At 36.6% G+C, this 262337-nt stretch overlaps 25 protein-coding genes across 32 annotated transcripts; 10 read left to right on the top strand and 15 right to left on the bottom strand.

The window, feature by feature from the left end:
- Positions 1-20417: 20417 nt before the first annotated feature.
- On the bottom strand, positions 20418-26781 carry LOC110683557 (protein IQ-DOMAIN 1-like). Its single transcript, XM_021859961.1, has 7 exons — positions 26486-26781; positions 25203-25317; positions 24062-24307; positions 23088-23315; positions 22412-22525; positions 21253-21727; positions 20418-20956 (listed from the first exon to the last, which is right to left on the bottom strand). The coding sequence occupies exons 2-7, from the start codon at positions 25284-25286 to the stop codon at positions 20817-20819; spliced, it is 1287 nt and encodes a 428-aa protein (XP_021715653.1). The 5' UTR covers positions 25287-25317; positions 26486-26781; the 3' UTR covers positions 20418-20816.
- A 1823-nt stretch (positions 26782-28604) lies between these two features.
- LOC110683555 (dnaJ protein homolog ANJ1-like) lies at positions 28605-31936 on the top strand. The gene is made up of 6 exons (XM_021859959.1): positions 28605-28754; positions 30144-30306; positions 30443-30587; positions 30675-30951; positions 31042-31240; positions 31383-31936. The coding sequence occupies exons 1-6, from the start codon at positions 28605-28607 to the stop codon at positions 31700-31702; spliced, it is 1254 nt and encodes a 417-aa protein (XP_021715651.1). The 3' UTR covers positions 31703-31936.
- A 58-nt stretch (positions 31937-31994) lies between these two features.
- LOC110683556 (probable receptor-like protein kinase At1g49730) lies at positions 31995-34425 on the bottom strand. The gene is made up of 7 exons (XM_021859960.1): positions 34160-34425; positions 33654-33909; positions 33260-33312; positions 33120-33187; positions 32799-32888; positions 32684-32714; positions 31995-32586 (listed from the first exon to the last, which is right to left on the bottom strand). Exons 1-7 carry the CDS (start codon positions 34248-34250, stop codon positions 32297-32299), a joined length of 879 nt encoding a protein of 292 aa, XP_021715652.1. The 5' UTR covers positions 34251-34425; the 3' UTR covers positions 31995-32296.
- Positions 34426-35507: 1082 nt separating this feature from the next.
- On the top strand, positions 35508-36470 carry LOC110683295. Its single transcript, XM_021859645.1, has one exon. It carries the CDS (start codon positions 35917-35919, stop codon positions 36358-36360), a length of 444 nt encoding a protein of 147 aa, XP_021715337.1. The 5' UTR covers positions 35508-35916; the 3' UTR covers positions 36361-36470.
- Positions 36471-40705: 4235 nt separating this feature from the next.
- On the top strand, positions 40706-44003 carry LOC110683554 (putative phosphatidylglycerol/phosphatidylinositol transfer protein DDB_G0282179). Its single transcript, XM_021859958.1, has 4 exons — positions 40706-40993; positions 41214-41315; positions 43313-43473; positions 43630-44003. Exons 1-4 carry the CDS (start codon positions 40906-40908, stop codon positions 43729-43731), a joined length of 453 nt encoding a protein of 150 aa, XP_021715650.1. The 5' UTR covers positions 40706-40905; the 3' UTR covers positions 43732-44003.
- A 1893-nt stretch (positions 44004-45896) lies between these two features.
- LOC110683322 (serine/threonine-protein phosphatase 7 long form homolog) lies at positions 45897-46784 on the bottom strand. Its single transcript, XM_021859668.1, has 2 exons — positions 46356-46784; positions 45897-46271 (listed from the first exon to the last, which is right to left on the bottom strand). The coding sequence occupies exons 1-2, from the start codon at positions 46782-46784 to the stop codon at positions 45897-45899; spliced, it is 804 nt and encodes a 267-aa protein (XP_021715360.1).
- Positions 46785-49952: 3168 nt separating this feature from the next.
- Positions 49953-60803, top strand: LOC110683553 (ubiquitin carboxyl-terminal hydrolase 8-like). The gene is made up of 13 exons (XM_021859956.1): positions 49953-50321; positions 50433-50699; positions 51409-51550; positions 52743-52802; positions 52884-52979; positions 54646-54996; positions 55091-55231; positions 55398-55568; positions 56918-57175; positions 57274-57422; positions 57745-58290; positions 59169-59442; positions 59896-60803. Exons 1-13 carry the CDS (start codon positions 50236-50238, stop codon positions 60010-60012), a joined length of 2658 nt encoding a protein of 885 aa, XP_021715648.1. The 5' UTR covers positions 49953-50235; the 3' UTR covers positions 60013-60803.
- Positions 60804-67650: 6847 nt separating this feature from the next.
- On the bottom strand, positions 67651-72574 carry LOC110683552. The gene is made up of 4 exons (XM_021859955.1): positions 72138-72574; positions 69568-70703; positions 69404-69477; positions 67651-69183 (listed from the first exon to the last, which is right to left on the bottom strand). The coding sequence occupies exons 2-4, from the start codon at positions 70615-70617 to the stop codon at positions 68364-68366; spliced, it is 1944 nt and encodes a 647-aa protein (XP_021715647.1). The 5' UTR covers positions 70618-70703; positions 72138-72574; the 3' UTR covers positions 67651-68363.
- Positions 72575-80302: 7728 nt separating this feature from the next.
- LOC110683551 (putative axial regulator YABBY 2) lies at positions 80303-84526 on the bottom strand. The gene is made up of 6 exons (XM_021859954.1): positions 84082-84526; positions 82227-82349; positions 81983-82124; positions 81298-81346; positions 80912-80987; positions 80303-80637 (listed from the first exon to the last, which is right to left on the bottom strand). The coding sequence occupies exons 1-6, from the start codon at positions 84148-84150 to the stop codon at positions 80524-80526; spliced, it is 573 nt and encodes a 190-aa protein (XP_021715646.1). The 5' UTR covers positions 84151-84526; the 3' UTR covers positions 80303-80523.
- A 13066-nt stretch (positions 84527-97592) lies between these two features.
- LOC110683321 (uncharacterized mitochondrial protein AtMg00810-like) lies at positions 97593-98450 on the bottom strand. Its single transcript, XM_021859667.1, has one exon. It carries the CDS (start codon positions 98448-98450, stop codon positions 97593-97595), a length of 858 nt encoding a protein of 285 aa, XP_021715359.1.
- Positions 98451-110336: 11886 nt separating this feature from the next.
- On the top strand, positions 110337-114420 carry LOC110683549 (protein STRICTOSIDINE SYNTHASE-LIKE 3-like). The gene is made up of 4 exons (XM_021859953.1): positions 110337-110874; positions 112586-112858; positions 113205-113372; positions 113741-114420. The coding sequence occupies exons 1-4, from the start codon at positions 110546-110548 to the stop codon at positions 114153-114155; spliced, it is 1185 nt and encodes a 394-aa protein (XP_021715645.1). The 5' UTR covers positions 110337-110545; the 3' UTR covers positions 114156-114420.
- A 401-nt stretch (positions 114421-114821) lies between these two features.
- LOC110683548 (protein BOLA4, chloroplastic/mitochondrial-like) lies at positions 114822-117676 on the bottom strand. The gene is made up of 3 exons (XM_021859952.1): positions 117158-117676; positions 116559-116626; positions 114822-115201 (listed from the first exon to the last, which is right to left on the bottom strand). The coding sequence occupies exons 1-3, from the start codon at positions 117470-117472 to the stop codon at positions 115048-115050; spliced, it is 537 nt and encodes a 178-aa protein (XP_021715644.1). The 5' UTR covers positions 117473-117676; the 3' UTR covers positions 114822-115047.
- Positions 117677-119177: 1501 nt separating this feature from the next.
- On the top strand, positions 119178-123076 carry LOC110683547 (dihydroneopterin aldolase 2-like). Of its 4 annotated transcripts, XM_021859950.1 has the most exons (4): positions 119576-120434; positions 120516-120583; positions 121801-122005; positions 122672-123076. In XM_021859950.1, the coding sequence occupies exons 3-4, from the start codon at positions 121809-121811 to the stop codon at positions 122871-122873; spliced, it is 399 nt and encodes a 132-aa protein (XP_021715642.1). In that variant the 5' UTR covers positions 119576-120434; positions 120516-120583; positions 121801-121808; the 3' UTR covers positions 122874-123076. The 4 variants fall into 4 exon arrangements, with proteins under 4 accessions (XP_021715640.1, XP_021715642.1, XP_021715643.1 ...); XM_021859948.1 differs by lacking the exons at positions 119576-120434; positions 120516-120583 and adding an exon at positions 119178-119352; XM_021859951.1 differs by lacking the exon at positions 120516-120583.
- A 756-nt stretch (positions 123077-123832) lies between these two features.
- Positions 123833-145591, top strand: LOC110683546 (succinate dehydrogenase subunit 6, mitochondrial-like). Its single transcript, XM_021859947.1, has 3 exons — positions 123833-124121; positions 124822-124924; positions 145206-145591. Exons 1-3 carry the CDS (start codon positions 123951-123953, stop codon positions 145358-145360), a joined length of 429 nt encoding a protein of 142 aa, XP_021715639.1. The 5' UTR covers positions 123833-123950; the 3' UTR covers positions 145361-145591.
- Positions 145592-159771: 14180 nt separating this feature from the next.
- On the bottom strand, positions 159772-165595 carry LOC110683545 (fasciclin-like arabinogalactan protein 17). 2 transcript variants are annotated; one of them, XM_021859946.1, is made up of 4 exons: positions 164641-165595; positions 164053-164604; positions 160960-161078; positions 159772-160303 (listed from the first exon to the last, which is right to left on the bottom strand). In XM_021859946.1, exons 1-3 carry the CDS (start codon positions 165401-165403, stop codon positions 161011-161013), a joined length of 1383 nt encoding a protein of 460 aa, XP_021715638.1. In that variant the 5' UTR covers positions 165404-165595; the 3' UTR covers positions 159772-160303; positions 160960-161010. The 2 variants fall into 2 exon arrangements, with proteins under 2 accessions (XP_021715638.1, XP_021715637.1); XM_021859945.1 differs by having other exon boundaries at positions 164053-165595.
- Positions 165596-183536: 17941 nt separating this feature from the next.
- LOC110683544 lies at positions 183537-184387 on the bottom strand. Its single transcript, XM_021859944.1, has 2 exons — positions 184324-184387; positions 183537-184235 (listed from the first exon to the last, which is right to left on the bottom strand). Exons 1-2 carry the CDS (start codon positions 184334-184336, stop codon positions 183619-183621), a joined length of 630 nt encoding a protein of 209 aa, XP_021715636.1. The 5' UTR covers positions 184337-184387; the 3' UTR covers positions 183537-183618.
- Positions 184388-188393: 4006 nt separating this feature from the next.
- Positions 188394-196195, bottom strand: LOC110683543 (E3 ubiquitin-protein ligase RHF2A-like). Of its 2 annotated transcripts, none has more exons than XM_021859943.1 (9): positions 195863-196195; positions 195414-195554; positions 195260-195306; positions 194264-194326; positions 194063-194171; positions 193596-193960; positions 193305-193409; positions 192852-193219; positions 188394-188876 (listed from the first exon to the last, which is right to left on the bottom strand). In XM_021859943.1, exons 1-8 carry the CDS (start codon positions 195866-195868, stop codon positions 192898-192900), a joined length of 1158 nt encoding a protein of 385 aa, XP_021715635.1. In that variant the 5' UTR covers positions 195869-196195; the 3' UTR covers positions 188394-188876; positions 192852-192897. The 2 variants fall into 2 exon arrangements, with proteins under 2 accessions (XP_021715635.1, XP_021715634.1); XM_021859942.1 differs by having other exon boundaries at positions 193305-193412; positions 195863-196191.
- Positions 196196-200454: 4259 nt separating this feature from the next.
- LOC110683320 lies at positions 200455-201009 on the bottom strand. Its single transcript, XM_021859666.1, has one exon. The coding sequence runs from the start codon at positions 201007-201009 to the stop codon at positions 200455-200457; it is 555 nt and encodes a 184-aa protein (XP_021715358.1).
- A 2550-nt stretch (positions 201010-203559) lies between these two features.
- On the bottom strand, positions 203560-204663 carry LOC110683542. Its single transcript, XM_021859941.1, has one exon. The coding sequence runs from the start codon at positions 204393-204395 to the stop codon at positions 203910-203912; it is 486 nt and encodes a 161-aa protein (XP_021715633.1). The 5' UTR covers positions 204396-204663; the 3' UTR covers positions 203560-203909.
- A 7681-nt stretch (positions 204664-212344) lies between these two features.
- Positions 212345-218123, bottom strand: LOC110683541 (outer envelope protein 61-like). Its single transcript, XM_021859940.1, has 11 exons — positions 217767-218123; positions 216916-217146; positions 216284-216340; positions 216073-216201; positions 215817-215894; positions 215575-215645; positions 215335-215384; positions 215038-215236; positions 213767-214325; positions 213509-213652; positions 212345-213025 (listed from the first exon to the last, which is right to left on the bottom strand). Exons 1-11 carry the CDS (start codon positions 217860-217862, stop codon positions 212879-212881), a joined length of 1761 nt encoding a protein of 586 aa, XP_021715632.1. The 5' UTR covers positions 217863-218123; the 3' UTR covers positions 212345-212878.
- Positions 218124-218876: 753 nt separating this feature from the next.
- LOC110683540 (ribosome assembly protein 1-like) lies at positions 218877-222682 on the top strand. 2 transcript variants are annotated; one of them, XM_021859939.1, is made up of 2 exons: positions 219413-219503; positions 219640-222682. In XM_021859939.1, exon 2 carries the CDS (start codon positions 219815-219817, stop codon positions 222455-222457), a length of 2643 nt encoding a protein of 880 aa, XP_021715631.1. In that variant the 5' UTR covers positions 219413-219503; positions 219640-219814; the 3' UTR covers positions 222458-222682. The 2 variants fall into 2 exon arrangements, with proteins under 2 accessions (XP_021715630.1, XP_021715631.1); XM_021859938.1 differs by having other exon boundaries at positions 218877-222682.
- An 83-nt stretch (positions 222683-222765) lies between these two features.
- On the bottom strand, positions 222766-234064 carry LOC110683539 (kinesin-like protein KIN-12E). Of its 2 annotated transcripts, none has more exons than XM_021859936.1 (22): positions 233508-234064; positions 232258-232413; positions 232052-232135; positions 231574-231693; positions 231046-231159; positions 230669-230761; positions 230133-230222; positions 229950-230020; positions 229720-229794; positions 229539-229626; positions 229394-229452; positions 229043-229106; positions 228825-228890; positions 228350-228508; positions 228159-228263; positions 227407-227642; positions 227087-227156; positions 226939-226995; positions 226744-226809; positions 226030-226089; positions 225829-225908; positions 222766-225045 (listed from the first exon to the last, which is right to left on the bottom strand). In XM_021859936.1, exons 1-22 carry the CDS (start codon positions 233760-233762, stop codon positions 222942-222944), a joined length of 4272 nt encoding a protein of 1423 aa, XP_021715628.1. In that variant the 5' UTR covers positions 233763-234064; the 3' UTR covers positions 222766-222941. The 2 variants fall into 2 exon arrangements, with proteins under 2 accessions (XP_021715628.1, XP_021715629.1); XM_021859937.1 differs by having other exon boundaries at positions 226744-226806; positions 233508-234063.
- A 980-nt stretch (positions 234065-235044) lies between these two features.
- LOC110683538 lies at positions 235045-238614 on the bottom strand. The gene is made up of 4 exons (XM_021859935.1): positions 238006-238614; positions 237120-237156; positions 236711-236794; positions 235045-235293 (listed from the first exon to the last, which is right to left on the bottom strand). Exons 1-4 carry the CDS (start codon positions 238306-238308, stop codon positions 235241-235243), a joined length of 477 nt encoding a protein of 158 aa, XP_021715627.1. The 5' UTR covers positions 238309-238614; the 3' UTR covers positions 235045-235240.
- A 1933-nt stretch (positions 238615-240547) lies between these two features.
- Positions 240548-241917, top strand: LOC110683319 (heat shock 70 kDa protein 3-like). The gene is made up of 2 exons (XM_021859665.1): positions 240548-240573; positions 241518-241917. Exons 1-2 carry the CDS (start codon positions 240548-240550, stop codon positions 241915-241917), a joined length of 426 nt encoding a protein of 141 aa, XP_021715357.1.
- Positions 241918-241933: 16 nt separating this feature from the next.
- On the top strand, positions 241934-247733 carry LOC110683318 (heat shock 70 kDa protein-like). Its single transcript, XM_021859664.1, has 8 exons — positions 241934-242127; positions 244045-244290; positions 244582-244777; positions 246749-246832; positions 246926-247003; positions 247216-247272; positions 247411-247592; positions 247682-247733. The coding sequence occupies exons 1-8, from the start codon at positions 241934-241936 to the stop codon at positions 247731-247733; spliced, it is 1089 nt and encodes a 362-aa protein (XP_021715356.1).
- Positions 247734-262337: the final 14604 nt, after the last annotated feature.

The raw sequence follows: 262337 nt of genomic DNA, 5'->3' as shown, positions 1-262337 counted from the left end.
ACTTGCGTTCTAAATTTTCGCCAAGTGTCGAGCCACGTTGGATAGGTTTAAATAGAACTAGTTTTGTGCCCTGTGCGATGTCCGGGTTGTTTATTGAAAATAAATTTTAATCTATATGTCTAATTTTAAGATATATCATTGATACAAAATTAGTTAGGAATTGCTGTGCTTTTGTGACGATTTGCTATTTTTATCGAAATTTTTTAAACAAAATTATAATTCAATTTGTACCTGTGAAATATTAGAATTTTATTGAAAATAAAACTCTAAATTAACAATTTTATCCTAAAATTCTATCAAAATGGAATTATAAACTAACTTATTTATCTTATGAAGTTTATTTAAATTTATCCAACGTGGCGCGACACTTGGCGAAAAGTTAGAATGCCAAGTGTCGTTGTCTCATCGCCTGCCTAAAAGTTTAGCTTTATATATTAGTTATATGATTGGTAAAATAAAAAAGTTAGTTGATAATTCTGTTTGGATAGAATTTTTGGGATAAAATTGTTCCTTTAGAGTTTTATTTTCGATAAAATACCAATATTTCATATGTACAAATTGAATTATAATTTTATTCAAAATAATTATTAGATTATAATTCTCAAAAATTATTCTAAAAATTTATATTTTATATCATTATATTTTTTTTGAGCGAAGGAAGTAGTTTAAAGCGTAAAACATCCATTTATAATATATACCATTCGATTAAAATAATATATACTAATCGGTTAAAATAATATACTTCACAATCCAATAGAATTTTATTACTAACCTATCAATTAGAGTCGGGTCATGAGTCATATCGGATTAAGTCACTATAGATTACGAGTCAAGAAATGTTCAACCCTTGCCCAAAGTTTTGGGTTTGGGTCAACCCAACGAGCTTTGAACATTTATTTCATCTAATTTAATTTTTTGCTAATTTTTTTTAATGTGTTAAATTAAATCTAACATTTCCACCAACATTATTATAAGTCAATATATGCCTACTAGATAGTAAATTGTCACAAAAGTATATCAATTTCTAACTAATTTTGTATCAATAATATGTTTTAAAATTTGATACATAGATTATCTTAAATTCCAATAAATTCATAGCACGGGCACAAAACTAGTAAGAATATAAACTCGTACAAAATGTCTCTACAAACAATACAATAATAACAAGAATATCAAAAATAAAATTTTAAAAAAATCCATCAACTTTAAAAAAATTAAAAAAAATTCATTCCGTATATTCAAATAAAAATTGGGAGGTTGTTCTGTGGTAGCCTTAATGATTTATTTTCGTAACTAACTATACTTTCAAAATAGTTGAAGGTTATTTTCTAAATTTTTAGTGTCATCAACTTTGATAAACGATCTTAATTATCTGAATCGTGTATAAACTCACCATATACACTATCTTGGTGATGTTCAACAACAATAAATGTCAGATTGACAGAGGTTGTTACAGATTGTTCAACATTTTCAGTTTCATCATCGACACCTTTGGCTATTTTCTCTTAAAAATAAAAGGGAAATTCTCTTTGGTAACACTGTAGTTTTTAATTTTCTAAATGGTAGATTGAAAAAATTCTTATTATCCTTGATAAACTTTTATTACTTGTAATTTCTCAATGGTAAACTTAATGAAATAATTTAGAAAAATCTTAATTATGGTTAACATTTTCTTGAAATAAAAAAATTAAAATTCCTAAAATGTCCTCACTTAATACACTCGAATTTCCAAAATGCCCTCACTCAAACATTACCTCATCATCTTCATCCTCCTCTCTTTCATCCTCCAACCAAATCACCACCGGTCAGCCACCTCTCCCCGCCTCCACCCTCCCACGCCGATGCCTGCGCCCAGCCTTACCTCGTCGGAGCGCTGGCCTCCCTCACTCGTTTTTCGTTTCTCCTTCCCCTTGAACCATCACCCCCACCCCTAAACAATCCCTTAAATCCTCAATCTCCTTCCCTATATGATGAATTTCGACTCAAATTAGAGATCCTATCTAATTTCTGCAATTTTCATCCTAATTTCTGCAATTATTCCTCCTTCAAATATTGTTATTTCCATTGTGTTTTACTTAGGGTTGAATTTGGGGTAAATTACTCTACAAAAATCATAAAATCGAACCTGAAAAATTAAAAAAAATTCTTGCAATCGAATTTGGAGAAATTAGGGTGAAAATTGCAGAAATTAGAGATCCTATGAAGAAAAAAGGATTGTCAATGGTCGCCGCCATAGAAACGTCGGGAAATGAAGAGTTGTTGTTAATTTTTTTTTCTGATGAGATTACGGCAGCGAACGACGCATGGTGAGGGAGGGGGAAGGGTTGGGACGGTCGGAGGGGGAGGGGCTGCGATGGTCGGCGAGGAGGATAAGTTTTTGGTGAGGTGGTTTTCAGGGAGGATGGGTTTTTTCGAGTGGGTTTAGGGTAATTTGGGTGGCCGGTGAAGTTGGTTATGTTGTTGGTGGAGGTGTCGACAATGGGGCGGTGGTTCTGGAGGTGACGGTGATGGCGGCTAGGTGCCGGCTATGGTTGCAAGGCGGTGGTTCTGGTTGTTGGTAGTAATTTTTTCGGTTGTAATCTTTTGGGGAACGCTAGAATTCAGGATTAAGGTTAGATTAGTCATTAAGTCTTTAGTTAATTAAGGTTAAGCTTATTAGTTCATTTAGTTAACTAGGGTTAAGTTTATAATTTCATAAAGTTCACCATTGAGAAATTATAAGGAATTAAAGTTTACCAAGTATAATAAGAATTTTTTCAATCTACCACTGAGAAAATTAAAATTCACAGTGTTACCAAAGAGAATTTCCCAAAATAAAATCAAGCCCATCAAATACGTATCTTGATAAAAGTAATCTAAATAATATATTAGAGAAAATAATAAATGTCACACACAAATATTTCTAAGTAATATATCAATACATATAATTATTTATGCAATTATATGAGCTAACTATATGCAATATAATATTTACGTAGCTTCAAATAATTTGTTATTTTATAAATAATTTCACGTAATTTGTTACCAAATATATTATATGTAGTTAAGTGTATATATATATATATATATATATATATATATATATATATATATATATATATATATATTAAAGTTACCAAATTAATCGTATGAATATTAAAAACATATATATACTATATAATAAAATAATATTGAATATTGTATAATTATATCTTTTACTTTTTTAAAAAAAAAATTATTATATTATTATTTAATGTTTGAAAGAATTATTGTTTTTTTTTTAGAAAATTGAAAGAATTATTGTTGATATATAATTGAAGTATTTGATTTTTTTTTTATATAAACTCTTATTAATATATCATTTTATTATTTGAAAGTGAGATATAGTTTAAGAACAAAAATGTGTAATTATTTTAGGAATTGAGTTTAGTTTTAGACATTTTAGGCATCAACTGAGATGAATTTTAAATCCCTAACGTTTTTCTTAACTAGAAATAATTTATGATCCATTCATTGACATTAATGTATATAAATGTAGGAAAAAAAACACCCAAACTAAAAACAAATCAAACTAATATTACTCTTTTAAAACTGTACCATGCTTTTTCAAAGTTATACCCTTTTTCAATGGTTTTGCTAAGCTGTGGCCTTCACCTCACGATATTTTATCAACAATACCCTTTGACAGTCATATCCATTAATGAAAGTTAAATTATTTTATCAACAATGGTGTCGTGGCGTTATTAATTTGACACGTGTCCCATTCTAATTGGTTTAACTCTTTAAAAAAAATTAAAAATTAGAAAATAAAATAATAAAAAAAAGTTATTGTTAACGTCAAAGGTTATTGTTAATAAAAATTAGTGAGGTTGAGGGCATCGCTTAGACGTTTGAAAAAGCATGGGCACAACTTAGTAACTGAAGAATTTTGGGGGCATAACTTAGAAAAACACAAAATTCAAACTCTTTACTTAAAAAAAAAAATAAAAAATTTAAGCAACATCCTAGGGCAACGCTTGGGCAACACACTAGTTATTCTTTAAAGCAATGTAATAAAAACACACTTTAAGCTAAACGACACCCTTATTTTACCAGGTCAACACACTAGTTTTTCTTTAAACCAATGTTTTGTCTATTCATATTTAAACGGGGTATAGAGTCCACTAGGGCTCTAATAAGTAATAACACGGCATTGATATTCATCTAAATACCAAAATACTTATTCAATAGTATCGATTACCAATTACCAACAAATGCAAAAAAATAAAATAAAATAAAATAAAAATAATAATAAAAATAAATAAAATAAAATAAATTTATACTAAAGTCGTGTTATTAGAGTCCTAACTGACTTTATACTAGTAGTTTAGAGCTAGTGATAATAACTTCCGAAAGCAAACCCATACACTAATTTTACAAGCTACAAATTAGGACGTGTTATTTTTTTGAAAGCAATTTAGAGGAATAATTAAGCATCAAACCGTTGAGAAACTGATATAAAAATTAGAGGTCCCTAAATTCTCGATCAAATTGACTAAGGGCCTGTTTCGATTGACTGAGCTCAGCTGAACTGAACCGAACTGAACCGAACCGAACTGAACTGAACTGAACCGAGCTGAACTGAACTGAACTGAACTGAACTGAACTGAACTGAACTGAACTGAACTTATTAATTAGTGATTTTTAACTACGGATTAGTGATCTTTGATTATTTATTGATATTTATTACTATACATATGTGTATATACAAATGTACATATTAAAATATTTACGAAAAATATACTATATAATTATAATTATAAAATGTATGGAGAATATATTAAAAACTTGAAACCGCTAAACATTTTAAACACATATACTATTTAATTAAAAAATAAAATAGTATTAGGACAAAAGAACACAAAACACTTACATGTATCTAACCCATTTAAACAAATTTTAAATAAAATATTATATATATATATATATATATATATATATATATATATATATATATATATATATATATATATAAAACCAACAAGAAAAGCTGAAATTAGCTAAAATTAGTTTAAGTTGTGTAGTGTTTCGGGGTTTTCTGATGTCCTGCGGGAGAGTTACAACACCGAGACTGGAACCGGCCGCCTGTACCTGCAAAATAACGGAGACTCCTGAGAGCTCCGCCTCCAACGGTCAAGTTAGTACCTGATTAAGGAGTAATTAATACGGAAATTAAAGTGGTTTAGTCTCTCTAGGTGAGAGTGTTTAATGTATAATCCGTGTGTTATTAGAGTTCTCCCCCTCTTAATGAGGATTAAGAGGAGTATTTATAGTCTTGAGAAGCGTGCCACTCTCTAGGTTTAGGGTAAACCTAGGGCTGACCGGGCCTCTAAACAGGATTGGGCCTTGGTGGCCGGTTTTCCCATTTGGCATGGGTGGACACGCGACGTGTCTCAATTGGTCCGCAGAGGACGAATCTGTAATTGACACGTGGCAGGCTCCTATTGGCCTACGTGAAAGACACGTGGCGGAACCTGGTTGGTCCACTTGTCAGACGGTGATTGGTGGATAAAAATCCCCTAATCATTTGCCCCTCACAGGTGGCACGTGACTGGTCACGTGTCGCCTGTGACAGGTGTCGCATGGTGACAGGCGACGGCCTGCTGCAGGTGTCACCTTGCAAATGGCCGAGAGATTTTCCCGCCCAAATTTTGAATTTGGAAGCGACCCTTCGCCTTCTCACTTTGCCTATATAAGGAAGTGCTGACTTCGGTCATTTTTCACATTTGAGAACTTTGCGAGAGAACATTCGGACCCCTGAACTTGCTCTGACACTTTTGTTGCCTACCGCCTGCTCTGACAAGCCGTTTGCAAGGGATTTCAGAATTTCATCAGTCGTCACTCGTTCAGGTAACCGTCGGTTCTCTTATTCTTAATTTTTTTCTTATTATTATTTTTTGAAATGGCACCATGGAAGCACACGACACGACCTAAGTTAGTGATCAGCCGGTCACCGGGGACGGCTGAATCTAGGACTAGGAGTGCCGCCTGCCCTTTTCTGGACCCATCTTTGCCCTTTTATACGAAGTCCGACTGTATCTGTGTCTATGCAGAACGTGATGGCCAGAACAAAGAAGACTGCTAGGATCTCAAACTCGGACGGCTCCTCCCAAAGGGTGCCCATTAGTGAAACATCTGATCAGGCGCCAGATGTAGAAAGGAAACAAAGCGGCTGCCAAGCCGACAGTTCTGAGGGAGGGGGCAAGGTGGTCCCTTCCCATTTTACCGTTGATATGTCCAACTTTTCTCCTGCTCCTTCTGAGGGAGAGGAGGCGGGCCCCTCTGGGAGAGGGGAGGAGTCGTCCTCTTCGGACTCGTCAGAGGACGAGTCCGAGTCCAGCTCTTCTGGCCACGCTTCTCCAGGCTCAGAAGAAAGAAACAGCCGCCTACAAGAGGCGAGGCTTTCTCATGCAGTTGAGAAGGGGAGCAATTGGGCGGAGCCGTCCGCCTCTTACAGAGAGGAAAACACCCCCTACTACTGCACGGTACCCCGGGGCCGGATCGCGGCCATGAAAGACAAAGTGGAGAGCTTTATAGCTAACCACAGAATGGGCCCCGGATTTTTACTGTTCGTGCCGGATCCAGAAGACACTGTCGTCTGGCCGGCTGGTACCAGCTATGATAGCGGCTGCTTTGGCTGCTATGAGGCGGCCATCAAAGCTGGACTGCGCTTCCCATTACATCCGGCTGTTCAGCGGATTTTAGATGGGTATGATTTGGGGTTATGGCAGTTAGCCCCCAACTCTTGGGTAAACGTACTCGGCTATGTGGCCGGGTGCGAAATGTACGGGGTGGAGCCAAGCTTCGAGGCTTTCGCCCACATGAACTATCTCAGCCGGACCCCTAAGTCGGGCGGTACCGGCTGGTATCAATTAACAAGCCACAGGGGCTACCTCATGACGAGAGGTAAGGCGAGCAAATGGAAGGATTGGCGGAACACCTTCCTTATCATCGAGGGTTCAGACACGGAGCTGAACAAACGCTTTAACAAGTGGAATAGGGATCCGCCTCTTCTCGCAGGCGGCCGCAGCATGCCGCCTGTTCCCCCAAAGGCTAAAAAAGAGATCCTAGACAAAGGACTCTTCAAAGTAGAGACTAGGGTGAACTCTACTCTGTTCCCCGCAGCATGCATATACTAACTTTTTTTTTTTTTTTTTTTTTTTTCCAGTCGGGCACTCCAAGAGCTTCTTCCTCGCAACAGCCGGACCCCAAGGCCCGGAGGACGACTGTTGCAAGCTCTCCTGGGTCTTCCAGGAAAACAGTGGCGGCTGAAAAGCAGCCGGCCACTTCTTCTAAAACTCCGGCGGGGCCGCCTAGAAGTATGGACAATTACTTGTAAAAACTTTCACTTGCTTTCTTCTTGACTAGGTCTAACTTGCTTTTTACGCTTGATGCAGCCGGCCCTCAGGAACCTGACTTGGTAGAGGTAGCCAAGTCCATGATCAAAGCAGTTCCTCCATCTGAAAGGGAGTCGGTCAGGGGTGTCGGCACCCTTGACCTTGATGGGATTGCAGGGGTCCTTGCTGAGGTATACTTAGCATTTTTTGTATTTGAGTTCCAGGACGCCTGTTATCTTGTTTGGAAACTGACGTCTGTTCCCTTTTTACTTAGGCCCTGCTCCGAGTGAACGGCCTTCACAAGCCGCTTGATCGGAAAAACAAAGAGGTAAAGGCTGCAAAAGCTATGGCCGCCTCTAACTGTGATAAGGCAATGTTTCAAATTGCCCAAAATGAAGTTCTGACAATTGATATTCTTTATTATCAGGCGCAGGCTGCCGCCGCTATCCGGGCTCAGTTAGAGGCGGCCCAGAAGAGGAACAGCGAGCTGGAGGCGACCGTCTCCAACCTCAAGGCCGAGCTTAAACCTCTCCGCCAAAAGATACTCTCCTACGATGCCATGGAAAAATCCTTGGCTAACGTAAAAGAACGCCTGGTGACCCAGGAGAAGAGTCTAACCAAAGAGCTCTCGGAGAAGGCTGATCAAGAGAAGAGAGAGCTCTCGGAGAAGGCTGAGCAAGAGAAGAGAGAGCTCGTCCGAGAGATGATTGAAGACTCTTCCCAGATCCAGCGCATGACCTGGAGCCGCCTCTTCCCCAGTGCCGACTTTGCCTCGTGGGAAAAAACGTACCGCCAGTGTTCTGAAATACATAATCAAGAGATCCTGGCGGCTGCTGAGGACGAGGCGTTGGAGGAGGCCTTGGTTGAGGATGAGCCGGTTGTGGCGCTTGTGCCACTTGGGGGCAAGGCATCGAAAAAGGATGCAGCTGAAGCCGAGTCCAGCAAGAAGAGTGCTGACCAGGCGGCAACTGCTAATACTGAACTGCCCCCTTCTTAAGCTTTATGTATTCTTTCCACGGCCTGCGTGCCGTTTGATTGTATTTACCCGGCCAGGGGGCCGGGGTTCTGAATATTTTTTTCATTAATGAAATCATTCTTTGCTTGAAATTTGTCTAAGTGTTGAATATTTGATATTGCATTGTACACTATATCGACTGTTTTGCATGGCCGATTGTAGACAGGTACGGATGGTCCGCCTATGCCCCTGGACGGCTGGTTGTCTGTTTCCAAGCTGGGCGATCAGTCGGCCATTTATTTAATCGGTCTGACCAAGTAAATAGTATTACCTAGTCGCCAAGGAATTAAGTAGGATAACAAGCGGCGGGTACCGGTTGTTTCCCTTTATTGCCAATGTTGGCTTTTAACTCGTAATTTGTTAACCTAGCAAGAGTAGTGGTTGAGAGCCCCTGTTTGTTAAAAACAGGCGGACGACTCATACCTTTTAAGCTCCATACTAAGTTTGAGTGACTATTAAGTTAACATAAGAGTTACTTAGTCTTCGTCACAATCTAGATTGAGTAGTAGAGGTACCAGGCGGCGGAGGCCGGCTGATCCTCTTGATTTGCCAATGTTTGTTGGCTATTAACTCAATAGGTTACCTAGTAGGAATAGGGGTTTGAGTGCCCTTGTTTGTTAAAAACAGGCGGACGACTCAAACCTTTTAGGTTCCATACCAAGTTTGAAGGAGTGACTATGAGTTAACGTTGGAGTTACTCAGTCGCCGCCACTTTTGTTTGAGAAGTAGAGGTACCAGGCGGCGTAGGCCGGCTAGACCCCTTGATTCGCCAATGTTTGTTGGCTATTAACTCAATAGGTACCCCCTGCATTTATCCCAAGTAATACAGGCGGTCATCTGACTCAGATGTCAACTGCTACCACTGGTTTGGTTAGTGATAGAGTTATCCTTGTCTCAAAAACGGCTACGTGGTTGCCCTTGGGGACAGTCGTATAGGTGCCGTGTAATTAGTTTATAGAACAATGTTCCACCCAAAAGGGAGCTGCTCTCTGCGACGAATTTCATCCGGAGGGATGCCGTCGGTCGCCTGCTATGATGTTGGGACAGGTCGTATTAGTTTTGTAAATTGATCAGGTGGCTTGGCGCCTGGTCTGATCATTCGGCCTGTTGCCTTGGTAAGTTCTTGGTGAACGTAGGTGCTAAGTAAAAGAAAGGTAGCCGCCTGTAGGCACAGGGTCGGCCAGGCCCTACTCTTTTTAGCTAAGTATTGTGAGTAAAATACTCAATGGAGAGTAGCCGACTGTAAAGGAACAGACGGCATGCCCCTCTGAAGATAGAGTGAAAAAACTCAATGGAGAGTAGCCGACTGTAAAGGTACAGACGGCATGCCCCTCGTAATACAAAATTGAATAGTAAGTGCAAACTTTATTAAGTAGCTCTTTACTTTACATCATTCAGAAGAAATATTTTTTGAGGTTATCTACATTCCAAGTTCGAGGCAACGGTTGTCCGTCTGGTGTTTCCAGACGGTAGGTACCGTCCCTGACTTCCTCATAGATTCGGTAGGGTCCTTCCCAGTTGGGAGTTAGTTTTCCAGACTCATTAGCCCTACCAACTGCTTCCATTTTTCTAAGTACAAAGTCCCCTACTTTGAGTGGACGCCTGTGTACTTTTTTGTTGTATGATCTAGTCATTCTCAGGCGATAGATCTCATGGCGCAAAACAGCATTGCCCCTCTTTTCAGGAAGTGAGTCTAATGCCAGGCGCATGGCTTCCCAGTTTGCCTCTTCGTCATATAGCATTACTCGAAGAGTCGGCTCGTAGTGTTCTATTGGAAGGACAGCTTCCGCACCATAAGTTAGGAGGAATGGAGTTTCTCCAGTCGCCCCTTTTTCAGTCGTCCTAATGGCCCAGAGAACATGTGGTAGTTCATCCGCCCATAGGCCGCCTGCTCGTTCAATCTTTTTCTTGAGACCGTCTGAGATGATTTTATTAAAGGCTTCTACCTGGCCGTTTGCTTGTGGACGGCCGACAGATGCAAAGTAGTTTGCAATTCCTTGGTCACCCAACCAGCTTTTGAGAACAGGCGTCTCAAATTGGGGACCATTATCAAAAACCATAGACATGGGAACCCCAAACCGAGTGATGACGTTTTTCCAAATGAATGAAATTACATCTTTCGTCTTAATTCCCTTTACAGCCTCCGCCTCTACCCATTTAGTGAAGTAGTCAACGGCAACAAGTATATACCTTCTGCCGCCTGTAGCAGGCGTATATGGACCCAGAATGTCCATGCCCCACTTAGCAAACGGTAGTGGGCTATGAATGGTAGTGAGGTCAGTAGCCGGACGGTGAATTAATTTGCCAAACCTTTGGCACTTGTCACATTTTTTCACCATCTCCATTGCATCCGCTTCTAAGGTAGGCCAGAAGTAGCCCTGGCGCCTTGCCCGTTGAGCAAGCGTCCTTCCACCTATATGTGAAGCACAGTAACCAGAGTGGAGATCGTCTAGTATCTCTCGTCCCTTTTCAGGAGTAACACACTTTAAGAAGGGTTGTAGGTACCCCCTTTTGTGAAGTTCTCCCTTTATAATTTCAAAATTGGTGGCTCGTCTTTTCAGTGCTGCCGCCTGTTGAGGATCATCCGGCAGTGTACCGTTTGTCAGATATGCCCTGATTGAATCCATCCAGGTTGAGCTTCTGTCTAGGATTCCAATAGGGTTTTCCTCGATGCTTCTCTTCTCCATTACTTCCCAAAAAACAGTTCGGGGAGTATCGGAGGAGGCGGATGATGCTAATTTTGACAGTGCATCTGCCTGGTTGTTTTCTGATCTCGGCACTTGGATCAGATGGAAATCCTCAAGGGAGCCGACTGCTTGTCGGACCGCCTGTAAATACTTGATCATGGCCGGATGGGTTGCTTCGTATTCGCCATTGTACTGACTCACTATCAATTGTGAATCAGAACAGGCGTCTATTTTTCTTGCCCCTGCCGCCTTGCACATGCGGATCCCGGCTAGTAAAGCTTCATATTCTGCCTCATTGTTTGAAGCCTGAAAACTGAAGCGTAGAGCATACTCGAACCTGTCGCCCTCTGGAGATTGACATACGACGCCTGCTCCACAACCATTTGAAGTAGAGCTTCCGTCCACATATACCTTCCAGACTTGGTCTGGAACTTGAGAGTCAGGAGGACGAGTCATCTCTACAATAAAGTCAGCAAAGGCTTGCCCCTTCACTGCTTTTCTAGGCTCGAAAGTAACTTCGAGGCTCTGAATTTCTATGGCCCATTTGATCATTCGTCCTGACGACTCCATGACGGTAAGGGGCCGCTTGATTGGTTGGTCGGTATACACGACGACTGCATGTGCCAAAAAGTAGGGCTTCAATTTTTTAACAGCCATGAAGAGTGCAAGACCAAATTTCTCCACTAGGGGATACCTCAACTCGGCATTTTTCAGTACGTGACTGACAAAGTAGACCGGGAGCTGACAGCCGTCCCTTTCAGCAAGGAGCACAGCGCTTAACGCATGATCAGAGACGGCCAAATACATGTAAAGTACTTCTTTGGGCAAAGGGCTGACCAGCCTCGGCAAGGAATGCAAGTGAACTTTCAATTTCTGGAAGGCGGCCTCAGCATCCGGCCCCCATTCAAACCTTGCCTTTTTCTTAATTGCCTGGAAAAAGTATAGGCATTTGTCGCCTGATCGGCTTAGGAATCTCCCCAAGGCCGCCAGACAACCTGTTAACTTCTGAACCTCTCGGACGGTACGGGGCGACTGCATGTCGATGACCGCCTGCACCTTCTCAGGGTTCGCCTCTATTCCTCTCTGATTGATAAGGAATCCGAGAAATTTCCCAGACTCAACTCCAAATACACATTTCTTGGGATTGAGCATGACATGGTGCCGCCTGAGTGTGGCGAAAGTTTCTCGGAGGTCCGTCAGATGATCTTTCTGAAGTTTAGTCTTGACAATCATATCATCAATATATGCCTCGACGTTTCTCCCAATTTGATCAAAGAACACTGTGTTTATCATTCGTTGGAAGGTAGCCGGGGCATTCTTAAGACCAAACGGCATGACAGTGTAACAGTATAACCCCTGATCAGTGACGAAGGCCGTCTTCTCCTGATCTTTCTTCCACAAAGGAATTTGATGGAAACCAGAGTAGGCGTCCATAAAGCTCATCAAAGCATGGCCGACTGTTGAGTCGACCAGGCTATCAATTTTAGGCAGAGGGTAACTGTCTTTGGGGCACGCCTTATTCAAGTCTGTGTAGTCTACACACATTCGCCAGGTACCATTCGGCTTTTTAACAAGCACCACATTTGCAACCCAGTCTGGGAAGTAACATTGCCGAATGAACCCTGCGTCAAGTAATTTTTTAACTTCGGCGGCTGCCGCCTGACTTCTTTCTTCGCCATGGTTCCGCTTCTTTTGCCGTACCGGCTTCTTTTTCGGATCCACAGCGAGTTTATGTACTGCCAGATCAGGACTAATGCCTGGCATTTCATGGACTTCAAATGCAAAGATGTCCTTGTATTCTTTCAATAGGTTGTGAAAGTCGTCACCAAGGTTTCTCAGAGCAGTCGTCCCAACTTTGACTGTTCGGTCAGGACGTGAGTCGTCTAAGATCAGGTCCGCATGCTCACCAGCCGGCTGAGGGCGGAACTCATCCGGCCGCTCCTCTGCCAATGATTGCTATTTTCTTGCTTTTCTTGCGGACTCTGTCTGGGACGCCTTTCTCTTTTTGTCGCCTGTTTCTTGAACAGGCGCACTCTCCTTGTCATTGTCAAGGTCTGTTTTTTCTCCACTTGACCCAGTGGCCATAACAGTGGGCTTGACATCCGAGAGATAGCACTCTCGGGCCATCCTCTGATCTCCCCTTAGGGAGCCGACTGTTCCATTATCCCTCTCAAACTTAAGCAGCATAAGAGACGGGATTATAACAGCCTTGGAATTATTCAGGGTTGGTCGACCCAGAATCATGTTGTAGGCCGAGAGTTCCTCTACTACTAGGAACCGGACTACCATGTGTCGTCCTTCCCCTTTTTCGCCCAGGCGAATGGGTAAATCTACTCGTCCCAGTGGGTGGACGACTCCTCCTCCAAACCCTATTAAAGGGTGGGAGGCCGGATGTATGCAGTCCGTCTGATATTTCAGTTTTGACAGACATTTGCTGCTGATGAGATCCGAGGAGCTCCCGGTATCTATGAGGATTCGGCCGACTCTCTGGTTGGCCACTTTACATTCGATAACGAGAGGGTCGTCATGCGGCCCCCTTACCCCTCCTAGATCCTCTTCAGTGATGACAATCTCAGGAAATGTATATTTGGACGGCCGTTCTTGGTGAACGGAATTTACATCTAACCACCTTATATTATCTTTGTTGCCCCTAATAGTGGGGCCGCCTCCTGAGAAGCCGCCTGCAATGGTGTAGACGACTGCATCATCAGTATCGGAACTGTCGGCCTGTTGATTCTTTTTGGCCGACTGCTTTTTGGAGGAAGTGTTCCCCGTAGATTTCTTGACATAAGTGTCAAGATCACCTTGCTCAGCCAAGCAGTCTAGGTACCGCATGAGACTGATGCAGTCATTGGTGTGATGACCAACGTCATCATGATAAGCACAGATTTTGTCTTGGTTCCGGTTGTTTGCAGAACCCTTCATGGGGACCGGCTTCTCAATTGAGAACCGTCCCTTTATTTCTTTTAGGATAAACTGGTTATCCTTGTTAAACACATACTTTGGGGAGTATGGTTTGAATTCTTTTTTCTTTTTCTGGGCCGGCTGTTTAGAGGAATCAGCCGCCCAGACCTCTTTTCTTTTCTCATCTTTGTTAGACGACTGTTTCTGTCGTCCTTCTCTTTTGTCGAATCTTTTCCCGTCCGACTGTTTTATCGTACACAGATCAGTCGCCTGTATATATGCTTCTGCTTCAATCAAGGCCTCTTGAAGAGTCGCCACCCTTTTTCGAACTAAATCAAATTTGAAGGTAGACCCGTCTTTGAGACCTCTAAAAAAGTCAGTATAAGCTACCTCATCCGGTAACCCTTGAATCTGTATTCTCATCAGGTTGAACCGCCTGATGTAAGAACGAAGCCCCTCCTTCTCGCCCTGCTGAATTGTTCCCAAATCAAGGGTCGTTTTCTTCGCAGGGATATTCATGGCGAAGTTGGAGGCAAATAAGTAAGCAAGCGTCCTGAAGCTGTTTACACAACCAGTCGGCAGGTTGCCGAACCATTGCTGTGCGATTCCCTTGAGAGTCGCTGGGAAACACTTGCACCAAGTGGAATCATCCAACCCTTGAAGGTACATCAGGTTGGTGAATGCCATCAGATGGTCTTCTGGGTTAGTAGTGCCGTCATAGGCGCCTACTAGTACATTTTTTACTTTGGCCGGCTGAGCGGCTTCAGTAATTTCCTTGGAGAAGGCCGACGGCTGTTCACCAAGTCTAAGCAACCGTAGCTGCCAGTCCATAGGTTGGACGCTTTTTGCTGCAGGTCCACCAAATGGAGGTGGCTGCATAAAATACTGTTGTTGCGGTACAAACGGTAGGTTTGGTACCGCCTGGTCGCTATGAAAGCCTGACTGACGGGAGGTGCCGCCTGACTGACTCTCATGATACGACTGGGTATGCCTCATCGAGGTATTTTGTAAACTTTCTTGAAAATTTGAAGTAGAGGTCGACTCTGACAGTCGGTCACTCTTCTTCTGTTCTAACAGCAGACGAGCGTCTGTGTATGTTTTCTTCGACCCGTCCGCCTGAATGTGACGAACAGGTTTCCTATTTCCCGTAGGATGACAGAATTTTGTGAAATCAAGAGCAGGTGGCTCCCGCTTCTTGGATTTAGGATGAGGGGTCGCCTCTCGCCCTTGAACTGGCTTCCTCTTCAGTGAAGTGGAAGGTTTTTTGGCCGACTGCTCTTTGACGGAAGCAGGCGGCTTTTTGTTGATCAACTCTTGAATCTCTCCCTTGAAGTCCCTCATGAAGGTCATGAGTTCGTTCCTTGTGATGGGAGCAGACCCATCAGTCGGCTGTTGCCGAGCAGGCGGTGCGCCTGCTGGCTCGCTTCCTGTTTGAAGATGCTCCCGTTCCCTCCTTTCGGTATGACGGGTACGTCGGGCCCTCAGGGTCCCGTCTGGAGCTGTATGAGTTTCCACTTCAAATTCACTTTCGGTGTCATGGTCCGACTGAACTTGAGGGTCGTTTAGGGGACGCCTCTCTTCAGGAGTCGGTACAGACTTGGATGCCATCTCAGAAGTACTCTCCCCACAGACGGCGCCAAATGTTTCGGGGTTTTCTGATGTCCTGCGGGAGAGTTACAACACCGAGACTGGAACCGGCCGCCTGTACCTGCAAAATAACGGAGACTCCTGAGAGCTCCGCCTCCAACGGTCAAGTTAGTACCTGATTAAGGAGTAATTAATACGGAAATTAAAGTGGTTTAGTCTCTCTAGGTGAGAGTGTTTAATGTATAATCCGTGTGTTATTAGAGTTCTCCCCCTCTTAATGAGGATTAAGAGGAGTATTTATAGTCCTGAGAAGCGTGCCACTCTCTAGGTTTAGGGTAAACCTAGGGCTGACCGGGCCTCTAAACAGGATTGGGCCTTGGTGGCCGGTTTTCCCATTTGGCATGGGTGGACACGCGGCGTGTCTCAATTGGTCCGCAGAGGACGAATCTGTAATTGACACGTGGCAGGCTCCTATTGGCCTACGTGAAAGACACGTGGCGGAACCTGGTTGGTCCACTTGTCAGACGGTGATTGGTGGATAAAAATCCCCTAATCATGTAGTACTCTAATTTTCTTAATGAGATTAACATTAGAAATATGTTTCAAAAAAATAGAACTATTTGAACAATGAATTGTATCATTATTATTATTGTTATTATTATTATTATTATTATTATTAATCATTGATAATTATTATTATTATTTATTGATTATTATTATTAGTATTATTAGTATTATTATTATTATTATTATTGTTATTATTATTATTATTATTATTATTATTATTTATTGATGATTATTATTATTATTTATTGATTATTATTATTAGTATTAGTATTATTATTTCAATTATTATTGTTATTATTATTATTATTGTTAATATTATTATTTATTATTATTATTATTATTATTATTATTATTATTATTATTGTTGTTGTTGTTGTTGTTGTCGTTGTAATAAGAGCTCAAAAGAATGAAATTTGGCTTTATATCATTAGCAATATCATTATACATAAATTAAGAGCTGAGCTGAACTGAACTGAACTGAACTGAATTGAATTTCAACGGAACATAACATGCCCTAAATTCCATTAATTTTAAACTTTCCTACAAAAAAACAAATCTAATCATCACTTGAAAAACCGTTTAAACGGGAGGTGCTCTCACCTCTCATCTCCTCTCCTCCTGTCTTCTAGGGTTTCTCCAAAATCTTGGCCGTTTAGTTTTGCAATTTGAATTTCAATAAATCTACACAAGTAGTGTCTCCTTTAATTTTATTTAGTTTTTCAATTTAAATTTCAATAAATCTACACAAGTAGTGTAGATATTCGTCCGTCTCCTTATGGTGGAGTGTCTCCGGAGTCGTTAGTTTTCGTCAGTTTAGGGTTCGTTTGGCATTGCTGTATTTTCTGTTCTTTGGTTTTTTGTTTTCTAAAAGTATATGATATGAGTCCCATAATGAATCAAAAATTATATAAACTTATTAAAATTATGATAATTTTGAAAACTGACAACAGAAAAGTGGAAACACCTTTATCTTGTTTCCTATTTTTGGTTTTAAAAAAACAGGAAATTCAAAACCAAGACTGATGCCAAACAAGCCCTTAGTTGTTTGTTTTTGTTTAGGGTTTGTTTGTGTGTTAGGGTTCATCAAAAAAGTAATCACCTTTTGCTCTATTGTCAGTTCTTTGGTAAAGATTTGTTCGAGATCGCAACGGTTGTCAAACTTTCAAATGCGTCCAGGCGAATCAGATGAGAATCATCCTTAAGGCTACAACAAATCGATAGACTGTCTCTCCGAAAAGGCTGTATATTCCAGCGATGTGCGAGACATGTACCACATCAATTTTATGCATGTATTTGTTAATTTAGATTTCATTTGTAAATGACGGATGACTTTTTATTAATGAATTGATTTGTTTCAAAAAAAAAAAAATAACACTGCTATGTACAATTGTAGATAACATCTAGTCACCAAAGAGCTCACCATCTACCTTACTAAGGATCATCATCACGATCCACCAAGACGTTGTTGCCCTAGAAAAACAAAGTTCTCGACGTAATGCCCTACGTAATCGAGCTTCGCGAACTCTTTTTTATAAGAACGGACTGATTTGTTTTTTGGACTATATAATATCGAAGTTCCATCACTCTTTGATACCACAATATTGCCGTTAGCTAGACTAGTTAATACCTTCCCATATGCATCTCCACAATTGATGCCAAATATTTTCTTCCAAGAATCACTCTCGCCGTACTCTTTCATCACCCACAATTTACAAAACCTATCGTTTGTAAATATTCCTTGCTCCATAATTATTGACACCGGACGTAAGGTTGATCCGTGCACTGTCTTCCAAGTATGTGAATGGAGTGCATAGATTTCTGCCCAAACATGCTTGCTGTCGTTAGGGAGAACCCCGATTCTAACAACTTTGAAATCTAAAGACCGCCCATCATACCCAAACCCTAATGCACGAGATCGTATGTTGGCAGTAAGATGAGTGATAGGGATGCTTAATGATTTACCTAAGAACGGGTTCCAAAAAATTAGGGTTAAACCTTGGTGATGAAAAATATTAGCAAAACAAACTAATCCGTGGCAAGAACCAATAACGTAATGGCTTCCACCAACGGGGACATTGGCGAACTCCTTCTTATATGTGATAACATTACCTTCATTGAAGGGATCTTTTATAAAGCAAGAAAGTCTGTTCATCGTAAAAAGTACAACGAGAATAGATATGATACCCCATATCGAGAGCAGTATTGGTTAAATTGACGAAAGTTGGATCGGTAACAACGGAATAAATGGATTTCGAGGTACACATAAACCGTATAAGAGACTTAACCGGCAATCTTTTGAGGATGTTATACTGAACATCCTTTGAAAAATCTTGAAATTGTTTAATGACGTTGTTTGGATTAATGGTGCGATTAAAGTTTAAAATCTTAAACTGAATCTCCGCTGGAATATCGTAAAATTGCTTTGCGTTCATTGTTAAAGTTTTTGGTGAAGGGGAAGGCGGAAGAATCAAATATTTAAGGTTTTAGAAGGGAAGAGGTAATGAATACTTAACGTTATATTGTTATAATTATATAATAAATAGAAGAATAATATTTTTTGAAAGAAAGAATAGAAGAATAATATAGGGTTTAAAGAAGTGGTCAAACCGTCATAGGATTGTATACTAGGAATATGACAACGAAATAGGAAACTTTATTCTCAGAAAATAGGGGTTATATATGCTATTCAAAAGATATAATTTCACCCAAAAATAAGAGAAGTTGCCTAAAAATATATATATATATATATATTAGGCCCTGTTCACTTCGTTGCATATTTTTTCTCCCAGTAGTTGTTTAAATGAGATGATTTTTAGATTAGCTAATTTTATGTAGAAAAAGAAAAGTAGTTGCGTATCATATCATCATATCATATAATAATAATAATAATATATAATATATAAAGCTAAACTTTTAGGCAGGTGACGAGACAACGACACTTGGCGTTCCAACTTTTTGCCAAGTGTCGCGCCACATTGGATAGATTTAAATAGACCTCATAAGATAAAAAAAAAGTTAATTTAGAATTCTATTTGGATATAATTTTAGGATAAAATTAGTTTTATTTTCGATAAAATACCAATATTTCAAATGTACAAATTCAATTATAATTTTATTAAAAAAATTATTAGATTATAATTCTTAAAAATTAATAAATTATTTTTTCTATCATAATATTTTTTAGGCAAAGGAAATAGTTCAAAGCGTAAAACATACATTTATAATATATACTAATCGGTTAGAATAATATACTTCACAATCTAGCAAATCGTATAATGATTAAAAATTTATTTTATAATTCAATAAACAACCCGGACATCACACGAGGCACAAAACTAGTTTATAGAAGTAAAAGTATTAAAGTAGTGCTCGTCCATCTCCCACAATTTACAAAGTCGAGCGTCATGATACATGGCAAGCTTCTCCTCTCCATTTATAACAAGTTTGGCAAGGACTATATTTTTATATGCACTATGTTTCGGAAAAAATTTCCTTGGCTCATATGTCAACATAACATATTCATTACGTAGAGGATGTATAACACCGTTTACGAAAATTCCATGCTCCATAATTTTTGATATGTAATGTGGGAGGGATTCTTGAACAATCTTCCAAAGTTCCAATTACTGGAATTGAGTGCGTATATTTCTGCCCAAATACCCATGTTGCGATCATGGGGAAGAATCTTGGTTCTAACAACCTTATAATCTAAACGCAACACATCATACCCAAACCCTACACTAGATCGTTCATTGACATTAAAGTTATTGAAAGGGATACTTAATGATTTACCAAGAAAGGGGTTCCAAATAACTAGGGTTAAATCTTCTCGACAAAGGACATCCGTGACAATAACCTATAGGATAATAACTTCCATCGACAAGGACATCAGTTAACTTCTTGTATGTGGTTGGGTTCTCCTCCAGTCGAGTCCTTAAGGAGAAAAAAAGTCTGTTTGTTGTAAAAAGTGCAACGAGAGTAGATATGATAGCCGGTGCCAATAGTATGGTTTAATTCAAAAAATGTTGGGTTCGTGATGATGGAATGGCATGTATGGATTTGGAGGTACACATAAGTTGTATGAGAGATTTCAACGGCAATCTTTTGAGGATGTTATATTGAACATCCTTTGGTAAATCTTGAAATTGTTTGTCGGGGACCATTATTTTATGATGAGAAAAAGATGGACTACGAATTGAAGGTTTAAGGTTGGTTTAGAAGAGAGGAAGTGAGGAACATTTTACAGGTGTTTATGAAAGAACAGTTTAGGCATCATACCCTCATTACAAAATTGCTGGAAAATATTGATGAAGTTGCAAAACTGCATAAAACTCAACACCACTGGGTAAATTTACACAAGGGCAGATTCAAAGACTAATTTTGCCCAAATTACACACTTTAAATTATACAACAATTTTACAACTAGAACTACAATACACCAGAAAAAAAATGAGAAAATATTGCACAATACAACACCTTGAAAAAAAAAAAAAACTTGCATGTCCTCGCCATGTTTATTTCAATATATTAGGGCATGAGCTTATATTCTCTGTAACGCTTACCCAAAGCCTCAAGGATTTCCACTAGTAGTAAGATAAGATCATCCTCTCTTATCATGCTTCATGCTACCACTATATTTACAACTAATGGGAGAACTGATAACTTACAAGATGGCCTTCGTATAACATAAGTGCAGTTGGGTTAAACATCGATGGCCTGTTGGGCAGATTTTACAGCAACTCCATCCGACTTTGGTTTATCCTTGATTGGCTGTCGTGTACCAGGATTCTTTTTACCAGAAATTTTAGCTACTGCCTTGGCTGTTTGTGCTCCTTGATTTCCTGGTCAAGTATTTTAGTATCACACATGCGTCAATGTTTAACTAAAGAAACCAATGTGTAAACTCCATCTATAAATGATATTATGTGCATATACGTTTGATTACCAATCATATGTAACCCGCTTAAATCAAGTGGTTGAGAAAGGATCATATGTTATATTTAGTACTCGATTTTTTCCCTTTTTGACAGCACTATAGAGCCCTAGTTCCCAATTAGGAAAAGATCAGAATGACTAGGTACACATCGGTATATGAAGGAGATTAAGAGATGCATGGTTTAAGTAAGCATCAACGTACCATTATTAGGCAAAGATAAACGTTTTTTGGGCTTTGCATCCTGTACTATCATTCTTTCTTTTGGGTTACTGCGGGACCGTGAGCCAGCAGCAGGTCTTGAGTTGGCTTCTTCAATGGGGACTTCACGAACTTGTTTGGACTTAAGCTTAGCTGACACTGAATTGGACACGTCTTGGGTGTTTGCAGACTTGCTAGTCGAAGATTCATCAGAGTTCGATGTGGCGGATTTTTTTCCAGGGAGATTTGCTGACAGGGGCTTCTTCCCAGAAGATTTTGGCTGTATTTTAGTCTCACTGGTACCTTCAGCATCTTCATTACCTAGTATCTTCACACCATCCTTCAGATTGATGTCAAGGAATCTGTTTTCCCATGGACGGACTGCCATCCATCGCTCCAACCAATTCCAACCCCAGCTGTTCTTGTCTGGTTCAAAGCCAGAAGCAGCAGCAGCTAGCTGTCTTGATCCTGCTTGCCACTATATCAGATCCAAACCCAAAGGTTAATCACCTAAATAAGATACTGAAAATGAAGCACCAAGCCACATGATTAGTAACTTTTACACAAAAACAAATAACAAATTTTATTGTTTTTCTATGCTGAGGGTAAATTTTCTGTCAGCTATAATAACACCAGCAGAACAGTGTTTCTGCACCTAACTCCATCCCACACCACATCCTATACCCCTTCTCAGATTTTTAAATCAACTTCTATATCTATCTAAAATAACTGAATTGACCTTTTTCCTTGAATTTTTGTTATCTTTTGAATCACAATATAATTAACTGGAAAAGGTTGGTATTAAAGGGTAATTTATTACTATGAAATAAGCAGCACATTAGATTTTCAAATTATGAGATAGGGTAATTAATTACTGTGAAATAAACAGCACATTAGATTTTCAAATTATGAGATACAAGTTCATGTGTTCAATGTTCACACCCTCTGCCTAATAATCTTGGTATCATTAAAATAAACATTGGTGACATGGCTGCAGGACCAAATTGGAACTATCATACTTCATGTTGTCTACTCTCGTTCATAACAAGATGAGCATTTTCACAAGCTAATTAAAGACGGCGGCATTTTCATATTATTCTACAACCAAGCCAATAAGGAAAAATCATTAAGAAAATCAGTTACATTATCAATGGAGTTATACCTGATGAGCTAGGGCATATGCCATTGCTCTCTCACGCTTAGCAGCAGCCTCCTGCCTCTTAAGCAACTTAGACTGTATTTGTTCTACAGAACCAACACTGTCACACCATCCTTCCTGAATACATAAACATTCAGTAAGATATATATAGTCATGCTTCAGCCCGATCTGACGGCGAACATCCTATTATTTCAAAACACTTCATGCTTTACCAAAGACCAAGCACTGATTTTAAAACACCATAGTATGCATTGGCAAATAGAATCTACTAGCAATATTCCAAACAGGGAATGAATATCTAAAATTTTGTAATGAATTTGTGAGCCATTGCGTTCTTCAATTCTTATGCAGCAATAATTGTAGGGTGGTGATAAAACTAGCCGTGTATGAGGATAGGCAAGTGAGACGAGACATTCTAAACATGAGAAATCGCAATGCACTATATGACTTGCCAACTAAGCAGGACTCAATAAACAGAGATTTCCCACTTTGCCTTTTATTTTAATGTTGGAAATAGTTAGTTACCCACATATATCATGCTTGAAAATCTTGTACTATTAAAGCATGAAATAAATCCAAGGTAATGATGGTACCCCGGAGAAGAATTAAGTTTTCAGATCACAGTACAATCAAAGCAACCAAAGAGAAAATAGTCATTGACGATAGAGCAAGTAATCACCTCTATTTCTCGAACACGTGCTTCCTGTAGAAGTTGTTGATGAGCTTTCTGCTGTTCGGTTTGACTTTCTAAAGCCAAACGCACACGCCTTGCTCGTACCCGAGCTTGAACTCTCACTAAAGCTTGCATACAGCGTAGAGTTATAGCAGCTTGCTTTCTCACAGCATGCCCTCTAACAAGTGCTTGCAGCCTTACCAATCCTTTTAATGCTCTCAGAGCTCTCTTAGCCTGATATAGAACACAAGAATCACAGTTAACCATGGATACTTTGTTGAGGCATTAAAACACTGCTACACCAGGAAGCTGAAATAGGTAGGCACTAAAGATTCTCTTTTACAACGACAATTACCCGTGTTCAAGAAATAATTGTACGACCACAGAACACATCTAGATGCATACATCTTCAGGAACATCTTTCTAAAGCAAAACTTACTTCGACACACTAGATCCTACTACTTGTCATATTTAAGTTTCTAAACAAGGGTCTTTGAGCCTTGAACAATCAATTCCAACAAAGAGGGGAAAAGTTATTCTCATTCTTATTTCCCTTAAGCCTTCAGTTCCTATACGCATACAGCCAGGCTTATTAATGCAATTTCAGATACCAAAATGCTCACCTATATGTGTATCAAACAATTTTAACTAAATTGCCAGCAACCTAGGGCTATTACAAGATCAGCAGTAGAGCATATCCGCCAATATGGAAGCGTGCATCAAACAGTCATAGTTTTCAAAAGTTTGATCTCGAGATGATGCAAGGATCATAAGAGAACTAATATTCAGATATATGCAAGGCGTTTCAGATGGTGCCAAAATGAGCAGGTATCCAGATGCAGCATACCAAGACAATGCCCACCACACTGTATCATTTTAAGGGATCCTCACTCTCTTTGTATTAGAAAGAGATCAATTTGAATTCTGGTAAATCAGAATGAAAACATATGAATCATCAAGCATGCATAACAATATTGTACCAGAAATCCACGAAAAGCAGTTTGTATGTATGTGGCCGCCCATTCCTCTCTGGTTCTCTGCTGTTCTTCAACTTCACAAGGAATTTGGACAGAAGTAGAGGGGGAGGTAGCAGTATCAGAAACCGGCCTGAGATTTGCATTCCCAGATAGGTCATTATTTTGTCCTTGTTCTTCTTGATGTGTTTGATTATCTATCTCAATAGAATGATTTCTACGATGTCGATATTTACCAACAGCTCTTGCTCTCTGCAATATCAGTGTAGCATTAGACAATAATGGTAATAAGAGAAGTGAAACTCCAAAGCTTGTGAAAATAAAATGATGAAATTTGCTTCCATAAACAGCATCTGAATCAGACCTTCATGTGGGCATGTGACTAACAGCAAGTATATAAATCATAACTTACACACCATTTTTACAATATTACCAAATTTAGAGTAAGTGAACTGAAAGTGAGTATCAATTACAAAAAATGCAACCAAAAAACCATGATGTTCCTTGCTTTTAGAGTCAAATTAATTTCGATGTCATAAATAGACATGCCACAATTGCACAGCAAATTAGGACTAGCTATATGATCTGCAATCTAATAGATACAGTGGATTACAGAAATCAAAATAAAAGATGAAGAGAAATAATTAGCAGCTAAGCAACTACAAAATCAGCTATCAGATCTTTGTTGTCAAAGGTAGAGGATGCCTTTCTTTTACAGTTTTACACACTCTCGTTCCTATATTCTGCACATCTGAGTTTTTATGGTACAAACACATTATTAAAGCCTGAATAACACAAATGAAAGGATTTCTGAGCTCTTCCAAACTATCTAAACTTTAGACTCCTCCAACCTTTTTCATATATATCTTACTTATTTTGAAACAAGCAAGGAGAAGAGATAATTGGCACAATGACACTTAACACTTAACAGGACAAAGATCTTATCTACTCTATCTTTTTTCCTGACTTCCCAAGGCTAGGAAAGATAGTTAATACTCGTATTTTCAGTTTTCAACAATTATGTTTGAAGGCATTTAGATATATGCAGGGTAAAGGCATTTAGATTTAAATACATGCAGGTTTTTCCCAACCATATAGAGAGGCTAAGGCCAGAAATGAGAACAAGAGCTGAAGAAAATAAACCCACATTTTCATCTTTCTCTGAGGATGGAGACTTTTCTGATTTCTTCAATCCAACCAGCGCCTTGATCCATTTCCCAGGTACACCCATGTCACAAGCTGACAACTTAGCCTTGCTTCACCTGCAAAAGAAAACTACAAACGTTAATAAGTTTCTCAGCACATAATACATATGCACAGTTGTGCTTGGAAAGAATTGTATTTCACGTTCTCACAATCCCATCCATCCCCCCCCCCTAAGGCACATTGAGGTTGGACATCTTCTAATTCTTTCCCCACCTCCAACTCCCACGGGCCCTGCGCCCTTGCCCAGCAACAATAATCAATTGTATCATATGCTAGACAGCTTCCGAAGTCCATCAAAGATATTCTATACATGCATCAAGTGATCAATTAAAAAAGCCCACAATATACATTAGAATTCAGCCCTAAAAATGGAAACAAAGATCAGTATCCAATTGGTGGTTAAATTCACCTACAAATAATCTAGAAAGACTGATCATGGACCTCCAGATATTTATGTTGGTGTATGCTTGAGCAACCACTACAATGCCTAGCACTATACCAGTATGTCGAATGATTCACATCTTTCCTAATTCAAATGCTAATCAAAATAGGCAATTCTTACTTACAAGTGATAATTGTAGCAACAGTTGGTATTCCAAATACTCTAACAGAAAATAAATTAGAAGATACACCCCCATTCAGAACAACAATCAGTGATACATTGCTATTAATCAATTAACATGAGAGGCGACACGAAAGGAGACCGCTTTAGTGTAACAACATCACATAGTAATGGCAAGAAGCAGCCCCATCCTAGTGCCGCAAAAATGCAACTCTTGTAGACGTCAATTGAATAGAAACCAGTGAACAATCATGCAAAATTCAAATTAAGCTTCTAATCAACATCAAAAACCCTAAAATGAACACAGATAACCATCACAAATTCATTACAGAATGTTCAAATTAAGCAAATTTGAAATACCCACTTATTAAAACCCCCTAAATCTACTTCTCCTTAAGTTGGACATCTCCACAAATCCCCATTTTCAATCCTAATCAAGTAATTTCCAAATTTACCCAAAATTTACAAAACTAATCAAGCAGGGAGTAATCAGTAAGTAAACCCAATTCAACAAGATAACTCAAAACCCCAATACATCAATCAATTTTATGATTTAACACATAGATCGACAGATCCCGCGAGTAGAATAAAACCCCAAAAAGCTAAGTAATTCACCAATGAAATCAAAATTCAGAAAAATAAAATTAGTAATTAAAACTCACCAGAAATTGAAGTTGGAGCTGAAGAAGTAAAAAAAAGGAGTGGACTTCACAAAGAATGTGAAGAGGGTATAATTGAAACAAAACAACAGAGTACGGAAATTCTATTTGAAACCCATCACTCTAATCATTCAATCTTCCTTGTTATTCTATCTATAACCTGGGATTTTAAAGGAGGTATCTTCTGACAATTCCATTAAAATACCCAGAAAGCCAAAAAAAACAGGAGAGAGAATGATACTCTACTCTAAAGTGTGAAGGCTAAAATGCGCCTGGAAATGCGACGTCGTTTGGTGGTGGGGGGTGGTGGGTTCGGTTAAAGAAGATGACAAGTCGTTTTCTAAAGCAAGCAACCAATGAGTCAATCACGGGTTTCTATGTAACACGAAACCCACTCAGCCACTCTATAGTTTATACTCTCGCGGTAATAAAATCCGAAGAAACTTGTCGGATTCGTTTCAATATACCAGTATAAGGCGTATAGAATATAGAGTAATATAATCGAGGATGAGTATTATTTTTTTTTTTAAAAAAGGAGGAAGAGTAACTTTTAGGTGTATCAAAATATAAGCTATGGAATACTATGTTAAATAATTTAAGAAGTGATTTACTCCATAAGAACCAACAAAATTGAAATAAAACAATCTTTAAGAAATCAAAAAGAGTCTATTTTACAAGTCTCCCACATAGATTAAAATACTACGGAGTAAATAATACCGGTAGAGCCGTAGAGTTTTAGAGGTAGAGCAGTCAAGAAGAAGTTTCACCCATCACCACCGTGTCAAGGAATGATAGTACAGGTGGAAATTACTTACCTTGCTAAACAAAAACAAAGAATTTACCAAATAAGCACATACTACAATTTAGCTAACATCACACATTTATACTTGTTTGCTCGTACCAAGTACTCTTTCATGAAATGGAGTACATAACAATCACATGTTACGGATGGAGTCATGGAGGTGATAACACTAGAAAAAAAATCTAGCTAACATTTATCATTTACGTTTGCTCATACCGTGTACTCTATATTCAGTTGTATGGGATGATATCTATGTGACTATGACGATATCATAACATATGAACTCGGGTCAGATCAACCTCAAGATACCGATTGGACAAAAAGGCTTACATATATATATCGATGTATGTTGTGCTCGCTTACTACTGACTACGTGGCTGAAAGCTACCAACACATGACAACAAGCCAGATGCATGGCATGCAGCCACATGGCAGTTAGTTTCCCTATAAATAGCCATTTGTTTCTCCATTTGTTATTCCTGGATTCACCTCGGAGTTACCTAACTTGCATTAATTGTGTAGGTACCTAGCCGGATGATAGAGTTTTCGTGGAGTTATCGTAGACATCAAGACATCGGGAACATTTGTATATTATTTCAAGAATAATTTAGGATATTGGGAATCTAAGCAATTGTATTATATTATTGAAAAGTTGCAATGTGGTTACTATGTATTATGCACAATTGAGTAAATTTTATTATGAGGATCATGGATTGGAGGGATGGTTAGTCCCTTCATTTTCCCTTGGAGCAGGGATTAATCCTCACCTATTCCAAAAAAACTGGAGTATAGAATTATGACTAGGCAACAATCATTTTTGTAAGGCAATTTCATCACATTTGCATTTGAGTGATTTGACAAATTTGAGGTGGAATCAACTCGGAAAGAAAGAAAAAAAATCGAGATTAAAAATAAACGAAGGTGAGTTGGCAAAGGGAAAGAAAAACCAAGGAAGCAAGGTATTTATTTATTTTTTAAACATTTCCAAATTTAAGGGGAGACCTAGACTTCTACAGAACCATCTAGAATTACAAATAAAGTAATGAAAATAAATTTAGAAATTCTAGACCCTTCCTTTATTTTTTCTTTCCAAAATTACCAATACATCGCAACATCAACGGCTTTAAAACTTTACTTTACTCTTAACCCTTCAATCTTCACCGTCCATAAAAAATTTAAATAAAAAAAAAAACCCAAAAATCTTGAGCCAGAAAACCCCTTATATAAGTAAATTTCCAAAATAACAAAGAATTCTCAAGAAAAATTGCGTACTTGTTTGTGCTTCAACTCTGAAAGTTCAACTTTTAGGAGAGAGAAAAGATGTTTGGAAGAGCTCCAAAGAAGAGTGATAACACCAGGTATTATGAGATCTTGGGTGTACCAAAAGATGCATCTCCTGAAGATTTGAAGAGGGCTTACAAAAAAGCCGCCATAAAAAACCATCCTGATAAGGGTGGTGATCCCGAGAAGGTTTGTGCAATTTTTTAAAGTTTTGGATGTTTAATTGGTGAAATTTTGTGATTTTGAATTGTGGGTTTTGGTTTAATTTTAGTGGGTGCTACTTGATTTTATGAAATTTTGGAAATTTGATCTTTGTTTTCGAATTGTGAAACTTGAATTATGAACTATGATTATATAGAGATGCATTATGTTAGGATTGATTAGATTAGATGTTGTGATTGTTTTGATTATGATTAGTATGAAAGGAATTTAATGGTTGATATGCAGTTGTGTATGAGATTGAAATAATTGTGTATTGTTGTTATGGATGAAGTAATTAGACTTTATATAGGATTTAATTGATGAACAATTGAACCTAGCTGGTGATTTGGAGTGTGTTAATGTTGCCTTTAAGCAATGAACTTTGATCTTTATGGAGAGAAATGGTGTAATGGAGGTCGATCAATTACGTCGAAAGCCGATTTTGAGCTGGAATAACTGTTTGACAACAGGGTTTTAGATGGAAGCTAATAGGAATGAAGTTTGATTTTATGTTATGAAGTACTCTTGCTTCATGATATTCAAGTAGTCAACTGCTAACTAGAAATTAGAATTTTTGGGAATTAGTTATAAATTTCTCAATCCCTCGTAATTAAGGATATAACTTTTGATTCTGGATTGGTAGGAGTATTTTGGAATGTTTTAGACGTTGCAGGCTTAGGAATATGTTATTAAAAGCCCGGGTTTATGATCCGGCTGTAGTATGATCTTTAATTGGATTAGATGTTATGATTTTTTTGAATTGTGGTCGAATTTATTTTATTGTTGTTGTTGTTGTTGGGGATGATTTGGATGAAGGAATTAATTGTAGCTGTTCACTTTTATATGAGATTAACATAATTGTATCTAGTGGTGTATTGTTGTTATGGATGAAGTAATTGGAATACATGTAGGATTTAATTGATGAACATAGCTGGTGATTTGGAGTTGGTTATAGAATGTCGTGTCTAAGCAATGAATTTTGGTCTTTGTGGAGAGGAAAGGGGTAATGGAAGTTCATGAATAGCGTTATAGCGTTGAAAACAGATTTTGATATGGAATAATTGTTTGACAAACCAGGGTTTTAGAGGGAAGCTATAGGAAATTTGTTTTCAAGTATATCATGGAGTACTCTTGCTTTATACTAGAAATTAAAATTTTCGGGAATTAATTGTAACATCCTCAATCCCTCGTGATTAAGGATATAACTTTTGATTCTAGATTGGTAGGAGTATTTTGGAATGTTTTAGACATTGCAGGCTTAGGAATATGTTATTGAAAGCTGGGGTTTATGACCTGGCTGTAGTGATGGGTTCTTTACAGTGTTGAATTGCCAAATTTATTTAGGGAAACTAAAGTCATGGTTTTTGTACAATGTAGTTTAAAGAGCTAGCTCATGCATATGAGGTCCTCAGTGATCCTGAAAAGCGTGAGATTTATGACCAATATGGTGAGGATGCCCTTAAGGAAGGAATGGGTGGAGGTGGCGGCATGCACGATCCATTCGACATCTTCCAGTCCTTCTTTGGAGGAAGTCCATTTGGTAAGGAGTCTATAGCAATCACTTAAATGGTATGATTTTAAGTCATGCCTCAGGCCTGTTTTCCTTTTTTTGGGTTGCTAATCCTATACAGTATAATGTAGCAATTATTGATCATTTCATTCATATTGATGGTTAGGTGGTGGTGGTAGTAGCAGAGGAAGAAGGCAAAGGCGGGGAGAGGATGTAGTTCATCCTCTGAAGGTATCACTTGAAGATCTCTTTACTGGTACTACAAAAAAGCTCTCCCTCTCTCGCAATGTAGTATGTTCGAAGTGTACTGGGTAAGTATATGTATGATATGTTTTCAGAGCTTCGTCTCCAATTTGTGGATCCATTCCTAACTTGATTGTTATTTATACATGTAACAGCAAAGGATCAAAATCTGGAGCTTCCATGAAGTGTTCCGGATGTCAAGGTACCGGTATGAAGGTGTCTATCAGACATTTGGGTCCCTCAATGATCCAGCAGATGCAGCACCCTTGTAATGAATGCAAAGGAACTGGAGAGACAATTAATGATAAAGATCGGTGCCCTCAGTGCAAAGGTGAGAAGGTTGTGCAGGAGAAGAAGGTCTTAGAGGTTGTTGTGGAGAAGGGCATGCAACATGGACAGAAAATTACTTTCCCTGGAGAGGCTGATGAAGCTGTATGTAACAACTTCTCTTTGCTGTTGGTTTGATATTGTTTATATAAATTGTTGGCTGATAGCTTACGCCTTTCCTCTATTTATCTGCAGCCTGATACTGTCACCGGAGATATCGTCTTTGTCCTGCAGCAGAAAGAGCATCCTAAGTTCAAGAGAAAGGGTGAAGATCTCTTTTATGAGCATACTCTGAGCCTGACTGAAGCTCTTTGTGGCTTTAGATTTGTGCTGACCCACCTTGATGGAAGGCAACTTCTTATCAAATCAAATCCGGGAGAAGTTATTAAGCCTGGTTAGTATTTTGTTGGATACGTTCAAGTTTATTAGATCCGAGCATTTTTAATTTAGTAGAATGACATCGTTTCAATTTTGATCATCCCAAATCACTACTCTGTTCTAAATGTGCATTTTGTTTTGTTGGTATCTCTGAGCAGATCAATTCAAGGCAATTGATGATGAGGGTATGCCAATCTACCAGAGGCCATTCATGAAGGGCAAGATGTACATCCATTTCACAGTGGAGTTCCCTGATTCTTTGAACCCTGATCAGGTTAAAGCATTGGAAGCGATCCTTCCTCCTAAGCCATCAATGGCACTCACAGACATGGAGTTGGATGAATGTGAAGAGACAACATTGCACAATGTCAACATTGAAGAAGAAATGAAAAGGAAGCAAGCCCAGGCACATCAGGAGGCATATGATGAAGATGATGAACCTGCTGGGGCTCAGAGGGTTCAGTGTGCTCAACAGTGATTTTATTGATATAATGGCTACCGTTGTATGACTTTAAAATGTCTTTGAGTTTAGTGTTTGCGCTTGGAAAACTTATGTCCTTGCCTTATTGCTATCTATAGTTCTCCTATTTGTGGAAATTTTGGGTTTATCACTGGGTGTATTGTAGTTACTTCATAGTAGTTATAGAATATGTACCAGTAACAATCAGTTAGTAAACTATAAAGAAATTAAAGCTAATCTTTCAGTTTTAAAGTTTTCGACTATCTGATGATATAGCCTAAGCTGCTTCTAGAAAATGCTTGTGGCCTGGAGTTAAAAAAACTCTTCACTTAAACATAAGCAACATAAATATGTAACATATCTAACAGTACATGAGGCACTAACCTGTCACTTAAATTCACAATCAATGAGCTACAAACAATACAATCAATGAGCTACAAACAATGTGATATCTATCATACATCCATTCGACCATACCTTATACGGAGTATCTTGTTACACAAACACATCCGTCAACAACAATCACTACCTCAACACTTGCAGAATCGGAAACAGCATTTTCAGCATATACATATATTAACACAACTACAAAAGTTTCAGACTTACAGTACTCTAGTTACTAGCATTACCAAACCTCTTTTGAAGGTACCAAAATATATGTGAAATAGTGAAGGCTTGTGTATTCTCAACTTTTATACACAATCTTGCAACGCTTAAAAGGTCCCTTAGATCTTTGTAATTATAACTGTTTCCAAGGTCTGGATCAATTATGTTATGCATGGATAAGTTTGAGCGCAATTCACGAATCCACTGTATCACATCAGCACTCTCCTTAGGTGAAGATTCACCAGTAATTAGCTCAAGTAGTAATGCACCATATTGAGGAATTACATCTGCCCTTTCTGCAGTAGAACCGAACAAGTCAAAGACTCGGGTTAAAGTTGGTAAATTATTATCAAGTTACATTCTACATTGTTTTCAGATGCAGCAGATGCTCACCTTCTGAGCAAAGACAACCAATATTCGAGAGCTGTGTCAAAGAAACAACTGATATTTCAGAAAGCCTAATGTAATGAGTATTGGGAGCAGAACCGATAATTTTAAGTGTTCTCACCTTCGGAACCAACTTCTCATCCAAGATAATATTGCTTGAACTGATAGAGATGTGTTTTACTGGTGGCTCGCAGAAGAATTGCAGATACTCCTGCAAAATGCAGTGATACATGAGAATACCCCCTTGGTTACAATAAAACAATCACAATAGTCACAAATTCACAATCATTATCAATTTAACATGATCTTAGTGCCTCGACTAATTAAGGTTCTCGTCTATGCAAGGTAGGGGAATTGGATATGACTCATATGAGCAACTATGCAAAAAGAGCTGAAGAAGTTTAATTTGTGTACTGAAAATATAACGCTGAGATCTACCCACCAGCGCAGCAGCAACACCGATGGCTATCTGTACTCTAGTCTTCCAGCTCAGAGGAGTCTTCAGGGGATCTGTTACGATAAAGTATCAGAAATCTTCCACAGATAAATGCTTTCAAAATGCATAGGTTCAACAGATATTACCATTCAGGTGATCCTTCAAACTTCCCTTTGCAGTGCACTCGAAAACTAGAAAACTGAAATGACAGATTTTGAAAAATAACACAGAAATTACATCAGTCTCCTAGTCTCCTACCACCATACTTCACTACATGCGCGAATATTCAACACTTTTCTATTTTTATTACAGATTAGTAATGATAATCAACAATCGTTCTGCAGTGTATTGTATCGACGAATTGAAATTATAAAATGCTTCAAATATGCTACATTATACTATAAAACATGCTTACAAAAACATACTGAAATATGCAACATTATATTATTCATGGTTACAAAAACATACTTCAGGGTGTAGAGTACTACTACTAATCTTGTATTATAAAATGACGAAAATGAACATGAGTTGGGATCAGACCTTTTACGACCAACAGAATATGCTCTAAGTGCTACAACATGTCGATGATGTAACCGGCCTAGAAGATGCAATTCCTTGTCGAAAACCTCATTTCTTTGATCAACACTTCTTACTTCTTTCACAACAGAAACTGAGCCATCTCGAAATTTAGCTTCGTATGTTATGCTTTGAGAGTCACATGTAATAATTCTTCGGAACCCATCTGTTGCACGATCTAGCTCCTTGTATGATACGCGCTTTAATAAACTTACTTGACCTGTGACAAGAATAGTTCATCAGAAAAATAGATTGATCGAACACATATATTGATATATATACAAGCTAAGCTTAAAACTTTATGTAAATCAACTTCGATGTGTAGCAACTAAAGTGTGTAATTAACTAATTCTAGTGTATTACTAAGCCGCAGCTCATGTAGTTTACACCGTAATGTGACAACTAAATCCGTGTTTTATAAATGTGAACGAGTAAGAATTAAAAATTTGCACAAAATGTTTAAAACATACGAGGAGGATTGTTGTGAATGAAAGAAAGAAATTTGCAAAAATTGCTGCTGCTTCTTGTTCTAGAACTGCAAGAAGCTCGAATTTTCGGCATTTTAATTGGCAGGGGAGCTCAGGTGTAGCAATGTACAGTTGTTCTTGTTTCATTTCTAGCAATCTTTTGTGTCTTTCACTTTATCTTTTTTCAAAGTCAGGCTTAAGGAAATTATAGCTTTAACTTTTTGCATTTAAATGCAATGATTTTGATTCAACGTGACAAAAGAGAATACCCCTTGTCTGTAGCCCTGTAGGTTAGAGAAAAAGGCGGATGTTTTGAGCTTTCGATCCTTTGGATTGGTATAGATCCCCTTCGATATTTGACATTTGTTACCCATGAGTTGATAAGATTAAATCACGTCTACATTATTTATTTGTACGTATTTTCTTTTAACACTTTAAAAAAATTAAAAATATCTTATATTGGCTTTTCGTGCTTGAACCTAACAATGCACAGACCTTTTCACCTAAAAAGGCAATTCAAAGCCAATCTTAATTTTATCATCGTGTATGTATGTCAATGTTTAGCTAGAGCAATTGAGCATGCTAAGAATGTGTACGCTAACTAGGTACCTTGCTATGTGGTGCGTTAATAAAAGGTAATTAGGTATAGCAATCTTTAAAAAGTTGGTTGATAATCATGGTTTAACCTGCAGAAGCATGTTATGCATTATAATGCTCCCAGCTGGAGAATTGATTGCGTGAGTTATTGAGTGCATATATGGCTGCCAAGACACCACCTCTTTTCCATCTTTAATCCATTTGTTTTATGTTGAGTACGGAGCATTACATGTCTACGTAACTGTCAATTTAATAGTAGTACTCTGTAATTTTTTCATCTTAAAATTAAACAGTATTTTGAGTGGTTCACATATGATTGAATTTTTTGGAAGAATTTTGGTTGAAATGCCAATAATTTTATTTTTTTGGCAACTTTTTGCTAAATTTATCATGCTATGGAGTACAATTTACTACAAGACACAAATTTCGAACCAAATTTTGCAAACTAATGTGATACTCCCTTTTCAAAATTATTCTTACCTTTCATATAATCAAGGGTTTTTAAGGATATGATTCTGATAAGTTTAATTGGCGATCATAAATGATGATAAATTGATTATCGTTACATTGAGCTATTATGTATATACTTTGTATACGTAACGAAATTCTCATCTCTGTAAAATAGAAAATAAAAATAAAATAAATAAAATTGTTTGGGATGCAGTGCATTAACATTGATTAATACAAGTATTTTCTTACAAGACTATATTTAAATTCATTATGGATCGATCATTATCAGAATTAATAATTGTACAGCCAAATAAATTTAATAGGCATTAATATATGCAGGGAGTATTTAAGAAAAAAAAAAAAAAGTTGGATCCCTTTTTACAAATGTAAATATTTATATTAATCCCTAGAATTGGGTCTAGGTGCATGACACAAACAAGAGTAAAACACAGTGATTACACATGATGACAAATCATTATTTCACAAGCTACTTTATCAAGAAAATACTAGTTACTACAATCATAATAACTTCTCAATAATAATTTCCTTGTATTTTTCAATTTCATGTCTTCACTTACAATCTAAGCCTTACTTCAATTCCCATTTATTTATAATTAAAAAAAAAGCATACTTATTATATATCATGACATACATACCCTAACATCAAAGATATATAGAGAGAAAGCAAAAAAACAGGAAAAGAAAAATTAAGAATGAGCTCAGTTTGTATCTCAAGTTGCATAGATGATGCAAGGGTGTCTACAACAAGAGTAAGAGCCACTTATGTAAACCTCTACAAGTGGCCGGAATCGGATGCCGAGTTTGTAAGATCGGTGAGCTCTCGAGGTCCCGGCCACCCGAGGCCAAAGGTGGTAGAGAGCATATCATGTAGGCAGATATATCTAAGGAGTTACACCTTCACAAGAAAAGAGAGCGTGAACGAAAAGACGAAAAAGTGTATAGGGAGAGTGAAAGAAAGGGTAGTGAATGGTGGTAAGAAGAGAGCATCATCACAACAACAACAAGAAAAGAAGGAGAAATCTGTAAGAAATGTTAAGGAAGTGTCATGTTCTGCTATTAAATCTATTTTTAGAAAGTTGTTGTTTTGTTCTGCTAGTGTAGATGTTGTGGATGCCAATGATTCACTTGTAAGATGAACTTATTTGTTAGCTTCTTTTAATTTAATTTATCTAGTATGTATTTTATGTAGCTCTAATAATATACTTGTATTAAATGTTTTATTTATATCTTTTGTGGTTTTTTTTTTTTTTTTTTTTTTTTTTTTTTTGTAGATGTATATAACTATATGTATAATTATTTTGGATCGTTTATGATTGTGATGCAATCTAGCTCTGGGATATGATTTTTGTATTGAAGGTTTTGCATTACGAATATACTGTATTAGAACAATATATGTACGATTATTCTTGATTGTCTATGAATATGATGAAAATCAAGCTCAGAAATGTTTGTATTCATGGTTATACATTGCGATTTGCGAACGAAATGGAACAACATTATACACAAGTATTGAGCATCGTTCATTTGTTCTTTAATGTGTCTAGCAATTAGTGACTTTATTGTTCAAAACTTAACTTTTCATCAACTAACATGATATATGTATGCTAAGGTAAATTTCATGAGCGTTTTTAAAATTACTAGTTAATTATATATATATATATATATATATATATATATATATATATATATATATATATATATATATATATATATATAGGGGAGGGATCATGTGAGAACCCACCCCTTAGGTGAGAACCCTCTTAAAATAAGAACCAATCTTACACTATCAATAAGGAAAAAAAAAGTAAAAAACATGTACTAATGACTGAAATGCGTGTTCCCAAGAAAATGCATGGAAAAGTGATAATTAATCTCAGCCATCCATAATCTCAAAATTGATGGTGTAACATTGGTTCTTATTTTAAGAGGGTTCTCACCTAAGGGGTGGGTTCTCACATGATCCCTCCCCTATAGAAATGGGATCATGTGAGAACCCATGGCTTAGGTGAGAACCATTTTAAAATGAGAACTCATCTAACACCATTCATTTTTATTAGATGAATGGTTCAGATTTATTGTTTCATTAGTGGGAATTCACGTGGGCCACCTTCATTAATTGTAATGATTGTTTGTATTTTTTTTTTTTTAATTTTTGTGCATTGGGACACAAAATCTGCCAAAAGCTGTCATTATTACATGCTTTTTATTATTTATTGTATTGAAACACGTTACGTTAAAATGTAGTTGAAGTGTACGTCGTTAATGATGTTTCGTAAAATATATCAAGTGTTTCAATTTATAATATTAATGTTTCATATATATTATTGCTTGTTTCATACAGTTGGGCTCTATATGAACTAGGTGTACTGTGATTTCTTATACCTTATCTGATGTTTCAAGAAATATACCTTATGTTTCATTTTATAGTGCTTATGTTCCATAAAATATATGTGTTGTTTCATATACTAATGATATTGTTTTATACACAAAAATCATTGATGTTTCATATAATATTTTATTCGAATATTATTTATATTGTTCCAGAAATTTGAACTATTGTCTCATAAATATTATACATTGTTCCATACCATATGTGTGAAATGTATCAATGACTGAAATGCATGTTCCCAAGAAAATTAAAAAGCATATACCAATGACTGAAATGCGTGTTCCCAAGAAAATGCATGGGAAATTGATAATTAATCTCAGCCATCCATTAAGTGTAGTTGGTGTACGTTAATGATGTTTCGTAAAATATATCAAGTGTTTCAATTTATAATATTAATGTTTCATATATATTATTGCTTGTTTCATATAGTTGGGCTCTATATGAACTAGGTTTACTGTGATTTCTTATACCTTATTGATGTTTCAAAAAACATACCTTATGTTTCATTTTATACTACTAATGTTCCATAAAATATATGTATTATTTCATATACTAATGATATTGTTTTATGGGACAATAGTTCATATTTCTGGAACAATATAAATAATATCCGAATGAAATATTATATTATGTATAAAACAATATCATTAGTATATGAAACAATACATATATTTTATGGAACATAAGTAGTATAAAATGAAACATAAGGTATGTTTTTTTTAAACATCAATAAGGTATAAGAAATCACAGTAAACCTAGTTCATATATAGCCCAACTATATGAAACAAGCAATAATATATATGAAACATTAATATTATAAATTGAAACACTTAATATATTTTATGAAACATCATTAACGTACACTTCAACTACATTTTAACTTAACGTTGACAACACAATTCAATGTAACATTACATTTTTTAATTGAAACAGCGACAAGTCTTTTTGAAACAATAATATCTTTTGAAACATCTCAAAATTATTCCTTTAATACAATAAAATAAGTAATTAATACTGTTCCAATTGGATGATATGCCCGTTATTGTCAATACAATTTATATTGTTCCAGAAATATGAATTATTGTCCCATAAATATTATATATTGTTCCATATATAAGAACTAGTGTTCCAATTACATGATATGCCCCTAGTTTTCGAATTTTAAATATGTCGTTCCAGAATTTTCAACTATTGTACCACATACAGATTTGCTCTTTTTTTGCACTACTTCGAAAATTCTACCAAAAAAATATCAAACGAACTCCAAAAATTCAGAAATTTTGTATGCTTATTCTACACAAAAAAAAATAAGCAGATTCAAAAAAAGAATCGCTTCAAAAGGGTTTTTTATGAGAGAGAAATCTTCATTTGAAATCCGTCTTTCCAGATTTGCTCTTTTTTTGCACTACTTCGAAAATTCTACCCAAAAAAATATCAAACGAACTCCAAAAATTATGAAATTTTGTATGCTTATTCTACACAAAAAAATAATCAAATTAAAAAAAAATCGCTTCAAAAGCTTTCTTTATGAGAGAGAAATTTTCATTTGAAATCTGCCTTCATTTCTCTCTCTTCAATGGCTAAATTAAAATGAAACCAGATTTTTTCATTTTCTTTCTTGGTTTTATAGTACATAAATCGGTGTTTCAATGCAGAAAATAAGGAAAAAAAAGTAAAAAACATGTACTAATGACTGAAATGCGTGTTCCCAAGAAAATGCATGGGAAAGTGATAATTAATCTCAGCCATCCATAATCTCAAAATTGATGGTGTAAGATTGGTTCTTATTTTAAGAGGGTTCTCACCTAAGGGGTGGGTTCTCACATGATCCCTCCCCTATATATATATATATATATATATATATATATATATATATATATATATATATATATATAATCACTATATTAAATATTTAAAACATGATAATGGCAATAATTTTATTTTAGTATAATGTGGTATTTTGTATGTATGTAATTACCCATAGAGTAAGTATATAGAAATAGAACTAAAGTACTACATTAGTTTCGATTATCAAACAGGATTTTTGAGGGTTTTGCTATGGTAAAAAAAAATGAGGGTAGAGGAATGAAGATGTGTATTGATGGCTTATATATGTATGAGCTTGACTTCCATAGTAATATTAGTAATGTTTTCGATACTGGCATGCCTAGCTATACAGAGGGAACAAATTGGAAATTAAAAAAATCTAAAAATTGTGGCATAGAATAATTCTAGCTAGGAGTATAAAAATCATTATTACTCAACTACTAACACACATCCCATTTTTATTGTATTTTTATAATAAGAAAATACAAACTAGATCCGTCTTCATGATAATACCAGCCTAACTCATCCTTTTATAATAAATAAAGGAGAACAAATTATTATACGAACGGAGTATTAGCTAAACCAATAAAACATTAAATGGTAATTATAGTCGTAATTAACTATTTACTTCTTAACATGATTGCTTAGCTTGTTCTTGAAACTTGACATGATCTTTCTCCACATCATAATTTATGTTGATTATAGTTAAATGGATATTTCATTGCCGCTTGCTAAAATTGATGATGCCAAGATTATCATTTTCAATTGTGTTTAATTTCAAGGAGGAGAGATCATTTGATGCCTTCTTGTAATGTCAATTCTTCATCAACCAACGTGCCCGAGTTGGATCCAAGAATTATGTAGCTTACAAATTTAGGGATACAAGGTTTATCCCTATGAATACAAATGGCCAATTGTCTTGCCTTCTTGTACTAATGTTACAAGGGTTATATTTTACAAAATGCTATAGGGATTAATTTGTTATTTACTTACTCCGTATTTTACAAGCGGCCACATGGAGTGGTCAACACACATAATTAATAATTTACTTAATATAGAGTAATCATTTGATGAATATTTTCTCGAGGAAGCCTAGGTTAATTTATGTGATAAACAAAAAATCATTTATCCCATATCATTTTGGTGAATAAATCAACAATTTCATCCTATCATCCATCCTATGAACATATTTTTAAGATAAAAATTCTTCATTTATTTACAAAAAATGCCAATAAACAAAATCCTTTTTTTTTCTCCATGATATAAACTTGGAGTTTCCCTTATCAAATTCTTTTCTTGAGGCATACAATTAAACTACACGTCATAATTGAGAGAGAAATTGAAACAAAATAGTAGAGTAACCTTGATAAGCAAATAAATTAATCCAAGCAGGTATAATCCATCGATTTTCCACCATTAATATTCAGAGACGGAACTCCCAAGATTGCTGCTAAAGCTTTTTCTCATGGCGATTTGCAAACTCCAAATCATCATCTTTCTCTGCCTTTGTTTGTCTGCTCCTTCTATTTTAGCCAAGTCCGTTAAAAAATGCGGTGATCTACTTCCTCCTTTGATCTACCATACTTAATTTTCCTTTATTTTTGGGTTCATACTTCATCTTAATAAACCCTATAAACTTGGGTGTTTTTTTTTCTTTTGAAATTTTGGAATTTGATCTCTAATTATGGGTTTATGCTATAATCTTTATAAAAACTTTTCTGGGTATTTGTTAATTTGATTTATAAGAATGAATTAAGCTTTAATTTGATGCAGATAAGAAAGCTAACTATGCTGTGGAAGTCAAAGGAGTTGAATTTAACCCTGATCCAGTTGTGCCTGGCAAGGAAGCCGTCTTCAGTATTTCTGCCTCTTCTGGTAATCCTCTCCCTTCTTTTTTTTTTTTTTTTTTTTTTTAATTTTTTTATTTTGTGAAATTAATTTGTATGCAAGAATCATACTTTAGTTTGATACAGAAACAGATTAAACATTGTGCTGTTATATTGTATGTTTTAGTTAGAACTTAGAAGTTTTTTGAGATGATATAGAGAAATTGAGTTTACTATTGCATATAGCACTTGATGAAAGGGAGTGGAGGGAGAGGATTAGAGGACCATGGTTGACAATTATAGGAGATAAAATCTCGGTTCACGGAGCCGACCCTATCATTGGGATTAAGGCTTTGATATTGTTTTTGTTAGTGTGGAAGCCTGAAGGAAGTATAATGGAATGATAGTGATTAGTTCAGAAGGAGTGGATGTTTGGTTGATTGTTAGAGAATTATCAATCTAGTTGGTTAAATTGATGTTTTTGGAGTGATTGCATTGCTCAAGTAACTTTTAGGACATTAAAGTCACCAATGCCATGTTGTGAGCCTGTTATGGTGACATGATAGTTGTGCACTCCATATTATTGGTTTACTTGTAGTCAACCCAGAAGCCGGAACTTGGCTGCCATGACAGTTTAGTTGATAATTTATGAAAATCCTATCTTTTAAAGGGATGATGGATGGTACATTTACCAATTGCCCACAAGTTTTTAGTTTAACTCTGCATTTTCATGGGATCTCTAGTGAAGTCAACCTTTGGCTCGGAAATCCAACAATGAGATCTTCTTTTCTCTGATGCAGTTAGTACTTAGTACTGGCTGGCTTGTGTTGTTGTGTAAATAGGCCAATCTCCTTGATATTGACAACAAGTTATACTTATATCTCTACTAGATTAAATCAGATCAAGTTTTTTCAAGCAACTCAACAATTTGGTGTAATGTCGTCAATTCGTCATTGTGACTTTGATAAGGAAAGCATGATATCTATAAGGGGGGAAACACTAATTCTAAGGGATTAGAATTTATCCATTGTCTCGCGTTGAAATTGGAAATGGGTCCAACCCTGATTCAGATGTAGTATTTTTTTGTTGTTAGAGCAATTTCAACTCAGAGGCCATTCTGTAAAGGGGAACAACACAGGGAAGAGCATTGGAGATCCTGATTGCCTTTGTCCATGTTTGTTTTACCGAATTTTCATTCCCTTTCTTGGGTATTATTAAAAGGAAAAAAGAAAGAAAACTAGTGCCGGTGAAGGATCTCCTTAGGCTTCTACCTCCTTTCCTTCCACTACCCAACTGATGCCCACCACCACTGTTATTGCACTGCCATGAATGCCATCGCAGCCTCCTTTAATTTGCTGAGTGCTAAACGCAACATAGGCCACTCACCTGACTTCTATAAGTCCACAACAACTCCCATCTCCGGCTATTCTGATCATTTTATTAGTAATGGCCTAAGAGTGATGGGTATATATCATTTTACATAAAACCACCCATGGCCATGTCTTAATCAAGTGAAAATGTTCAGAGATGCTAAAGTATCGACCACCACCCAGGCACCCAGAGAGAGATCATAATCATGCAGGAACCTACGTGCAGCATAAAACTGATAAAAGATTGAATTTGTGTCATTGATGAAAAGTTATGATCAATAGCAATTCCAATGTGACCACTAAGTATTTGTCATCTTAAAAAGCCAGACAGTGGTCATAGAAAGAGAAAGTGTAGTCAAAACTAAAAAGGGGTTGAAGACGGTGGACAGGGATGGCTGTGAGCCTGTGGAAGCTGAGGGTAGTACTTGTGATGAATTACGAGTTGAAGTTAATAGGCAGTGGTTATGGAAACTAGGAGGCACTTGTTAGGGTGGGCTCGAAGGTGGAGGAGCCATCATTCCTTTCTGGGGTAGTCCTTTATTTTTATTTTATGTTTTAAGGGGTGGGGAGAAGAGGGGGGAGATGCAATTATGATTGTAATGCAACAAGTCTTGTGTGGTTTACAGTCATAATGTGATCATTTACTGCTTTAACCTGAAGTTTATGACTCATGCAGCGGGAGTTATCTCTGAAGGGGAGGTGATGATCGACGTTTCATACTTTGGGTTACATGTGCACAGTGAGACTATTGATCTGTGCCAAGAAACATCCTGTCCTATACCAGCAGGCGACTTTGTACTCTCTCACAAACAAACTTTGCCAATATTCACTCCCCCAGTAAGTCATAGTTCTTGTAAATGTTAATTAATCGTCTAATCTTTTGTTTGACCTGTCTAACTCAACAACTCCTATATTGTAAGTTCACAATACATGGCTGATGTATTCTCATAGCTTGGCTTTGGCATTTGTCTAACAATCTTTTGGAACTGTTAGGGCTCATATACTCTCAAGTTGAGGATTAGGGACAGCAGCGATCAATTGCTTACTTGCGGTAGCTTTGGTTTCAAAATCGGCTTTGGAGGATCTGCTTTTTGATAGCTGATCGCTTTCTGCAAAATTACACTTAGTGAATTCCTAGCTTTTCTGATGAATTTCTGATGGTACGATGTATGAGTTTTGACTCTCATATATGGTTTGTTTTAATAAATAATGGTACTAGCAACAAACTTCTGTGAAAATCATGACTATTGTGTGCTAGCTGTTTATTATTGTCGATAAAGTTCATTTTATGAAAGTATCAAGCTGCTGTCAATCTAAAGCTTGTCCAACTTAGACATGGTATCTACGGATTATCTTGATAATTTATCAAGAAAAACACATTATTCAATGGTTGGAAAATTTCCACTCATAAACCTTTCATTCAAGTTTAAAAATATATGTTCTTGTCATTGTTTCGTGATTTGTTTTCGCCTGCTGAGCAAATGGTAAGTGTAAGGGTAATAATATCCCTTGACCATGATCCTTACTACTCTTTCTCCAAGGGTAGTTTGAGCTAACATTAGTCCTAAAATGTTGTACTACGTACAATATGTTGACTTCTAATGTTGAAATTTTTTTTCCAATTAATGTACTACGAAACCAGTTTCAAGCTGCTTTTGGGAGACAAATGGTGATATTAAAAACATATACTTGTATTAGTTGTATATATAGTCATATAGATCTTTCTGTTGGGTTTCAAATTGCTTTTGGGAGACATAAAGGGTGATTTGTTGTTAAAGACACATACTTGTATACATAGACCCTTCTGTTGAATGAGAATTCGTGAAAACCAAGTTTGTGCAAATCTATTTGTTACCAAAGATAGAAGCTCCGCCTTAAACCAATGTTAGGAGTCGTAGGACCCTAACTTCATCAAAGTACTAATATACTTATATGCCCCATTTGTGTAGGGTGATAAGGAAAAAACATAGAACCACTAAAAAAAAGTGATATGTGAAGTAGCGTTTTAACAACTTTACTATTGGCCACAAGTCCATAACAATCAATTCAGTATAGATACTCGTGTCAATTTGATAAAGACCAAAGATTGAAGTCACGCAAACTAATTGTAGTACTTGGTATTACAAATCTATAACCATTTTCTATCGAAAATCATTAAAACCTTACATCTTCGTCGTAATAGACATCACGTTACATTACATCATAAAAAATATCGTTTTGTTATGCTAATAATCGTACTGATGTTTGATTGGATAAAACACTTAAATTTATTATCCCTCAAAATCAAAAACAAGAACCAAAACATACATACCTACAATTATGGGATAAAACATGAATACAATTTTGACACACTTCCTTTTTTGAACGTTTTTCCAAAGTGAGCCAATTTTGGCAAATATTAACCAAAATGGTTGCGTGGCAAAAGTATTTACCAAACTAAGCTTCCAGGCTAAAATGCTGTCTCGGTCAGCGTTTTATGCCTGGGTTTTTTTAAAAAAAAAAATCAACCTAAAAACGCTGTCTTGGACAGCGTCTTTGTTGTTGACCTTTTTTTTAAAATTTTTGTAATTGCCTTTTATTTATAAAAATATTTTTAAAAAACAAAAACAGTTATACCAAAGACGTTGTCCCAGACAGCGCTTTATGTACAAACTTCCTTGTACCTAAAACGCTGTCTCAGACAGCGTCTTATTTTTAACCTAAAACGATGTCTGGGACAGCGTTTCTCTGCTGGTGTGCAAAACAGCAGCAGAATCAGCCTTTTGCCACTGATCTGCCACTTTCTTCTGCCCCCACCTACCACCCCCTGCCATGATTCTTGCCACCACAATCCACCAACAACCCCCACCATCGACCACCATCTACCACCACTTTTGACCTCCAACAACACTTCAACCAGCTCCACCACCAACCCCAACCATTCAACAACCGTCGATAACCACCCACCACAACCAACAACACTAAAACCACCATGAACAACCACATTAACCACCACGGGCCATCCTTTCTTCCCCATTTTCGACTATGGATTCCAAATGTCTGTTGTTTAATGTACATTAGCCCTGAAGGATCTATTTTGACTGACATAAATCCGATTTGGATAAATAAGCAAACAAAACTTCAAAACACAAACAGATTCATTCAACCAGCATGTCTTATATTGATAATGCAATCGTTATATACAACATTCCAGGAAAAAGGACAAAACAATGATACAATGCGTTCACTACTCATCAATTTGGTGTAACCCTTCCCTAGCCTCACTGTCGTCCCTTCGTCTTGGACGACGCCGAGTGTAATGGTGAATGGTGGTGAATGGGTTCCGGCGCGGGGGGGGGAGTGAGTTGGCTGGACGATGCGTCCTCCTGGGTTCTGAAGGGTGCAGAACTGTGGAAGATGTACTCCTCTGCCTCTGTGTGCGACGTAGGATCACCTCCACTGCTACTCTGGCCGGGGTCGAACCGCGAATGGATGGAGTGACCATCATCACCGTCCCGCTGTTGGATGAGATGACCGTGACCATGTCTGCGTAAGGAAGTCGCGGACATATCTCGCATCTGCTGGACCTGGGCTCTGGTGGGTCCGTCTGTAAGGGCGAGGGACAGTGCATCATACATCGCCACCATATCCGCCGCCTGTAGTAATCATCGATCAGTCAAGCACATGATATTTAAAAAAGTTAAAAAATGAGGATGATAAGTATAGTAAAAGAAACTCACATATCCGCTAATGACGTCATGTGCCGGGTGGTAATGGGTGGACGGTGGTGTGTAGCTGGGGTTGATGAAACGGCGTGTGATAAGCCTGTACCACACCATGTACGGATCGTCATGATCCATAACGCCCTGCATGGGATAACCCTGAACGACATGACCCAACCGCTGCTCCCATAGCTGAAGATACTGCCAATGCTCCAGTGCCCAGTTTGTCTCCGTCTTGCCCTGACGGTCAATGTCGTGAAGGCGCACGACAGTGTCACAGTTCTGGGGAATAGGCTGCTGCAGTCCGAACTGTCGCATGACGCGGTCAGGTAGGTGACTCTCCACAACCTCGAAACAGATCAGGGGGACTCGGGCATGCCACTCTCCCTGATGCTCCAGTAGATGTGCAGGCATGACATCTACAACTCCAGTACATACGGATCCCATGTGATCTGCAATAACACATCCTAAATAAGTTAGTCCACAATCAGTATACACAGTATCTAAATGATTACAAATGTCTTCAGAGTTTGTACCTGATCCTCAGTGAGTCGATCAAGAGCGTCTCGGTAGTATGGGAGACCCGTCGCCGCATGTGCCTGTGTGAGTCTGGGGACCATCCACCTGGGGCAACAAATTTGGTAAGTATGTTTACAAAATGAAATCGTATATGGGAAAAAAATGACAATTGTTACAAACCTGCAACCGTAAGCCTCATCAGCTGCAGGGCGAGGCGGAGCGATGTACGGCTCATACTGGTCATCCTGGTCCTGCTGCCCCGGACGATGTACAGCAGGCCTACCTGGTCTTCCTACGTGGATGTGCTCCCAAGCCCATAGCTTCAATAGCAAAACACAAAACTATGTTAAATATGACATTACTCATTACATCATTCGCTTGTGATAATATACGTAGTATACCTGAAGCACAAACAGAGGTCCTCCAATCTCGAGCGCACCACTCCGTGAGGCTCTGCAAAGTTGGCGATACAACACCGCCAAAGAGGCACTACCCCAGCTGTATCCACGGATATGCTCCCAGTCGTGGTCTAACAGCTGTAGGTAAATAAGCTGCAAGTGGCTCCCGCTCTTGTTGCCGAACAACACGCCGGATATGAGGAAGAACAAGTACGCTCGAGCGTATCTCTGTACTGTGGCGTCATCGGCCTCCGCAGGCAAGCCCTGGAAAGTATCTCGTAACCAGACCGTCCTCAAGGCGGAGCCCCTAACATCGTTGGGACCCGGCTGCACCCCGAGAACCCGCACAACCAATCCAACGGGATCGACTAGAAATGATCCCGTCACCGCAGTCCCCTGTACTGGAAGGCGCGTAAGTATTGCCACGTCCCGCAATGTCACAGTCGCCTCCCCAACTGGTAGGTGGAAGGAGTGCGTCTCCTGCCTCTATCTCTCCACTAACGCCGTGACAAGGTGTCGGTCGATCTCCCTGAATCCCAAGCGATGTACACCGCCAAAGCCAGCGTACGTCACGTACTCAAGGCAGCGATCATGGACAACCCAGGGGGTCCTGTAGTGCCAGCACTGTAGTGGCTTCGCTACGTCACCCTGAAAACACAGGAGCATTTATAAGTAACAAAAGATAGTACATCAAAGAATCCAAAAATGTTAAAGATGAATCATACCGTCAGGTTCCATATGTCGACGCTCCGATGGGTGTCCTGTAGTGTCAGGACAGAAGGGTCAACAGGTCCAGGTGTCCTATCCTGTACGTCCATGATATCTGTTCATTGAAAACGTTACACACCAAACACTAACACAATATATTGAATACTAATTTCGATTGAAAGGCATAAACAGGAAATCTCGAACATCTAACGTACAAAATAAAATTCATCTAATTGAACATAATAACACATAATGTAGAAAATTATAACTATTTCATCAAAATAACACCACTACATACTACTATATCAAATAACACATATACACTTAGGTCCTATGTTGGTCTAGATGGACAAGTAGTGCGGTTGTGACCTTGCTGGTGACAACGACTACATTTGGTTGGGGGCCGGTTGCTGTCATCCATCTCATTGCGTATGCGCTTCGACTTTGGACGACCTTTTCCACGTATCATTGTGTCGTCCGGAATGAGTTTAGGGCCTACGTACTGTGCCCACTGTGTGCCCAGGTTGTCTCGCAGGGGATCGACCAGAACTGTGGTGCATAGGTGTTCATGTAGGCGGGCGACTGCAACAGAGGGTCCACCCAAGGCCGTTCTGATAGTGAGTATGTAGCACAGACTGCTAGCACATGAGAACATGGGAGGTGGAATATCTTCGGTTTGTTGCACTTACACGTTCTCAACTGCCAGTTCACCGTATGCTTGTTGGGTACATATAGGCACTGTTTCTACATATATCTCATTGGGAAAACCCTTCATTCCTACCATGCTCCTCAAACCTTTCAAATGTCTGTTCGTAGAGACAGGTAACACTTGCACCCCATGACCAGTATCACACCTCATTTTAAGGTTCAGTTCAACAGTCATAGGGTTTGAACCAATACAACTGTGAACCTCATTCATCAGATCAGTCACAGTCATGTTCGGTTCAAGTGTTATAAGGTCCATATTCCCTCCACTGTACTCCACATTTGATCCATTACACAAAATTTCACCTCCCCATCGACATAACAACGCTACATTTTGTCCAGCCATATTCTACATAACAACCAAAACACATTTTACGTAAAGCCGTTAAATCATCCCTAATTCACAACAATCAAACAAAAATTTTTTACATACTATACAAATTAACTACTAAGAACCCCTAAATCACCATTATTACACAACAATGTAGGTAATTACAATTGTTCAAAACCTAATAATTATCAACCATTGTCAACAATTTTCAACAAAACCAACAACAACAATTCAACATTATCCAAACTATTATCAACACTAACAATATCAACACTACCATTATCAACACTAACAATTCAACAATTACCAACACTAATAATTCAACAATACCAACACTAACAATTCAACATTTTTAACACTAACAACTCAACCTCATCAACATTTTAACCCAATTCCAAAAAAAATTAGAAATCACCAACATAAACCCTAGAATTTAAAACACAAAGAAAGTTGAATGAATACCTATTTCAGGGTGAGGGGAGTGTATAGTGGGCTACACGGAGGGCGACGGTGGAGGTGGCGGCGCCGCCGGCGGTCTATACGGAGGAGCACAAGTATGAGAGAGAGGGGGATTAAGTTAGAGTTTGGGAAAGAAGGGGTTTGAGAATGAAGGAGGAGGAAATGAAAGGATGAAATACGCTGTTGCAGGAAAAAAAAAACGACAGAAACGCTGTCTCAGACAGCGTTTCATTAATAACCTTAAACGCTGTCTGAGACAGCGTTTATAGTTCCAGAGTTAAACGCTGTTTGGAACAGCGTCTTTGGTATAACTGTTTTTGTTTTTTAAAAACATTTTTATAAATAAAAGACAATTACAAAAATTTTTTAAAAAAAGGTCAACAACAAAGACGCTGTCCCAGACAGCGTTTTTAGGTTGATTTTTTTTTTTAAAAAAACCCAGGCATAAAACGCTGACCGAGACAGCGTTTTAGCCTGGAAGCTTAGTTTGATAAATACTTTTGCCACGCAACCATTTTGGTTAATATTTGCCAAAATTGGCTCACTTTGGAAAAACGTCCTCCTTTTCTTGTCGCTGTCCTCCTTTCCTTTCATCCTTCTTACAATAACACCCACTCTCTCTCTCTCTCTCTCTCTCTTCTCTCTTCTCTCTTTCTCTCTCCTATAAAAACAAATCCCTTACATCTGACTTTTGATTCCTGCAATTGTTTCTTCAATCTCCCCTAATTTCTGGATTCATCTTCTGCAAATTCCTCTTTTCACTGCAAATTACTTCGATATGGAACCTCTTTCGCCGGAAGATTCCGCCGGCGCTACTCAATCCGTCGCCGACGACGAACAACGAGTTTATCTAGTGCCTTTCAGGTGATTTTTCTGCTGCATTTTGACTTCAATTTCTTCGATTACTTCAATTTCTAGGGTTTTCTCATGATTTTGAATCAAATTGGGGGAAATGAATTTTGTTTGTGATTGAAGGTGGTGGAAAGAAGCTCGAAATGCATCGACATCGACATCAGCGAGTGATTCATGCGAAGATACAGGGATTTTATACAGTGCATCGCCTTCATCGTCTTATGCTGGTCCGATGAAGCTGATCAGCAACATTTTTGGTTCGGATCTTTTGTTCAATCTTAGGAGAGAGGAAGTAAATAGTAACGATAATTCCAGTAATGGTGAAGTTGGAGTTTCTGGTCGTGATTATGCTTTAGTTTCTGGAGAAATGTGGTTGCAGGCGCTTAAATGGTGAGAATATCTGCTATATTATTGTATCTGATTTATATTGCAACTTTATGGTCTTGAATTGATTTATATGCATTTGACTGCAACCGGAACTTAATTACAAAGTATTCTGTTATAATTACAATTAGATATCATATCTGATTAGTATTGTAAGTTTATGATGTTGATTTTATGTAATTGGATTGCAATTCAAGTTAAGATGTGGTTTGATGTGATGTTATGGTTTGATGCTTATTTGTGGCATAGGCGATATCCTATTTATATTAAATAATCATCAATAATGCTATTTTGTTTCGTATTAATCAATGTTTATGCTGCTAATTCATATATAAATTGGTTGCAATTTGCCAATTTGAACCTTATTTGTGGTAGTATGAAATGTTGTATTAAATTATTAATCAATGCTAAGAATGAGAAAAAGTCAATTGTCTGCAGTAGCAAGTGGATCACAAATTTCTGTGATCCGTAAACAACCAGGGTTGAAATTGGCCTGTAAATTCAAGAGAATGATAGCTGACATAATGTTAGAAGATAATTGTCTTACACAATCAAAACCTTTATAAGCCACCACTTTTGATATTTCAAGACTAGATGCTTGATGAGGTTTTCATTTGAACTCAATCTAGATTCTTATTTTTTTAGATTAAAATAGTTTTGATTGAGTGATTGCTCAACGTATTGTGTATTAATCTTTTAAATCTTTTCTATGTAGGCATAGTGATTCTATAAATGCGATGAAGCGTGTTGGAAGTTTTTCAGCTGGTAGTGTTGATATATCAGATGTCTATCCTTTACAACTCAGGCTCTCTGTTTTGCGAGAAGCAAACTCTTTGGGTGTTAAAATTAGTAAAAAGGTGATTTCCATGAACTTTTTTTTTGTACATTTTTTCTTTTCTTGATGTATGTGGCAACGAAGTAATGATTTAGCTAGCTTTAAATCTATGTGTATCTAATTTTGATGCTTTATTGTTTTTATCATAATTTTTTTGATGCCATGTACTCCACTTGACTGTATGGCTCATAGCTGTATTGGACTGAACTTCTGACTTTTTTTTTTTTTTTTTTCTGATTTAAAAACTAATTAAGAGATAAAAGCTCGAGACTTTGATTAATAATGGCACAAATTTGGGTACAAAAGTGATAGATTGTTAGCTTAAGGCTATTACCCTCCCGATAACTTGAGGATACTACTCTCAACATTTTTACTAACAATTTACATGATGTCCTACTGCATATACTATTCTCTATTTAATTATTTATACTAAGGCCAAGGACTACTAACCTTAAAGTATTAGACTTCCCAAATTGCCCTTCCTAATGTTAGTCTATTACAATAGCTCACTTAAATTACCATGCTTTAGTGTCACTGCATTGCACTATCCCAGTGTTACCTAATTGCCAGGACAAAATGGGGTATGGGTATGCAAATCACTACTTTTTTTTAAATTAAGCCAATATGTACCTCATTCATGTATTAATTTGGCTTTCTCAGTTTGTGCTTCGTGTGTGTGTGTGTGTGTGGTTTTTTTTTTTTTTTTTTTTTTTTTTTTTTTGAAGGTGGGGAGGAGGGGGGGGGGGAGGAATTAGGTAACTATGTGATGCCTAGTATCCTTGCCTATGGGAAAACTTTTGTTAATTTTTTTACCTGAAGATCATGCCTCAAGACATAGGAAAAGAAATCATTTTGTATGTCTCCTGAATGGTCAATACATCTTCATTATATTCTGTATGGATTTAATTGCTAAATTTCCATTTGTTCACCTGAATTATTCCCCTTTTATCATAGTCAAAGCTTAGTATTCAGGTATTATATGTTTGTTTCTTAAGATTGTTTTGTTTATTACATTATGAGCTGTAGATTGTAGAAGGTAGGATCTAATTCCAAGCTAGGGAGAGTTGTAAAATAGTTCTCAGAGGATCAGGCATTGGTAATTCTGCTTCCTTAATACGAAGTGACAATCACAAGTAATCAGCTCATCTATTTGATAATTTGTCAATATTAAAAGTGTTCTTAATCACAATACCTTTGTTTTATGCTTTAATTAGGACAATGCTGCTGAACTCTTTAGACGAGCTTGCAAAATATTCAATACCGAGGCAGATTTGGTAAGGATGTTATTATATTAATTTATCTCTTCTCAGCATAAAATGAAGCTGTTTCTGATTTTTTTTCTTCCACTGGTGTAGTTGCACATATGGGACTTCTCTGGCAGGACAAGCCTTTTTTTTGTTAATGACAATAGCTCACCTGCAAAGGATATCCAGCGTCAATTGGATCAGGAGGTAAGCTGTTGATAAGTACTTTTGAACTGTTTAATTGCATTTGGCATTAGATGTATTCCTTGAGATTATACTTGCATATAATATTATTATTATTATTATTATTATTATTATTATTATTATTATTATTATTATTATTATTATTATTATTATTATTATTATTATTATTATTATTATTATTATTTTGAAGGATTCTAATCTTTCAGGATAGCTTTTAGACTTCCTACGCATGTGCTGAAACTGGTTTTTAAGCTGATACCATAAGAAAAGTGTTGGAACTTGTGTCTTACTCATAACTCAACAAGCTAACTGTACCAATCCTTCCCAGATATGTGTATTTCCACACAGAAACTTAATAACTGGAGAAATGTTCAATAACAACTGTAGGAAAGGGATATCTGAAAACAGAAAGAAAGGGACTGTTATATCAGGTGGAAGAGATCATATGCTGCATGTCAAGTCATTTATGATACATTCTGGATTTGATAGGTTGGCAAACTTTTGTATACTTGATGTGGTTTTATTGCTCATTCAAGCTAATGCAAATCAATACTCCTGTTCCTTAAGGGTCTTCACATATGCATATTGTGTGGTCTCCTATGCAAAATTTAACCTTTCATATCTTTAATTTCAGTAAAAATAAATGTTTACATCATGAAAATGCACATTGAAATGAATTTGGCAAGTTTACATCTTTAAAGAATGGAGGGAGTAAATTCAAATCACCTCCCTTATCTCATAAAGTCTGAATATGCTTTAGAAACTAAATGGGTTGACGGAAACACATTGAAGCATTTGCTCCAAATCCTCCTTGGCTCCTTTTTCTTTTAGTTCTAACAGTTTGACACTGTTATTCATTGTTGGGACTGGTTATAAAAGTATGCTTAATATTAGTGAGATAAAATTTGATTCTAATGTGTCTAGTTTGTTACTGAATTCCTGATATCATTTGTTACCATTTACCCAAGAAAATCATATACACACTTCACTTGTGTTGATTACCTTTTGTTATTTGTTAGCTATGTTATTCTTTTACTTATCAAATTCTCAACTACTCAACCAAATTCTAGAATTATCCTTGGGTAATTCTCTGGTGAATCATCAAATGATTTCTCCTAGCTGGCTTGAAAAGATGTCTGTGGGGGAACATGTATGATTGGACTATTGGTTCATAATTCTGGTTCATCTGGAACAAGTTGCTGCTGGGAACTTCCTCATTCCTTCCAATCTCTCTCTCTCTGTCTCTCTCTCTCTCTCTCTCTCTCTCTCTCTCTGGGGCAAGGGTGGGGGTTATTCTTAAGGTTGCTAATCTTATGTAAGCAACGTGGATTGTAAGAGGTGACTGGCCAAAAAAGGGGTTATAGGAAATATTTAAAGTTTTCTATATCCAGGTGTGTGTATGACATTTTGTCGTGGAATTATCAGACGCAAATGATTTTACACTGAGAGGAAAGAATAAAAGAGAGTAATGAGGAAATTCCTTGTCCTTGTTATCTGTATTGATGATAATCATGACATGACAATTTGCTTAATGGACCTCCTTCATTGTTTACCGTGTTCATGAATTTAAAGTTATCTGATATTCGTATTAGCTTTGTCCGCCTTTCTGTATGTCAAATAGATGCCACACGTTTGACACAATTATTTGGATTTTTTGACACCTTCACAGATACTTCTGGAATTGCAAATTTATGGGCTGTCAGATTCTCCAAGGTCTAGAGACGGCAAGAGAGAGGAGTTTTCCGAGCTGGCTACTGCGGCAAGTTCCTCTTCCAGTGCATCTACAACAATGAATGGTAGCACTGGAAACTGTTATCGTTTCCCTAGGACCAATTCTTATACTTTTAGTAGCAGTCCTGCCGAATCAGGCTCTTTGGGACTGACTGGATTGCAAAATCTTGGAAATACATGTTTCATGAACAGTGCTCTTCAGTGCTTAGCACACACTCCAAAGCTTGTTGACTATTTTCATGGAGATTACAATAAAGAAATTAATCATGATAATCCATTGGGCATGGATGTATGTCTCTCTTTCCATCATCAGACTTGATTATGTTTTGTGTTTTTTTTTTCTGTATTAGTATTATGAATATTAGTTTCTACCTTCTCGCTAGGGTGAAATTGCTTTGGCTTTTGGAGATTTGATAAGGAGGCTATGGGCTCCTGGAGCAACACCAGTGGCACCTAGAACATTCAAGTCGAAGCTCTCTCGCTTTGCTCCTCAATTCAGTGGCTTCAATCAGCATGACTCACAAGTTAGTATGCCTTTATTCTGGAACCTTACGCCTATCAATTTTTTTGTCACTCCACTACCTTCTTGTGCCCTCCTTACGTGTGTGTGCTAGTATACAAATCATATAAGTACTTATTTGAAGAGAATTTATTATTGATAGAGGAATTAATTGACTTCAAATAATATAGGAACTGCTTTCTTTTTTGCTGGATGGACTCCATGAAGATCTTAATCGTGTGAAGTTAAAGCCCTATGTTGAAGCTAAGGATGGAGATGGTCGATCAGACGAGGATGTAGCTGATGAGTACTGGCGTAATCATCTGGCTCGGAATGACTCTATCATTGTTGATATTTGTCAAGTAAGTTTGGTTGCTATGGGCTTCTCCAAATATGTTTATTGTGCCTTGCTGAGTAATATTAAATTCTAAAATCCGTTCATGGGAACTCTTTTATTGAGCCTTTCTGGTTTGGCAATGTTATATGTCTCCAAAATGAAGAGAAAATATTGTTATTTTGTGTTCTATTTAGATGATGTACGGATTCTTGAGAGAGTTTTTATGTTTAAAGTAGTGGGCCATACCTGAGATGATTTTTTAAGATGGCCTATTTACTCACTCTGAAATAGGTTTATTATTTACTTTTTCACGGGAGCCTTATAGAGAGTCTTGTTGTGTGTCATGCGTAGCATGTGCTTAGAGTGAAATTCTTGCTCATATTGGAAGAGAACGTCTTTTATTTTATTTTAGTTATTCATCTTGTGGGTTTTTTTTGGTTCCTTTATGTAGTTTTATGTTCTGTTGAAACTGTTAGCCTAGAGCAGCCTTTGAAGATTACACGGAATCACAAGATGTTCTGGCAATAGCTACATCAAGCCTTTTAGTCAATCCTTGACCATACTTTAACTCCAACAATCAGTCAAATGCTGTTTAATATTTCCTTAAGAGCACATTGGTCCTCAAATTCTCAGGTTGAGAAGTGAGTATATCCTTGTATGAAAATGTAGGGAGGACTGGAGGAGGATGAGAGTCAAGAGAGAGATGATGCAACGAGATTTTAGTTAGATTCAAGTAGCTGATGTGAATACCCAAATCTTTAGATTGATAGATAGATAGTGAAACAAGATGGCAGGATTGTTTTTTCTTTTTTAGGACTTTAATATTTGGCACTAGGATAAGGATAACAGAAGTTCTCATCAGTATGTTTGGGTAATCAAATGATTTTATATGATCTAGGTGATGATTCAGGGATGTGTTTTCATTTACGAATGCCCCCAGTGTGGTGAACGCTGAATAGTAAACTTTCAAAATTTATGCTTGAGTTATGTATGGCTGTGGTTATAAATAATAGCTTAGTAGTGCTTGAAGCTATAATGATTGTTTTGTATCTCTCTATTCATTTTGCTAGGAAGTGGGTTGTTGGGTTGGGAGCTATCTGCAAGACATAAGTTGGTTGAGATTTGAGATAAAAATGAAGATGTATCTGATATTCTTATCTTTGCAGCATCCTCTGGGTTGTTTTAAGAAAACAAGTTTCATTAGTTAAGAGCTTTAACTTGGAACTTGAACTTTCTTGCTGTAGTTGGAGTATCTGGCAAACTATGATTTTGTTGATTAATGTTGTCTTTGTACTTTTGGAGTTGGTGATAGCTTAATGAGTAAACCCTTAATGCAGGCATTGCAATGCTTTTAACATCTGAAAATTATTGCAGGGTCAATATAGATCAACATTAGTTTGTCCAGTTTGCGAAAAGGTTTCCGTGACATTTGATCCGTTTATGTATCTGTCACTGCCTCTACCTTCAACCACAATGCGGACTATGACCTTGACTGTCATGAATACTGATGGTAGCTTCATGCCTACGGTGGTCACTGTTTCTGTGCCCAAGTATGGGAGAGGTGAAGACCTTGTTAAGGCTTTGACCAGTGCATGCTCATTGCGGATTGATGAGACACTGTTGGTGGCTGAGGTAGAATCCAATGTTGTATTGTCTGCATGTTCATTACTACTCCGTAGTTGTATTGTTAAAATGTCCACTTGCTTCATTCTACCGCTTTATCTTTGCAGATATACAACCATCGTATTATTCGATTTTTGGAAGATTCAGCGGATTCGCTGTCCTTGATTAGAGACGAAGACCGTCTAGTAGCTTATCGGCTACCCAAAGCTACAGAGAGAGAAACTATAGTTGTGTTTACGCATCAAGAGATGGAAGAGTGAGTGCCATATTTCTTTTTTGAAAACGTTTGTTTTTCCAAGAGTGATGTTTTAATATTAGATATGTGTTAAAGAGGTGAATCTTTTTCCTTGTTAATGATTGATATGCTGTTAGCTGACCCCAAATCATTTTGGGACCAAGGCTTTGATGTTGTTGATTAAAAAAAAAAAAAAAAAAAAAACAAAAAACTGGCATTTAGGACCCAAAATATGACAAGGTATATGTGTACAATCTGCTTTGTGTGTGCTCGTCTCAATGCGTAAACACAATGTCACTGTTTTCCTTTCAGAAGGAATTTCTGATAAGAATTTCAATTGTAGGCACAATGTCCACGGGAAAGCTTTTGGAATTCCTCTTGTCGCTAGAATTTCCAACAATACAAACGGATCAGATATCTATAATTTGTTTAAGAAGTTGCTTAATCCATTTCTCATGCCCAGTGAAGATGACTTAGATGATCAGGATGCTTCCAAAAGCACAGCTGCTGAGAATTTAGTGGAGAATACCACAGATCCTATTACTACTACTGAATCAAGTGATGATGCTAAACTCATTAATGACGAGGTGGTTAGCTTACCAGCTGATAGTGAGTTCGAATTCTACCTGACAGATGAGAAAGAGATTCTCAAGAACGTTAAAATAGAAATGGTGGATCTTGTAACATCTGAGGACTTGCCAAAACGGTTAAATGTTGCTGTTTTTTGGCCTGAGAAGAAAACTGAAATCTACGATACGGTTCTTTTGAGCACCCTTCCTGAAATATTTAAGTCAGGCTATCTGGCTAAAAGGCCACAGGAAATTGTATCTCTTTACAGATGCCTGGAAGCATTTTTGAAAGAAGAGCCTCTTGGACCTGAAGACATGTGGTAAGTTTTTGTCATTTCTGAGCTGTTATGTTTGTCCTGAATTCCTTAGGAATGACTATGTCGCTTAAATTATACATTACTGTATTTAGTATCTGTGTTATTAGGTAATGATTAGGATTTTGACTAGCATATACTTGGTCAACTGGCGAAGTGTTCTGTTTGATATTGGAACTGAAGTGACTTGGATATGGTCTAAGCCGTTTAACTATATATTTATATGCTTTCTTGTTGGAAAAATCCCTTATTAAATCTGAAGGTTTTGGCTCTGGGACTTATTCTTCTGATCTGAATTGTCACTACACCTCATTAAATTTTAGTTTTAACTTATAAAAATTAGAGGGAATCTTCAAAAATTTTCTCAATATATAATAATAAAATAGTCATGTGAGATCTAGTTTTATTCATCAGGACGAGTACTTTATTAATATCTATTTTATATAATTTTTGCAAATGTGAGATTAAAGATATTTGCGATCAAAGATTTGCATCGGTATACGTAAGTGAGACTAACATTATGAAACCGAGAGAGTAGTATTTTATTTGCTTTTGTTTCATTTAATATGTAGATATGGTGGTGAATTAAAGATTACTCTCCTGGTATTTCATTCCTTAATCTTGCATGTACTTTAAAATATGTGATTAAATTTATTCATGTGCTTTGATTCTCTTTGGTTTGGCTTCTATTTTTCCTGCATGATTTTGACTTTAGTTTCGAATTTGCATGGGTTTTGAATATGCTGTTGCAACCTGTCACTTGTAATTCGGAATTTTCTTTAATTCAGCTACTAGTTTCTATGATGGTTTCTTATCCACAACCTCGTATGTATTTTATTTTTCTTTCTGTACTCTTATTATTTGTATCTTGTACTTTTTGCCAGGTATTGTCCTGGATGTAAGCAGCATCGTCAGGCCTCCAAAAAGTTGGATCTTTGGAGACTCCCTGAAATTCTGGTCATTCACTTGAAAAGGTTTTCATACAGCAAATACACAAAAAACAAGCTGGAAGCCTATGTTGACTTCCCGGTTGATGATCTCGATTTGTCCATGTATATTGCTAACAAGAATTCCCAACCATCTTTCCGTTATGTGCTCTATGCAATCAGCAATCACTATGGTAGCTTGGGAGGTGGTCATTACACTGCTTTCGTCCATGTAAGTTTGTCTCTCATAGCTAATTTGCTACTCATGCATTATGAAATAATTTGGAATTTGGGAAAACTTTCTTCTTAAACAGCTTTCCATACACTATACCTGTTTATCATCAATTGTAGAAGCTAATAACCCCTAATATACTACCATGGTGACACCTCTTTATTTTGGATCAGCCCATAATTATGAGCGGGTTTTTTTTTTTTTTCTTTTTGAAGTATAGCTTTGAACTTTCCCACTTTACTCTTAAGGTACTCTTGGCGAAGAATGTCAAAGAAAATAGTAGAAGATAATTATAGTGCTAACCCAATTCCTTGATTACAAGTTTACAACCCTCAATCAAATGTGGCCTATTAGTTAGGGCCTTAGGGGTGTTGGGAGTATAGTTATTGCTTTTTCTTTGTTTTCACTTTTTTTTTACGTACTCAGCCCTATGTTATTTTTGTGATCTTGTAGCATGGAGGTGGTCGGTGGTATGACTTCGATGACAGCAATGTATACCCCATCAGCGAGGAGAAGATAAAGACTTCAGCCGCTTATGTTCTTTTCTATAGAAGAGTTGCAGATATATAACAGCCAAACCATCAGCTATTGATAGTTAATACTCTAGAGTAGCTCATATTAGAAAGCCTTCCAGTTATTTATTTATTTATTCATTTATTTGAGAAGCAGAATCTAATTGAAAAGGTAGTATCTGCTGGTTCTCTGGCATCGTTTTTTCCGGGATGCTCGGGACTCCTTGACAGTTGATGATGAAACTCAAAAGACCGACTGTCGACCTTGATGATCATGCTTGGCTTGACAGAATAGCTGCATAGATAGTTTGGTACCAGGGTGAGCATCTGCTGCAATTTAAGCTCCTTTAGTTACTAACCCATTTGTTTTCAGGAATTGCAATTACCTGATGTCATATTTCTTCTTTCTTCTTACCTTTTGCCTTTTCTTTTTGGGGGGGTTTGTTTTGCTTGGTTTCTTTAGAGCTTCCTACCTCTAAAGCATTGTATTCCTTTTTTGAAAGAGGTGTAACATACCTTGGATCAGTTGAAAAGCAATTCATCAGATATTAATTCTAGTTTTTTTTAGTATTCTAATTCTAGTTTTTTGTTATTTTTAATCATCAGTTTTTTTTTTTTTTTAATTTATTTATATTTTTTAATTTTTTTTTTAAATTTTTCATGGAGCCATAAACGTGGTGACGTATGCGGATTTGATCATAATTATGGTCTATCAGCATTCCAATAATCTCAATGCGTTGTTAAATAAGCTTGTTAAAGACTTAAAGGTGCAAGTTTGCAACTGAAATGTCAAGCATGATATTATAATACGAGTAACAACTAATAAATTAAAAAAAAAAAAAAAAAAAATCACTCACACGACCTTATAAGTTCTGTGTTTCAGAGTTCAGACTTTCAGGTGTGGAATTAAAAGCATTCTTTTTTTGCTCTGTTTTTATCGGTAATAATATTTCGTATTATTATTTAGAACAAAACTAACCTATACAATAATAAAAGATCAAAACAGATTATTTAGAAGAAAACTTCATTTATAAAAGAAAAAAAATTAGAGCTGTCAATTCCAGTAAACGGGTCAGGTTTGGGTTGGGTCAACTCGGGTTGGGTCAATTCAGCTTAATTCCATAACCTATGCGGGTTGGGTCATGCTTGAGTCGGGTCATGTCGGGTCATACTTCTTATCGGGTTTAGATCGGGTTAAGGTCGGGTTAAATTCGGGTCAGGTGAATGGGGTTAGGGTAATTCTCGGGTTTGGTTCAAGTCAATAATTTGCGGGTTAGAATCTGGTCGGGTCATTCTCGGGTTTGAGTCGGGTTCAGTTCAAGTCAATAATTTGCGGGTTATAATCAGTTCGGGTCATTCTCGGGTTCGGTTCAAGTCAATAATTTGCGGGTTATAACCAGGTTGAGTCATTTCCAAGTCGGGTCATTCTCGGATTCAAATCGGGTTATGTTCAAGTCAATAATTTCAAGGTTACAATCAGGTCGGGTCATTTCCAAGTCAGGTCATATTCGGGTTCAACTAACTATAAATACATAATTATCATTTTTATCAAGCTAATTATTTCCTTTGACTATAATATATATGGCAATATGCTAGGGAAATATAGTCTATAATTTAGGAAGATAATTATCTCCTTTGACCATACAACAAATATATACTATATTTAACTCTTAAATTTGAGGATGATGCTCCTTTCTTTTGTTGGCCTATATTTTCTTGGTCTCCCTAGACAAAATGCTTTGATAAAAAATAATAAGCTGGGTTAAATTGCGTTTTGGGTGATTTCAAATTGAATCAAGAACAATTTGGGTTGAATTTAGGTCGGGTAAATAACAAGTCGTGTTGATTTCAAGTGGGGTTAGTAACAGTTTAGGTTGAATTTTTGGGTTGGATAAGTAATAGGTATGGTAAAATTCGGGTTGGGTCAATAACAAGTCGGGTTGAATTTGGGTCTGGTCAATAACAAGTCGGGTTGATTTCAGGTCAGGTTTATAACAAATGGTTTAAATTCGGGTCTAGTTAGGAATGGGTCAGGTTGAATTCAGGTCAAGTTAGAAACAAGTCGGGTTAAATTCGGGTTTTGACAGGTAAAAACGGGTTTAGGTCAATTTCGGTCCAAGTCGGGTTCGGTGCAAGTTAATTAAATTGGTCGTTGTAAACCGGTAAATATGTGCAAGTTGTAAACCGGTAAATTGGCCGTTTGAAAATAAATTAAATGGTTCCACACACCCAATTGGACTCCCGGAAGGTATTAAGGATCATAGTAAACATTTCGACAATTTTTATTTCCGGACAAAAGTCAAAAAATTCAAAAATTGAAGGCTATATCCACGCTTTTTGAGAAATTTTGAAGGTTTCGGGGCCTGGTGTCGAAAAGTCTTGAAATTATATGGAATACATTTCGGGATAATATAATACCGTTTGGAACTATATATGATCATTATTTGTTGTCATAAATGTTCGTGGTAGGCTTGAATTAATGAAATCGGTGCAAGTTGTAAACCAGTAAATTGGTTGTTTAAAGGCAAAATGGATGGTTCCACACTTCCACCCACCCAATTGGACTCCCGGAGGATATTAAAGACTATGGTAAACATTTCAGCAATTTTTATTTCCGGGCAAAAAAATGGCAAAAAATTCCAAAATTGAATGTTAATATACACGATTTTTGAGGAATTTTAGAGGTTTTGGGGCCCGGTGTCGAAAATGTTTGAGATTTTATAGGGGATACATATCGGAGTCATATAATGTCGTTTGGAACCATACATGATCATTATATGTTGTCATAAATGTTCGTTGTAGGCTTGAATTAATGAAATCGTTGCAAGTTGTAAATCGGCAAAGACCGTTTAAAGGCAAATTAGATGCTTCCAACCAACCAATTGGACTCCCAGAGAGTATTAGAGATCATGGTAATCATTTCGACAATTTTTATTTCCAGCGAAAAAAACTCAAAAAATTCCAAAATTGAAGGCATCCACGCTTTTTGAGAAATTTTGGAGGTTTCGACGCCAGGTGTCGAAAAGGCTTGAAATTTCAGGGGATACATCTCGGAGTCAAATAATTCCGTTTGGAACTATATATGATCATTATATGTCGTCATAAATGTTCGTGGTAGGCAAGAATTAATGAAATCGGTGCAAGTTGTAAATCGGTAAATTGGATGTTTAAAGGCAAATTGGATGGTTCCACCCACCCAATTGGACTCCCAGAGGGTATTAGAGACCATGGTAAACATTTCGGCAATTTTTATTTCCGGGCAAAAAAAGTCTAAAAATTACAAAATTGAAACCTAATATCCACGCTTTTTGAGAAATATTAGAGGTTTCGACGCCAGGTGTCGAAAATAATTGAGATTTTAGGGGATACATATCGGAGTCATATAATTCCGTTTGAAAGCATATATGGTCATTATATGTTGTCATAAATGTTTGTGGTGGACTTGAATTAATGAAATCGGTGCAAGTTGTAAATCGGTAAATTGGATGTTTAAAGGAAAATTAGATTGTTCCACCCACCCAATTGGACTCCCAGAGGATATTAGGGACCATAATAAACATTTCGGCAATTTTTATTTCCGGGCAAAAAAAATGGCAAAAAATTCCAAAATTGAAGGCTTATATCCACGCTTTTTGAGAAATTTGAGAGGTTTCAGGGCCCGCTGTCGAAAATGCTTGAGATTTTATGGGATACATCTCGGTGTCATATAATGCCGTTTGGAACCATATATGATCATTATATGTTGTCATAAATGTTTGTGGTAGGCTTGAATTAATGAAATCGGTGCAAGTTGTAAATCAGTAAATTTGACGTTTAAAGGGAAATTGGATGATTCCAACCACCCAACTGGACTCCAAGAGGGTATTAAGGTCCGAGGTAAACATTTCGGCAATTTTTTTTCCAGGCAAAAAAAAGTCAAAAAATTCCAAAATTAAAAGCTAATATCCACAATTTTTGATAAATTTGAGAGGTTTCGAGGCTCGGTGTTGAAAATGCTTGAGATCTTAGGGGATACATTTTGGAGTCATATAATGCCGTTTGGAACCATATATGATCATTATATGTTGTCATAAATGTTTGTGGTAGGCTTGCATTAATGAAATCGGTGCAAGTTGTAAATCGGTAAATTGGACGTTTAAAGGCAAATTGGATGGTTCCACCTACCCAATTAGACTCCCAGAGGGTATTACGGACCATGGTAAACATTTCGACAATTATTATTTCCGGGCAAAAAAAAGTTAAAAAATTCCAAAATTAAGGGCTTATATCCACGCTTTTGAGAAATTTAAAAGGTTTTGGAGCCAGTGGCGAAAATGCTTGAGATTTTAGGTGATACATCTCAGTGTCATATAATGCCGTTTGGAACCTTATATGATCATTATATGTTGTCATAAATGTTTGTGGTAGGCTTGAATTAATGAAATCGGTGCAAGTTGTAAATCGGTAAAATGGACGTTTCAAGGCAAATTGGATGGTTTCACCCACCCAATTGGACTCCCAGAGGATATTAAGAACCATGGTAAACATTTAGACAATTTTGTTTTTGGCAAAAAAAAGTCAAAAAAATCCAAAATTGAAGGTTAATATCCACGCTTTTTGAGAAATTTGAGAGGTTTCGGGGCTCGGTGTCGAAAATGCTTGAGATCTTAGGGGATACATTTCGGTGTCATATAATGTCGTTTGGAACCATATATGATCATTATATGTTGTCATAAATGTTCGTGGTAGGCTTGAATTAATGAAATTGGTGCAAGTTGTAGATCGGTAAATTGGACGTTTAAAGGAAAATTGGATGGTTCCACCCAACCAATTGGACTCTTAGAGGGTATTAAGGACCATGGTAAACATTTCGGCAATTTTTGTTTCTGGCGAAAATAAGTTAAAAAATCCAAAATTAAAGGCTAATATCTACGCTTTTTGAGAAATTTTTGAGGTTTCGAGGCCAGGTGTCGAAAAGGCTTGAGATTTTAGGGGATATATCTCGGAGTCAATGCAACTAAATAAAGGAAGATAGTACCTTAGAAGAATTTGTGCATTCACGAGATTCCAATACTTTTCGTGCTGAAGTAATTTCCTAAGTATGTTGGGCAAATTATTACTATCATAAGCGAATGGACGGACCAAATTATCACTCAAATTTGATTTTGAATGTATTACTGTTAGCATCAAACTATGGTCGTTGCTAAATCCCTAGCATTTATCATTTGCTCCCCCAGAATTCGTATTTAGATTTATAGTGAGCACTCAATAGCTACAATATAAAAGTATTTTTTTTATCAATGTCCTTTTGAACATGAGGTGATCTAAATTAGTACTAGTTAAAGGTTGCCTAATGCCTACAGGAACAGATCACACGAGTATGACATCCTACCTTGTTAGAGTTGAGTTGGTTCAAATCGCTCAGCTGTCTGTCAGCAAACAAGAACTCCTTTTCTGCTGATTCATGTCACGCTTTATAAGTGAAGTAAACACGATGACAAAAAAACCTTAACAAAAAAGTCATAAAAGGCACCTGAGCATTTGATGGTTCTGATTCATGCATAAACTTGCAATAAATTGCTTCAAGTAACTGCACATTGTTTAAGAAATTGTTGTCTAGCCTGCTAGTCATTAACAAGAAGAGAGCATAAAATGAGATTGATCAATTCTGCATTGTGTTGATCTGTTCGATCTTTCTCTCTCATTCACCTTCCTCACAGAAAGATTGTAATCTGTCAAGCAGCACACATATTAGCTGTCGCGTGTTGGCATACAGTATATTTAGTAATTTTCTTGAAACATACAAAGAGGATTGCGATTATCATTGTTGGAAATACAAAGATACCAGCAACTGGTAACCCTTGAGGATCTCTGTTCTTACTACTCTGTGGCTTAGAGAGACAAGAAATCCAATCACTTGATAGACAGGCAACAGGGACAGAATGGATAGCATACCAGCACGGTACACATTTAATATTATTCATTTTTCACAAACTTGAAAGTCCCCAATGGATAAATTTTTATAATTGGATTAAGATGCCAGAAAGGTCATGGGCCTACAGTAACCGCTTCTGTGTAATTCAAACGGTACCATCTGACCCTTTCCCCTCCTTGCTCTGCTCTAACAAAGCCTTGTTAGAAGAGTGGGAGTAAAGGTTTGATAAAATGGTATAACACTACTGAGAGTCTGACAAGAGCTGAATTAAATGAATATTGAATAGATTGATAGCATATAAGGTCCTTTTGCTACATACCAGCTGCATAGCTACCTGGTTTTCAGCAGTGATGCTTGCAATGCCATGTCTTTACGCTATTCCCTCCTAAATGCCCCAACAACAGAGCAACCTCAATTTCTTTCTTCTGAAGAGCATCATCGAACTTGTTAAGAGGATAGCTTGACACATAAATGAGCAAGTGTACACATGTTTAAGCAACAAAAACACAAACCTGGGGCAGTCTTTTATTAGAGGCCAAGGGACTCAAGAACCATCAAGCCCTTCCCATTTAAAAGCACCAAGTGATCCTAGAAAACCCAATGTCATGGCATCATTATCCTGATTTAAAGCTACGCAGATGCAACACTCCTTTTTGCACAATGATTGATCAGATGGGTAAAGACCCTTTTGAATCAGATCAGTTTTGTTTTCTGCAACTGCAGAAACAATATCGCTTTCCACAGCATCCCTGATGCATTTCCTGAATGCTTCAAGGGGCTCGCCATCTTCAGCAATAGAACCTATCTGTGAATCCAAATTCTTATAAGTCTGACCAAGTTTACCACTAATGATTTCCCCAAGTATGTCAGAATTCTCACTAAGCAACTTCATTAGAGCATTTGGAAGCTTCATGGCTGGCACTCTAACAGTGCAACTTCCATCAGAAGTTGTCTTTTCAACATATTCTGTATTTCCAGACAATACTTCCAAATTATCTAATATATTAGGTTCTTCACCCTCAATAATCTATTTGTAGGAGACAAGTGGTCGAGACAAATCTTTCCATCAAATCCTTAATGCATCCATCTCTCAAGATGCACCTCTCCAGCAGCAGCAAGCACATTTTCTCCCCTAGATGAGACAGAAACCTTCACAACCCCTCATAAGTGCATACATATCTACTGGATCAAAGGGCTCAAGGACAACTTTAAGAATTGGTAAACCTGAACATCAAACTCTAGAAAGGTCAACAGTTCTTCGTCAATGAAAGTTTCGCACTTTGTAAGACATGATGCCCTAGTCCTCTCATAGCTACCACATTTCCAGCCGTGACAGATGCAACAGGTGCAAGACCCTGGCCCATCATCTGATACAATGACTGCAATTCCGCTTCCGACAAATGCTTCTCCTTTCAGTGGATCATACAACGATGAAAGAACATAGATTTTACTGCCCAGCATCAAGGCTTCCACTATAAATTCTAGCAAATGCAAGAAAATATTCATCTGACTCTGGGTCGTTCCCATTTTTTTATCAGTAAAGTCATTCGAAATCCCCCATCTAGACCCTTATGAGGAATCACCTTTGTAGGGACAGCAAAGATCTTAGCAATAGCAGGTGCTTCAGAACTAGCAGCACAAGTTTCAACACACTTCCTCACATATTCAGCCTCTGAAAACACCTCAGATTTAGCTATCTCATCCTCAACTTAACTTCCCTCTTTGGAAGCAAACGAGAGACTCGTATGACTGAGCAGTAACTGGATCTGGGCATACATATTATGACCATGAACAATATGGTCTCTAAATGCGGAAGCCCACGACTCATAACTGAAGAGCAACTTTAAGATCCTTTTATTGCTTTTCACAGTATGGCACTACAAACTTAAACCTCTTGATCAAACAAACAAAGGTTGAGTTGAGCTTCCTTCACCAATCATTTCTTCCCCATTAACTGGAAGCCCTTAATAAACCATGCTCTTGCCGAAACCTGAAAATAACTTTTAGACTCTTGCAAAGAAATAAAGATTATCTTTCATCATGTAAGCTTAAGCATGCTTGTACAATCTAATCAAGGTTTTTAGTAGGTTGAGTATGTGTTTAGTTAGGTGGGTCATTACCTGAAGAAGTTGTTTTATAACATTTCAAGCACTTGGAACATTCAACTTTTCATGTCAAAAAAAAAAAAAAACATTCAACTTTAACCACCCTATGAACTGGGGCTTTGGTTAGGGGTCATTCCTTACAAATTTAGACGAAGAAAACTCTGATACGGGGTACGGGGTAACCCACATCAATTAGGTCTTCATCTACCATTCTAACGCATAATTCGTACAATAAAAACATAGTGAACAAACAAAAAAAAATTATAACACAAATATTGATAATCCAACTGCAACTAGAATAAGAAAATTATAGTACATAAATAAAACTTGTAATAAGTCATTGATATCATATAGAAGACACTAATAACAACAATAGAGGTGAAATTGTTGCTAAGAAGAAATGCTACAATTATCAAATTTCTGGACAAATTCTTGATAACCCCATACCACATAGACTAATAAACAATAGGTTGACGATGAATTCAACCCGTTGATTATCTGTTGCTCATTGAGATCTTCGGTATCACAATCTCGAGGCTTGAATGATACCTTACCCCTTATTGTTTCAACACACTCACCCTTAACCAAAATACTCAAATCAACTTTTAAAATAAGTGAAGCAATTGATGGCACAGCAATCACAGATTTTCTCAAAGGTAGTTCATCACCACCCTTTACCAACACAGACTTGCCCTTTTCATAAAGAATACTTTGAAAGTAGTTCTTCTCATAGTTGGTGGAGTAATTGTAGTTGCTATACCTACCATTAATACTCCCACAAACACGACATTCACCTCCTTTCTCAGGCGTCAATAATGTAAATTTTACTCTAGCTTGTGTTGCATCCTGAAATACTGTATAATATGCGGCCGCATAACCGTGTTTACCCGGAACTATAGAGCACAAACGTCTATTATACTCGGGCAGAATCCTTTCACTATATTCCAAAAATCCTCTGCTGATTTGATGACCTTTAGCATCCTCCAAATCAAAAAACATACCAAAGTTAGGAGCTGTGATACAATATTGAGATAGTTGCGGATATAAGATGCCAACTTCCAACTCGTGTACACTAAAGCAATTCTTGATTTCAGTGATTTCATATGCATCCATTTCTCCGGTGAGACTCAAAACATCACCTAAGTCATCAAAAGAACAAATGGAAACACAAAATAACTCCACAAGCTCTTCGGGGCAGGAATTTGTGAGCCTGGAAAATCAAGTTTAGATCAATTAAAAAATAATTTTTTTTTTAAAAAAAAAAAAAAAAAAGACCACCCTTTATCACTCAGCTTTATAGTCTACCAATTTTGTCTTACAAAAATGTTCTAAATCGAAATAACAATAATAAATTAACAATTTTAACATGTATATGTAAAGAGAAATATTCAGAATTCAAATAATGTGTACATATCAAAATTTCCACTTACCACTTTTTATCGCACAATGATTGTAGCTGTGGTTGAATATAAACACCAGTTTCCTTGGATGTCATCTCCATGAGCTGTAGCCAAAAGAATAATAAACATTAGATCTGATAAAAAAAAAGTAGCAAAATAGCAAAGGAACAACGAGAAAACATAAATAAACCCACCTCCTCAAGACTTTTTTGTTTCTCCTCAAAACTACTCCCTTCTTTCCAATCTAATTCTTCACTTTCATCATCACTAGGAGCATCATTCCACTCTCGAAGATAGTTTTCTGGTAGCTTATCGAAAGCATGCTTCCAAGTCACATTCACTAACATCTTACATTTTTGCCCAACAATTTCCTTTTCATACTCGTCCCCATAACGTGTATCCACTGGAATGAATTCCAATTCACTTACAATAGTCTCTTCACCATCGAATTTCAAATCAGCTAAGATTTGTAATGGCGAGTATGCTGGCACAGCTAACACACACAACTCAGTAGAAACCCCAAATTTTAAATTCAAAGACTCGTCAAGAAGCTCATGGAACACTTTCCTATTCCCAAGTATAATTGATGCTCCAAGTTTCAATTTCACTTCCTCGGAATCAATTTGATCACTTCCACTTACAACACTAAGAAAAGTAACACTTACACAAGCAAGTAATGCACAATATGATATTGTGCAGCTTATTTTAAGGGCACTTCTAAAGGGGCTTTCAGGAATAGGATCACTGAAATAGGTTGTGTCTAGCATTAAGTCGTTACAATCACCCTCAGAGAAATATAAGAACGCCCAATCTTCACAGAATACAACATCTCGGATCCTATCTTTGAGTAAAATATGTAGCCCAAGGTGTTTTGGAAGACATCGAGGGGTACCTAGTTGAGATTTTCGAAGAATGAGCGAGAAAGTATCTTCCAAAACCATGGTTTTGGCATCTTTGCGATCTAACTTGAAGAGGGTAAACACATTTCCATTGTCATCAACCAATCTAATATGACCATAGAATTCAATTACAACACCAAATTTGAGTCCCCGAACATCATTAACATATCCCTTTCTCACATCCATATCTAGAAACAAGTTCCTGGAGATTTTGATAGACGACAACTCGAACAAAGGAGATGCTGGAATATGAGGATTACGAGGCTCACAATAATCTGATTCCAGTATTTCCTTGGCGCGTTCAACATACCAAGGATCTGAATCATCTTCCGCGATACTTTTCATAAACTCGACATATTCTGGGTGTTCAACATCTACCCATTTCTTCTTACTCGTAGATATTGTATATGGGGTAAACTTAAGAATTTAGTCTGTATTTTCACCAAAAAAAAAAAAAAAAAAAAAAGCATTACTTTTTCAGAACCTAAACATTAACATTAACATAGCAGTAGCCCTAGGCTCATAGATTAAATATGAAAAGTAAGAAACCCTAAGTTCTTAAATCTTAACCCCTAATTTCATAGATTAAATATGAAATCATCAAATTTACTAGCCCATTGTCAATTATAATATCAATTTTCAGAAGAAAAAAAAAAATCAGCAATTCAATATTATCAATTCCTAAAAAAATCAGAAACCCTAACTCCCTAATTTGATAAACTAAGGTGTACCCGTGTAAAATGCACGGGATATATAAGAAAAAATATATTTAAAATATGAAAAGTTGATTTTGATATTGTAATTTATGAGCTATAATGGTCGGTTTTGGACTGGTCGGTTCTATTGAACCCTAATTAACTTTGTTGTACTAAGTATTAATAATCATATTAATAATGTGATGTCACCTGCTGTGCTATGCTGAAATATGATATTCTATGCTTTAATTGCTTAGAAGCTCAAAAAAAAGGGGTCTTACTCTTTTATGTTAGTGGTCACGTAATGCTATTTTGAAGTTTACTTTTTCAAAGTTATAGAGGTTACTCGTTCAATGTTATAGGGGTTACTCGTGTTACTGGGTTAGTGTCATATGAGTTGGTGTCTTGCTTTAGGAGTTACATACTTTGTTTAGTTGCAAGTAGTTATTCGTTAAGGCCAGTTCCACAAAAAACGTGTTGTACATTTTTTTTTTTTTTTTTTTTTTTTTTGCTTTTAATGATTAAAGAAACGGAAAATGTTTGGAGGATAATCCCTAAAAAAATGCATATAATTGAAGGGTTGGGGATTTATAATACTATAGTGAATGGTTGATAACGAAACTGTATACTCGTGGTAATGTATGACATATATTATACTATGTACTAAAAAAATACTCGTAAAACAAAGTGAAATTTTAGTACGTAGTGTTCAAAAAAAGTGAAATGTTGGGGATTTTGAGTGCTACAGTGAATTGTATGTGGAGATATATATTATTGTATTGTAAAATAGTAAAAGTGAAAGTGAATTATTTATTTATTTATTTTTATCTAAAATTTAGAGAATTAAAAGTTATTGCCAAAAAAAAAAAAAAAAAAAGATAAAGGTAGTTATTTTCCTCCGAAAAAAATAAAAATAGTGGAAGTTGGAGAGGAAGTTATACAAAAAAAAAATTAGAATGCACATAATTGCTCGAATTAGAGTGCTGTGAATGAAAGTTGAAAAAACAACTCTACAATTATATATTAGATTTAATAACAAATCACAATTTCAAAGAACAAAACACTCAAATTGACTAGATTAAATAACATAAACTAAGTACAAAATCAACCTAATAAGTCAACAATTTGTGTATAATCCGAATTTAAAAACTTAAAAATCAATTAACTTACCTAGAAGAGTCAAAGGGCACGCAACAAGGCTGTAGGAGTGGAGTACGGCTGTGCGGGCGGAGGTGGCTGGATGGTGCGGCGGCCGTCGGGGCGGGGCGATCGACGGCAGGCGAATGGCGAAATCCGAGAGTCCGTTTGAAATAATCGAAGAGAGAGAAGAGTGTTTGTTTTTTTTTCCTTTCAATTCCTTCGTTCAGCTTTTTTGTTTTTCTCTAGAAACAATACCGACTTTAGTAATTACAAACCATAGTTCAATAGATAATCGATTTTAAAAGGACCTAAATTGAGTATACTGAAAATCAATCATCGGTCATCCCTAAAGTAGATTGTAAAATTGATATTCGATATAATTATAAAAAGAAACCATAATATTACCTTAGTAGTAGCTTCAATGAAAGGTAGAAATATCAGAAGGAGCCTCAATGGAGAACCATAAAATTGGATGGTTCCACTCACCTAATTAGACTCCCAGGTGAACCTTTCGACAATTTTTATTTACAGGCAAAAAAAGTGAAAAAAATTAAAAAATTGAAGTCTAATATACACGCTTTTTGAGAAATATTGGAGGTTTCGGGGACACGTGTCGAAAAGGTTTGAGATTTTAGGAGATACATCTCTGAGTCATATAATGTTGTTTGGAACCATATATGATCATTATATGTTGTCATAAATGTTTGTTGTAGACTTGAATTAATGAAATCAGTGTAAGTTGTAAACCGGTAAATTAGTCGTTTAAAGGCAAATTGGATGGTTCCACCCACCTAATTGGACTCGGAGGGTATTGGGGACCATGATTAACATTTCGGCAATTTTTATTTCCGGTGAAAAAAAGTCATAAAATTCCAAAAATTAAATGCTAATATCAACGCTTTTTGAGAAATTTTGGAGGTTTCGAAGCCAGGTGTCGAAAATGCTTGAGATATTAAGGGATACATCTCAGAGTCATATAATGTCATTTGGAACCATATATGATCATTATATGTTGTCATAACTGTTCGTGATAGGCTTGAATTAATAAAATCGGTACAAGTTGTAAATCGGTAAATTGGACGTTTAAAGGCAAATTGGATGGATACACTCACCCAATTGGACTCCCAGAGGGTATTGAGGAACACTGTCAATATTTCGGTAATTTTTATTTTCAGGCAAAAAAAAGTAAAAAAATTCCAAAATTGAAGGCTAATATCCACACTTTTTGAGAAATTTGAGAAGTTTCGGGGCCGATGTCGAAAATGCTTGAGATATTAAGCGATACATCTCGGAATCATATAATGCCATTTGGAACCATATATGATCATTATATGTTGTCATAAATGTTCGTGATAGACTTGAATTAATGAAATCGGTGCAAGTTGTAAATCGGTAAATCGGACGTTTAAAGGCAAATTCGATGATTCCACCCACCCAATTGGACTCCCAGTGGGTATTAGGGACCATAATAAATATTTCGGCAATTTTTATTTTCGGGCAAAAAAAGTCAAAAAATTCCATAGTTGAAGGCTAATATCCACGCTTTTTGAGAAATTTGGGAGTTTTGGGGTATAGCTGTCAATTTGGGTAAATGGGTCGGGTTTGGGTCGGTAAGAGTGGGTCGGGTCAACTTGGGTCAGGCCAATTCAGATTAATTCCGTAACATATGCGGGTCAGGTTTGGGTTGAGTCATGTTTGAGACGGGCCACGTTCGGTTATACTTCTTATCGGGTTTGGGTCAGGTTTAGGTCGGGTTACATTCGGGTTGGGTGAACAATAGTTCGGGTTTAATTCAGGTTTTCATGGGTTAAAACGGGTTAGGGTAATTCTCGGGTTCGAGTCGTGTTTGGTTCAAGTCAATAATTTGCGAGTTAGAATCAGGTCAGGTCATTCTCAGGTTTGAGTCGGGTTTGGTTTAAGTCAATAATTTGCGGGTTATAACCAGGTTGGGTCATTTTCAAGTCTAGTCATTTTCGTGTTCAACTCGGGTTCGGTTCAAGGCAATAATTTGCGGTTTATAATCAGGTTGGATCATTTCCAAGTCGGGTCATTCTCGGAGTCAAGTCGGGTTATGTTCAAGTCAATAATTTGCAGGTTACAATCAGGTCGGGTTATTTCCAAATCAGGTCATATTCGGGTTCAACTAACTCTAAATAGATAATTATCATTTTAATCAAGCTAATTATTTCCTTTGGTTATAATATATATGGCAATATACTAGGGAACTATTGTTTATAATTTAGGAAGATAATTATCTCCTTTGACCATACAACAAATATATACTATATTTAACTCTTAAATTTGAGGATGATGCTCCTTTCTTTTGCTGGCCTGGACCGACTTGGTCTCCCTAGACAAAATGCTTTGATCAACAATAATAAGATGGTCTAAATTGCATTTAAGGTGATTTGAAATCGGGTCAGGAACAATTTGGGTTGAATTTAGGTCGGGTCAATAACAATTCGTGTTGATTTCGAGTCTGGTTTATAATAGATCGGGTTTCATTTTTGGGTCGGCCCGGTTAGTAATAGTTCTGATAAAATTCAGGTCGGATCAATAACAAGTTGGGTTGAATTTGGGTCAGGTCAATAACAAGTCGGGTTGATTTCGGGTCGGGTTTGTAACAAGTTGGGTTAAATTCGGGTCGGATTAGGAACGGGTCGGGTTGAATTTAGATCAGGTTAGTAACAAGTCGGGTTGAATTCGGGTTTTGACGGGTTAAAACGGGTTTGGGTCAATTTCGGTTAAAGTCGGATTCGGTTCAGAGCAATAATTTACGGGTTACATTCGGGTCGGGTCATTTCCAAGTCAGTCCATGTTTGGGTTCGAATCTCACGGACTCGGGTCAACTCGGGTTTAGGGTTGGTTTCAGTTCGGGTTTGGGTCACTATTTTTTTGAGTTCAGATGGATCGGTTAATAATCGAATTTGAGTCGGTATTTAACTTTTGACAGCTCTTAAAAAAATATATATACATACATAAATGGAAACATACAAGGTCTTAAGATTTTAAATAAATGAATTGAAAAAGATAGAATTTGGCTAATATTTGTTGGCCGTAAACTCCTTTGGTAAACAGTTTATAACACATGTTAAATTTCTGTATATCTAGTGTGGATTATAATTACATAATTTTTTCTCTCTTTAATCTGTATATCTGGTAGCTAAAATACGATATATAGAAGGGGACCCAATTTGAGGTCAAGCATGCAGAATCTGTAACGTCAAATCATATAGTACAGTGTTTGTGTGTTAATGAATTGTCCTAAAAATATCAATCATGTATCATTTTAAATACTCCCTTTGTTGAATAGTCCCTTATGGGCAAATTTTAGTTTCAAAATGTTCGTCCCATTTGCTTTTTCCAACAACCTTTAATGTTAATTTTTTACCAAAATTTCCTCCAATTTACAACAATATTTGTGCAAATTTAATTTTCCATGTAAATTTAATTTTCTCATGTATTTTTATTACTTTCTCTCTCTATTTGTTTGTATACTTAATTTTAATTTACTTTTTCAATGTAATTATTCTATTCTTATTTGTGTTTTTTAATTCCCTTGAAAAATGCTCATAAGGGACTATTAAAGGAGGACGGAGAGAGTATAAATAATACCATAAAATAAAGTTTTGCTTTTGTAAACTTTAATAATTTAGAAAGAGGGATCTGATGAGGTCTGCCACTACAAACAGCAGCCCCCTCTCAAACAGCATAGTGTAAGTATATGCAGATATCATTGACATCTCCTTCTTTCCCACTCAACACATAAACTAGCTGAAAAATGTAAAGGAAAAAAAAAAAGTCCAGTTCTTTTGGACTTCTAAACAGAGCAAAACAAATTTTTATTCAGCAGATTTCAACATAATAAAGCAAAACAGATTTTAGTATAGTAGTTTAAGAGAATAAGACCTAAAATGATGAGTAACAAAAAAAATTTAATTAGATAATACTCTTATATGCAACTATACCCTACAATGCCTACATTAACAAGAGCATCAAGAACAATGATACAGTATATAACTATATACTGGTAGTTATATACGGAGTACTAGATTTAATTCAATTTCAGGTGTTCAATAGAGGATATTACTCCATACCATTCAATATTATCGCATTTTAACCAACTAAATTATTGTTGATATGCTTTGTAATACGTGTAAACAATACCCCCCATCCCATATTACATACTCTTGTTTATATATGTTTTTCTACTTTGGAGACTCAAAATGTTGTTCCTTTTCTATTTTTGGATAATATGTAAAGACTATTATATCCTCATTTTTATCAACTATATTAATTATACTTTTGAAATTATCATGAATATTTCACTTACCTTGTATGAGTACTTTTTTTTTCTAACTTTTGTTTATAATTATACTTTTCACCTTTTTTGATGTACTACATTCACTTTCTCCTCTTCGAGTTTTGTTAATAATTGTACTTTTCACCTTTTTTTTATAATTTTTTTTATTATTTATTTATACTAGGTTAGATCCCGTGCCATACACCGTGATCGTTATAGATAATTAACAGATAAGTATTATAATCATAAATTAGTCGAGAAAAAATAAAATTATGTGATATGTTAAATTTTAATTGTAGTTTCTAAATACACAATTAAAAATAAAAGTAGGCAAGAATTCCAAGCAATATTTTTTTTGTTGTAAAACAAATCACAAAATTTTTTTTAGAATATATTTTTTGGTTTATAGTTGTCTAATTTTCTGTTTTAGAAAAATTATTTGTGAAATCTATTTATTTTAAATATACTACATTAATATGGAATATGTATAACAAATAATATTATTTTTGAAATTGATTTGTTTCCTTAATTAATAGATTTAATTTCTTTATATAAAAAAAAATAATAATTAAAGACACACTAGGAGATGACACGTGTCATTGATTGTGTGTCTTTTAGCATATAGTATTAATGATATTTCATCCACTTTCGTTCTCATTCCATTTTTATATACCATGTTAAAACACAAACATAAATTATATATTATGCATTTATGCCCTTTACTTTTGTGCATGCAGCGTTGTTTTAATTTAGTTAATCGAGCATATATGAAGTGGAAAATCGGATCCATTTCCTTTATTCACGATTTCACGTACAATAATTAATTTTTTTTTTTTTACGGGTTTCATCCTAAACATATACTACAAGTAATTATTTTTTCTTTTCTTTTTTTTTTTAAACCGGGAAATACAAGTAATTCTTTTGAATGTTCATTTTCTCTGATGATTGGGGCCATTCTACTATATATGATAAACTTTTGAATGATCATTTAAATTGTTTTGATTGAGACCAATGCATGACTTTACTTAATGTACCCAGCCTAATGAAATCACCATGATTATGTCTTTTCACATTTTTTCCGCAAAATATGGGTTTTGATAATTGAGTTGGAAGGGAAATGATTATGAATACCTAGAAATGTAAACATTAGTTGACACCTAATGAAATCATCTTAAGTGACTGTTAGAAAAGGGCGGAGAACACTATTTATACATACATGTCAATAGCACCCTTAGCTTGAACACTAAATTTTAGAAATAGTGAGTGTTAAATATTTATACATACATATTTGAATTGATGATTCATTCATGTAAATTATAATAAATGTATTAAATCTTAAAATTCAAAAGTATATATATCCTCGATCTCTTATTAATTTTTTTTAAAGGTTTTAATTTTGACTAACAAGAATCATAGCTAAAACTAGATGCATTCTCCTAATTTCACAAAGTATAGTTCAAATAATTAAAATAATAAAATAAAATATTACTAGTTGCTTTCACATTTAAAAGTCAACCCTAATTCACTTTGTGTTACACCTAGGAAAAGACAATAGAAATGACATGAAAAGGATAACAAAAAGGAAAAGAAAATATGAAAAAGAGATTAAGTATATTTTCTTCCCCTTGTTAAAGTAAATAATGTTGCCAATTTCTTTTTTAAGTCAATTTATATTTAGCAAAGCTTTTTATACAACAAATGTATTATAATATACACTAGCACGCCCATCAATTCAAGTTGGTCGCATTTTATTGTGAAAAGTCATCCCCATTAATATACAGAGTAGGAATTTATTACTTCTTTTATTACCCTAAAAAAATCACCACATCTTGCATAAAAATCACCTCAATTCTAGAATATGCTATCTTATGTGTAGCCTTTACCTCTTATAAGGGTGTGTAATCTTCAATCTTTTTGCGTTAAAAAAAATAATAACAATCTTCAATCTTTTTGAATGTTTTTTTTTGAAAAGTACTTGAATTTATTTTATCCGAACTCAATTAATCTTAATAATAATTTAAAACAAAAATGTACGAAGTATAATATTATAGCCGTGATTATGTACACATTAAAATTCCATCTTTGTTTCCTTAAAATATTTCATATTTAACCATGATGTAATAGACAAATTTTCATCTCAAGTCTTTTTTACAACTTCCCATCAAGTACCTAAAAACATTGACTTGCACATTATGATTAAATTAATGATAAACACAGTTACGCAGGGCCTGTTCAGTTCAGCTGACTTTAATTCAATTGTTTTCAGTAAATCAGAACAGACCCTCGATTAATATTATGGTAATAATATAAAAGATCGAATAAGGATCTGTTCCGATTGACTGAACTCAGCTGAACTGAACTGAACTGAACTAAACTAAACTGAACTGAACTAAACTGAACTTATTAATTAGTGATTTTTAACTACGGATTAGTGATATTTGATTATTTATTGATTATTTATTACTATACATATGTGTATGTACAAATGTACATATTATTATTGATATTATTATTATTATTATTATTAATTATTGATTATTATTATTATTATTTATTGATTATTATTATTATTATTATTATTATTATTATTATTTATTGATTATTATTATTAGTATTATTATTTATTGATTATTATTATTAGTATTATTATTTCAATTATTATTGTTATTATTATTATTATTATTTATTGATTATTATTATTATTATTATTTATTACTTATTGATTATTATTATTATTATTATTATTGTTAATATTATTATTATTATTGTTGTTGTTGTTGTCGTCGTCGTCGTCGTAGTAATAAGAGCTTAAAAGAATGAAATTTGGCTTTATATCATTAGCAATATCATTAGACGTAAATTAAGAGCTGAACTGAACTGAACTGAATTTCAACGAAAGAGAAGAAGCCCTAAATGCTACTTATAAAAAAAAAGTACAAACAGGGGCATGCAAACAAATTTAGGACGGTCCATAAGTCAGTACTCTGTATATTTATATTCTTGTAAATGTATAGTACACTGTGCATTTAACTACATAAATAAATACACGTAAAATCTACCATCATTGAAATGAAGTAGGAAGAAATTCCCAAAGGAAGAATTTATCATTTATTCGTGAAATTTTGTTTTGATATCTAAAATAAAATAAATAAAATCATGTCCATAAAATTCGGTGAAAATATTGGTGATGTTGTCTGTCGACGACTAAAGTTGGGCCCGGACCCACTGTTTGGTGATAGTGACCACTGAGTATAGCATCTGTAACTATCAATGTCCATATTATTTCATCATTCATTCATTCATATTTGCATTTCTCTCTCCCCCAACTAATTTACTGTTCTCCATTTACTAGTTTAGATTATGGTTAATAAGTTTATACATCGAGTTTGAATTAGTTCATACTTCATATACTAGAAGTTCATGCATGATGCATCTAATTAAGTTTGACCAACGACTTCATTAAATTTAGATTGGATTAATAGTCATAAATTAAAGTGTATATCAAGATTTTCGGCTGAAAAGAGGGTCATAATATATATTCCATAATACTTTCTTCGCTTCATATTAATTGCAAATAATATGAAACAGAGGTAGTAAAACATCTTTAACACAATGGCTAGGGCTTGTGCAGTATTGTGTATTTGGTATTGACATGGGTTTTCTATATGCTGTGGATGGTCATTAAGGAACCTTAATGATGGCGCGAACAACTAGCAAGCTAGTGAGCTATGGCCTGTATATGGTGCAGATTGATAGAGTATAAAACATATTCCTAGGCCTCAACCATTAGCTTAAGCTTTTGGTTGAGTTGATCCACTAACATGGTATTGGAGCCAGCGTGACACAAATGTCACGGGTTCGAATCTCATCCGCCCCTCCTTCGTAACCCCACTTCTTCAATTCCCTATTATATTATCTCCACAACATACAAGTATTAGTTACAACTCACAAGTGTACGTCATATATAGACAACAATATAGTCATTTTAAAAACTGTGTACATATAATTATATATAAAGAACAGATTAAAATTAGCTAAGCTCGATTAGTTTAGCTAATTAACATTGTTGTGTGGACTGATAAAAATTAAAGTAAATAAGAAAGGATTATTAATTCAGTAAAATCCATGAGACTTGTTTGTCCCTTCTCCAGAAACTGGTTGGTCCAACCTTGCTTGGCTTTGCCCGTCCAGATTTAGGCCAAAGTGAATATGAGGAAAATGTGCCCACTGCCAAGCCAACATTATGTTTACTATTAGCTTCTACAGTTTACTAACGTCAGCATCGGTGTAACTAATTATTATTTTACGTACATACGAGTGTATAATAATTGTGTAATAGACATGCAGTAAAATCGACGAATTTATCAAGTACTCTGTAATAATCATGTATACATTTAATGTATGTATGATAGACACAATCAAGTCGGATTAGATGGGATCATAGCAGATTAGGTGAAATAACATAAAATTAAAGTTACTTTTAGAACATAAAAAGACTTACATTCTTAGCTGCTGCACTGAAGGCCTCTCTATGGCTAATTTCAGGATTGCTGGCTTTTATCCTTTGGATTTCCTCCCTTCAATAGAGAACCAAATTATTAAGAAAGGGGAAACAAAAAAATAAAAAATTGGGGGTAACAAATTAGTATATTAGTATTTTTACAGTATTATTCAACATGTAACAAATTAATTAGTATTAAAAGTTTATTTTTTATGTTTTCAAAAGCAAATGCTTCATGCTTAACAACATATTTAATTAAAAATTTAAGAGTGAGCATGAGAAAACCAAACAATTATAAGTTCATACTAACAGATGAATAAGTATGTTATAAGTAGACAAATAGAGAGATTAACTAGAACTTGCAATGGGGATTTAGTAATCCTTACTTGATAAATTTATTATAAGCCGAAGGCACGCGTTGCCTCTTTTCCGGGGCTGCTCAACAATAAACATATAAGACAATTAGAGTTTACCTAAATGCCTTAGAAAGCAACAAGCCAACAAATAACATGGTTAAAGCTCTTGTGTGTTTGCGTGTTTGTGTGTGTTTTAATGCTTCGCGTTACCCTTTGATCAAGTCGAAGTAATGCTTTTATGTTTAATTTGAACAAATATGTAATTAAGTTGGATGTTCAAATCTTCATTAGGTTAATTTCATGAAATCAAAACACTTTCTTTTATAGGGCTAGCTTGTTTGTTGAACAAAAATCCTAAGAATTAGGGCTTGTTTGTTGCTGTTAAAGATCTATTGAAGTTCGGTTTTCAGGTTTATTATATTACTCCGTAACATACATATAGTCATATATAAATGTATCTATAATTTTAAGTTCATTATACGACTTTAAATCCTCAAAAACAAAAAGGGACCTAATTATGATCAACTATGAAGAGTAACAACTAACAAACCATAATATCTAAACATTTCATATACTACTTCCGTTAAATGTTATGTGCAACTTTGGAATATTTTATATCTCACAAATAATTCCCCAAAGTTACACATACCATTTAACGGAGGTAGTATAAATATATCAATTGAATTAAGATTAGCTGAAAAAATTAAGTACTTACGACGAATGGGTGGGGGACGAGTCTGTTGAACATCATGATCATCAGAAGCGATTGTAGTAATAGTTGAAGACGATGAGCCGCCTGTTATAGTACTACTACTATCTCTGCTCACATCTTGATAATTATAGTGCTGCCTCAGCAACTATATATAGATTTTAATTTCTTAACATACACTTTGTTCAAATAATTGCAAAGAAAGAAAAAATAAAATAATAAAATGAGATCAATTGTAAGTAAATTATACCTGGAAATTATCTTGATAAGGCATAGATGGAGGTGAAAGTCCAATGTTAACAGAGAGAAGATTGGCACAATGCCCACATCTGACTGTTACCATATTATACATGCTGCAGCATGGTACGCTTACCTGCCGCGTTTTAATAGCTAATCAATTAGATTTAATGAAATATGTCGTAAATACTAATTTATAGTCCCGTAGATTTAGCTATCATATTATTAGTTCAAATTACATTATCAACATGACCTACCGTCAATCTCATGATGATCTAGATTTGTTGAGAAACATATCATCAAGTAAAACCTAGCTACTAAGATTGGACCAAATGGAAAAAAAAAAAAAGCAATAAGGAGAATTGATTTATATTTACACTTCAACTAAATACTTTATTGATTTAAAAGTATTATTTTAAGGACTAGAAAATAAATAGTACCACCAAAACCAATCCTAATCCCATGTGGGAGAAGATCTTGAACATTTGACATTTCATATACAACCTCCGGATTGTATTATATGCAACTTTGGGGTATTATTTGTGAGATATAAAAAATTCCAAAGTTGCATATAATATAATCCGGAGGTAGTATACAAGTCCTACATATCGATCTTAAATGAGGATCGAGTCGATTTAATCCCACACACCACATCAATAGGCTAAAATACACTTTACCAATGAATTAAATTCATAACTTAGATTAGGTTTCGAAAAATAATTCGATTGATGATACTCTCATAAAATTAATAGTGTGAACAGAGTGGATAACAGATTTTTTTCGTATTGAATTGTCACCGTAATTGTTATCTATGTTTGTACTAAGAATAATAGATTTACGAGTAGTTAACGAATAACAACGCGATCAAAAGAATATACTTGGTAGAGTATAAAGTTACATGAAGTGTGGTACACAACATGAAAAAGGCAACCCTAAATGAGAAATCTCTTTCCATTTTTGCTGCAGTTTCTGGCTTGGGTTCACAAACCCTGACATCCCCTTTTTCTCCCCAACATAAAAGTCAAGAGAGAAAAAAAAAAAAAAAAAAAAAGTTAAAGTAAAAACGATCTCACTCATTTTAAGTTATAAATCGATCCAGATCATATGAAATAGGGAGTATCATTCATTTACGAAGTAATAATTTTTGTATACCAAGAAAGAAAAACTAATGTTGTATTATACTCTTAGTACAAAGTAATAAATCATTAAATAAAGTTTTTTGTTATTAACTTAAGCAAAGGAGGGATTTTTATTTTTATTTTCTAAAAATAAATAAAAAAAAAAAACTCAATTTTTTACATGCCAAGGAAAAAAGAGAGACTGTACCAATGCAACACTTTGGTACAGATGAAGAATCATAAGTGACTGAGATCAGTGAGATGTGGTCATCATTCAAAAAAAAAAAAAGTATAAGTTTGTAAGGTAATATCATAATAATGTTGAAGTACATATGAAATTTTATTGGATTAAACATACACTAAACAAATTAAATTATACTAATAATTAGCTAGACTAGCTACCTGTTTCATTGATGATGAACCCTAATTTATATATACTTTATTAATTAAGGTTTGCAACCCTACTTTTATACATACATAGGCTGCTTAATTAACAACTCATAATTTTTTTTTCAGAAAGTTAAAGGTAGCTTATACACCCTCCATTTCTTTTTGTTATCTACGGAAAAAATATATTTATTAGTACAAACTTTTAATTTGCTTAGCAAAACCTAAAACTTGATCAGAAATAGAAAAAAAAAATTAATAAAATCTGATCTAATAAACTCAAAGATACAGAATATGTGGGAGATTTTTTCTTTCTTAAATAAAGAAATAAATAAAAAAAAGAGGAGAGAGAGAAAAGAGTACCGCTAAAATGGTGTTGCAGAAGGTGCAGTGGACATAGCAGACTCGCTCTGCTGATGTACTGAACTCCATCGATTATCTCTGATTTTTTTACTTTTTTTTTTGAAAAGTTATTAAAATTTCAAGTATATAATAGACAAGAAAATTCACTATTTTGTGCTATTACTTGAAATTTATTTGATCAATCTAAGATAGAGAAAGAAAGGGAAAAAAGAGGAGGAGAGAGAAAGATAATGTAATGAAAAAAGAGAAGAAAAAAAAAGAAGTAAAATAAGCTGTAACAGACTATAGTCCATACATAAGACTCTGGTCGGTTGGGAAAGGATCTTACAAAGTGGGATGGAGTCGTACAATTTAATTAGCTTATGGATGTGATAAGGGATTTTAATTGATGTTTAGCCATATAGGAACCTAGTGCCTAGTCAAGGCCTTGTTTTTTTGGGGCCGGGGTCGGGTCCTCTCCTGTTCTCAAAACAATGGTTGGATGCACACGAGGGACAATAACTAAGGATTAGTCGTATTTTTCCCAGATTGATTATTAGGTGTTCTAATGTGAAGATAGGTATTTAAGCAAAAGAAATTACATGGTAAAGTATACCAACACATTAGGGTTACATCATTAAACTATCAAAATTTAAATTATTGTTACTTTGAACTATATATTTTAAAATTAGTTGTTCTAAAGCTGTATTAATTTGGGAAAGCATGACAACATTACGTGTCAATCGGTATAATTAATGTTTATTTTAATTTAATAATCTTTAGACTTTTAACTAGCTTATCTAACGCCTCCGGGGTGTTCGTTAGGTTTTGCCTTTTAAATTAATATCGAAGACTAATTAGTTAATAAAATCACATTTATTGACAAAAACATGTACATTTTTCCATTAAAATGAGTGTATTTCTATTTCACTTTTCTTAACTATTGTCCATGTTCTAATGGTTATTACTGCGTAAGTTCAAAAACTCCTCTCTTATTGTCCGTGTTCTAATGGTTCTTACATGAGAAATACAAAGTAAAAGTTGTTTCGGATGAAAACAATCGAATCTCGGAAGATCCTTTTATCTTGAGGGAACTTGGTCTCGGTCCGAACGACGCAGGAGCCGAGGGTTTCCTGCACAACAAATACACGTAAACTAGCCTCGGGGGGGACGCCGAGGAAGGCCCCTCCGATGCTTAAGTCAGTATATTAGAGAGAGAAAGCTGTGCAAGAGTTTAGTTGCTTGAGGCTTTATTGTCTTACCAAGAATTGACCAAATTGTTGGCTTTTATACCTTGGCTAATGAAGGAGGCGGATTGGGCCCGGAAGTCAGTTGGGCTGGGCCAAGCTGATTGGGCCGTTGACTGACCTTGACATGGCTTTGAGGATGTTGATTTTTGACTTTAGCACATTTGGAGAGTTGAACCTTAACCTTGGGCTTTTAATTGGATCATTCAGTGACCAGGCCCAATTGGACTAAATTGGACCCAAACAACTTGCCCCCCAGACCCGATTTGGAAGGATGACGGGTCGGGTTTGATTTAATCAGAAAAGGAGGGAAGTGAATGATTTGTTAATCCAAAAATGTGAATTTAAACCGTAATTAACCCATGATTAATGAGATAACAACAGTTAATGTGGATAATTGCGGAAGTTGGACGGGTAGTGGGCGATTTAACTGCAAGGTCGTGTGTTTAACGGTTACTTAGTGGGGTGCTTGAGAGAAATTGAAACGCAGACTCCTTGAATTTCCATTTCTGGAGATATAAATAGAGGCGCGTCTTCTCTCCCCACTCATTCATCAACACAAACCCAGAATTCTCAAGAACGCTCAAGAGCCCGCATCAAAACTTCGCAAATTCCCCGAGCATTAAGCTTAGAAGCTGAGACTTGTCACTACCAATTCGTAAATCGGCGACTTTTGCTTCAGATCAAGGTAAATTCCTTTGATTTTATTTCATTTTTCTTCGACTTTGCACTCTTTCCCCTTTTTCGACTTTTTCCTTCGAAATAGTCCATGGCAAGAGGAGTTAGAGGTAAAGCCCGTGCTCCAAGAAGAGCAAGGCCGATTCCCGATCCTAGGAATAGGATTGGGACCTGGAATGGTCGAAGGCCGGAGTCTGACCCTGCTGATGGGATTAGGGCGACTCCCCTTTCCTCGGCTCCTCCTCAAAGAACGGATGAGCCGAGTGCTTCTGGACGGGACGATGAAATTCCCGCTGTCCTTTGGGATATCCTCCCTGGGTTTTCAGAGTGGGAGAATGCCGAAGTCGCTTCGGCCATGATAAAGAACCGCCCCTACTCATGGTGGGTAGAGAACGCCGATCAATATCGATTTGCCGAGCAAATTGAGTTGCACTACGGCATTTTTGAAGCTGATGGATATTGGTGCCGAATGCCCTCAGCATCCGATAGAATCCATCGTCCACCCCCGGGGTATGTGGGGGTGTACACGAGACAGCTTCAGTATGGGCTGAGGTTCCCTTTGGACGTTTTCGTCCGAGACTTGCTGATCCATTACAACATTTCCCTGTGCCAGCTGACCCCCACCAGCATCCGAAGGGTAGTGACGTACTTATGGGTCTGCAAATTCTTCAGGTACGTGCCGAACCTGCATTGCTTCAAAAGGCTCCATCGGCTAGTGCCAAACATTCAAAGTGGGCACGGATGCCATGGCTCTGGGTGGTATCGGATTGAGTCTCGGCCCCCGTTCCTAACCATGTGGCCGAACGACTCTTCAGACAAGGACTGGAGAGGTCAATGGATTTGGGTTAGGGCACCCACGGAGCCGAGCCACCCTTACGTTTTCAGCGCTCCCCGGTATCTTGCCGAGCCGGATCCTGATATGGGAAGTTTAGGTCCTCCCGAAGATAGCGGGCCAGACCCGAACCTTAATCAGCAGAACATCTTCGGCAAGCTGCCGAACCGGGGAGGCAGCGGCCGAATGCAGCATATCCCGGAGACTTGGCTCCCCGATACGCACTACGTTTTCCAAGAGAATATGCTGGCAGCTGTCGGCCTCAGCCGAAAGTTTAGGGATGGTAATCTTCTTCGGCTGGGGCCGAGGCCTTTTAATTATCTCTTTTCTTCTTTCATTTTGCTTTCTTGTGATGTGCCGAACTAACTGAATTGACTTCTCCCCTTTTCTTTTTCAGAACGGGACGAGACCAACGTCGGCATTGATTACGCTCGCCTTGGCGTCAACCGAGAACGAGTCGTAACTGATCGGGCTCCCCCTATCACTGAACCAAGGCGCCGAGAGGTTCACCTAGACTCTTCCCACTTCCAAATTGAGGCTGTTGCTCTGTATCAGAGGCAGAAGCCTTGGTGGAAGAAGAGAGATCCCTTGTTTCAGCTGCTGGAAGAAGAAGCTGAAGCTGCCCGTACAGCCGAAGAGGTTGCACGGGTTATTGAAGCTTGTGAAGGTGGAGAAGGGTCCTCCAGAGTTGCTGAAGAAGCTGCGGCTAGGGCAGCTGAAGAAGACGAGGCTTTGCTGAAGACCTCGGTGAGCCTTTAGACTTAACTTTGTCTTTCTTCTTTTTTTTTTTTTTACTCACACTCTTCTTCCCCCCTGTCTGTTACAGTCTGAAGAGAGTAACAGACACAGAGAAGGCAAAGCTCCTGTTCGTCCCGAAGATCAAATACAAGAGTCTTCAGACTCAGATATGGACGAGCAGCCCCTTCTGAAAAGGCGCCGAAGGATGGCCATCATCGGCCCTCATGACTTTCAGCAGAGGCCGATGACCATCGGCGTCGCAATAAGGGAACCTGAGGAAGGCAATGGATCGCCGAGGGTTCCCCAGCCAACACCCCAATCTCCTCAAAAGACCCCTCCGCCACCTCCTGAGATGGAGGTGGATCAGAGGACTCCCGAACCTAAGGGAGGGGTCCAAGAAGAAATCAAGGAGAGTGCTGCTGAGCACGGAAATAAAGATGCCGTGATGTCAAGTGCTGAAGGCTTCACGGCAGATATCGCAAGAGAGGTTGAGGCTTTCGTCCTCACCCCTGAAGAAGAGGTCATAGTACTTGACTCCTCTGAGAAGGACGATGCTGAGACAACCAAAGCTAATCAAGCTCCATCGTCGTCCTTCCCTTCTTTCCAGACTCTGCATTCTGGAGAAATGGGTTTCTCGGCCCCCCGAATTCCAATCCCAGATCACATCTGGGACCTCATATGGGGTCAAAACCGAGAAGGAGCTGCAGCCTACTTCGGCAATTTTGCTGGCATGTCCGAAGTAGACAGGGCAAGGATCTGGTCGCTGAAGGCCACTGCTGGGATGGGCGAATCCAGTAGATCAGTTCCTGACCCAGCCAGGTCTAACCAACTGCTGATGATGCAGGTAATTTTCCTTCATTTCCTCCGAAATTCAGCTCTATTTTTTTCTTATTACTTATTTTTTTTGTCTTCCTGTTTTCAGTTCGTGCACAATCAGACTCTCACTGTAGAGCTGATTGATACCCTACAAGATAGGGTAGACGCTGCTGTGCACGAAAGGAAGGTGGCTGAAGAGGAAGTTAAGCTTGCTAAGCTGAAGCAAGCAGCAGCTGAAGAGAAGCAGCAGGAGGTTGAGGAGTACGGTAAAAAAGCTGCCGAAGCTCTGAAAACCTTCTGCGATGCTATGGAGATGGAGGTTTTTCCCCCACTGATGGAAGGGGAAAAATTCCTCCAGGAGCATATGGGAGTGGACGTCTCCAAATTCAAGGCTGCTATTGAGAGCCGAATTCAAGAAGGAACTGCTGCACAAGCTGAAGTGCAGCAGCGTCTAGAGGCTCTTGAAGCCAGCCGAATGGCTGCTGAAGAGTTGCTCTTGGCCAAAGACGTCCAACTCTCAGAGGCTGCTGCTGCTGCTGAAGCTCAAAGAGCTAAATTCCAAGAGGCTGAGGATCAACTGCTGATCCAGAAAGTTGAAGTGGCCCAAGCTCAGACAAAGGCTTTCCAAATTCAGCAAGAGCTGAATGAGCTGAAGGGGTCCTCCTCCAAAGTCGCTGAACAGCTGAAGAAATCCAAGGAGGACTTGGAGGAGACCCAGAAGAAGCTGGCTGATGCTGAGGCTTTACTCAAAGTCCGTGTTTACACCCAAGAGGAATATGAGATGGGTTTCAGAAACGGATTCCGAGTATGCCGAAGACTCTGCCTTCATGCTGAGCCGAAGCTGGACTGGTCTAAATGTGCTGAGTGGGTCCAGAATCCCGAAGACCCTCACATGAAGTATGCAACTCCAGCTGAAGCTGAAATTCTTAAGGCTGAGGAAGCCGAAGAGGAAGCTGAAAGACTGGAGTTGGAAGCTGAGCAGAGGGAAAGGGAGGCTCGGCAAAGTGCAAAGCCCGCCTCTTCTGCTGCTGGGGCTGAGGCCACCATGGGACTCAACGCTGATCAGTCTGATCCTCCGGCTGAAGCATAGGAACTCGGGCAGTCGTCTTCAGAATCTTGCGGTTCATCATGTGCTTAACTTTAGACTTGCCGCTTTCTGAGTTTTTGCCTTTTGTTTTTTTTTTGCTTCAGCTTGCCTTATCGTACAACAGCTTATTATATTTTTATTTTGCCTGTACGTATTTCGGCAGCTGTTACTTTCCGCTTGTGGGCGGCTGCCGACTATTTTTGTAATTCAACATTTTTATTTCAAAGAAGTTCACTTTCTCAGCTTTCTTGTGTATTTTTTTTTTCTTCGCTTTACCAGTCTTCGCACTTTACTGCTTTCTTTGAATGATCTTTCAAATATTTGCTAAGTGCAGAACTTCGGCTAGCGAGAATCATTTCTGCTGAGACTTCTTTTTGCCGTTTGTACTCGGATGTTTTCAACTTGTGAAAAAACTGACATAAGTATCAAACTTCGGCTGAGCTGAAGGGTATTAGATCAGTTGTGCCATTTCTCTATTTCCCTCTGCCCCCCCAGAAATCTGAAGATGAGGTCTTCTGAATTCTGGAATGGCTGATAATTTTTCTCGGCTAAGCCGAGGATCTTTGAACACTTTGCTTTATTTTCTACATCTGTTTTTAAAGTACTGATTTCCCACCTGAGAGTTTTCACTCTAGAGATGGTACTCTTGTGACACTTTCTTCAATTCATCCAAGGGAACAACTATCCGAAACACCATGCCGGGGCAGCAGTTTATCTGAAGTACGAGGCATCATCATGCAATACTTCAGAGTTGCAACTACCACCCGGAACTGATTCATCCGAAGTACAAGGCATCACTATGCAATACTTCGGGGCTTTATCAGTTCCTATTTTTTAGGCTATGTTTCGGATAAGTCTATGGCCTTTTTGCCCAAAGGAACAGATTCTCCGAAGTACAAGGCATCACTATGCAATACTTCGGGCTTGTATCTTTTTTTGGCAGGTTTTACGGCTTGCCGAGGTACAAGGCATCATTATGCAATACCCCGGACAGCGCCGAATGAAACCTTGAATTTTTGAAAAACCGTAGAAAGCATAAAGACTTAAAGAATACACGCAATCTGAATGAATACTGGCTCGATGGCCTTTTTATAAACAAAATCAGTGTACTTACATAGATTGTACTATCCGAAGGATTTACACATAGTATTTTTTGAGCACATCGGCATTCCAATGGTTTTTCAGCTCGGTGCCATCCATTTGTTTGAGTCTGAAGGTACCGGGCTGAAGCTCTTGATAAATTTCATAAGGTCCCTCCCAAGATGCTGAGAGTTTGCCATGAATGCGACTTTTTTGAACAGCTGCAGCATTCCTCAAAACTAAATCCCCAACTCTGAGAGGTCGTTGATAGACTCTTCGGTTGTAGGACTTGCTCATTCTGAGCTTGTGTGCAGCCATCCTTTCTCGGGCTAGATCTCTAATCTCGTCAAGGAAGTCGAGGGACTCTTTCATGAGCTGCTCATTTTCCTCGGCTGAGAAGAGATTCACTCGTAGGCTTTCTGAGCCCACTTCCACTGGAAGCACTGCTTCGGATCCATACACCAGCTGAAAAGGTGAATGCCCCGTTGCCTCCTTCTCGGTTGTCCGGAGTGACCAGAGGGTTCCCGGAAGTTCCTCTACCCACTTGGACTTTTGATCCTCTACTCTTTTTCTGAGAGCGTTAAGGATCTGTTTATTTGCGGCTTCGGCTTGGCCATTACTCTGAGGGTGGCAAACCGCGGAGTAAGCCAATTTTATCCCGAATTGATCAGTGTATCGGCGCAAGGGCAGGTTGTCAAACTGTCTGCCGTGGTCGAACACAAAAACTTTTGGGATGCCGAACCGAGTTATTATGTTCTGCCAGATGAACTGTCTGACAGTTTGCTCAGATATGCTTGAAGCAGCTTCCGCTTCAATCCATTTGCTGAAATAGTCGATTCCGACTATCAGCCACTTTCTTTTGTATGGGGCCTCGGGAAAGGGTCCCAGAATATCCAACCCCCATTGTGCAAATGGAAGAGGATTAAGAATTGGCTGGAGATCTAGGCATGGCCGATGGATTACCGGTGCAAATTTTTGGCATTTCTCGCATTTTCTGACCATGTTCTTTGCATCCGAGATCATTGTAGGCCAAAAATACCCTGCCCTGAGAGCTTTGTGGGCTAAGGTTCTCCCTCCTATGTGGTTTCCGCAGATGCCGAGGTGAATCTCTCGGAGAATATAGTCGGCATCCGTTGGACCCACGCATTTCAATAATGGAGCGGAGAAGGATTTTCTGAGGAGTTGGCCGCCGAAGACGAGGAATCGTGAACTGATCCGCTTTATCTTGGAGGCCGAATTCCTATCCTCGGGGAGCTCGTCCCTGAGTTTATAAGCCAGGATGTCATCCATCCAGCTCGGCTCGAGTGCAGCGCAGCAGATTGATATTGCTTCGGCTACACTCTTTTCTCGGCGCACCTCCACATAGACAGAACGGCTTAACTCAGTCAGAGTTGAGCTTGCAAGTTTGGAGAGTGCGTCCGCTTGAGCATTTTGACCCCTTGGGATCAGCTCTACTTCGAAAGATCTCAGCTTCGCAATTGTCGATTTGATCCTTGTGAGGTAAGCTGCCATTGAAGGCTCTTTAGCCTCATACTCCCCCCGGATCTGATTGGCGACCAGCTGAGAATCTGTCTTGAGGTAGACATGCTCGGCTTCCAACGATATGCACAGGTCTAAGCCAGCAATGGCTGCTTCATATTCGGCCTCGTTGTTAGAGGCTTTGAATGAAAATTTTAGTGCATACTCGAAGGTTTTGCCTTCGGGAGAGGTGATGACGACCCCTGCCCCCGAACCGTTCACGGTGGAGGACCCATCCGTGAAGACGGTCCAGATTTTCCTCCTTGCATCCAGAGTCTCCTGATAGGAGCACTCGGCCAAGAAGTCTGCCAAGGCTTGCGCCTTGATGGCTGTTCTCGGCTGATAACCGATACTGAACTCGGTGAGCTCGAAAGCCCACTTTGCTAGTCTACCGGATTTTTCAACCTTGCCGAGGACTTTCTCTAACGGCTGATCAGTTAGAACCGCTATTTGATGAGAATCAAAATAGGGTCGCAACTTCCGAGCAGCCACCACCACTGCATAAGCCACTTTTTCTAACAATGGGTAGCGCGTCTCGGCATCCGTCAGGGTGTGGCTGACGAAATAGATCGGCTGTTGAACTTTTTCTTCTTCCCTTAGCAGCACCGCGCTTACCGTGGCTGGACTGACCGCCACGTATAAGTATAGGATGTCTCCTACGACTGGCCTTGCCAGTGTTGGGAGTTGAGCCAGGTGTTCACGGAGCTGCTGAAAGGCTGACTTTTGTTCGTCTCCCCATTCAATGCCTTTTGAATTTTGGAGCTTCAGCGCCTTGAAGAAAGGGAGCCCTTTGTCTGAGGCTCGTGAGATGAACCTGGACAAGGCAGCCATTCTCCCGGCTAGACGCTGAATATCCCTTTTTGTCTTCGGCTCGGGGAGGTCTAAAGCAGCTTGTACTTTGGCGGGGTTTGCATCAATCCCCCTCTTGCTGACCATGAAGCCGAGGAACTTGCCTGACTTCACGCCGAAGACACATTTCTTCGGATTCAGCTTCATTTTGTATTTTCTGAGGGTGGCGAAGGTTTCGGCTAGGTCCGTGACATGATCTTTTTCTTTTATGCTTTTGACGATTGAGTCGTCAACATAAACCTCCATGTTTCGGCCTTTTTGCTCGGCGAAAACCTGATCAACCAACCTCTGATATGTTGCCCCCGCATTTTTCAATCCGAAGGGCATCATTCTGTAATTGTACAACCCGGAACTTGTTATGAACGCTGTTTTAGCTCGGTCCTCGGGGTGCATGAAGATCTGATGGTATCCCGAGAATGCGTCCATGAAACTGAGCAGAGCATGCCCGCTTGTCGAGTCGACCAGTTGGTCGATCCTCGGCAGCGGATAGGAGTCCTTGGGACATGCCCTATTCAGGTCCGTGAAGTCAACGCACATCCTCCAGTTACCATTTGCCTTCTGAACCATTACAACATTGGCCAGCCACTCCGGATACTGACAGGGTTCAATGAACCCAGCATCTAGGAGCTTATCGACCTCAGCTGCGATGTTCTGGTTCTTTTCGGCGGAGTAGTTCCGCTTTTTCTGCTTAATGGGTCGACTGGAGGGGTCGACATTAAGCCTATGGGAGACGAAGTCCGGATCAATCCCGGGCATTTCTGCGGCTGAGAAGGCGAACACGTCTCCACTGGCCCGTAGGAGTTGGACGAGTGCCGCACGGGTGTTTGGCTCCAGTGACGACCCGATGCTAACACATCTGTTCGGATCTCCTACGGTCAGTTCTATTGACTCGGTCAGGTCATCCGTTTCCATGCTCTTAGAGTTGGATTCCTCGAATTCCGGCCTGCTATCAATATTAGCAGACTTTCCTGACCGCGGCTGGCCATCAGAGTCGTTCGGCTCTGAGGCGGAGTCAGCCTTTTGGCCCCCATCAGATTTCTCGTTGTCTGGGGCTTCATTAGCCGAAACGTCTGAGCCTCTCGGCTTTTTGGCGTTTCGGTCCCGGTGCTTTTCCTCCCCATCGCCACGGTCGCCTCGGCGAGACGTGGATGGCTTGAGGTGATTGCATCGGCGGGCTTCTTTTTGACTGCCCTTTATTTTCTCGGAGCGTCCCTCGTCTGAAACGTATATCATGATTTGATGATACGTGGAGACGACTCCTTGAATGCCGTGAATGAGGGGTCTCCCCATGATCACGTTGTATGCAGATGGAGCATCTACGACCAAAAATTCGGCCATGATATTCCTAGCTGCTCGGCCTTCGCCGATGGTGACAGGAAGTGTAATCTTCCCGTCAGGATACGAGGAAGAGCCGTTGAATCCAGACACCGGGTAGGGTGCGGGGGCCAGGTGCTCGGCTCCCATCCTCAGCTGGTCGAACGCTCCTCGGAAGAGGATGTTCGCCCCGCTACCGCCGTCGACGAGGGTCCGCCAGACGTTGCGGTTGGCGATGCCCAGAATGATTACTAGTGGGTCATCGTGGGGGTATACCACCCCCTCACAGTCTTCGGCTGTGAACAGGATGTTCGGCGCCGGTGACTGGGACTGCCGAAGCTCAGCCTGATGAATCTGATGGGTTAGACCCCTCAGTTGGCGTTTGGCTGTGCCTCGCGAGATTCCCCCGGAAATAACCAGGATGTCGAGGGACTCCTTGCCCTGAGGTCCCTTATCCTTCTTCCGAGCGAATTTGAGGTCCTGCCGAGAATCTTTTTCAGCTTTTTTCTCCTCGCGCCTGTCCGCGAGGTATTGGCTCAGGTACCCCTTGCGGACCAGATCCTCAATCTGGTCCTTCAGCTGGACGCAGTCCTCGGTGCGATGTCCGGGTGAGTCATGGAACTCGCACCACTGGTCCTTTCCCCTCGTCTGATGCCAGGGAGGCAACGGACGAGGTTTTTTGAATCTCCCCTCGTCCTTCGTCGTGCTGAAAATCTTAGCACGGGGAAGGGAGAGTGGAGTGTATGAATCGTACCTTCCCGTGTAGGGAAAGTGTCTTTCCTTCTTCGGCTCGGCAGCAGAGGACGGTTCTGAGGCCTTAGCCTTCCCTTTCCTCTGCGCCGAGACTTCGGGCTGCTGCCCTTTCGGCTTCTCAATTCTCGGACGAGACTGAGACCTGGATCTGTTCCACTCCTCGGCTCGGATGAACCTATCCGATGCTTCCAAGGCTTCCTCCAGGGTCTGCGGGGGATGCATGACCATGAAGTCCAGGAACTTTCCAGCTTGGAGGCCGTTCCGTAGCGCGAACACGGCCAGGCCTTGATCCAGGCTTGTGATTCCGGATGACTCGTTGCTGAAGCGAGTCAGATAGTCGCGGAGGCTCTCGTCCTCCGCCTGCTGCAGACTCATTAGCTCTGCAGTGGTCTTCTCTCGGCGGTTGGCCGTAGAGAATTTGCTCTTGAACTTGTTGGAGAGGTCGTTCCAACCGGTTATGGAGCCTTCCTTGAGCCCTTTGGTGATCCAGGATTGGGCAACACCTTTGAGGGTCGTAGGAAAGTATTTACACCAGGTAGCCTCAGACCTCGGGTTCAGATACATGTGCCCCTCGTAAGAGGCAATGTGATCCTTAGGATCTGAGGTACCATCGTAAGTAATATGTGCCGGGATTTTGACCGTTGGCACATGCTCTTCCAGAATCCACTTCTGGAAGGGCGAGTTCGATGGAACCATGACCGCCTTCCCCTTGTACCCGGCCTCAGGGACCTCGCTCCCTCCTCTCTCAGAGGTGGAAGTGGTTTTCGTCCCCGGCTGAGACAAGGTTGGGTGGGGTCCGGTATCCTCTGGGAAGGTGAGGCGGCTATGCACACTCACCTCCCTCGAACCCAAGCGTTCGTGAACGCTTTGGCGGGCGAATTCCGGGTCCTTGGAGGGCCCCATGGAATTCTGAGCTTCAGAGTGGTCAGAGGGTTGAGGGTTCCTCCTCCTCTCCTTACTGGAGTTTCGGGTGTCCCCTCGCCACCTCTGGCCGAGCTCTCTATGTGGTGGAACTTGTCCACCATCATCCTGACCGATCCTCCTTTTCAGGTTTCTCGGCTGGTGATCATCAGGCATCTGGATTGGAGCCCCTTGAGCTTTAAGGAACTCCATGCAGATGGCCACTGCTCTGGCCACTTCCTCGGTGGAGGGTCCGGAGGGAGGAGTCTCCCGCGGATGTGACCTGGATTGCACGCTATGGCGCGGCGGGGAGTTCCTCGCACCTGAGCCACTCGGTCTCGGGGATGGCCCCGGCTGCCGAGTGTGGTGCGAGGTGTTCTCCTCCTGGAGGCTAGGACCTCTTGAGGCTTCCCTTTCCGGAGAAATGGGGGCCTCCGATTCGGAAGAGGCTTGCTCCGGGGAGGGATAAACCGGCTGGCGTTCCCTCACCGTAATCCGGCCTCCTCCCTTCTTAGCCTTCTTGGAACTCTTTCCACTCTTAGTCATGGCGACTGCCGGAGTGTTTGATGACTGACGCGAAATTTAGTAGCGTTCCCCACAGACGGCGCCAAATTGTTTCGGATGAAAACAATCGAATCTCGGAAGATCCTTTTATCTTGAGGGAACTTGGTCTCGGTCCGAACGACGCAGGAGCCGAGGGTTTCCTGCACAACAAATACACGTAAACTAGCCTCGGGGGGGACGCCGAGGAAGGCCCCTCCGATGCTTAAGTCAGTATATTAGAGAGAGAAAGCTGTGCAAGAGTTTAGTTGCTTGAGGCTTTATTGTCTTACCAAGAATTGACCAAATTGTTGGCTTTTATACCTTGGCTAATGAAGGAGGCGGATTGGGCCCGGAAGTCAGTTGGGCTGGGCCAAGCTGATTGGGCCGTTGACTGACCTTGACATGGCTTTGAGGATGTTGATTTTTGACTTTAGCACATTTGGAGAGTTGAACCTTAACCTTGGGCTTTTAATTGGATCATTCAGTGACCAGGCCCAATTGGACTAAATTGGACCCAAACAAAAGTTATTGCCGCAATTTATACCATATTTAGGCTATAAGTTTACATATTTTCATCATATAGTTCCTTATATTTTCACTTAATTTGTTTAATTCGATTGATCAAATTGTTTACATCTGCTAGCTCTTTGATGCATGAAAATTAACTACATTGCTCAAATGAGTGATGCTCACTTGAAGCCTACTTACCGCACCAATTAGAACTCCACTATTCTAGCATAAATAAATAATTAATTATGTTATAATTAATAAAGTAACTTTTTATATTGTTGATCTTATTTTTACTTATTTTATTAAAATTAATAGACTAGAATTAACAAGTCAAGATTAGACAAATTCAATAAATTTGTAAACTAAAACCTGGGTTATTAATAAGGAGCTAGTTACCTGATCAAGTTCAATTTACAATGTCCGAGTTAAGCTTTAATAAGACCTTAAAAATGAAACTTAAGTTAACCTGTTCAAACTCAGCTTTAGAGTTTGTTAGAGAAGAACTAGAGAGAAAAAGAGGAGAAAATAGAGAGAGGAAGAAATCAGAATTTATTTCTGTAATAATATGTGTAATGAATGATGATTACAAGGAGCTATAAATACTAAAATAGTACAACAAATTCTGTTACAGATATTTACAAAATATCTACATCTCAACATCCCCCCCTCAAGAATGAACTGGGGATAACAAAACAGGCCATTCTTGAACAGGAATCTGACTAACCAACCCAATCTTCTGGGACAAAAAGCGATGCTGATCTGCTCCCAAAGGTTTTGTCATGATATCTGCCAATTGAAGAGCATATTTGACATGTTTCAATTTAATGAAACCAGACTGAACTTGTTCTCTGATATAATGAACATCAATCTTATGATGTTTGCTCCTTAAGTGCTTTGTTTTCTCATGAAAACAGGGGTTTTCAGCAATGTGCTGAGCTGAAATGTTATCACAATGCAGAACTATAGGAGTTGGGACCTCAATATGCAACTCTGAAAACAAACCTTCAAGCCAAACCACCTCATCTGCAGTTTTACTCATGCTTCTATATTCTGCTTCTATAGAGCTCTTGGACACTACTTTTTGTTTCTTAGTTTTCCAAGAAACTAAAGCATTACCAAGAAACACACAATAGCCTGATAATGATCTTCCTGAATCAACACATGTACCCCAGTCTGCATCACTGTATGCACTTAACACATACTCGGAACTAGCAGGATAAAACAAGCCATGATTAAGAGTCCCTTTAAGGTATTTCAGGACATGTACAACAGTATTCAGATGAGAGGATCTTGGAGCACTTAAGAACTGACTAAGTTGCTGAACCACATAAGAAATATCTGGCCTAGTCATGTTCAAATACAACAATTTCCCAATTATTCTCCTGTAAACCTCTGGATCAGGAAGTAAATCACCATCATCTTGGCTAAGCTTCACACCTCTGCTCATTGGAAAAAGAACAAAATGACAACTTTCCAAATTCTGATCCCTAAGAAGATCCAGAATATACTTCCTCTTATTTAACATTATACCAGCATCAGATCTAGAATTTCAATCCCAAGAAAATATTTCAAATTGCCAAGGTCCTTTACGGTAAAAGCTGTATGTAGATCACCTTCCAACTTTGAAATCAACATACCATCATTACCAGTAATAAGTAGATCATCCACATAAGCAACCACAACCAGAAAAGAATTCTGAGTCTTCAAAACAAACTTGGTATAATCCTGTTTGGACTGCTCAAAAACCCAATTCACCAGAAACTTACTAAGCTCCTTATTCCAACATCTTGAAGCTTGTTTCAAGCCATACAAACTTCTATTTAGTTTGCATACCTGACCTGGTTTTGCCTTAGAATAACCAGGTGGAGGAGTCATATACACCTCTTCTTCCAAGAAACCATGCAAAAAAGCATTATTTATATCTAACTGCTGAATATCCCACTTCTGAACAGCAGCTAATGCCAAAATGACTCTAACAGTTGTAAGTTTAGCCACAGGACTAAAAGTATGCTTATAATCTTTTCCTGAAATTTGCTTGTCTCCCCTAGCAACAACTCTGCCCTTACACCTTTCAACTTCTCCATTAGGATTAAATTTGGTCTTGTAAACCCATTTACAGCCTATAGCTCTCTTTCCAGGTGGCAAATCAGTCAAATCCCAGGTATTATTTGCATCCAAAGCCTCAAGCTCCTTATTCATTGCCTCAATCCATTCTGGATGTTCTTTTGCTTGATTGTAAGAGTAGGGCTCAAAAGCAGTAAGAACATTTGAAAGACTAACCAAAGCATCGCTATGTAAATGAGCCAAAGATGGCTCAGAATACACATTAAAAGAAACAGAATTGTTAGAAACAATTGGCTTAACAGATTTGTGTTTAGGAATTGTAAGAACAAATCATTGAATTTGTTTGGAAGTTTAATAGGTCTAGAAGAAACTCTTGAAGGAACATCTGGAACCACAGAAGAATCAGAAATGGAAGAATCAGAAGAAATAGGAGAAGAAGGAAAAATGGGGGAATGAAGAGAGTGTCCTGATCCAGACTGATCTGACTGTTGTGAAACAGATTGGTCTGGATTGGGATGAAAAGAAGTAGAATTGTCTAGAGCAGGATTAACAAGTGGGAAAGATAAAGGAAGAGAAGAAGAAGAAGACACATCAGAATTCTAAACTGATTGTCTGAATGGAAAAGTAGTCTCATCAAAAAGGACATCTCTACTCAAAACAATTTTATGAGTGTCTAGATCATACAGCTTGTATCCTTTCTGACCAAAAGGGTATCCCAAGAAAATGCATCGTTTTGCCCTTGGTGCAAACTTATCAGAAAGCTTTTGGGCAGGATAACACAAACAACCAAGTATCCTCAGATGACTGTAATCTGGTATTTTACCAAAAAGAACCTCATAAGGAGACTTCCAAGCCAAAACAGAACTAGGCATCAAATTTATCAAATATGTGGCAGCCAATAAGCAATCTCCCCAAAACTTATATGGCAAAGAAGCATGAAACCTTATAGTTCTAGCTGTTTCAAGCAAATGCTTATGTTTCCTCTCCACCCTTCCATTTTGCCGAGGATTTCCAGGAATACTCCTTTGATGAACAATCCCTTTAGAGGCAAAAAGAGTATGACATGCCTCCTGTATGACTTCAGTACCATTATCACTCCTAATCACCTTCACACTTACTCCAAATTGAGTAACAACATATTCCAAAAAAGCAGCAATAGTAGAAGACACTTGAGTCTTAGAATGCAGTAAATGTGTCCAAGTAGTTCTAGAATGGTCATCTAAAATGGTCAGAAAATAGACTGCACCAGTCATAGATGGCCTAGAATATTTACCCCATAAGTCTATGTGCACCAACTCAAAAATAGTAGCAGCATGAAAAACTGAAGACTCATAAGGAAATTTGTGATGTTTGCCCAAAACACACGACTCACAGCTAAAATCACAATTGTCATTAACATTGCCAGGAACTGTTAAATGTTTCATTGTATTAAAAGAGGGATGACCAATTCTAGCATGTATAACACTAGAACTAGGTTTTACAGAAGCTGTAATTGTGTTATTTACTAAGGATGAACAAGAAACAAGAGATTTATTATCAGCCAATTGCATGCCAGGATGATCGCCATTGCTAAGATAATAAGGATCATTAAAGTTATTTCCAGAAGAATTAGTCTGATTGTCTGAATTAGAGATTGAATCGGAAATCGCCATTTCAATCGTAATAAAAAACTCAAACAAAATCAAGAAGAAATCAAAAAAACAATCGAATAATCGAAACGGAAGAAAGAAATTGAAAGAAATTCAATCAAGAATGAAGAAGAATCAAGAAATTCAGAGAAAAATTTCCAGGAAATCGAACGAAAAGCTCTGATACCATGCTCAAACTCAGCTTTAGAGTTTGTTAGAGAAGAACTAGAGAGAGAAAGAGGAGAAAATAGAGAGAGGAAGAAATCAGAATTTATTTCTGTAATAATATGTGTAATGAATGATGATTACAAGGAGCTATAAATACTAAAATAGTACAACAAATTCTGTTACAAATATTTACAAAATATCTACATCTCAACATAACCAGTAGAATTCACTCTGATTAACAGTTGTTATGAATTTTTTTTAAAGATTGTGTTTCAATACAATATATAAATCATTGTAAGTCTGTGTCATCTAAGACAAATCTGTGTAGATTACGTGATTTATCAATAACTATCTCGTCCTTGAATATTTGTATAATGGGAAATAGAAGTTGGAGGGGGTGGAGTAATAACAAGCAAAAGGTATGAAACTACAGGAGGAATTAGGAAAGTGAAGGTAGCGTGTTAATACTAGCAAAAAAATGGGGTCATTTTAATTTGGTACGTTGGCCAAATAAAATGGACCCTTAGGCCTTAACTAGAGAATATGATCATCAAGGGCTTATTGACAATTGGCAACTAATGCTTGTGTGAAGCCAACATAAATTGGGTCTTTTAATTTGGTTTTAGTGAAAATTTTCATGTTTACTATCTCCACCATTAATGTAATTGTCATAGTCAACAAGTAAAGGGAGAAATGGCCCTATATATATGTACTTATCAATTGCAAATTTAATTTGTAATAATCTCGCAATTTTTTTTTAAAAAAAAATCAGGATATTTATTCAATTATTACCATGAATTTTAGAGGTTGGAAATTATTTTGATATGAAGATATTTATTCAATTATTACTAAAAATAGTTGGTCATAAGTTAATTAAATTAGTATATATATATATATATGTGTATTTTGTTTGGTGTGTTGAGGCGGCCATTCATAAATCTCTGTGTTTTTGTATGCACATAAATTAAAGAAGCATTCATGCACAATACTTGTTTACTAATTATAAAGTTTAATTTGTATGGAGTATTATTAATTGATTATTAGCACATATATTAGGTTGCAGAGTATTTATTAGTGTGAAAAATATAAAGTCTGTTAGGACATATGACAAATAAACTATGTGGTTCAATACTTCAATCATACAAATTAAAAATACCTGTACAAAGTTGTTAGCTATGTGAGACAGCGAGGAATAGCTCTAGGAAGACAATGTTCTATTTTTGTTATCTATAGTTTTGTACTCCGTATATATACTCTACCTATTAATAAATGTCACGAAATATTTCCATAGTTTCATTAGAGTGTAGAGTAGAGTATTTATACAAGTGATTAGGGCTCAAGAAATAGGCCCGTTAACTATACAATATAAACACTAATTATAGGCCCTAACACCCCCCCTCAAGTTGGAGCATGCAAATCACAAATGCCCAACTTGCCAAGTAAATACATGAATTGACTTTTACTCAAAGCCTTGGTGAAAATATCCGTTAATTGGTCTGTTGTCTTCACATAAGACGGACTAATGATACCATCCTGAATCGCATCACGAAGATAATAACAATCAACCTCAATGTGCTTGGTACGCTAATGGAAAACCGGATTCTTCGCAATATACAAAGCAGATTGATTATCACAAAACAAACTCATAGCACGGGGATGCGAGACACCCAAACTCAGAAGAAGGGCCTTTAACCATTTCAACTCATCAGTAGTTTTAGACATTGAGCGGAATTCGGCCTCTGAAGAAGACTTGGCCACAGTGTTCTGTTTCTTAGTCTTCCAAGATATAGGAGAAGCACCAAGAAACACCAACCAGCCAGAGATAGAACGGCGCGACAAGGGACAACCTGACCTGGACATCCCTGACCTGAACATCCCTTCAAGTACCAACCAACCATCATGTAATATGTAAATCACAATCTGAACTCAAAAGGATTCCCTGACCTGGACATCCCTTCAAGTACCGCACTGTACGAAGAGCCGCTTCCCAATGGTCCTGTCGCGGTTGTTGCATAAATTGAGACAAAATATGCACCACGTATGCCAAATCCGGTCTAGTAAAAGACAAATAAATCAGACGACCCACAAGTCGTCGATACTGCTCTGGATCAGAAAAGAAAGAGGACTCTGATTTCGCCAGAGTATGATTCTGCTCAATAGGAGTTCCTGCCGGACGAGCACCTAGCAAACCAGACTCTGCAATAATGTCAAGTGTATATTTCCGTTTACATAAAAATATGCCTTCCGGACTACGAGCAACCTCAACACCAAGAAAATACTTCAAAACACCCAAATCTTTCATATGAAAACAGTCACTCAAGTATGACTTGAATGTTGAAATCGCAGAAGAATCATTACCAGAAATTATCAAATCATCAACATACACCAGAACACTAAGTTGTATAGACCCAGATTGCAGAGTAAAAAGAGAATAGTCAGAGTACGATTGCACAAATCCGTACCTTTTCAGAGAGGCAACCAATTTAGAATACCAACAACGAGGTGCTTGTCGAAGACCATACAACGACTTCAGAAGACGACACACCATACCAGGTTGAGAGCCATGAAACCCAGGGGGAAGCTTCATATAAACTTCCTCATCAAGATCACCATGAAGAAATGCATTGTGAACATCCATCTGATGCAATTCCCAATTCTTTGCAGCAGCGACAACAAGAAAAGCACGAACAATGACCATTTTAGCAACGGGAGCAAAAGTCTCATTGTAATCAATACCCTTAACCTGATCATTACCAAAGATAACAAGACGAGCCTTCAATCTCTCGAGTGTGCCATCAAAATTAAGTTTGACCTTGTAAACCCATCGACACCCAGGAGCTTTCTTACCCAGAGGCAATTTTTCCATTACCCATGTGCCATTTTTTTCTAAAGCATCAATTTCCGTTTGCATAGCCGCTTTCCACCCCTCATCTTGCATTGCCTCCTTGAAATTATGAGGCTCAACTACGGTATCAACAGCTGCAATAAAAACACGGTGTTGCACAGAAAATTTATCACAATTCACAAAATGTGCTAAGGGGTAAGGAGTACCTGAGGAGCATGGAGTAGGCGATGAACATTGCGAGATAGATGAACTAGGTAGAGATATAGTGTGTGCAACATAATCCCGGTGCCACCCCGGGGGTTGCCTTGGACGTTGAGCACGGTCCAACGCAATAGGAGAGGTAGAAGAGGGGTCCGGAACAACCACATCAAGACTGCTCGTACCAGTGGCCGAGGAGGCAGCAGAGGGGGCAGAGGACACCACGGGACTGCCGTGGTCGTGGACAACAGCCTCAGGTGACCCGTGGGGGGTAGAAGCAGTAGCACGAGGTTGTGAAGAGTTTTCAGGCACAAGAGAACCCTCACCAACCTCTAATACATATTCCAAATCATCAAGAAAATCGTGATCAACACCAACATAGTCATTAGGCACACCCTCGGCACCCACAGTAGAAGAAACCGAATCACCATATTTCACAAACGGGAATTCATTCTCTTGGAATTTAACATCACGGGAAACAAAAATACCACCGGTCTCCAAATCATACAACTTCCAACGACCCTTCTTGCCATGAGGATAACCCACAAACACACACTTTCTACTCTTAGGTGCAAACTTGTCACCCTTAGCTTTTTGGTTATGAGCAAAACAAAGACAACCAAACACCCTCAAAGCATCAAAATCGGGTTCTTTGTCAAAGAGAATTTCATATGGGGTTTTATTGGCTAGCAAAGTAGAAGGAGTACGATTAATCAAATAAACCGCCCCAAGGACACACTCACCCCAAAAAGTAATCGGCAAATTACCTTGAAACATCAAAGCACGACTCACATTCAATATATGTTGGTGTTTACGCTCTACCCGACCATTTTGTTGAGGTGTGCCAACACAAGAGGTTTGGAAAAGAATGCCATTTTTAGTAAAATATGGGATCATGGGTTTAAATTCTGTGCCATTGTCACTCCGCACACACTTAACATGGACATCAAATTGACACTTAACCATAGCAAAGAAAGAGCAAAAAGAAGAATAAACTTCGGTTATGTCATTCAATAAATAAACCCAAACACCACGTGAAAAATCATCAACAATCGTCAAGAAATAATGAGCACCAGAAGTAGAAGCCGTGTTATATGGTCCCCACAAATCACAATGTATCATTTCAAGAATACGACTAGCACGACTATCACTATCAGGAAAACTGGCTCGGGTTTGTTTTGCTAGAGGACAAATTTCACATGCTTTATGTAAACACTTAGGAGCAGAACTACCTCGAATAGAAGGAAGCAATTTGACAATTTTCTCCGACGGATGCCCCAAACGACGATGCCACAACTCGAATGTAGAAATGTCCGTACCTGTGAGAGCACACACTTTTGGGAGACGCCGGAAATAATATAGTCCATCTATCTGTTCACCGCCTCCAATTAAGCTCCCCGAGGATTGATCCTGTATAGCACAAAGAGAATTAGTGAATCGGACAAAGCAAGTAGAGTCATCAATCAACTTAGACACCGAAATCAAATTGCAATTCAATTGCGGAACAAATAGAACATGTTGAAGAGTAATGTCATCTTTCAAAACAACACGACCCTCCTTAGTAGCCATGGCCTTAGCACCATCGGGAAGACCAACGGGACAAGAAGTAATGAAGTGAGCATCTTGGAGAAATCTCTCATCGCTGGTAACATGATGGGATGCACCGGTGTCAATAATCCACGACGATGATAAATAAGCATCATTAATAAAATCTGTAGAAAGAGCAAATACACCACCCAAACTAGGAGTAGAGGTGGAAATAGAGGTCATCGGCAACATAGAGGAAGCAGCAGCAAAGGCAGACTGAGGAATAACAATAGATGCAGTAGGTGAAGAGGCGTTCAAAGGAGCAGCAGTATTGGAAGCCACGGCCTGTGGTCGCGGGATAAACCTGCGGGCTGGCAGAATCTGTGGGACTGAAGCAGACCCCGCGGGACAGGCTCGCGGGTTGGCACCTCGACCTGGCTGAACGTGCGGCAGAAGCTTAGCAGACGAAGGTGCAGCACCCGCGGCTGGCAGAGCATGCGACAGAGAAGCATCAATGGACGTCAGGGAAGGTCGACCTTTATGCCCGTATTTTTCCAGCCACCAATCGGGCAACCCGTGGACAAGGAAGCAAGCACCATAATCGTGGCCCGATCGATTGCAGTGGGTACAGAACAATTTTGACTTAGCATTCACCATTGTTGATAAAAGAATGTTAGAGTAGAAATTCAGAGTAAGAGGTCCGAAATTCAGCAAGATAGAGTAGCAATTAAGCAATTTGACAATGTAGAGGAGCAATTTAGAGTAAAATAGCAGAAATTTAGAGGAGAATTGGTAGAACTTTCAGAAATTTGGAGTCGAAATTTCAGATTAAAAACAAAATAATCAGAAATTCAGCAATTTAGAGTAGAAATTCGGATTAAAAATTCAGAAAATTAGGGATTAGAATGTAGAAGTTTAGGGATTAGAATTTGATTGGCTCCGATTCCATGTCACAAAATATTTCCATAGTTTCATTAGAGTGTAGAGTAGAGTATTTATACAAGTGATTAGGGCTCAAGAAATAGGCCCGTTAACTATACAATATAAACACTAATTATAGGCCCTAACAATAAAAATGACAAGTAATGCTATTAACCCTATTTCCCTAAACTTATCATAAATTAAGCTCTTTAAATATATAAATATAATATCCAAGTATAAATTCTATTTACCAATAGCAATTAGCTTTGTGACATACATCTCCCTAGCTATATATATAGTGTCACTATAGTATTTTATCAATATGAAGTTTCAGTCTAAGTATAAACTTATGAGAGACTTTGAATTTGATAATATGGTATAGTAATATAATAATGATAGATTATGAAACAACCTTCGTAGTAATAATAATGTAACAAAAGAATGTTCTCTATCTGTTTTGGGAAAAAAAAAATCTTAGAAAAAAAGTTTAAGATCTATTTTAAAATGAAAAAAAGGGGAAGGGTAAAATAAAGAGTCAAAGATTTATACCAAAATATAATATATACGGAGTACTATTTTGTAGACACAGCTCAATAGTTGGTATTTCTGAGCTCAATTTCTTATTATCATTATAATTTTCTTGAATAAATAACTTATCATTTCATTATATCAACAAGTTTAGCTAACATTTTTTTTTTTTGACAAAATTCAAGCTAACATTTTCAATTCTTTTGAAATAATGAGTTAATTGATGAAAATGAAACACCAAACTTTACCTTAAACTAGTAGTAAGACAAACTTAACAGGTTGTCTATGGACTCTATGGCTGGGCCATATTTGGTGTATATTTAGGCCAAATTAGTTAAAATCATAAAGTTGTCATTATAGAGTGTGTAGATATATTACCATTTTCAGTCATAAGTGGCTATAAATTTCAACAAAAGTGTTTAAGATAACTATAAACTATTCACTTGATCACAAAATAGTAAACGTTTTTAAACTTTCTTACTAAATTCTTGCTCAATTGGTCTAACTACGACTTACTGTGATAAATTATATGAACATCATTATGAAAATATATATCATCCAATAAGATCATAACTTTCAACCTCATTTGTAATTTGTACTAGCCTTATGGCCCATTAAATTATTACCATTGATAATTGTATGATAAGAAGTTAACATTTTAAACATACACGAACGTTGAAATGAATCTATTGTAATAACCATTTAGCTAGATCTTGCGAACTAATTTTTTTTTTCTAACGTACACAAGCAAATTATAATAAATAAAGTTACACTTCTTTTTTATATTTGTATGTAGCAAAATTATAAATCGTTAAGTACAAATTTAGAGAGAGATATAATTGCATAAGTATTGTAAATTTGTAATAAGTTAAAAAAGGAAAGAGACAAAAGGGAATTGTATTGGATGGTCTGGCATTCATGGATGATATGATGATTGAAAGAATGAGTGGAGTGAAATTGAAGTGACATTTTGAGCTTCACTATCACACAAGAACAAAACTCTTTATTTTTCTCTCTCTCCCAATTTTTTATTGATTGCTTTCAGAATGTTTTAGGGATGAGCAATTTAGAACAAACAAATTTACTACGCAGTAAAGACAACATTCTTAACATTTTTTCTTAAAGAAAAAAAAAATTACTATAAAAAAAGGATTCTTAAATTAATTAGGAGTATATTGATTGATGTCATAGGTATAGTATACTGAATTACTGATTCATTCATTCTTTTTTGCCTCAGAAATTAAATTATTAGCAGGGGCTATGAAAAGGTTTCAGGTGCTTTGCTATAGCGCCCTACTTTGATTGATGTTACACCTACTTAGAAAATCTACTATTCATGTTTATAGTTTAATTGTAGACCTATAATCTCGATTTCAGATCAACAGCAAGATTGAATGTTGTCTTTTCCATTATGTGACAATTTTGTGGTGTTATTTTCTAAAAAATCCTAAAAAAATTGAATTAACTAATGTAGAACTTCCTTCTTAACCCTTAAGCTACCAGGGTACCCTAGTTTTATGGGACATTTAATATTGTGAAAGCTTTAATAATAATAAGAGCATAAAAATGAGAGAAAGAAGATGGGGTGGTAGCAGAGACGTGAATCACGCAGCACAACCTTTGCACTTACAGTACCATCACTCAAGCTTTAGAACTAATTTAGTAAGCTTGTAGTATTTGCCTATTTGGTACGCATATATTTACACCTGAACTAGTAATATAGAGTATCTAAGACACAAAACTTAAAAAATTATCATTAATAATATACTTAGACTAAAAGAATAGACAGGTGCTCACATGGAAGTAGAGAATGTCCTCCACATGAAGGAAGGAGATGGGCAAAGTAGTTATGCAAAGTAGTTATGAAAAAAAAATGCTCAAAGTGATTATATGAGTAGTACAACTGTACGTGTTGGTTATTGTAAAACGGAAAAAAGTAGTACCGAGTATATACTAGTTGTAGTGAGGTGGGTGTACAGTTAACAAGTACAAATGGTTGCATGCAAGTTGCAAAATCTAGAAACATGAGCACAATAAGGTTTGAAATACGATAGCAACCATTTGTATTTGTCCATTAGTAATGCCTAAAACAAATTGGCCTTCCTCTGTGCTCAACAGTTGTTCTTCCATTAATTTGCTATTTGACCCTCTAAAAAAGTATACGACCATTATATTCATGTCTTGCCACTCCACTTATATTATATGGGCCACTTTATCAAACCTTTGTCCAGCATCCGAGGTATGTAACATATGTATGTGTTTATGTTTACATCACAATGACTTTTGAAACTTCAATCCATCTAATCTAAATATCCCACAACTTAGTTTTAGGCTAATGATTAGATTACTAATAATACTCTATGTATCGAGATCATTTTATACTAGTCGATGCCATTTAATTCCTAAAACTTTTGTATACATCTAATATACAGTAATATTATTGTACATCGAGAGGTAACTTTTGTTGAATTTAGGGTAACTTTTATCTATTAAATTTAGATAACTTTTATTTATATCACGATAACTTATATGTACTAGGTAGCTTTCATTCATTATAGGGCAACTTTTGTTCAATTTAAGGTAACTTTGAAGCGGATGTACACTATTTTACTATACATCCGATTTTATTTACTTATTTATTTATTTAATGTTTGTCTAATCTCTAAGGGAACTTTTGAGGTTAAAATAGTATCACATTTTTTTAAAATTTAAAACACATACCATGTGCATTAAGATCTAAAAAAATAATATGGTGGCCGATTTTCATATTTCGATATATTAAGTTAATATGGTAGCCGATTTTCGTATTTAGATCTATAGTAAGTTAATATGGTCGCCGATTTCATATTTAGATCTAATAAGTAATATAGTAAACACCAAAAAAAAAAAAAGGTAATATTGTAGCCAATTATGATGGACCATTGTAAACAAAATTATCTTCCTTAAATGTTGGGTGCAAATCATTGGGCATGAGCTTTACTCTTTAGCTAGCTCAAGTCTTTTCAACCTAGCCCAATAACAATTTGATCAGTTATAAGACCCATAAACATTAAATGAACTAAAAGCCCCATTCAAAACTGGATATGGTCCATCTTAAAATAAGAAACAAATTACGTGCCAAATGGTAGGCTGGTAGCGATGGACATGGTACATTGGTACGTGCCAAAACAAGCAAGTGTTAGATTATTGGGTTTTGTTGCAGTTTCTGGGCTTTCCTCCCGGGTTCAGATGATTGTGGGATCAATTCTTACCCCTGCCCTTGTGGCTCTTTAAACACCAAAAGAAAAAAAAATAAAAATAAAATTGAGGCAAAATCATTGAGACTATAATAATAAAACGAAAGTCAAGCAATTTAATGGACTGAAAAAGTATAATTTATCATAAATTACAAAGTATATTAAAATTATATCCCTTACTCTAACTTCTATCTATTTACAGATAAAAATCACCCTATCGCAATCTCTATTCTCTCGTACCAAACACTCTCGAAATCTTTTTTTTTTTTTTTTTTTTTTAAAAATGTATAAATAAACTCGTGCATCGGACTTGATGGACGGCCTTGAAAAGGTAGTGTGTATAAAACATAACTTCATAAACTTTCTGCTTCCCACCTACCACTCTTGTTAAATTCTACCAGAGATATAAACTTAACTCATCACAACATTCACAAAATTTCCAAACACCTTTTCCTTTTCCCCTGCCCCAAGAAAAGCACTTCTCCACCAAAACCCGTATTTTACAATGGGCACCCGAATTGTATTGGGCTGGATACTACTAGCACTAGCACTCTATTGTGGGCTTGACCCATTTAACCACAGTTCAATTTCCGGGTTTCCAAACTTCGTTTCTGTTGAGGTCAAATTACCTGATAAATCCGAAATCCCAACAATCAAAGATTCACTGAATTTGTTGCAGAATTCGGATGTAAAATTGTTGGGTCAAATTCAAGGACCCGAAAGTCTTGTTTTTGACCCGAATGGTCGTGGCCCGTATACTGGTATTGCTGATGGTCGTATTCTCTTTTGGGATGGCACCAATTGGACCAATTTTGCCTTTACTTCCGCTAATCGGTTAGTTTTTATTTTTGGTTGTTTTTGTTTCGGATCATTATTATTAGGTTAATTACTATCTTATGATTTATGAATAATGGCATTGTTTTGTGTTGTGTCAATTGTTGACGTACATTTTTTATAAGATGTTGTAAAAGTCGATATATTAGTGATTTTCTGGAGTATTTCACTAATATATCGGTCAAATTGTTGCATTTAACGTGGAGTAAAATTGGAGTCGTTCCAATATTTGATAAAAGTTATTTCTTGTTTCTAGAATAAAATTATGCTGTACTATCTGCTATCATAGTCAAAGAATTTTTAAATTTTGTAAACAATGAAGTTATTGGTAAGTCAGTCGTGGTTAAGTGACTAATTGACTAGTTCAGTTGTATAAAACTAAAGTTTAAGTTGATTGAAACTTTTGCGTGGTGCAATTATATTCAATTTAATCTGATTATTCTACTATTCTTGGTCATAATAAGTACATGAATGATGACTTTGAATAAACTGCATTTGATCATGTATGTTGAATTATTGACTACTATTAGTTTAATTAGTAAACTACATGTTGATTTACTCTGCTAAATAAAGTACGGAGTACCATTTTTTAATTCGAAAGTTTTGGTAAGAAATATGGTGACAACAAATGATTAATTTATTACGCGAATTACTGGTATTAGCCAATTCAATGGGAACTGATTGATACTCTAGTTAAAGGTTATGGTTGAGCTATCATTTATCACTGAATTGATTAATGATAATGATAATGATGTCTTAATATATTAACATGCTACTAAACTACTAATAAATCCGCAATTTAGCTATTGGTATTTTGTACTGTACTCCTTAGGAATTATAAATTACTGAGTAACAATTATTATTGCATTGATACTACCAAATACGAAGTACTACGTAATAGTTAGCATTACATAGGATTAGTGACAACTATATGAAAACGATAAAGCTAATTAAGTGGTCAAATAATATGGATGGTAGTTGATACAAGAAAAAAGTCTTAATTATTACAATCATGTAACAAGTTAGCTACCTAGATAGGTAGATAGATTATGGAATAGGCTGTATATTATGGTGAACAACTAGTCATGTGTTAGCTTAGAAGAATGAATGAGATGCAGCCTTGCCAGCCTATATACCACGGCTTAGCTTGTTGAGCCTAGTCTAATGCGGAAATTGAGTGATGATTGAAGTTATCTTGTCTATGTTTGAGGAGAATGATCAAAATCATGATCCTTGTGTTCCAAAGATGTCCTGTAGTGTGCTGAATGAATGTGAAAGAGAGTCGAGGCTGCTTGTGCAGTGTTAAATGATGCAATGATACTATGTTTAGAAAGGAGTTGATAGAAGTAAAAATAAGAGGTTCCAAGATGAAGAGATTTTAATTACTGTTTTATTCTAATTATCAGTTGATCATATATCTCCTTATAAGATATGTAGTAAGAAATAAGAGGATCGAACCATTTCTTTTGACTCTTTCAAAATTGATAATTGGTGATTGATTGTATAGTTGTGATTCCTTATTACTCAACTTCTTTAAGAGAAAAACTTGTGTTTTTCAATTTATTATTGTTATGAAACATACAGTTTGCAATTTTATATTCAGAGGAGTCTTTTTGTATGTCATTTGAGCATTTTACCTATACAAGACCTACTTCTGTGTGTGGAGGCAATGCATTTACAACATTTTCTTAATCGCTGTTCTGAAAATCAGGTCGGTATGTGATCCTCAGCCTAATCCGTTAGGTTACATAAAGAAGGAGCATATATGTGGCAGACCACTGGGCCTTAGGTTCAACAAGAAGACTGGTGAACTATACATTGCAGATGCATATTTCGGATTAATGAAGGTAGGGCCAGAAGGAGGTGTGGCAACATCCCTTGTAACTGAAGCAGAAGGGGTACCTTTAACATTTACAAATGACTTGGATATTGATGATGAGGGAAATGTGTATTTTACAGATAGTAGCGCTCAGTATCAGAGAAGGTAAGTTACTAATTCCTCTTAAATACTGGTGATGTGCTTAGTTATAGTTTATATGTGGCAAAAATAACCTTCGAGTCAAGTATGATTTCAGAAATCCGATTAAATTATAGTAGTGTGTTTAATCAACATTGTAAGGCCCTGATTATAACTCCCTACAGTCCTCATCTACATCACCCTTTTGAATCTCAAATACGTTGAAATATTCATGTGTATATTATAGATCATTTGCTATAAACTGTATGTATTAGGTTTGTTGATCCATTTGTATTTTTTTTTTATTTTTTTTACCTTGAGCTCAATATGGGCAACATCATACTTGTGCACTGACATAATGCTTTGGTATCAGACATTTCATGCAGTTGGTTTTCTCTGGAGAGGATGGTGGGAGGGTCTTGAAATATGATCCAGTGACAAAAGAAACGACTGTTCTCCTGAAGAACATCCAATTCCCTAATGGTCTTACATTGAGCAAGGATGGATCTTTCTTTCTCTTCTGCGAAGGTTCCATTGGCAGGTGTAGTATTATTTCCTCTTATTATTCCACCATATATGAATACATGTTCTTTGCTCGTATGGATATCGACTTCTTACTCTTTTGTTAGCTCCATATAGTTGGGTTGAAAGTATCTCCCTCCTCTAATTGGAGTAAATGACATTAATAATTACAAGTTCAACCCATCTTTAGATTATACACAGTTCATGAAATATCCCCAATCTGAAACTTTTTGTATTTGACATAGGTAGTATTTTACTTTGATAGCCTATATTTTCACTCTTTTTTCTGATGCCCTTAACAAGATGGAGCTGGAATTGAACTTAAATTAGCTAATATCTTGCATGAATCCACGATAACGCCCTTGATTTGTATGACATGGCCAACAGGCTAAGCAGATATTGGTTGAAAGGAGAAAAGGCTGGAACCTCAGAAATATTTGCGATTTTACCAGGATTTCCTGACAACATCAGGACCAACAAAGACGGTGACTTTTGGGTGGCATTGCACTGTCGTCGCAGCTGGACAAACCACTTGTTGGCAGCAACACCAAGATTACGGAATTTCTCGCTTAAGCTGCCAATCAAAGCAAAGTATCAGTTCATGGTCTTCATTGGAGGCTGGCCTCACGGAATCATTGTGAAGTATAACCCTGAAGGTGAAATCGTACAGATCTTGGAGGATAGTCCAGGGAAGGTTGTGAAAGCTGTGAGTGAAGTCGAAGAGAAAGATGGGAAACTCTGGATTGGAAGCGTCTTAATGCCTTTTGTTGCAGTTTACGACTTGGGATCAAGCTCGAGATGAGAGGCTAGATAGCCAACCTGTCATCTGCTTATCAGACATTTCCTAATCGCTTTTGCATTCTTTTGCTCATTTAACTTTTGATTAAGTTCTATACTACAAAGGACTAGGAAAGAAATGTGTTTGCTTCGTTTTTCCTTGATGTATATCTTTAATACCGTTGCAGCTTTTTCACGAAGGCCATAAATAATCAGTACTTCCCTAATCTTAGTACAATATCGTCAATGTCATATTTGACTTTTTTAGATCGGTTATCTGTTATTTCTCATCATTTATTCACTCTCTAGTTAGATTCATTTCAATACCTCAATATGAAAGCATACTTATACAGTAATATTCATGTTGTATTTATCAGCAGTGTTGTAGAGGTTAACTATCAATGGTTAAACTTAAACGTGTGCGGTGTGCATATAAGGACAATAGGGTACATGAGAACTCTCTTAAATGAAGGAAAATCGGAAATAGCCTAGGTTTCGAATTGTCATAGAAACCGTGTGAAAGCTATCCATCTGGAACAATACATACAAAAGTGCTCCCTCTAGAGATGAGAGGATATAATGCTGCTGTGTTCATGAGTTTAATCTGAATATGCTTTTATTCTCTTTTCATCACCAAAGTTTTGGTTTAGTCTTAAGTTTCTGCAAAGGTTCATTTGGAGGAGATACTTGCTAAAGATTCCAGCCGCCTCTTGTGCAAACAAATTCTAGACATATTTAAGGCATTATTTCAGAGCTGGAGAAAAAAAAATGAAGTATATTCCCAGGGTAGAAAGCCCAAAGAAATGTAGAACATTAACAATTAAGATTAACGTATAAAACCCCCACCACAGCCGATTGAATCCAGCTATAATAATCAAAACCGAGCAATGAGTTGGTATTTAACATTCTAAATACTTTCACTTGTTCGAAGCTGCTTCACTGGGTGTTCTAGTAATCATCTGGTCAACTGCATGCACAGTGGTTTGAAGCTCTTCCCATATAGCCTTGTACACCATTCTCTGCCTATTCACAGCTGTTTTTCCCTCGAATGCTGAAGATACAACATCGATGCTGGCATGAAAAAGGCATAAAAACTCTGTAAGTGAACATGAGCATGCATTGATTTCATAGTGTACTTTTTTCATAGCAGTAACGGTATACTGTATGAATAATTTGTGTCCCAAAAAAAAGGGGAACCCTAAAAAAATTTGGCCCAGAATAGTAAGCCTTATAGCCTGATGTTCTTTTTAAAAATAGTAATAGTACTTCACTGGAGTTGAGTGAGAGGGAGATTTTGTTTTAGAAAAAGCTCGACCATATTTTTAAATTACTCCCTCCATCCAGAACAAACTAATCACATCTAACTTCACCTCAATGAGCAACTTGCAGGCACTGGGCACCATGTTTCACCAACTTAAATCACGAGGACAGGCAACAGCAAAAAGGTTATAAACTTATCATGTTTAGAGTTTCATAACATGGGAAGTGGGTTAAAAAATGTAGAGTTTTGAATTTGTGTATGGCACTTCTTGTTACCTCTATTTCAAATTAAGTTTAAGGGGGTTCTCCACAAACATGATTTCAATTTGAGGGTTTGAGTAAGTGACAACCTTGTTCATATGCAGGTCATAGTAATGCACGGCATGACAGGACTCTATGTAGTACAGGCTACACATGATATTGAGGCCACACTTTTGTAGTTTGCCACACTTTTGTAGTTTGGCTACAGTTTTCCTTAAGCAGCCTATTTAAATACTTGGAGCCTTCTTATCACCTGTTTTCACTCAAGCACTGTTTTTATCCATAGCTTATCTATTAAAAATTCAAGCACCTCATTGTTTGTTTTGCTTCATGAGATAAATCCCTAGAGTCTCCCCATATATCTCTTAATACTCAGAAACCTACTCTGACACAGTACCCTCCGATCATACGCCAGTTCTACCAGTGCAGGGATATAACTAGCAGGAAAGTTCAGAAACATAAGCTACAGTTATTTCCTACACCCTTATCCTTGGAAGATAGCATGCCAATGATTCAAATGACATATAGAATGATCACTTAATAGAGTACCACAATGGAGCAATGTCTGGGCAGTTGATAAAAGGTACTTGACATATTTTTACGACTTATGAGCGAGGTCAGAAAGAAATGGCAGATATATGCATACTTGCCATTGGAACAAATGAACAATCCAAACATGTCAACACTATAAGTTTCATACCACTTCTTCCTAAATACAAAGAAGAATTCGACTCTAGTCCAGCACTCTTGTCCAAGGCATGGTCCTTATCTAAGGTAAAAAGACTAAAAACACTAATATCACAACCTTAAAGGATCCTTAACCTCCAATTTCAGAGATACTACTTTTATTAATCCTTAGATACCTCAAAATTAAAATTCTAATTTTAAAAAAGCATAAGCAAATTACCTGACATGCCGACCATCACCGTAAGCATCTTTAACAGCAACATATTCAGCTTTTAGCTCATCTCTAATCTGTTTAAACAATGAAAACCAACAATGTCAGACAACAAATATAACAGTAGAGGTAGCTACCATATACCAGTGCAATATAAACAAGCACCAAGCTATGAGAGTCTGGTAGACATCGAAAACCCGATAATAAAAAGTAAAGAATAGCAAAGTGCTCAAAACTAATGCTGTTAACCTTCCTTAAGTACCTTAACCTGTATAATCATAGACATTAATCCCAACTATGGCATATTGACAATCACTGATAGTCAAAACTCTAAATTTCTCAGACAATTACTGATAATTCGAAATTCAGAAAGAATTAATCAAGAAATGGTGATGATTAGGGTGACAGATTATCCCAAAAAGCTCTAAATAAACAATAAGAGCTTCCCAATTGAACAGTCTAAGCATAAAATCGATGCAATTTTCCAAAATCAAAAGAGAAACAAAATTAAAAGAAAACCCACCTCAATTTAATCATCAATTTCAATTATAACCATGTATTAGATGATAAAATCAGAAAAAATTAAGCAGTGACCAAAAAAAAAAGACCTTGGTTTCCATAGATTGCATCAAAGTGGAGTCAATGGATCCAGGGTCATTAACATTATGAGGAGCTGAAGCCCGAGTTGTAAAACTCAATCTACGACGAGAGTTGTTACATTGAAGAGGAGTTGCAGAAATTACAGGTGATTTTCCAGAAAATTCCAACAAATTGGGGAGACGAAGAGGGGTTTTTTGAGAAGTGGGGCAGTGGGAAAATGCAACCTTGGATTGACCCGAAAGTAGGAGTTGGTGGGTCCGACATCGGATTGTGGTTGCATACGCCATGTATGGCCTGATTAGTTGCTTTGCACTCATAGCCATTGAAGAAGAAGAAGAGAGAGTGAAATAGGCTTGAGTTGGTCTTGCCGTTCGGTATTGTTATTTGGTATTTTTATGCGGTATCTATCTCAATTCTCATGAGCCAAATGAAGTAATGAACCTACGATATTGGCCTAATGGCAAAGATTGAATGCTCCTGTTAGGCATTTTGCAACCCTCATTTATAGTTCCATTCGGGGATTTAAAAAAAAGAGCTGATTGACAATGGTAATCATCAATATCATATCACCTTATACTTTTTTCTCTACACCTTTATTGACTTTTTATATTGAAAATGTTTTGATCCTAATTCTTAAAATTATGGTTTAATTTAATTTTATTTGATTTAGGGCATGTTCTCATTGACTGAAATGAGCTGAACTGAACTGAACTTATTAGAGTTGAATTGAACTGAATTGAATATTTTATAAGAGAAAGAAATTAGGAGCTGAACTGAAATGAATTGAATATTTTATAAGAGAAAGAAATTAGAATGAACTGAACTTAACTTATTAGAGCTGAACTGAACTTAACTTATTAGAGTTGAACTGAACTGAAAATAATTGTATGTGAACAGGCCTTTAGTGTGGTATGATTTTTATTAATGGCCCAATTCATTATCTTCATGATATAGTAGTCTATATTTTCTTGGTTTATTCAGCTTTTCACACCCACCCACCTTTATACTCCGTATCACATGACCACTTCGCTCTTTAGAGTAAAATTTTATTATCAATGTAATAAATTTCATTCTAATAAAAGACAATAGAAATTTTTCACAAAAAAAATTTCTCTAACATTCAGTAATTTTTTTTTTCGATAAACATAAAATAATTTTAATTCAGAGCACTACCAGCAGTGAGGAAAAAAACCCTCACGAGTAAAAATAAGGGTGTAAAAAAAAAAACCGAGCACCACGGCAGTGAGGGAAAAAAAAACCCTCAAGAGTTGAGGGTTTTTCTAAATGAACAGTGCACGCGTGGGGCCCACAAGCAATACATTTTCTTTTTTTTTTCTGGTAGCAATGAACAGTACACGAAGCAAAAAAAAAATTAAATGGCTGGCACTGACGCGCGTCAGCCCAGCCAATGGGAGGGTGACACGTGTCAGTGCTTCAACCAATCAGAATTTTTGTACCTTTTTTACAATGGTTATATTTTGTAAATATTTTAAAAAAAAAAAATACACCAACGGTCATAAAATTTTTTTCTCTATAAATAGACATGCATTTTGATATATTTTGATATAATTTAAAAAAATCTCATAAATTAGAGAAATTAACATATTCTCTCAATTTCTTCTTCTTCTTATTATTATAATTATTTCTTACAAAAAAAAATTATTTTTACATATTTTTATTAAATTATTTTTAAACGTAATTAAAAAATAAATTATTTTTACATATTTTAATTGTATTGGAAAATTAATTATGTAGTATAAACAATATTTCAAAATAAAGATAAAATAAAAAGATGATGTGTATTATGGTGGGGTATAGTGGAGGAGTGAGAAAGTGGGTAGAGAGAGATTGAGGAGTTTTTTTTTTTCCTCATTGGTGTGGTGAAAAAATCATTTGATGAGGGAAATTGGGTTGGAGGAGTGAGAAAGTGGGTAGAGAGAGATTGAGGAGTTTTTTTTTCCCTCACTGCTGATAGTGGTCTCAGTAAACATAAATAAATCTTAAATACATATATGGTACAATAAAAATAAGAAAAAAAAAAAAGCCTAAATGCCTAATTGGCTAGTTTATGTTCCAGCAAATAAAAAGCCAATCCTTTGGGCCTTAGTTCTCATTCTCCAACACTTGTAAGTTGAGTTGCAGCATTCTGTTTCTCTCCTGTAACTCCCTCAGCCCTCACACTCTTCAATACTCATTTATACAAGTAAGTTTTCAATCTTCCATTCTTCAATTTCATTTGAATCTTTGTGTTTTGTGTATAACTTTTACATTTCCTTCAATCAAAATTTCACTTGAATTGATGTTTATGTTAAAGGAAAAATTAGAAATAATAATCCCAACTTTCATCAATTTTGCTATAATAATCCCAACTTTGATTTATTGGAATAATCTGAACTTTAGGAGTTCCTCTTTTTCTCCAATCCCAAAAACCGGTGACCGGTTGAATGGTTATTTTTTTTTTATGTTTTTTAAAGTAACACGTGTCACAACTGAATTGGCTAAAACAATTTATAAAAAATTAAAAAAAAAAAACCAATCAAACCCCAGCCACCAGCAACCCCAAAAACCACCGGCCAACCCCAACAATCACTAATCTAACCCCAAACGGCGGCGCTAATTCCCCTCCCCCTGCGTCGGTTTCCTCTCCCCCTTCCCGGCGACGGTTTCCCACTCGCCGCTTTCCCCTTCCCCTCCCCCTGAGGCGGTTTCCCACTCTGCCATTTTTAGCACAAGGCCACCTCCGACCATTCCTCCACCTCGCTCACCGCCTTCTCTCCCAAACACCCTTCACTCTCTCTCCTTACCACCCCTTTAAACGCCGCAAATCTCCGCCGTCAATCCGACAACCTCAACATCATCGAACGCCCCTTCACCAGCACCGACCACGGTCTCCCTCCTAAACCCGAAAACCCCCAAAAACTCCTCCCTTGAATTTCCGATTTAGGGTATCGGTTGCTGCGAATTTGGGATTTTGGTGGCTGCGAAAACCACCACCACTCGAAACTCTTTTTCCACCCCTCCCTAACTCTCAAAAACCCCCAAACACCCCTCCCCCACCATCGTAAACCCTAGCCGCTAGGGTTTTGAGGTGGGGGAAGGGCGGTTAGGGGTTTTTGGGAGTGAGGGAGGGGTTTACTTCGTGGTTGTTTAAGGGAATAACAGGGGGTTTAGGGGAGGGGAGAAGTCGGCGCTGGAAAGAGGCGGCTGGCCGGCAATGCATAGGCGGCGGTCTGGGCACGGGCTGGTGGTGTTTAGATGGGCTGGTGGAGAAGGAGAGGCTAGCTGGTGTGTTTGCAATTTTTGAGTTTTTTTTTTTTTTATTTTTTATTTTTGGACCAATCAGGACTAAGTTACCTGATATAATAGGTCATTGACTTCTGTTGACCGGTAAGGATTGAAGGAAATCAACACCCCCAAAAGTTCGGATTATTCAGGTATAATTCAAAGTTGGGATTATTCTGCCAAAATTGATGAAAGTTGGGATTATTATTTCTAATTTTTCCTATGTTAAATTCTATATTGTAATTGCTTTCAGGAGACCCATTTTGATTTAAGTTTTATTTTGTGATATTTTATTAGTTTTTGTTTTAATGGGTTTTCCTCAATTTGATGGAAAAACGTTGTCTTTCATTTACAAATGGTCTCTTCCAAAATTACCATTTTTTCTTTAATAATCAGTTAATCATACCTGTTCTTGCTAATTGAGTTTGGTAAAGTTTCTCTTTGATAAGTGTAATTATTATTTGGTTGTTGGTGTAATTAAAAAAAATTTCAAGTATATTATATGCTCTTGTTTGCTTTAACAACACTAAAATAATTGATCATTGTACCATTGATTACTTTATTGTTTGTCCTAATTACTATGAAATTGCATGAGTAAAGACAACACCAACCGCACTAACCCAAAATAATTAAGAATGGAGGTAATTATAGGGCAATAATATAGAATTATCCCTTGCAATTTTATACTCTAGCGAGTAATCTATTGTTTCTTTGATGAAGCTGGAAAATCTCATCCACTAATTATTAAGTGCTAATCAAATTTGGCCAATGCATCAGTTGGTTTAACAACGTGTTCTGATTACTGGATTAAAAAAGAAAAGAAATGGAAGGAGTGATGGATGGTCTATTGTCCTTTGTGTGGATATGGATTATTGAAAGAGAAGGGGAGGGAAATGGAAGGATTCATTTTTCGTTTCCGATACCAAATTGTTTTGTAGTTGAGAAGAATTGGAGGGAAAGCATGAAACCATGTCTCCTACCCCATCCCTCTCTTTCTTTCCTCTCCCTTTCCCTCCATGCTGTAATAAGTGAATCTGGAATTCAAGTTTATCATAAAATGGCTCCTTTGCAAATAGACTTTGGTTGATTAATGAGCTAAGGAAATCATCTGTTGCATAACAATATATCATTGTAGTGTATGGTGTGGGTATCACAATAATATTCTACTCCACACTACTTCAACCTCCCCAATAAAATAACGTTTCCCCTTTATATAATTGGATTTCTGGTTTTTATGTTGTATAATTGAGGTAAAACCAAGCTCAAAATCCTCCTTATTTCAGTTCTAGTTAGTGCATGAAACATCACACTTTGCATTATCAGCGAAACCAATCTCTATGACCAAATTTTGATGGATGTTGCTTTGTAGGTGCAAAGATGGATGATGCTAAACTTATGAAAGGAGATAAGCTAGTATTAAGGGGGTTGAAATTTCATGGTTTTCATGGGGTGAAACCTGAAGAAAAAAAACTTGGTCAAAAATTTGTGGTTGATGTAGATGCCTGGATGGATCTGCACAAGGCTGGGATATCAGACTGTTTGTCTGACACTATCAGCTACTCAGAGATTTATCGGTGAGTATTTAGATAGTGATTTTTGTAAAAGCTACATTTGAGGATGCTTAGGAATGAGATTTTGGATGTAGAAGTCCAGAACGTGATAATTTTTTGCTTAATATCAACTTTTGTGCTTGTGTTTGTGCTAACTGTTAGAAAGTACTTGTTTGGTCTATCATGTAAATATAATTGTTTTCATTGTTCCAAGAACAATAAATGAAATCTGAGGTTACTTTCAAACAATATTTCTATGTGGCTGTAGCTAGATGGTAATAGGTCATAAGCATTTGAGCTTCTCTCAGATTCATAATTTCCCTCTCATTTTATTTTTGTTCATAACAAGCATGTGTACCATGAATCAGCGGAATTGTTGTCTCAATGTGAGAAAATGTGGTAATATTTCTGCTTTTGTATGTGTCAAGCAATTAACTGATTTAGGTAACTATCCTTCTGAATGTTAAACAATTTCCTTTTGGTTCTAAGTTTATAACCATATTAGAATCTACAGTCTGTTGGGAACATCAGTAGGTCTTTTTTTCCGGAACTGTCTTCTGAAGTTTAAAAGCTCAGATTTTGTTTGCTAGGATCACTTTCTGCTACTATGTTTTTCTTTCATTTCCTTTGGTTGTCAAATTGTCATACAGTAATTTACTACCACCAGCATCCTTTCTTATGTATTTACAGTATAGTCAAGGAGGTGGTAGAGGGAACGTCTCGTGATCTTTTGGAGTGCGTAGCTCAACAAATCGCAACTATCACCTTTACCAAGTTTTCTCAAATATCTGCTGTACGTGTGGAGGTTAAAAAACCTCATGTTGCAGTTCAGGGCCAGATAGACTACTTGGGAGTTGAAATTTTCCGCTCAAGACCTGCTGATGCAAAATGATCTTTGACATAACACATAACCCTTAGCCCCTTGCTCTTCTTGTTTATTTTTTCCTCCCTCCTAAAAGGGTGTGTGTAAACTTGTAATGCTGAATCTTATGCAAATACTCCGTACTTGTTTGTATTTTGGACAAATAGTTGATAATCTTTCATTCTGCATGTCTCCTATAATAAACATAACAGTCGGGTGCAAATTGTACATCACATATAATCCTGAGTTTGTGGTCAACTTCAGAGCTAGAAATTCGAGTACAAAGCTTGAGTTGGCATAAGATTTCATTTGTACAGAGAAATAACTTGGGAGATCAAGTTTTCATGAAGTTTTCAATTGTTCAGAGTTGACAGACCAGAAGATGTGTACGATGTATTAAGTATAACAATTAACCATAACATAGAAATAGGGGAAATAACTTGGTTATTCTTTCCCTAAATGATTGGAATCTGATTGACTTTCTTGTTAAGCATATCGATATAAATTTCAACTCATTTGCTCAAGAAATCCAGAATTTAGTTAAGGATTAAGTCGGGCAATGATTCAATGATAACAGAATCACTTTCAAAGGAGCTGGTTACTAACACTAAAACAGAGGGCGGGGGCAAGGATCGATCCCGTAACCTCGAGGTGGGAGTGCTACCATCAAGCCAACTCCACATCCTTTATTCTTTTTCTCTTTTGATAAGAGTAATCAATACTACGTATTACATTACACTGCGAGGTTAAAGGTGGTGGAGTAGTGACATTAGTGGTCATCTTATATCCTTACCATCTATTCCCCTATAACGAATTATACAAATGAATTCCTCTACAACAAAAATTAGTAATAGTGAAAAAAAATTAAGAATAATTAAATTTGATCAATCAAAATTGTAAAAAAAAAAAAAAAAAAAAAAAAAAAGTGTATTATTGAGAGGGTAAAACCGTAAAAGGACCCAATAAAAAAAATTAAATAGGGGATGTATTTTCATATTTCAGGCAATTGGGTAAAAAAACCGAGAGCAAAGGCCAAAACTGTGGTGAAGAGGAGAGAGAAAGAGTGTAAGATCGGTGAAGAAGAAGAAGAAGTTGGTGAATCCTTCAATGGCGGAAACTCCTAATTCCTACTTTTCTGGGTTGAAAGACTTTTTGTCCGACAGATTTTCATTTCTTGATAATTACAACAGATTTGTGAAACGCGATAAGCCTTTACCCTCTTGGTCTGAATCCGATGTTCAGGATTTCATCGCCAGTGATCCTGTTCATGGCCCCGTTGTAATTCTTTCTCACTCTCTCTATCTTTTTAATTTCTGGGTTTTGCTCGATTTGCTGTTTCTGGTTTTGGGTCAATTTTGCTATTATTTTCTATGACTTCTGTTGTTTTTTTGATGTGGGTATGTTTTGATTTTGTGTATTGTTATTTGGGTTTTTGAAATATTCAGAAATTCTTTGATTGATTACTGAAAATTTTCGATTTGATTGTTTCATTTCGGGTGTCATTTTGTTTTTTTTTTTTATTTTTTTTTGTTATTTTTTTTATTAAGTGTTTTGAATTTTGCCATGTTTTGAGCTTGTTGAGTTGTTTGGAGGATTATAAGGGCTAGATTTGAATAACAGTATGAGTGTAGCTGTGTTTTTGCTTTGTTGCCAATTTCATTCTGTTAACAACGAACAAATTATGAAACTCTGGTCAATTTGTCGAATTGATTAAGAAATTTCTGAAAAATTTTCTTGCCAATTAATCTGTTAATATCAAACTTTAGTGTCACCATCACTGTCAGTGAGGTTTCCAACTGACAGCGTTTTTAGTGTTCTTTCCATTTGAATTTTGGATTCTAGGCTTTTCTCTTTTTAGTTTGATTATACGTTTTGGTGTAATTCAAGATTTCTGCAAATTTGTAATTTATTGCTTTGTTAATGCATCTCATTGATCTTTCTTTCTTTCTTTCTTTTTTTTTCTTTTTTTTTTTGCTAGCTGAAAACTGCTAGGGAAGCAGTGAACTATGGCATTGTTGGAAGTGCTGTTGGAGCAGTCACAACCGCAGGCGTTTGCTGGAAATACTCAAAGAGTCCTCATGGTATCTTTTTATTACTTTGCGTACTCCCCATATGCTTGTTGCTTATTTTTTTGTCTGATGGTTTTGAACTTTTGATTTAGTTTGAGCCCTCATACTTGGTGTTTTCTGTTGTGTCCACTTACCAAGTATATAAGACTTCAAAGAAGTAGATTTTTTAGCTCCAATCACATATTTTTGCTTCTTTGGTATGGTAACTTTGACATAATCCAGTACATTTATCAATGATACATCTTGAAAAATATACAGTAGTTATGAGCATTAGAAATTTCGTATATACTGTTTGATGTCAAGACCACGTGCTGCTGTGATTAATGCACAATTCAATTGTGACATATTTTAATGATAGTTTGTATTCAATCTCTCCTCTATAGCCTCCTTGATATTGACAGTGAGTTTAATATTTCAGCAGTCAGATAAAGCTCATTATTTAATGGAGACTTTGATATCTGCAATTCTATTTCTTAGGTTAGTGGTTGATGGGATGAGCTTTAAAGAGGAAATTTTCTATTGTAGTGAGAAAGGGAGCTGGAAACTCATAAATATTTTGTTTAATTGGTGCTATGAATATCTCACGTTGAACTAGTTAAGTTATGAGGTCTTAGTGAGAAAGGGAGTTGGAAACTTAGAAATTTTTTGTTTTTTATAAGGTGTTATGAATATCTCATGATGAACTAGTTAAATTTTGAGGTTTAAGAATAAACTTAGTGGTCAAATGAAATGTAATTGAAGAAGAGAAAAGGTTTGGGCATCTGAATTCTTTGGGGTTGACGCTCTTTTATAATACTTTGTTATTGTGTTAATAAAGAGGGGAGGGGGTGATGTGTTTTGTTGAAGGGAAGACTATTACTGAAAAGATTGAGGGAAAAAAGATGGAGGCAACTCCTAGCTAAAGAGATCGACAAAGTGGTTGCTCAAAGAGATTCATTTGGCGTGAGATGTAATTGAAGTAGAGAAAAGGTTTGGGCATCAGAATTTTATAATACTTTGTTAATGTGTTAATAGAGAGAGGAGGGGGTGATGTGTTTTGTCGAAGGGAAAAGACTATTATTGAATAGATTGAGGGAAAAAGATGGAGGTAACTCCTAGCTAAAGAGATCGACAAAGTGGTTGCTCGAAGTGATTCATTTGGTGTGAAATGTAATTGAAGAAGAGAAAAGGTTTGGGCATCAGAATTTTATAATACTTTGTTAATGTGTTAATAGAGAGGGGAGGGGGTGATGTGTTTTGTCGAAGGGAAAAGACTATTATTGAATAGATTGAGGGAAAAAGATGGAGGTAACTCCTAGCTAAAGAGATCTACAAAGTGGTTGCTCGAAGTGATTCATTTGGTGTGAAATAGAATTTAAGAAGAGAAAATGTTTGGGCATCAGAAGTCTTTGGGTTCACTCTTTTATAATACTTTGTTAATGTGTTAATAGAGAGGGGAGGGGATGATGTGTTTTGTTGAAGGGAAAAGACTATTATTGAATAGATTAAGGGAAAAAGATGGAGGTAACTCCTAGCTAAAAAGATCGACAAAGTGGTTGCTCGAAGTGATTCATTTGGTGTAGTCTATGTAGAAGATTGCCTCAATTGTTTCATTTTAATATAAAAGTGCAAAATTGATTTTTCAATACAACATTTAATTATGTTAATAAAGGAAGTAACTCAAGAAGACAATCTTTCATAAATTTAATAAATGGCCACACTAGACTTTAGAATTAATGGTAGACCTATTATGGTTCCGATCACACTATTACTACCTCGGAAGACAATACCCCCTTTAAATCCATCTCTATATTGAAAAGTTTTCTCAAAATTAATCCAATTGTATATCATTTGATTTTTTTCCCCCTAAAGTTTGACTTCTTCAAACCTATAAAAAAAAATAGGACAACGTGAATCCCATTTGCCTATAATATTGTTCAAAGGTTCCGGGATCTATGTCGAAAAATGTCGAGATTTTATGGGATTCATTCCAGTGTAATATACGAGTAAGATTGTTTGGAACAATGTATGACCTCTAACTGGTCATATATCGTGCTGTGGTTGTCTTGAGTTAATGTGAGAAAGCGTAACTTGTAAAAATATCTTAATTGACATTTTAAAGGCCATTGGGCGGTTTCAACTAGGGGTGTTCAAATCCGGGTACCCGGGTTTTCGTGTAGTCGAGTGCTCGGCCCATGACCCGACCCGAGAAATCCAGGTACCCGCTTATCGGGTACCCGAAATTCCTGGGTCGCGTCAGAGTGTACCCGAATTAAAAAAAAAGTAATTAATAAAATTAAATGCTTTTATCTGAAAGCTAAAAAAATACATCTCATACCCAAATTGAAGATAATTAAACCAAATTGAGAAAATAATCAGTTACAAGCTTGCAATCTCAAATAATAAGAAGTATACAAATTATCAAAATTGAAGATAATTAAACCAAATTGAGAAAATAATCAGTTACAAGCTTGCAATCTCAAATAATACAAAGTATACAAATTATCAAAGATAGGATAAAATAGACAATACACCATTAACATTACAAATAAACAACGCAACTTTTAATTCAAATCTGAACACGCAGCGATTTTAAGGCGGCCGTTGAGCTTATCTCCGGCGTAGAGTTGCGGTTTTCTGTGTGAAATCGTTTGCTCTTGATGTTTGTTATCTCCGACGGCGTAGATTTAGGGGTTTCTATGAGTATTTGTGGGTGAAGGGGAGAGAGAGAGAGGTGGGTACATGAAGGAGAGAGAGAGAGAAAAAGAGAGGAGGTCAAGAGGGGATGTCTGTGTGTGAAGGGGAGAGAGAGTGGAGGGGGAATAAGAGGGTAAATGACGGTTGTATGGTATAAAACCCTAATTAACATATAGTGTATGAAGTATATTTAAGAAGAAGAAAAAACCTACTTACCGGGTCAGCGGGTACTCGTCCAACTAGAAAATGCGGCCCATGACCCGACACGCTTCACCTCCTTATTATCGGGTCGGGTGGTACCCGACCCGGTAATTTTCAAAAAATAGAAAAAAATACCCAGCCGGGTCAGCGGGTCAACCGGGTCGGGTATTTTTGAACACCCCTAGTTCCAACCACCCAAATGGCCTCTCGGGGTATCATGGATCTTATATGGAGCACCCTAATATCCTTCCTTAGGCGAGCCTAAAAATGTTGAAGACTGTATGAAACTGAAGACTAAAAATTCACCCTTTGAGGCTAATTTTGGGAAATTTATCAAAATTTAAGTGAATGCGCGTAGGTGTCCCCGGAGTTATATAAGTTAGTTTAGAACCATATACGGTATAATTTAGTCACATAATGGCCCTTGACAACCTTACTAAATTAAGGGAGGCAACTTCGTATGAAGCTAAATTGACCTCTTAAAGGAAAAGTAGACAGTTCCAACCATCCAAATGGCCGTCTAGGCTGTTGTGGTGTCTTTGGAAAGCACCTTAAGCTTTTTTCTTTCCTGATTTGAAAAAATTAAAAAATTTCCAATACAGAATAATACACAAAATTTGTCCAATTTTAGAAATTTCTACATCTAACAAAATGTTGAAATGGTATAGGATACATTTCTGTGTAATTTAATTTTGTTTGGAACTATGTATGACCTCTAATTGGTCATCTATCGTCCCGTGGTGGTCTTGAGTTAATATGAAAAAGTGTAAGTTGTAAAACAATTAAATTAACAGTTTGGTGGTTTCAGGCTTTCAGCTACCTAAAAAGCCTATTGGGGTATCGTGAATCCCATGGGGAGCACCTCGACCTCTTACCTTTCCGGGCCCGAAAAAGTTCAAAATTGTTTTAAATTAACACTTTTGGACTAATTTTGAAGAAAATTACCGAAATTTAAGGGAATGTGTGGGGTGTCCCTTGGGGTTATATTAGTTAGTTTGGAACTATTTATGGTTATTTCTTAGTCCCATAATGGCCTGTGACGACCTTGTGTCAATGATAGGAAGCAATTTTGTATTAAGCTAAATTGACCATCTAATGGAAAAGTGGATAGTTCCATCTATCCAAATGGCCTTGTAGGGTGTCATGGTTTATGTGGGAAGAACCATAAGATCTTTTCTTTCCTTATTTGAAAAAATTAAAAAATTTCTAATACCGAAGAATACACAAAATTTTGCCAATTTTAGAAATTTTTTCTATCAGACAAAATGTTGAAATGGTATAGGATACATTTTCGTGTAATATAGTTTTTTTTAGAATCATTTATGACCTCTAATTAGTTATATATTTTCCGTGGTGGTCTTGAGTTAATGTGGAAAAAATGTAAGTTGTAAAAACAATTGAATTAACCGTTTGAAGGCAAAGTGGGCGTTTTCGACTACCTCAATAGCCTCTCGGGGTATTATGGGTCCCATGGGGAGTACCCCGACCTCTTTCCTTTCTGGGCCCGAGTAAAGTTAAAAATTGTTTAAAACAGAACGCTATAATACACACTTTTGGACTAATTTTGGGGAAATTTACCAAAATTTAAGGGAATATGTGGGGTGTCCCTTGGGGTTATATTCATTAGTTTGGAACTATATATGGTTATTAGTTAATCACGTGATGGCCCGTGACAACATGGTGTGAATGAAAGGTAGCAATTTTGTTATAAGATAAATTGACCTTTAAAAAGAAAAATGGAGAGTTCCAACCATCTAAATGACCTTTTAGGGTATTGTGGTGTCTGTGGAAAGCATTTAAAGATTTTTTCTTTCCTGATTTGAAAAAAAAAATAAAAAATTCCAATACAGATTAATACACAAAATTTGTCCATTTTTAGAGATTTCTGCATGTGACAAAATGTTATAGTATAGGATATATTTCCGTGTAATTTAATTTTGTTTTGAACCATGTATGACCTGTAATTGGTCATATATCGTCCCGTGGTGGCCTTGTGTTAATAAGCTTTCACGGGGCTTGTACATAGTCGAATAATGGTCATATATGGGTCGAAACAATATTATATGTCCCCGATATGCATCCCGTAATGTTCCGTGAAATTCCCAGGTCCCGACACATCCTAAATTGTTCCGATTTCGTGTTTTATAGCCTTCATATTTGACTTCCGTATATCATTTTTTCACTCGGCGAGATTATGCATCTAAGTACTTCTTTGGGTTCCCAAATGCCCTTGGGAGTCATAAACAGTGTCCGGAACCATCTAATTCATCCTTAAACTTCATGTCTTAAGGGCCTTGGGTGTTGTAAATAGTGCTCAGAACCCGGTATGTCTTGTCCTTGGGTGCACATGTCTTATGCACATACCACACGTCCCCTTGCCCACTTGTACCATCCAACATCAACACTTAGGCTTTGTGACACCTCTTAATCCCGTACTTAGCCTTTTTTAGCATACGAGATGCATCACTAACCTCGTTTTCTAAAATATAGGTGTTTTTAGGGAATAGGGTGGGGGGAGGGACGAATCGAAGTGACATAGGGTTGAATCTCAGTATCCACCGCGCGAGCTTAGCCTACGACACGTGCCGAAACCCCTTACTGTAGGACGGCGGTGGGCGCATGCGTCGCTTCTGGCCTGGATTTTGACTTAGAGGCGTTTAGTCATAATCCAGCACACGGTAGTTTCGCGCCAGTGGCTTTTCAACCAGGCAATACATGCGCCACACGGCCCCTTGCCCAAGCCCAAGGAAGAAACCCCACGCCCTAGGAGAAACCCCACGCCCATCATGAAACCCCACGCCCTAGGAGAAACCCCACGCCCAAGGAAGAACCCCACGCCCATCATGAAACCCCACGCCCTAGGAGAAACCCCACGCCTACTGTATCAACCTTACGCCCAAAACTCAAAACCCATGCCTACTGTATCAACCCCACGCCCAAGATGAAACCCCACGCCCAAGGAAGAACCCCACGCCCTAGGAGAAACCCCACGCCTAATGTATCAACCCTACGCCCAAAACTCAAACCCCACGCCGAAGCTCACCTTACGCCATAGGAAGAAACCCCATGCCGAAGCTCAAACCCCACGCCCAAGGAAGAACCCCACGCCCTAGGAGAAACCTTACGCCTACTGTATCAACCCTACGCCCAAAACTCAAACCCCATGCGTACTGTATCAATCCCACGCCCAATGAAGAACCCCACGCCGTAGAAAGAAACCCCACTCCCAATGAAGAAACTCCATGCCCAAGGTCAAACCCCACGCCCAAGATCAAACTCCACGCCCAAGCTCAAACCCCACGCCCAAGATGAAACCCCACACCCAAACTCCAACCCCACGCCTAATCTCATACCCCCACGCCCTAAGAAGAAACCCCACGCCGTTACTAAAACCCCAAGCCTAAAGAGTGGACCTCACGCCCAAGGAAGGACCCCACGCCTAAACTCAAACCCCACACCCAAGGAATAACCCCACGCCCATCCTGAAACCCCACGCCTAATGTATCAACCCTACGCCCATCCTGAAACCCCACGCCTAAGCTCAAAACCCACGCTTAAAGAGGGACCCCACGACCAAGGAAGAACCCCACTCTCAAGGAAGAAACCCTACGGCCATCTTGAAACCCCACGCCGAAGGAAGAACCCCACGCCTAAGAAGAAACCCTAAACGAACCAACCCCACGCCTTAGGACCAACCCCACGCCCAACTAATAAGCCCCACGCCTCAGGGAGGATGCCCGAGGGACACCACGCTTATATAGAGGGACCCCACGCCTAAGGAAACCCCACGCTCATAGAGGGATCCTACGCAATATTTCTTTTGGGGTGCTCAAAGTTTCCGAGGATAGTAATCTTCATGCCCTAGATGAACAGAACAATATCTTTTGGTCATCTAATATATCTAATGATCAGGCAAATAATTCAGTAGCTCAGCTTTTAGATATTCTGCTTTCAAATGCTATTGGGGAGACAATCTAGCAGAGTTTGGAACATCCTTCACACAACTTTTAGATATTCTGCTTTCAAATGCTATTGGGGAGACAATTTAGCATAGTTTGGAACATCCTTCACACTCATTGTTGCCATCAATGCACGTTGATGTGCATAGTAGTTCAGCTTTTAGATATTGGAAATCTTATTCTTCTTTCAAATGCTACTGGGGAGACAATCTGGTAGAGTTTGGAAATTCAACTTAGGTACTCTTCCTCGAAACCTTCCTGAATTTTTCACTTTAGATGGTGATCCCATCTATAAGATCAAACTCAATTTTCCTCCAATGTGTGCAAATTCCTGACTGACTATAAAAGGTAATAACCCGTGTCTGCAAATTCCTTACTGACTATAAAAGGTAATAACCCGGGTTATTTCCTTGTCTTTAACAAGGTGATTCCTTATTGATGGGAAAATATTAAGTGGAATAACCATCTGTGACCCAATTGATAATTTTTTTTCTTCCTCAACTCTTTAATATCTTCCATCGGATGACGAGGACGGACACAACTCGTGGTACGATGTTGCTCGTTGGGCCTCTCGGGGGAGTGGGGAGGGGGGTTCGAGCGGGCATGATGTCCTCGTAAGGGAGTTTGAGGGCTAACGTTAGACAACAGGACTTGCTGAACCCTTTAATTAAGTCATTTTGGTCGATGAATCCTTTCGGGTGTGCGGGTACTCGTTGAATGACGGAGACTCGGATTGGGCAAATGTCGAGGATAGGTGCTCGAGGATCCCTTGTGATCAACTAGCCTCAGTCCTTCGGTCCCGAGAGGGTCTCTTACATGTCTAACCCTCAGTCCCTTGTCGTCCCTTGTCGTTGGCTTTGGCAGCCGTTCACGGGGTCCCGAACTTGTCGGTGCGGACCTCGCACTGTCGCTAGCCTGTCCGACACACTATGATATGACTGTCGCCACCCGCTCGCCAAAGTCTTCACCCCCATTATGGGTGTCTCACATGTCTAACCCTCGCACTGCAGTCAAGTAGTAAAATGTAAATGCCACAATATATAATGTGCATAATACATTATCTTATATTTTGGGAATTTGAGACATCATAGTTATAGCATTAATAAACACTAAATGGGTCTGATTCATTTTGAAGCACTATAATGGCAAGCTGCTTGGGCCTTATAAACTTCTTTATGAATAGAAAACTATTAATTGTTAATGACATATACAAACACACATTCAAAAACAATTTTACTTAAGCGCTCATTTTAAACTTACTTGGCGCCATTGGTTATGAAACTTTATCATTACATTATTAAACACTCCAATTAACATCCTGTATTTTATTTCTAAAAAAAATGAAAAAGTTAGACTATAGCAACTTGGATTTGGCTGTTGATCCAAGTTCAATTAGCTGTTGGTTTATGAAAGGTTTGGCTTTTAATGTGGGCTTTCTTTTGAATGTCATGCTTGATGTGATATTTGTTTTGATGTTGTGCTATGGTGGAACCGTGGAAGCAATTATGCAGCCTGTGGTTCTTTTCTAAACATGTGTTTGAGTGATTTTGGTTCCTGAAGTCTCACTTAGTTTTCATTAATTAAACATGACCATCAACATTTTGCAATTTCTAACACATAAAACATCATAAATTTCACAAAAAAATCAGTCATAAGAATCATAAACAAAAATCAATATTGACCCTAACGAGGACCCTAATGATGATTTCTAACCTATAATCTAAACAAAAATCATAATACTCCTAATACCCTCCAGTAGTCCAATTAGGTGGGTGGAACCACCCAATTGGCCTTAAAACGATCAATTTAGCAATTCGCAACTTGCACCATTTTGTGAACTCAAGCCTACCATGGACATTTAAGATATCATATAATGGTCATATATGGTTCCAAACGACATTATATGACCCTAAGATGTATCCCCTAGGGTCTCAACACTTTTCGCCACCGGGCCCCATAATCTCAAAAAAGTCTTGAAAAATCATGGGTAATAGCCTTCAATTTTGGAATTTTTTGACCTTTTTTCGCCTAAAAATAAAAACTGCCGATATGTTTACCATGGTCTCTTATATTCTCCGGGAGTCAAATTGAGTGGGTGGAACCATCTTATTTGCCTTAAAACGATTAATTTACCAATTCGCAACTTGCACCGATTTTGTGAACTCAAGCCTACCACGGACATTTATGACATTATATAATGGTCGTATATAGTTCCAAACGGCATTATATGATCCTAAGATGTATCGCCTAGGGTCTTAATACTTTTCGCCACAGTCCCCGTAACCTCAAAAATTCCTAAAAAGCGTGGATAATAGCCTTTAATTTTGGAATTTTTTGACCTTTTTTTGCCCGGAAATAAATATTGTCGAGTTGTTTACCATGGTTCCTAATACCCTCCAGGAGTCAGTCCAATTGAGTGGGTGGAACCATCCAATTTGCCTTAAAACGGTCAATTTATTAATTCGCAACTTGCACCGATTTTGTGAACTCAAACCTACCACGGACATTTATGACACCATTTAATGGCTATATATGGTTCCAAACGGCATTATATGACCCTAAGATGTATCCCCTAGGGTCTCAACACTTTTTAACATCGAGCCCCGTAACCTCAAAAATTCCTTAAAAAGCGTGGATAATAGCTTTTAATTTTGGAAATTTTTGACATTTTTTCGCCTGAAAATAAATATTACTGAGATGTTTATAATGGTCCCTAATACCCTGTGGGAGTCCAATTGGGTGGGTGGAACCATCCAATTTGCCTTATAACGAGCAATTTACCGATTCGCAACTTGCATCGATTTTGTGAACTCAAGCCTACCACGGACATTTATGACATCAATTAATGGTCATATATGGTTCCAAACGGCATTACATGACCCAATGATGTATCCCATAGGGTCTAAAAACATTTCGCCACCGAGCCCGTAACGTCAAAAACACCACAAAAAACGTGAATAATAGCCTTCAATTTTGGAATTTTTGGACTTATTTCGCCTGGAATAAAAAATTGCTCAGATGTTTACCATGGTCCCTAATACCCTCCGGGAGTCCAATTACGTGGGTTGAACCATCCAATTTGCCTTAAAATGGTCAATTTACCAATTTACAACTTGCACCGATTTTGTGAACTCAAGCCTACTATGGTCATTTATGACATCATTTAATGGTCATATATAGTTCCAAACGACATTATATGACCCTAAGATGTATTCCCTAAAGTCTCAACACTTTTCGCCACCGATCCCAATAACCTCGAAAATTCCTCAAAAAGCGTGGATAATAGCCTTCAATTTTGGAATTTGTTGACCTTTTTTCGCCCGGAAATTAAAATTGCCGAGATGTTTAATATCCTCCGAAAGTCCAATTGAGTGGGTCGAACCATCCAATTTGCCTTAAAACGATGAATTTACCAATTCGCAACTCTCACCAAAATTTTGAACTCAAGCCTACCACGGACATTTATGACATTATATAATGGTTATATATGGTTCCAAACGGCATTATATGATCCCAAGATGTATCGCCTAGGGTCTTAATACTTTTCGCCACCGGGACCCGTAACCTCAAAAATTCCTCAAAAAGCGTGGATAATGGCCTTTAATTTTAAAATTTTTGGACTTTTTTTCGCTTGGAATAAAAATTGCCAAGATGTTTACCATGGTCCCTAATACCCATCGAGAGTTCAATTGGGTGGGTGGAACCATCCAATTTGCCTTAAAACGATCAATTTACCAATTCGCAACTTGCACCGATTTTGTGAACTCAAGCCTACCACGGACATTTATGACATCATTTAATGGTCATATTTGGTTCAAAACGGCAATATATAACCCTAAGATGTATCTCCTAGGGTCTCAACACTTTTTGCCACCGGGCGCCGTAACTTCAAAAATTTCTCAAAAAGCATGGATAATAGCCTTCAATTTTGGAATTTTTTTGACTTTTTTCTTTCGGAAATAAAAATTGCCGAGATGTTTACCATGATCCCTAATACCCTCGGGGAGTCCAATTGGGTGGGTGGAATCATCCAATTTGCCTTAAAATGGCCAATTTACCAATTCGCAACTTGCACTGATTTTGTGAAATCAAGCCTACCACGGACATTTATGAGATCATTTAATGGTCATATATGGTTCCAAACAGCATTATATGACTCTAAAATGTATCCCTTGGGGTCTCAAAACTCTTCGCCACCGGGCCCCGTAACCTCAAAAATTCCTCTAAAAGGGTAGATAGCCTTCAATTTTGAAAATTTATGACTTTTTTTCTTCCGGAAATAAAAATTGCCGAGATGTTTAACATAGTCCCTAATACCCTCCGAGAGTTCAATTGGTGGCTGGAACAATCCAATTTGCCTTAAAACGATCAATTTACCAATTCGCAACTTGCACCAATTTTGTGAACTCAAGCCTACCACAGACATTTATGACATCAATTAATGGTCATATATGGTTCCAAACGGCATTACATGACCCACTGATGTATCCCATATGGTCTCAAAACATTTCGCCACCGAGCCCGTAACGTCAAAAATTCCACAAAAAACGTGGATAATAGCGTTCAATTTTGGAATTTTTTGACTTTTTTCGCCTGGAATCAAAAATTGGTTAGATGTTTACCATGGTCCCTAATACCCTCCGGGAGTCCAATTAGGTGGGTGGAACCATCCAATTTGCCTTAAATCAGTCAATTTACCAATTCGCAACTTGCACCGATTTTGTGAACTCAAGCCTACTATGGACATTTATGACATCATTTAATGGTCATATATGGTTCCAAACGACATTATATAACCCTAAGATGTATTCCGTAGATTCTCCACACATTTCGCCACTGGGCCCCGTAACCTCAAAATTCCTCAAAAAGCGTGGATAATAGCCTTCAATTTTGGAATTTTTTGACTTTTTTTTTGCCCGAAAATAAAATTTTCCGAGATGTTTACCATGGTCCCTAATATCCTCCGGGAGTCTAATTAGGTGGGTGGAACCATCCAATTTGCCTTAAAACGATCAATTTACCAATTTGCAACTTGCACCGATTTTGTGAATTCAAGCCTACCACGGACATTTATGACATCATTTAATGGTCATATATGGTTCCAAATGGCATTATACGACCCTAAGATGTATCCCCTAGGTGCTCAACACTTTTCGCCATCGGCCCCAATTATCTTAAAAATTCCTCTAAAAGCGTGGATAATAGCCTTCAATTTTGGAATTTTTTGACCTTTTTTCGCCCGGAAATAAAAATTGTCGAGATGTTTACTATGGTCTCTAATATCCTCCGGGAGTCCAATTTAGTAGGTGGAACCATCCAATTTGCCTTAAAACTATCAATTTACCAATTCGCAACTCTCATCGATTTTTGAACTCAAGCCTACCACGGACATTTAAGACATCATATAATGGTCATATATGGTTCGAAATGACATTATATGACCCTAAGATGTATCCCCTAGGGACTTAACACTTTTCGCCACCGAGCCCCTTAACCTCAAAAATTCCTCAAAAAACGTGGATAATATAGCCTTCAATTTTGGAATTTTTTGACTTTTTTTCGTCTGGTAATAAAATTTGTCGAGATGTTTACCATGGTCCCTAATACCCTCCGAGAGTCCAATTAGGTGGGTGGAATCCAATTTGCATTAAAACGATCAATTTACCAAGCCGCAACTTGCACCAATTTTGTGAACTCAAGCCTACCACAGACATTTATGACATTATTTAATGGTCATATATGGTTCCAAACGACATTATATGACCCTAAGATGTATCCCCTAGGGTCTCAACACTTATCGTCACCGGGCCCAGTATCGTCAAAAATTCCTGAAAAATCATGGGTAATAGCCTTTAATTTTGGAATTTTTTGACCTTTTTTCGCCCAAAAATTAAAATTGCCGAGATGTTTACCATGGTCTCTTATATTCTCCGGGAGTCCAATTGAGTGGGTGGAACCATCCAATTTGCCTTAAAACAATCAATTTACCAATTCGCAACTTGCACCGATTTTGTGAATTCAAGCCTATCACGGACATTTATGACATTATATAATGGTCATATATGGTTCCAAACGACATTATATGATCCTAAGATGTATCGCCGAGGGTCGTAATACTTTTCGCCACCTGCCCATAACCTCAAAAATTCCTCAAAAAAAGCGTGGATAATAGCCTTCAATTTTGGAATTTTTTGACCTTTTTTTGCCCGGAAATAAAAATTGCCGAGTTGTTTACCATGGTTCTTAATACCCTCCGGGAGTCCAATTGAGTGGGTGGATTCATCCAATTTGCCTTAAAACGGTCAATTTATTAATTCGCAACTTGCACCGATTTTGTGAATTCAAGCCTACAACAGACATTTATGACATCATTTAATGGTTATATATGGTTCCAAACGGCATTATATGACCCTAAGATGTATCCTCTAGGGTCTCAACACTTTTTAACACCGGGCCCCGTAACCTCATAAATTCCTTAAAAAGCTTGGATAATAACTTTCAATTTGGAAATTTTTGACATTTTTTCGCCTGAAAATAAAAATTATTGAGATGTTTATAATGGTCCCTAATACCCTTTGGGAGTCCAATTGGGTGGGTGGAACCATCCAATTTGCCTTAAAACGATCAATTTACACGTTTTCGTACAGTCCTCCTATATTGGCTATAATTTTTACGGGGCTTGTACGTAGTCGAATAATGGTCATTTATGGGTCGAAACAATATTATATGTCCCCGGGATGCATCCCGTAATGTTTCGTGAAATTCCCACACCTGGCAATTTCAGTTGGTTGCTCAAAAGAATCATGAAATGTAGAGAGTTGGGTCCATACTTTGTTTGGACCTTGCTTGCTCCTTCAGAGGTGTACTGCTGGGCAAACAGATCAAAGGGGGTTGGATTCAACTGATGCCTGGGTTGGGGTTTTGGGGTTTAAATCTGCAGATGGGGTTGTTGTTTTCTGCTGCTGGTGTAGTAGCAGCAGGGTAGGCATCTTGCTAATGGCATCAGTGGTTGAGTTGCACTGGTTGTGCTGCACTGGTTGTGTTGGCAGGTGCTACACAGGTTGTAGTCAGCTTGGTGGAGGTGAGTTAGACTATAGCAGCTGGCTTTTCAGAGCCTTGTGGGCTTTCTTTTGAATTTAAGGGCTGCAGTTGAGCTCCGGTTTACTGTCATTCTTGATGTGATGCTTGTTTTGATGTTGTGCTATGGTAGAAGCAATTATGCAGCCTGTGGTTCTTTTCTAAACATGTGTTTGAGTGATTTTGGCTCCTAAAGTCTCACTTAATTTTCATTAATCAAACATGACCATCAACATTTTGTAATTTCTAACACATAAAACATCATATATTTCACAAAAAATCAGCCATAAGAATCATAAACAAAAATCAATATTGACCAAATAGAAGGCTCTATAATTCACACTTTTGGACTAATTTTGGGGAATTTTACTGAAATTTAAGTGAATGTGTGGGGTGTCTCTTTGGGTTATAAACTTATATTAGTTAGTTTGGAACTATTTATGGTTATTAGTTAGTCACATAATGGCCCGTGACAACCTTGTGTCAATGATAGGAAGCAATTTTGTGTTAAGCTAAATTGACCTTCTAATGGAAAAGTTGATTGTTTTAACCATCCAAATGGCCTTGTAGGGCGTCATGGTTTATGTGGAAAGAACCATAAGATCTTTTCTTTCCTGATTTGAAAAAATTATAAAATTTCTAATACCGAAGAATTCTCAAAATTTGGCCAATTTTAGAAATTTTTCCATCTTGACATGTATAGGATACATTTCGGTGTAATATAATTTTGTTTGGAATCATTTATGACCTGTAATTGGTTATATATATTCCGTGGTGGTCTTGAGTTAATGTGAAAAAAAGGTAAGTGGTAAAAACAATTGAATTTACAGTTTGAAGGCAAAGTGGGCGTTTTCAACTACCTCAATAGCCTCCCGGGATATTATGGATCCCATGGGGAGCACCCCGACCTATTTCCTTTCCGGGCTGAATAAAGTTTAAAATGTTTTAAGACAGAAGTCTATATTTCACACTTTTGGACTAATTTTTGGGAAATTTACCGAAATTTAAGGGAATGTGTGGGGGTGTCCATTGGGGTTATATTAGTTGGTTTTGAACTATATATGGTTATTAGGTAGTCACATAATGGCCCATGACAACCTCTTGTGAATGAAAGGAGGCAATTTTGTATTAAGATAAATTGACCTTTAAATGGAAAAGTGGACAGTTCAACCATCTATATGACCTAAGGTGTCGTGGTGTATGTGGAAAGCATTTTAAGCTTTTTTCTTTCCTGATTTGAAAAAATTAAAAAAAAAAAATCCAATACAGAATAATACACAAAATTTGTCCAGTTTTTGAAATTTCTACATCTTACAAAATGTTGAAATGGTATAGGATACATATCTGTGTAATATAATTTTATTTGGAACCATGTATGACCTCTAATTGGTCATATATTGTTCCGTGGTGGTCTCAAGTTAATGTGAAACAGTGTAAGTTGTAAAGACAATTGGATTAACAGTTTGAAGGCTAAGTAGGCGGTTTCAACCACTTAAATAGCCTCTCGGGTATCATGGATCCCATTGTTAGCACCCCGACCACTTTCCTTTCCGGGCCTTAAAAAGTTGAAAATTGTTTAAAACAGAAGGCTATAATTCACACTTTTAGACTAATTTTGGGGAAATTTACCTAAATTTATGTGATTGTGTGGGGTTTCATTTTTGGTTATATTAATTAGTTTGGAACTATATATGGTTTTTAGTTAGTTACATAATGGCCCGTGGCAACCTTGTGTCAATGAAAGGAGGCAATTTTGTATTATGTTAAATTGACCTGTTAATGCAATAGTGGATAGTTCCAAACTTTCAACCATCCAAATTGCCATCTAGGGTGTCATGGTTTATGTGAAAAGCACCATAAGCTCTTTTCTTTCCTGATTTGAAAAAATTTAAAAATTTCCAATACAATATAATACATGAAATTTAGCCAATTTTAGAAGTTTAAAAAATGCTGAGATGGTATGGGATGCGTTTCCGTGTAATTTAATATTGTTTGGAACCATGTATGACCTCTAGTTAGTCATATATCTTACCGTGGTGGATTGAGTTGATGTGAAAAAGCTTAAGTTGTAATTCTTGTAAACAACTAAATTGATAGTTTGAAGGCAAAATGGGTGGTTTCAACCACCCAAATTGCTTGTTGGGGTGTCGTCGATCCCATGTGTAGCAACCCAACCTCTATCTTTTTTGGGCTCGAAAAAGTTTAAAATTGTATAAAATTGAAGCCTATAATTCACGCTTTATATCTGATTTTGGGAATACCAAAATTAAAGTGAATGCATTGGGTGACCTCGGGGTTGTAGAAGTTAGTTTAGAACCTATACGGTTATTAGTTAGTCTCATAATGGCCCGTAATGACCTTGAGTCAATAAAGGGAGGCAACTTCGTATGAAGCTAAATTGTCCTTTTAACAGTAAAGTGGACAGTTTGAACCATCAAAATGACCTTATAGGGTGTCGTAGTGTCTGTTGAAAGTACCATCAGCTCTTTTTTTTCGTGCTTAGAAAAAATTAATACCTCTGTTTCAAGTTTTTGCGGAGTTGACACGAACTCCTTAGCAAAAAATGAGAAATGGAGATTAAGAAAAGAGAGGGATATGTGATGAAGGAAAGATAGAAATTGGGGATAAATTAATAATTAATTTACCACCTTCCATAACACCAGCCACATGCATCACCACCTCGACGCACCACCACCTTGATGCACCGCCTAGTATCAGCCCCCAACACTAGCCTCACGGACACCGCCCAAAACCTAAAACTCATCCCGTAGCCACCACACACACCCACACAAACCCGAAACCAACCCCGTTGTTACCATACCACCCAAAACCTAAAACCAAACCCAGAATCACCACACAACCACCCCGTAACGCTCCCACATTGACTCAAACCACTTACCCTTAGCCAACCACTGACACCAACCCTCATCGAAATACTAAATTCTTGAAATTGGTGGTTTGATCACCACCATAACCGCAAACTTTCGGTCATCATTGTCCATGGGTAGATCTTCACCACCCCAATGGTTTGACTTCGTGGGAGAGAGAGAGGAGGGGTCAGATTGAAGGGTAGAGAAAGAAAATAGGGAATTGAAGAAGTTGTTCAAAAATTGGGTTTGATTTTTCTGGAAAGATTTCGATGATAGATGAATAGTGAATATTATTCAAAGAACTGAAATATTTAGATTAATTTGGTTTGGGGGAATTAATTAGATTTTGTGGAAATATTTAGATTAAGTTGGATTATTATTTTGATTAAGTTTCGTTTTAAGTAACGAATTGAGTTTTTGAAAATTATAGTAAGGGTATTTTAGTAAATTTATTTAAAAAACTTTAGTAAAAATGGAAAATTTTGGAAAGTTGCAAAAAATTTGTAGCAGACATTTTTTGGCAATAGTCGCAAAAATGTGAAACGGAGGTAGTAAAATTTTCCAAAACAGAATGATACATGAAATTTGGCCAATTTTCCAAAACAGACGGTATGGGATGCATTTCTGTGTAATAATAATTGTTTGGAATCATGTATGACCTCTAATTTTCTTGTGGTGGTCTAAGTCAATGTGAAAAAGCGTAATATGTAAATCGCTGAATTGACGTTTTGAAGGCAAAGTGAGCGGTTTAAACCATCCAGATTCGGGTTGTAGTGGATTCCATGGGGAGCACCCCGACCTTTTTCTTTTCTGGTCCCGAAAAAGTTGAAAATTGTATAAAATTGAAGGCTACAGTTCACGCTTTTGGGCTAATTTCGGGAAAATTTACCAAAATTTAAGTGAATGCATGGAGTGTCCCCCGGGGTTATATAAGCTAGTTTGGAACCATATACGGTTACTACGATTTTGAGTCAATGAAGGGAGGCAACTTCGTATGAAGCTAAATTGACCTTTTAATGGAAAAGTAGACATCTAACCATCCAATTTTCCAGTAAATAAAAATTTCTAAAACGAAATTATACACTAAATTTGGCCAATTTTAGAGGTTTCTGAACCTGCAAAATGTTGACATGGTATGGGATGCTTTTTTGTGTAATATAATATTGTTTAGAACCATGTATGACCTCTAATTGGTCATATATTGTCCTAGGGAGCACCCTGAACCTCTTTCCTTTAGCGGTCCCGAAAAGTTGAAAATTGTATAAAACTGAAGGCTATATAATTCACGCTTTCGGGCTAATTTCGGAAAATCTACCAAAATTAAAGTGGATGCGTGGGGTGTCCCTAGAGGCTATAAAAGTTAATTTGGAACCATATATGATTAATAGTTAGTCACATAATGGCCCGTGATGAACTTGAGTCAATGAAGGGAGGCAACTTCGAATGAAGCTAAATTGACCTTATAATGTAAAAGTGGACAGTTCTAACCATCCAAATGGCCTTCTAGGGTGTCGTGGGGTCCATGGAAAGCACCCTAACCTCTTTTCTTTCCTGGTTCAATTAAATCAAAAAAATTCCAATACTGAATAATACACGAAATTGGGCTAAATTTGAAGGAAGTTGAGATTGTATGGTATGCATCCCGATGTAATACATAGTATTATTTGGAACCATATATGTCTTCTAGCTAGTTATATAACTTCCTTTAATGTAACAAAAAAAAAAAATACACAAAAAAAAACGTAAGTTGTAAACGGCTGAAATTAACGGTTTGAAAGGCAAAGTTAACTATTTCAACCAACCAAATGCTGTCTCGGGGTGTCGTGGATTCCATGGGGAGCACTCCATCCTCTTTCATTGTTAGACCTGAAAATGTTGAAAACTGTCTCAAGCTGTAGGTTATACTTCACGCTTTTTAGCTAATTTTTGGAAGATGTGCCAAAATTAAAGTGAATGTGTGGTGTGTCTGTTTACAACTTGTCGCTCACATAATTTGAGAGGGGGGTGGGGTTAAGGGAGCTGAGTATACGTTTTTTGTATATTCAGCTCCTTTAATCCCCCCCCCTCTCAAATTAGAGGTCATACAGCTTGAAAATGTACCGTATATGACCACTTGTCAGTCACATAATGACGTCACATAAAGGCCCGTAGCGACCTTATGTCAATCAAATATGCATTTTTGTAAGCAGCTAAAAGGAAAACTGAAGACCTCCAAAATGGCCATTCAGGGCGCTGTGAGGTCCACAGAAATTACCCTAACCTCTTTTCTTTCCTGATCCCAAAAAATCTATAATTGTCCAAAACTAACGATTAAATAATACAATAACATTTCTGAGATTTCGGGAATTGGTGTTGAAAATTGGCGGGATTATAGGGGATGCATATAAAGTTATTTGGAGCCACATATGTTGGTAATGCAGAAAATGCTGTGTGACACCGGTCTATTTAAAAAGAAATAATTGATTTTAATCCTATGTCGTGTATTTATAGCCTTGACTTATCAAGCGTAAGAAAAATATTGGAAAGGGTGTTTCCTATGGACCCCATTAAGTCCCATGGAGGCTATTTGGTTGATTGGTACCATCAATTTTGCCTCTTACCAATTACAGACTCGCCTAATGTCATGAACTCTTGGCTACCCGAGAACTATATATGATTGACTAGTGGACGAATATAATTTCAAACAATGTTTAATTATCTTCATATGCACCCCAACCATCACTTGAGTATTTTAAAATAGGCCCGAAGGATTTCACGTATTATAGCCATAAGGAATTTTCTTTTCAAATCCAGCAAGGTTAGGCATATAGATGCTTTCCATGTTTCCTAAGGAATCCCGGGAGCCCTTTATGTGTGCATTTGTGTGTGTGTGTGTGTGTGTGTGTGTGTGTGCGCGTGTTTGTGTGCGTGTGCGTGTGTGCGTGCGTGACTTTTTGTCAAGTTGAAGCATAGTGATGCATCTGCTGAAGTGTTTGCCATTATTTTCTGATGACTTTTTTGTTTTAGCCTTTGGCTGTTAAATTCCACAGAAAGCAATGTTGGTAAATATTCTACTGATTCAAACAGATTAATTGTGAGCTGGCTTCACTCCTTTGCTGCTGAGTGCAACATAGGTTCTCTTGAGAGGGGGGTGGGGTGAAGGGAGCTGAGTATACTTGTCAAGTTGTCTGTTATCCCACTTTATTGGGTGGTCACTTTTTTTGAGTGGTGGGAGTTTGCAGTGAAGTTTAGGCGTTGCTTTGCGGATAAAACAGTGGACGAAAAATGGTGGCAATGGCTTATTTTTCTACGCCGCCTTCTCTTTGTGAGGTTTTGAGGATGTAAAATTGGGTGCAAGAGCTACATATATGGGAGCTATTTAGTTGAACAAGCCCCTACTGTTATGCTGATTTTTAGATACATTGTAACATTTAAAATTCTTAGTTACCTATTTCCATTCCATAGTCAATAATGAATTAATGATCTATGGTTTATGGCCTTTATGCTGAATCACGTGTTTGTGCTATGCAGGTGCTGTGCTCGCCCTTGGCGCTGGAGCTGTTTTTGGATGGACATTCGGAGCTGAAATTGGGAACCATGCACTGCAACTTTACAGATTGGACACCTTAGCTGCGCAAACTAAGTTTATGGAATGGTGGGAAAAGAAAACCGAGGGAAGGTCTTAGAATAAGACTGTTTCTGTATGTTAGGTTTTAAACCTTTTTCTGTGTTACAATAAAATGTTGTGCACCAACGAGCTGCGAAATGTAGTGCTTGATTTTTTTTCCCCCCCCAACTTAGGTCACATTGCTTCTTGGATTTTATCCCTGTTGATTTATGACATAGCAAGTGTGAGCAATTGATTTTGTGCACCGTCTCAGGTTTTTTAATCAATCAAGTATGTTTTGCTTCCATAAGTTTTTGGTTGTCTGATAGTTGTTTATTACTATGGTGGCTTCTATACTCTGTAGCTTAGATTAGATAGGGCTACAAACAGTCAATAATACACTTGTCCAAGGCTAGCTATGTTATGAAGCACAGAGTATTGTGAATATTATTGTTGTTACTAAATTCCTGGATCCTTTTTTTGTGAGAAAATCCATGGATTCTGAATCCTCTGTATTAGGTGCTTTGGGTTTTTTTGTTCCTGTCCCCTCACTTTCACTGTATGTTCGCCTCTGTGTCTTATTCTTTAGTTGTGGGTTTAGGCAGCTACCGAGATCTTATTCACAGGTTATAGAAGGATTATTATCGGAGTTGTGTTGTGTGGGTGAACTCCTGACAATGAACCCCTATTGATCCAACGAAAGGTTTGATTGTTATGGAGGTTTCAAATCATCTTTAATTATTTCATTTTTCTCTGCGGTGGTAAAAGACTATAAACTGTTGGAGATCGTGAGGAGTGAACAGCCGTAGGACACATTACAATATGGTTCTTTTCTTTTGGGTGAAGGCATATATAGTACTGTGTTATACAAGAGAAAGCAGAAGGCTGCTTTAAGTAGAGTGTAGAGAGCTGTCAAAATATTGATATCTTTGTCTATACCAAAAGCTTTCTTACGTTGAATGATATTCTCAGAAAGAAAGCCATTATATTGTTATTATTCTAGCCATTTATTCATATTGTCGATTTTTTTATTGCCAATGCTCTAATTATTATTGCAAAAATGAATTTGAATAATGCTGTTCATATTATATACTATATATACAGTATTGTCAGTATATATGATATATGTACAATAATAAGTTACTTTCAGCTTGAATAATATGAGCAGTAATTTAGAAGATAACACGTAACAAATACTCCGTACTCTGCAGTTCTATACTTCAGAGTCTCACGGGTTGAAAGAAGAATAAATGAATAATCAAATGTAAGGATTTTTTTTGTTTGGAGAACACTTTTGAGTTGCCTGTGCATTAGATGACAATTTTTATTTATGACAGAATACAAAATGAATAATCACAGATAGCTTAGATTTCTTTAATGATCATTGGTCACTGTGATCATTAAAAACATTGAGTTAAAATCATTGCTGATCAGTGGGGTGCTAATTATTATAGTCGGTAACATTTAGGAGGTGGTACATTGATACTCATTAACTGAAATCGAATCACTTCTATATTGGTGTCTCAAGCGAGCCCTGCGGCTTCCTACATGACGAAATAAGGGGATTACTAGGGGATACATCTTAGGGTCATATAATGTCGTTTGGAACCATATATGACCATTAAATGAAGTCATAAATGTCCGTGATAGGATTGAGTTCACAAAATCGGTGCAAGTTGCAAATTGGTAAATGATCGTTTTAAGGAAAATTGGATGGTTCCACCCACCCAATTGCACTCCCGGTGGATAATAGGGACCATGGTAAACATCTCGGGACTTTTTATTTCCTGGCGAAAAAAGTTAAAAAATTTCAAAATTGAAGTCTATTATCCAAGCTTTTTGAGAAATTTTTGAGGTTACGGGGCCCGGTGGCGAAAAGTGTTGAGACCCTAACAGATACATCTTAAGGTCATATAATGTCGTTTGGAACCATATATGACCATTAAATGATGTCATAAATGTCCGTGGTAGGCTTGAGTTCACAAATTCGGTGTAGGTTGCGAATTGGTAAATTGACCGTTTTAAGGCAAATTGGATGGTTCCACCCACCCAATTGGACTCCCGATGGGTATTAGGGACCATGGTAATATATTAGATGACCAAAAGATATTGTTCTGTTCATCTAGGGCATTAAGATTACTATCCTCGAAAACATTGAGCACCCGAAAAGAAGTATTGCGTAGGGTCCCTCTATGAGCGTGGGGTTTCCTTAAGCGTGGGGTCCCTCTATAAGTGTGGGGTTTCCTTGGGCGTTGGCCCCGCCCTATATAAGCGTGGTGTCCCTCGGGCATGGGGTCCTCCCTAAGGCGTAGGGCTTATTAAATTAGTAGGGCGTGGAGTCGGTTGGTTGGGCGTGGGGTTGGTCCTAGGGCGTGGGGTTGGTTTGTTTAGGGTTTCTCCTTGGGCGTGGGGTTCTTCCTTGGGCGTGGAGTTTCTTCCTTGGGAGTGGGGTACTGGTTCTTCCTTGGTCGTGGGGTCCCTCTTTAAGCGTGGGTTTTGAGCTTAGGCGATGGGCGTAGGGTTGATACATTAGGCGTGGGGTATCATGGTGGGCGTGGGGTTTGAGTTTAGGCGTGGGGTCCCTCTTAGGCTTGGGGTTCTTCCTTGGGCTGGGGGTCCTCTCTTTAGGCTTGGGGTTTGAGTAACGGCGTGGGGTTTCTTCCTAGGGCGTGGGGTATGAGATTAGGCGTGGGGTTGGAGTTTGGGCATGGGGTTTCATCTTCGGCGTGGGGTTTGAGCTTGGGCGTGGGTTTTGACCATGGGCGTGGAGTTTCTTGATTGGGCGTGGGGTTTCTTTCTAGGGCGTGGGGTCCTTCATTGGGCGTGGGGTTGATACAGTAGGCGTGGGGTTTGAGTTTTGGGCGTAGGGTTGATACAGTTGGCGTAGGGTTTCTCCTAGGGCGTGGGGTTTCATGATGGGCATGGGGTTCTTCCTTGGGCGTGGTGTTTGAGCTTTGGCATGGGGTTTCTTCCTATGGAGTGGGGTAAGCTTCGGCGTAGGGTTTGAGTTTCGGGCGTAGGGTTGATACATTAGGCGTGGGGTTTCTCCTAGGGCGTGGGGTTTCATGATGGGCGTGGGGTTCTTCCTTGGGCATGGAGTTTGAGCTTCGGCTAGGGTTTCTCCTAGGGAGTGGGGTTTCATCTTGGGCGTGGGGTTTCATCTTAGGCGTGGGGTTTGACCTTGGGCGTGGAGTTTCTTCATTGGGCGTGGGGTATCTTTTTAGGGTGTGGGGTTGATACAATAGGCGTGGGGTTTGAGTTTTGGGCGTTGGGTTGATATAGTAAGCGTGGGGTTTCATGATGGGCGTGGGGTTCTTCCTTGGGCGTGGGGTTTGAGCTTCGGCGTGGGGTTTTTCCTAGGGCGTGGGTTTCTTCCTTGGGCGTGGGGTTTCTCCTAGGGCGTGGGGTTTCTTCCTTGGGTGTGGACAAGGGGACGTGTGGCGCATGCGTCGCCTGGTTGAAAAGCTAGTGGCGCGAAACTACCGTGTGCTTGATTATGACTGAACGCCTCTAAGTCAAAATCCAGGCCAGAAGCGGCGCATGCGCCCACCGCCCAATGCCGTCCTATAGTAAGGGTTTCGGCACGTGTCGTAAGCTAAGCTCGCGCGGTGGATAATTAGATTAAGCCCTATGTCACTTCGATTCGTCCCTCCCCTACCCTATTCCCTAAAAACACCTATATTTTAGAAAACGAGGTTAGCAATGCATCTCATATGCTTAAAAAGGCTAAGTATGGGATTAAGAGGTGTCACAAATCCTAAGTGTTGGGATGTTGGATGGTACAAGTGGGCAAGGGGCCGTGTGGCATGTGCATAAGACATATGCACCCAAGGACAAGGCATACCGGGTTCCGAGCACTATTTACGACTCCCAAGGCCCTTAAGACATAAAGTTTAGAGATGAATTAGATGGTTCCGGACACTGTTTATGACTCCCAAGGGCCTTTGGGAACCCAAGGAAGTACTTAGATGCATAATCTCGCCGGGTGAAAAAATGATATACGGAAGCTAAATATGAAGGCTATAAAACACGAAATCGGAACAATTTAGGATGTGTCGGGACCTGGTGTGGGAATTTCACGGAACATTACGGGATATATCCTGGGGACATATAATATTGTTTTGACCCATATATGACCATTATTCGACTACGTACAAGCCCCGTAAAAGATTATAGCCAATAAAGGAGGAGTGTACGAAAACGTGTAAATTGATCATTTTAAAGCAAATTGGATGGTTCAACCCACCCAATTGGTGTGCCGGAGGGTATTATGGACCATTATAAACATCTCGGTAAAATTTTTTTCAAGCAAAAAAATGTCAAAATTTTCCAAAATTAAAAGCTATTATCCACGCTATTTAAAAATTTTTGACGTTACGGGGCCCAGTGTCAAAGAGTGTTGAGACCGTAGGGGATACATCTTAGGGTCATATAATGCCGTTTGGAACCATATATAACCATTAAATGATGTCATAAATGTCCGTGGTAGGGTTGAGTTCACGAAATCGGTGCAAAATGCGAATTAATAAATTGACCGTTTTAAGGCAAGTTGGATGGTTCCACCCACTCAATTGGACTCCCGGAGTATATTAGGGACCATGGTAAACAACTCAGCAATTTTTATTTCCGGCCAAAAAAAAGGTCAAAAAATTCCAAAATTGAAGGCTATTATCCACGCTTTTTGAGAAATTTTTGAGGTTACGGGGCCCGGTGGCGAATAGTATTAAGAATCTAGGCTATACATCTTAAGATCATATAATGCCGTTTGGAACCATATATGACCATTAAATGATGTCATAAACGTTCGTGGTAGGCTTCAATTCACAAAATCGGTGCAAGTTGCGAATTGGTAAATTAACCGCTTTAAGGAAAATTAGATGGTTCCACCCACGTAATTGGACTCCCGGTGGGTTTTGGGAACATGGTAAACATCTCGGCAATTTTTTATTCCGGGCAAAAAAAAGTCAAAAAATTCCAAAATTAAATTCCATGTTTTTGTGGAATTTTTGACGTTACGGACCCGGTGGCGAAAAGTGTTAAGACCCTAAGGGATACATCTTAGGGTCATATAATGCCGTTTGGAACCATATATGACCATTATATGATGTCTTAAATGTCCGTGGTAGGCTTCAGTTCACAAAATCGATGCAAGTTGTGAATTGGTAAATTAACCGTTTTAAGGCAAATTGAATGGTTCCACCCACCTAATTGGACTCCCGGTGGGTATTAGGGACCATGGTAAACATCTCGGCAATTTTAATTTTCGAGCATAAAAAGGTAAAAAATTTCCAAAATTGATCCACACTTTTTGAGGAATTTTTTAGGTTACGGGGCCTGGTGGCGAAAAGTGTTGAAACCCTAGGGGATACATCTTAGGGTCATATAATGCCGCTTGAAACCATATATGACCATTAAATGATGTCATAAATGTCTGTGGTAGGCTTGACTTCACAAAATCGGTAAAATTTGCGGATTGGTAAATTGATCGTTTTAAGGAAAATTGGATGGTTCCACCCATCTAATTGGACTCCCGGAGGGTATTTGGGACCATGGTAAACATCTCAGCAATTTTTATTTTCGCGCGAAAAAAAGTCAAAAAATTCCAAAATTGAAGGCTTATCCACGCTTTTTGAGTAATTTTTGAGGTTAAGGGGCCCGGTGGAGAAAAGTGTTAAGACCCTAGGAGATAAATCTTAGGGTCACATAATGCCGTTTGGAACCGTATATGACCATCATACGATGTCTTAAATGTCCGTGGTAGGCTTGAGTTCAAAAAATCGATGAGAGTTGCGAATTGGTAAATTGATCGTTTTAAGGCAAATTGGATGGTTCCACCCACTCAATTAGACTCCCGGAGGATATTAGGGATCATAGTAAACATCTCGGGAATTTTTATTTGCGGACGAAAAAAGGTCAAAAAGTTCCAAAATTGAAGGCTAATATCCACGCTTTTTGAGAAATTTTTAAGGTTAATGGGGCCGGTGGAGAAAAGTGTTGAGACCCTATGGGATACATCTTAGGTTCATATAATGCCGTTTGGAACCATATATGACCATTAAATGATGTCATAAATGTCAGTGGTAAGCTTCAATTCACAAAATCGGTGAAAGTTGCGAATTGGTAAATTAACTGTTTTAAGACAAATTGGATGGTTCCACCCACCTAATTGGATTCCAGGTGGGTATAAGGCACCATGGTAAATATCTCGGCAATTTTAATTTCCGGGTAGAAAAAATTCCAAAATTGAAGGCTATTATCCACGCTTTTTGAGGAATTTTTGAGGTTATTGGGGCCGGTGGCGAATAGTGTTGAGACCCTAAGGGATACATCTTAGGTTCATATAATGCCGTTTGGAACCATATATGACCATTAAATGATGTCATAAATGTCCGTGGTAGGCTTCAGTTCACAAAATCAATGCAAGTTGCGAATTGGTAAATTAACCGTTTTAAGGCAAAGTGGATGGTTCCGCCCATCTAATTGGACTCCCGGTGAGAATTAGGGACCATGGTAAACACCTCGGCAATTTTAATTTCCGGGCAGAAAAAAGGTCAAAAAGTTCCAAAATTGAAGGCTATTATCCACGCTTTTTGAGAAATTTTTGAGGTTACGGGGCCTGGTGGCGAAAAGTGTTGAGACACTAGGGGATACATCTTAGGGTCATATAATGTCGTTTGGAACCATATATGACCATTAAATGATGTCATAAATGTCTGTGGTAGGCTTGAGTTCATAACATCGGTGCAACTTGCGGATTGGTAAATTGATCGTTTTAAGGCAAATTAGATAGTTCCATCCACCTAATAGGACTCCCGTAGGGTATTAGGGACCATGATAAACATCTCGGCAATTTTAATTTCCGGGCAGAAAAAAGTTAAAAAGTTCCAAAATTGAAGGCTATTATCCACGCTTTTTGAGGAATTTTTGAGGTTATTGGGGCCGGTGGTGAAAAGTGTTGAGACCCTAGGGGATACATCTTAGGTTCATATAATGTCGTTTGGAACCATATATGACCATTTAATGATGTCATAAATGTCCGTGGTAGGCTTCAGTTCACAAAATCGGTGCAAGTTGCGAATTGGTAAATTAACCGCTTTAAGGAAAATTGGATGGTTCCACCCACGTAATTGGACTCCCGGTGGGTATTAGGGAACATGGTAAACATCTCGGCAATTTTTTATTCCGGGCAAAAAAAAGTCAAAAAATTCCAAAATTAAATGCTATTATCCATGTTTTTGTGGAATTTTTGACGTTACGGGCCCGGTGGCGAAAAGTGTTAAGACCCTAGGTGATACATCTTAGGGTCATATAATGCCGTTTGAAACCATATATGACCATTAAATGATGTCATAAATGTCTGTGGTAGGCTTGACTTCACAAAATCGGTAAAATTTGCGGATTGGTAAATTGATCGTTTTAAGGCAAATTGGATGGTTCGACCCATCTAATTGGACTCCCGGAGGGTATTAGGGACCATGGTAAACATCTCAGCAATTTTTATTTTCGTGCGAAAAAAAGTCAAAAAATTCCAAAATTGAAGGCTATTATCCACGCTTTTTGAGGAATTTTTGAGGTTATTGGGACCGGTGGAGAAAAGTGTTGAGATTCTAGGGGATACATCTTAGGTTCATATAATGCCGTTTGGAACCATATATGACCATTAAATGATGTCATAAATGTTCGTGGTAGGCTTCCGTTCACAAAATCAGTGCAAGTTGCGAATTGGTAAATTAACCGTTTTAAGGCAAATTGGATGGTTCTGCCCATCTAATTGGATTCCCGGTGGGTATTAGGGACCATGGTAAACATCACGGCAATTTTAATTTCAGGGCAGAAAAAAGGTCAAAAAGTTCCAAAATTGAAGGCTATTATTCACGCTTTCTAAGGAATTTTTGAGGTTATTAGGGCCGGTGGCGAAAAGTGTTGAGACCCTAGGAGATACATCTTAGGTTCATATAATGCCGTTTGGAACCATATATGACCATTAAATGATGTCATAAATGTCCGTGGTAGGCTTCAGTTCAAAAAATCGGTGCAAGTTGCGAATAGCTAAATTAACCGTTTAAGGCAAATTTCATGGTTCCACCCGCGTAATTGGACTCCCTGTGGGTATTAGGGACCATGGTAAACATCTCGGAAATTTTAATTTTCGGGCAGAAAAAAGGTCAAAAAATTCCACAATTGAAGGCTATTATCCACGCTTTTTGAGGAATTTTTGAGGTTACGGGGCCCGGTGGTGAAAAGTGTTGAAACGTTAAGGGATACATTATTTTAGGGTCATATAATGTCGTTTGGAACCATATATCAACATGAAATGATGTCATAAATGTCTGTTGTAGGCTTGAGTTCACAAAATCGGTGCAACTTGCGGATTGGTAAATTGATCGTTTTAAGGAAAATTGGATGGTTCCACCCACCTAATTGGACTCCCGGAGGGTATTAGGGACCATGGTAAATATCTCGGTAATTTTTATTTCCGGGCAAAAAAAATTCCAAAATTGAAGGCTATTATCCACGCTTTTTGAGGAATTTTTGAGGTTATTGGGGCCGGTGGCGAAAAGTATTGAGACCCTAGGGGATACATCTTAGGTTCATATAATGCCGTTTGGAACCATATATGACCATTAAATGATGTCATAAATGTCCGTGGTAGGCTTCAGTTCACAAAATCAGTGCAAGTTACGAATTGGTAAATTAACCGTTTTAAGGCAAATTGAATGGTTCCGCCCATCTAATTGGACTCCCGGTGGGTATTAGGGACCATGGTAAACATCTCGGTAATTTTAATTTCCGGGCAGAAAAAGGTCAAAAAATTCCAAAATTATAATCCACTATTTTTGAGGAATTTTTAAGGTTACGGGGCCCGATGGCGAAAAGTGTTGAGACTCTAGGGAATAATATTAGGGTCATATAATGTTGTTTGGAACCATATATGGCCATTAAATGATGTCATAAATGTCCATAGTAGGCTTGAGTTCACAAAATCGATGCAAAGTGCGAATTGGTAAATTGACTGTTTTAAGGCAATTTAGATGGTTCCACCCACCTAATTGGACTCCCGGTGGGAATTAGGGAAAATGGTAAACATCTCGACAAGTTTTTATTCCGGGCAAAAAAATTCAAAAAATTCCAAAATTAAAGGCTATTATCCATGTTTTTGTGGAATTTTTGACGTAACGGGCCCGGTGGCGAAAAGTTTTGAGATCCTATGGGATACATCATTGGGTCATGTAATGCCGTTTGGAACAATATATGACCTTTAATTGATGTCATAAATGTTCGTGGTAGGCTTGAATTCACCCACCCACCCAATTGGACTCCCCGAGTGTATTAGGGACCATGGTAAACATCTTGGCAATTTTTATTTCCAGGCGAAAAAAAGTCAAAAAATTTTAAAATTGAAGGCTATTATCCACGTTTTTTAAAGAATTTTTGAAGTTACGGGGTCCGTTGGCGAATTTAATAAATATTTATCCAATGTTTTTATGGTCCTAATACCCTACGGGAATCCAATTGGGTGAGTGGAACCATTCAATTCGCCTTTAAACGACTAATTTAATTACCAGTTTACAACTTGCACGGATTACATAAACTCAAGCCTACTATGAATATTTATGACATTATATAATGATCATATATGGTTCCAAACGACATTATATGACCCCGAGATATATCCCCTAAAATATTAATACTTTTCTACACCGGGCCCCGAAACCTTCAAAATTTCTCAAAACCGTGGATATTGGTAGCCTTGAATTTTGAAATTTTTCGATTTTTTTTCGCCCGAAAATAAAAATTGCCGAAATGTTAATATTGGTCCCCAATACCCTCCGGGAGTCCAATTGGGTGGGTAGAACCATCCAATTACCTTTAAACGACCAAATTACCGGTTATCAACTTGCACCGATTTCATTAATTCAAACTTACCACAAACATTTATGACAACAAATAATGATCATATATATGGTTCCAAACGGCATTATATGAACCTTAATATGTATCCCATAGAATTTCATGACTTTTCAACACTGGGCCCCAAAATCTCCAAAATTTCTCAAAAAACGTGGATATTAAACTTTAATTTCGGAATTTTTAGTCTTTTTTTCGCCTGAAAATAATAATTGCCTAAATGTTTACCATGGTCCCTAATACCCATCGGGATTCCAATTGGGTGGGTGGAACCATCCTATTTGCCTTTAAACGACCAATTTACCGGTTTATAACGTGCACCGATTTCATTAACTCAAGCCTGCCACGAACATTTATGACAAAAAAAATGATCAAATACAGTTCTTAACAACATTATATGACCCAGGGATGTATCCCCTAAAATTTCAGGACATTTCGACACCAGGCCCCAAAATCTCCAAAATTTTCTCAAAAACCGTGGATATTAGTCTTCAATTTTTGACTTTTTGGACTATTTTTCTCCCGAAATTAAAAATTGGCGATATGTTTACCATGGTCCCTAATACCCTCTGGGAGTCCAATTGGGTTGGTGGAACCATCCAGTTTTCCTTTAAACGGCAAATTTATCGGTTTACAATTTGCACCGATTTCATTAACTCAAGCCTACCACGAACATTTATGACAACAAAAAATGACCATATATGGTTCCAAACGATATTATATGACCCAGAGATGTATTCCATAGAATTTCAGGACTTTTTGACACCGGACCCTGAAATCTCCAAAATTTCTTAAAAAGCGTGGATATTAGTCTTCATTTTTCGAATTTTTTGACTTTTTTTCACCGTGAATTAAAAATTGCCGAAATGTTTACCATGGTCCCTAATACCCTTTGAGAGTCCAATTGGGTTGGTGGAACCATCCAATTTTCCTTTAAACGGCAAATTTATCGGTTCACAACTTGCGCGGATTTCAATAACTCAAGCCTACTACGAACATTTATGACAATAAATAATGATCATATATGGTTCTAAATGACATTATATGACCCCGAGATATATCCCCTAAAATATCAAGACTTTTCTACACCGGGCCCCGACACCTTCAAAATTTCTCAAAAATCGTGGATATTAGCCTTTAATTTTGGATTATTTTTACTTTTCTTTGCCTGGAAATAAAAATTGCCAAAACGTTAACTTTGGTCCTTAATACCCTCTGGGAGTCCAATTGTGAGGGTGGAACCATCCAATTTGCCTTTAAACGACCAATGTACCGATTTACAACGTGCACCGAGTTCATTAACTCAAGCCTACCACGAACATTTATGACAACAAAAAATGATCATATATGGTTCCAAAGTCATTATATGACCCCAAAGATGTATTCCCTAGAATATCAGGACTTTTCGACATCGGACCTCGAAATCTCAAAAATTTCTCAAAAAGCGTGGATATTACTTCATTTTTGGAATTTTTTGACTTTTTTTCTCCCGGAATTAAAAATTGCCAAAAATTTGACCATGGTCCCTAATACCCTCTGTGAGTTCAATTGAATTGGTGGAACCATCAAATTTGCCTTTAAACGGCCAATTTATCGGTTTACAACTTGCACGGATTTCATTAACTCAAGCCTACTACGAACATTTATGACAACAAATAATGATCATATATGGTTCTAAACGGCAATATATGACTCTGAGATGTATCCCCTAAAATATCAAGACTTTTCTACACCGCGCCCTGACACCTCCAAAAATTAGCCTTCAATTTTGGAATTTTTTGACTTTTCTTCGCCCAGAAATAAAAATTGCCGAAATGTTTACCATGGTCCCTAATACCCTCCGGGAGTCCAATTGGGTGTGTGGAACCATTCAATTTGCTTTTAAACGACTAATTTACCGGTTTACATCTTGCACCGATTTATCGGTTTACAACGACCAATTTAATAACTTGCATCGATTCCGACTTGAACTGAAATTGACCCAAACCTGTTTTCACCCGTCAAAACTCAAATTTAACCTGACTTGAATTCAACCCGATTCGTTCATAACCTGACCCGAATTTAACCCAAGTTGTTACAAACCCGACTTGAAATCAACCCGACTTGTTATTGACCTGACCCAAATTCAACCCGACTTGTTATTGACCCGACCCAAATTTTACCATACCTATTACTTACCCTCCCCAAAAATTCAACCCGATCTGTTACTAACCTAACTTGAAATTAACACAACTTGTTATTGCCCTGACCTAAATTCCACCCAAATTGTTTCTGACCCGATTTCAAATCACCTTAAATGCAAATTAGACCACCTTATTATTGTTGATCAAAGTATTTTGTCTTGGGAGACCAAGTCGGTCCGGGCCAGCAAAAGAAAGGAGCATCATCCTCAAATTTAAGAGTTAAATATAGTATATATTTGTTGTATAGTCAAAGGAGATAATTATCTTCTTAAATTATAGACTATAGTTCCCTAGTATATTGCCATATATATTATAGTCAAGGAAATAATTAGCTTGATAAAAATAATAATTATCTATTTATAATTAGTTGAACCCGAATATGACCTGACTTGGAAATGACCCGACCTGATTGTAACCTGCAAATTATTGACTTCAACATAACCCGACTTGAATCCGAGAATGACACGATTTGGAAATGACCCAATTTGATTATAACCTGCAAATTATTGACTTGATCTGAACCCGACTTGAACCCAAGAATGACCCGAATTGAAAATGATCCGACCTGATTATAATCCGCAAATTATTGACTTGAACCGAACCCGACTCAATCCTGAGAATGACCCGACCTGATTCTAACCCGAAAATTATTGACTTGAATCGAACCCGACTTGAACCCGAGAATTACCCTAACCCGTTTTAACCCGAATTAAACCCGACCTAAATCCGATAAGAAGTATGACCCGACGTGATCCGACTCAAGCATGGCCCAACCCAAACCCGACCCGTATAGGTTATGGAATTAATCTGAATTGACCCGACCCACTATTACCCTACCTAAACCCGACCCGTTTACCCGAATTAACAGCTCTAATTACAACTATATTGATCAAGTTATTTATAGGATGGATGGAGTAATTAGTTCATGTGAAAACTTGATTTTATTCAACCAACTTGAGTAATATACAAGATTGCAAGGTAAAAAAGACATGTTAAATTATTTAAGATGGTTTTCATTTAAAAAAAAATGGAGATGAAAGTAAAAACGATCTTGTTACATTGTTAGGAGTGTTTCCTGTTATAGACAAGACTAAAAAATATAATGCTAGATTCCCAATTTCCCATGATTAATGTACTTGATATGATTGTTGATTAATTAAGAAAGAATAATTTTAATGTATAAGCAAAAAGAATTACAAAGAAGACCACATTAATAAGGACAAAGGCATCATCCACCATCGAATTGGTGGTGCACATGGAGAGGTTTGTTGGAACCATTTTTTTGGTTGGACGGTTCATAGGGATTTGGTTATGCTCTCTACCAGCCGAAAGGCATGGCATTCCCAACTATTTACGTTGGCCTTTTGCCCTTGTCTTTCCTTTTCTATTATAAATTTACCGTTTTAGTAAAGTTTAGCTACCGTTTCAGTAAAGTTTAGTTACCGTTTTAGTAAAGTTTAGTTTGTTATCATCGTCCTCACTTCTACCTTTTTTTTATTTCTATAATCACAATAATTGAGATTAGAACTCAGAATAACAGAGAAAGTAAAAAAGTTTATGTGACCATGTACAAATTTGAGCTCTATGGAGTAGTACGATGTGAGTTGCTTGGAATTTAAACTTGTGAATTGGTGTAACGTTGCTTGTTTATAAAACAATGAAACCTTTCTATAAAGTAACAACTAAGATCACGTAATAAAGGGATTAAAATTTAAAAATATAGAGCAATTTGGTTGTGTAATGTTGCGGCATATTACAGAATAATGGAACAATAATTAGGATGCCTTAAGTTAAGGGGCTTCAATGAAGGTTCTGGTCTTTTATATAGCAGACCCAGATCCAATCATTCAACGGTTAGTTTATCATAAAAATAAAAGTGGTTATTAGTAAGATAATCATATTTAGCTGTTCATTTGCGCGTAACTAGCTACCAGGTCAAAAGAATCTAATCATCATTTTTATATTTCTATTTACAATTTTTCATGTTAGGACAACTACATATGACCTTCCTGCCGCTCAAACAACCCCCAAACTTTATACCAAGTATAATGTACCCTCTAATTACATATAAAGAGGCTTCCTTTAAGTGATCCTTTGGTAGCCATACATGAAAATCTGCGCGTTCTTTTTGTCTAAACCGAACATATTAGACTTGATCAACCCTGGTTAGATCTACAACATTGTTTTTTTTAAGGTGAAGAGAACAGTTGGATGTAGTTGGAATTTACTCGAAAACTTGCTTAGCTCTCCCATAAGTAAACACAATTTTGCACCTCAACAGTAGAGAAATTGTTTTTAATCGATTAATAAGAGGAAGTAGTACAAGTATATAAATAAGTAATGCAACTATACAAGTATATAATTAAGGACCGGTACAAAATAAATGATAATAATAGTATTATGAACACAAAAGAATGAATTTAAGTATTATTATTGAAATGCACAAACTATTATCTGGGTTTTTTTTTCCAAATTTGTTTATTAAGAAGGGGGGTGGGGTCCAAAGTTGTTGAATGTGAATATCACCTTTGGCCCCCACCAACTCCACCCCATCACACAAAATTAATATCCCCCCACCACCACCACCGACACCTTTCACCATCACCAACAAATAACAAAAAAAAAGGTAAAAAAAAAAAAAATTAATAAAAAAAATTACAGTTTTTTTTTTTCATCTTAACATAATTTTACTGTATACATTTATAACTACAGCAGCTTCTTTCTCTCCTGGGGGGAGCTATGCAGGAATCTTGACGATAGTGGTAAGAAATAATATTGAACACCTCCTGACCTTGGCTCCCCAAACATGGTCTTTTTTACCCTTGAATATATTGTAAAAAAAAATTAAAAAAATTAAAAAGGAAAACTGTTTTAACATCACTCTCTAAAGACAGTCATCTGAAGCTGTTCACTTGTCACCAATTTTACATCTGCCAAAAAAAAATCGAATAAAAAAAAATTAATAGAGCGTTTTTATGATGGACCGTGTTACAATAACTTTTAAGATATCACGATAAATTAGTGTGAGACAGTCGTCTAAAACTAGAACTTACAAATTACTCACAAAAGAAAGAATAATAATGGAAACATTGATAGTGAGTTGTTGAAGACAAGCTTTTAAAAGGTGAGCACTAAATGCAAATCATGTGTGTATACTTTGTTTTTTTTTTTCTTTATATTTATACTATGCTTAATATGTAAGTTAATTCAGGAGCATCAAACTTGTACCTACTTAAGAAAGACTCACAAATGAAGAAATATTTCATTATCATCACCACCCACTCTCCTAAAGATTAAAGAAAAATTTTAGGTAGAAGAAAAGGAAGCTTAAGCATTGCCTTCATATTACAGCAAATTCTGAAACCAATCTTTTGAACTCCATTTACATTAACTATCTTCGAAAGTTGGAACTGTTTTAAGGCAAAGTATTTCCCTAAAAGAAGGCCAATAATATGCAATAAAGGTTGAAAAGTCCAATGATATGAGAATAATAATCAAATCAATAAAATAATTGGGTTGGAAAGAAACAAAACATGTAATGTGAGGGTGTATCAAAAAGAAAAGAGCCAAGATTTCGAGGTGAAACCTTGTGGTTTCTTGTGATGCCTAACTGTCAGCCTCGAGACAGCGTGTTCACTCATTGGCAAGCATTCAAGCGCTGTCCCACGGAGCCAAGCACCCAACATGTTGATTTCATCAATAACCCTGTTACATAACCATGTAAATTTGTTAGACACAACAGCAAACATAGCATAAAACTGCACTCGAAAAATCAATTAGGTACACAGCATATGATTCTAAAATTCATCCCATTATCCTAGAACGTGATACTTAAATTTCAACACACAAAATAAGGCATATAGATTCTCATTCTGTATACTACTAGTGATAAAATATTTCCTGAAACAATAATTGTCGTTATTGTCAGTTCACAGACCAAGACTAAACATATATACATGATACATCCCCTCCGTTCGGATCATTTCAGCATGACTTGAACTAGCAACGCCGCAGCTAGATAGGAGTGTAGGTAACTATGTTGAATTTGATAACTAAATCCACTCTCTGTAAGGTGTGTCACATGAAAGAATTCCCCTCTATCTGGACTAAAAGTTTATTTACAGATGAATACAAACTAAATTGGAGTCAATCGGCTTGTCTTGACAATATTACTCCGAAGTTCCTTTGATAATAAAATATTTATATCACTATAAGGTATAAACATACAAAAAAAAATAGTAATATGGACATATGGTCTGAAAACACTTAAAAGAGAGTTGTATTCTATAAGGACAAGACGTCATCATCAAAGCAACAGCTGGAATTTTTTTAGCTGTTTCCTCAATTAGTACTAAATTACTAAATTGACTCTCCGGCTGTTTCACAAGCAAACTAATTGACCACCCATCATCCTTGTGTTTTACTCTCAACAATCTAACTCATGCCCTGCTATTTCTTAGCGATACAAAGTCAACACAGTGCACCGGGAAGTACTTTTCCATGGAAATCATCACTTACGGCACACAGCGGGCAGAAGTAGCAATAAATTAGCTACTTCAGGATACAAATAATAATTGCAGGGCCACATAAAGATTACCCTTAAATTTTAAGCCCACAAATGTGTGCGATGTAATGTAATGGTAGGGACCTTCATAACTTTGCTAGAGTTCTACAAAAACTAATGGATGAAAGACCTATTAAGAGTATCACTTTAACACGAGGATAATATATTAATATTGACTTATTACTAACCAAATTATTATTTCACCTCGAAAATTCCACGGGTAAAAATTTAATCAATAGCTAAAAGTAAAAGCTGACCAATTCTGGTTAACACGGAAATGAACCATTTCAATAATTAGTACACCCTACAAGACTAATGCTTAATCTTTGTATTGAGTCAATGTCACTGCCTGTCTGCTCTTTCCCCACTAATGATCCATCATTTTCCTAAGAAGAGTTTGGGGCAACCAACAACTGTCAAGCATAACACTCTCTCACTCACTCAACTACATTATATCCATAGTTCATGAATTTTTTTTTTTACAGAATAGTTCATGAATTTCTAATACATGGATATCATTAACTCATACGGAGTATAAAAGATACTATCAAAGTTATTAAATTAATGAACTTATCTAACTTCCGAGTTCAGACTTCATAAAGAAAATACGAAAACAAACACAACTTTAAATATAGTAGATTAAACATCATGATCCCACTCAATTCCTAATGAATCAGTCAAGGATGACTAAATCAAAACATGTGAAACGAGTCTTTCTAGGTAATCTTTAATATCATTTTCCAGTATGATGGTACCTTAGGTTCCCAGACAATGTTTTTTTTTCCCCATAATACAACGTACACACAATGTGTTTATAGATTTTTATCAACGTGTAGTAAGAGTGTTCATCTTGAATACTGTTGATGTCTTTAATAGAGTATATTTTTAAATGGGGGAGTGACACTTTCCTTCAACTTCTCTCGATATCTATTTTAACACCATAGAAGTATAATAAAAATTATCCATCAATCATATTACTCCCATTAGACTTTGAGGATAAATGTTTTAAACAAGTCTCCATCAGAATTTGTGTCCTTTCCTCCTCTTATGCTCCATCAAACCACCACTCACCCACAAAGCCACAATTGTCAGTGAGAAAGCAATCTTTCTTAATAGCCTAATTCCAGCCATCCAAGTTCGCTTTTCTCCCTAATACAACGATCAAGACATTACTTAACACCAAAGCTGTTTGCCACATTTTCAATACAAGTAACACCTTGCGTAAGCCTATGTACACAAAAACATTGTGGAAAAATACAGTCTAGTCTATTATCAAGAAGTAATACAGCAAAAATAACATCAGTAGATTTCCTCTTGGGCTTATACGCCCACTTCCTTTCACCAATCTCTGTCCAACTCCGATGACACAAACAAAGATGAGTAACATCAATGCATGTGCAAAAGGTTGAGCTTATTAATCTAAATTCCACGCTACTAGTATACGTGTAATTTAGGCCACCCATGAACAATTTAATACTGGAATTATCTGTTTCATGGAAAATAATACTACACTTCTCACTTCCTACAAGATCATCCATCAACCCAAAAGATGAAAAGAACAATCTTTGAACCACCATCCCCTTTTTTATTACACGCATTCTCTTTTTCCTCATGTTCATTGCCTCCCAACTAAGGGAACTTCACTTTCTGTTCACAAATACCCACCACTTTCCAGAACAATCCCACCTAAAATCCATAAGGCCCGTTACTTTACCCCGAATTTTTGGTCATCAAATGAACATGAATGTATTTTTCATACGAATTACCTTAACGTTGCGGTTATCCTCGGATTCACACTTCCTAAGCAATCACTTGTACTATTTCAAAATAAATCAAAACAAAAACCTAAGACCTTGTACCTAATTATAAATTCTCACGTCACTAATATCCATTATATTATGATCAAAATATTTGCTACAAAAAATACTCTTTTAGATGAAATGTCATGGTTAAATTCGGTTTTACCTCCAATTATAGCCAAACTAAACATTAATCTTACACCTAATTAATTTTTCTATTAAAAAATAATCACATATAATAATCAAGAAATTCCCAGTAAAATCATCCAATCAACAAACTAATGAAATAAATGGTAAATTAAATGAAAGAAATTACCTCTTCTAGTTTTGGTGACAACTTTAGTAACACGAGTAGATTTTTGAAGAGAATCAGTTTTATCATCTTTTTCTTCCAAAGGAAACAATACTCCATCAATCCCTTGAACAGAGATCCTACCATCTGTATAAATATCCGGGTCAAATAAATAGGCCGAACCTTCTCCTTGCCCGAATTTGACCGACCCGTCCGCCTCTTCGGCGGTCATCTTATGAGGCAACCTCAAAGTGTCATACTTAATCTTACCAAATCTTCTCACTGCATTGTACATACTTTCTTCCGTTTGGTATTCCGGTATTATATGGTAGTACATGATCTGCTCCGGCGCCCCGGGTTCGGATAATTGGTCTGTGGTTAGCTTCGCCATCGCCTCGTCGTTGGGGGCTAATACTGTAATTACATATCCTTCCGAAACTAGTCGTCCCATCTCAGTGGCGAGGGAGGTGAGGTTGACAAGGATGTCAGCTAGCTCATTGTACCCTCCGTAGTGTACTAGTGTAGTGATGAAATCCTTCACTTGAGCCTCACCATTGAAATGATGGTGAGACCCACCTGGCCCCGGTGCGGGCGCCGGGGCCAGGCTGGGGCCTGGCGCCATCGCGGCGTAGATGGGGAGTGCCGGCGGGGCGCCAGGTGGTGGTGGGGGACCCGCGGACTTCTTACTCTTCCTCACCAACTTATTAGTCCGCGGGTCCACCACCGGTGCTCCTTGCGGAATCACCGCGGAAATCGACCTCAGGTTGCGGCGCCGATTGAAGTCCTCTAGCACCGACTGTGGGACTAGAAGACGCTCAATCCCGTGGATCACACCATCAGGCCGTACAATATCATTGGGCCGAATAACCTTGGCTAGATCCACGGTTTTAAACCCAGATTTCTTATTCTGATGCAAATGGACTTTCTCATTGGAAAGAGTCAAGTGATGTCGTCCATTGGAGTCATGACTCGGCCAACCCTCAGAGTTAACTCGAGCTGGGATAACATGAAACAGTAGAAGAGTCTGAAGAGAGCGAAGATTCCCGGGTTCGAGTAAGAAGCGCTTGAACTCAGGGTCTAAGTCGCGCTCCAAAGCCTCATTTCTGGGTGCGAAGATGGTGACATTTTGCTTACCCACAACATCCTCAAGCTTCTGAAGAAGAAGAGCCTTCTCAACCAACTCAGCTAACTCAGTATAATGCGAGTCGAGCAAAGCAACAAGAACGGAGTTAGAGTTGATTTGAACAGCCGAATTAGAATTTGTCGAAGATGAAGATGTGGATTTAGCAGGACGAGCAGGCAATGCAGTAGAAAGTGAGGAGAGGAAGAGGAGAGAGAAAATTAAAAGGCAGCCATTAAAATTAAGGCTACCCATTTCAGCAAGGTTCAAACAATGGTGAAGGTGAAGATCGAAAATGTGGGTGGATCTCTGTTTTATTATTATTCTGGTCAAATTAATTTCTCAGAAAAATAAATTGGAGATTGAAGAAGATGAAGAAAGGGGGAGAAGAAAAGGGAGGGAGGGAGGAGAGAGAAAGAGGGAGGAAGTGAGTAACTATGGTTTGGTGGAAGAGTGTCGGCTCAGTTTAGTTTTGTGAGGGAAATGAAACAAGGGATGGTGACGTGGAGAGAGGTGATTGGACTGCGATAGGGGTAAGGTGAAAGTCTTTTTGGAGGGTAAAATTGGAAGTTTGACAAGAAGGTTCTGACAGCCTGGATGTGGGGTCCACACAACAAGCTGAGTTTGTAAAAAGTGAAAGCCAAGCCGAGTCGAGTCGAGTGAAGCCGAGCTGAGCTGAGCTGAGCTGGATTGGGCAAGTGGTTAGTGTTGTTGTTGTTGAGGTTGAGGGTGTCCTTGAAATGTCCATGTGGTGAGTAGTGGAGAGTTTATTTTAGTTAGAATAGAAAGAACAGCAGACAGTTGTGAGGCATTGTGTTGCTTGCTATTTCTTCAAGTCAATCTCTTTTTTTCCATTGTCTTTACTTTGTGGTAAAGATAAAACTACTTGTGATTTGTGAACCCTTTTTTTAAAAAAAAAAACAATTAACAAATGTGTGTATTTATCTTTGTTATAAAGACTTGAAGCTTGATTTTCATTTTATTTTTTTTGTTGTTTTAACTTTATAATGGTTAAGATTAACATTGTGATCGAGCCCTACATCACATGGCCTACTGTTGAATTTTTTGTTTAAGGCTGTATAATACTAACTTGAAATAAGATGATATGGCTAAATAAATTTGTATAACTTGTTTTATTTTTTAATGCTTTAATTTAATTTGTTTTTTTTTCTAACAAAAAATAAGGGTAATGCTATATAAGCCTTTAATATACTTCGTTTTTTAGTATTAAGTTGAGAATTTATCGACAATTCACCAGTAAATCGGTGTCAATTCTTTTCATTTTTAGCTTCTTATATGCAGGCCGAAACCTCCAAAATTTCTAAAAAAACGTGGATAATAGCCTTCAATTTTGGAATTTATTTACTTTTTTTACCTAGTAATAAAAATTGCCGAAATGTTTACCATGGTCCCTTATACCCTCCGGAAGTCCAATTGGCTGAGTGGAAATATCCAATTTGCCTTTAAATGACCAATTTACCGGTTTGCAACTTGCACTGATTTCATTAACTCAACCTTACCACGAACATTTATGATAACATATAATGAACATATATGAATCCAAACGGCATTATATGACCCCGAAATGTATCTCCTAAAATCTCAATAATTTTCGACACCGGGCCCGAAACATTCAAAATTTCACAAAAAGCGTGGATATTAGACTTCAATTTTGGAATTTTTTGACTTTTTTCGCCCGGGTATAAAAATTGTTGAAATATTTTCCATTGTCCCAAATACCCTCCGGGAGTCTAATTGGGGGGTTGAAACCATCCAATTCGCCTTTAAACGACCAATTTACCGGTCTACAGTTTACACGGGTTTAATTAATTCAAGCCTACCACGAACATTTATGACAACAAATAATTATCATATATGGTTCCAAACGGCATTATATGACCCCGAAATATATTCCCTAGAATTTCAAGACTTTTAGACACAGGGCCCCGAAGACTCCAAATTTCACTAAAAAACATGGATATTAGACTTCAATTTTTAGATTTTTTGACTTTTTTTTCGCCCGGAAATAAAAATTGTCGAAATGTTTATCATGGTCCACAATACCCTCCGGGAGTCCAATTGGGTAGGTGGAACCATCCAATTTGCCTTTAAACGACCAATTTCCAGATTTACAACTTGCGCCGATTTCATTAACTCATCAAGCCTACCACAAACATTTATGACAAAATTATAAAGATCATATATGGTTCCAAATGGCATTATATGACCTTGAGATGTATCCCCTAAAATCTAAAGGTTTTTCACCACTGGGCCCCGAATCCTCTAAAATTTCCCAAAAACGTGGATATTAACCTTCAATTTTGGAATTTTTTTTACTTTTCTTCGCTCGGAAAAAAAAAACTGCTGAAATGTTTACCATGGTCCCGAATACCCTCCGAAAGTCCAATTGGGTGGGTGGAACCATCAATTTTGCCTTTAAACGGCCAATTTACCGGTTTACAATTTGCACCGATTAAATTAACCTAAGCCTACTACGAACATTTATGACTACATATAATGATCATATATGGTTCCAAATGACATTATATGACCCCGAGATGTATCCCGTTAAATCTCAAAACTTTTCGACACCGGACCTCGAAACATTCTAAATTTCTCAAAAAACGTGGATATAGCCTTCGATTTTTGAATTTTTTGACTTTTTTTCATCCAGAAATATAAATTGCCGAAATGTTTACCATGATCCCAAATACTCTCCGGGAGTCCAAAAGGTGGGTGGAACCAACCAATTTGCATTTAAACGACCAATTTACCGGTTTACAACTTGCACCGATTTCATTAACTCAAGCCTCCCACGAACATTTATGACAACATATAATGATCATTTATGGTTCCAAACGACATTATATGACCCCAAGATGTATCCCCTAAAATCTCATTTCATTTCGACACTAGCCCCGAAACCTCCAAAATTTCTCAAAAAAGCATAGATATTAGCCTAATTGCGGAAATGTTTACCATGGTCCCTAATACCTTCTGGGAGACCAATTGGGTGGGTGGAACCATCCTATTTGCCTTTAAACGACTAATTTACCGGTTTACAACTTGCACCAATTAAATTAACTTGAGCCTACTACGGACATTTATAACAACATCTAATGATCATATATGGCTCCAAATGTCATCATATGACCCCAATATGTATCCCATAAAATCTCAAAACTTTTAAACACCAAGTCTGGGCTCTGATACCATGTTAAATTTCGAGACAATATGAAATAGGCCTGGGCAATCTCAACAAGGAGGATGAGAGTTTGGTCCACAAACAAGGTTTTGGAGCTTCCATACTAAATCCAATTGGCAATAGTATGAGTAACTCCTCTACCTTATAAACTGGAACCACCTCTCCTCTTTCTCCAACGTGTACAATCACAAGTGGATTATACTCCCTCCGTTTTTAAATACTTGCTCCAAATCTATTTTTTGCACTATTCATTTATCCTACTTTGACTAATGTTTGTGATTTATACATAAGAAAAATAATATAGGCTTGTAGGTACTTGTTGGAATCATCTCAATGAATAGATTATTAATTTTCAATTGTTAGAATTTATACTTATTGATAATTAAAGATATTAGAAATCAAAGATTAGCATCATCGCATCGATATGCGTATCCAAGATAAATGGAGCAAGTATTTAAAAACGGAGGAAGTAATGAGTTTCAACATTAAGTTTGCCCTGAACCCGTAATCTTTTTCAATTCGGATCGTAATTGATTACCTCTACTCCTCTATCTCCTCTATTATCAACTTAAATGAAAGAAAAGTAAAATAAAAAAATTATTATACTAGTATGTATTATTTTATTATTAATGAATAATAAGATAATGTGCAAGGTTCTTTGCTTCATAAACCTATTACCAAACCCTCCTTTTGTTTTTTGTCCTATAGCTTTGCTTTGAGTTTTAGAGAGTTGTGTTGTGACTTGTGAGCTATAAATAATACAGCTCATTCTCAAGCCGAGCCGAGGCGATGATGGGTTAAAAACAAAATATAAGCCGCACAAAGAATATCACATGCGGGCCCGCCAAAATGCTGTCGTACCTGTAATGTCTTTCTGAACTTGAAGATGAGCTGTCTATGTCTTCGATTAATAAGCCCACCGCAACTATTTTATTTAATTAATACTAATGTATTAAACCGAAACCAGAAATATCTACTGTATAAAATTAAAATTAAAAACACATGAATTCATAAAATTTACTCTTTATTACTTTACGAAGCACTTGTGAGTTGTGATACACGGCAATGCTTTGACGACGACGTATTTTCTGCCGGAAGGCCGTCCGTCTCCGTCAATTGTCTCTCTCTCGAGTTTGGAGAAACAAATATTACTTTTCTCTGTTTCTTTTTATTTGTCTCATTTATCACCTTTTAATACGAGTAGTTTTTAACGCCCATATTTAAATATATACTACCTCTGGATCTTATATGCAACTTTAGAATTTTTTATATCTCACAAATAATACCCCAAATTTACAAATAATATAATCCGGAGGTAGTACATATTTTAAAATGTGGTACTCTGTGGTCGGCATTACTCGATTAGACGATTATGGATTATTCAGTCGGTTAGGAGTTATCCGCTCAATGTTTTAATAGGTGTTAACTTGCGCACGGTAACCACACCAAACCTATATTTACTAAGTATGATATTACCTCCGTTATATATTATGTTTAGGAAATTATTTATAAGATATAAATTTTTTTAATACTACACATAATATATAACGGAGGTAGTATGATATAGCTACATATTGAAACAAAATCAACATAATATACTACACATAATATTTTCTCTTACATAACTCAATAATTAGCTAAAGTTTTCGATTAGACATACAAAAAGAAATGTAGTGAGTTAGTGACCAATGATAGCCTGATAGGTGTAGTATTGTTTGGCCAAAAACGAAAGGTGCACCGTGGTTTATTGTTAAGCAACACCCAAAAACGTAGCTTTAATACCTTTTTCATAAGTGTGACAAAGTTTTTCATTATCCTCATTGATTAATATAATTGTGCATAATTAACCCAACTTTAGTTTAGAACTTATAATACGTGACACGTTTTATCAGAAACTTAAAGACCAAGGCTAAACCGCAAGGCATATTGCAAGTAATATGAGATTTTGAGTGTGTTATAACCAATAAGAATCCATATTAATATTATATCAATTAGATTAAATAATTATAAGATGAGTTGGTACCAATTATAACATTTACTTATTTTGCGGTTTGGTCTACGTTAAGTTTTGGAAGATTATTTGTTGAAATTAAACTAGATTATGTTTGATTGTTTAATAATTGAATCATACATATTTTAATACTTTATGTATAATGCTTATTACATTAGCACAGACAAACTAGAAATAGTCCATTAAATATTGGACTAATCATTTTTTGCCCTTTATTGTAAATGGCTTTTCGAAATGGCATTGCTAAAAAAAATGGTAAGTTATATACCAGCCAAATGTTAAGGCCTTGTTTACCTACCTCCACTTATATTAAAGTTAGTAAATTTCGAAAAAATAAATTAAGCTCTAGTAGATTTTTTTCATCAAAATTAAGTTGAAGAATACTAACAAAAAACTCAAACAATCTCTTTGTTATGGTAGGTTTAAACTCAATTCTTCATTTAGTAGACAATAGAAATCAGTACGCCAAAATTAAATTAATTACTTCGTATATTAGGAAGTAATATAATCAATCATATTATTATAAAATCATTATTGATTGCATACACATTATTATTAATTCATTGATGACGATACCCCTCCCCTACCATTCTATGTAACATCACAACAACCATAAATAGCACAATGACTTCACTCAATCTCAACGACGAATGGCAAGTTAAATCAACGCATAATTTGCAAAATTTGCTTCTTATTGATTATATTTAATAGCAATACAACTCCCTCTTAAATTGGCACCAAATGTAAAACAAAAGGGTTTAATTAATGAAATTTTGGCAACACAATTGGTTTAAGCTTAGTCTCAAACACTAGATATAATGAAAATATTTCAAAGTAATAAAATATGTAAGCACTCCTCCATTAATTACAACTCTCTCAAGTCAGTATTTTTAATTATATACTTCCTCCATTTTCTTTTACTTGCAACACACCTTTTAAGCACGCAGTTTTAGGAGATGATTAGTGAGGGTAAACGAGCGATTTTATCAATATAATTTTTACACGAAAATTAGAATAGGGTTAAGTATCATTTGTAAAAATTACAATGAAAAATTTGTACGTTTACATTACATAAACCCGACCTCAAAACACGTGCCACAAGGCTGTGTTGCAAGTAAAAGAAAACGGAGGAAGTACTAAATAAGCAAGGTATTGTATAGTAGGTTACTACTCGTGACTCCACAATAGTTTTATGTTAAATTGTCCTGATGAATAAAAGAGAATTCATTCCTTCATGACAAGCAATGAACCCTAACAAAAGCCAAAAATAAGCTAGTAGTCAAATAACTCACACTAGATTCTTAATTTAATACGGAGTACACAACATCCATTATCATTATTAAAATCCAACAATCTAATTAAGAAATATGGTATCAACTACTATTGTTAGTTTTAACCTCATACCCAATATCAATTTATAACACGTAATTATCGGTCATAATAAGCATCCAACCCTAACAACCAAATTTTAAATATGGGGTATGTTGTATGTACAACTACTAGTAAGTACTCACTCAACCTCACGCCTAATGGTCAACTCAAGGCCAAATCTTATACCAAATTTTTGATATGACCATAATCTATACGACTATTAGTTCACAATTCCTTTGTACCCTTCTCTTTTCCTAGCAATACCACTAATTTCATTGATACAATTAAAAAACAATTTTTTTTAGGAAAAAGAATGAAGAAGGGCCAAAAGGCCCCAAATGGTTGTTATTATAAAAAGTTAGGTGGGCACTATATGTTCTCTGGGGTAGCCCCTTAACTCAAAGAATTACAAATATTTGTGAAGGCTTCTGTCGGTGCATTCATCAAATACTTGTATTATTTCTTCTTTTGTTTATTGCTATACTAATATATCGAGTTAAAGTTAAGCTTAGCCTAATGATAAGGATCGGGTCATTCAAGTTTAAGGTTAGGATTTCATCACGATTTAGAACAATTTGAAGTGAGGATTTATTACCCTTCTCGAGTTCTCCTACACCCAAATGACCTATAGTGCAATTAACTCGTGTGAGATTCTAACCGATGAGTGCATTTTTTGTCCTTTCTTGATACCTACCAAAGAAAATTGTTATACTAACATAGTGCTACGGAGTATTTCATAGTTAATGAACTCTAATAATCATTTTTAGCAAATGGGTCCATATATTAAAATGATTTAATTACTTAAGGTGGGCCATGATAATCATATTAGTTATATTGTCAGTTTTTGTCACGTGTCACTATTAAAGACAGCTCCTGAATAATCTATTTTCTACAGTAAATTAATTTTTATTTTTATTTTATGTTCTTGGTGGAATGGTGGTTTACAATTTACATGGTCGTTTTCGCATTTTCCAATTAACAAAAAGCAAGTCAATTCCACAAAAAGTATAATTACAATAAATTATTTTAAAAAAAAAACCCAAAAAGAAATTAAAGGTGGAAAGATTGTAAAATGATTGGGTTTGGAGCATCTTTTTACGTACAAACTAACAATTAACCAGAGATAATATGTTTAATTAATTAAATAATGACCACTTTTTTGGATTTTATATTGTACACGTTCTTTCTTCTAGGAGTATAAGCTAAGTACATGGATATGATGAATCTTTTATACAGTAATTAAAATAGAAAGTTATGTCTATTATTTATACTTTTATAAGGCTGCCGACAATTTTATTTATTTATTTACAAACTAATTTCCAGTAAATGCATAGTAGGCATTTAAAAAAAAACGTGAATGTATAGTAAACACTACATATGAATGATTGGAATCACAACTTTTGGCTTTACAATCTCTAGTGTTGTGTGGAATATTTTTATTTCTAAAACTTTTATCTATCTTATTATAGAATTTATGAAAATCAAATTAACTTAAGCTTGAGATAATGTATATGATAAATGTTATATAGATCATAAAATACACTCTACAATTCGTATTATGTTATGGTATGAGGTGTCATATATACGGAGTACTTGGTATAATACTACTAGCAATTAGAAATATTATTTGCTAGATAAAGGATTGTCACACACAATTTTTTGAAAATAAAATTTTCGCTAAACTACTTTGTTTTGCTAAGAAAATGTTGATTTCCACGTGATATGACAACTTATAGTTGTTCTCTTAAGCATCCGGTATGATTTGCTGCTTACTTTTGGTCATAATAGCAAAGTTTACATTATTGGTAAGATGTCACAAACATTTACTATGTGCACATTGAAAACCATTCATATCTCAAGTAATCTAAGGGTATAACAGCATCAACATAAGTATCAGAGGCAATAAAATCAACTTAATTAAAAGTCATTCATACTCGATAACAACTCTTAAATTGTAACTAAAGTAACTATATAAATCTCCATGTTTCGCAAAATTCAAAAAAATAATTTAATTTGACCTAATCAAAATAAAGAAGAAGAGTTTTCATCACTTATAAGCATGTTTCATGACCTCTATTAGATCGTTGAATTTGGTATATTTTATGTTCATTTGATGACTTAAGGGAACTTAAATCCAGTTTAATTCACATCATCATCTTACAATTATGTCATGATTTAATAATTTTATTATTATTATTATTATTATTATTATTATTATTTATTTTTGGTAAAAATATCATGAAATTTTGTAGCCTTCTTTAACATGTTTTTGGGTCTGCTGTACTTTAATGGTAAATTAAATGGACTTCATGCAACCTTAGCTTGTGATAACTAGTACTACTTGAAGTTCATTAACCAACACATTTACTCTTCGGGTATGTTCGGCAAAATATAGCTGTGAAGGTAGCTGTAGCTGTGGAGATAGCTGTGAGCTGTGTATGTAGCTGTTAGCTGTCAACAAGTTGTTAGCTGTGAAGATAAATAATTTAGATATGAGGGTTCGGTAAAGTAGCGGTTGACTAGCTATTACATATAAAAATCAACATTTTATTTTTAAAATAATAGATTAAATTTTCAACAGCTACCTCAAAAGCTACCTCTAATTTCAAAAGCTAATCTTTCTAACTTTTCATAAAAGCTACCTCCACCACTAAAAGCTACCCTAACCACTACTTTGCCAAACACTCACATTTTTTGTCAAGTAGTGATTTGACTTGGTCAAACCACTAAAAGCTACCTAAAAGCTACTCAAAAGCTAGCGCCGAACACGCCCTTCCTTACCTATCTTTCAATCATTGTCAGTGCTAGCAATTTTGATTATATTTTTTTTCAGTCGATATGGACTTCCTAACTTTCAAGTTTCAAGCAATTTTGCGTTCACCTAAAGGGTAGTACAATTGTTCAAGTTTTTAAACATCAATGCTTATTAGAAGAACTATTTAAACCTCTAAATTCTAAAATTTGAAATTAGTGCGATTCTCAATTCCCCAAAGAAAATTATAAAATAAAAAAAATAATCCGAGATCAAAATCTAAGCACAAAAATAACTCAATTTGTAATTTGACATCTTTGATAAAATTTTAATTTGGTAAAAATAGGGATCTTTTGTTCATTGCATGCCCTTGTCTTAAGGTATAAATTTTCCTTAAAACTAAAGCGCTCATACGTGAGGTTCCAGGTCTCCTAAAGTGCGTTCTAGAGCATAAGATAACCCCACGTCTCTCAATTCTTGCTACTTTACTTCTATAACAATTAATTACATTTGTTATAAATCTTTGTAGGGCAATAAGTATTTAAAGTTTGGTGTGTGACAATATATTAGAATGAACACAAATGTTTATATGTGGTTGGCCGGCCACATCGTGTGGCCGGTGTTACTCAACCAGGGGTTACTTGATGCGTTTTGTCAGGGATTAGGTCAGGGGTTACTCCAGTAATTACCCAGTCGGGAGTTACTTGAGGGGTTACTCGATCAAGGGTTACACGATTAAGGGTTACACGAGTGTTAGCTGGCCACACGGTGTAGCCAACCACACATAAAAAGCTCTGTAGAATGAAATCCTCGTTATGATCATGATCTTGATGTGCACAACAAAAAAATGAAACGAGAGTGTGTGGACAACCGTACAAGAGTAGGAGAAATTAGGGCCTCTCCTTTTATCATTTATTATGCACAAGTGCACAATTTATACAATGCCGCATAGGATTGACAATAATACTACCATACAATTTCTCACTTGTATTTCCTAATTGCAAAATTGATTATTGATTACATTATTTAAGATGTATTAATAAAGGGTTCATAGCTAAGTACACTACCGACACTATTATTGAGCAAAGTCAAACTAAGAGCAATGCAAATTATTGAAACTTTAGAAGTGAGAAATTCTATTAATGCTCACGTCACTTTATAGTGCTACAAATAATCAATAATATTGAAACAAGAGCTACTCATATTACTTTTTGTAGCCAGCATATTGTAAATTCTCAATATTATCTTGCCGGGAATGAGTGTAAACTAGATATGTGAATTCGGGTAAACATGTTGGGTTTGGGTCGGGTTAACTCGGGTCAGGTCAATTCGGATTAATTCAATAACCTATGCAGGTTGAGTTTGGGTTGGGTTATGCTTGTCGGGTCACGTCGAGTCATAATTCTTATTGGGTTTAAGTCGTCGGGTCGAGTGAACAATAGGTCGGGTTTAATTCGAGTTTTAACGGGTTAAAACGGGTTAGGTAATTCTCGGATTCGAGTCGGGTTTGGTTCAAGTCAAAAATTTGCGGGTTAGAGTCTGGTCGGGTCATTCTCGGGTTTGAGTCGGGTTCGTTTCAAGTCAATAATTTACGGATTATAATCAGGTCGGGTCATTTTTAAGTCGAGTCATTCTCGGGTTCTAGTCGAGTTCGGTATAAGTCAATAATTTGCGGGTTATAATTAGGTTGGGTTATTTCTAATCTATAAATTAGGAAGATAATTATCTCCTTTGACCATACCAAAAACATATACTATATTTAACTCTTAAATTTGAGGATGATGCTATTTTCTTTTGCTAGCCTGGACCGACTTGGTCTCTCTAGACAAAATGTTTCGATCAACAATAATAAGGTAGTCTAAATTGCATTTAAGGTGATTTGAAATCGGGTCATGAACAATTTGGGTTGAATTAAGGTCGGGTCAATAACAAGTCGTGTTAATTTTGAGTCGAGTTAGTAACAAATCGGGTTGAATTTTTTGGGTCGGGAAAGTAATAGGTCTGGTAAAATTCGGGTCAGGTCAATAACAAGTCAGGTTCAATTTGGGTCAGGTCAATAACAAGTCAGGTTGATTTCGGGTCGAGTTTGTAACAGGTTGGGTTAAATTCGGGTCCGGTTGAATTTAAGTCATGTTAGTAACAAGTCTGGTTAAATTCGGGTTTTGACGGGTTAAAAAGGGTTTTGGTCAATTTCGGTTCAAGTTAGGTTTGGTGCAAGTTAATTATATTGGCCGTCGTAAACAATAAATAGGTGCAAGTTGAAAATCGGTGAATTAGACGTTTAAAGCAAAATTGGATGGTTCCACAAACCCTAGAGTCGAAAATTCTTAAAATTCTATGAGATACATCTCAGGGTAATATAATGTCGTTTGGAACCATGATCATTATTTTTTGTCATAAATGTTCGTGGTAGCCTTGAATTAATAAAATCGGTACAAGTTGTAAACCGATAAATGGACGTTTAAAGGCAAACTAGATGTTTGATGTTTCCACCCACCAAATCGAACTCTCGGAGGGTATTAGGGACCATGGTAAATATTTCGACAATTTTTATTCCCGAGAGAAAAAAGAAAAAAATTTCCAAAATTGAAGGCTAATATCTACGTTTTTTCAAAAAAATTTGAGCTTTTGGGGCCAGTGTAGAAAAGTCTTGATATTTTAGGTGACACATCTCAGGATCATATAATGCCATATGAAACCATGTATGATCATTATATGTTGTCATAAATGTTCGTAGTATGCTTGAGTTAATGAAATTGGTACAAGTTTTAAAGGCAAATTGGATGGTTCCACCAATCCAATTGGACTCCCGGAGGGTATTAGGGACCATGGTAAATATTTCGGCAATTTTTATTTTCAGGCGAAAAAAAAGACAAAAAATTCCAAAATTGAAGACTAATATCCACGCATTTTTAGAAATTTTGGAGGTTTCGCGGCCTGATGTCGAAAAGTGTTGAAATTGCTGGGGGTACATCTCAGGCTCATATAATTCCGTTTGGAACCATATATGATCATTATTTGTTGTCATAAATGTTCGTTGTAAGTTTGAGTTAATGAAATCAATGCAAGTTGTAAACCGGTAAATTGGTCGTTTAAAGGCAAATTGGATGGTTCCACCCACACAATTGGACTCCAAGAGGATATTAGAGACCATAGTAAACATTTCGGCAATTATTATTTTCGGGCGAAAATAAGTCAAAAAATTCCAAAATTGAAGGCTAATATCCACTGTTTTTGAGAAATTTTAAAGGGTTCGGGACCTAGTGTCGAAAAGTCTTGAAATTCTATGGGATACATCTCAGGTTCATATAATGCCGTTTGGAACCTTATATGATCATTATTTATTGTCATAAATGTTCGTTGTAGGCTTGGATTAATAAAACTGTTGCAAGTTGTAAACAGGTAAATTGGTTGTTTAAAGGCAAATTGGATGATTCCACTCACCTAATTAGACTCCCGAAGGGTATTAGGGACCATGGTAAACATATTGGAAATTTTTATTCCCGGGCGAAAAAACACAAAATATTCCAAAAATAGATGCCTAATATCCACATTTATTGAAAAATTTTGGAGGTTTCCCGGCCCAGTGTAGAAAAGTCTTGATATTTTAAGGGACACATCTCAGAGTCATATATATAATGAAATTGGTGCAAGTTTTAAAGGCAAATTGGATGGTTCTACAAACCCAATTAGACTCTCGGAGGGTATTGAGGACCATGGTAAACATTTCAGCAATTTTTATTTCCGGGCGAAAAAAAGACAAAAAATTCAAAAATTGAAGACTAATATCCACGCTTTTTTAGAAATTTTGTAGGTTTCGCACCCCGGTGTCGAAAAGTGTTGAAATTGCTGGGGATACATCTCGGGGTCATATAATGTCATTTGGATCCATATATGATCATTATTTGTTGTCATAAATGTTCGTGGTAGGCTTGAATTAATTAAATCGGTGCAAGTTGTAAACCGGTAAAATGGTTGTTTAAAGCCAAATTGGATGATTCCACCGACCTAATTGGACCCCCGAAGGGTATTAGGGACCATGGTAAATATTTCGGCAATTTTTATTCCCGGACGAAAAAAGGACAAAAATTTCCAAAATTGATGGCTAATATCCACGGTTTTGGAAATAATTTGGAGGTTTCATGGCCTAGTGAAGAAAAGTCTTGATAATTTAAGGAACACATCTCAGGGTCATATATATAATGACGTTTGGAACCATATATGATCATTATATATTGTCGTAATTGTTCGTAGTATGCTTGAGTTAATGAAATCCGTGCAAGTTTTAAACCGGTAAATTGCCCGTTTAAAGGCAAATTGGATGGTTCTACCAACCCAATTAGACTCCCGGAGGGTATTAAGGACCATGGTAAACATTTCAACAATTTTTATTTCCGGGCGAAAAAAAGACAAAAAATTCAAAAATTGAAGACTAATATCCACGCTTTTTTAGAAATTTTGTATGTTTCGCACCTCGGTGTCGAAAAGTGTTGAAATTGATGGGGATACATCTCGGGCTCATATAATGCCGTTTGAAACCATATATGATCATTATTTGTTTTCATAAATGTTCGTGGTAGTCTTAAGTTAATGAAATCGGTGTAAGTTGAAAACCGGTAAATTGGTCGTTTAAAGGAAATTTGGATGGTTCCACTCATCCATTTGGACTCTTGAAGGGTATTAGAAACCATGGTAAACATTTCGACAATTTTTATTTTCGGGCGAAAATAAGTCAAAAAATTCCAAAATTGAAGGCTAATATCCACGTTTTTTTAGAAATTTTGGAAGTTTCGTGGCCCAGTGTCGAAAAGTGTTGAAATTGCTGGTGATACATCTCGGGCTCATATAATGCCGTTTGCAACCATATATCACTAGTAGAAAAATAGCAAAAGGCACCGGTTCAAACCCGGCTTAAGGCACCGATTTGAACCCGTGCCTATGTGGGGGGTGCCAAATACCCCCCTTTTTGGCACCGGTTCAAAACCGATGCCATAAACCGGTTTTGGCACCGGCTAACCGGTGCCTTAAATAGTTCCGCGAAATATTATTTTTTAGTGGAAGCTCTTTTAGGCACCGGTTAATCGGTGCCTTTTTGGTATTTTTTTTTTACTTTTTTCTTGCAATAATAATAAAAATAATATACAAACAAACATCACAAATACGAACCAAACAAAAATAAATGGTAAAATACGGAAGTCTTGATCGAAGTTGTTATATTCAACATCAAAACAATTGTAAATCACATTATATCCAAATAAATTGTTATTGTACAATACAAAAAAAAATTAAAAAGTTACAATGAATTATAATGAAATTCGACTCATAAATTGAAATTGTAAAACAATAAAAAAAAAATTACAACATCAAAACAATAATAATAAAAAAAAAAGTCTTGAATCCTTGAATTGTTGCATGAATTAACACCTGCATCAATTAAAACCCATAAATTATTAAAACTCAAAAAAAAAACGAGAAACAATAACCCAGAAAACTCATGCATGAAAGAGAAAGAGAAAATTAATATAGAAAACCCAGAAAACCGCACAAACAATGAATTAACCCCAAAAATTTCAAAAATCAATTAACCCCAAAACTGTCGAAAATCAATTAACAATAACCCAGAAAACTCATGCATGAAAGAGAAAGAGAAAATCAAGATAGAAAACCCAGAAAACCGCACAAACAATGAATTAACCCCAAAACTTTCGAAAATCAATTAACCCCAAAACTTTCGAAAATCAATAAATCTAGAAACTTTCGAAAATCAATTAACCCAGAAAAACAATTAACCCCAAAACTTTCGAAAATCAATTAATCCCAGAAATTTCGAAAAATCAATTAAGTGCAAATTTACAACAATCAAACCCAAAAAAATTAAGGCAATGAATTATAATTACACCATTCAATTTTGAACAATATTACAACAATCAAACCCAAAAAAATTAAGGCATATAACATAAATAATTAAACCCGGAAACCCTTACCAATTAAACCCAGAAACATGCACTAACCTCAAATTTGACCAGAAAATAAGTGGACTTGGTGGCGGCGGTGGTTAGTGGCGTCGGTGGTGGTGGGCAGAAGACAGAAGTGAGGTCGGAGATCGAGACAGAAGAGGACAGAGAAGGGAGAGAGGACAAAGAAGAGAGGTCGGCGAGAGAAGGAGGGGAGGAGAGAGAAGGTGAAGCGGATCGAGATCAGAGGAGAGAGAAGGAGAAGCGCCGAGGAGAGAGAAGGAGGTAGGTTAGGTTATATTAGGGTACATATAAAGGAAAGGCCGGGTTATTTTGGAGCAACGGTTCAGTGGCACCGGTTCAAACCGGTGGCCTTTTTATTTTTGGCACCGGTTTGAGCTGAACTGGTGCCATTGTTCTTGGTCTAAATCCCCGCCCAATTGCAGGCCGGTTTTTGGCACCGGTTTGGCCTGAACCGGTGCCAATTGGGGGTTACCTTTTTGTATTTTTCTACTAGTGTATGATCATTATTTGTTGTCATAAATGTTCGTGGTAGGCTTGAGTTAATGAAATCGGTGCAAGGTTTAAACCGGTAAATTTGTCGTTTAAAGGCAAATTGGATGGTTCCACCCACCTAATATGACTCTTGGAGGGTATTAGAGACAATGGTAAACATTTCGGCAATTATTATTTTCGGGAGAAAATAAGTCAAAAAATTCCAAAATTGAAGGCTAATATCCACGTTTTTTGAGAAATTTTGGAGGTTTCGGGTAGAGCTGTCAATTCGGGTAAACGGGTTGGTTTTGGGTCGGAAAAGTGGGTTAGGTCAACACGGATTAATTCCATAACCTATGTAGGTTGGGTTTGGGTTTGAGTTTGGTCATGCTTTAGTCTGGTCATGTCGGGTCATGCTTCTTATCGGGTTTGGGTCGGGTTAATAACAGGTCGAGTTACATTCAGCTTGGGTTAACAATTGGTCGGGTTTAATTCGGGTTTTCACGGGTTATAACGAGTTAGGGTAATTCTCGAGATCGAGTCGGGTTTGGTTCAAGTTAATAATTTGCGGGTTAGAATTAGGTCTTGTCATTCTCGGGTTCGAATCGGGTTCGATTTAAGTCAATAATTTGCGGGTTATAATTAGGTCGGGTCATTTTCAAGTCGGGTCATTCTCGGGTTCAAGTCGGGTTCGGTTCAAGTCAATAATTTGCGTGTTATAGTCAGGTTAGGTCAGGTCATTCTCGGATTAAATTCGAGTTATGTTTAAGTTAATAATTTGCAGGTTACAATCAGATCGGGTCATTTCCAAGTCAGATCATTTTCGGGTTCAACTAACTATAAATAGATAATTATCATTTTTATCAAGCTAAATATTTCCTTTGACTATTATATATATGGCAATATACTAGGGAATTATAGTCTATAATTTTGGAAGATAATTATCTCTTTTGACCATACAACAAATAAATACTTCCTTTGTTCTTTTTTACTTGACCTGTTTCTTTTATCACGCTTGCCAATGCAAAACTTTAGCGATCAATAACTTTAATTATTCATAAGTAAAAATTATAAAAGTTGTATATTACAATAATACTTATTGAGACGAATTAAAAAAGGTGAACTGTTAAACATCGCCCGCAAATTCCTACATAAAGCCCACAAAATAAGAGTGAAATGACACTTTTGCCCTCAAACTAAAAAACACAATTTCTCTCTCTACTCTCTACTTCCACTTTCTCTCTCTAAATTATTTCCAGAGCTATGTCGAGGCGGCCCGGCAAGGAAGTGGCGGCACCGGCGGTGGGCGGAAGGCGGTTTGCCGGCCAGAAGTTAATTTTTTAAATTTTTGTAATTTTTTTTTTAAAAAAAAAAACCTCCGGCGACGGTGGGGCGCCAAGGCGAGACGCCACCACCACGGAGGAAACGCCTAGGCAAGACGCCCATACGGTGGTGGCGGCGCCTAGCCCAGACGCCACTACCACGGCGGCGGCGCATAGGCTAGGCGCCACGGCCGTGGTAGTGGCGTCTGGGCTAGGCGCCGCCACCACCGTACGGGCGTCTTGCCTAGGCGCCTCCTTCTCTTTTTTTTTTTTAAATTTTTTTTTTGTTTTTTTTTTAATTTTAAATTTTATTTTCGAATTTTTTTTTTTTTTTTTTTTTAAATTTGTTTTTCTTTTTTTTTTAAATTGTATGTTCCCTTTTTTTTTTTTATCTTTTTTTTTTTAAATTTTGTTTTTTATTTGTTTTAATTTTATGTTCTATTTTTTTTTTTAAAAAAAAATTGTTTCTGGTTTTAATTTTTAATTTTATGTTCCTATGTATTTTTTTTTTTTTTGAATTATATTTTTGTATGTAAAAAAATTATAAGTTCCCTTTTTTTTTTATAAATTTTCTTTAAAATTTTGATGTTCTTCTTTTTTTAAGTTTTTGCAATTTTAAATTTTTTAAGTTTTGTTAGTTTTTTGTTTTTGGTTTTTTCTTTGCATTTTTGATTTTTTGTTTTTGTTTATGTTTTTCATTTTTTAGTTTGTTGTTTATATTTTTTGTTTTTGGTTATATATTTTGTTTTTGGTATATTGTTTTGTTCATATTTATATTTTTTTATGTTTATATTTATATTTTTTATGTTTTTATTTATATTGTGTTGTTTATATTTTTATTTTTTATGTGGGGTGACTGCCATGTGTGACCAGCACTACATGGAATGGTACATCCGGCACTCGCACCCGAGGTTGATCAAAGACATCGACGACGCAGATGATGACGATGTGCCACCTGCCACTGCCTCTTATGCGGTACGTCTCATCTTTTATTTGTTGTTCTCTTATTTTAATATATATATGTATAATACGTCGTTTCATGTTTTTTGTTTTGTGTAGTGGATGGGCAAGATTATGCAGTTGGGACACCGACTTTTTGAGGAAAGGGACTGCATGACGAGTGCATCAGGCAGAGCTGTTATTGACGATCTGGAACGGACCCTTGAGCAGTGGCAGTGGGCGTCACAGAGGGATTACTGATATTTGAAATTAGACATTATCTTTTTAGTTTGTAATATTTGAAATTATTGTTCTTAGTTTTTAAAATTCAATATTATCTTTTAAAAATGAACACATAGAAATGACATAGTATTGACAATACAAGGCCTCATAGTAAAAGGTAGGTGTACATCAACAAAAACTACATGGCAATTAAATTGTTCCACTGTTGCACGCGAGCATGGTACAAAGCATCCCAACCCTCCACGCTTGCTCTACGAATTTCATACCACTTCGGTATGATATGTGGGACCGGAAAATCGGGTGACATGTCTAATCGGATAAAATGTCTGTATGACGGCCCAAGAAATCCAATAGCAACGTCCCTTACCGGTCTGGTGACGGTCTCGCGCGAACACCAGGGCAGAACCGTTGTACATGGATAATAGGCTCGACTATGTAAACCAAGGCCGAAATGCATGACTGCACACTTGTAGATGTTTGCAACGGCAAAGAGATCAAGTGGCGCATCGAACCAATGATTTTGATCGCAAGGTCCCCCTCCCCACCGGATACGCTGCAGAGACCTATCCAAGTCCTCGCCGTACACATGGCCATACACATCTCGGTTTGATGCGATTTCACTGTACATCAACTGCCGCACTAAACCGTAGTTGTCTTCACCCATTTGAAACACATCCGCCACAACCCGAAATCCGCAGTTACCATCTGCAATGACATCATTCCACCCGTCCAAGAATGGCATCATGATATTAGGGATCCTGTCCTTATATGGAAAATGTTCAATGTCCATTCTCCCTGTTACACACATCAATAAACACAATAAACAAGTCAACAGTAAACTAATCAAACAGTCAACAAAAGAAATTGAAGTCGAATGTCTTACCGGTGCCGGGCATATTCACCGACGACGATGATTGGCTGCCACTTGATGAGGATGTACGACCACGGCCACGACCTCGAGATAGTTCTTGATGCCGTTCCTCTGAGTATCAATAGCCTTGTTTATTCTCTCGAACAGTGTATCCAGAGCAGCCGTGGAAGAATCAATCCAGTCCTTCAAAGCTCTATGAGCGCTCTCGACTCTGCATGTCGTAGTGTTCCCAAAATGAAGAACTTGGTTCGTCCAATATTTGACAAACTTTTCCCTCTGAGGTACCCACTGGTGCATCACATAGTCTACGATTGGCGGGCACCACTTGTACGCATCCTTGAAGTTTTCCAAGGCTCGATCGTACTCTGCCTCTGTGGTAGCTTGCATGATCTTCCGCCACTTACCATTTACCAATGTCTCTGCTGTTACTAAATTCTTGTTGAAAAGATTGTAGGCTTTGACTTTCACGCAGTTGTTGATGTGCCATGTGCACAGTAAATGGCTCGACTCCGGAAACAGCTCCGCTATAGGGGCAAAAAGACCTCCCTCACAATCACTTACGATGGCCGATGGCTGTACATTTGGGCCGATGTAGTTTCTCAACTTTTCCAACACCCAACGGTAACTCGCAGCCGTCTCATCCTTCATGACTGCATAACCAATCAGAAAGTTCTGGTTCGTTGGAGCCATCCCAACCATCTCAACCAGTGGGAACTTGTACTTGTTTGTCTTGTACGTTGAATCGATCAAAATCACAGATGGCCAAGACGAAATCATATCAGCACAATCAGGATGGACAAGGAACAAATGAGTTACCTCCGATGTGTCTTCATCAGATTCAAACCAGTAAAGGTAACCACGTGCTTGTGCCTGGTGCAGAAGCTGCTGTATAGGGTTCCTTCCCTCTGACCGTTCAAACCTCAATTTCTGTCTGACGTTGTAGATGTGTCTTCGGTTTGGCTGGTCTTCGGGGAATTTCTCTAACACAGACGCTAATATTTTAGCGGGCTTCACTTGAGCATCACTCATTTCTTTTACAACTAGTTTCGCAGCTGGACTTAGGCCGCTTAACTGCCGATGCCCCACTTTGTATGCTATCAGCTCATGGTTGTGATATCCCCATTTGCCGTAACCCTTCACTTCCCAACCGTCACGCCTTTGATGTTGTCGAACCTTAACTCGGAACTGACACCCACAACCTTTCCGCTTTGAGTCAAACCGAATCGCTTTACTGAAATCTCGTTCTTCTCTTTTGCGATAACGGTCGCATCTCAAAATGCGATCCATTCTACCATCCCGTTGAGATTTATGAGTTGCTACTACTAAACAAAAGCCTGATCTAATTGCAACCTGTTTTGCCCAATCAATCGCTTGTTGAGCATCTTCGAACAGGCCATCATGTACAAAAATCCCACTGTAATCATTTCCGTCTCCACCATAATCCTGTAACAATAACATATAACGTATAAATATAATTACATTAAGATTAAATTAATACACTTAACACAAAATTATCACAAACGCAATTTCTAAATTTTAAATTTCTAAATATCATTTTTATATTTAACGCATAATACATTTAAAAAACAAAATAATAACACACATTTCATTTCAAATTTATCAAACATAAATAAACAAACAAATTAAAAAATAAAAAAAAAAAAAGAAAGAAAAACAAACAAAAATAAAAACAAACAAACAAATAAAAAATAAAACAAAAACAAAACCAAAAAAAACAAAAAAAAAAAAAAAGGGGATTAAATTAAAAAAAAAAAAAAATAAAAAAAATATATATATATTCCCCTAGTGGCGCCTGGCCAGGACGCCGGAGCCACGGCCAGGGCGCCTGGTCAGGACGCCGGAGCCACGGTCGGGGCGCCTGGTCAGGACGCCGCCGCCATGGTGGCGGCGTCCTGGCCAGGCGCCCTGGCCGTGGCTCCGGCGTCCTGGCCACGCGCCACTACCATGGTCGAGGCTTCTCCACCAGGCGCCGTTACCACGGTGGCGGCGTCCTGGCTAGGCGCCACAACCACGGCATGGCCTTTTGGCTAGGCGCCAGCCACCATTTCGTCCTTACGATGCGTTACGAACCTCGTTTTCCAATGACGACGGCGATTCTCCGGTGATCCTCGGCGATCCGGTGCTGCTCCACATTTTTTTAGTGCGAAAAATTTATCTTCGGTTAAAATTATAAAAAGGGCAAATTTGTCAAAAAATTATAAAATGTGGGCTTTATGTAGAGATTTGCGGGCGACGAATAACAAGTCCCTAAAAAAGATATCATATGAATATATTTTTCCTCACATATCATTCACAAAAGGCGGTCAAAGGAGAGGTGGTGAATAGTGTAAAAGTCAAAACGGGTCAAGTAAAAAAGAACGAAGGAAGTACTATATTTAACTCTTAAATTTGAGGCTGATGCTCCTTTCTTTCTGGCCTGGACCGACTTGGGCTCCCTAGACAAAATCCTTTGATCAACAATAATAAGGTGGTCTAAATTGCATTTAAGGTGATTTGAAATTGAGTCAGGAACAATTTGCGTTGAATTTAGGTCGGGTCAATAACAAGTCGTGTTAATTTCGAGTCGGGTTAGTAACAAATCGGGTTGAATTTTTTGGTCGGGTTAGTAATAGGTCTGGTAAAATTCGTGTCGGGTCTTTAACAAGTCGGGTTGAATTTGGGTTGGGTCAATAACAAGTTGGGTTGATTTCGGGTCGGGTTTGTAACAGGTTGGGTTAAATTCGGGTCGGGTCGGGTTGAATTCAGGTTAGGTTAGTAACAAGTCGGGTTTGGTTCAATTTCGGTTCAAGTGGGGTTGGGTTCAGGTCAATAATTTACGGGTTACATTCGGGTCGGGTCATCTCTAGGTCAGTTCATGTTTGGATTCGGGTCTCACATACTTGGGTCAACTTGAGTCTAGGGTTGGTTTCAGGTTGGGTTTGGGTCAACATTTTTTCGGGTTCAGATGAGTCGGTTAATAATCGGGTTTGTGTCGGTATTTCGGGTCGGGTCAACTTTTGACAGCTCTATGTTAAACTGTAAACTGATGGCAAGCTCACAATAAATTCATCATTTTAAGGTTATTTGTTTTATGAGTAGTGATTTTTTTAAGGTCTCACAAATAAGTTAATATAACGATCATAAGAGTATGAGATCATTGATTAATTATACACAAAAGTTATAAACCTCCTCATTTTTCATTTTTAGTTTTTTTTTTTTTTTAAAAAAAAAAAATTTAGTTTTGATAAATTATGGATCAAGTACAATCTTAAAACATAATGCTACTCTTTCAAAAAAAAAAAAACATAATGCTACAAAATTTTGATATTATAATAAAAATATAAAGGTAATCCATTAAATACAAGTTGGTTGAATTATATGATTATTTTAATGGCAGCATAGCCCATTTCTGGCAAAGACCACCATCTCTCTGATATTTTGTCAGTTCAACTTTATGAGCATCACGCCATTACTGCGTATAAATGGCAAATTTGGAGCTCAAATTTAATCTTTTCAAGTCACAATTTCAACGAACAAGTTCCATTGTTCCAACAAACATTTATCGCTGCAATTCATAAATACAAACTTGAAATGAGCAATTATTAAGAAAAATTATATGTAATGCGTGCTACTGTTTTGTTTATGCTAAGTACTAAAGAAGTTTTACGCGTAGATATAATTATGAGAACATCTCACACAAGATTGCCATATGTGAACTTTATGCACAGCGAACATGACAATCTAAATTCGAAAGGAGTATTGATCTGTGTTGAATATCACTTTCACCTTTTCCATTTCACTCGTCTATTTTATGGTTGCATAATCATATACAGAGACGTTGCAAACCTATTTTCACAGTAAACTTTATCATAATCCAAACACAAACGCAATTTTTATCATGCAAATAAACTTTGGACCAAGTTTAATTAAACGCATATAATTGGACATGATCAATATCAATATGTAGGGAAAAATAAGGCAATGACGTAAGCTTTAACTTTACTCCAATAAAATTCTTCCAAGTTCCAACCACTAGCAAAAGCATCAAAAACATCAAAACGACGTTGACCCACTAACCCATATTACCAAACATTTCATACTCTGCGAATCGCATTAAATACACGGAATATATAATCAAATATCATGTCGACCATCAATCTCATAAAAAAGTCATCTTTTGATCTGCTACTAGAATTCTATAGATTATATTCAATGGAAAGAGGGCACCGCAAATAATGATATGGAGATCTCTCCAGCACACAAGTAAGATGCGTGAAACATGCCCACGGAATTGTACTTCAACCCCGTACGAGCCATCTCAAGTAGATCATGGCCAGCAAATATTTTCATAATTTAGGTCGAGATACAAACATATAATTTACAATCACGTACTCGAGGTACCATCTTTAACAAGCTCGGATGAATCTCTATGTATTTTTTTATTATTATCTCTTCATATCACAATTACAAAAGACATTTTCCATACACGGAAATTACCTACTAGTCTGCTATTGAGACAAAAGCATCAAAATCATAGCATCCACCCGATCGCGCAGGAACTGTATCTGAGACAAAAAGAAAATAATCAGTCCATGCTAATATAATCGAATACACTTGTTGATTGCAAAACTTAACAAAATCATAAGAGACCATGATTATACAAGTTGCACTAAAAACATGCTAAAGTTCTTTATTGAGAATGAAATTGTCCTCATAATGTCAATGAACATTGATCAAATCATCCATAAGAAACCATATTTCAAATCAAATATCTGACATCAGAAAATATCAATGTCCAGCATTTCTATCAGAATAATCAGATCCAAGATTTCAGGATCAAATTGTGTCAGATACCATACATTTACAATAAACAAAGTATTACTGTACATTGTTTCTATTTTTGGAATGCTGTGGAATATTTCAGCAATGTTGACAAATGCACTATGCCTATGTATACTATGAACATCAAGCTCTTAATGAATTCTACTTTGTTCTCCTGAGCATAAGAACGTCAAAGCAGAATGAACAAATAGAGACAGAGAGGGTACATACTAGATATACAACCATCAAACAATTACATGCTCATAACCATTTTACAGCCATATCAGAGCCAAAGGTCTAGAATTCAAAGGTTCAAATTTAGATACCAAACCGGATATCTAATATTCGGAATGCAACACTCAAACATTAGGTCAGGTCTCGGATATATAACAATTCATTTATTGAATAGATGCCGCAAAATTTCGGACCAGATATCCCAATGATAATCAATCTCGAAACACGTACTCACGACTCAAATCAAGGGGAAGAGCTCATGGCAAAGGCATCGATGAAACAAAAGATGCTGAATTCACGGTACACTCTAGCATTTGTTCTTTCTCTTGAGCTTATGTGGATGGGGAAGAATATAATTAAATTGATTGCCTTAAAATCAATTTACAGAGCAATTGATGTGTTTCCTTAGATTACAAGCCTTAAAACATTGATAAAACTTACTTTGCATATCTACCTCATGACCTCTCAAGGAAAGCCATGTGCAATCTTATAAAACAAAAAAACCCTGTAGTAATCCACAAAGCTTATAGTTTTGGACATTCAGGCTGCATGAAAAAACAAGGGATAATGATCCTACTCAACATATTTTAAGGCTCGCCAAAAATAATATCACCCCCCCCCTCTTCTCTCCTAAGGCACGAACACCCCCTTGAGTATGTATCTTATGATTTCCAACTTCATCGCAATTCCCAAAAGCCCCAGCTAGCGTAGGTGTTTAAGAACATCTCATTTATTTTTGAAAATGGAAAGCAGAATAAGGGGTCTAGACCACCAAGGGAACTGTGACAACTGGACCCAAAGAGAAAAATTTAAACATGAGCAATAAGTCAATAACACATTCCTATAAGAGTAGACTTGCTGGTTTAGTTATAAAAAAAAAAAAAGATAGTCATAGACTAAGAAATTTGGTGCAGAGTTACAGACTTACAGAATGTCACGAGACTCAAATTAAATTCCAATTTGACTCATGACCAGTACAAGAACCACAGCAATGACACCTAATAATCCAAACTTAAAACTAGTGGTGATACAAATTAAAATGAAAGGAATTTTTAAAGCTGATGGTAAGAGTGATTTTTGTTGGAGATTATAGAGTATTTAGTTGATTATACTCATGTTATGTTATGTTAAGTTTAAGTCATTTGGTTAAAGTGTCATGACTGTCATGACTTAGACAACATAGGATTAAGATAGTAGTATACAACAAATCAAGCGAAAAGAAATAAAGTATGCTGATTCGTCACTAATGTCACACCCGCTACCTACTAACAGTTTCAGTTTCGGTTTTGACATCTCGCGTTTTAGTTTGGCATTTACATAATGCTTTATTTGATAAATGTCGGTTGACATACACCTATCAACTACATACATGAGACTCCTCATTTAGCATTGGAAGCTATATAAATCAGACTTGTCATCGTCACAAAAATAAATCAGTTTGTTATCTTGCTTCGGAAGTTTTACACTTTGTTTCCATTTTACATTGTTTACATTGAGCGTGACCATTGTTCTTCTTCTTTGGATCTCGAAGGTGAATTCAGTGCAACCCATGCTCAAGGTATAGGGTCGGAATATTACTTTGGGAAAAGTGTATAATGCCTAAAAGATAATATAATTGCTGTAGCCATTTTTGTGACCCTTTATCTTCTCTAACAATTTTTGGGTTGGGAATGAATTCAATTAAACCATTAACGTTACCAAGTGTTTGGTTAGAAGGTTTGAGTAACAATTACCAATACCCCTGGGTAATGGTTTCCACTTATTTGTTACTTCTCTAAAACCTAAGATTTAAGTGATTTCTTTCCATGGTTAAACTGAATAAATGAAAAATAAGAGTTATATAATTCTTTTCATCACCCTAATTTGCTTCCTTTCCACTCCATTTCCAATATTTATACCCATCCCCTTAGTATCAGAATCCCCTATAGATGGCATCATACAATCACAAGAACCTTTTAACGAATCAAGTCTTATCATTTCCCCAATACATTCAGCTTCACTCATGTTCTAGTTCTTCCACCAATCCAATCAGATAATAATCATATATATATATATATATATATCTATATATATATATATATATATATATATATATATATATATATATACTACCTCCGTTTCTTTTTAGTTGACACGTATTCCTTTATAGGAAGTTTTTTTTTGGTCGACACGTTTCCTTTTTGGGTAAATTTTTTACCTTACATTTACAAGTTACCCCACTTGCTTTTTCATCCTCTCTCTCTCTCTCTCTCTCTCTCTCTCTCTCCTCTCCTTAATATATGTGCCTAAATCAAACGTGTCAACTAAATAGAAACGGAGGAAGTATATATATAGATTGGATCAACAAGAAAATTCTGACATTGACTATTCCCAATTTACCAGTTCACCACAAGGTACTATTTCCAGTAAGTACTAGCCCTCTCGACTGATAATTTATAGGAATGAAGTAAACATAAAAACAGCACCAGTAATCCCAAATGCTTTTCTCTATTAGCTCGCTGTCAGCGCAACTTCTCAATAGATGTTGTCACCAAAAAGTGGGGGCAAGCAGAGACAAATTAATAGAAAGAGCTTATGGAGACAAGAGAGTGAAATTAGGGTATTAGATTTTGGGGGGAAAGTTCATCTCTATGCAGCTTACATGGCTAATATTATGCTAATCAGTGCCTTTTTCATTGTAAAATCCCAAAAGGTGGTGGTTAAGTCACTTGAAAAATGATATAAAGGTGATTTGGTATAAAAGAAATTCAACAAGTGGTATCCAGTATTCCCACAAAGAAAAACATAAGGTGGTTTACTTACAAAAAATTACATAAGAAAGGTGGATTATATAAGTAAAATAAAAAAATAAAAGGAGACTTTTTTTATAAAAAAAAATTAAAAAAAAAGGTTGCTTCTCACAACCTATTCATACATTGCAATATTTATTGATTTGGAATTAAATACCACAACAAAGTTGGACGAATTTAACAAAAAGTGATGCTTGATATGATGTTATAAAACCCCAATATGTCATAATTAATAAAGAAACATTTAGAAAGAAGTTTACACTACTTCAGTCTCACCTCAAAGAAAAACATCAACTCTCAATCAAGAAGACAATCCCCACACTCTTCCCAACTCAATATTACTACTATCCAACTCCCAAAAGTACACTCTACCATATGATATATTTTTCCTCCAAGTCTCTTTGCCATGGATGATACAGAAATGACATAATCAACTCCCCCCCCCCCCCCCCCCCCCCCCCCCCCCCTCTTGGAGAAACCATTTCATTTGTTTAGCTCAGAAAACTATATGCTGGTACAAAAGTCCAATATTTTCACTGGTCAGGTATTAAAAAAAAAAAATCAACTTCAAAAACAGTACACTACAGAGTGAAGAATGATCGTAAAATTCATTACCATGCACAAATTTATCAAGCAGCAAAGATTTTACAAGCAGTTATTTAAAGAGAATGAAATGATTTGGGCTATAAGACTAACCTTCAACATCTAACACTATAAGTTGATGCAATGGCCAACATTATCCTCATTCAGAACCAGAATGTGCAGCACATGCTGCTTGCGTCCTGTTGTCACTCAAATGATTCTCTTCAGGAGATGCAACTGAGTCGACCTCATGTTCGGTAACAGGGTCTCGAGCTTGACTGCTCTCAGAACTGTCAGATACAGATTCATTGCTGGGTCTCTCATCATCCCTAGTTTCCAGACGTTCCATCATTCTAGACACAGTTGCAATTCCAGCATTCACTTCTCTCCTTACTTCAGAACCAATATCAGTCATAGGAGAATTGCGGGAAAACCACCTTTCCTTCCACCCTCTTGTACTCTTGGAGATAGACTCTTTGTACCTATTTAAAACATCAAAGATAATTAAAGAAGTTTAAATAATATATCAGGTTTGGAGGTCACTTAAAATTTTAACATGTTTAGTACCTAGAAGACATCGCATTAAGCCGAGACTTGAGAGTTTCTGAAAACGTTTGGAGATCAGATGGACCTGCTCTATCTTGACTTCTTGGTGAAGATTGACTGGGAGAACTTCTAAGACAATGAGACAGAGTACAGGTATTAAAATATGATGATTGAATAAATAGCAACGGAAACACAAGTGAAATATATATATATTCCCTTTGTAATCCTATGTAAATTTTTGTGTATGCGTGTGCGTAGGGGGGGGGGAGAGTGGGCAAAATGATCATATACTGAGAAGGTCACATCACTAACCCACTGTCTGAGGGTGATGCACGGCCGGCACTAGTTCCAGAGGCAGAAACCATGTCTGTGTGGCTTGAATAATTAGGCAAGGATAGATGCGGCGATGCTTCTCCTCCAATTCTGAGCAATGAAGGCGTAACAGCTGAACTGGCTGGAGTAGATTCAGCCTGCCCTCCTTCAGGAAGAGAGACAGAACCAGTCTGGCCATCAGGTTGAGCAGAGAACACCAGAAAATGTGGACGGCCTTGATTTGAAGATCTTCCTCTGTGGCCTTCTCTTCTAGCAAAATGACGAGCACGGCCCATAGCAGCAGCAGCAGCTAAGTGCTGAATTATGCGCTCCTCCAATTCAGCATCATTAACACCAACAGGCAACTGCAATGCATGTAAATGAGGGTAAAGAGAAGTAAAAGGAAAAGTCCATCCCCGAGAAAAAATTGGCAACAAGGAAGAGGATTGAAAGAGCTGTCTACTTACATGCTGTATCTCAAAATTGCCTAGCGCTGGATGGTGAAATATTGCTGCATTTCTCGGTGGGTTAAGCCTGATGTTTCTCTCCTGTACTACAGCATCTAACAATTCTTGGCTGCAGAGAGTCAAACATTAAAACCAAAAAAGTTGTGAGAAACTTTCTAGTAAACCAAAAGCATAATTAGACAAAAAGATTATAGTGCAAACCCTGTAGGATCCTTCAAGCTGATAGGCTGCCAACACATTGGGCACTGAGAACTTCTCTGGCACCTGCAAGGAATATAGGGCGTAGATATCTAAACATCAGTGTCTATAGCAACCACTTGAACTAGAACAAAAGCAAGTTCCATGAATAAGATTTAATATTACTTGTACTACCTCCGTTACATATTATTTGCAACGATTAGACATTTTTCCTCTCTACTTTATGTCAAATCGTTGCTAATAATATGAAACGGAGGTAGTATATGCTTTTTCAAGAATAATAAAACACGATTTATCCTCGCCGGAAACATATATCACAATAACTTTTCCAGCCAACACACTTGATTCAGGTATTTACAGACACACCCGCAAATCTAAGAGCGGTACTAGTTCCGCTATCATAATAAACAGTTCACATCAACTACTGAAACTATCATCTTAGCTGAGAGAATATAAAGCATTTCCCACATCCAAAAATCATAGATCAAAGTACAATTCTTGGCTACCACATACTGCAATTCTAGGACAATTACTTAAAACAAGCAGATGGTTACACAAGATTCAACTCACAAACAACAGACGCACCTATCCACAATCCACTGGCATTTTTCATACTACATTTCTTCACAAAGCCAATACAACAATGTAGGGCCGTAATAGAACAGCCGGACAGCTAAGCTTCTAATCTCACCAGTCGCCCGAAATGAGTAACTACTCAAGTTGATCAATAATAATCCTGTTAGGCTCTGTAATACAAATACCCATGCAATAACTTGATAGACCCAGTAACTTAATGAACCCTCCCCCATCTCTGAAAATGAGCAAGCTTTATCCAATAGAACAGTCCTTAAAGACAATTAATAGTTGCACAATCCATGATTCATGTCATATCATAGCACAGCGCCATACTTTCTATTGTTCCTCAATTCCAATTAAGGCCAAAACCAAACCCTAATGATTCTACAAAACACAAAACACAGAAAAACCGAGCATGATTACCATTCGAGAATACACTGCAGATGAAACTCGTGCTTACATCCCGTCACCTGCAAGTTTTAAAAAGTATTAATTCACAAATCAGCTCTAAACATTCACAGGTTCCCATTCAAAGAAAAACTCAATAACAAAGAATAAGCACACAATGTATAATTACCGTCGAAGGATCACTATCACAAAACTCCTCAAGACAAATACTACAAGCATCATCACAAGCTTCTTGAATGCCGCCTTCTACGAACGCGGCAGCCGACGTTAATTTCGCCTCCTCCAACTTCTTGTTCTCCTCCATTGGAACCTATCAAAACCCCAAAAAACCCTCAAATTTCAGATAATCACAAAAAAAATTCCACAAAAACATCCAATTATTTCTCCAACGATTCTAAATCGCAACATCCACGTAAAAACAACTAAGAAAACCTAAGAGTCAACTCGAATTATCCATCCAAGTAAACACAAGTCAATCCAACCGATCAAATTCAACAAACTAAAACATAAACAACAATTACAGCACAAACCAGCTAATTCAACCTAATATAAACCTCAATAAACCCTAAAATTCGGAATTAATACAAAAAATGAATCAAATTAAAAAAAAAAAATTACCTCCATCAACTCAAATTACTGATAAAATTAGGGCAAGATAATCGATTGAGAAACTTCAATTGAAATTCAGATACAGATCGTATAGATGAAAACAAATGGATTGAAGGATAGAAACCCTAGAGAGAGAAAGAAGGGAGGAGAGAGAAAATGGAAGAAATGAGGAATATGGAGAGGATGAATAGTGGAAGAGAAAAGGAAGACTAGTCTACTTTAGTTCATCTTTTTTCTTTTCATTTTTTTTTTTGTTTTTATTTCTTTCTATATATTCAATTTTTTATTACAGAAAATCTTAAAACGCGGTGTTTAAACCCACGGAGTTTTAAAGCTAGGTCATTCACTCAGCTTCTTCCACGCGGCAATTTTGTTTTATGTAACAATCATCAAATTATTCATTTGTCAATGTTGAGTGATTATTTCTTCGGTGGTTTGTGTCATATTTGCTAAATATGTTTATTTTTCTTCTTTTCAAACATGAGTGTTGATTACCAACAAAAAAATAAAGTGCATAGTTTGTCAATGTTAACCTTATTTGGTTTCCACTAATTAAAAGACTTGAGAAGAGTGTGACTATATTCGATTTAGGGTTGTTCTCTTCGATAAATGTATTTATTTCGGTAAAACGAACACAATATATGTAAGTTACTTATAATCTATTTAAATTCAACAAAAAATTATCACATAAAATTTAGGAAAAAAATTTAAATTCAATAACTATTAGATGATTTGAACAATGCCTTAAACTAATCTATATTATGTGGAGTATGTTATATAGATTATATTAAAAAGCATTCTGAATCAAAAACAATTCATAAGCCACATGATACTTTTCTAATAAGAAGACAAACTAACTTAAGTTTTAGCAAAAATTACGAGGGGGATAAAGAGAGACTGAATAAGAATAATTTGGCAACTTTGTTACTTATTACAATTTTTTAAACTAACTCATACCAAATACGTAGTAGTAATAAGGAAAAACATCATGGATTATTAACTCATTCACCATTTATTTTCTCCCATTCCACTTTGTTATCCATGTATCTTACACAAAGCATATTATACATCACATTTTCTTAAAAAAAAAACCACTGTTGCACATAATCATCATTAAGGATTTATGTGAAATCTCATAAATATAACTTGTACTGTTAGCTTTCATCAATATAATATAATTAAGTTTATAAATAAATTAAATGAATGGCATTAATTACCATCGGTGTGCACATCTATATAGAAAAATGCTCCAAAGGATTAAGGATGGTTGAAGATTAACTTCTTTTTTTTTTCCGACAAGAGAAGATTAACTTCAAGATATACAGAGTAGTAGTAATTCACAGGCCTTCTAAAGAAGGCCTCACATGTACTGCTTAGGTAGCCACAAATTTAAGAGGCCATCATCATTTGTAATTGTCGCACACTTGCACTATCCAGTTTGGCTTAATAAATTAGGTTATGTTGGAAGTGATGTGATATTGCATAAACATGATATCTTCAATAGTTTTAAGCCTCTAACAGTGGCATCATGCTTGGAGAGGTTAGTTAGTACTCCACTAAAAGGAATAACTACCACTCCCATTCTCAAAAGTACTCCGTAATTTATTAGGATTTCAACATAGTCTTTTACGAAGTAGTACTCAGTATAAGTATATTCAATTACGCATGTGAATTGTATGATGTAAATATATTGAAAAAAAATATACGTAGTATAACATTCTACACGATAACATTTTGATACACACGTACCAAAGCATAGTTTAATATAATGATAAAATTTGTAGAATTAAACCCTACTAAAAGCACTTTGAAGGTGAGGATTCCCTTACCATCCCACCTCACTACTTTTAAAGTGACTAGTCTACTAACCTAAGCCGGAAGGACCTATGAAACATACCATATGCCTTACCAACCATAAAAAAAATGTACACATACCTAAAATGAAACATTTTTAAAAAGCATAACGGAGTGTAGTACGAATGTACGATGTACTCCGTAGTCCGTAAGATTAAGCGGTTGGATAATTTGTTTGATGGGAAAGTAGATGGACAAGCAGATAGAGGCACTGAGGTCCAAATTCAAGCTTGAGATAGTTGGGCCCATACAATAAGGGATTCCTGGGCCCATAAACTTACAATCTACCCAATTGTCCAAAGATAATTGCAGCGGACCAATTCTGTTTTTCTTCATGTTTTAAAGATGTACACTGTTACAATCATTAAGCTTGTTGTCTATCATAACTCTTGAGGGTAATTACACACCACAAACATTAATAACTTGATAATAATTTCAATGTGTAATCGTATTCTCTTAATAAACTACTTCGTATGTGATAGTGTGATACTATAATTTCGATTCCTTATAATAGTCCCGACTCTCCAAGTATGCACGCGTAACTCTTGGATGAGTTGGATCCATTGAAAATATCATGGAGTATAAGAATCCGATCATCATATATACCTTGTAAGATCATAATCTAAGAAATGACTGAAAGGTTCGGATTAAAATTTTTTTTTTTGGAAGGAATTACTTGATTCATAGTTTTATAATTTTCAAACCAAAAAAAAAAAAAAAAAAAAAAAAAAAAAAAAAACTTTCATATGTGTTTTGTGATCAATACTATTCTCCAAAATCACAAAGATTCTAGGGATTGAATACCTATCTTGATGGAATAAAGTTACCAAAGTGTAGTAAAAAGTGACATCTACGGTATAATTTTTTATAAGAGATAAAAATAATATTCCCTTCATTTTTAAATATTTGTTCCATTTTTTTTTCCTGACGTTGTCAAATAATTGCTCAGTTTTCTTATTTGAAAAGTCTTTACAATATTTAGTTCATTTTTCTCAACTAATAGACTCAACATAAATTATATTTTATTATTGCATATTCTCTCACAATCTCACTTCCAATTCTATCAACTACTTTTAGTTTTTACAATTTTTTTATACTTCCACCTATCCCACTTTTTCCATAATTTATTATTTTCTTCAATTTCTCTTAAAACTACACACATAAAGAAATGGAACAAGTATTTAGAAACAGAGAGAGTATAAATTTAATCTGTACATTCTAGGAGTTCCCTAGTCGTTCAATGTTTATCATGATAGTTGGTGAAGTATGGCCGAAATTCAAAGAATCTAGAACATTGCTAAACTATTGGCATTGATTCCCTATGTTAGGCCCAATAAGGACCAAGGCTACAGAGCCAACAGAGGTCCAATCACTCTCTATTCGGGTTAATAGTAATATAGTATGCAATTGCAATTGCAATTGCGAAGTACGGAGCACCACATTAAACTCGATCACTTTGCTCAGCCCAATTAAACTCAAAGGGATATGATTGTATATGTAAGTTAGCTTTTATGTTTGTCCACACATAATTTCAATAGATAACTTGTAGAATTTGTTATATGTATACGGGTGCACCGTATACTTGTATAGGAGTATACTCAACTAACCAAAAATTAGTTTTTGTTCTTTATTATACGGTGCTCTTGGGTATATATAGCAATCTCTCAATTTAACGGTACTCTTGGGTATATATAACAATCTCTCAATAACTTATTTAAAATATGATTTATTAACAAGATGTCATTAATATTTGGAAAATATATACATTACAACAAATCCAATCAAGACAAATTCATATCTCCATGATAACATACAATTTTATAGTAAGAAAATGGTCAACACAACACAAAGATAATGAAATTAAATACGAAGTATTACACAAGTCAATGTTGAAGATCATCAAAATGGAGTAATTGTTTTATTGTGATTATATCCAACCATGATGATAGATATGATAGTAGTACGGAATACATTCTAGTTAGTGAAGTGAACTTAAATTCCACCCTTTTAGCATGAAAAATTGCAAGTCGTTGTGCCCTTATCAACAAGAGTTACCATAAAACATTCTCCATGATTAACAAGCTCAATTACAAAATATTTATTGAAAAAAGGATTTTCAGAACAAAATACTCTACTATGTACAAGGAAAATTTTGCAATATAGAACACAATGAAATTACGAATCATAATTCAATTTCATAAAACAACTACTCTCTATTGATACAATGATTAAGCACATAAACTTCACAACCATATACGAAGTATATGGAAAAGACAAAAAAAAACTTTGAAATTAGTTTTATTTTGCAATCAGCTTTATTGCCCTTCACAAACATGCGATGACATGAAACAATATACTTTAACTCAAAAGGATATACGTAAACAAAACGAAACTACATTTAACAATCCACCGATTGTGGTGCTTCCGCCTAACCTTACGGTATCAAAATTTGGGAAGCAAACACCTAATCAAACCATCAACAAATCCAACACAACATACTTCTCTAATAATCCAATCCAATTACGGAGTACAAACAATAATACCATTGACGTACGACCACTCGTACATTCATATTATACGACTTGTCCTTAATCCGATTCATTTCAACACGAATGAATAATCAAATGTCGTACTCGAACCATGGTGTCATTCGTGTGCAAGTCAATCGTTCCATGCAACTCAAAATTCAATAAATTCAATTTGATTCAATTCAACTCAACACGACATGACTGATTCAAACCAAAGTGTCATTGATCATGATCACAAACTTGACAAACAACTTGATCATCATCATCATCATATCTTTGAGAAGGGCTTCTCCAAAACCCGGTATTACTAAAGCGGTCCCACATCTGTTTATCCAACTCAACCGCTGAACCATCCGTCGAAACTTTAATCATCTCAAAAGCCTTCCAATCAAAATCCGACACTTCATCCACATAATTCTTATTGTGCGCCTCACCTACACTAGAACCCCCCTCTTTCGCTTCAACCAACACCCTTTTCTTCTTCTTCTTCTTCATCAACAATTTTTGTCGTTTCTTCCGCCACATCCGACGGCAGATAGACGCCGGTACTTTATAAACGGCCAAGATTAAACACTCCATTAAAACGCAAGGGCAACAACATGATACCACTACGCAATTCGCCGCTGTTCCTCCGGCGACTTCTCCGACGTTCGATAACGACTTTTTCCGGGTTCTCGCCGTTGGTTCCGCCGGATTTAGGGTTCCGGCGGGAGGAGATAAATGGCGATTTTGAGGCATTATATGTGTTGATCGTATAAGAATTCGACCCGTCATTCGTAAGAAGAAAAAGAAAATTGGTGGATAAAAGAGGAGAGAGAAAATGGAAAAAGGAAGAAAAGAAAAGAAAAGACGGCAAATATCTGGCGTGAACGTGATAATATTGAATTTTGGATTTTTGGGTTTTCCTGTGAGTTTGGGTGAAATAGAAGTTACTTTGATTAATTGAATTTTAATTAGTAATGGAAAATGAAATTGAATTTTAATTGGGTTGCTTTCTTTGTATTTGACCAGTGTTAAAGTGAATTAGTTTTTTAGGCAAGTATTAGGGTGACGTCTGGCAAAGAAACGGTTTATGCCCGTTGTTGATTGTTTTGGGTTGATTTTTTTGGGATATAAGATAGTGGATAACGACGTGTCTGTGCCAGTTGGCATTACCGGAAGACGGCTTTACTCCCTCCGTTTTTATTTGTTTTTCGTTTTAAAAATAATCCCTTTGTTTGTTTACATGACACATGATTTTTACCCACTTAATCAATTTGATAAACAAAATTTGTTTATCAAATGACATAATTATAAATAAAATACTACAACATAAATGTCAAGTTATCATGGCATTTTCGTAAATCTGTCAACAACAGTATGACCCATATTTAATAAAAATTTGTTCATTTATTTACAATTTTGCCATTTGATAAACAAATTTTGCGGTTTTACTCGTTATACTTACTTTGAATTTTTTACTGAAATAAGATCTGTTCGTTTTACCTTATAAAAATGCAAAAATAATTTCTGTTTATTAAAATACAGTAACTTTAAAGGTCCTGTTTGGCAAAAAGTAGATGTAATAGGTAGCTTTTAGCTGTTAAGATAGCGAGTAATTGTTAAGGTAGCGAGTAGCTGTCAATCAGTAATGGATAGAGATTAGCTATTAAAGTAACGGTTGATAATATGAGTGTTTGGCAAAAATAGCGGTTGCAGTACTAAAGTACATCAAACTTCATGTAAATATTATTTAAAAAGTAATTATAATTTGTCAAACGCTACCCGCTACTTCTAAGCGCTACTATTTTTAACGTTTGAGAAAAGCTACCTAAACGTTACCTCTATTGTTAACTGCTATTAAAATCGCTACCTTGCCAAACACTTTCAAGTTTTTTTTAGTAGTGTTTTGAATGGTCAAAACGCTAACTGCTACCACCAAATGGGACCAACGAAGAAATATAATAGACAATTAATAAAAATAATTTTAGTTCAGTAAAAATTATTTTAAATTCAGCAAAATAAAATATTAGTTCAATAATAATAATTTGAGTTCATTCCTTAAAAAAATAATAATAATTTGAGTTTATAAAACTAAAAAAAAATAAATAATTGAGCAAAAATAAGATGAAATGAAAATAAAATTTCTAGAGTAAAATTTTGTAATATGAGCATTTAATAAGGGTCAAACATGACACGGATGAAATTTGAAAAGTATCAATGGGTTACTTAAAAAAATAGTAGGATTTTGGTGTAAGTTTGCAATCGTGCAATTAAATAACTTTTGTTTCTTGGTTTGACTCTTGTTGTGAGGTTTTAATTATCATGATTCTTTAATAAAAGTGAGCCAATATAGGTCTATGGTATTTGGTACTAATTATAAAGGTGTGATGTACTGATGTATCACCTAATTTCAAGTACAAGACATATACTCATGCCTCAAACTTTATTCAAGTAATGCTCTATTCATCTAATTAACCTTATTCATAATTATAAAGACTCATGAGAATACATTCAATTTAAGTCCATTAGTGCAAGGAGCACTCATTACATAGACTACAACTATTCCGATCATAATAAGTAATACTAAGTACAAGTATAAACAAACTAAGGTCATCTTTTATTCCGTTTAGCTTATATTTACTAGAGGTGGGCAATGTGTCGTGTCGGATCGTCGCGGGCCGTGCCTCGCCGTGCTGGGCACTGGACCGTCCATAATATTTTTATTTTTAATTTTTTAAAACTACTTTTAAAATGAATATACTATTTAAATAATTTTATTAATTCATGGTTTTTTTTTTATCATTATCTTATTATTGTTCTTTTTATTATTCTTATTTTAATTATTATAGTTCTTTATTATTATTTATGTTATTTTATGGTCGTGTCAGGCCGTGCCTGGCGGGCCAAACTGCTGTGCCGCCCGCGAGTTCTTGCCGTGCTCATGCCAGATTCGAAATTGTGTTCAAGGCACGACCCACTCCTCGGTCACCATGTCGTACCGTGCCGGGCCGCTCGCGAGCTGACACGGCTTATACCCACCTCTAATATTCACTAATTATACTCATATTTTTTTTTAAAAAAAGTTCGAATTAGATAGTTTAGGTAGTAGAAATATAAAGTGTAAAGCCTTACAAATTCAATACACAACCAAACATGTTATTTTAGAGTTTTTGTAATGTTTGAATGGAGTGAAAGAACTTGGGATCATCTTGTTTTCTAGTAGAAGGCTCGGAGATAAATGCAATTGGATTTCGTTAATTGTTATGAGTACTTATCAATATACCAATGTAAGCCAAGCCTACTATTAGGCAAGTTCAAGAATCATTTACCAAATTAAATACCTAAACCAAATCTTAGTTTCAATTAGTATAGCTAAACACTTTACAATAGCCAATTACAATAATTGCGCAATGCTTTAGAAAGCTACAAAACACTCAAAACTCAAGTAATGATCATTGATCATATATTCATAGTAATTCATCAATCAAGTATACTAAAAAAAATAAAATTATTTACAATATTTTGTATATTTACACTTTTTTATCCCCCAATTACCACACCATAGTGGCGGCCCACCATTCAAGAGCACTTCCACACCAATCTTACGGTGCATACAACCGCACATTACATCACCCCAAGATTGAAGATTCCCAACCCAATTCCCCCCCCCCCAAAAAAAAAAAAAAAAAAAATCAAGAAAATCTTTGAGAAGAACTTCTCCAGAATCCAGTATCATGAAACTGTTCCCACATCTTTCGTTCCAATTCGACCGTTGATCCATCAACTGAAACTTTGATCATCTCAAATTCCTTCTTATAAACCTCTGAAAATTCATCAACAAATCCAGTCTTATAGTACACTTCACTTACACCAGATCCTACCTCCTTCGCTTCTTCTAGAAGCCCTTTCTTCATCTTCTTCCTTTTCATCATCTTTCGCCTTCGCCGAAGCATCCGACGGCAGAGATTCACCGGAACTTTGTAGACGGCCAGGATTATAAATTCCACCAGAATACATGGACAACAACAGCAAACAGCGACGCAATTCGCCGTCGTAACTCCGGCAACTTCTCCGACATTTGACGACGACTTTTTCGGAGATGTTAGGGTTTTAGTGAGAAGCGGTTGACGCCGAGTTGACGCCATTGTTGATGATTTGATCACGATTTGACCGGTCATGAGAGAGAAAATTTGACGAACTAGAAGAATTAAGCTTGAAATTCCAATAAAAATGGCGAATTATTAAGAAGAATTGAGAAAAAAATTGATTTGAAGTGAAAAAAATAGAAGTAAAATAGCAGGAAGAAGAGAGAGGAATAATAATGAGTATTTGGGAGAGAGAAAAAGGGGGGAAGAGGTGAATATATATACTCCACTCCGGGCGGGTGCCTTTACTTTCGGTTATTAATTAATTAATTAAAAAAATTAATCGTTTAACTTTTATCACTAGTACTCTACTACTGTTGGTGTTGGTAGATTTTTTTTGGATTTAAAAATATCGACGGGTTTAAGTTATTCTGTGGTTCAGATTCTTTTCATCTTAAAATTTTGTTATATTAATCTTTTTAAATAGGTAAAGAATCAAAGTAGTAGTATAATGAATGAATAGAGATAAAAAGATTAAAATATTATATCGTAAATTTGATTTGATTTGAGTAAAAAAGGGGATATATCTTAGAGCATGTTAGGTACCATATTAGTTTGAGTTATTTATTGATTTTTGGTTTAAATTAAAGATTGTTTAAATGGTAAATTTATTGTAAAATTGGTTGTGATGTGCAGCATGTGGTCATTTGTAGAGCTCCACTTAGTCTCCGGCCTCCACATACATAAATAAAGGATATTGTAAAAGAGTGGTCGATTGCATTAGGGACATTTTTGGGTTAAATTTCATCATTATACGATTTGTATCATTGTTTGATTATCTTAAAATTGGTCTTATTCTTAGTACTAATAGTTATACTAATTTTTTTATATTGAAGATTCTCAATAAAAATAATTTTTGTTTATAAAGGTTTAATAAATAAACAAGCAATTGCAATTCATATAAGAAGTTCGCTTTATTTAAAAGAGTCTTTAAAACTCCTCTATCGTAAACTGTTAAGAAAACACATATCACGTCTTTCATGTTTGATCTAAATGGTTTGAAAATTATGTCATTTGTCTATGAATTTGCATCTAGAAATACAACACAAGAAAATATTACAGGTATAAAAGCATATTAATACTCAAAATTACTACTTGATTATATCATTTGAAAACTTGAAATCTTCAATTTGTAAAAATATAAACAACGTCAAACAAAGTATGATGTGTTGTTTGAATTACAATGCACTATTGAGTTAATTGGAAATCTTATTAGGATTACTGGATTAGCTTACAAGGACACTATTAATAAGTTTGATTTGAGAAAGGAGGAGGAAATGATTAGGGAGTATTTGAGGTTGGTGGAATAGAAAGAGTGGGGTATTAGTGTATAAACAGTAAGAAGAATTGCTCGAGAATGAAGGTGCAAGTAGTAGTAGTAAGATAGATGGATCCACGTAAGTAAGGAGAAGTGGTACATATCTGGAAGGTCTGTTGGTAAGATGTTTGGGTTGACTGGATTGGATTTTGGCTTGATTTGCGTGGTGGTGGTCAATCCTACTCATGTTTTCAGGGACAGGTCTAATCATCCATCTCCCTCATTTCATTTTACCTATCTATTCTTTCTTTCACATCTGCCACCTGTCATTTTACTTTGTCATTCATATTTTTCTACATTTTTTTTACAAAATTATTGAAAGAAAATACTAGAGAGAAAATATGGATGTGTCCATGTGGGTCAAGCCGGGTCCATAGGCTTTGCCACTTTGGGTCGAATTAGGTCCGGTTCAGTGATTTGAGTATGGGCCTGTTCTGATTAGCTAAACTGAGTTGAACAAGGCTGAGCTGAACTGAACTGAATTTATTGGAACTGAAAGAGTGGCTCAGGCACTAAATTGAAAACTAATCCTATTTTTATTTTCTATAATTTGGCAGTCGTAGTAGTTAATAAGGGTCTATTCTAATAGACTGAAATCAGTTGAGCTGAACTGAACTGAAATGAATATTTTATAAAAAAAGGAAATTAAGAGCTAAATTGAAGTGAGCTGAACTAAACTGAAAATAAATGTATGAGAGCAGGTTGAATGGCGAAGTACAATTAAATTCAGCCACGAAAAAAGAAGTTGATCCTATTCCTTAGTTAGCCGCCAAATTTAATACTGAAGTAGCTAGCTTGAGAGCTATCTGAGTGGTTTAAATTGCTTACAAAATAAAACAAATCAATATTTTTGCTAAAAAAATATGCATGGACTGTACTTTTTACATCTTGGGATTACTCTGTGAATCATGATAATGAGAGAAGCAAACAACTGTAGAATAGTATGAATATTAGTTTCAATTCAAATACTATATGGGTAATATGAAGTATTTCATTTATTTATTTAATATTTTATTAACACAACAGAGGGATTATAAATTTGCATTTCATGTACCATGGGAATAACTTACCACGTATAACCAAGCTAAGCTTGTTCTAGTGGTAAGGTTGTCGTCTTTCAACCTTGAGGTTGGAGGTTCAATTCCCACTGAAAACGCTTTGAGGGCGGGATTTCCTTACCCTTCCCTCTCATTCTCAAAATAATTAGTAAAACTAATAAATAATAAGAGCTCCTAATCATTGAGGGGGTTCATCTACATCGCGTAAAAGCTTTGTAATGAGATCATTGCCAGAAATCTAGATGTTGACAACATAACAACACATACAAGCTTATATATACTAATATACATACATACATTATACGGAATATATACAATTCATTCATAGATTGAATATGATTTTTATTGGATAATATAATGCACGCGGACTATGATTTATATTAGATATACCAATAATATATCAAGTAGTTAGGATATAATTTTTACTTCTATTTATTAATAAATTTTCAATAATATATTGACAATCATAGTTATATCTTTTTCAAAAGAATGTATATCAAGAAATAAATTAATACGAAGTACCTTGTTTTATTTTGACCAATTAATATAAGACAGAGATAAGGTATATACGAAACCTCGATTATATTTACATACAAAATCAAGTTATGCTAAGACTAAAAATACTTTGCTCTCAAAAAAAAAAAAAAAGACTAAAAATACTTATACGGATACGAGTTATAATACGGTATTTAGATCTGGTCACCAAACTCACTGCAATTTTTTTTCAGAATTAATAGTCAAGAAGACTATTACCAACATGACAAATATTTCTACAATTTAATCCAAAAAATGTCTCACTTCAGATTAGACTATAAATCTGCATACTCCGTACAATGTACTTCGTATATTCCTTGTTTTTCATGTATGTTTTACAAATTTTGGACTACTATTGAAATTCAATCCTTTAACTAGTCAATATAATTTTGGAAAGCTATTTGGCTTTTCTCTTACTACTACGTATTATTATAATGTAATAACCATAATTAGATGAATATGATAAACAAATTGAAATATATTCTGATTTTCTATTAATAATATACGAAGAATAATTCATATATAGTTCATACACGAGTATATTCTTTCGTCCACCAAACTTTGTGCAAATATCTTTTCCAAAAATAAAAAAGCTCCAAATTTCCTCCTTAATTTGTACTTAGATTACCTACATGCATAGCATGCAAATGGATCGAGGACTAATGGAGTACCAAGAAAACATATTCGTTCTCGTACTCCATACTTAGATACTCCTTTCGTCCTTGAATAGAAACTCAATTTTTTTTAGACACGAGATCAATAAAAATGAACTATAGTGAACAAATTGGAATTAAAATTGAATGCAAAGAAATTAGAGGATAATACTAATAATAGGCATTGCTTTTATAAGTTATAGGTCTTATAAAAAAGCATATAATTCAATACATTAAGGAATATTAATGTTACCCTAGTAATCTCAACCAGTCAAAATAAAAATGATACTGGAAAAATTGATACATGTCACAATCTTATTAAATAAAAAGGAAAGTCGGTTTGTATAAAAATATATTTGAGCAAACTTTTTATAAATTAAAAATTAAAAAGGCATATAAGACCTAATCATTTGTCTACGAGGAGCGGAAAGAGCAATTACAAATAAAAATTAAAATACTTAGATTAGAAATTTACAAGAATGCTGAGGCCAAGCAAAAAATATTTAATTTTCTTAGGATAATACTTACAAATAATGTCAGCTACCACTAAAAATATTCTTAATAATTAATACAAGTAATAATAATTTTTTTAAAAAAGTCACAATCAAATCCAGGTCAGCAAAGGTAATTTTCAAGATGGCTGCATATAGTAAGTGGGGAAGTATATTCTTTGAAATGCCAAAATTATAATTTGATTGCGTTTGCAAGTCGCATTTGGCCGGCCTATAAAGCCAAAGGTGCTCCTTATCAATGAATATTACTTGTACTTTGCATATTAGCCAGTGATAGGGCTGTACACCGGTCCAAAACCGGATCGGACCTGGACCGGACCTGTTAGGACCGGGACCTGAATCAGCCAATTTTGAGGACCGGGGAACGGACCTGATAGAGCAGGTCCGGGTCAGGTCCAGACCTGAGCAATCAGGTCCGGGTCAGGTCCAAACCTGAACAGACCTGTTTTGTGTGTGTGTGTGTTTTTTTTTTAAAGAAAATAAATAACCTGTTGGACCTGTTTATAGACCTGTTTATGGATCTGTTTACATAAAACCTAAAAATATCAATAACAAAAACTACATAAAATCTCTAAGTCTCAAATATAACAAATAATTCATTAAATTACATGAAGTCTCTAAGTCTCAAATACTATAAATACATTAATTATCCAAAGACAACTTGAATTTTGGCGAGTTGCTTTCCCTTTGATTGCGTGATTCACACTAATGAGTATAATCCGTGGTTCTTGTTGATCCTAAGCATATAAAATGATAGAATTCAATTACAATTCAAATTGAATTCACAAATTTAACAGAATACATACAAAATATACAATACACTAGCATGTGGTACAAACCGTGCAATACACCATTTGATTAGTACACTGTCCAACAAATTTACAAAAATTCACAGAATACTACATTGCATATATTCTGAAAATATAAACAGATTTTAAACTGTTCCATAAGTTATACAACAAGTAGAGTAGCCTATCCCTCATTTATCAATCTACTCCCAGCAAATTCACAATATAAACAGATTTTAAACTCACAAATCGAAAGAAACCAAAATTCAACATGAATTCGAAACAATTGAACTAAAAAAATTCAAAAACAGTTACTTTAAATAAATAAAAAACTAAAAAAAAAACATGAATTCGAAAAAAATGAACTAAAAAAAGAATTTCAACATGCAAACATCAAACAATCATTATTAGCAATTGAAACATGAATAAACATATGAATGCCACACATTTAATTCAACATTTCAAATTAAAAAATATCCAATTCAAATATAATTCGATTTAATTCAAAAAAAAGAACTTACAAATCCCACCGTGAAGGAGTTCGTGCAGGTGGACGAAGATGGTAGTCTGGCTGATGCAGCGTGTAGAGGTTTCCGTGCTGTTGGTCTGGTGGGCGGTGGCGACTGGTGTCTGTGCAGATCTGCTGCGTGAGGGAGGAGTGTTGGTGTGGTGTCGGTGTCGGCTGAGAGAGAGAGTGCGTGAGTGAGGAGTGAGTTAGGGTTAGTGGGTTACAAAAATGAACAGACTTGTTTTGAAATTTGGATTTTTTTTTTTTTAATAAAAAAGGCATTTTTACCGGGTTTCAGGTCCAGACCTGGAAACCCCGGGTTTGGACCTGATCCGGACCGGGACCGGGAACCTTGATTTTCAAGGATCGGGACCGGACCTAAATCTACAGGTCCGGGTCAGGTCCGGTCCAAACAGGTCCGGGTCAGGTCGGTTTTTAGGTCTGGTCCTGTTTATGTACACCCCTAGCTAGTGATACCAAAACTTGGAAGGACCATTTTAACTAAGATACAAGAATTTAATTTATTAATCGATTTGTCTAACGGGTACCCATTGGGCCGTAGAAAAATATGATATATTAAAATAAATATTTTTTCAACTTTATTGTCAGATTAAGTGAATAACTCAATATAAAAAAGAGAGTAAATATGAGAATGGTAAACACTATACTTTGATGAGGTTGAGCTTGATACGATGTGTTAGTGGACGAACTCAATCAAAAGCTTAAGCTGATGGTTGATGCCAAGAAATATGTTTTATAATCTATCACTCCCCATCACATGAAAGGCCCTTTGGACTTGAAATGTGGATGCAACACAGGCCCACCCATACCTGGTGCGAATTAATTCCACTTTGAAAGAGGGGCGGATTAGATTCGAACCTGTGACCTTTGTGTCACGCTGGCTCAGATACCATGTTAGAGAACCATCTCAACCAAAAGCTTAAAGTAATGGTTGAGGCCCAGGAATATGTTTTATACTCTATCACGATGCTTTGAAGGTTAGTTATCACATAAATTTAGCGCGACCAAGAAGGAGATGCACCTGAGTTCAAGGAGGTGTGTGTTTAGTGTTAGAGTTGCTTTTAGTTCTTTTAAATGTAGTAATGAGAGACGAGGAGGTAATGTGGTTGCTCATTGTGTTACTTGGTGGAGACTACCTTTGATTCAGAACATATTTGTATCAACGTTTTGCTAATAAATCCCGCTTGTGGTCTAAAATAAGAATCTTTTAAGTCTTTAGATGCACCCATATTAGAAAACTCCTTAATTTTAATTGAATGATTACCAAGATTTTTTAAAGAAGAATATTGAGATTACACTAGTTAATTTATGTGCACGATCATGAGGAATAATGCATTAGTAAGTTTATGTAACATAGTGCAAAAGTCATTTCCACTACATCAATGACAATAATGCAAAGTCATATCTCATATGCATCAAACAAATAATGCATGGTGTCACTAAACAACCGAAGGGAGTGACTACTATTCTACTAAAGTAAGCTTTTATGTTCAATGAAAAGGAAATACAGAGTTTTTTTCATAAAACAAATGGAAATTTAAGTCACAACAAATGGAGTTTAAGTAATACGAAGTACTAAAGAGTAATATAATACGAAGTATATACTTGTAAAAAAAAAAAACGTAGTATTATATATATAACACTATTACCAAATTATTTTACTAAAAAAGGAAGCTGCACCATCAGTTATTTGGCTGTTATAAATCAATACAACTCTTTCAACACTATAACTTGAGTTATAAGAGTTATAACTATCAACTACGAGTAACATACTAATATCTATTGTCATCAGAGGTCATATAATAAAATATTTATCAATGTATGGGCTTACTTAATTCTAAGTACTTCGTTAAGGACAAAACAAGCATGAAACAACACTACTCGTATAATCATTTACTTATAAATAATTAAATATCTTATTATCCAAAAACAAACTGACGTGTTACAAGGACAAGACTTGGAACTTTGTAAGCATTGTGACCCTTGACTTAAGTATCAAACACAGCTTTGGAATAGAATATACGAAGAATAATAAAACAATGTAAAATATGTCACATCTCAACCATTAAATTGAATAGTGAATGTTGGTCATTTAGTTTCTGATTATCTTGATATTGTTTCTTGTAATGAATCAACTTTATTTCCTACGTCGTATTTGTTATGTTTCTGAAGCATAAGATTTCTCCTCGTCAATATTACCTCCTAATATCCTCTTTTCCTTATCATGTCCGAGAAAAAAAAAAAAAACATAAAACTTTTCAAATTCAACAATACGTTAATAAATATAGTCTGAAATACTTATATTACATAATTATTGTTTTTGGAATCATGCATGTATGATAGTGATAGAAATTAGTTAATGACTAATGATTCTATAGCAATATTTTTCTCCGCAGGTTGATCGTGGTGATGAGATGAGGTAGTGAGTGGTGAAAGAGAAAGGGTGAGAGAGAGTAGTAATAAAAGCATAAACAAATATTGTCAGCTCGATTCTAAGTAAATAGCTCAACCAAAATAAATTTGTTAGTTTGATTACTTCGTTGTTTCAAAGTATAAAAACCGTAACAGGAAACTAGGAAAGAGCCAAGTATACAAAGATAAATTAAACTACATAAATTCTCATAAACAAGTCAAGTCAATGACAATATACGAAGTATTATCAACTAACTACAACTCAAAGAGCTGGGGTGAGAGTGAAGGAAGACTCAAGTGGTTAGAGCTTCCCGAAATGATCTTGGAATCCCGCCCTTGTGGCTCTCTAAACACCAAAAAAAGAGCTGGGATAAAAAAGAAAAATGTGCAGACATACTAGAACTATAGAAAATGGGAAGCTTGTAAAACAGAACACTACAGTCTACAGTAACACGAAGGCTGGATAGATTACTAGATTAGAGGGCCGTTTGTTAGACCCATCAAAAAATTTATACCCCAATTCTTCTTCAAAGAAAGTGCCAGGGGTTCAAACAAATAAAAGGATACCTCACATTAGCTAACATACATAAGTTGACGATCTCTTCTTTAAGATTTACACACCCCTTGAACACCAAAAGTTCGGCCCTAGATTTGCTGATATCGGCAAGTACAAGCGGTTATAACAGGAGATTTATCTTACTGTCCTGAAAAATCACCTACCAATGAAGCCGAAAAAGTGAAGGATAACAGCCAGAAGAAGCATGCATACGGCTATAATCATTCCCGGTCTTCCCAGTAGCCAGTTCTTTGTCTTTTTCGCACCTTCTACTCCTCTTTGAATTCTATCAGCCCAACGCATCTAAAAAAAGATTGAAGGGAGAAATGTCAATAGAGAAAAAATCAGGCAGTGACATCAGATTGAATTTGAGCATGAAACATGATAAGTACTATGGTAGAAAATAATTATGAGAGTTAAAAACAGTTATAAACCAGGAAATGAAAAGGTTGAGCAAAATAAGTTCCTCAATCCAAATTCTAAACTATAGACTGAGATTCTTCCTAGAATGAAAGCAGGCAGGGTGACTAATTGAGTTAGATATTCAGGTAAAATTATGCTTCCATTTGTTAATAAGTAAATGAGACTACGAGCGAGATTCTACAGCTAGATAGATCAGCCAACTATTCTTTCCAAATAATTGAATTGGTAGCAAAAATTTCAAATTTAAGCAACAAAATCTTGGTGTGCAGTTTGAAGTTGATAACATGACCTCTATGAGATAATGTATACTTTGGCGAGTGGTTTAGAGTAGATTAAGGCAGAGTCCATAGAAACAGAAAGTACCATTTTATCTAGGTCTTCAGGTGACAATGACGACATGGCTTCTTGAGCTTTTGCAGCATCTTCTTTGGAAAGCTTGAGTCCAAATTGCTCACTCATGCTGGCCATCATATCGGGGCTCATATTTTTCATCATCGACGAGAACATCTGATAGGTGCCAAACAAAACGGAATTCATCAGCAATATTAAGGCATAGCACATCTCAAATTTTTAATCAGATGCACTTTTAAATTCAATAGACAGAATTAGCAGCTAGCTCACTTGTCGCATGGCGGGATCTTTCATTTGATTTCTCATCTGTTCTTGCATATCACTCATAGATGTAGGCATACTTGATTGGGAAGTACTTCCAAAATTAGTATACGAGCCAGATATACTGTTCCTCTCACCAATACTATTATTTCTATCAACAGGTACATCCCGATTTGCAGTGAACTTTGAGCCAGACTCCGAACTCGATCTGCCACTTGACGAACCTGATGAGCTGGGAACTGAGTCCTGCTTCAAAGAAGAAGCCATCTCAAACATCCTTTGAATTTCCTCCGGTGACATTTTACCCATCATATCACTTGCTGTTTTCAGCATTTCGGGTGACAAATTTGGAGGAACTGAGCCCGGTCCAAAGTTACCATTAAAGGGTGAATTATCACCCTTAAACGAGGAGGCCATTTTCATCATATTTTGGAGTTCCTCTGGAGACATTCGGCCAATCATATTTGATGCTGTCTTCAGCATGTCAGCAGGAACCTCTCCATTGTTTCCCATATTCATTCTGGCTAGAACCTCAGGATCAGTTTCGGAAATGAAATTCTGGAAGGATCTGCAGACAGGCAAGAGAAAATAGACCAACCAATTTATTATCTGTCACATAAGAAGTCCTTAACCGGTCCTTTCACATTCAAGCAGCACAGTAGCAGGACATTGAAAATTATAACTTCAAATTTTATAATTTCTCCATCAGAGACTGCGATTAGAAATCATTAAGAAATGCAAGAGCATAATTGTTTGAAATTCAATTCAGGTCATGACCAAGGAAAAGTGTCATATGCCAACAATAGATATGCAATTCTAAATCAGCCTAGCATTGTGAATTCTACATTATGTTGCTTCAACAACTAAAAAATATCTATAAATAATACTAAAACAAACCTTTCATTTGATTTTGCTTATTTTAACGTACTTCGTATATACACGTAGTACTAACATTGAGTTATATCCTTTTAACAATAATCATTATGAGTAATATATTATGTACGTATATAAATTTGCCCTCAGAAAAAAAAAATTATGTAAATAAATTTTTACAATCTTTATTATGAATACTATAGTACTTACACGAGTTGAACTATGGTTTTCTACAACTACTTTATCCAAATACTTTTGTGCATAGCACGAGTACTAACAGAGAAAAGAGGTGTTCAATAATTCACCTGGTTAAGTGGGAGTTCTGCCCCCCCACCCCACCCCACCCCCCAACCCCCCCCCCCCACCCCCAAATCACACACACACACAGAAAAATTTATAAAACTTGCCTGATTGTGTCGGGATCATCTTTCATTGCCTGCAAACATTCTGATTCTGTCGTTGGTCTCTTACTAACAGTTTCTGATTGATATTTAGAATGCCCAATGCTTTCCTCAGGGTGAGTAACTGAACAATCTTGAGACGCTCTCTTATCATTTGAAACTAACACAGCCTCAACTTCTTCAGTAATTTCTTCAATTACCAATCCTGTAAGACCCATCAATATAAATGATTCAACTTAAAAAGGCTGAATGACACTAAAAGCAGCATATTTTGTAACACTAACTAGTCATGAAATATTATACCTGTAGAAGTTCGTGTGACACCTTCTTTTCCTAGACTTTCATTGACCTCCCTGTAAAACAGGAGAAAAACCTCATTTCAGACATGCTTCTTGCTCAATGATTGAAAATTTGCATGATAACAGAAAACCTAACAAAACTGCTATAAATTTTCTAGATCTTGACACAGTTTGCACTGACAAACATAATCAACAAATAATGTGTTGTCAAAATCGACGTCATAATTAAAAAAACCTGATTTACCTTAAAACTTCAGCAATCGTGTCATCACCAGGGGTAACTTCAAGTGCCCTAGTCAGGTCAGAGGCAGCAACCTAGAAAAAATATATATATACAAAAGTTTACATATATGGAGTACATTGAAGCCCTTATACAACAACTCATGGCTACATAAGATACATACACGCAAAAAAAAAAAAAAAAAAAAAAAAAAAAAAAAAAAAAAAAAAAAAGAAGCAAAAATAACAACAATAATAAAAAATTACCTCTAATTGACCTAATTCTTTGTATGCTTGACCCCTACGGTACAAGGCCTTGACATTCTTTTCATCATAGGCCAAAACCTGAAAGAAAAAGAGCAAACTTCAATCATCTCTCTATCCTACCCTAGCTATAAAAATGGAGAGAGGAACTCAGTGCACATAGCTGGTAATATCCTTCCTACATTGCAAAATTGAGTAATATGGGGTCTGGTCATTAGAACGATAACATCCTATGGCCTAATAATGATTTGAAAAATACCTCACTGCCTTCTTTGATGCAGTCATTAAATTGTCTAGTTTTCAAATAACATGACATCAGATTGAGTGAGCATGCTAACTGCAATGCTCTACTTCTGGCAACTGGAGCCCCTTGTAGGTTGTTCTTTGCCTGCAGATAAAGATGCCAGCTGATGAGATTTTCACTAACAAAAATCTATCTAAACAATAAAGAATACAAATAAAACACTCACCCGCAAGTATTTCTGTGCTGCATCATGATATTTTCCCTGTTTGTGAAGGTCATTTCCCTGGAAAGATTGTAAATGTTATAAGCACAAGCAAACTAGGTAGTACAATAATTTCTTTTCTTTTTTTTTTTGAAAAAAAAAACTAATTTGATAAAGTATATAATTAATGAACAAGAAAATTCAATTTACAGTAAAGCTCCAAGTATTGATTTATGAGTATAATATGACATGATTGGTCATTTATATGAAATTTTTTATGCTAGAAGAAGATTGTAAATGACGTATTAGACAGACCCGGCAAGTGAGTTGTTTTAGCTTGCGCCTATTACATAGACAAGGATGCAAGTTTGTATGAAAAGTATTTATATTAAGCAAGGCAAGGTATTCATGGAGTAGTATGCAGGTTCAACTAACAGAGCAGCCGAAGCATGTAATGGTTACCTCTATTTTTACTAGGTGCTAAATCAAGATCTTAACTTGCAAACTAATAACGTCATATTACATGAGTACGGACTATGCCACAATCTCCAACTAGCTTACACTGGCCATGCAAAAATACTTTTTTAAGATCAATCTCAATACATGTCCATATTAACAACATGCAAGACATTGTTGATTTGTTGGCATCGACTTACCTGTTTTTTAAGTAATTCAGCTGCATTTAACTCGTAGGCTAATTGAGCATCAGCACGTGCACGCATTGATGCAATTTCTTCCGGGGATGAATTAGCCATCTTCTCACCAATCTGAGCCATTTCTTCAGGACGTACATTCTTCATTTGCTCTGCAGCCATCTTTAGGTCCTCAGGCCTCATATTCTTCATACCCTCCGAAGCCATCTTAAGCAACTCCGGATTAGACATCATCTACAACACCACAAACACACATCCGATATCACTAAATCAGCACCACACAATGATCTAAATAAGACATGCACTTGATTTTATAGCATAGATTACATCCAACTTGGAATCACCTCCCAACACTAGTCGTCAATCACATAATCCTATAGAAAGTCGAAAACCAGTAACAATTCGAAACCTTTTTTCTCCTATTATTACAAACAACTAGCCGTCAATCACCAAAATTCCTTTTCACTTGATTTAAAGGATCAATACGAATAAAGGATCCTCAGTTCCACATTAGTACAATACGAATAAAGGATCAATTGCGAAAGATAGAATCTCAACTAGTATCAAGTTCATTAACAAATTCTCAATCAATATAACACCCTAAATTAAACCCCCAAATTGAACTTTGAGCCAAAAAACAATAATTGAGGAATTAACGACACTGCTAATTTCAAGTGGAAGCAAAAATTACATCTGCTAATTTCAAATTGAAGCAAAAATTACATCTCAAGAACAAAACAAAAAACGAATTCCATGATCATCTAAAAATTAAAATTCAAAAAAACATTATCAAGAACAATCAACAAAATCTACAATAAAAAAGAAAGAAAAATAAAATTAAATCAAAGGAGAACCTGCTGTTGGATCTTAGCCATCTCAGCAGGAGACATGCGACTCATCTGTTCTTGCGCAATCCGAAACAACTCAGGATCCATCATACCGTTAAACATCTCGCAAAATCCTTCGATTAGTTAGGGTTTTTATAAATCAATAAGTTACAATTGAGATCAAATCGAAGCAGAAATTCGTAGAATCTAGGGATTGATTAATTGCGATGGATGCAAAATTGAAGAGAGAGAATTAAACAGTTGGGGGAATTTGGTGATAATTGTGAAGGTAAATGGAAGAAAGAGGTGAAGAATTAAAATTTATAATTTTAATTTAGTTGGAAATAAATAAGGTGGGTCGCCAAGACGCCAACCACACTTGAATCAAATAGGACTAGGACTCTTACACGGTCACAAGGAAGAGAATCGGAGAAAGTACAATTCACAAGTGTACCCTTGTTCTAAACTTCTAATATCTGTTGTCCCGGATTAATAGTCACGTGAGTAACTAAGTACCACATGACTTGTATACTTCGTAACATAAATGTACTCTTATTGTCAATAAACTCCTAAAAAAGGAGAGTGAAACTCGTTGAAGATTTTTATGGCTTCATTTAATACTCCATAATCAAACGTTCCATATTAAATAATAGAAGTTGCAACTTTCTTTTTTTTTGTTCATGGGTTCGTTTATTGTTGAAAACTTGAAACGTTACAAAGTACTTCAAAAAGTACTATGTAGTACCTTCAATTTCTTGATGGCTTTCATTAAATAATTAACGTAACGAAAAAGAAAAAAACAATCTTATAAATAGGTTGATGTTGACAAACTATTTTTCTCATGCACACGAAAGTAGAAGGAAAAAAAAGTGTTAATCACATGGAGCATTGCATACTCGTTATTTAACAATAAGTTCTCTATAATCTGCATTCTAATCATAATTAGTAATTTGGGCTTATAAAGCAACGTCTCAAACTTCAATGTCTTCGTCTAATGCTGCAAGCTTCAATTTCATCCAAGCTTGTCTCAAGCTTCAATTTCATCCAAGCTTGTCTCAAGCTTCAATGTCTGGATGAAATGTGACGCTCGTAGTATTAGACGATGACAATGAAGCTTGAGACATTGCTCTATTAGCCCAAAAACCACATATTATGATTAGGATGAAGATTATATTGAACTTGATTGTTGAAGAACGAGTGTGCAATGCTCCTTGTAATCGACACTTGTATTATAATTAGCCTCAAATTTCAATTAACTTCAATTTTTAAAAATTCAAATTATTGACGCAAAACTTAACTTAAGTTGGTGTAATTCTAATCATTAAAAAAAAAAAAACAGCATGCACTATTTTCATTCTCAATTTCATTTATTACGTACTCGTACATTGCACGAACCGGGGAAAAACCGAGTTTATGACTAAAGTAGTAGCCGTGGGCACCAAGGATTAGGGATTGCCATGGTCGAAACATTGATTTAAATCTGTGCCGTGACATTTTGTAGTTGTTCTTTCTATTATTGCAAAACCCCCAAAACCTTTCCGATTTCAACTGACCCACCATTTCTTTACTTCCGGCAACAAAATTTTTGTCTCTTCTAAATCCCCAATTCATCAAATTGTTCATCGGAAAAAATGGAATTAGGGTTTGCTCAAGAACAAGTGAGGAACATCTGCATCCTTGCACATGTCGATCATGGCAAAACTACACTTGCTGATCATCTAATTGCGTCTTCTGCTGGAGGAGTTTTGCATCCTAAACAAGCAGGTAAGATGAAATTCATGGATTATTTAGATGAAGAACAACGTAGAGCAATTACCATGAAAAGTTCTTCAATTGCTCTTAAATACAATAACCATTCTATTAATTTGATTGATTCTCCTGGTCATATGGATTTTTGTAGTGAAGTTTCAACCGCCGCTCGATTGAGTGATGGTGCGTTAGTTTTGGTTGATGCTGTTGAAGGTGTTCATATTCAAACTCATGCTGTTTTAAGGCAAGCTTGGGTTGAGAAGCTAACACCTTGTTTGGTTTTGAATAAGATTGATAGGTTGATTTGTGAATTGAAGTTAACTCCAATGGAAGCTTATAATAGGTTATTGACTATAGTTCATGAAGTAAATAGTATTGTGAGTGCATATAAATCAGAGAAATATTTGTCAGATGTAGATTCTATACTTACTGGCTCATCTAGTGAAATGGGTGTTGATGAAATTCATGAGTTGATTGAGGATGATGAAGAGGAAATGTTTCAACCTCAAAAGGGTAATGTGGCTTTTGTTTGTGCTTTGGATGGATGGGGGTTTACTGTAGGAGAGTTTGCCGAGTTTTATGCTGAACAGTTTAAGTTAAAAACGGCGGCGATGAAGAAGGCTCTATGGGGTCCTTGGTATTGTCACCCTAAAACAGGGAAGATAGTGGGGAGGAAAGGGTTGGGTGAAGGGAGTACAGCTCAACCTATGTTTGTTCAATGTGTACTGAAACCGTTGTGGCAGTTTTATCAAGGGGTTCTTGAGCCTGATGGTGATAAGGGGATAATTGAGAAGGTGATGAAGAGGTTTAAGTTAGTAGTGCCAGACCGTGAAAAGAATAATAAGGATCCTAAGATTGTTCTTCAAGCTATTATGAGTCGTTGGCTTCCGCTCTCAGAGGCCATATTGTCCATGGTTATAAGATGTATGCCGGATCCAGTTGCTGCACAGGCATACCGAGTCTCTCGTTTGCTTCCAAAGAGAGAAGTTGTGGATGAGGTAGCTAAATCTGAGGTGTTTTCAGAGGCTGAATATGTGAGGAAGTGTGTTGAAACTTGTGCTGCTAGTTCTGAAGCACCTACTATTGCTTTTGTTGCTAAGATGTTTGCTGTTCCTATGAAGATGATTCCTCATAAGGGTCCAGATGGGGACATTTTGAATGATTTTACTGATGAAAATGGGAACAATACAGAGTCAGATGAATGTTTTCTTGCATTTGCTAGAATTTTTAGTGGAACCCTTACTGCTGGGCAGAAAATCTATGTTCTTTCAGCTTTGTATGATCCATTGAAAGGAGAAGCAACACAGAAGCATTTGCAGGAAGCAGAATTGCAATCGTTGTATCTGATGATGGGTCAGGGCCTTACACCTGTTGCATCTGCCACGGCTGGGAATGTGGTAGCTATACGAGGACTGGGGCATCATATCTTAAAAAGTGCGACACTTTCATCGACGAAGAACTGTTGGCCTTTCTCAAGCTTGATGTTTCAGGTTTCACCTATGCTTAAAGTTGCCATTGAGCCCTCTGATCCAGCAGATATGGGTGCACTCATGAAGGGCTTGAGGCTCCTGAATCGTGCTGATCCATTTGTGGAAGTTTCAGTCTCGTCTAGGGGAGAACACGTGCTTGCTGCTGCTGGAGAGGTGCATCTTGAGAGATGTATTAAGGATTTGAAGGAAAGATTTGCTAAGGTGAGCCTGGAAGTGTCTCCACCACTTGTCTCCTACAAAGAGACTATTGAGGGTGAAGGGCCTAATCCATTAGATAATCTTAAAATCTTGTCTGGAAACACAGATTATGTTGAAAAGACAACATCTAACGGAAGATGCACTGTTAGAGTGCAAGTCATGAAGCTTCCAAATGCTCTGACGAAGCTGCTTAATGAAAATTCTGACACACTTGGGGAAATCATAAGTGGTAAACTTGGTCAGACTTATAAGAAGTTGGAGTCACAGATAGGCTCTGTTGCTGAAGATGATGAGCCTCTCGAAGCATTTAGGAAACGCATAAGGGATGCTGTGGAGAACGATATTGTTTCTGCTATTCCGGAAAACGAAACTGATAAGATTCAAAAGTGTAAAGTTTTGTGGGATCAACTTCTTGAGAGGATCTGGGCTCTGGGTCCTGGGCAGGTTGGCCCTAATTTGCTTATTACCCCAGATTCTATAGGAAAAAGTACTGAAGATGCCATAGTTGTGCCTGGATTCTCCCATGTGTCTGAAAAACTAGGTTTTGTAGATGATACTAGAAATTCTGATAGTGCCGTGGAGGCAAATTCTGCACTTTATGCTGAAGCTGCTAGTCTGGCAAGTAGTGTGGTGTCTGGCTTTCAAATTGCAACTTCAGCTGGTCCTTTGTGTGATGAGCCTATGTGGGGTTTGGCATTTCTTGTTGAGGCTTACATTTCATCAGCATCTATTCAATCAAGTGATCCTGAAAATTCTCAACAACTAATGGAACAATATGGAATGTTTACTGGTCAGGTGATGACTGCAGTAAAAGAGGCTTGCAGAGCTGCTGTACTTCAGAGAAAACCTCGTCTTGTTGAAGCTATGTACTTTTGTGAACTAAACACCCCAGTTGATTATCTGGGTTCCATGTATGGTGTGCTTGCTCGTAGGAGAGCCCGAGTAGTGAAGGAAGAAATGCAAGAAAGTTCCCCTTTGTTCACTGTGCATGCTTATTTGCCAGTTGCTGAAAGCTTTGGGTTTGCTGATGAGCTTAGGAAATGGACTTCTGGGTCATCAAGTGCACTTCTTGTTCTTAGTCACTGGGAACAGCTTATGGAGGATCCTTTTTTTGTTCCTAAGACAGAGGAAGAGATTGAAGAGTTTGGAGATGGTTCTAGTGTTGTTCAGAATACAGCCAGAAAGCTCATTGATGCTGTGAGGCGGAGGAAAGGACTACCTGTAGAGGAAAAAGTAGTTCAGCATGCAACCAAGCAGAGGACCCTCGCTCGGAAGGTGTAGAATTTTCTGCTTTAGTAATGTCATCATTTTTGGAAGAGGAAAAATTGTATTTTGTCTTTTTAACTACTTCATTGTACGGAGTGATGATCTATTCCCTCATTTTGTTGAATACGAGTTCAATTTTTTGTTACAAGAGCTAATATTTGAATGTTTTGAGGCCAGAGGTCTATATGTAAGTTTTCAATGTGAATGAGAAAATGTGTCTTGTGAATTGTGACAGTTTCATTTATCTTGTTCAATAATGCAAATTGAAGATCATCCGTGCAAGTAGTAGACATGGTAATAAATACATTGATAATTAATTAAACTTGCCAAGTAATGAAACATTGGTATGTGAATTGTAAAGCATGAATTATTAATTATGCGATTTGAGTGATGAATTAATCACTGAATTCGTCATTTACTTTTTGAATTGTGAGTTTCAGTACAACATGAATCTTGGACTTTTAACATAGTACATACAGCGAGCATGGTAAAGCAAAATTTAAGCTGCTTCAAAATGGGAACTGGCTGACAAAACCACTTGACAGTCTGCTGGCTTTTCGGCTAAGAGTATTGTGTTAGCTTCTAGAATTGATTTCTGAACATCTTCAAGTTCTTGTCGCATTCTTTCAGACGGAAGGCCTGTTATGTGTTGCTCTCTGTACAAGAGTTGGGTTGCTCTCTTAACCGCAACTTCTCTTTCGCTCTCAAATATAGCTAATTTTAATGACAACATGTACATATCTTCTTCAAGTATCATCAGCTCTTCTTCTCTGAAATGCTCTTCGAAGATACACTGCTGATATTCAACTATCATGTCATCAATCTCAGGCTTCCCATTCTCTTTCATCTCCAAAAGCATCTCCTTTTCATTAGTGACATTTTGAAGGGCAAGTTCCCTTTCCTGCACCAATTTTGTAGTCTTTTGCATCTCTACATTTTTAACTTGGATTTCACTATCCAGCTTTTGGCCCTTCCTGTTCAAATCATCAACCTGCTTCTTGATGACACCAAGTTTTTCCTGGGTTTGCTTAATCTTGCTGTGCAATTTGGTTTTTTCTTCCTCAGATTTGAGCAAATCAGTTGCCTTGCTGCAGATCAGAGCTGGAGCTTCGGTTCTCTCAATGTTATCAATGGCAAGGAGAACTCTTTGACTTTCTTGTTTTTGGTTTTCCTCCTCAAGTTTAGATTTGAGGCGCCACAAGTTGTTCCTCAGTTCCACTTCAGTTTCTTGGATCTCTCTTCTTTTTGCATTGATTTCATTGCTTTGAACCTGAAGACGGACTAGATTTTCCTTTTGTTGGCCCAAGGATGACATTGAGTCATGCATTCTTGCCTTTGCTCTATCTTCTCTTTGTTCGAAGTAAGCAATAGATGAAGATATATTTGATATAGAAACTTTAAGTGCTGCAAGCTTTCTAAATACAAGGGCACTTCTATCCTGCGTCTCTGATGAGAGAGGTTTCAGGGATCCAATCTCCTGTTGCTTGAACTGCAAGAGAACCTTTAACGCATCAATCTCCCTCGAGACTGCGTCAACTAGAAGTACTGCTTTCTCAATGGTTTCAAATTCACTGACAGCGTGGACCGAATTTGAAAGCCTTTCTCGGGCCTTCTCCAGCTCCTTCTTTACAAGGACAAGTTCCTCCTCTGTTAATGTCTCGGAATAAGTTCTGAAGTGCACCCTCCTAGTATCTAAATCATCCTGAGAATCACCAGGACATTGGATTTTCAAGACATTACTCTCATTAGTCTCATACTGGCCCTGAACACATGTTCCAAAAGAATTTTCCTCCAGGATAGGACGCTGTTCATGAATATTCTGGATTTCATCCAACCCCGCATCCATCTGAATTTCAGTTATAAGTGGAGCGGGTGGACACTGGCCACATGTATTCTGCACATTCCATTTAGACGTGTCAGCTTCCTCTAAGACCACTGTGTCAGCAGACAGAATTTGCTGGTCTTTCATGCCACTGCTGCTTTCAGCAAAACATTCAGAAGACCCCGCATATTTTCCTCCATCAACCTCGACAAGCTTTTCTGGGAACTCGAATTCTCCTCTCTCTGCAGTATTGTTGTGCACAGCAGATGAAAGCAATCTTTTAATATCATCTCTTTCTTGCATTGCTTTCTCATACAGACTCATAAGTTTCTCATTTTCATCATGCATTTCCGCAAGTTGATGCTCTAAATCCTCCAGCCTTTTTATTTCGGCGTCTTTTATCTGAGAAATAGCACCAGATCCAGTATTTTGGCCTTCATCGGCATCACCTTGAGCATCTAAATTATTGACTTCATTGGTCTCTGCAGCTGCCCTTTCATACAAATCTATCAACTTACTATTGTCCTCGAGTAAAACCTTGATCTTAGCTCGTAATTCATCATTCTCCTTAGCCAGTATGATTGCCATTTCATGTGCTTCAGCTTCTCTTTGACTTGCTGCTGCAATGACATCAACCATGGCTTTGAGCTCCTGCTGGTCATTGCTGTTCATGTCATTCGTTGTAGTCGAAGTAGCATCAACTTGCATTTGGTGGCTTTCTTCTTTTGTGTTTAGGGAGGATCTAACTTCATGTAACTCTGCCTCCAAATCCTTGATGTGCCTGCAAGATGTGAAATTTTGGTCAGCCTGTCATGTGACAAAAACATAATTGAATTCTGCAAAATGCACTCGTCAGAATTCTGGAATCCCACAAATATCATATGAAGTATCATTATTTAATCACTGCATCTTTGTCTGTGGAGACCTCAACAATGAAAGAACTGAAGTCAACAAATAACAAACTAACTTAATACTTTGTATTCTTCCAAATACCAGTCACCTTTGGCAGAAAGAAAGGGGCTGTTTCCATTCCATTTCTAAGTTATGGCAATTATTAGAAGGTATTGATGAATACAAAGACTAGAAATAGACCCGGTCTACAATAACTTATTGTAGACCCAACCATCTTGTATACCACACGAATGTGATTATATCATACGAGATGTGATTATATTACTTGCAAAGTGATTATATCATTTTGAAACTATTATGTAAATGTATAACTCAAAAGGTGAATTTATCATTATAAAAAGTACTATCAAATAGTAAATTACATCATTCAAAACATGATTTTTAAATTTTATCATCCTAAAGATAATTATATTATCTCATTAAATGGTTTAATATGAGATTATATAATTCAAAATATGATCACAAATAGATAATTATATCATCTAAAAAAGTGATTATATCATCCAGAATGTGATTATATTATTTGAAAGTGTCAAATTTTGGGTCTACAATAATTTACTGTAGACCGGGTCCATACAAGACCAATTGATTAATGAATTTAATCTTCAGTCATGTAATATCAATAAGACCAAAGAAGTTTATAGACAGTAACCTTTCCAATTTTTCCTTCGCCTCCACAAAGGAGTTGAGTTTCTTACGAAGAGAATCTATTTCTGCTTGGTTTTGAATAGCCTATGAAAAAAAGAAGTTGACCATCAGCCAATGAAGAAGCAAAAAGCTTTTAGAGCAATGAAGTCAGAAAAATCAGGAATCAAACTACAGTAAAAAATGATATAAAAGGCACTCCAGTGACCTGCACTCGCAGAAATTCATTTTCCTCTTTGATTGATGATTGCCAAGGTGATGCAGATTCCTGAATCAATAGACCAGCAACAGGGTGAGGTTTATAAAATTAGTTTGAATTCAGATCATCAATTGTATATACATTTTAAGTCTTTTTTCCATTTGTTTATGAAAATACCCAAAACCTCTATTACAAGGTTATATCCCATCATGTTATTGCTGAAGACTACTGTTAAGAAGAAATTGAACATTGTAGATGCAAAATACTAATAAAAAGTGGAGATAAAGCAAACATTCAGTTACATAATAGGGGATTATGATTATAGCTTCTAAAGGTTCTCGACTATCCAAAAGTTATTTATTTTGTTGGGAAAAATATTACTTCCACAAGGAATTAGCAGACCAAGATTTTGTCACTCAAATTTGATTTTGAATGTATTACTGTTAGCAACAGACTTTGGTAGGTGTTACACAAACATTACCAATAATACGGAGTATATATGTTTACATCCCTAATATTTGCTCCCTAAGATTTTATATGCAGATATACAGTCAGCACTCAGCAGCTACATATACTAGTATATCTTTTTTTATCAATCTCTTCAGATATCACTATGCCAATTGGACATTACTCCAAATTTTGAACATGAGGTGATTTAAAACTCATATTAGTAATAGTTAAAGATTGCCTAATGGAACAGATCACATGAATATGACATCCTACCTTGTTAGAGTTGAGCTGGTCCAAATCGCTTGGACTGTCTGTCAGCAAACAAGGACTCCTTTTCTGCTAATGCATGTCACACTTTGTAAGTCGCACATGAAGTAAACTCTTTTTTTTTTTTTTTTTTTTTTTTTGACAAGCACGTGAAGTAAACTTAACATGATGAAAAAACTAAATAAAAATCATATAAGGCACCTGAGCATTGGATGGTTCTGATTCATGCATAAGCTTCCAATCAAGTGCTTCAAGTAACTGCACATTGTTTAAAAAATTGTAGTCAAGCCTGCTAGTCATTTTCAAGAAGCATAGAGAATGAAAAGAGAGTGATCAATTAATTAAAGACCTTGTTCTGCAAGGTATTAATCTGTTCGACCATTCTTTCTCTTTCACCTTCCTCACAGAAAGACTGTAATCTGTCGAGCAACGCACATATTAGCTGTCAGCCTAAAGTGTATGTAGTGATTCTTTGAAACATATAATAAGGATTGCAATTATCTCTGTTGTGACATAATACTCTTCTGTGGTTACCCACAATACGCATAAGGTTTAGTCTCTGCAAAATTCATTGTAGAAGTCTGGGGAAAGGGTCGTTAAAAGTTCAAGAGCTTGACGACAATATGACTCAACAGACATCACAAGCACATGATGGCTGGAAGGACATACCTTCTAATTTCTTCTTTCAAACGCAGATTTTCCATCGCAAATCTTGTCACCTCCTGATTCTTATTAACTTGAGCATGCAAGACCTCGATCTCTTTCAAGTGTTCCTCTTTTTCCTTTAACAAGTGGGTCTCTGCAGAGATCTTACCAGAGGCAACAGCTTCTAATCTTTTAATCCCTGCTTCTCTGAACCTGAGCCTCATTTTCAGGCCTTGTATTTCATCTTGTCTTTGTTTTGCCTAATCAGCATATAATATCAGATCAAAGTTCATTTGTAATTACCAACATCATGAGGTATGGAAATATGGAATTGACAAGTTAAATCACACTTTCTTGAAAACATAGAAGTTATCATATTAAAAGTTTTATGCTGATGTTTAAAGCAGTTGGATTTAGCACAGTAGCTAATCACTAAAGATTATTTGCACATAATTGTAACTGGGGCACTGAGAGTGACAAGAAATCAATTCAACCGATTGACAGGCAACTGAGACAGCATGGATAGCATGCTACTATGCCAGCACAATATTACACAATAAATAATGTTCATATTTCACAAACTTGAAAGTCTCTAATGGACATAATTGGATAGCATGCCAGCACAGTATTACACTACTGAGAGGGGCTGAATAGATGAATATTGAATATATTAATAAGCAACAATGTATAAAGCACAAATAAAAATAGCCTAGTTTTTTCAACATCAAGGAACAATTGAATGGCAATATAGCATATATGGTTCTTTTGCTACATACCAGCTGCATAGCTGCCTGGTTTTCAGCAGTGAGTGCTTGCAATGCCATGTCTTTATCATTTTCCCTCCTAAATGCCCCAACAAGAGCAACCTCAATTTCTTTCTTCTGAAGAATAACATCGAACTTGGTAAGAGGAAACTTGATGCAAAAATGTGCAGTGTATAGCATATTGAAGCAACAAAAGCACAAACCTGGGACAGTCTTTTATTAGAGGTCAGGGGAGTTACAGAACCATTAAGACCTTCCCACTTAAAAGCCCCAGGTGATCCTAGAAAACCCAATGTCATGGCATCATTATCCTGATTTCCAGCTCCTCCATTTTGTAAACTACGCAGATGTGACACTTCTTTCTGCACCATGATAAATCAGATGAGTACAGACAAAGTTCATACAATGTAACTTCTTTATGATATCCAACACTAATCCAACAACAGCTTAACAATATTCTTCTGAAAAATATTTTAAACATGAAGACAGAAATTATACTAGCATACACAAAATAAAAAGATTAGAACAAATTCAAGTGAGAATTGAGATTGTTTGGCAACAAGACTTTTGCATTTTTGCACAACCTATAAAATATGTGTCTGTTCACATAATCTTATGCTTCTCTCAGAAGAAATTCTCTATTGTATTAGTTCTTGGGAAGATATAAAATAGATGTACCTTCAATTGCTGAATTTGCATTCTCATGGCAAGGACATCACCAGAAGCATCTTCGTTTACAATGGCCTGATAGATTGAACAAATTGATATTATATTATAATTAATGAACATGAAGCTTACCAGTTAATAATTTTTAGAGAATGTTACTTAAAGGCAAATATCTAAAGAAAACCAACTTAGCCAAACACAAAGTAGAATCAGACTTCCTGACAACATACATTGTTCTTTATAAATTTAGCACGCTGAGCGAACTTCAGGGTGCCAAGAGTCTCCAGTGAGCAGCTGCAAGAAGAAGAAAAGTTATATCAAGGAATACAGTTTAAAACAGAAAAATCTACCTTCTATATTTGGAATTCGAGATAAAGAAAAACAGGAAATAATCTGTATCTGCTTAAGCAAAATTATAAACTCCGCCTTCACCTCAAAATAGAGGAGAAAAATACGAGATTGCTAAATAAACACTACCATGTGTAGGAGCTAGAAACTGAACATTTTTCCTGGTTCAGATTCCCAATACATTATAGATGAAAGTGATGGTTAAAAAGAAAAGGGATGCAGTAAGCACTAACCAGCTGGATGGACTTATATTAGCAATTATAGTGGTTTTCGCATTCCCTCCAAGTGAGTCCTGAATTCCAAAGGACAGCTCAAGTCAGACTTGCAAATAGGATTCCTCGGCAGCTTAAGGAGCAAAAAAAAAGTGTTACAAAATACCTGAAGTAAAAAGGTTAATTTTGAATCTCGATATGGCACGTGATGAGATTTTCCATTGGATATGCTCACGAGGTTCATTATCACGAGTCTGAAGCATTATAAAAAGTAAGGACAATCAAGAGATAAATACTTTACTGTGAGCTACTGCTGTATAGTTTAATTGAAAGAAGGAAAAACAGACCCTAAAGTTGACAGTGACTTATTGATATTTGTGGCTTCTTTAAGGCGATCACCTTCTGCACCAGAACTCTTTTGCCTGTAATGATCAAATTGGTGAGGCTACGGCTTGAAATAGATAGCAGTACAACACTCAACAAGAAGATTAGATTCTAGAACAATAATTTCTCTCTTTCTATTTTCTTTCTTTTGTATTACTCTAGTACTAGCAACGAGTAGCAATTATGATTTTACCTTTCAGAGCCAGCTAAATCTACAAGATTAAGTCGAGCAAAGCGATGATGTGTTACACCTTGCGATTCCCACTGCAGTTTCACCACCATTCGTTAAGCACTTAAATTTAAATTTTGAAATTTCTGTACTATAAAAGATCTGTTTTTTTTTTACACATCCTACATTTAGAGGGAAAATACTTACAGTACTCTCAATAACACAGGTGAATACACTGTGAGAACGACTACTTGCACGATTCATGTTAGTGGCAGCCACCTTTCTGTTTGCAGCACCCTGACAACCATTAACATTCCTGCATTAGGCACTTGTATATAGAATTCATAAGAAACAGGCACCAATTAAGATTGTCATAATTACCAGTCAAAAGTTCATATAGTAGTTTTGAAGATGAAATGTGGAATCATCACATAATTTTACTAGTTGATACGTATTATTCCTAGTCATCCTAGAGACTCCTAGTTAATTTGCAACCTTGTCACAAAATATTTGTAAAGTTTATTATTGTAACTCATTAAGGAGGCCCCCCTAGTAAAAAGGCATATTTTAAGAGGTCAAAAATCATGTCAAGGGTTGAGAATACTTGAGATTGGTTCCTTAAGTTTTAGACTATTGCAAAGAACGAAAGATTATCTCTCACCAATGCAAACTTAATTATGCTTGTACAGTCTAATCAAGGTCTTCTGTAGGTTGAGTATGTGTTTCGTTATGTAGATCAATACCTGAAGAAGCTGTTGCATAACATCTCGAGCACTTGTGACCTCTAACTCAGTTAGGTTTTCAACATGAATGCCTTTCTTCATGTCTTCTCTAATCTGAAAAATGAGGAGTATAAGCTTTGAAAGGAAGCTACTGGACAATAAAATATGACAATTTATACTTTAATAATCATCAACCCAGAGACTCGATCCAGCAATCCTACTGATAAAAACAAGCTTATGACCTCACTGCTACAATGATCATTATGGCTCTATACACACACACACACACACACAAATATATATACATATATATATATATATATATATATATATATATATATATATATATAAAAGAAGAAGAAGAAGATTTCATAGCTTGCAATTCACATGATCCTTACCTGTAAATTCGTTGAGGAAGGGTTTAAAAGATCAAGGATTAGTTCGTTGTAGATCTCCAAGAATGAGCATTTACAAGTAAAACGGTACTTTTCTTCTCTCCGAGCCTCTTTTTCCTGTGATATTACAATTTTATTGTTTATGCATTCATCACATTCCAAAGAAACAAGATCACAAATGAAATTTGAAGTAGTATATACTATAATCAGGTTTCATGTTCTTGCTAATCTAGCAACTACATAGACTGATGTCACTGATCTATATAAAGAGTGAAGCAAGCATATATAAGCATCTAGTTGTACATTAACCCTATGTCTGAGAAAGAATTAAACAGCAATGTTTTTTTAATTGTTGCAAGTAATCTATAATTTAAAACAGATACACATAACTTTTGACTTTATCTAATTCAAAATCAGTACTAAATTTTCATAGCCATTGCAACTCAAACAGAAAAATCTATAATGGAAGAAATTAAGTAATAAATACTCAAACCACAATTTGCTCACAACATCTTTTTCAGAAGAAAATACCTTTTGGATCCTAGAAAAGAGATGCTCAAACACTCTAGGTGTCATTCCACAATCAACACTATGTCGTCGAGTACCACCTTCAATATCTCCCAACATTGTGTGTGTTTTCCCACTTCCAGTCTGCCAATAGGACATACAAAGTTACACAGCCTTAAAAAAAAATAAGTAGAGCAGAACACAAATAACTCTGTTTCCCAGAAGACAAAACTACATAGAAGTGCACTTTCCTTTATTTATGGCCTTCATAAATAAAAGGCCTTAGCATAAAGAAAACAAAATAATCCTTTCAAACTCTAATAGTGGTAGCCTAATGAAATGCATATTTTCATATTCTATTGGACAGCAAAGTAATAAAACATCCATAGAGCTAGACCACAAGATCGAACTAAAGTCACAAACCTATTATATGCATAAATCAAAGCACAAGTTGTATACTTGTATGTAAATACAATAGGCATAGACAGGCATAATGGCTTACTTGTCCATAAGCAAACATGCAGCTATTGTACCCTGCCACACAGTTTTCAACCATAGGCACTCCAGCCACTTTAAAAAGCTTTTCCTGATCAATCACATGAACGGAATTCATCAGCAATCATACGCTTGTACAGATAGGGTCAGTAAACATGATCAGATGATGATAGAATAATAACAATATTATACAATATGAAAGAGGAATAAGACCTGCGTAACATTTTCATCAGCAACAACATCGAAAGTGAATCGTGATTCAGGATGTCCGGTCCATGTAATACTTTGAGAGCTTTCTTGCCTAACACACCTATTTTGGCCTTGCAATGATATCTCAGAATTGTTGAGAGGGCGAAGTCTAATAATAACCTGCTCATTGAAGTTGTAACATCAACAATTAAATGTTAGTCTATCTTAGGAAAGACGGCACACTTTGCATAAAACTCAATCATCATTTGCAATAACAAAAATAAACCTAACTAGACCACTACTATGTAGATGGGCAAGCAAGGGTCGGATCCCAAGAGACTATGGTTCAACTAATTAAATAGACTCAAGCAATTACTAAGCAAGTAACCAATTCAAATAAGTGAGAATCAATAACTAAAGAACTAATTAAAACGATTAAATCAGAACAATATGACAAATCAATGCTAAAAACATCCAAGATCAAGCTTCACCACGAATACAATTAATGCAATAGTCGTTCTACCCCTAACACATAATTCAATTGATTTAAGAGGAAAAGTAATCCATGAATAATACCAAAGGTCTCTCTCGAGTTATCAATGGCTTCTCTAATCACAATCAAGCCTACTTCCGTGGAATCATGTAAATTAGAGACCTTAAGCACATTACTCTGACTTCCTAATCATCCATTCAACTACTCCCGTGATGAACTTCAAACCCTTAATTGATTTATTCAAATCCGTCAAAACCCAACTCCCGTTGTGATTAAAACAAAGGATTAATAACAATACCAATTATCTCTAATCTAGTATTGGCATAAGCATAATCAATTAAGCATATCAATTACAATTATTATCAGAGAATTTAAAGAATTAAATCATGCATTAATCATATTCGGGTTCCGCTAGATCTTGGAATAAAGAAACTACTTAGTTATTATTTTCTAGCTTTTAAACATTCATTAGAACCCTAATATTCTCTCTAGATCTAGATTAATTTGCACAAATTATACTCAACTAAATTTGATAAGTAATAAAGTATCAAGTAAGTAACAATGACTATATCATTTCATCGATTCACTTTATTTTTCCAATTAATTGAGCTCACTTGCACCATTAATTCAAAGTTCAAACCCTAATTCGATCATATTTACTCGCATTGTTTCCACAAATTCACAACTTCAACTAGAAATAAAAAACCCTAGATTTTCGAAAAACACAACAAAAAAAAACAAAACTAAAAATCAAATGGAATAATATGATTTGAAATCAAACCTGAACATTGTGATCTTTCCAGAAAGAAGGATCTTCGGGCAAATCAAAGCTTCGAACTACTAACGCATTGTTAGCAGAATCACGAAATTCTTCTCTATCATTGAAATTTCGATCAGTTGAAGACTGCAACAAGTTATCGCGAGACATTGATTTGGCGATGCTCGGAGTAGCCCGAGCTGACTCGGGCGGGTCATGGAACCCAGGCCGAGTCTTCACTGAACTCGGTGTTTCGGAGAAGAAGGGAATCTTGAACATCAGTAATGGCGTAATTAGGGTTTCTGAGTGAGGAGAGAGAGTGGAAATTTGTGGAACAAAGCAAAAATGGCTGACAATTTTTAATGAAAAGGAATGGAGGATCTGAATCTAACGGTCAAATAGAGGGGTTTCGTTTTTGAAATTTTTGAATTGGGGGCTGTGGAGCGGAGCCAATTTGAAAGTTATTTCCATGACTATTTTGCCCTCGGTCTTTTTTTATTCGAAAGTTATTCCCAAATATATTGCATCAATGACTCAATGTTGCCTAGACTAAAGAATGGCTCAAGGCTGTGCTTCGTGCCAACCACGAATGTCTTGTGGTACACTTGATCCAACCCACTAGCTACTTGTCGTGTCGTAGTTTTTGAAAATACATCATAAGTATGTATTTACCGAGTCGTGTTGTTTGAATTTCACTTATTTTATCATGTTAGGTTGTGGCTTGTCATGGTTTTTCAACAAAAATGTAACCTGAGCCGACCCGACACAATGTCATCTTAGGTTAATCTAATAGGATTCTACAATGTGGTGTTATAAAGTAGGATTTCCAATTATATGGATAAACATAGATGATTTTGACACTCTTCTTTATAGCACAATTGATTGATGTTGTGGATAGAATAACTGGAGAAGGAATGGATCTAGAGTTAAGGGCTTTGTGGCCTTCTTCAATGAATGTTGTGATTTTGCCTCAATTTATACTGTGAACAACAACAAAGCATTACACATTAGAGGATCCAATCTCTTTTAATCTGTAATACAAAGTGAGTAGATGAATACTTAATACTTCGTTTAATTTATGGAGCTACAAGATCGATAGCCTTGGTGTGTAAGAGAAAAATTTATGGAGCTACAAGATCAAGCCTTGGTGTGCAAGGGAATTAGCATGTACGAGTGATACGGCTGAATGGAAATGATTTCAGCACTCTTCTTGGCCTCCAGGAGAGCACATGTGCTTGATATTGTGCACATTACAGCTTAAGGAGGGTGCAGGCACAGAAAATCTTAGATGAATACTCCTTAGGTTTCATCTCTCCTAAGAAACTAGATAAAATTTGTTAGCAACTATGGATACATTTCAAACAAATTGTGACTGAAACTCGTAAATGCTGCCATCATGAAATAGTGATCTAAAACAACATGAACTGTATATGACTGGACTTCCAGAATTGAAGAAACTGCAATATGCCAAAGGTGTATGAAAAACAATTTTGACAATAGTGGCATTGAGCAATCCCCAAACTGCAGAAATTGAATGAAGAAAAGTAAGCAGAAGCGCATCTCACAAAATTGCAACTGATGCATAGAATTTGACTATAATGTGCAAATTTGTTAATATAAAAATTTACAAGCGAGCAACAATCTTCCGAATCTTATGATATCTTATGATGGGAATAGGTTACAGTAAAAAATATAGAATTTCACAGCAAACATTACATTCTTGCCAAGAGCAGATGCAGATACCAGCTTTATACACCTCATAGCCTCTTGGAATATCCAGATCCTGCACATTTCTTGCATAGTACCATCCCTGAAAAGAAAAAAGATACAAAGATTAGGTTCAGACTGTAATCTTCAAACACTGTTGTGCTTTAGCAGCTAAAGATAATCTGCATTGAAGATATTTGATGACCTATGGGGCTATTCTCAGAGTCTCAGGCACAGCCGCACAGATCTTGTGTTAGGAGGGCAAATATAGAGTGTAAGGCACACCACGACTCAAGACTTCGGACATGGCCACATTTCTAGAATTAGACTTAAAGCGTGCATAAAACACTTGCCTAATTTTTCAAAACTGTTTTCACGAGTTTCCATATTACAATACACACACACACATATTAGAAGTTTGATTGATCTGCGAACTTCTGTTGTTTTTTTTATCTCAAGCCAATGTTTGAGCATATATAGCATAATTATCTCCTCTTTCCACAGCTTTTAAATCTTTCCTCCACAACTTTGCAATTTAAGGATGAGGTGAACTTATATAGCACAAGGCTGCATACTTGAAGAAGAGGCCCGAAAAACTCCATAAAAAAATCTACACTGAAATGGCTTGTTATGCTCTCATATTCCCAGGTCTACAGTGTTTGGAAATTGGAATAGATACTCTATCCTTAAACACTATATTAATAGGCTCATTATGCAAGGCGGGTGATAGACCAAGGACAGGCTTTTAAGGATTGGTGTAAATGCTGATTAACTATGCTCTGTCCGTGGTTCAGCTCCAGAGGCTCGTGTTCAATTGTATGCAGATTGTATATACGGTGAAAATTGTCCTCCATATTAAAGCAGTGTAAGAGAGGCTATCAATTGTTCACTTAAAAAGAAATCCCTACCAATTGTTCACGTGGACAAGAAAGAACTTAAAATGCTCTAAATACCAAAAGAGAGAACAGCTGCAATAGCAGCTGGCAAACTAGGAATAACTTTGAGGAATAATTTTTTGAGAGTATTGAGACTGATGCAAAAGGCATACAGGATATAAATTAATAGAATTTTTTTTTTATATAGCAACATTAGAAACATATTAAGTTGTTAAGTCCATCAGGATAGAAAGCTGTTTGAGAATTTGTGAAGGAGATGGATTGAAGTGTTTTACACTTATACCTACTGCAGTTTGGGGAGTCTTACCTAGAACTCTTGAGGGTTTTCAAGCTACAGTATGGACAAGGTTTATTGATATTTCGACAGGAAAATTTCTTGTCAAATATTAGAACCATACTACGTATTACTATTGTGTTTGAGTGTAATTGAAGTGTCAAGTAAAGATTTCATACCCTTAATAGAAAATCAAGTGTCAGACACTGTTATGTAATGTAACACAAACTGAGGATTTGAAGTAGCATAGTCAAATAACCTATTGGCTAACAACCACCTAATTTAAATCCTCTCTATGTTACAGTAATAATGACGAATGTATGTGAAGTTGTAGCATTGTGAATCCATACCTGCACCCTTGCAGACTTTGCAATCAATCTGTCCTTTTTCTGTCTTCATTTTTCCGTCATTGCAAAATACGCATTTTGTACCCCCTGTATATCAAGAGGCAAATCTTTTTCAAACACTGCTGGTTCATCGTAAAAATGCTTCAACTATTTGAAGTTTTCAATCTTTTGTATGCCACAAAGAGTCAATCAAGTTCTCAGTTAACAGATAAAAATGTAAAAGTATAAAACATCAACCTCCCATTTGCATACAGAAAATATTTCTAATGCAAAACATATGTGCAAAACCTAAGATCTTCAATCACCAACAGTCCAACACTAAACATGCTTTCACTCCTATAGTGTACTTCTTCAGAATAGTTAGTAAAAATAAAACTTAAGATAGGTTTGGGGAATGAAGATAAGAGCGTACCATTTCCTGCACATCGATCACAAGGAACAGGATCGCCCTGCAAAAGCCTATCAGTTATTCACCCATCAACACTTATATCTAGAACAGAAAAATGCTCCAGTCAGTACCAACATTGAACAACAGTATTCAAACTCCACTAAATTGCTTGAATTAGTTGGGATTATTACTTTATTAAATGTTATTGGAACCTTTGGAGGTCAGCTCCATTAATAAATTGACCAAATCAACAATCCTTACTTTGCATTTCAATCAAACACAGCTCCTAAAGTAGTTCTAACTACGAAGGTCGAGGACTCGAGATTAAGGTTGTGCACACTCTTGACTACCCAAGACCCCCACACCCACCCCCACCAACTACCAGATACATGTATGGTGGTTGATGCTTGCAGCAACATTACTAATTGATTGGAAATACAAGTACATTAACCAACTAATCATAAAATGCTATTGTTCTTACAAAATATTACTTCACAAATTAGAAGTAATATTGAAATTAATCACCTGATTAATTACCCTAATGTTAAATAGGATAAAGATAAGGTACAATTCGATTAGTTGATTACAACTAAACAATTCAAAATCAATTTCATATTATATACTTACATTTTCCACAATGCTTACATCAACTGTTTATGTCAAAATTCAAACTCCTTGTTTCACAATTCACATAATTATTACAAACATAAATTAACCAGAAACTCAATTTGAAACCATGTTACTCGGACTTGTTGGCTATTATGATCAAAATAAAGTGTCAAGGATCCGACATGGGTACTTAAGGCGAAATAAAAAGCCGATACCGAATGCAACTAACTCAATGGCAATGCAATCAAATTAAAAATCCCATTACAAAATTCAGCTAAAAAAACAAAAATTAAGGAAGAACCTTAAGGCCAAGGAAGAGAGAGAGTGTAATTGCAAGCAAGACGCTGACAGTAACCAAGAAAGTTTGGGTATCAGGAGGTCTGTCGAAAAGAGCAAGCATGAAAATCGGAGGAATTACGAGATTTTGCCGGGAATTTTTGAAAATGGGATTTGGACAAGATTTATTTTTGAATTTGGGAAATTTGGAGTTTTTGTTGGGAATAGAAGAGGAGAGAGAAATTTGGAAGAATGAATGAGAATGAAAATGGAGACGACGATGCTGGTCAGGAAGAGAGTAGCAGCTGTGGTTCAGTGACACCGCCATGGATAAGACACACTACATTCAATCGCAATTACGGGGTGTTTGGTACTACGGGCTACACAAGAGGGAAGATATAACTTTTTCTTTTTTTTTAATTTATTTTTTAAGAATCCATTAATACAATATTAGGACTTGTTTGTTTCACTTCATTTTTGTTTATTTGAACTTATCTGATGTGGTCTGATATGTCAAATTTAACTATATAGAAAAAAAACATCAAGTGGGGTCTTATTAGATTTGTAACAATGTGTATATTATTAATATGTGATTTATAAAAAAAAATTCATTACGAAATTAAAGATATTTAGCGATAAAAAAATTACACATAAAACAATGATCTGATCTGAACTTATTTTTTCTCATCTGATTTGAACTTATTTTTTCTGAAATAAGTAAAAATAAGGTGAACTAAACAAGACCTTACCTTACTCCCTCCCTACTAGAATACATCAGACGTTGATTTTTTTTTTTAATTATTTATGCATTAACTTTGACCATATCATCATTCTTTTTAAACTTAGGCACATAAAACTCTAATAGTGGGTAACCCATTGGCCACATGCCCACACCAGGCCAATAAGGTCTTCAATCTTCATCTAAGACATAATTGGCAGTTTGACACAAACAAAAATATAATGAACAAACAAAATTTATAAAACATATAATGATAATCTAAATGGAGTAAAAACAGGAAAACTATATACATCAATAAAACTTGTACAAAAACAAAAAGAAAAAAACCTTGTACTCCGTAACAAGTCTAACTACTCATGACTAACTTAAGTTTTGCAAAGAAGACACTAATAACAACAATAAAGGTGAAATTGTTGCTAAGATGAAATGCTACAATTATCAAATTTCTGGACAAATTCTTGATACCCCCATACCACAGAAACTAATAAATAATACGTTGATGATGAATTCGACCCGTTGATTATCTGTTGTTCATTGAGATCTTCGGTATCACAATCTCGAGGCTTAAATGATACCTTACCCTTTAGTGTTTCAACACATTCACCCTTAACCAAAACATTCAAATCAACTTTTAAAATAAGTGAAGCAATTGATGGCACCGCAATCACAGATTTTCTCAAAGTTGGTTCATCACCACCCTTTACCAACAATGACTTGCCTTTTTCATAAAGAATACTTTGAAAGTAGTCCTTCTCATATTTGGTGGAGTAATTGTAGTTGCTATATCTACCATTAATACTCCCACAAACACGACATTCTCAGGCGTCAATAATGTAAATTTTACCTTAGCTTGTATTGCATCCTGAAATATCGTGTAATATGCGGCCGCGTAACCATGTTTAACAGGAACTATAGAGCACAAACGTCTATTATACTCAGGCAGAATCCTTTCACTATATTACAAAAATCCTCTGCTGATTAGATGACCTTTAGCATCCTCCAAATCAAAAAAACATACCAAAATTAGGAGCCGTGATACAATATTGAGCTAGGTGCGGATATAAGATGCCAACTTCCAACTCGTTTACACTAAAGCAATTCTTGATTTCAGTGATCTCATATGCATCCATTTCTCCAGTGAGACTCGAAACATCACCAAAATCATCAAAAGAGCAAATGGTAACACAAAATAACTCCACAAGCTCTTCGGGGCAGGAATTTGTGAGCCTGAATAATCAAAATTAGATCGAATTAAAACTTTTTTTAAAAAAAAAAAAAAAAAAAAAACCTTCATCGCTCAGCTTCCTAGTGTACCAATTTTGTCTTAAATGGTTTTGTGTACAACATGTACATTAATTTTATTGTAAAACGGTCACTTACTCACTTTAACTATTTTTATTATAAACTTAACCTTATTGGAGAAAAATAATACGAGTAACTTTTACAGTATAAAAGGTAACATTAATTAATTTTGATTAACTTTAACTCGTTTTATAAAAAATTAACGTACACCCGTCCCTGGAGAATTCATGTTTTGTCTTACAAAAATGTTCTAAATCGAAAGAACAATATCAAATTAACATGTATGTGTATAGAAAAATATTCAGAATTCAAACAATGCGTACATATCAAAATTTCCACTTACCATTTTCGATCGCACAATGGCTGTAGCCGTGGTTGAATGTAAACACCAGTGTCATTGGATGTCACCTCCTTAAGCTGTAGCCAAAAAATAATAAAGATTAGATAAAAAAAAAAAAAAAAAAAAAAAAAAAGGAACAACAATAAAACCCTATTTTCCATTTCATCAGAATCCCAGAAGTAACTGATGTTTGCTTCATCGGAAAAGAAAAGGTAAAACCAAGTTCCCTTCTTGACACAGACGTATCACTTATATCTTCGTCCCTTTCTTGATCGGAAAACTCCTTCAGTGATGCTGCAATGAAATAAAACAGTTCCTACAATAATAAATTCTCAAACTCCTCTTAGTAAAGCTAGATTCAAATAACTAATCGTGTAAGATATTACAAGACAGAGAATGAGCAACCTCACTGGTGCTAGTCATTAAATGTTCAGGAATGGGCTTCCTTTCACCATCCTGTCTAACAATGCTTGATCGTGTTCCTCCTAGCTGAACCCGCAACATCCTAAAATTAGTACCTCCAAGATCTTGTGCATAATATAATCCCTTCTCACTCCTAAAGAAACGATTAATCAATTGATCGTATAAGAGACGGAAGCAAATATACAATTACATGCATTCATCATGCGACCAATAATATGAAGGCAGTAAATCAACATTATATAAAAAAGTTCAAAGGTCCACAACAACAACCAATAACAGGCAATAACCTTAAAGAAGCTACCACATTTCATTAACATATCATTGATATCAATAAGAAAAAATATGGGTGGAGTTCTATTCACTGTATAGTAACATCGTTTATTTGACTTTATGTAAAATTCTATAACACCACATGGTTTTATAAAAGTCCAACGGACACAGCAATATCATATGTTTGACTTTTTCAGAGAAAAGTCTACAAAACCAAGTGGTTTTATATAAATATTGACTTTTTGCAAAAGTCTATAAGACCACATGGTTTTGTAGAAGTTTCACGGAAAAGTAAAAAATCTACCAAGTGAATTTAATTATGCTCAAAATGAAACTTCAAGTCGAACAAAGTTGCAAGCCAAAATAGCCACAAACAACTCATGAGCATTCCAGCAAATAATTGAAGTTTGGAATCCATCATTTCAAATTTGAAATTATGGATTGCAAAAGTCAAACGATTCAGAGTCGCTGCAGTAAGTGGGGACACCCATCTTGGTGGAGGGGACTTTGACAACAGACTGGTGGCTCAATTTGTTGACGACATTAAGAGGAAGCATAAGAAAGATATCAGTAATAATAATAGAGCTCTTGCTAAATTAAAGGCTGCTTCAGAGAGAGCTAAAAGGATTCTTTCAATGAACTTTCAAACTATTGTTGAGGTCGATTCCCTTTTTGACAACATTGATTTTACATCGACCATAACCCGTGCACGTTTTGAGAATTTGAATATGGATTTGTTTAAGAAGTGTCTGGATACTGTTGAAAAGTGCTTAGAAGATGCCAAGATAGGAAAGGACGGTGTTGATGATGTTGTTCTTGTTGTTGGATCAACCCGAATTCCAAAGGTTCATGGCAGAACCTGATTCATACAAGGAAGACATGCCTGTGTTCGTGGTTACTTACCGTGGCGAGGAAAAGAAATTTACACCTGAGGAGATATCCTCAATGATCCTCATGAAGATGAAAAATATATCCGAGGCTTTCCTTGGTAGCACTGTTACGAATGTTGTTGTCACTGTGCCAGCATACTTCAATAATTCACAGCGTCAAGCAACCAAATTGCAGGGCTCAATGTAGTTCGTATAATTAACGAGCCAACAGCAGCTGCAATGGCATATGGAATCAATCTTCAATCAATCAGCAGAACCGAAACTGAAACAAGGACGAATGTCTTAATCTTTGACTTAGGTGGTGGAACATTTGATGTTTCCTTGGTAGCCATTGAAAAGGGTGAATTCAGAGTCGCGGCAGTAAGTGGGGACATCCATCTTGGTGGAGGGGACTTCGACAACAGACTGGTGGCTCATTTTGTTGACGACATTAAGAGGAAGTGATGTGTCCATTCTATATAGTATTTTACCCCCGTCCCTTGGTCATAATTAGTAGTGTTTTTAGCTCTTTAGAGCCACTTTTATTACTAATTGGTGTTTTCTAGTGTTTTCGTAGATTTGGTTGACTTTTGCAGGGATTTATGCTTTTGGAGTATTTTCCCGAGATATTTTGGAGCAATCACGAGCATTGGAGAAACACGACCAGATTTTATAGCCCAGGGCCGGTTAGAGACATCGAACCGGTGATTAAGGGCTCGGTAGAGGTGATACCGGGGCGTTTGGACCGAGTATTCAAGACCCAAAGAGGAAACCCAGATTGGCCCGAAGAATTGGAGCCCAATCGAAGTCCAAATATTGGCCCAAATGAACCGCCCGGCCAAAAAGGTTGCTGCCCGGCCGGGCGGGAGAAGCGCCCGGTGACGCGCCCGGCCGGGCGCGAGATTAGTGTTAGAGTAAAAAAAGGCGCGCCCGATCGGGCGGTGCCTCGCCCGATCGGGCGCGTGTATATATTTAGGAGACGATTAGCGTCGTTTTATTTTGTTTTAGTTTAGGATTTTTGTACGGAGTATAAGTATTCCTCCGTAATACATTTTTAGACCACTTCTTCTTCTCTTAATCCTTTCTCTTAGTTTTCTCTCTCTACTTAGACTTCTTTCTCTAAACTCTCTCTCTAAACCTTTGTTATTATTTCCTTGATTAATTTCAGATTTATTTTGGTAACGATTTATTTTCCCTTAATCTTAGTTATTTATTTTATTCCTTTGATCATGATTTATTTTATTGCTCTGCTTAGTTTATATTTAATTATGTGTGAGTAATTTAATTTCTAGGGTTCATGGGGATCTAATAAATAATATGAAGGGGTAAATTATTGTTGTTGATTATCAATGCTAGATTAATTTCCTATTGATTGAATTAATGCTCTGTGACTAGATTAGGCCTATCTATTATGCATGAGTTTGACAATATTGATTCAAGAATCGAGAGATGAGAATTAATGTTTAGGTCTAGTTTCAATAGGCAAGTTAATTTATAAATGGTTAAGTCAAGAATCGAGATATGAGATTTAATACCGATAAATTAATTGTGTGATTGTAATAAGTAGCGAGAGCCCTTTACAAACTGGTTAATTGATGCATTGATGATTGACTATTATTGATTGTTGGTATTGCATGATAATTTCTTATTGGATTGTTTTAATGTTTTACAATTGCGGCTTATAAAAGTATAGCAATATTAAATTGATGAATCGAGCAGATATTAATTTGATATTAAAGGCTATTTTCAATAAGAACTTAGATCTAGTAAATTGCGAGAGCCTATTAGATCTATGTTGGTTAATAAATTGCGAGAGCCTGTTAATCATGTTATTTATGCAATGTCAATGATTGATTACCCTATTTTACCCCGGAGTATTATTTATTGGTGAACCTATGCCCTAGATCCTTTTATATATTATTTTCTCCCTATTCCTACTCTTTTTAGTTTAGTTCCTTATTCGTTCACAAATATTGGTTACTTAAATAATTTAGATTATAATATTTAATTAGGAGTAAAAAGACTTGTTTCCCTGTGGAGATCGACCCTACTTCCCTATCTACTTTAGTTAGAGATTTAGGTAATTATTTTTGATTAGGGGATACGACTTTACCTTGTCAGGAAGCATAAGAAAGATATCAGTAATAATAATAGAGCTCTTGCTAAATTAAAGGCTGCTTCAGAGAGAGCTAAAAGGATTCTTTCAATGAACTTTCAAACTATTGTTGAGGTCGATTCTCTTTTTGACAACATTGATTTTACATCGACCATAACCCGTGCACGTTTTGAGAATTTGAATATGGATTTGCTTAAGAAGTGTCTGGATACTGTAAAAGTGCTTAGAAGATGCCAAGATAGGAAAGGACGGTGTTGATGATGTTCTTGTTGGTGGCTCAACCCGAATTCCAAAGGTTCAGCAGATGTTGCAGGCTTTCTTTAATGGAAAAGAACTTTGCAAACTAGCCTTAGATCGAGTCTTCACTATTTGCTCGCTCACTTGGCCTTTAATTGACTTTGTACTATTATCCCATGTTTCTTGCCCGCTCTTAAGACCTTCCTTTCCCTCCAAGCTCTTTTCCTTCATCGTCTACTTCTCTGAAGACCAATTTTTGCCAATCAAGGTTCAAGACTGTTATCTTTTGATTTTGTCTGCTGTAGGAAAATGGTCGGTTCCAAATCTGTTTCACAAGAAAGTGAAAATGAACCAAAAATATTTAGCATATCTTATGGTTCCATTGACACATTTGATGATATTCTCCAATTCAAGGGGATTCACTACGTAGTTGATAAGCTTAGGAAGCTTTACATAATGTCTTTTACAGCATTTGGAAAGCTTGAAATCATCATCAATGAAGTTTTTACCCATTACCATATTATACCAAGTGTTTATAGATTTATCATGCAAAAGCCAAACGATTCAGTAACATCGTTTATTTGACTTTATGTAAAATTCTATAACACCACATGGTTTTATAAAAGTCCAATGGACACAGCATGATCATAAATTTGACTTTTTCAGAGAAAAGACTACAAAACCAAGAGGTTTTATATAAATATTGACTTTTTGCAAAAGTCTATAAGACCACATGGTTTTGTAGAAGTTCCACGGAAAAGTAAAAAATCTACCAAGTGAATTTAATTATGCTCAAAATGAAACTTCAAGTCGAACAAAGTTGCAAGCCAAAATAGCCACAAACAACTCATGAGCATTCCAGCAAATAATGGAAGTTTGGAATCTATCATTTCAAATTTGAAATGATGGATTGCAAAAGCCAAACGATTCAGTAACATCATTTATTTGACTTTATGTAAAATTCTATAACACCACATGGTTTTATAAAAGTCCAACGGACACAGCAAGATCATACGTTTGACTTTTTCAGAGAAAAGTCTACAAAACCAAGCGGTTTTATAGAAATATTGACTTTTTGCAAAAGTCTATAAGACCACATGGTTTTGTAGAAGTTTCACGGAAAAGTAAAAAATCTACCAAGTGAATTTAATTATGCTCAAAATGAAACTTCAAGTCGAACAAAGTTGCAAGCCAAAATAGCCACACGATTCAGTAACACATTATAAAACCACATGGTTTTATAGAAGTTTCACGGAAAAGTAAAAAAAAAAAAAAAAAAAAACTAGCAAGTGAATTTAACAAAAAAATCCGAAATTAAAATTACCAGTTGTAGATTTTTATAGTTGAGAAGAAAAAATAGTTCTAAAAAAATATATATATATAATCAAAACTTTTTAAAATTATACCAAGTGTTTATAGATTTATCATGCAAAAGCCAAACGATTCAGTAACATCGTTTATTTGACTTTATGTAAAATTCTATAACACCACATGGTTTTATAAAAGTCCAACGGACACAGCAAGATCATACGTTTGACTTTTTCTGAGAAAATTCTACAAAACCAAGCGGTTTTATAGAAATATTGACTTTTGGTACTCATCTAAAGCCTGCATATACTACAAGCAGTAGCATTTACAATAGACTACAACACTACACACGTACTAACATTAGTAACATACGTACTTCGTTTGGTTAGTTCTTAAGCTTGCTCAATACTTTTCACTCATTTCCATGAAAGGGTAGCGTACTACGTACCTTTCATTCTTTCTGTCTCTTTGACAGTGCTTTAGAGGGATCAAATGTTGTTGGTTTTTGATCCATAAGTACTTAAATTGAAGCTCTACAAGTCTAATTTCTAGTTGTTCAAATGCTTTGTTGTGGGTAGTCTTAGAAAGTGAGTTATGACCTCTTTAGTGAAGCCTGTCCAGAATCATTCAAAATTATTGGTGGTTTTGTTGCAAGTGCTTTGTTATTAAGCTTGATATATATGATTCTTGCTATAGTTTAATAAATGTTGGCTTTGAGTTTAGAAGGTGAAGATATAACCACCGTCAACTCTGTTTAGAAGACACTACAAAAATTTTGGGCGTCAAGTTTTTGACATGATGCTGATTTTAGTAATTTAGTTTGATTAGTGAATGATATATGATGCCAATGCCCTCAGTCACCCTTTCGGGGAACTTCTCCCGTACACACAAATCTATGTTCTCGACCATAGGGGTCACCAAGTACCGTAGTAGGGGTAAGATTAGTAGGGGTACACATCAGTAGGGGTAAGTGTAGTAGGGGTTAGAGTAGTAGGGGTAATAGTAATGATCAGTAGGGGTAAGATTAGTAGGTGATTGGTCACACTGAGGAGTGTATAATGGCGTAAAATAAGGAATGGAGTATTTATTGTCATGTAATGTAAGAAAATAATGATCATGTAATGTAAGTCTATAACATAATATCTAGAATTGGAAAATGTTCAGTTGTCAGGTCATACTTTTGATTTGCAGAAATATAGATTGATGCTATTGATTAAAGAATTTGGGGAACTGAAAGATATAACAAAGGTTTAAGGGATCATAGAATGAGCCGAGAAAATATGACAAGAAGATAGTATTAATTAAGCTGGTAAATTTGTCTTTTTTCGTCTCTACAAGCAGGCTTTAGATGAGCAGGATTTCATGCATAAGAAATTTGAGGAAACTTCCACTATGTTGAAAGAACGGTTGGCTCCTACGGTATAGAGGTGCTTAACTTGAAGAAACAACTTGCTGCTGCAAATACACGTTAACCATTTCATGTATTAAATACAATCCTATGTGTAGTACATATTAACATTATGTAGTAGTTAAAATGTAGTAGCATACACTTGTCACCTTACAAATTACATACACTTGTCACTTCCACCACATATTAACTACTACATAATGTTAATATGTACTACACATAGGATTGTATTTACTACATATTGAGTTTGAAGTTGACATTTGAAGTTTATGTGCTGGAAGTAATGTTAATACATTGAGAAGATATGGGTCAGTTATGTCTTTCTTATCTGGTAAGGTGCCATTTTCTGAAAAATTAACTAAATTAAGTTTTTCCACATTTTTTTATGAGCCTTTGATTTGATCAAACAAGACTGAAGTATGAGATTAGGTCATACCAGGAGATGGTAGGTGTTCCCTTAAAGCAGATGAGTGAGGATAATCAGCAACTCACTTGGTTTAAGAATAAATCTGCCCTCTATCAACGGCAAAAGAAGGCGAATGAGGAACTTAATAACGTTCTCTCTGAGAAGCTCAGGATTAAAATGGATAAAATCGGATCGTGAGACGGAGAACCAAATAACAGCATGTGGAGAACCAAGAAGAGGTACCTTTAAGATAGGCCTCAACAGTTTCCTTCATCTTTGACAGGATCATTGCAGATATCTCTTCGGCAGAAAATTCCTTCTCTTGGCCTTTATAGTTAACTACAACCATTGGCTTCTTCTCATTATTTGAACCAAAGCAAGCAACAACTTTGAATGGCCAAAGTCCGATGTCTTTTAATACACTTTCATCATTGAAGCTCCTTCCTATAAGCCTTTTTGTTGCTTTCCCAAGCAGGCCTTCCTGTCCCCTACCCTTGGAAGTGCATGTGAAGCCGCTTAGCCTCCACATAGCCCACAAACGAGCTAGAACTCATCAGGGTAAAACATTGCCTTTTTGTTACTTTCCCATCGTCCAACTCTTAGTGCCACGAGTGAGGATCACCGGGGATTCGATGTTAGGAAGGATTCGAGCACCTTCAGCCGTTATTGTCTAATATATATAGATGTAATCAAAGAAACTTTTTAATCACGTATTTATTTTTTAACAAGTATTGAGAAGGAATTTTCTGCCGAAGAGATATCTGCAATGATCCTGTCAAAGATGAAGGAAACTGTAGGGGTAGGATATTAGTAGGGGTTTGATTAGTACGGGTAATATTAGTAAGGGTAAACCCTAGTAGGGGTAAGATTAGTAGGGGTACAGATCAGTAGGGGTAAGTGTAGTAGGGGTTAGAGTAGTAGGGGTAATAGTAATGATTAGTAGGGGTAAGATTAGTAGGGGTACTAATTTACCCCTACTACCCTAACCCCTACTAGGGTTTACCCCTACTGATCTAAACGCTAACCCCTACTACCCTTACCCCTACTGATCAAACCCCTACTAATCTTACCCCTACAGTAGGGGTAAGGGAAAGGGAAAGGTTGTTTCGAATAAGGAGGATCATGATTTTGAGAATGGGAGATTGAAGAGCTCAATGATTCCAGCATCTTTAGTTGCCTGACGCTGCAGATTATTGAAATAAGCCAATTGATAGAGAGGAGAAACGTGCGTCTTAGTAAGATTGACATGGAAGAATGGTGCACCTGTCTTGGGTTCGATATCAATATCCTCTCAAGTATCCACTCTACCTTTCATTCCTCTAAATTAATATATATTTTTTAATAAAAAAAAAAACCAATACAAAACAATAGTAATCTTTATACAAAATCTTGATTAACTCCCCTCACAGAACACTAAGTAACCATTACACTAAACACCCGTTAATTCATACATACACTACATATATAATAAATTTTCAGTAACCAATGTCTAAACATGAAAAATGCATGGCTTAAAAAGTTATAGTGAAATTTATTTTGCATGAAATATTAAAAATATACATAAAATAGTGAACTTTATTTTTTTTAAAAAAAAACTTAAATTAAATCCTTAGAAAATTATAGCGGGTTGTGGAAGAGGAGTTGAATCATGAAATTTGTGCAACATAAATTAGCAAATAGAATAATATAAATGATGTATTACATTCATATTTTGCCACGAAATACAAAATATTATAATATTAAAGAAAAAATTTCAAAATGAAAAGACCTTTTAATTTATTTATTTCTTTGTGAGAAAAGAGCTTTTATTTTTTATTTTTTGCAGAAAAGGACCTAAAAAAATAGTTTTGCGAGATGGAACTTTTCCATTTTTTTCCGACACAAAATTTCCTTCTCGCAAAAAAAGAAAAACGATGGAAAATTTCATTTCACAAAGTTTTTTTTTTTTGTTTAGGTCCCTTTCTGCACACTTAAAAATAACAATAATTATTTAAAAGATTTTTTCTCACAAGTTTTTTAAAAGGGATTTTTTAAAACTTCATATACTCTTTACATATTTCATAAAATAGTTACATATTTATTTTACTTAAATAGTTGATTGAATCATATTTTAGTGTTTATCATAAACAATACAATATAATTTTAACTAATTATTGTTTAAAAATAAATGAACAAAGTCATTAGAAGTTTGTTTAATTTATACCCGTCATTGTATAGACTAGTTTGTTTTAAATAACACCAAAAATTACATCTTTTTGTTAGGTCCCTTTCTGCACACTAAAAAATAACAATAATTATTTAAAAGATTTTTTCTCACAAGTTTTTTAAAAGGGATTTTTTAAAACTTCATATACTCTTTACATATTTCATAAAATAGTTACATATTTATTTTACTTAAATAGTTGATTGAATCATATTTTAGTGTTTATCATAAACAATACAATATAATTTTAACTAATTATTGTTTAAAAATAAATGAACAAAGTCATTAGAAGTTTGTTTAATTTATACTCGTCATTGTATAGACTAGTTTGTTTTAAATAACACCAAAAATTACATCTTTTTGTTAGGTCCCTTTCTGCACACTAAAAAATAACAATGATTATTTAAAAGATTTTTTCTCACAATTTTTTTAAAAGGGATTTTTTAAAACTTCATATACTCTTTACATATTTCATAAAATAGTTACATATTTATTTTACTTAAATAGTTGACTGAATCATATTTTAGTGTTTATCATAAACAATACAATATAATTTTAACTAATTAAGCTAAATTAAGAATTTGTATAAACTTTATATTGTTAAGCGGCCATAAACTATATATTATTAAGCCATAGACATTAATACACCAGCCCCTGCCCTTTCTCTGCTTGCACACACTTTCCATCCTCCATGCCTTGATACAAGCTCCTCTCCTTGCATTGACACCAGCCCCCATCCCTGCCTACACACCAGCCACCTTTCCCTGTCACAGCCCTCACGGGCCTTGTGATTCCCATGTCTCTGTCAAGATTCAAACCCTTTTCATCTCTAACAACCTATTGAAATTGATCATACTTGTTGAATAGATTAAAAGGTGTTACTTATAAATATCCGCATAAAACATGCATAAACATAAAACATTCCAACATTCAGAGTTTTTAGAGTACAAGCATTATCCAATAAAAATCCTCATCCAAATAAAAATTACAAATACTAAATCGGAAGTCTGAGAGGGCAGGAAATTAATAATAATAAGGCAGCAAGCAGCAGGGCCAATAGCTACTCCGTCGAAGCCTTTATCATTATATTGTTGCAGTGATTCATTCGGCTGAAAAAAAAAAAAAAAATCAGTCATTATTTTAGCATTCGTGATAGAAGTAAGGTTTAGAGCTCTAGTTGGTCCTATGATAGAAGACTATCCCTTTGGGTGGCTAGCATAGTGCAATAGGGGAAGGGCTCAACAATTGTAGGTATTCATTTAAAATAATTACTCATGAAAATTTGACGAAATTACTGCAAATTATACACGAAAATTTAACATACTAACAACCCAACATACCATTTTCTTGACGGAGGTAATCTTGACTCCTCACGGAAAGGATGAGTTTAGGATCCGTGAGGCCAGCGAAATAGGAACCTCCAGCGTTGTAGTTCTTCTCCAGCCACTCGATAGCAGCCATCCCATCTCGGGTAGTAACCTGATCAGCATTAACGGTGTTGAATATCCTGGTTATAGATGCTTGAGTTGGGTTAACTTGACTGGTTGATGCTTGAGCATCGGCTTGTGCATGAGAGGAACTTGGCGCATGACGCTTACTAGTTCCCGGGTATAGTCGAGGGAACTGTGCAATATTCCCGCAGCCTTCGCAATTATCACAGCCTTTGCAATGGCCAAAGGCGTCGTTGAGACTGTCATTAAAAGCTAATGGCTGCAAAACAAATTCAAAGAAAAGAAGACAGTTCCAAATCAGAGTAAGGGAAAACTTTCCTAATAATGTATTAAGAATAACATTCAGAGTAAGGGAAAACATTCCTAATAATGAATTAAAAATAACATTCAGAGTAAGGGAAAACATTCCTAATAATGTACATGACACTAATATGAGCAAGCCTATGAGCAACCCCATTCCCCTCTCTTCCCACATGAGAAACATCAAAATAAGCACAAGAATTGGCCAAAAACAGAATGTCTTTTACAATTAAACCAAAACTAGAAAAGTGATGTTTTTTCAGTTTCAAATGGTGAAAGAGCATCAGATTATCAGTTTCCATAATGTGTATTTTTCCTCTAAAGTATTACAAACACAAATCCTTAATAAATTCAAGATAACCACTTTGCACAATTTATACATATACAATCAAGAATAATGTTCTAAGGTTAGCTTGCAATGGAAACAAACTCAAGGTATCAAGATAACTCGGACAAGACAACTCCAATGCACAAACAAAAACCTAGATATTTGCTAAAGAACTGACCACAATAGAAGTTCTATGGCAATATATTAACATAGACTAGTAGTAGCACAATGAACAGCAAAATTCATACATACTAAGAGGAGGACACACTTGTAAGCACAAATGAGACACATTGATGTTGTCTTATTGAGCACTAAAAGTCTTCACCTAGCATTATATTCCTGTTTAAACCTTTAGGTAATAATGACGCTATCTTCTGCTTGCAACAATTATAGATTTAACCATGCGAAATATAGAATAGCTAGGAGTGTTAATTACCATTGCAATGATTGCTTATACCAAGGATCTAATGGATACCACGACAAACAAGATCAACAGACTACAAGCTGCACCAACAGCATAAAGCAAAGCAGCAGCAACAGATTATAGCAATTTTGGGTAACCCATATGAAAAAGTACCCCTAATTTCATTACTAAGGCATGAAGTAGATACCTCTATTACTACCCACTTAGGTGCATACCATAAGACTTCTATCCAAAAGCAACACATACCCCCCTCCCCCCACCCCCCTTGCATCCCATGAGAAAAGGAGAAATATACACACCACTATACACAACTTGATTAACCAGGCACTCCGTAAAGGGATGTGGTAAGATAAATGACCTCAATTTTTTATTTAAAAGATTGACTATCTAGACAATGCATCTAAGTCACTCTTTCAACGGTTTCATCTTTTAAAAATCCTGAGAGCTTAAAGGCAGAATACAGAGCATTGCTCATAAGTCATCAGGTGAAATGCTAGACTCAAACATCTTGATTTATTGAGGAAATTATGCAGCTGCATGAAGATTGATTCATTGTTTTATGTCCCTCATTAATGACATTGATTATCCAAAGCAACATTAAGACATAATTGGCACATTGAGTCAAGAAGTGGGTATCGCCAGATCAGCGTTCATTGACAGGCTAACAGGTAGGACTCCCAAGATAGATCATTCAACATAAGAAAGCAAGAATAGAAACAACCAATGACTTTGTTTATAAATTGTGCAAAGTAGATAACCACTTTGCACAATTTATACATATACAATCAAGAATAATGTTCTAAGGTTAGCTTGCAATGGAAACAAACTCAAGGTATCAAGATAACTCGGACAAGACAACTCCAATGCACACTAATTACCATTGCAATGATTGCTTATACCAAGGATCTAATGGATACCACGACAAACAAGATCAACAGACTACAAGCTGCACCAACAGCAGAAAGCAAAGCAGCAGCAACAGATTATAGCAATTTTGGGTAACCCATATGAAAAAGTACCCCTAATTTCATTACTAAGGCATGAAGTAGATACCTCTATTACTACCCACTTATATAAAACCTTGTCACCTATTATATTTCAGCTATATAAAATATATTTGTTGTACAACCCAACTATATGAAACAATTAATCTATTTCACACCGGTTACACAAATTAGATAATATTGAATTATGCAAGATATATGAAATATGTCCTTAACATATTGTATCAATTGCATAATCACCCTTTTGAAGCCAGTTTCCATAATGCATTATTACTAACATTATAAGCTTGTTAGTTTGAAATTCTAACCTCAAGCCTAAAATCCTATTCTATTTCTGCTTAACATTATAACAAGCTTGAAAGAATTCTAACCTCAAGCCTAAAATCCTATTCTATTTCTGCTTAACTCAAAACCCATGTTTTATAACATAAATTATGAAAGTTTGAAATTAAAAATTCTGCTTAACTCAAAAGTTTTAAGAATAATCCTATGTTAAAATTCAAACAGCAAAAAATTTTAAACTCAATAATATTAAAGTAAAATGCATCACATTAAGGACTAGCAGCAATAACACTTACCCTAGCTCTAACAGTTGCTCTCATATCCTTGGCCTTGTTAAAGACTTCATGACTCTCAAAATTTCGGTCAAGAGCTAAATTCACTGATCTGGTGACCTCCTCCCAAATAGCCCTGCTGTCAAAACGAGTAGCGACTCCATGCCAGACACCACCTCGTGCTTTCCTTATTTGTATTATATAATCCACTATCAATTGATCTACAGGATCATCCTTCACCATGCATCAAACAAAATTTCGTTGTAAATGATTTAGCAAAAGAGAAAAGACAATAAAATTATAATCCTTCTTAGACAGAATTTGCAATACAAAAACGAATAAAACAATAAAATAATTTATCGAAAACACAGAAAGGAAGAACATTCCTAATAATGAAAAACGAATAAAACAATTAAATAATTTATCGAAAACACATAATTTGCAATATAAAAACGAATAAAACAATTAAAACAATTATAATCCTTCTTAGACAGAATTTGCAATACAAAAACGAATAAAACAATTAAATAATTTATCGAAAACACAGAAAGGAAGACAAAATCTCACTCATCGCCATTGCTTCCTCCGATTCTTCTTCCTCTGAAAGGTCTTCTTCTTCCTCTGAAAGGTCTTCTTCCTCTGAAAGGTCTTCTTCCTCTGAAGAAGGAACCTCAGTCAGCTTTTTTCCTCTCCGTCGCTTGTTCCCAATTATTTTGAGTTTAGAGACCGAAGTATGCTCAATAACTCCCTCAAAGACTTTGGTTTTCTTTTCCTCAGGCATAGTGAATTCTGTGAGGAGTAGATAGTAAATCAATGTACTAGTAAAGCAAAATCCCCTCAATCACATCGAAATTAGGCGTGTAAGACATAGGTTCCCAATTAATTTCCGCCTCAATATCGAGAAGGAGGGAAGAGCAGCTTTAGCAGCTTGACGACAATTCCATGGCTGAATAATGGCACCATTGAATTGGTTGAATTCTTTCGGTTGAATTAAAAAATCAAAACCAAGAGATAGGGACAAAGGAATAAATGTTGATATTGGGAACTGGGGCTATGCATGCAGAAGCAGGAGTTGAATTCAATTGAACTCTCGATTGTATTGGTACATAGATTCTCGGTTCTTTAGTATTAAGATAAGGGTACAAAAAAACATCAACACATAAAAATAAGGACGAGGACACGGGAGTATAATAATAATAGACCTGGCAATCCTGACCTAGACCCGATGACCCGACCCATGACCCGAAATCGACTCGAAACCAGTGACCCAAAATTGACCCAAAACCCGAATTAACCTGACCCGACCCATACCCGACCCGAAGTGGAACTGACCCGACCTAAACCCGAGATGACCCGACCCAAAGTTGACCCAAGACCCGAAACGACCCGACCCGAAGTTGACCCGAGACCCAAAGTTGACCCGACCCGAAAATGACTTGACCTCTAACTTCTTTTAGTAAATAATTATATAAGTTACTACCTCCGTTAACTTTTATTTGCAATTTTGGAATATTTTATATCTCACAAATAATACCTCAAAGTTACAAATAAAAGTTAACGGAGGTAGTATAAAAAGTTTATATTAGGTAATTATACATTAAAATAGACCCAACAACATCTTACATGACTACATTGACTTTCATATAATAGCTAAAAAATATGGTCAAAGTGAGATGTGTGAATAGTGCAAAATGTCAAATCGTTAAGAGTAATTTGGGACGAAGGGAGTATAAGAATAATTCAAAGAAATTATTACAACAATGACAATGATAATAAGAGTACGTATTAAAACTAAGATCAATAAGAGAGTGAGGTATAACTCAATTAGTTAGAGCATCCTTCTTAGTTTCAGGAGATCCTGAAAGTGATTCTCGGCCTAAAGTTCTAAACACACAAAAAAAAAAAGGTTAATAAAAGTCAAAACAATTACTATAATCCATGAAAAAAATAGCCTTAATAAATATAGTGAGTTTTTCGTCAAAAAATAAATAAATATATATACAGAGTTGAATTTAACCCAATGAATCACCCGAATATGACTCGACTAGAAGTTGACCCGGAAATTAGACCCGAAAATTGACCCGACCCAAACTGACCCGACCCAAATTTGACCCGACCCGAACTGTTGACCCGATACCCGACCCGACCCAATTATCAGTCGACCCAAAATCAACCCGAAACCCGAAATGACCCGACCCGACCCGAATGAACTTGACCCGATAATCTTTTGACCCGAACTTGACCCGACCCGAAATGACCCGACCCATACCCGACCCGAATGACCCATTTGCTGAGACAGAGCTAGAAACTTCCTTAAGATCATTCTTGATGCTAGTGTCATTAGGCTCTTTGACTGGTTGGCCCCAAGTAGGTGAAGGATCCCCATGATTAGATCCACCCCAAATTTTTGATGCATCCAATTCATCAGTCTTCGATAAATCTTCTGGTTGTGGCTGATTTTTCTTCGACCCCCACGAAGACCAACCATCAGACTTGGATGCATCTTCTGGCTGTGACTGACTTTTCTTTGATCCCCAAGAAGACCAACCACTGCCTTCTGCTGAGCCAGAATCAGTATCAGTTTTGTTTGCATTCCATCCTATACCAGATGAAGGTATTGCATCCCAACTTGATCCACCTGCTCCAGGAATTTCAGAATCTAAACCCATTTCAATAGCGTCGTCAAAGACAGCCTTGTTTTCCTATTCGGGGGATAAAGCTGGTTCCATGTATACGTCCGTGTCAAAGTTGTCAACAACTTGATATCTTGGTACGAGTGTCAAGGATGTTGTTATCACTGTTCCGGCTTATTTCAACAATCTGCAGCGTCAAGCAACTAAAGATGTTGGAATTCCGACATTTGCCCCATCCGAGTCACCATCTTTCAACGAGTACCCGCGTTAACCCAAAAGGGCTCAATCCCATTCGAGTCACCATCTTTCAATGAGTACCCGCGCTTACCCAAAAGGGCTCAATCTCATCCGAGTCACCATCTTTCAACGATTACCCGCGCTAACCCAAAAGGGCTCACCGAGTCCCACCGTCGCCCTCAGTCACCCTTTTGGGGAACATCAGGCAAACATCGAACGACGGAATCCGTCACCCCTATTGGGGTAACACAGGTACCGATAGAGAAATGTAACCTTCTTGGAGTTAGCCCGATAATGATCCCTGAAACAGCGATCGTGGGTAACATTGGACGGCGATACTCGGTGATCCCTTTCGGTCGACACGGTACTCTTTGGAGGATATAGTACTCTTTGGATGGGGCAAATGTCGGGGAAATGGCTGACTTCGACTAGAACAGTCGTCCGACGTTTTCCCTCAAACACCCCTTCTGAAAACGTCGGACGACTGTTCTAGTCGGTCAAATATCAGACGGCGATACGATTAGCCCTTTTGGGTAAGCGCAGGTACTCGTTGAAAGATGGTGACTCGGATGGGGCTAATGTGAGAGGTAATGCCTTTCCAAAGTCGCTTTTTGAGCATATCAAAGTGTTGATTATCGACTACTTTGGAGACCAATTTTTGTCACTTTGTCAAACAGAGAAGTACAGTAAAAAAAAAACTACGGTTTAGTTGTGACTGACTAACTCAAAGACTGAAGAGAGAGAAAGTGTTTCGAGACAAATAACAAAAGAACCCTAGGAAAAAGAAAGGGTTTTCTCAAATCCCAAGAACTTTTTCAACTTCAAATACTTCTTCATCATCCGGATTATCATCTTCATTGGCATCATCCTCGGCATTGTCATCGTCCTCCTCAACCATTGAAAAGGTCTGGAAGTAGCTTGTTGTAACGAATACCATTTGGCCGACGAGAACAGTCGTCCGACGTTTTCCCTCAATCACCCTTTCCGACAGGGCTCACCAAGTACCACCGTCCAATATTTGCCCCATCCGAGTCACCATCTTTCAATGAGTACCCGCGTTAACCCAAAAGGGCTCAATCCCATTCGAGTCACCATCTTTCAACGAGTACCCGCGCTTACCCAAAAGGGCTCAATCTCATCCGAGTCACCATCTTTCAACGATTACCCGCGCTAACCCAAAAGGGCTCACCGAGTGCCACCGTTGCCCTCAGTCACCCTACCTTATCATTGTCATCAGTGTCCAGCAAAGTGTTCATGATCATAACCATAGGAGGCCAGACAATGTCGTGATCTTTCACCTCTTGCTTCAAACCCTCCCACTGAGCATATGATTCTCCAGCAAGCACCACAGAAGTTCCTTTTCTCCAAAGCTCCTCATCCAATATATCAGCAAATGTTCGATGGAGCTTGACTCTTTGAGAGCCCTTTGTCCTAGCATGTGCCATTAAGGGCTGGAGACCCTTATACCAATCGATGGCACCAGGGCCACCTTGGCATGCAGGACAATGCCATTGCCGTTCAGGATTATTTATTTCCTCAATTGTCAGAGCATCAATGTCTTCAAAAAATTTCTTCAACATTTTATGGTTCTTCATCGACTCGTGAGTTTGCGGTCCTTCATCATCATCATCATCAGAACCGTCACTGAGAAGGTAATCATCATCATCAGAGTACACTTCATCATCCTCTGAATCATTAGGTGCCTTCTCTTTTTCATCAACAACCTTAACCTCCTCCTCTCTTGGTTGAGAGGATCCGTTTTTCATTAAGCAATCCCTGTTTGAGGCATTACAGCTACGTATGCCTAGTCTCTGAGCTGTATCATGCTGGCCCCATGCTTTTGGTGGGGGGTTTGGTTGGACCCATGGTTTTCCCTTTCCAAATTTCTTTGGCTTCCGGATGACATCTTCCCAGGCCCCATCCTCAGAAGATTCAAGGCTGATATCATTAACAGCCTTGCTCAAGTTATCAATACCCTTTCTTGAACTCATATCTTCAATCTACTGTCCAATAATTCTCAATTAGCGATTTATATACAAGTGAATAAACACAATGTAGGCCTCAACAATCATAAAGCAATCAATAATGAATCCACTAGTTCAACATTACAAACTCATCAGACTATCAGAGAATCTCTAACCCGACAAAGAGGACAACACTATACTTTGCAAAGAAAAGGGAGCCAGATAATTTTGACATGAACAACACATATCAGTTAATAACCAAGTTTCACCAAAGAAAGAAAAGAGTTGACAAAGATAAATTTGAGTGTCAAACAGGATTACAGGAGTGGAGGAACTTTAAAGTCCAAAAACGATAATAACTTGTATTCTTATCCGGTGATAACACTTATAAACGAAGGATATACATATACATCAAACCAAAAAAATTATTTAATAAATATTGTGGAGTACTTTATATATAAATTTGTTCCTTTTTTAACATAAGTTATTTGATACAAATTATATTTATATAACTTACAGTTGATTATCCGGATAATCGGATAATTAGCTATAACTTATAGTAGTTGATTATCCGGATATCTATTATTAAATCATGGTGCTGTCAAGCAAATTAATAAAGGATCTTCAAATATCAAATATTATCATCATGGAAACGAAATGAATAAAAAAGATGTCAAGCAAAACGGGTTTGGGTCAATCTCGGGTTTGGGTCGAGTTTGGTTCAGGTCAATATTTAGCGGGTTATATTCAGGTCGGGTCATCTCAAATCGAGTCATGAGCTGCCTACTCTTTATAAAAGCCTCGGGTTCTGGGGTCATGGACGTCACTAGAGTACAATCATGCACCATGCTTTATCTATAGGCTGCAATATTCATCTTAAAATATTATACTAGTTGCCTTTGGTGGATTATAGTTACCGAACTGTGTTTTCCATTATTTTACTCCCCAAGTTGTTGTTTTTGGCCAATATGTTGCAGCAATGACCTGAATCTCAGGATCAACTGATGATATATGTAAACTCTACTTTTACTTTAGAAATCTTGCTTTCGGAATTGTGTGGCTTGCTAAGTTCATATAAGGATTTAAAATTTTACTGACACCCTCTTGAGATTGTGTGCATGCTATCTGCATAGGAAGGGTCAATACCTGATTTCACAAGTGAAATCATTCATTACTTATTAACCTTATCAAAAGCAGCAAAGCTTGAACAAAATTCCAAACATTGAAACCATTGGTATACAATTCTACCTCAGTATACTGCATAAATTCCTAATAATCTGCCATAAATTACCATTAACAAGATAACATTTGGTTTAAATTCAAGTTGATGTACAAATTTAGGCCCCGTTCTCTTCACCTTAATTTTGCTGGATTGAAATTATTTATACTGTGAACTTAAATTAATTTTACTGAACTAAAATTATTTTTGCTAAACTAAAATTATTTTTACTAATTTTCTATTATAAATCTTCTTTAAGAAAACTAAATTATACTCAACTGAACTTATTTTTTATTAAACTGAAATTAGTTTTACTAAACTGAACTTATTTTAACTAAATTGAAATTATTTTTACTAAACTAAAATTATTTTTACTGAATTGAAATTATTTTTTTAAGTTGAATATAATAGGGCCTTATCTAGTATATTTTACAAACTCCATAAAATACAAGATAATATCAATCAATTATTGTTATTAGAATCACAAAAATATCGCAGTGGTGGTGGGAACATATACAGCGAGATTGTTAAACATCTATCATTTAAGATGCGTAATAAAATCATTCATAATATTAGGGAATCGGAAGATTCTACATTTTATTTATTCCTTAAACAACGCAACAAAACTTTTTTATTCTCTAATATTAAGATACGATAATTGAATACCATAAATATAAAGAAAAAACTCTTCTCTATATTAACTTTTATGTACGCGACGCAACTATAAAGCATCAACTATATATACACTAGATTTTAATGCAAAATCGTTTTTATATTATGCAACATGAAATGATACATAGTGTTGGAGAAATTAGACCCAAAAAGTGTGATACTTGCCATGACTACTTTACATTCAAACGATTCATCTAACCTTCCAATTTTATTTTATTTTACAATTTCACGTAATTTGTAAGTCATTTTTTTCTACCTAACGTAATTTGTTAATGTTGTTATATTAAATAATAGAAAATTGAAATTTGCTTGAAATATAATTAAAAATTATATATTAATAATATAATATTTGCACTATATAAAGTTCTATATGTTTTATTTTTAAAAATATTTTTAAACTTAATGATCATATAATTCAATTAAATAATCAGAAACGAGTCATTGAACATCATTATCATATGATTCATATTCCTTTTCCATATTCAAATTTAGAAACAATTCCTAAAGGTGATCTGGAATGTGAGGATTAAGAGGCTCACCATATTCTGATTATAGTATTTCCTTAGCACGTTTAGCATATCAATGATCCGTATCATCTTACACAACACTTTTCATGAAATCGACATATTCTTGAGTATGAATTAGATTAAAATGTTATCAAGATTATATTTTTGGGGGGAAGTATGGATTATCTAATTATATGAAGATTTTGTTGGTGTGGCTTTAGAGTTTTTTTTGTCCAAGTTTTTAAGGAATGAGGATATTTACAAGTTTTTTTAGCCATTTTCAATAAAATAAAAAATAAAAAAGTAAAAGAATAAAGATAAATAGAAGGTAGTAATTATTCATTTTACAGTACATAATCAAAAAATTATTGATGTAAATATTATTTTGTATATTAATTAGTTGGTAGTGTAGTGTAAGAAAATTCTTATAAACTAAATTGCAAATTATTATGTTTACTAAGGAGTTACAATATAGGTCAAAATTAAATAGAGAAGTTATTCATATGAAGAGTTTTTCGAATTGATGACTCATAGCATTAACATAACACCAAATCATATTTAATTTTAACATAAAAAATTCTAGCTAAATAGATAGATAAGTTTCTTCTTAATTCTTTATGTTGTTTTGTTACATAGTCATTCACTCATCTTTGCTTGGATTTGTGAAGAAAATTTAACATGTTATGGGTATAAAAAAAAAAAAAAAGGGAAATTCTACATTATAACCCGCTACTTTTCAAAATTCTACGTTGTGCCCTTACATTTTCAAACTTCTACACTGTAACCCCAAGGTACATTTAGTAACCACGTTGTAACCTTGCCGTCAAGTCTCCGTTAACAGTGTTCCGTTTTTTTTATTAACCTATTGTTTAGAGTTAGTTGTTATGTTTGGGGGGGGGGGGAATTTTCCCTCCAAAAACCAACAGCTCTCCCCTCCCCCTTATATTCCCCCCCTTTCCCTAATTTTTAGGGTTTCAATTTATCTTTTCTTTTTTTCCAATCATGTCATCTTCAAGTTCTCGAAGCTCCTTCCCCTCGAATTCGCCTTGTTCATTGGACTTTGTCAGCCCACGATGTTGGTGCAGGCCACAGAAGCTTGCGAAGTTGAAGATCTCAAGCACAATTCGCAACCCAAGGAAAGCATTTTTCAAGTGCAATGATTGTGGATACTTCAAGTGGCTGGACGAAACAGATAATTTGGGGCTTGATGCTTTGATGAATTGCAACAATGGGATAGAGTCAGTGGTTTTGAAATTGACAGATTTTATGTCTTATTTTAGGGAAGTAGTAAAAGTTGGAATTTTTATGTATGTTTTGCTTGTTGTGATTTTGTTGTTCAAAAATGGGACAACTTAATTGTAATTGTAATTGCCTAAATTGCGGCTTATTGTAACCCAAGTTAATTATATGAAATGAAACGAATAACAGTTATTGTAACCTTATT

Source organism: Chenopodium quinoa, unplaced genomic scaffold, assembly GCF_001683475.1.
Source record: "Chenopodium quinoa cultivar QQ74 unplaced genomic scaffold, ASM168347v1, whole genome shotgun sequence".
Classification (NCBI taxonomy): Eukaryota; Viridiplantae; Streptophyta; class Magnoliopsida; order Caryophyllales; family Amaranthaceae; genus Chenopodium; species Chenopodium quinoa.
Note: the sequence above shows the minus strand (reverse complement) of the source record. Positions and strands in the feature narration are given on the sequence as shown.

What these genes read in the sequence shown, in the direction of transcription:
- LOC110683543 (XM_021859942.1), bottom strand. An exon ending in GTGATAGTGATCCTTCGACG is followed by an intron (nt 195,307 to 195,413) that starts GTAATTATACAT and finishes TAAAACTTGCAG; the next exon opens with GTGACGGGATGTAAGCACGA. An exon ending in AGCTTGAAGGATCCTACAGG is followed by an intron (nt 194,172 to 194,263) that starts GTTTGCACTATA and finishes GACTCTCTGCAG; the next exon opens with CCAAGAATTGTTAGATGCTG.
- LOC110683547 (XM_021859948.1), top strand. Translation starts at nt 121,809, where the DNA reads ATGGATGATGCTAAACTTATGAAAGGAGATAAGCTAGTATTAAGGGGG. An exon ending in AGCTACTCAGAGATTTATCG is followed by an intron (nt 122,006 to 122,671) that starts GTGAGTATTTAG and finishes ATGTATTTACAG; the next exon opens with TATAGTCAAGGAGGTGGTAG.
- LOC110683552 (XM_021859955.1), bottom strand. Translation starts at nt 70,617, where the DNA reads ATGAAAAGTATCGCGGAAGATGATTCAGATCCTTGGTATGTTGAACGC. An exon ending in AACAAAAAAGTCTTGAGGAG is followed by an intron (nt 69,478 to 69,567) that starts GTGGGTTTATTT and finishes TTTTGGCTACAG; the next exon opens with CTCATGGAGATGACATCCAA. An exon ending in TCATTGTGCGATAAAAAGTG is followed by an intron (nt 69,184 to 69,403) that starts GTAAGTGGAAAT and finishes TTGATTTTCCAG; the next exon opens with GCTCACAAATTCCTGCCCCG.
- LOC110683545 (XM_021859945.1), bottom strand. Translation starts at nt 165,403, where the DNA reads ATGGGTAGCCTTAATTTTAATGGCTGCCTTTTAATTTTCTCTCTCCTC. An exon ending in TGTCACCAAAACTAGAAGAG is followed by an intron (nt 161,079 to 164,052) that starts GTAATTTCTTTC and finishes GTTATGTAACAG; the next exon opens with GGTTATTGATGAAATCAACA.
- LOC110683557 (XM_021859961.1), bottom strand. Translation starts at nt 25,286, where the DNA reads ATGGGTGTACCTGGGAAATGGATCAAGGCGCTGGTTGGATTGAAGAAA. An exon ending in CCTCAGAGAAAGATGAAAAT is followed by an intron (nt 24,308 to 25,202) that starts GTGGGTTTATTT and finishes CTGATATTGCAG; the next exon opens with AGAGCAAGAGCTGTTGGTAA. An exon ending in CACGTGTTCGAGAAATAGAG is followed by an intron (nt 22,526 to 23,087) that starts GTGATTACTTGC and finishes TTATGTATTCAG; the next exon opens with GAAGGATGGTGTGACAGTGT.
- LOC110683551 (XM_021859954.1), bottom strand. Translation starts at nt 84,150, where the DNA reads ATGGAGTTCAGTACATCAGCAGAGCGAGTCTGCTATGTCCACTGCACC. An exon ending in TCTGCAACACCATTTTAGCG is followed by an intron (nt 82,350 to 84,081) that starts GTACTCTTTTCT and finishes AAAACGCGGCAG; the next exon opens with GTAAGCGTACCATGCTGCAG. An exon ending in CTTATCAAGATAATTTCCAG is followed by an intron (nt 82,125 to 82,226) that starts GTATAATTTACT and finishes ATCTATATATAG; the next exon opens with TTGCTGAGGCAGCACTATAA.
- LOC110683541 (XM_021859940.1), bottom strand. Translation starts at nt 217,862, where the DNA reads ATGTTTAACGGTATGATGGATCCTGAGTTGTTTCGGATTGCGCAAGAA. An exon ending in TGTCACACGAACTTCTACAG is followed by an intron (nt 215,237 to 215,334) that starts GTATAATATTTC and finishes TGGGTCTTACAG; the next exon opens with GATTGGTAATTGAAGAAATT. An exon ending in AAGATCCCGCCATGCGACAA is followed by an intron (nt 213,653 to 213,766) that starts GTGAGCTAGCTG and finishes GGCACCTATCAG; the next exon opens with ATGTTCTCGTCGATGATGAA.
- LOC110683546 (XM_021859947.1), top strand. Translation starts at nt 123,951, where the DNA reads ATGGCGGAAACTCCTAATTCCTACTTTTCTGGGTTGAAAGACTTTTTG. An exon ending in ATCCTGTTCATGGCCCCGTT is followed by an intron (nt 124,122 to 124,821) that starts GTAATTCTTTCT and finishes TTTTTTTGCTAG; the next exon opens with CTGAAAACTGCTAGGGAAGC. An exon ending in ATACTCAAAGAGTCCTCATG is followed by an intron (nt 124,925 to 145,205) that starts GTATCTTTTTAT and finishes TGTGCTATGCAG; the next exon opens with GTGCTGTGCTCGCCCTTGGC.
- LOC110683538 (XM_021859935.1), bottom strand. Translation starts at nt 238,308, where the DNA reads ATGGCGGTGTCACTGAACCACAGCTGCTACTCTCTTCCTGACCAGCAT. An exon ending in TGATCGATGTGCAGGAAATG is followed by an intron (nt 236,795 to 237,119) that starts GTACGCTCTTAT and finishes CTTGATATACAG; the next exon opens with GGGGTACAAAATGCGTATTT. An exon ending in CAAAGTCTGCAAGGGTGCAG is followed by an intron (nt 235,294 to 236,710) that starts GTATGGATTCAC and finishes TTTTCTTTTCAG; the next exon opens with GGATGGTACTATGCAAGAAA.
- LOC110683322 (XM_021859668.1), bottom strand. Translation starts at nt 46,784, where the DNA reads ATGGGATCCGTATGTACTGGAGTTGTAGATGTCATGCCTGCACATCTA. An exon ending in ATGACGTCATTAGCGGATAT is followed by an intron (nt 46,272 to 46,355) that starts GTGAGTTTCTTT and finishes TGATTACTACAG; the next exon opens with GCGGCGGATATGGTGGCGAT.
- LOC110683555 (XM_021859959.1), top strand. Translation starts at nt 28,605, where the DNA reads ATGTTTGGAAGAGCTCCAAAGAAGAGTGATAACACCAGGTATTATGAG. An exon ending in AGGGTGGTGATCCCGAGAAG is followed by an intron (nt 28,755 to 30,143) that starts GTTTGTGCAATT and finishes TGTACAATGTAG; the next exon opens with TTTAAAGAGCTAGCTCATGC. An exon ending in GTATGTTCGAAGTGTACTGG is followed by an intron (nt 30,588 to 30,674) that starts GTAAGTATATGT and finishes TACATGTAACAG; the next exon opens with CAAAGGATCAAAATCTGGAG.
- LOC110683318 (XM_021859664.1), top strand. Translation starts at nt 241,934, where the DNA reads ATGCCTGTGTTCGTGGTTACTTACCGTGGCGAGGAAAAGAAATTTACA. An exon ending in TTGAAATCATCATCAATGAA is followed by an intron (nt 244,778 to 246,748) that starts GTTTTTACCCAT and finishes GAAAATGTTCAG; the next exon opens with TTGTCAGGTCATACTTTTGA. An exon ending in AAAATGGATAAAATCGGATC is followed by an intron (nt 247,593 to 247,681) that starts GTGAGACGGAGA and finishes CATCTTTGACAG; the next exon opens with GATCATTGCAGATATCTCTT.
- LOC110683549 (XM_021859953.1), top strand. Translation starts at nt 110,546, where the DNA reads ATGGGCACCCGAATTGTATTGGGCTGGATACTACTAGCACTAGCACTC. An exon ending in GCCTTTACTTCCGCTAATCG is followed by an intron (nt 110,875 to 112,585) that starts GTTAGTTTTTAT and finishes TCTGAAAATCAG; the next exon opens with GTCGGTATGTGATCCTCAGC. An exon ending in TGCGAAGGTTCCATTGGCAG is followed by an intron (nt 113,373 to 113,740) that starts GTGTAGTATTAT and finishes CATGGCCAACAG; the next exon opens with GCTAAGCAGATATTGGTTGA.
- LOC110683548 (XM_021859952.1), bottom strand. Translation starts at nt 117,472, where the DNA reads ATGGCTATGAGTGCAAAGCAACTAATCAGGCCATACATGGCGTATGCA. An exon ending in TGCAATCTATGGAAACCAAG is followed by an intron (nt 116,627 to 117,157) that starts GTCTTTTTTTTT and finishes TTGTTTAAACAG; the next exon opens with ATTAGAGATGAGCTAAAAGC. An exon ending in GGTGATGGTCGGCATGTCAG is followed by an intron (nt 115,202 to 116,558) that starts GTAATTTGCTTA and finishes TTTTCATGCCAG; the next exon opens with CATCGATGTTGTATCTTCAG.
- LOC110683539 (XM_021859936.1), bottom strand. Translation starts at nt 233,762, where the DNA reads ATGTTCAAGATTCCCTTCTTCTCCGAAACACCGAGTTCAGTGAAGACT. An exon ending in GCATGTTTGCTTATGGACAA is followed by an intron (nt 231,694 to 232,051) that starts GTAAGCCATTAT and finishes TCCTATTGGCAG; the next exon opens with ACTGGAAGTGGGAAAACACA. An exon ending in ACCAGCTCAACTCTAACAAG is followed by an intron (nt 226,090 to 226,743) that starts GTAGGATGTCAT and finishes CTATTGATTCAG; the next exon opens with GAATCTGCATCACCTTGGCA.
- LOC110683556 (XM_021859960.1), bottom strand. Translation starts at nt 34,250, where the DNA reads ATGCCGAAAATTCGAGCTTCTTGCAGTTCTAGAACAAGAAGCAGCAGC. An exon ending in TTTGAAGGATCACCTGAATG is followed by an intron (nt 33,188 to 33,259) that starts GTAATATCTGTT and finishes TTATCGTAACAG; the next exon opens with ATCCCCTGAAGACTCCTCTG. An exon ending in TCGGTGTTGCTGCTGCGCTG is followed by an intron (nt 32,889 to 33,119) that starts GTGGGTAGATCT and finishes TGCATTTTGCAG; the next exon opens with GAGTATCTGCAATTCTTCTG.
- LOC110683295 (XM_021859645.1), top strand. Translation starts at nt 35,917, where the DNA reads ATGAGCTCAGTTTGTATCTCAAGTTGCATAGATGATGCAAGGGTGTCT.
- LOC110683321 (XM_021859667.1), bottom strand. Translation starts at nt 98,450, where the DNA reads ATGTTAAATAAGAGGAAGTATATTCTGGATCTTCTTAGGGATCAGAAT.
- LOC110683553 (XM_021859956.1), top strand. Translation starts at nt 50,236, where the DNA reads ATGGAACCTCTTTCGCCGGAAGATTCCGCCGGCGCTACTCAATCCGTC. An exon ending in TCATTGTTGATATTTGTCAA is followed by an intron (nt 55,569 to 56,917) that starts GTAAGTTTGGTT and finishes AAATTATTGCAG; the next exon opens with GGTCAATATAGATCAACATT. An exon ending in AGACACTGTTGGTGGCTGAG is followed by an intron (nt 57,176 to 57,273) that starts GTAGAATCCAAT and finishes TTATCTTTGCAG; the next exon opens with ATATACAACCATCGTATTAT.
- LOC110683554 (XM_021859958.1), top strand. Translation starts at nt 40,906, where the DNA reads ATGGCGATTTGCAAACTCCAAATCATCATCTTTCTCTGCCTTTGTTTG. An exon ending in CAAGTCCGTTAAAAAATGCG is followed by an intron (nt 40,994 to 41,213) that starts GTGATCTACTTC and finishes AATTTGATGCAG; the next exon opens with ATAAGAAAGCTAACTATGCT. An exon ending in TGCCAATATTCACTCCCCCA is followed by an intron (nt 43,474 to 43,629) that starts GTAAGTCATAGT and finishes TGGAACTGTTAG; the next exon opens with GGCTCATATACTCTCAAGTT.
- LOC110683319 (XM_021859665.1), top strand. Translation starts at nt 240,548, where the DNA reads ATGTTTGCTTCATCGGAAAAGAAAAG. An exon ending in GCTTCATCGGAAAAGAAAAG is followed by an intron (nt 240,574 to 241,517) that starts GTAAAACCAAGT and finishes CAAACGATTCAG; the next exon opens with AGTCGCTGCAGTAAGTGGGG.
- LOC110683540 (XM_021859938.1), top strand. Translation starts at nt 219,371, where the DNA reads ATGGAATTAGGGTTTGCTCAAGAACAAGTGAGGAACATCTGCATCCTT.
- LOC110683320 (XM_021859666.1), bottom strand. Translation starts at nt 201,009, where the DNA reads ATGACGGGTCGAATTCTTATACGATCAACACATATAATGCCTCAAAAT.
- LOC110683542 (XM_021859941.1), bottom strand. Translation starts at nt 204,395, where the DNA reads ATGACCGGTCAAATCGTGATCAAATCATCAACAATGGCGTCAACTCGG.